Source organism: Enhydra lutris, unplaced genomic scaffold, assembly GCF_002288905.1.
Source record: "Enhydra lutris kenyoni isolate GAN:26980312 unplaced genomic scaffold, ASM228890v2 scaffoldscaffold8, whole genome shotgun sequence".
NCBI lineage: Eukaryota > Metazoa > Chordata > Mammalia > Carnivora > Mustelidae > Enhydra > Enhydra lutris.
The window spans coordinates 42,260,330-42,546,364 of record NW_019154092.1 but is presented as its reverse complement, the minus strand read 5'-3'; the positions used below and the strand labels follow the sequence as shown (position 1 = coordinate 42,546,364).

The 286,035-nt window shown below is 49.0% G+C and overlaps 1 protein-coding gene across 1 annotated transcript; it reads left to right on the top strand.

The window, feature by feature from the left end:
- The first annotated feature begins 90,855 nt into the window (after positions 1-90,855).
- Positions 90,856-276,880, top strand: LOC111142499 (myosin VB). The gene is made up of 40 exons (XM_022495717.1): positions 90,856-90,917; positions 94,285-94,429; positions 130,928-131,084; positions 137,335-137,478; positions 138,834-138,915; positions 143,557-143,664; positions 147,516-147,625; positions 152,936-153,201; positions 163,454-163,535; positions 164,042-164,182; positions 171,865-171,987; positions 173,133-173,216; positions 185,076-185,231; positions 185,991-186,088; positions 191,823-191,909; positions 204,119-204,230; positions 208,310-208,521; positions 209,589-209,745; positions 211,720-211,959; positions 219,463-219,696; positions 232,684-232,806; positions 233,974-234,105; positions 235,204-235,323; positions 237,307-237,453; positions 240,946-240,975; positions 244,525-244,802; positions 245,838-245,900; positions 250,018-250,024; positions 252,067-252,140; positions 254,900-255,134; positions 255,359-255,477; positions 255,585-255,600; positions 256,563-256,665; positions 258,853-259,004; positions 260,604-260,693; positions 262,454-262,604; positions 263,925-264,210; positions 264,800-264,974; positions 267,782-267,862; positions 276,522-276,880. The coding sequence occupies exons 2-40, from the start codon at positions 94,368-94,370 to the stop codon at positions 276,672-276,674; spliced, it is 5,190 nt and encodes a 1,729-aa protein (XP_022351425.1). The 5' UTR covers positions 90,856-90,917; positions 94,285-94,367; the 3' UTR covers positions 276,675-276,880.
- Positions 276,881-286,035: the final 9,155 nt, after the last annotated feature.

Genomic DNA, 286,035 nt, shown 5'->3' with positions numbered 1-286,035 from the left:
TAAGGTGGCAGGGGACAAGGGCTGTCAGGGCCACCAGAATCAGGTGGACTGGGCAAAGGGGCATGTGCAGAGGAGCCTGGTCAGGGCTCAGGATCCCTGGAAAAGCTACATTCAACCCTCCTCCAGGTGAACTCAGTCGGGATTCCTGGAGCGTGTTTGAGTGCAGAGCACATCACGTAAGCCCCCAGCCAGTGGTTTGCGTTCCCATGTGGGTCCTGTCCAGGGAGGAGTTGGTGGCATGCTGTGTAGATGACGGTCGTCTGTACCCCTTTTCTAACTGGCACAGAATATTTTCACAAGTGGGGTAGGAGGGTAACACAGACAGATGTGCCCTCCTAGGCGTTCACGATTTATCACAAGCCATTGAGGGTGCCTATTGTGTGATTTCTGTACCCATGCCCACCAGTTGGACACTACTGGTTTCCATTCCTGTGTCCTTTTTTTTGAAGATTTTATTTGAGAGAGAGCATGAGAGGGGGCGCGGGTCAGAGGGAGAAGCAGATTCCCTGCTGGGCAGGGAGCCCCATGTGGGGCTCGATCCTGGCACTCCAGGAACATGACCCGAGCCGAAGGCAGTTGCCCAACCAACTGAGCCACCCAGGAGCCCCTCCTGTGTCCTTTGAAGGAGGGTTTGCCCAGGGCCAGTTAAGACCTTCTGTAGCAGTCACACAAGTGGACCATGTGTGCCCTCACCCGGGGTAACTTCCCTGGAGGATGTCCGTCTCTCCTCTGGAAATGCTAAGGATGTTTTCAGGCATAAGCTATCTGACTCTAACCCAGCAAATTCTATAGGGCAGCCTGGAAGTTTTCTCCTTTTCCAAAAAACACTTAATTACCGCTCCAAGTGCCTTCTGCTGGCTAATCATTAACCAGCAGAACTTTCTACTTTGTTGAGTAAGTTCTTAGAAAAAGTCACTAGGGGTTTTTTTTGTTTGTTTTGTTTGCTTTTGTTTTAGATGGGGGCTGATGTATTTTTAACTGCACTCCCAGTATTAACCAACCCTCGTTAACCGGCTCACTAGGTAGCTGGCCCTTAGCCTCACTGTGTTTGCATGGGTGTATTCTTTGTCATGGGTGAGTTCATGGAAGCTGCTGTGGACAGGCAGAGAGTTCAGGTGGGCTGGGAAACTGCTGCTTGTCTCCTGGGGGCTGCTGGGGAGGGGTGTCTTGGGGGAAGATCATCAAAAAAAACCAGTTTGGTTTGGTTTTTGTTCTTTGTGCTGAAAGAAGCACATCGTGTTCATTTTAGGAAACTCAGAAGTCAGGAGACCAAACAAAGCCACTCTCATGACCTTTCTTGCCATGTGGAGTCTCTCATACCGGTAGCCCCATTCTTTGCCCTTTAGAGGTGGAAGGTAGACAATATTAGGCCGTACGTGAGCACGATCGAAAGGGCACAGACTTGGGAGCCAGACTCCTGCCTGAGCTCGAGTGGTAGCTCTGTTAGTCCTGGTGACCCGGGGTGACCGCCTTCCCCTCCGCGTGCTTCCGCACAGAGCGGAGGGGATCTCTTCTGGGGCTGTGCAGTCACGGAGGCGACAACACGAAGGGCACTAGGAGATGGGACTGGACCCAGCGAGCTCAGAGCGCAGCTGTTACCACCTTGGCAACATTAACCTGCTTCTGGGTCCTTTGTCTGCTTTCCCTCCTGTCAAATGGATGATGATGGCTCCAGTCAGGATATTTGCGCTTTCCTGGTGCGGCTTTCCTGTCTCCCTTGGCCTTCCAGCACGGGTCGCCCAGTGGGGTCTCTGTCACAGTGGTGGCGCGTGGCAGCATTGGTGGAGGCTGACGGTTGCCCATGACAGTGACTGGAAGGGGAAGGGCTGGTGTGCCCTGCGTTTGCCATGTGTGAGCTGGTATGCATGATGTGGGCAGCCGGGGGCGGGGCGGGGGGTCTGTAACCAAGGGGCCGTAAGTGTGTGGAGGTCTTGGCTTCTCCAGAATCCTGCGCTGGCTCAGCCTCCCATGCCCTCCCTGTTCCTCAGCCTCCACCTCCACCACCGCGGGCCAGACCTGGGCGTTTGGTCCAGCCGCCGGAGCTGGCTAGGACCTCTCCTTCTTTGGTGCAGAGGGTGGTGGTGTTCTGTAGTGATTCATCACTGCAACGTAGTAAATTGTTTTACTGTGACTTTAATTAGGCTCCGGGCATGTTTTATGGAAGCAATCCTCTGCAGCTTTTGTAAGTGGAAAGCCTGTTTTTCCAGTGGACTGCAGCCTGACTGGGTACTTTCAGGCTTCACACCAAGGCCATTTCCACTGGGTCCTACCTTGTCATGGGGCCACTCCTGCTTTAGTGTGCTTTGACATGGTATCCACACAGTCCTTGCAAGGTAAACATCATGGTTCTCCATTTCCCAGACAGCGAAACTGAGGGCTTAAGTGAGGGGCTTAGGAAATGTTAAAGATCTCAGCTTCTCAGGTGCTGGGACATGGCCTTCTCCCTAGGCTGTTTGCCCTTTGTACTGCCAGGATGTCGAGCTGTTCCCTGAGCTGCTGACTGAGTTGGGGGGGGTGCGCGTTGTTGGGGTGCTCTGCTGTCTCAGGAGCAGGAGGTTTCCTGTTAACGTGTCCCTCCACTGCTCTCTCACACACATACACCAGTCTCCTTCCCGGACAAGGACAGTAACCTCCTTGCTCCGGCCTTTTCTACTCCTATCCATGTAGGATTCCTTTTCCTAGAATTCTGTTTTTGTGTGGTTCGCAGACCAGGCACTCTGGCTGGCTGCCTGCAGGAAGGGTCACATTCAGAAGCCACCAGTGGACCTCCGATGACCCGGTCTACCTCACTGTCCTTATTCTTCTATTTGTTCTCTTTCCCCTTTCACAGCCACTTGCTCATGGCCTTATTCATTCATTTGTTCCCCCACTTGGTGTCTCTTTTCATTCTATTTCTTAGACTTCTAGGAACTAACTTCCCCCTTCCCTTTTTGCCAAGCCAATAGTAGTGTATTAGTCTGTGTTCTCCAGAGAAATAAAACTGGGTTGGAGGGTGTGTGTGTGTGTGTTGGTATGTGTGTATACATGTGTAACTAGCTTGTGGGACTCTGGAGGCCGAGCACTGCCATGACTCTTGTCTGCAAGCTGGAGACCTGGGAAAGCTCATGGGTTGCAGTCAGGGTACAAAGTTGAGACTCCTAGAAGAAGCCCTGTATGAATTTGAATCTAAGGGAAGGGAAGAATGTGTGTCCCAGCCTGCAGGCGGGCAGAAGAGAGGCTGTTAGTGAGCCTTCAGCTGATTGAACAAGGCCCACCCATAGTAGGGGAGCTGTCCTTCCTACTCTACCATTCAAATGTTAATCTCCCCCAGAAGCATCCTCAGAGGCAGAGCAGAAAGTTTAACCAGACATCTGGGCACTCTGTAAAGTTGGCACACACGTTAGCTATGACCGGCAGAGATCCTTAAAGCCCCATTTAAATCCCACTTGTTCCAGTGTTTTTCCGGACTACATCAGCTTGCGTGGGACTCAGCCTAGCTGCATTCTTCTTAAACTTGCTGGTTCTACCAGAGCTCAGCGCTTCGTGGTATCGTCCCTCCATTGTTCTCCAACTACTTTCACCAAGTACCTCTTGCCTCCCCCACTAGGTTTGAAGGACCGATACCATGACTTCTACCATTTTTCCCCTCTCCCATGCGATAGAGTGCTGGATCAACAAGAGCTTTTCTTAGCTCAGTTTCTCAGTGGATAAAATGAAGGATACCGAACTTGGCTCCTGGGATTACAGACCAAGGTGATGGCTTTGGAGAACCCGGGGTCTTGTTTCCTACAGGCAGCCAGAGAAGGGGTAATAAGCCAGTATTTGGTGTACAGTAAGTGCCCAAGTGTTGTCAAGATGCTTGACATTTTCATCAAATGCTTTTGGATTGTTTGAGCTTCCCTGGCATGGTGGGGAGAGCAGTGGACTCCGGCTAGTTGTGTAATCTCCAGCAACTTGCTCACCTGTTTTGCTGCACATCTTTTTGATGGAGCTAGCTGGCCCTGCCCTATATGCTTCTTGGGTCTTGTGAAGGTGGAATTAAGGTGATAATAGCTAACTTTATTTTTATATATGGCAGACACTGTTCTTAAGACACTTTTCACATGTCAACTCATTTAATTTCTATAGCTCTTTGAAGTACATATTTTCTCATTTGGCAACTAAAGTTCAGAGAGCCTTAATAAAGTCAGAGTAGCAGGGCTGGCTCTTTCCAACCCGGGAGGGCTGGCTCCACAGTGCACACTCTGAACCACTGAGTGTGCTGTAAGATTGTGTGGGAAGGGTATTGGAAGTTTGGCAAACTCTGGCTAAGACCCGTTTGAGCAGGCCCTTCACAGGCTAATGCATGACTGCAGTTCCCTGGGGAGTTTGCCAGGCCTGGACCCCATATAAGCTGAGAGCAGAAATGTGTACAGCAGCCCTTGTCAGTGCCTTTGCTCACCAGAGTGACATGCTACATTCACTACCCACATTTCAGACAACCGAGGAGTGTTTCCCAGACAGGCCCTCCTTCAGCATCCCTGTGATTTGCTCTCTTAGCTCAGGTCATCACCTTTGTGGCCTGTGCTGTAGCTACACGGTCATTGGTGGTAGTATGCTCTGTGGAGTGTAGACGCTTTCAGGGTAGGGGCAGAGGCAGTTTGGTTCACTGTTTGTCCCTAGTGCCCGGTGTGGCCTCTGGCCAGGGGGCCCACACCTGGGGCCTGAGCAGGACAATGTTGGACCTATGTAATAGTTTTTATTGTGGTAAAATACACGAAAGGAAACTTATTATTTTAACAATATTTGAACCATTTTTCATCGTACAGTTCTGTGGCATTAACTACATTCACACTGTTGTGCAAACATCACCATCATCTATCTCCAGTGTCAGCTTCCCAAAGTAAAACTCTATGCCTGTTAAACGCTAACTCGTTATTGCCATCTCCGCTTACCCCTGGCAACCATCATTTTGCCTTTTCTCTCTGAATTTGCCTCTTCTAGGTCCCTTATGTAAATGGAATATGTATTTGTCCTTTCAGGTTGGCTTATTTATCTTAGCATAATGTCTTCAAGGCTTGCCCAGAGTAGAGCCTGTGTCAGCATTTCCTTCCTTTTTAAGTTAGGATAATTTTCCATTGTGTGTATAGACCACTCGCTGTTTACCTATTCATTTGTCCATGAACATTTTGGATTGTTTCCACCTTTTGGCTTTGGTGACTGAGGCTGCTGTGCATTTTGGTGTGCAAGTATCTTTGAAATACTGCTGTTAATTCTTTTGGGTATATACCTATAGATGCTGAATAATCTAGAGGTTAAGTAGCCTGGTCCTTGAAAAACCCTTTCCATGGTTCCTGGCACATAGCAAACACTAGATACTTGATAAGTAAAAATAAAACTCTAGGCATCTTTGTGTCAATGGACTCTTTAATTCAGACCACTTCTTTAGTTTAATATTTAGATATTGTTTAATATCTAATTTTTAATATTTAGTGTATGGCCTAGTACTCCTTGAGAAAGGGGAGCTCTAATGGTAGCTTCGGGCTCCATTCTGGCCCCACCCCAATGGCTGGACATCCCTGGGCCCTACTCCCACGGGGACACCTCTCTGGCAGACACCTGCAGCCTCAGGGCAGTGGTCAGGGTCGGGGGCACAGTTGCAGGAGACTTCCGTTCCTGCTGCCGCTCCTGCTCCTTCATTGGAGTCTGATTTCCAGTGCTGCGGTCTCTTTATTTATGGTGATGCCTCTGGCTGTTCCGTCTGGGGAAGTTAAAGTAAGACTTTCTCCATGCTTTCTTGGATGTCTGCAGTTTATCGGGGGGAGGGGGGTTATTATAACATTTTCGGTAATACTTAATATTAAAGTTTGCCTTAAAAAATAGCGTGTACTGGAGCGCCTGGGTGGCTCGGTGGGCTAAAGCCTCTGCCTTTTGATGTTTAGGTCATGATCCTGGGGTCCTGGGATCGAGCCCCCGCATCGGGATCTCTGCTCAGCAGGGAGCCTGCTTTCCTCCTCTCTCTCTGTCTGCTTCTCTGCCTACTTGTGATCTCTTCTCTCTGTCAAACAAATAAAATATTAAAAAAAAAATAGCATGTACTACTCAATTCCTGAGCAGCAGGAGAGAGATCCTGAAGCAGTGCCGTGGAGTTAACGGTGGGAAGGAGGCTGTGGTAAAGTTTTGAAACTCAGGTCGTGGCTTTATGCATTTTCTATACTGGACATTTGTACAAGGATTCAGTGTAGTTCATACATCTGTATCTTCTGGTTCCAAAGCATTTTCTGGTTCTGTGGTATTCCTATTCTTTGAAAGAATCTTTTTGTTCTTCTTTAATGTTGACTTGAAAGGAGAGCTGAGATAGAAAAAAATGTGCACTTCCCCTAAGGCTTTTAATAAAACAGAAGAGAGAGCACGATGATGGCTGCTATAGGGGAATGGCACTACCCGCGACTGAGGGCGTGCGAAGGGACCCGGAGGCTCAGGACAAGATAAACCAATCTCCCCCGTCAGAATGTGTCTGTCTATTCAACTAAAGAAACCACATCGTGAAGATGTTTTCGCCTGTGTTGGAAAACTCTTAAAGAACCTGGTGGTTTTATGGTGAAGTAGGCAGAGCTTGGAGAATAGCACTGTAGTAGCTAGCACGCACCTCAAAACCCAGGGCAAGCAGTGTTAGCAGAGGGCATGTCTGCTATTTGCAGACACAGTAGAAGGAAATTTCCTGTTAATCATAAGTTAAAGGTGGTTTTGCTGAATTTCTGGGTGGCAATTCCATCCAATCTAATGAGAGCACGAGCAGTGTCCATGCGATGGTAGAAGTGGACTCTGTGTAGCTCGTGGGCCTGTTAGGGACTCGCAGGACTGCTTGGGGGAACCACCTGCTGTGTGCATGGTGTGGGTCTGTGTGTTGTGGATATGCACAAACAAACCCTATTCGAGGACGCAGCTGTCCATTCGGTGATAAGCTACCTGAGGGCAAGGATCAGCAGGAAGCACAGAGCAGGCTTCCAGTGGGTTTGTGAGCAATAACAGAACGTGTTTGCCCCTCACTGTCTGAAGACGGCTGTCTTACAGTCGCTTGTAGAGCCCATTAAAAACAACTCGAGGGCACCTGGCTGGCTCAGTGGGTTAAGCCTCTGCCTTTGGTTCAGGTCATGATCTCAGGGTCCTGGGATCGAGCCCCGCATCAGGCTCTCTGCTCAGCGGGGAGCCTGCTTCCTCCTCTCTCTGCCTGCCTCTCTACCTACTTGTGATCTCTGTCAAATAAATAAATAAAAATAAAATAAAAAAAAAAACCTCGAGGTGAAGTTTACATAACATACCACTGACCTTCACAAAGTGTGCAATGAGCGCCACTCTGTGCATTGACCCTGTTGTGCAACGACTACTCTGGTTCCAGAATGTTTCTACCACCTGCAAAGGAGGCCCCATTACCCATTTCTCCCTCCCTCTGGTCCTGGTAACCACTAGGCGGCTTCTTGTCTCTATAGATTGGCCTGTTCTGGATATTTCGCAGGAATGGAATCCTAGAAGATGTGACCTTTCCTGTCTAGCTCCTTTAATAAAGCACGATGTTTTCACCTGCATTCTAGCACATGCCAGACCTTCATTTCTTTTTGTGGCTGAGTACTAGTCCAGTGTGTGGATCTACCACATTGTGTTAATCTGTTCCTCAGCTGATCGGTACTCGGGTAATTTCCGCCTTTCCGGCTTTTTAGCCATTGTGAATAATGCGGCTATGAACATATGTGGGAAAGTATTTGGGCACCTGTTCTCCGTGCCCTCGGGTACATGCCTAGGAGTAGAATTGCTGAATCATGGTGTTTCTGTGCTCAGCCGTGTCAGGCAACACTGAGCTGTTTTCCACATCGGTGCACCATTTGACATCCGAACTGGGATGGGTGAGGGTAATCATCTCTTCACGTCCTTGCCAGCTCCTGTTTTCTGTTTGGATTCTAGCCGTTCTCGTGGGTGCAAAGCGGTATTTCACTGTGCATCTGATTTGCCGTTGAGGACTTGTCTTTAGGCAACACCAAAAACAACTTTGTTTTTACTTACGGCAGACTTCCTGGAAGGAGTAACTTTGAAGTGAGATGTGTAGGATCAGGAGGCAGGTGGTACGGTGATAAATTGTCATTGAGCGAATGCATTCTCTGTACCAGTGTTTCTAGAGTTTTCTGTGCAATACGTTCTCCAACCACTCTGCGTTTTCCGTGTGAGAAACAGAACCTGGAGTGGCTAAGTGACATGTGTAAGGTTGCGTGGCTGCCAGCCAGCACCCCTGGGGTTCCGTTCAGGGTCACTCATCTGACTGCAAAAGCCCCCAAAAGCTCATGCTCTTTCCTTGGGGAGTTTGAGTCTTGGCAGCAGGGAAAAAGAAACCTGTCCATTTAGAATATTTTAGTAAAAAAGCAAAGCCTTCCCAGATGGAGATGGATAAGGGCAGGTGTTGGCACTTGTCTGAGGTCCTGGAGTCTTGAGGTGTCCGCTGCTACTCCTAGGAGTGGGCCTCAGCAGCCAGTGTCTCCCCAGGCTGGCGGCTCCGGGACAAAGTGCCTCCTTCTGCTGGGGGCACCGCATGGTCTCTTTCTCGTCCCAGCGTCGAAGTAAAGACTTCCTAATTGCATTAAACGATGAGGTCGAGGAAGCATGCAGGGCGAGCCCCAGCTATAGTGAATTTTGAAGAACACCTTCTGTTAGTGATATAAGTTGGTTCTCAGTAAATATTGGCTGAACCAAATTGGGTGGAAGTTCTGGGAAAAAAACCAGACTGAATCTTCTAATTGCACGGTAACCTGATGTTTAAAAGTCCTTTGATGAATCCTGTTCTACATAACCCTTTGGATGTATCTTTTAGGTAAATCTGCTTTCCCGTATTAGGTTAGTTTAGTGTGAGATGTACCAGCATTGGAAATCTACTTAAAATCAGTGATATTGTCTATAACTCTTACTGTATAGAGACTGTTTATTAAGCCTCTTTGGAAATTGACAGGATGAAGAAGTAATTGAGGCCTCAAGAAGCTTCTAAATCTGGGGGCGACTGGGTGGCTCAGTTGGTTAAGTGTCTACCTTTGGCTCGGGTCATGGTCTCAGGGTACTGGGATCGAGCCCTACATTGGGCTCCCTGCTCAGCGGGGAGCCTGCTTCTCCCCTTTCCACCTCTTTATCCCTCTGTTCTCTCTTTCTCTCTCAAATCTTAAACCGCCCCCCCCAAAAAAACCCCAAAACCCCAAACTTCTAAATCTGGAAGGAGGGACAGATAGGCAAACTATAAAAAACCGTGTAGGTATTGTAGGGGTGTGCACACTGGGGCTTACAGTGCCTCAGGAGGAGTTGACAGAAGGCTTCATGAAGCTGCTTGGAGGGAAGGAACTCAGGAGAAAGACTTGGCAAAGGACGACTCAAACAAGGCCTGGAAGAATTTGAAAAGCTAGGAGAAGGGAAACTATTTCAGGTATGGGGAGCAGTGTAGGCAGAGGCTCAGAGGAAAGTGCAGCTGAATTGCCAGTAAGTTGCGGGACTTGGCTGGCTTTTTGGCTGGAGGGCAGGTTGGAGGTGGACAAGAGCGATCCCTTGTGGAGTCTTGCCTGAGAAGCTCCTAGAATGTGTGAGGACTTCTAAGCAGGATGTGGGTATGTTTTCACCACTTCCAGCTACCCAGGAGGCAGCAGTGCTTCTGAAGGTGAAGGGAGACCAGCAGCAAGGTGTAAACTGGCAGGGTGGACCCCCCTACACCCCGGGAGTGAGGACAACCCCTGACCCTGGTGCAAAGCGTCCTCCCAACACCACACCAAGCAGGGATTCTCTCCGCCTCACATGTGAAGAAATGAAGGCTCCAGTGCAGAGTGGCTTGCTTGTGGGAGGACAGCTTCTGTGGAGGAGGGCCACGGCTATACCCAGCGAGGCTGGGTGGCCCGCACACCTGCTCCCCTGGTTGGGGAGCAGGGCTCCTGGCAGCTTTGACGGCTCCACTTTCTAGGAGTCCTTGCTTAGGTGGGGACTGGTTGGGACCTTCTAGGGTTCTTTGGGTCCCCACAACAGAATAATGCTGCCCAGAGAAGTGAGGGCTCTCCCTGCTGCCGCTCCCATCTTCTGCTTGCCTCTCCATGAGTTAGGGAAGGTTTCCGGAGTCCGGGAACGGACTCCGGAATCCTCTCACTTCTTGGTTGAGGAGGGACTTTCTGGGTAGCTGGCTGTGCGATCCCATGGAGCATGGACTCTGTGTGAAGCTAGTCTTGAGCAGACCTAGCTTTCAACCTCACTCAAGTGTTTTCCACCTTTTAGACTCAGGGCTCCCTCAAGAAGAAACACGTACCACGAAGGTGGGGAAGCTGACCAGTGTCAGACATGGTACTCTGTCCCCAAAGGAAACGACAGAAATACCATTCAATGAATCCTTGTTTCTTCTCAATATCCTAAAAGCTGAAGTGGATTGCTTAAATTCTTGAGATTTAGCAAGTGTGTGTGTGTGTGTGTGTAGTATTCTGTTTGTGAAGTACATAGTGGCATTTCTTGTTTAATACCTTCCTGAATGTCCCATTGAGCTTGGAAGGTGGATATTTTAAGCATACTCTTCTTGGCAAACCCAACATTCAGAGTTATGAGAAGGCTGTTACCTCCTCTCTCCCTGCCCACTCCCCCCAGGCTTCCTTCTTCTTAGGGGCAGAGTCTAGTTAATCATCTCATTTTAGGATATTTGTATGTATTAGAAGGTATCCAAAGCAAACTAGAAAAAATTTTTCCTGTTGGCAAGATCCCTTCTAGCTAATCATATTTTCTTCTACAAATTTTCTGTGAAGCCCTGGAAGGAAATCGTGAAACAGGTCAGGAGTAGAGCTTTGCCTGACTTGAACAACTTTGGTTGGTTTATGTTAGTGGGTTTTGTTTCCTCGCATCCTCCCTTGAATGAGGGAGGGGGGACCCGTTATACATACTTTCTGCTGCAGATGAAGAGCACCAGTTCTTTTCGCTGACTCTGGAACTTCCTGCAAACCCCTGCATCTCTGCGTCCCCTCTTCAGAGGGCAGAGACCGTCCTTTCTGCCGGACTTTTCTCTCTGGCCCTGCCGTGGGAACTGGGCAGCCCACTGAGTACAGAACTTCTCCAGCCCCGGGGGATTAGACTGGATCTGCAGCGACAGCAATCTGCGAATCCGCAGACAAAAAGTTTGGGGAGATGGAATGCAGCTGTTGGTGTAATGAGTCAGGAGAGAAAATAGAATTTGAGGATTAAAAAAATACTAAGCTGGAAGATGTGAAGAGCCTGTAGCATAATTGCTCCTTGGCTCCATGTTCGCAGTGGATCTGAATGCTGTCCGGGGGCCCCTGTGTGTTGGCGAGCAGCGCGCTCAGCATCCGCACGCTTCCAGAGCTTGCCGGAACCCACCTCCCTGGGCCTGCCTCAGACCTGCTGGATCAAAATAAGTGGGCAAGAGCCCAGAAGTCTGTTCTAACAAGTCTTCCAGGTGGTTCTTCATGCTGAAATTGAGAGATTGAGAAAACCCAGCATTTGAGGAGAGCTTAGGGACCGAGTATACTGAAGGATGAAGAAACAGATCCAGGGAGGTCCCTACTTGACCCAAGCTTTGTTAGCAAGTTAAAGGATGAGCGGTGGGCTACACAATCACGGTTTCTAGTATGGTCTGTGACCAGCATCAGGGGCACTTGGGAGCTTGTCAGAAATGCACATGCATGCGTGCCAGGCCTATGGCTCAGAATCTTGGGGGAGAGGATATGTTTAGCAAGCCCTTTAGGGGATTCTCAAACATGGCCATGGTGTGAGCCATGAGCCTTGGCTCCCAGCTCTTAGCTGCATTTTCCTCACACCCGGAGCTGCTTATTCTAAGGTACTCAAGGCCATGATCCTTCCGAGATTGGTTGGGATTCAGATTTGGAAACGTGGTGCCACCTGCACATTTTATATAGTCACAGACTAGGATCTGATGGTCTGGGGATGAACGATGGTCCTGAGGTGCCTAGGACTGTGGTTTCTCCAGACCAGGGACTTCGAGTGTTGAATTGGGAAAGTCTTGGACAAAATGAGACGGTTGGTCCTCCTGGCTGGTCTCAGCATTTTTTTTAAGGTTGATTATATTCTATTGAGTTAGAATCATTTGACGAACATTTTCTTGATTGTACTGAGTGTAGGAGGCTAGGCAGTAATGAAAAGGCCATTTTCATTAAGTGCGGGGTAATGTATAGCTGTCATCCACTTGAATCCATTACCCTTTTCTTCTCCATGTGAAACCTGGTACTGCGGAGGAGATGGGATGGGCAGCCCTAATTTTTGCTCCTTTGTACAGTAAATGGTTAGAGTACTGAATGGTGAGCCCCTTGGACGCAAGGCCTGTTGTGTGCCACGTGGTGGGGAAGTTACATAAGCCAGAGACTGGTCTGTGGCCTCAGTCCCCAGGCAGCGGTGCTAGTCTGAAAGAGGAGGGGATTTTTTAGTAATAGAATCGGCCCTGCTCAGGAGCTGAAGCTGGGAAGCTCTTTGGGCATTGTTGAAGTGTAGCTTTTCCTTCTCCTGCTCAGCTGGGCAGTGCTGGGGCCTACAGACAGAAAATAATGGCCTTGTTTCTTTATGCACTTCCTTTGTCTGGGCTTCCCAGAGCTTGTAAGGAGCACTTAAGTATTAATTCTCCTATTTTCCAGAATATAGGTTTTAGTTCTCGAAAGGAAGAAAACCAGACTCCCGGGAGAAAGGGGGCAATGGTATGGTATGTAGAATTATATGATCCAAAGTTAGTCTTAAAGTGTTTAACGGGGGGTGCCTGGGTGGTTTAGTCAGTTAAGCATCTGCCTTTGGCTCAGGTCCTGATCCTGGGCTTGAACCCTAGTGGGCACCCTGCTCGGCGGGGAGCCTGCTTCTCCTTCTCCCTGTGCCTCTCCCCCTGCTTGTGCGTGCTCTTGCTCTCTCTTTCGAATAAATAAACCTTAAAAAAAAGGTTTAACTGATGTCTTCTGGACTTTCATGTATGTGCTTAGAGCTCATGGAGACCTGTTCTTCGTCAGGCAGTGGGGCTGGAAGTGCTTTCCCAAGCCTTCGGAGACTGGCTTCGGGTGGAGGTGTAGGATGTTGGCTCTTCTGGAAGGACTGTGCGGGAAAAGCTCAGTTTACGATTCATGGGTGGGCTTGGGGAGCTTGAGGTTTCCCCTGGACTTAATTGTAGAAATTAACTGCTGGCTTTTTATAGGAACTTGTTCACAACCATCGTCACTTAAGTCCTTTTTTTTCACTCCCAAATTGGGACCAAAGAATGTATTCGATCTTGCCTTAACAATGGGCATTTTAAAAAAGTTACTTAAATTCCAGTTCTTTAGCATACAGTATAATACTAATTAACTACAGTATAATACTAGTGAGTCAATACTTCCGTATGGCACCCGGTCCTCATCCTCATAGGTGCACTCCTTAATCCCCATATCGTATTTAACCCATCCCCTCACCCTCCTCCCTCCTGGACTACTGGTGGTAACCATCAGTTCTCTGTAGTTAAGTCTCTTTCTTGGTTCTGCCTTTTCCCCTTTGCTCATGTTTCTTAAATTCCATATATGAATGAAATCGTATGGTATGTTTTTCTGATTTATTTCACTTAGCATTATACTCTCTAGATCCATCCACGTCATTGCAAATGGCAAGATTTCATTCTTTATGGATGAATAATATTCCTCTGTATCATATCTTCTTTATCCATTCACCAGTTGGATGGTTACTGAAGCTGTGTCCATAATTTAGCTATTTTAAGTAAATGCTGCTATAAACATAGGGGTGCGTGTATCCCTTTGAGTTACTGTTTTTGTGTTTTTCTGTAAATACTCGGTAATGCAATTGCTGGGTTGTAAGATAGTTCTATTTTTAGCTTTTTGAGGACCCTCCCTACTGTTTTCCAGAGTGGCATTCCCACCAGCAGTGCAGGAGGGCTCTCCTTTGGCCACATCCTTCTCCAGCATCTTCACATGTGGCTGATCTTAGTCATTCTGACAGGTGTGGGGTGATGTTTCACTGTAGTTTTGATTTGTATTTCCTTGATGATCAGTGATGTGGAGCATCTTTCCACGTGTCTGTTGGCCATCTGTGTCGTCTTCAGAAAAATATCTTTGTCTTTTGCCCATTTTTAATTAGGTTATTTGTTTGTTGAGTGTGGAGGTCTGTAAGTTTTGTTTTTTTTTTAATGAACATATAATGTACTTGTTTCAGGGGTACAGGTCTGTGAGTCATCAGTCTTACACAATTCACAGCACTCACCATAGTGTAAGTCCTTGATATATTTTGGTTGCTAACCTTTATTTAATACATCATTTGTAAGTGTCTCCTCCCGTTCTGTGGGTTGCCTTAATTTTGTTGATTGTTTCTTTCACTGTGCAGAAGCTTTTTATTTTGACGTAGTCACAACAGTTTATTTTTGTTTGCCTTGCCTCAGGAGACCTATCTAGAAAGAAGTTGCTCCAGCTGATGTCAGAGAAATTACTGCTTGTGCTTTCATCGAAGACTTATGGTTTCAGGTTTCACGTTTAGGTTCATTAATCCATTCTGAATTTATTTTTGTGTAGGGTGAAAGAGTGGTCCAGTTTCATTCTTCTGCATGTTGCTGTCCAGTTTTCTCAACGCCATTTGTTAAAGAGACTGTTTTTCCCTTCAATTCTGCTTTGTCCAAAAATTAACTGCTCATACAATTGTGGGTTCATTTCTGGGTTTTCTTTTTCTTTTTTTTTTTTTAATTTTTTGTTAACATATAATGTATTATTAGCCCTAGGGGTACAGGTCTATGAATCACCAGGTTTACACCCTTCGCAGCACTCACCATAGCACATACCTTCCCAAATGTCCATAACCCAACCACCCTCTCTCTCCCCCACTTCCCCCAGCAATCCTCAGTTTGTTTTGTGAGATTAAGAGTCTCTTATGATTTGTCTCCCTCCCAATCCCATCTTGTTTCCTTTATTCTTTTCCTACCCCACAAACCCCCCACGTTGCCTCTCAACTTCCTCATATCAGGGAGATCATATGATAATTGTCTTTCTCTGACTTATTTCGCTCAGCATAATAGCCTCTAGTTCCATCCATGTCATTGCAAATGGCAAGATTTCATTTCTTTTGATGGCTGCATATTATTCCATTGTATATATATTGGGTTTTCTGTTCTTTTGAACTATGCCTATTTTTGTACCACTACCATGCTGTTTCAATTACTACAACTTTATAACAAACTTGAGGTTTGTAATTTTGATGCCTTCGCTTTGCTTTTCTTTTTCAGGATTGCTTTGGCTATTTGGGGCCCTTTGTGGTTCCATACAAAGCTTAGGATTGTTCTAGCTCTGTGAAAAATGCTGGTGGTGTTTTGGTAGGGATTGCCTTAAATGTGTAGATTGCTTTGAGTAGTATAGCCATTTTAACAACATTTGTTCTTCCAGTCTGTGAGCATGGAATGTCTTTCCATTTCTTTGGGTCATCTTCAGTGTCTTTTATCATTGTTTTTGAGAGTACAGGTCTCTCACTCTTTGGTTAGGTTCATTCCTGGGTATCTTAGGTTTTTTTGTACATTGCAAATGGGATTAATTCTTTAATTTCTGTTTCTGCTGCTTTATTACTGGTATATAGAAATGCAATAGATTCCTGGACATTGATTTTTATATCCTGTGACTTTACTGAATACATGTATTCTGGTTTTTGTTTTGTTTTGTTTTTTGATGGAGTCCTTGAGGTTTTCTATATATTGCATCATGTCATCTGCAAATAAAGTTTGCCCTCTTCCTTGCTGATTCATATGCCTTTCCTTTTTTGTTGTCTGATTGCTGGGGCTAGGACTTCTAGTACTATATTGAATGAATTGGTAAGAGTGGACAGCCCTGTCTTCTCCTGGCCATAGAAGAAAAGCTTTGTTTTTCTCCATTTAGAATGATGGTATCATTCTATCATTCTATCATTTTTCATATATGGCCTTTATTAAATTGAGTGTTACCACTCTGAACCCACTTTGTTGAGGGCTTTAACATGAATGGATGTTGTACTTTGTCAAATGCTGTTTCTTCATCTGTTGAAATGATACGGTTCTTATCCTTTCTCTTGTTAGTGTATCATGTTGATTGACTTGAATATTGAACCTCTCTTGCAATCCAGGAGTAAGTCCCACTTGATTGTGGTGAATGGTTTTTTTTTTTTTTTTTAAGATTTTATTTATTTATTTGACAGAGATCACAAGTAGGCAGAGACACAGGCAGAGAGAGAGAGAGGAAGCAGGCTCCCCACTGAGCAGAGAGCCCGATGTGGGGCTTGATCCCAGGACCCTGAGACCATGACCTGAGCTGAAGGCAGGGGCTTTAACCCACTGAGCCAACCAGGCGCCTTGTGAATGATTCTTTTAATGTATTGTTGAATTAAGCTTGCTAATATTTTGTTGAGGATTTTTGTATCTAGGTTCATCAGCTATTGGCCTGTAAGGTGTTTTTTGTTTTTTGCAGGGAGGGGCGGGGTGGTATCTTTATCTGGTTTTGGTATCAGGGTAATGCTGGCCTCATAGAATGAATTAAGAAGTTTTCCTTTTCCTTTTTCTTTTTCTTTCTTTCTTTTTTTTTTTTTTAGAACAGCTTTAGAAGAATGGAGTATTAACCTTTCTTTGACTGGTAGAATTCCCCCATGAAGCCACCTAGTGGTCGTAGTCTTTTGTTTGTTGGGAGTTTTTTGATTACTGATTTAATTTCTTTGCTGGTTAGTGGTCCCAGTTTTCTGTTTCTTCCTATTTCAGTTTGATGCTTCTAGGAATGTATCCATTTCATTTAGGTTGTCCAATTTGTGGGTGTACAGTTTCCCATAATCTCTTATAACTTGTATTTCTGTGGTGTTGGTTGTTCTCTCTTATCTGTGATTTTATTTATTTGGGTCCTTTTCTCTTTTTGATAAGTCTGGCTAAATGTTTATCAATCTTATTTTTTTAAAGAACAGCTCCTGGTTTCACTGATCTAATTTTTTTTTTAAGTTTCTATAGCATTTATTTCTAGTCTAAACTTTATTTCCTTTCTTTTGCTGGCTTTAGGCTTCATTTGTTTTTCTGGCTCCTTTAGGTGTGAGGTTAGGTTGTTGATTTTTCTTGCCTTTTGAGGAAGGCCTATATTTATAAACTTCCCTCTTAGAATGCACTTGGTTCATCCCAAACATTTTGGACTGTTGTGTTTTCATTTTCATTTGTTCCCATTTATTTTTTTATGTTATGTCCTGGTTGACCCATTCATTGTTTAGTAACATGTATTTAACCTCCATGTATTTATGGTCTTCTAGATTTTTTCTTGTGGTTGACTTAGTTTCATTGAGTTGTGGTTGGAAAATGTGCATGGTAGGACTTCGATTTTCTTGAATTTGTTGAGGCCTGTCTTGTAGCCTGATGTGTGATACTTGTGGACAGTGTTCCATGTGCACTTGAAAAGAATGTGTTCTCCTGTTTCAGGATGAAGTGTTCTGGATTCATCTGTTAATTTATCTGTTCCAGTGTGATTGTTAATCTAAGTGTTCCAGTGGGTCATTCAAAGTCAGTGTTTCCTTGTTGATTCTTCTGTTTAGATGATCTGTCCTTTGGTGTAAGTGAAGTGCTAAAATCCTACTATTAGTGTATTATCAATTCTTTTGTGTTTCTTTAAATTGATGCATTTGGGTGCTCCCATGCTACGTGCATAAATATTACAACTCTTCTATCTTCTTGGGTTGTCACCTTTATTAATATATAGTGTTCTTCTTTGTCTCTTGTTATAGTCTAACGGAGGGCATTTTGAAATGAGTTTCCAAATACACAAATAAATATTCAGAGATTGCTTAGTCTCAAAGAGGACAGGACTAATGCTGTCTTACCTGTCAAATTGCTGGGCTTAACACGTAAATGCTTGTAGCAGTCAGATGTGTTACTGTCAGAAAGGTTGGGCTTTATGTGTGGATTATGTATGTGTTTGTATCTAAAGGACATCACAAATACTGATGCTATCTGTCATTGACTTTGTATGTTCTATTTTTGGTACCTCGGTTCTCAGACTTTGGTGTGTCCCAGAATTGCCCAGAAGGCTTGTTAAACAGATTCCCAAGTCCTGCCCCAGAGATTCTGATCTGGCTGGTCCAGGATGGCGTCTGAGGCTGTGCACTTGTCATAGGCTCCCAGGTGAAGAAGATGCTCCAGATCCAGGGACCACACTTTGAGAACCACTGTTCTAACTGGACTAATGGTTAAGTTCCCTGAGGTCAGGGACTGGCTTGTTTGCCTTTGTCTCCCACTGTACTACTCAAGAACTTGACATGCTAGTGAACCCAATAAATGCTGCAAGTCTTTTTGGGGAGTTGGAGCTGAAGCTGCCTCTTGCTACAAAAGTGACCCAATTCCAGCCTGGGTCAGTGATACCAAGCCTGTGTCCTTTATTGCCCAAAGGACGTGGTTCCTGTCTGAGCTTTTCTCTTGGATTTTCAGAAACCAGCATCCTGTTGCACATTTACTCACTTAATAGCAGTGATCTTTTCTTCTGAAGACTTTGTGAGCCCCTAGATGATGGCTGTTGACTAGAAACTTATGAAGGCCACTGTGCACTTGCAGTTCTCCATCTGCACAGCCAGGAGAAGGCTGGTGAGGGGATAAATCTCTCCACATGTTACTTGGGAGGATCGAGAGTAAAAGAAAAGTAGCCACATCTTCGGAGTGAGGGTAATTGCTGCCTCCTATAGCTAAGAGCTTTGATCTTCTAGGAACAAAGGGACATACGGCATGATTATTTTGCGGAGTCTATCCTGGACTCTTCACTATTTCTTAAATTTAAGCCATTTGAATCGTCTTTAAAGAAAGTAGCCACTTAATTGGAAAATCACTGTATTTTTTTTTAAAGATTTTATTTATTTATTTGACAGAGAACACAAGTTGGCAGAGAGAGAGGAGGAGGTAGGCTTCCCGCTGAGCAGAGAGCCCAATGTGGGGCTCGATCCCAGGACCCTGGGTTAAGCCACTGCCTTTGGCTCAGGTCATGATCCCAGGGTCCTGAGATCAAGTCCCACATAGGGCTCCTTGCTCAGCAGGGAGCCTGCTTCTCTCTCCACCTCTGCCTGCCACTCTGCCTGTTTGTGTGCTTGTGCTCGCTCGCTCGCTCTCTGACAAATAAATAAAATCTTAAAAAAAATTTAAAAATGAAATGTTTCTAGACTGTTCTGTAAGATTTTGAAGCCGATTTTGAAGCCATGCTAATGATTAGATCTCTTATACTAAGTGGACTTAATGAATAAGTAGTAAACCATCAGCTGAGGACAGGGATGATTTGGAGGGACACTTTTAGGGCCTGGCCATGGTAGGTGCCCTATATATATTGGGTAACTTGGGAATATAAGTTCAAGTAGAAGTTACATAACTGTAGGCCTCCTTACATAAGGCTAATTGAGTCTAGCCTTAAGACTCATTTCCACAGAAGTTTTTTTGGAAGATAAGCCAAGGGCCTGCTCCTGTCTGAGTATTGTGAAATGTGTATGTGTGTGTGGGAGTGGTGGGGAAAACCTCGTAGGGTAAATGAGATGCTGAGATGTGGCGAGAGCAAGCTGTCAGGCTGTTGTCCCACCTTGTGGGGCGGGATCAGTAGTGAGCCATGGTCACTAATACGGCAGGTATGACTGAGCAAAGGACACAGGTGCAGGTGTGGAGAGTCAGGTGTCTGTGAATGCCAAGGGCAAACAAAGGTGCACTTGAGTGGGCCAGCAAATCATGGAGCTGGGGTGGGACAGGGATTTCAGCTTTGCTCCCTTTTGTACCGTGAGGAATCGGAGACTCCGAGCAGGAATGGGACTTGTTCGAGACCGAACTGCCTGTTTACCCGCAGAGCCCAGAGAAGAACCCAGATCCGTCTGTCTTCATGGCTTTCCCGTTCTTTCTCGGCTACATCTGTGACTTCGAGAGTACTGTGTGGAGTGTCTGGGAGCTTCCTGGGTATGAGGAAAGTAGTGGGCAGGTTTCTTCTGCAAAGGCAGGTTTTCTACATAAACCAGATCTCGGGAAGTCCCCCATGGGCTTCACTGGAGAGACAACCACCCAAGCACACCCTCCCCCTGTTGACCTAATGCCAGCCTTGGTCTCCTAGCACCTCCCACCCTTCTACGACCACTGCATTTTTGTTCCCAGGTGTGGTGGCACCAGCCCTCGAGTAGAAGGATGAGCTTTTTGTTCTGTTTGGTCCTTCATGTCTTTGCCAAATTCCCTCTAGGGCAGTGTGAGTTGAAGCTTCTGAAGGAATCAGCTGACTCTTGAACATGCTTGACCAGCTCAGACAAATGTCTGAATCGAGAACGGGGTTATATAATTTTATTACATAAACCTGATTCTCCCTGAGGCCTTAGTTACCCCTTAATTAGAAGCCAGCAGCCCTTGGAAGCCTGTCTGCCCCTCTGGGCTCTTTGAGGATTACGTGGGTACCTTTCACACGGTGAGCCTTCTAAGTGCTGTCCTGGGGACCTCGGAGAACTAGAGCAGCTTTGGAAGTTACGTGAGAAATAAATTTGACGTTGCTTGGACTGTCAAGCACACGATTTTTCTGGGGATTGTTTTCTGTTTGTATTGCTTTATTCTTACTGTTTTCCAAAATCATTGATTTGTGATAGTTCGGAAATTTAATATCCTTTACCAGGGATAGTTGGAGAAGGTAGAAGTCCTCCAAAGCTTTACTCTGTTTAGTAATAATAGTTAAGGGGCACCTGGGTGGCTCAGTGTGTTAAGCCTCTGCCTTCAGCTCAGGTCATGATCTCAGGATCCTGGGATCGAGCCCTGCATCAGGCTCTCTGCTCAACAGAGAGCCTGCTTCCCCCTCTCTCTCTGCCTGCTGCTCTGCCTACTTGTCTCTCTGTCAAATAAATAAAATCTTTAAAAAAAAATTAGTTAACACGGAAAGCACATGTTCCGTGTTAGGCTTTCTGCTGACCGCTTTAAACATTTAGTCACTTCCAATGCCCCTGTGAGGGCAGTACACGAGTGCTCTGGGATCTCTGTTGTACAGATGCAGAGTCTGGGCCTCGGGGCCCTTCCCTCCCCCAGAGTCAGATGGGCAGGATGTAGGGGAGCTGGAGCTTGACCTCAGATCTGCTGCGTTCAGAACCTGGCCTGCTCAAACCGCTGTGGGGTTCAGCGTCCAGAGCCTGTCTGGGAGGAGGACAGCAGCCTGGTGAGCAGCTCTGTTCTGGGCTCTGGGCTGGGGCCCCACCCTGCACTGCACCCCCTGGGTGGAGGGGTGTCCGTCTGGTGCTCTTGGGTCTTCCTCTTCCCTCTCTGCCTCCCTGGCTCGTGCTCATGGAATGTGCTGCAGTCGAAAGACTAGTTTTCGGTCTAAATGACAGTAGCCGGCATGAATTCCTACTGAACATGTTATTTTTCTTGGTCACAGTGTAATCCCTTGTGCCAAGCACGAGGGTTTTGGGGAAAATAATCCACTGAGGGAATGAATTTTATAGTTGCCAGTGCCCATCTATTAAAGATAGCAGTTGGCACACTCTTCCTTCCTGCCTCCTGATGCCTCAATGGGCTCCTCCCCTCTGTGTGGCATGTCAGGCTGGACCTGCCCACACTATGGCAGGATGGCTGTAAAGGCTGCCTGGGAGTTCGTTAGCTGAGCTCCTGGGCCCTAGTTGAGACATGGGCTTTCCTTTCTCTTTGGGCAGCTCTGACTCGATGTTTTGTGCATTGTCCAAATTCTAACACAAATTCAGTATTAAAATATAGTGATTTTTAAAAAAGATTTGTCAGAGAGCGTGCATAAGCAGGCAGAGGCAGCGAGAGAAGCAGGCTCCCCACTGAGCAAGGAGCCCGATGTGGGACTCGATCCCAGGACCCTAGGATCATGACCTGAGCCGAAGGCAGCGGCCCAACCCACTGAGCCACTCAGGCGTCCTACTGATTTTTTTTTTTTTAATATAGTGTTTTTAAAAGAAAACCGAACTCTGTCCTCTTCTTCTCCTACCTATGCCTCAGCTTATTCATCGGTAACATGGTGGTAACACTTGCCTCCTGCCCTTTTTTTGTCAGGCTGACCTCAAGCCAGATGAAGTCAGCCTCGCAAGCTGGATGCCCCACAGAGGAGGCAAAGGACCATGAGATCCAGCTCAGGTGGCAGAGAGATCTTGATGATAGAAACAGGCCCTGAGGTGGAAGTTTAATCTTTTGCAATCTGATCCCATTTGTTCAGTCTCGGGACTTAACTGGGGAAATCGATAAAAGGAATTAATTGCGTGTTCTCTTTTTCATTGGTGTTCGCAGCTCTTTAGGCTTTGGACAAAAGCTAAACTCTCATGTGCTTGAAGCTAAAATAGCATTTGAGATGCCTGGGAGATAAGAGCAGCCTGAGTTCTCCTGTGGAGGATAACAGTGAAAGCCTTGAAGGGAAGGGGGGACAGGAGGGACCTTTAGGAGGTGCTCCCTGAAGGACTCAGCCGTGAGCGAAGCCCTGAACAGATTCTGCCCGCACAGGCCCCGAGGCACCTACCTCTGGGTAGTCAGTGCTCTTTTGGACAATCTTTGAATATTCTTTAACTTTTTTTTAAGAAAGCTCTAACCCCCAATGTGGGGCTCAAACACCTTTCCCCGAGATCAGGTGTTGCACGCTCTACTGACTGAACCAGCCAGGTGCCCCTCTTTCCGACACTCTGTAATGTACAGAAACAGATTACAATTCCCCATCTGAGCCTGATTGCAAGGCCACACTTCACGTCCAGACGTAAAGAAAAGGAAATAGCCACTCTCTGACTTGAATAATTAAACCATGGCCTGGCAATGAGCTTGTCTCTGGTCACTTGCTCCTAATCTTTAGCACAAACATGAAATATAGTTATCTGACTCCAAATCATGGTGAGTCCCATAGTAAAGTTAGTTTAAAAAAAAAAAAGTCCTAGCAGGGAGGCATTAGGGACTCGAGGGAGAGCAGATCAGGCTTCTGGTTTTAGGTCAAAGTACTTCTTAAAAATGCTCTAGAATGGTAAATTTTCCAAGGACAGGTATTTTTGTGTGCCCTGTTCATGGTTCTGTGCCCAGTATTTAGAATAAGGCGGGCCAGAGGTGAGCAGATTTTTTTTTGGAGACTGTGGATGGGAGCTTTCAAAAATGCCTACTTACATTCAGTGTGGGTGGTTGGGGAGGGGGCGAAGGGGACCACTGAATCAGTTTCCTCTATCTTTGGGGCGGGGGAGACTGTTGAATCCTGGTGGTGGGAAAAGGCTGTAGTGGTACATTATTCATAAGCAGTCACTGAGATTCCATGTAACCTTAATTAAACTATTTGAAAGTTTAATGTTGGTGATAGGGTTGGGTGTTGGAGATTGGATGATTGTCTTGCATTAATGAATGTCTCATTGAAATAAATGACCCAGTTTGTTTTAATACAACTTTATGGTAGTGGAAGTAGGAAGTCGCTACACTGGAGGGTGTTGGAAATTGCTTCATTTTCATAAGTCTTTCCAACAAGGGATTCTAAGATCGTCATTAGTCATTGTTATTTATTACAAAAAGTTACTGAGCTCCTACTTTGTGCTAGTTTAGAAACCTTCAGTGTGTGGATGTGTGCGTGTGTGAGGGTGTTAATTGCCATAATGGAAGAGAGACACAGGGTATATTGGGACCTAAAGGGCCTGAGGCTATGAGAGATTTTCACAAGGGGGATCAACCATGTCAGGTGCCACGCATAGTGGGTGCTCAAAGGAAGACCTGGCTGGTGGTGGCTGGCTGAAACTCAGGGCAGCGTGGAGTTTCCAAGCCGAGGGCCATGGGTGCCCCTACCACGTGTCTGTCTGTGGAACCTGGTTCGGTGGGTGCTGGGTGGATGGTGGGCTTCATCGGAACCCTGTCTTTACCTCTTGATGGGATGTCTCTGTGTTCGTACTGTAACTTGGGTCAATATTGTCATCACTGTGTACAGAGAACTCCATGTTTATTCTGTATTAAGGTTTCTCAACATGAGGCTCTCAGACCACCTGTGATACAGTTGCGTTGGTGGTTTATTAAAAACGTGGATTCCTAGACCCATCCCAGTTCTCCTAGAGAAGAGCTTCCCATCTTTTTGTTGTAAGCTTTCCCCCACTCAATATTTACAGGCCTTGCTTCCTCACTTCCGTTGTTTCTCAGGGGTCACCCTTTGGAGAGGCTTCCTTTGACTACTCTAAATCCCCAGTCTGGGTTCCCCTTCTTGGGTTGCTTCCAAGCCCCTCATCACACTTTTCTTTTCTTTGCAGTAGGTTCCTGTGTCTAATTTTGTCTGTCCCCTTGACCATTCATGAGTTTCATGAGGGCAGTGACCTTGACTCTTCCTCTGCTGCAACCCCAGTGCCTAGGGCCTGCCCAGCATATAGTAGGTGCTGCATAAACATGTCTCCAAATGACTCTTGTGTGTGCTCAAGTTGCCCTCTAGGAAGCAGGGATGAGTTGGTAGGAGGCAGGCTTTGAGAAGGTTAGAGGGATGACCTAGAAGGCTGAGACTTCGATGCCAACATCCTATGTTCAGTGTATAAGCTTAGTTTGACCTTCATGAGCTAACTTGATTAGCACAAACTGCAGAGCCTTAATTACTGGTGGTAATGGCCATATGGTGTGAGACAGGTGACAATGGAAGGAACCATCATGGCCTTTTCCTAGATCTTAGTTAGGACTGACCCCTGAAGGAAGATCAGGTTCTCGGCCAATCTCTGGTTCTCTTGAGTTCTGGCTTAACTAGTTTCATCTAGAGAACCTGTATTTGAGAGAAAGAGGAATTTTGTCTGGAGAACTTTGTTTGGAGCGTGCAAAGAGAATGAGACCCAGAAGGGTCTGGTCTTCTGCCTACTGATTTGAATCATGATCTTGAATTTGGGTACATACCTGTTTTGGTCTGTGACTAACTGCGCAGTGCCTTTTGCAGAAGAGGAAATTGGCAGTTTTGTGAATAGAATTTGCTTTGGTAAGAGAATCGGTTGAACTTACTGGACTTCTCTAGCAAGAAATGCTCCTGATTATAAATGGCACTAGTGACACCTTTAGCGGTGGCCTCACGACAAACTCATGAATTGGTAGCAGTTAAACCCTGCGGTCAACAATGTGGAGAAAAGAAGGCACAGCCTCGACTTCTACTTTAGAAATTGTGGAGCTCATCAAATTTGAGCAGTATTTCTTTTCTTATGCTTTATTTCCCCACCGTTTCCGTAGTGATCACTGCCAAAGAATGAAAACGTTAACAGAACCTTTCCAGAGGGAATGTGACATAATCCTGAAAAAGAAATCTCAGTATTGTAGAAATCTCATTACTGTGACCATTTTAAAGTAGCTCTCATATCTGCTGTGATTCTGTTTATAGCGCACTGTCATGTAGGATCTTTTTCTGATGTTTGTGTTTAGTAAGACATTTTTTCATCTGAACTTGTGTTTGGTTTTGTGTTTTTACCTTTTGCCTATTAACTGTATTGTTCATATATATTTTTTCATCTGTATTCTACACTAAGATCTTTCAGGTGGTTAATAGCCCTAAAACAAACTTATTCTCCTCAATCCATGCTACAAATATCTTTTTGGAAATTCTTGACTAATGGAGTAAGAGCTCAGTTCCTTCCCCATCTTCTGGGCTCTGTATTTGAGAGTTCTGCATTTATAGTGTGTGACGGTTTGAGGGACACATGTTTAGAGATAAGAAAACATTTCTCAAGGCAGCATCTCATTCTTCTTTATGGCTGCATAATCTTCCACTGCATAGATATACCAAATCTTTATCCATCACCTGATGGACACTTGGGCTTGCCATTGCAGTGACCTGTGTGGAGCTGAAGTGTTATGTTAAGTGAAACAAGTCAGAGAAAGGCAAGTACCATAAGATTTCACTTATATTTGGAACTTAAGATACAAATAAGCAAAGGAAAGAAGAGAGAGACACCAAGAAGCAGACTGTTCACTATAGAGAACTGAGGGGTGGTGTGTGTGTGTGTGTGTGTGTGTGTGTGTGTGTGAGAGAGAGAGAGAGAGAGAAATAGGGGATGGGGATCAAGGAGTGCGCTTGTGATGAGCACGGGGTTGTATGGAAGTGTCGAATCACGATATTGTCCACCTGAAATTCATATTATACTGTATGTTAACTAACTGGAATTAAAATAAAAACTTAACGGGATGCCTGCTGGCTCAGTCCATAGAACATACAACTCTTAATCTCAGGGTTGTAAGTTTGAGGCCCATAATGGGTGTAGAGATGACATAAAAATAAAATCTTAGAAACAAAACAAAATAAAAGCCTTACAAAAAATTTTTAAAAACCCGGGACATTTAACTGTCCTGAGAGGCTGAGCACGTTCAGAGCACTGCTTTGGAGTCCCACAGCTCTAGAATCAAATCCCAGCTCTGGAAGTCTTCAGTAATGTGTGGTCAGCAGAAGTGCTTGATCTTGCCAGTTAAGTACCCCCACTTGGGTAAAATGAGAGGAAGCACTGTTATTCTCTGATACTTGGGTGCATACCAGCTGCTGGGGGTGCCTGGAGAAGATGGTGGGGGCTGGCTCTAGCCCATACAGAGGTCCTAGAAGGAATAGTGAGGGAGACCAGCAAGATAGTCTTTATTCGTGGTGGGGGGCACTGTGGAGTGCTGGGAGGAAAAACTGAAGCAGAGAAGGGAAATTCGGAGTGTAGGAAGTGGGTGATGGTAGTAGTGCAGGCTGTGTGGACAAGTTGACTTCTGGGCAAAGGCTTGAAGCAGGTGAGGGAGCGAGCAGCGTGGCTGTCCTTCTGGCAGAAAGACCTTTCCAGACAAAGGGAGCAAGTGCCCAGGCTTGAGGGGTCAGGGGAGGCCTGGCAGTTGTGAGGAACACAGGAAGGCTGCGGCGGTAGCTGAGCTGAAGGGAGTAGGATGTCCAGGGCTGGTTAGAGGGGGCCAGACTGTGCAGGGCTGTGGAGGCTACCGCAGGGCGTTAGACTTCTTGGAGAGGAGCCAGTGGAAAATTGCGAGTAGGACCATGACACTACCTGTTCTAATTTTCCGATGCCTGTAAGAACTTTCCGGGGATTGACTTTGGTGTGTGGAGGGCATGTGACATGCAGCAGGTGCTCTGAACAATTCTCTGCAACGTTAGCACTGGTAGGAGGCCGGGACCCATGCTTCTGTCCCCAGAGCACTGACACCTCTGCCCGAATCCCTACCAGTAGAGAGGTGTGGGCGAGGCTGGCCAGCTAGTGATCTGGGGCACATGGTATACAGGACTTCTTAACTCTTAGGGGACAGTTTTCATAATTTATGGCTCTTCCTGTCCCTACTTGGCTGTCCAGCTTAGCATTCATTCTCTCTCTCTCTCTCTCTCTCTCTCTCTCTCTCTCTCTCCTGTAACAAGTTCTACTTCTGTGGAGCAGGTCTGTGGTCTGTCACTTGACTGTGATGGAGCTGTCAAGTGCCCTCCCTTAGGGTATTGGCCTTAGGAACTTTCTCATTGTTCTTACAGCATAGAGAAAGCTGTGGATTGGGAGCCGGAGGGGCGAGCCAGATTTCTAGGGTCTTCCTAGCGCTAGTAATCTGTTAGCCTTGGTGCATGTAGCAAGATTCAGGCTCATCAGCCCAGTGATTTTATTCTTCGTGGAGCCTTGGTCAGAAAGGACAAAATCCTAGCATATGGGACCATTCAAAGTCAGGAACTGTACTGCATGAGAGGACAGTGTTTTACCCCACAGCTCAGCTCTACTAGAGGCAACATGTGTAGCTTCATGTTAGACTTGAATAATTCAGAACTAATTAGGGGGAAGGTATTCACGATTTCTGTTGACATATTTAGTATCATTAGCAGTACTGATTCAGATTATTAGCAAAGAGCAAGACTATTTTTAGGACCCTAGATGATTGCTATATGCCTACTAAAGCAGTGTGGTGGGTTATTGAAGATTCATGTTAGTAGGAGGCCCATCTGCACAGTTTCTCATTTCTGAGCTTTTTAGAAACATCAAGCTAGTGAAGGCTGTTTAGAGGAGTTGTCAGTTTCTGTCTTTCGTGCACATATTTTCATTACAATCCTAATGAAATCAAGTGGACTCAGTTGATACAATGTTGTTAAAACATGGGTGAAGTAGCCTTCAATATTTAAAGTAGATCGAAACACTGTATTTACACAACGGACTAGCTCACAACTGCTGAAATGAACAAATTGACCTACGCACGGTGCCATGAACAGATCGCCATTTATGCGGAGGAAAAGTAGCAAGATGCAAAAACAGTGCGAACTTTATGAAGTTCAATTATAGACAAAGCTCAGCCTGGTCGTTCAGATGTTCCTTATGTAAGTGGTCGAGTGATAAAGAGAAGCCAGGGAGTATTTTGAGAAGACAGGATGGTGGTTTACCTCTGCAGTTGGTTCTATGAACAAAAGCTGGAGAGGGTGGCAATGAGGCCAGTTAAGGAGTCAGCTGGGAGCTCTGTTCTACCGGAATTACCAGGACGAGCTGACATGGGAGGCCTCGGGTGGTGCTTGCCCTTAACTGATGGGCCCCCCAGGGCTCCATATCAGAGTGGCCTATGTGAGGCCCTGCGCCTTTGTTATTCTAACACAGTGGTTTTTCTTAACCATTTTGGGGGGTTACATATTGCTTCAAAATTGGATGGAACCATTTTTCCTTCAGAAAAATGCGCACCGCAAACACAGTTGCTTGTAATGATCTTACTTACCCTGGCAGCCTCTTATCCATTCTCCATTGCTATAGTTTTGCCTTTTCAAGAATGTTGTAAGAATGGAATCCTGCAGGGGTGCCTGGGTGGCTCAGTCCGCTAAGCATCTACTGCTAAGCATCTGCCTTGCGCTCAGGTCATGGTCCCGGGGTCCTGGGATGGAGCCCGGAAGCCTGCCCAGCAGGGAGTCTGCTTCTCTCTCTGCCTCTTCTCCTGCTGCTGCTTGCTCACGCTCTTGCGCTCCCTTGTTCTCAAATAAAACCTTTAAAAAAAAAAAAAAAGGGAATCCAGCAAATTGTTGAGGTGGACTAAGGTATAGGTTTCCCCACATTTCTTAGATTTGGTGTAACTCGTCCAGAGTGTTCAGGTTAAGGAGATTGTGGTTCACGGTCACACTGTTTTCAGGTGAAATAATTGCTCAAGAGCTGAGACCGCAATGACGTTCTGACTTCCACGTCTGTCTGATCTTTGCAGCTGAGAGTCCCTCTGAATTCTGCCCTCCCGGCTGTCCGCCCCGCTCTGGTCTCTGCCTTGGGACCAGCAGCTCTTTGCTGCTTCTCACCGTGCTTATGCCCAACTGCTAGTGACTGGTCTTTGTCTTCTTGGTTCCAACAGCCTCATCCTGGTCCACACCGTGATGGCCTTTTTGTATCCTTACTTTGCAATGAAACAGTTCTCCTAAACGCCAGAAGGGAAGGGAGTCTTTTACTTCTTGCTACCAGATATCCTTGAGGACCCCTTCTTGAGTCCTCCTGATGTGAGTCTGATGTGAGTGCTGGTGGTCGCAGAGGGCTCCATTTTGTTCCAGCGGGTCCCAGCCCGCCCACAGGCGGCGCGGCTCTGGCTTTCGTGATTGCTCGCGCTGACTGTGCGTTCTGGCGGCGCGCTGGGCCACATGCTGCCAGCTTACAGGTTAACAAGGCTAGATGGCACTTGCAGAGTCCACATCTGTGCGCTCTTTGAGTAAGAATTGACCCCAAGGGCCCTGCAGAGGCCTGGCATGCTGATGACATGGCAGCCTGTCACCGTATTGGCTCGGTTTTCAGGCCGCACCTCTTGACACCAAAGAGCACCATCTCCACTTATAGGTGTAGGATTCACACACGGTGTGTCATCTGGGTGCCTTCTTGCTCTCTCTCTTTTCAAATCCTAGCTGTCCAGAAAAGTGAAGTACCTTCATTCCATTCCTCCTTCTGCAAGTCCCGGGTCCTTAGGTGCCACCTGTTTCCACAATGGGCAACTCCTCAGGCCTGTGCTGCTGCTGTGGAGAGTCACGATTGGATTCCACAGATGCAGTCTCTTGGAGGTGCTGCTGCTCATGCTAGTGACTCCAGAGTAACAGCTTCATGTGGGAAAGCCTCTTGGCTCTCCTGCTAGGGTCTGGTGGCTTGCCACTGCCCACCTCTGTTCTCGGTCCCTGTTTGCCTGAGTGTGGCCCTCTGAGGAGTATGCAAGGAACCTGCAGCCTCTATTCAGAAATGACAAATACTTTTATACCCCTAACATTTTCTCTGGTTGTAAGCTGGTTTCCAGGGAAACCAGGAGTCAAGGTTGTTAAGTAATTGCAGAGTGCAAAACAAGTCAAGTGGACTGGAATTGAGAAGAGAGGCAAAGGAGGAACAATAATCTCTTCATTGCTCCTCGCCGCCTCAGAAGTTCTAGACTTGCTTGTGATGGTTCCACACACCTGGAGACCTGGGGATGTCTTAGCAGTTGAAGGGTGTCTGTATGTGCCTGCTCACAGATGCACACTCAGTGGATAGGATCCTTGGAATATGTTCATGGGGAGCCAGGTAAAAAGACCAAAATGCTAATGCTACACAAATAAGTTGAGTATCAAAGGATGAGAAGTGTTTGTCTTTTTTAAACTTTGGGAAAGTCTACAGAGATTTATATTGACTTAGCTGTAGCTTACAAGAGCATGGTCAGAAGTTCATTGTTAGTAATATTAATGATATTAGGGAGGAAGTGGTTCCATTGTTAGACACCCCCAAAATATCTTTTGGTTTTGATGCCTACACTACTTGAGCATTGTTCTTAATCCCAAAAAAAGCTAAGAACCACCACGGAGATATGAACAACGGAATTATATAACCTTTTGAAGTGGTGATCTAAATGAAGTTAAAGCATTTTTTTTTCCCAAAATGGGTACTTTCAAGGAGATTGACAGTACATTTTGCATAACGTGTAAACCCTGTTCCAGAATGATGCTTCCTGGTTGTTCTACTCATTTGGAACTCCATGCTTTTGATGGCAAATTATTAGGATCGATTAAATCTCAAAAAGATCTGACATAATGTTAGAAAAAGTTGTTAAGGGTTTGACTGGAATCTTTTGTTTTGTTTTGTTTTGTTTTAAAGATTTTATTTATTTGACACAGAGAAAAAATCACAAGTAGGCAGAGAGGCAGGCAGAGAGGGAGGAGGAAGCAGGCTCCCCACGGAACAGAGAGCCTGACGTGGGGCTCGATCCCAGGACCCTGGGATCATGACCTGAGCTGAAGACAGAGGCTTTAACCCACTGAGCCACCCAGATGCCCCTTACTGGAATCTTTATAAAGAAAAAAGGATTGGGGTTTAGCCCACACTAAGGAATTTGAACAGGATAAGGTTGTGAGATGTTGATGTAACTTCCAGGCAGGGTTGGACTGTGGAGGGTCTTTGGCCATTCCCTGCCTCCGTGGTTTGGGTTGACAGAGTATCCATGCAAACGAGTTAGAAATGGGGTGGGGACCAAGGTGTTAGTGGCTTAGGGAATGGCTAGACAGCACCCTTTCTCTGTGAAACTCAGGTCCTTTGGGTAAATTGAGGTCATGGCTTTGTTGAAATGCCAAGTTGGCTCTATGCCAAAAAGCGGGCTGGCAGGTCTGGGAACTGGAAGAGGCTGGAAGCCCAGGGTGAGCCTGCAACCCTGAGCCCAGGCAGAGAAAGGAGGGGAGGGGTAGGCTGGGACAGGAAGGAAAGGACAAGACAGAGCCTGTTTTGAGTGCATGATCACTACACCTGCTGATAACCTCCAGGCCACTGGATTGGCTGCTGCTGTTCTGGTGGGGGGAAATGAGTTTCGGGGCATATACCAAAAACTACTTCCTTACTCTCTGGAGAGGGCAGAAAAGTCTCTTAGGAGCTGAAACAGAAAATGGGGAGGGGGAAGATAGGAATTTGAGAAACTCTGGCTGTCATAGGTTCATGTAATCCTTTTGCCCTGGTGGTTTGGGGAGCTGAGTAGATACTAATGCACATGCAGAACAGCTGGGGATATTTTTATTTGGAGATCCTCCTACATCGGGATGGGAGATTCTGCATTTCAGACCAGCCCCTTGGGGCCACTGCTGTTCCTAGTCTTTGGACGCTACTTGGAAGAGTTGGGTTCAGATCCTTCCTGCTGGCCATGCTGGACTGGGCTGGAGCAGCTTCTGTCCTGGATCAGGGGTGTTTGCTAATTGCAGACTCTTCCTCTGCCTTACTGTTCCTGATTTGCTGCCACCCTCCTTCTCCAGCTTCTCGGTGGGTCTGTGCAATGCTGGGCTATTGGGGAAGGTTGTTACCTGGCTTCTCTCTAGCTGGGCTGCAGTCCTGCTCTGAGTTATCTCCTTTCCCCAGGGTTAATACTCAGGGTTTTTTTTTTTTTGTTTTTTTTTTTTTTAAACCTTATTATATGGCAATGAAGATTGCCTTAGGACTTCAGGTGAAGATTACAGGGTACAGAGATGATAGATAAGGACCCAAGGGTACCTGAGTACTGCCTCACTAAGTACCTGTCTTCCCTCAGGCCTTCTTAAGGAACAGTTCAACTACATCTATGGGCCCAAGGGCATTGGCTTCCAAAGTGGAGTTCTGGGTTTGGAGAAATCATTTCATGGGGCCTCAATTGGCCCCAGCTTCCCCCAGGCCACATCCATATTGAGGGGTCTTCCCGTGCTCTGGCTTGTCCACAGACAGCGAGGAGAACAGGAAGGGCCTGGCACTGAGGAGCCTCTAGCTTGTGTTCACTTTACTGATTCCTAGGCCTGGAAGACAAGGTGGAGAGCAGGGAAGAGCACTGTGTGTGAGCTGTGGACCCCAGTGGCCATGCCCTCCCTGGTCATAGTCAGTATCCTGGAGTCTAACCAGTCAGTGTCCCATGCTTTGGGGGAAGAATAAGGCATGAACTGGAGGGTGATTGGTACCCTTCATAGCATGCCGGCCATTTCAGACTAGGATAGCTCTGTTGCACGGGGATCTGGGGTTTTGTTGGTAGTGGGCCTGTTGCTACAGGAGTAGATACTTCCTAGAAGCTCAGCGAAACTGGGATTCCCAGGCCTGAAAGGTGCACTCTCCCGACCTCGCTCGAGCAACAGAACCAGGGTGAGGTATCACGCTGAGTGTCTTTAGTGTGACAACTCAGGAGGAAAAAAAGATCCTGATTTAGCAGAAGCAGATGTTACGGAAAATACTTCACTTTAACCATGACAAAGTGAAACTGTGAATTAGTCATTTAAGAATTTACTCTAGTGAACATCCAAACAGATGTGTGAAGATAGAAAATCAGCTCTCTGCTGTCATTGGACCACCCCTGCATGTGGTGTTTTTACTCTTCTAGCAGCTCCCAGACGGCTATGAGGAAACACCTGGGCTGTGAATCGTGGCTCTGAGCTTGGAAGATGTCAAACAGGTTGTGGGAGGTAAATCTCTGAAGGTGGTTTTAGGACACTCGTGTGGACTAGGGAGGCTTGGCTCTGTGTCCAGTGTTTTCAGCGAGCATAGAAGCTCATGGCGGGCACATACGGCTGTTGAGTACTGTTCTGCGTTAGTCCTTTTAGTAGAGGGTAGGATACCATGTCTAATGTTGGGTGTCTCTTAGTATCCGTGAAGCCAACTGGATTTGCAGGGAGAAGTAACTGGAGATACCTTGTGTTCCTCAGCTTCCCCTCTGTGAAGGCACTTGGGGACAGTTGCTGAAAGGATGTACAGCTCCATCCCTACCACTTAAGAGTGAGCCGCTCACAGCTCAACCAAAAATGTCTTGACCTCGCTCACCGTCTCCTGGTCAAGATCATCTCTGGCTGAGAACCTCTCACTTCTCGAGTGGTTGCTGTGTTCCGGGTGTGAGCACTTGGCGGCGAGTGTCCCAAGAGCTGGCTATGTTTCACATTGCTGAGAGGCATGGCAGGAAGCTCTGCAGCCAGCCCAGGCCTTGGGGAGTGGAAGGAAGCGGGGCACTGTGTCTGACTTGTGTTCTCTCAGGACTCTCCTGTGTGTGCCACTGCTGCTGGACAAAGTGTCCCGAAACAGAGTCTTCATGTGTCCCTGACCTGCTCTGGAACCACTGACGCCATCCTGTGTTGAGAAGCCTCCATATTCTCTGTCCAAACCCATTTTCCACGATTGCTTGACATGCATTTTTGGCTTGAGGTGGGGTTCCCCCCCCCTTTTATTTGAGTTTTTATTTGGAGTAGTAGGTACAAAAGATGGACAGAAGTGGGTCTTGAGTTGGAAATGCATGGCTTCACACCTTATCAAGGAACTCTGGACTGAGACGTGCTGGGATTGTGGATTGTCTCTGCTGGTTTCAGAGAAGATGGGTTAAATGGACATGAAACGGGGACCTTGTACTGAAGCAAGAGAGCAGTAGGCGAGGGTCACTCTGCTCTTCGCGCCATGCTGGGGTTGCTCCTACAGAGGCTGCTGCTCTCTCTCCTTCAGGGGAGGGTCAAGATGGGCAATATGGACGAAGAGCTGGGTGTTGGGAGAGGGAACAGATGTCCTTGGCACTTTGGGGCCTTGCTTGAATGGCAGGAGTTGGTCTGGGAGTCCAAGGTGCAGGGTCTGACCTGCCCTCCTCCATTAGCCACCCCTCCATGGTCTTCTGTTTGTACCTCCGTTACCTGTGGCCCAAGAGCAGGCAGTTGTCACTCCCTGCTTGGGTCCTCTGGGAGCGCTTACTGCATAGTCATTGACATTAGTTCTTTCCTGTTTCTAAGCCTTTTGCTGCCTGTTCCTCCAGTTCCAAGTTCTGCCACCTCCGGCAGCCTTTGCCACACTCCCGTACTATCACACTTCCAGTCTTTGCCACGCAGTTGAATAGTCCCATGTTTCTGAAGCTAAGTTGTGGTTTACGGGCTGCTTGGAGTGAGGCTCGTGTCTCTCTCGTCTTTGTGTTCATGACGACTAGTTTGGTACTTGGTGGTTGAATCACCTACTGATTTTGACTGGGACATCTAACATCAATGTTCTGCTTTGATTGGAATCCAGAGAACATGGTGCCTGGGTTTGCAGCCTGTAACTCTGAAGCAGTAATTCCCAGTGGGCACCTTGGTCCTGAAACTGTTTGAGCAGAGCACCTATGAGCTACTACGCTTCTTGAAGTCCATTTCTCTCCATGAATCTGAGTATTAACTCAAAGGATAGTCCTAAGTAAACAAACAGATTGTCTTGCTTGATGGAGAACGTTAGATACAAGCAAACTACACTGTGGGGGAGTGTGAAATATCTTCACTGCAGCAAGTCATTGACTCTGATCTTGAGAGGTGGTCTCTTCCTTGGACTTGTTGGAAGCTGGTCAGTCTTGTCTTTTCCTGGCTCACACTACTAACCTCTTTGGCAAAAACAGTATGGAGTTTCCCCTTTGTTTAAGGTTGCATATCTATTTCTTGGCTCATAACGTCCCTTTGCCATCTTAAGTCCTGCTATCGCTATCTACTTTCCTTTTGCTGTCACTGTGCCCTCTCTGTGCCTCTTGAATGTTGGTTTCCCCAGGGTCTGTGGTCTGTTGTCCTGGCTTTTTTGTTGGCACCTGGTCCTCTGACAGCTGTACCTGCTTCATGAGCTGTCATGGGTTTGCCTCTAGGCCTTGCGAAGGCTTGGGACCTGTGTTAGATGTTGATTCTCCTCCTCTGATACCTGGCTTGTGTCATTTGATGATACATTATGGGGAACCTGTTCCATCTACACAGCCATCATGCTCATTGCCTGAGAAGTAAGCCCCGCATTCTGCTACTGTACAGTGATGGAATTGTTCACACACAGACCAGAACTTGCATGTCTAGATACGTTTTATTGTTGCATGAAGTAACTTTAGGAATATTCTCACCATACTGCTATTGCTCAAGTTTTGGAAATTCTCTTTGGATTGTGTTCCAACCATTTTATAAGCTGCACATGGACTGGATAGGTTTCTGCTGTATCACTCAGTCTTTATTGAATGCTTTGGTTGGGCTAGGTAGTGTCCTAGCTCTGGGAATCCAAAGAGTGGTTGGGGTTACTTTCCTCGGGCCTTCAGTTGGGTTGAGACAAGTGTATTAATAGCTCTGGGTCCAGCCAGATGTGTTGGCATGCCCCGAGATAGGCAGGATGGGTTTGCAAGGTTCATCTGTGGGGAATGGGTGTGGGAGGAAAGTCAGAAGGCTTAAGAAGGATGGGGAGGATTTCAAGAGGATGAGATGGGGGAGGGATAGGAACATTCCAGGAAGAGGGAACCATATCAGCAGCAGGATTTTGAAATTTACTTGACTTGTCCAGGAAATCGAGTAATTTGATTTGACTCACTTAACTACATGGGGCAGTGACAGTGCCTGGTCACACTGGCCCCGTGGGTGGGTGCCAGGTGAGGCCACAGGGTCTGCTGGCTCCGTGGGGCTTCCCAGAGGAGCAGAGAGCAGACGGTGTCTGGCTGTAGTTGGTATATCGCGGCATGCTGAGGAACTAGTATAGAGTGCAGTGCTGGGCCCTGGCAGGAACAGGAAGGCAAGGCAGTGTGGGGAGGGGATTGGAGTTTTTGTCTTTGTTTCCGTTTTTCTTTCTGAAGGCTATTCAGTGTGCCCAGGCCAGTGGCAAAGGACTTAAAGGTCAGGCTGAGAGACAGAGAAGAAACCATGGCCAGTGGAGAGTCTGAGTCCAGAAGGCCTTGAACAACAGCCTAGGATGTTTGGTCTCAAAGGGCCTCTGGGAGCACTGATCCTTCCTGAACCTTGGCAACACCAGGTGGGTGTTTGAAGAAGGTGGATCTACTAGCTGCTGGTAGGACTGGTTAGAGAGAGACTGGGCCAGTCATCAACCTATATTGAAAGGAACAGAGCAAATGTTTGGACCAAGAAGATTCCCATGAGGAAGGGGAGAGTTGGTGGGGGAGGCAGGTGGGAAAGGATTTGGTGATGGCTTTGCTGCTGGGTGACCACAGGTCCTTTTCGGTCCCAGAAATGCCTACTTTATGCATATTGACTTGGTATAGGTGAATCATGGAAAGCTGCCTTTCTGTAGGTCAGAAATGGCCAAGTGGGGGCTATTTCATATGGTTCAACCTAATGCTTCCCTTCATTCTCAGATGTTTGGACAGAACATGACTTGGTCATCTAGTTGTTGAGTGTGGAGGCATAGGAAAGTCCTTTCCAAGGTTCTGAGCCTGGGTGACCAGGAGAGTGGATGGGTACTAGGAGTATTGAGGATTCAGAGGTGGATGGGACCTACCTTGGGACCTACTCACACCTCCACTTGACTCCATTGTCACTAAAGAGACAACATTTTTACCCCTGAGGGATATACTCAAGAATAATGCCTCTGAAGGTTTTTGTAGGAGCCACAGCAGCCATTATTTGGGCTCTTGGAAGACTGCTTTGAATGGCACGACTCACTTCGGGGCATGTGAGTTCTGGTGGCTCTGTTGATGTGAGGCCCTCTGTACCGTGGAACATTCCTCGGAGGTGGTTAGAGCAAGTAGCTCGTCAGCCAAGGCCACGGGGTTCATTCTTTTAACTTGGTCTCTTAGATGATCATAGATCCTTTCGGAAAAAGTCAGCCAGCCTCACAGATGGTTGCCTTAGTAGCAGAGGAGGCTAGACATGGGCGTGTCTGTGGCTCAGTGAGGACGCCTGTCCTCACTCGTGGAGCCCTGTATGTACGCCTGCCTGATTCATTCTGTATCCAGTGGAGAAGCAGAAATGCCACCAGAATAAAGCTGTTTTTAGTCTGTTTTTTTTTTTAAGATATTTTTTTTAAGATTTTATTTATTTGACAGAGAGAGAGAGAGAGAGAGAGAGAGAGATCACAAGTAGGCATAGAGGCAAGCAGAGAGAGAGGGGAGGAAGCAGGCTCCCCACGGAGCAGAGAGCCCGACGCGGGGCTCGATCCCAGGACCCTGAGATCATGACCTGAGCCGAAGGCAGAGGCTTCAACCCACTGAGCCACCCAGGCGCCCCTTTAGTCTGTTTTAATAAAGATTTTATTTATTTATTTGACACAGTGAGAAAGAACAGAAGCAGGGGGGAGTGGGAGAGGGAGAAACAGGCCCACCACCGAGCAGGGAGCTGGACACAGGGCTCAATTGCAGGACCCTGGGATCACAACCTGAGCTGAAGGCAGACACCCAATGACTGAGCCACCCAGGCACCCCAAGCTGTTTTTAGTCTTGATACTAAAAAGGTCTTGCTTCAGTCCCCTGACTTCATGGGTTAAATGTAGCCCATGGTGTGCTGAAGAGGGAAATATGCAAGTAATTCTTCTCACTTCTGTTTCATGGGCCGAATTGTTGGCTGTGCCAAGGCAACAGTCCTCCGAGGATAAATGGCTTTGACAGGCAGACTATGGCAGCAGAAGTTAGTCTAGTGGGAGTACATTTTTATTTTTATTCTTGAAATGGGTGTGCTAAAGAGGGTCCCGCTGTGGGAGAGGCTGTGCAGGAAATGTTTAAAACCTGCAGGTGTCTGTTGCTGGGCAGGTTCATAGGAAGCGAGCCCTGGCTTCAGTTTTTGTTGGTCTAATAGTTAACTAACCGTCAATAATAACAGTTAGTAATGCATCAAGCGGCATCATGTGTTCCGTACCAGGTGCGTGGGTGAAGAAGTCTAAGGACACCGGAGTGCTCGGTCTGTGTTAAATAGTTGATAAAATCAACAATGACCTGTTGGTAGTTTTTTTCTTTTTTGCACAAAGTATTGTCATGGGGCAAGAGCATATGGTGGGGGGTCATCTCTGCAAGTCTCCCCTGGATGGCTTATTCCTTCCCTTCAGGATGAACCACCATTTTCCAGGTGTTTCATTATGGAATCTTTAATATTTTGATTGAATTCCTTCCAAGAGAGTTCAGGAGTATGATAGAAAACAGGAAAGACGCAGAAAACCAAATGAGTATCCTCATTAACCTTACCCTCCTTTTCAACACTTCTCCTCCCCTCTAATCCCACCTGCTCAGAGAGAAATTCAAGTTTTGGTGTACACTTCCCAGACCAGCCCTTTGCATACACAGACCATGTCTCCATAGGTGTCTTTTTTTAAAACAAGGATCATACTCCATATGTTTTTAACTTACATCTTCCATTTAATATACCTCGATTATCTTTTCAAATCACATGTACTTCTCTACTATTCAGGACTATGAGACTCACAGGGATGACTGCACGATGCTCTTAAGCCCCAACCCCCCGCCCCACTGTTGATAGAAACTTAGGTCAGTTCTCCAATTTTACAACAACAGACCATGCTGCGGGCCACACCCCTGCGGACTCCATCCCGTACACGTGCTGCCAGCTGTCCGGATGTCATCCTCTTACGGTTCCGTCAGCCGGGGGCGTGTTCCTATTTCCTCACCTCTTGGTATCATCAGCTTTTAAATTTTTTTTGGCCAAATGCATAGGTTGAAAAAACGGTATCTTTAATGGTCATTTCATTTCTTTCTTTCTTTCTTTCTTTCTTTTTTTTTTCTTTTAAGATTTTATTTATTTGGTAGAGACACAGCGAGAGAGAACACGGGCGGGGGGAGTGGGAGATGGAGAAGCAGGCTCCCTGCTGAGCAGGGAGTCTGATGAGGGGCTCCATCCCAGGACCCTGGGATCATGACCTGAGCCGAAGGCAGACACTTAATGGCTGAGCCACCCAGGTGCCCCTTCAATGGTCATTTCTTGAATCATGGTGGAGGTGGGGTATCTTTTCGTACATTGACTGACTCTTTGTAGTTCCTGGGGTCGTCTCTTTCTAGATTGCTCATAATTTGTACCTGATTGAAGGAGCTTTTCAAAAATAATGGATAGTAAACCTTTGTCAGTTGGTGAATGTTTCTTCTGCCATTTGATCTTAAAACTGTGGAGACTCTTTCAAAAAAAAGTGTTGTCGGGGTGCCTGGGTGGCTCAGTGGGTTGAATGTCCATCCATCTCTTGGTTTTGGGTCAGGTACTAATCTCAGGGGCGTGGGATGGAGCCCCGTGCCAGGCTGTGCGCTCACTGGGGAATCTGCCTGTGATTGTCTCTCTCCTCTCCCTCTGCCCCTCCCCACCACCCTGCTCACATGCACGGTGTCTCTAAAATAAATTTTTAAAAAATAATGAATGCTGTCAAATATGTCAGTCTTTTTCCTTTATGGATTCTGAATTTGATGTCATGCATAGGCTTTCAAATTCTTGAAAGTAAAGTACTTTTGGAGCCTAACAGTCCTGACATTTATTCAGTGATTCAGTAAGTCAAGTAATATTAGAGTGTCTACTTAATGTGTTCTGTTCCTACTGACTCCAGTATCATTTGCTACCCCCTTAATTTCAGTTTGAGCTCCAGCATTTCACCGGCATTCATTCACAGTGGTGGCTTTTTACAAAATTGAATATTGCCCTGTTGGAAAGCTCAAACTTAGGGTCCAGCTAAGCATTTGACTAACTCCTTCCAGGAACTCCACAGTTTCTATGGCACCTTATAACCCTTCTAGAGCTCTTTGAGCAGACTGGGTGCTTTTTTGTTGACTCTGGGCCCAAACCACGGGCTTCAAACGCACCTGCTCTACTCAGGTAGGTTAGAACAACGACCAGAAGCAGGAGCTCTGCTCTCTAATCTCCCTTCCCCATTACACTGTGTGAATCTGGGCATGTCACTGAAGTTCTTTGTGTCTTCTCTGCTCATTTCTCAGATGGAAGGCCCAGTGATGCCTTCTCCTGCCTCGCCCGTCACTGTGACTTGGCTTCATGCTTCTTCAGGGTCTCAGCTCAGGGCTGTGTCCGCCCCTCTGGGCTCCTTGCCTACCACTTCCTCTGCTCATCTTTTCCCATCTTTTGAGCCTCTTATTTGAAATCCCTTCAAGGCAGGCGGTTGGTTATTCATTCGGATTCTTCTGTTTCTGCAGGCCCTAAGATATGTCTGCCTCATTTCCTGGACTCTGTCTCTGCAGCTGAAATTAGAAACCTGCAGAAGCATCACAGATGCTGGAGCCTCATGAAGTCACGGGCTCGAAATAGCCCCAGGCTCCTGACGGCGGTCTCCGCTGTACTTCTGCGCGCGCCCGCGGAGGGCGGCTCTGACTGGGTCTCTTGTTTGAGGATGGCTCGAGTGCATCCTCCCCTTGGCCAGACTTTGCTTTTCCTTGTCTAATTTCCTCCCTTTTTCCCTTTTAGTGTGTTTGAAGTTTTGGGGGCTTTTTAGTACAAACCTGTATGTAAATGGAGTTTGAATGGGGAGAGGCTGCGAGCAGACACCGAACACCAGTCCGGGGGCTCCCGAGCCCCGCAGCACGGGGTGCGGCTGTGAGCCAGGTGGCTCTGGGCCTGTGGCTAATTTGACAAACAAATGGCGGCCTGTGGACCCCGAGGGCCTCCTGCACCAGGAAAGCCACAGCCTGTACCCCTAGAAAGGCAACAGAAGAATAGCTAGATTTGGGCTGAAGTTTGGGGCTACCAGTCGCCTTCTGTTGCAGAGGCATCCCTTAATCTGAGTATACCTACTTTGTGGGATGGTCGTGGGAATTAAGGGATGAGATGAGTGTACGTGAAATACTATGAAAGTGCCATCTGTAAATGGTAGTGATAGCTTTTCATATTTGTGGGTATTGAATTTGAGAATAAAAGGGCAGGTATGGGAATAAGTTGAACGCGTATGTTTGTAAATGCCCTAGGGGACTGAGCCGATGGAGTGCTACAGAACCGTGACCTGGTGTAGTGGGGGAGATGCACCATACATTCGTCAAATGCTCCCTGGTGAATCAGAGCTGCCACGAGGGGCGTTGCCAGATAGTTAGCAACTCATCTGCAAACCTCCAGTTCTGAGTGGTACTAGAGGACTCAGGCCCGTTGCCTTTGGCCAGGGACGAGTGGCTGCAGTGCTTCCATCGGCAGACGTGGGGCTGGTGCCCTTCCATGTCTTCAGGCAGGGCCCCCTCTTAGGACCATTCCCTGATGCGGGTGGCACAAGAGTCCCCAGGCACATACCTGCTGCGAGCTGATCGGACATGCCCTTCTTTGTAGAAGCAGGCTTACTCTGTTCGGGGTATGTAGGTTGTGTGGGCTGTCCTGGGAACCTATTTCTTCTAGGATGGTTTCTATGGCAAAAGTGAATTCCGAGTTCTGCATTTAGAACTTAGAACCAGCTTGTTTGCATGTTGATAAAGAAAACCTCACTTAATGCTGTAGAAGGATGTGGGACTGTGTTGTAGGGGAAGTGGTGAGACAATGTGGTTCTTTCTGAATGGATCCAAGAGGTAGTAACTCCCCGGTGTTGCATTCTAACTCATGCCAGGTCAGTTGTAGGAAGACTTCAGTACATAAAATGCTAGGAGGCTTCTCTGCTTTGATTGAAAAAAAAAAATACATTTTGAAATCTTGGTTTAAAAAAACAACAAAGATTTTTAAAAAGGGAGCAGGAGTACAGCAGAAAACCCCCCTATGGTGGGGTCATGGTGATTGCCCAGTTCATTGTAAATGCGGCTTGTAGAGCATATGGAGGTTGCTTGTTGAGTTCTAAATGGATATAGAAGCAAACCCGATGAGGGATGTTAGTCAACATCCTATAGATAGTGTTTCCTGGAATCCCTCTGTTTCTCTCCATTTGGGTTGCTATAACAGAATCCCACTAATTGAGTGGCTTGTAAACTCCAAATTCTGGAGGCTGGGGAGTTCAAGAGTCTACTAAGGCCCAGATCAGACAGTCTTCTCACTGCATTCTCGTGTAGCAGGAGGGGGATAATTCTGGTCTTTTTAGCCCTGCGTAAGGGCTTCACTTGGGACCTGATGACCTTCCAAAGGTCCCACCTCCAAACACCGTCCCACTGGGGATTAAGTTTCAACATAATTTTGGGGGGACAAATAAGTTTTCCTCAGAGAAAGTGTTGGTTGGTTTTTCGTATTTCGAACCCCTAAAGAAGAGTTCCTACAATGTGAGCTTCAGATGAACTTGAGCAAATGATACTTAAAAAGAAAGCTGACTTGCCTCTGGAAGGCCTGGTGACTGGCCAGGAATAATGGACATAATAAAGACTTTTTGCCCCAATCGCTGTTATCGAGGCAAGAGAAATCAATCTGCCACGGTCTGTCAGTGAGCATTTGGGAGAAACCAAAGAGGTATAGTACACCACCCTTCCCAAGAAGTTTATTCTGGAGATGGGTAGATGAGATGGGTATGCAGAAGTGACTGGCAAAGACAGTATGAAATAAATCGCTTTGCCACCAGTCCTTTTTGGAAGCTGGGGGATATAAATTATACATCCACGAATGCATACATTTTAAATGACCGTGTGCTCAAATGTATAATCCAGGTAATTAGGGAAACTGAACAATTTCTGAAGTATAGGCTTGAGTTTGAAAGAGGGCAGGACGAGGGTTTGTGCAAGAGGATGTGTCAAAATGTATCTTTTTAAAAGGAATTTCATTGCTGTCTCTTCTATTCCTCATGAGCTAACCTGGAGTTAAAGAGAGAACAACACCATTTTTTTTTGTTGTTGTTGTTAGAAAGATGTTCAAGCTGCCTGAAATCCTTTGCCTCTGGTTTCCCCATCGTTGCCACCTCTGTTTAAGCTGCCTGGGGTGGTGACAAAGGGAATGCGCGTCGCGTGTGTGTCTGGTAGCTCTTTGCACAGACACCTGCTTCTGGAGGCTCCGTTCTGCTCTCCCCTTTATCTGGCTCAGATGCTCAGGAGTTGTGTAGGGTGTGAAGTCCTCTGTTCTCGGCATGGCACCCAGCGTCCTCCCCGGTCCGCTAGGATTCGGACTGAGGCCTACCGTCCTTTGTACGCAGAACCGACAGCGGCCTTCAGGCGGGCCTGTCCGCCCCAGCCTGGCTGCTATGTGTCCTAGGTGAGCCTCCCTTCCCGGGACGCCTGTTTCCTGTCCTTGCAGGCCCTTCAAAGCTTGCCTCCAGTGTTACTCCTTCATCAGAGCTGCTCTACCTCTCCAGCTGGTGGAATTGCTGCCCCGTCTGAGTCAGTGGCGCTGTCCCCTACATTCCTGGGGCCCTTGGTACTTTCTCCTTGGTGGGTTTATGTGGAAGTTCTCTCTCCCCCCAACTGGAAAGCGGGTGCTTGGTTTTCGTGCACCTAACATCGCATCTGTTTTCCTCACAAAAGGCCTTCCTTGCTGCAAAAGGCACCTGCTCGGGCGGAGCTGGCCACCTGGGCTGGGTACCCTGTGCTTCATTACCCAGCCCTTCCGCCTGCCCTGGGAAACACCTGCCCCCCTCTTTGTGGCTGGTCTCACGTGCTCACGTGATGGTTTTCGCTGAGGTCTGCAGAGCTGATGGACACATGCGGACGAGCATGATATAATTCTATTACCCTTTGGCTTTACAACCACCTGTTTGATGCAAGGTCATTTTCCCAGAGCAGCTGGGGGTATGAACAGGCATCTGCTGGCAAACCTCAGAATCCTACCCGGCTGTAGACTCGGGAAGGCACCCTTAGGATGCTGGGAGAAGGCTGAAATCCCGGCCGTGTCCCTGGCCACATGCAGTTAAGGTGTTAGGCAATGACCTGTGCTTACGTTCACAGCCATCAGACACACTAGACCTGCCACGGTTGTGGGTCTTTTGCAGGACTTGCTGGAGAGGACCATCATTCCCGGCTGGTCTAATCTGGGGGTGTTGTAGAGTGACCTTCTATTCTGTTTCTTTGTTGTTGTATACCGGCGGCTCCATTTAGTGGCATAAAACGACGTTTAGGTTTCGTGTTGCTGTGGACTGACTCGTCACATGCTATGTTGGTCTGCTTCTCTGTGCTTGTGGCTTTGGCCTCCATCCATCAGCATGAGACCTCAGCCTCCTTTCCTAAGCCTTGTTCCTTCCTGAGCTCTACACCTAAAGCTCTACACCTACACGGCTGCTGGCGTGGTCAGCATGATTCCTCCAACACTGGCATTTCCACAAGGGAGCTTGCTCTTTTTGGCCCACAGGCGAGTATTACAGAATTTCTTTTCTTAGGTCTTCAGTACCTGCACAGTGTGTGGCATACATGGTAGGTTCTGAGTAATGTTGGGACACGGTCAAGGCTCAGCCGTTGGAGAGCTGGATCACTCGTGGCGTACACGGATCCAGTGGAGTACTGAGACGACTGCCTCAGGTTCCTGTGTAACAAGGGCAATATCGGTGGTGAGTGGACAGAATACGGACTGTATCCTATATGCTACCATTTGTCTCAAGTACATAGCCAACCTGTAGTGTGCATTTATGGGTATGCGTGCAGTCATGGTGCACTGACACGGATGCAAGGGAGTCACTCCACTGTCAAGGTCATGGCGATCTTCTGGGTAGAGGGAGAGCACTGGGATCAGAAGAGAACCCTTCACCGTAACTTCTTGTTTGTTTTTAAAAACCTAATGGGGACACCTGGGTGGCTCAGTCATTTAAGCATCTGACTCTTGATATTGGCTCAGGTCATGATCTCAGAGTCATGAGATTGAGCCCCGCATTGGGCTCCTGCACTGGTGTGAAGCCTGCTTGGGATTCTCTCTCTCCCTGTCCTCCTCCCCACTCCCTGCTCTCCCATGCGTGCACACCCTCCCTCAAACAAACAACCAAAAAACATAACAACAAAACAAAAAAACCCCTACTAGGGGCACCTGGGTGGCTCAGTTGGTTAATGAGTAGGCATAGGCTGTAAAATGTTAGAACTGTATGTTGGGAATATGGATGTCTTCTCTAACTCCTCTACAAATATCTACAATAAAAATCTACAATACTTTATATCTAAAATTTTTTTAAAGATTTTTAAAATTTATTTGACAGAGAGAGAGACCATGAGAGAGGGAACACAAGCACAGGGATTGGGAGAGGGAGAAGCACAGGGAGTGGGAGAGGGAGAAGCAGGCTTCCCTCAGAGCAGGGAGCCTGATGTGGGGTCTGATCCCAGGACCCCGGGACCACGATCTGAGCCAAAGGCAGACATCCAATGACTGAGCCACCCAGACACCCCTATCTAATTTTTTTTAAAAGATTTCATTTATTCCTGAGAGAGAGAGAGAGAGAGAGAGGCATAGGGAGAAGCAGGCTCCCCAAGGAGCAGGGAGCCCAATGTGGGACTCGATCCCAGGACTCCGGGATCATGACCTGAGCCAAAGGCAAAGGCTTAAACAATCTGAGCCACCCAGGCATCCTATTTGAGATTTTTTAAAAAATAAACCATGATATGCCAGAGGTTCACAGCAGTTAACATAGTGAGGCTCAATGAGAAGTCGGGATTTGATGGGTCACGTTTCTGTGCCAGAGATCAGAACCCCCGCCCCTCCCCAGATGACCTGGCTCGCACCTGACGCATTTTTCCACTCCCCCATGTCATTGCATTATACTCAAACCTAGAAAGTTTTGTACAATTGATAACTTTCCAGCCACATCAGGGGTGGCTGCTTATGGCATGTGTTCATTAGGCTCTGTTTGGGGAGCACAACAAGATAATGCTTGGTGCCTGGCTTGCTGCACTAGTGTCCTTACCTTTCTGGAAGGAGAACCTCTGTCGGCCTCGCTGTAAGGCTGGGGACTTGCCCCGACGTTGTTGAATAGGCATCCCTGCCAAAGAGACTACGTGACCCCAGAGGGCTGTGGAGACCTGGCCAAGCCCTGGGAAGGCCTGGTCCACTGGACTGGTGCCTGGACTGTCTTAATCATCCACGCGGCTGTCCTGGCACCTGCCTCATGGGTGCTTAAATATTTATTCCAACTAATGGATCCAAGAATGTTTTATTAATGTGGCGTTGTTAATCAGGATGGGGATGAGACTTTGTCCCTGTATGCTGAGAGTAAAAAAGGATTTATTAAGTTTTAAAAAGTAATAACAAAGAGCCTGGAAAGAAACCTTCCACCTGGAAGGAGTTTTCCTGGGAGCAGCTGGGGAGGTGCCTTGGTGGGAGACCTTGAAGTTCTGATCAGAGCCCCGTGTGCTGGCGCTAATGTGTGGTTGCTTTCCTCGGCTTCCCAGGGCAGGTGGCCACAGCCTCTCTCCTTGCACCATTAGGAACACTCGACCCCGGGCTCCCCCACTCTTCACCCACTCCACCGTGACGGCAAGCGCTTCAGGATCAGCTCAGACGGCAGCGTCCCAAAACCTGGGGCAAGTGAAGGGGACTCTGTGCCCATAGAAGGGGAACGGAGACATTTCTGGAGACATGGCAAGTTGTGGTGTAGGAGAGGCGAATGGGTAAGATAATTGTGTCCTCTGACCATTTGCCGTGCCTGTGTTAACTGTTACGAGGCTCCAAGCTGAGATGGGAAATACGGCTTCTCCGGAGCTTCCAGGGAGGCGGGCGTCTGTTCTGTGACGGGCTGTCCTTGCCCGCGGGCCACAGCTCTGTCACAGAGGGCCAACTCGTGTTAAATGATCTTAGCACTTCAGCGGGTGATTATATCGCCCTGTAACTTAAAGTTTCAACCAGTTTGGTTATCTCAGTGTCACAGGATGCGTAATTTTAAGACAGCAGTGATGGGTGAGTGGCTGGTACCCTTTGGAAAAGGATGTGGATAAAGTGGTCTTTGTTCAGCCTGGGAGTGGAGATGGGCTGGTCATTAGCTAGTGAGGACTCTAGGTGTTACAGACTGGGGTTTTATGAAGTTCTAAAAAATATGTGCGCATGCTTTTCCTGATACACTTTTGGTTTTTCTAATTAAACTAACATGTTGCGCCGCTCGTGTGCTGGGAAGCAGCCGCTGACCACTCGCGATGAATGCTGCAGATGGAAGAAGGAGGGGCTGGGAGGATGGTGATGTTTCTCATCACGTCAGGGGGTAATGTGGGCATGCCATGGCTCTGAACTGGGTGGTGTGGGGGCAGTGGAAATGACTGGAAAGTGAGTTTCCAGTCCCTGCCTGGAGTGAGTTTGAAAATATGGGTTCTAGTCCTGATTCTGTAGTTGCACAGGACAAGTGAGCCTGTCCCTTAAACTTGCAGAGCCCTGCTTCCTCGGTCCCTTCTTTTTTCTGGAGATGGAATGATATTTACCCCACTAACTGCTTAGAGGGGTTGTTCAAGCCAGGGGAAGATTTAAGGTCCTCTGAACCGTAACCAGTTCTGTTGTCAGTCCATCACAGCAAGCATCTAGGTCCTCTGGCAGTGTGGATCCGGCCACAAGTTCCCAAAGGTAGGAGCACAGAGAACTCTGGAAGCCTCCAGCCAGACCAGTGCTGCTGTGAGTGATGAGTTCCCCAGCCTTGAGGGTATGTAAGCCCAAACCAGTCATCCTCTTTCAGCCAGAGATTTTTAAAAAACATATTTGGAAAGGGAGTTGGCGGTTCCTTCTCAGGGTCCTGTCCCCGTCTCAGATGGTGGGTTTTAGATTCCCGGTGAACACGTTTTTCTATCTACCAATCCACTGTGAGGGACAGATAACAGAATGGTCCAGAGATGACGACAAAAATGCTTAACGTGGAGGTTTAAAAAAAAAAAAAAATGGAGTATAACCCAGAAAGAGAAAGCTAATAGAGGACAACTATTCTGCTCTGTTGGAACTGACATAGAATTCATCCTGGATGAAGGACTAAGAGGGGACAGAGGCATTCTGTTCCCCACCCCGCCCTTTACAAAGGAGGAAATAGAGGCTCAAGTGGATGAAATTTGCCACTAGGTGTTAGCTAACCAATGCCAGGCATTGTTCTAAGGATGCTGCACTCTATGTCCTGGTCTCCTCCCATCTACACCACCGGAGGGACCTGATGATAGACTGAGGCCCAGGGAGGTTATGTAACAAGCCTGAGCCACACAGTGAAGAGGCAGACAGTCTGGCTCTGAAGTCATTTTGCTGTGACACTTCTGTGGCAGTTGTTCAGGGAAATGACAGAGTCATATTCTGTAATTCGCTTTACATTGCAAATAACCCTTTTAGTGGACTGGAGCGGGGTGCCCAAGGATGGAAGAGTTAGAGACTGCTGCTGATCTCTGTGGGTCGGCGGGGGGGTGGTGCTTGCACAGAGGGGTACCCCCACCTCACCATCAGGGGTATGTGGCCTTGGGGAGCAACCTTGTAATTGAGTTCATACATTTTCATAATGGTTGGCCAGATGGAGGAAAGCCTTCCAGGGTGTGATTGAAAGTGAGGTTCATGTCCCCAAACAAGGATTGAATTCTCTGCTTTGTCTCCGTATCTTTGATCCTCTGGTGTTCCTGTGTCCTCAGCAACCTGCTTGCTAAGCTGCCACCTTCTTCCTCCAGTCTGAGTCTTTATGGTATTGGGGGGGTAGCTTTGAGTTCCATATCCAAACTGAAATGCGTGTCCGTGAGTTAGGGCTGAGTTCGTGGGAGGCAAAGCAGTTGGGGAGGGGATCTGGGTGAAATTTAGGTTCCACTCCTACAGTGACAAGGCCAGACAGTGTCTTTTGAGGTAGAAAGGATCGGTGATCTAGAAATTGTGTATTTCATCTGTAGGCTTACAGTCCTAGCGTTAAGCTGAGTCCAGAGCGAGGCTCTTGATCTTGAATTAGTCTGAGTTTTCAAGAATGCATTTTAAGTGTAAGAGACCTCTAATAATATCGATAAGTGGTCACAAAAAATTTTAACCATGTATTTGGGATTATCTTCTAGAAATCTTTAGGGGGCTCTTTCTTGGTCAACCTGTTTGGTCCGTTGTGCACTTGAGCTAGAATACTTTTCCTCTGTGAGGCTGAGTGACACCTGGGTCTTGGAGACTGACTATAGGGTGTGTTTTGTGGTTTAGAGGGAATGGTGCTATCTGGCATTTTGCCTGCTTCCTGTTACGTTTGCCCTCTCTTCAAACCTCCTCCGGCCCTTGGTTCCTTCATAGGCCCGGAGCTTCATCACTTTTGAGGTTGGCTTGACCATGTTAAAGACGTTTCCTCTGAGCAGCTGCTCTCAACTGTTCTGTTTCCCTCCAAATGGCTGTAAACAGATTTGTTGTAAGGGTGTGAATTGCCAGCACACCACGTTCGTAGAGGTGTATCTGCATTTTTAGTAGGGAGTATTGCTAAACTAAATACATCACCTTCTGGTAAAAGTTCAAGCTCTCTAACCAAGACTTTGGGGAACGTGAAGTAGATGTCGATGGGGCGGGAAGGGCCACTGACTAGCCGTAAACACTTCTTCCTTCCATGGCTGCTTCTCGGTAGACAACGGAAAATTTCTGGAATCCAGGTTGGTCACCCCCCCCACCAAACAGAGGTTAAATGGAGGAAGGATAGAGAAGCCTGCATATGTGAATCACAATAGCAAGTGTGAGTTGCACTGAAAACATTTCCCAGAAATAAGACTTTTTTTCTATGTAAGTCTTTTGTATCTCAGGGTACCTGATCGATCCCTTCCAAACTCCTAAACCAGCCTCCGAGTAGGATAAGTTTGTTTTGGAGAGTGCTTTCTCTGTCACAGTACAGGGATTGTACACTTTGACAATGGGGATGTTCTTCTCTCATGGTGTTTTTGCCCCTTTCCCACCACCTTTACAGTCACTTGTGGATGAATCACCTGTGTGTAGAGAATGTGAAAAGCTGGCAGCCTCTTGAGCCATCAGTTAGCTTTTGTTGGCTGTTAGCAAGTTAGTTAAAAATAGATCTTTGTTTTCCCAAGGGTTCAGGATCCTCCTATGTGGGAGAATGCGCTGGACAGTCCCTTGGGTCTGGGGATGGGGCGTCTTCACCCGGCATTGCCTGCCGATCTGCTGATGACCATGGGTCAGGATAATTTATCCCCAGGGCTGCTGACCCCAGTCAAGGGAGGGGAACCACTGGAGAGGCTGACATCAATGCAGGCCTTGTCAGTGTGTTGAAAGGTGGAGGATGAAGGGAGTACTGGCAGAGCCGCTTGAGAACACAGGATATGCTTCCTTGGAAGGCATGACTGAGCTTCAGCTGACTCCTCGCTTTCTTACAAGTTCGGCTTGCCTCCTAGAGACCTGAAAAAGATTTTCCTAGCCCCTAGCTCCTGGTCATTTTAGGTTTAATGAACTTCGGTGTTTTAAAGAAGCCTCCAACCTGAAATGCAGGCCCTTGGACAGAATGGGATTGGCAGACAGTGGACTCAAATTGCCAGGTCCCCATCAGAGACCCTCCCTGGGCCACAGACACACTCTGACATGCTGGGCAGGAGAGCTGTGCCTCTGCACCTGCTCAGGCCGCTTAGCCTGAGAATGTGGCTCACCCTAGTACCTGGGCGGGGCTCTGTAGGTAACAAATATTCCATAGTTTGTTACTCTTTAGCACGACTCCAACCAGGCTTTGGGTGAAGTATTTTTTTTTGCTTCTCTTTCTGCCCATGGTCTTAATCTAGCACCTGCTCCTTCAGGAGGCTCCCTCTGAATGTGGCTGGCCTATGAAGGCATGTGGGGGGCTGCGGGCCTCTTGTAAACCATGACCCTCGGGGGCAGCTGTGGGACAAGTTACCCTGGGTCTCTGCCCGCCCCCCCCCATACTTGATAAAAATGTCTGCTTGGGAGCAAACTGTGGCTCAAGAGCCCTGAAGAGACAGGTGGGAAAATGGGTGTAGCCGTGAGGAGGGGCTCCATATTCCATTTGCTTGGGTGAAGGTAAAGGCCTGGAGGGGCTGCCTGGGAGGGGGTCGTGTGTTCGCCGCCTCTTCCTTCACATTTTCTCCTTATACCTAGTTGCAGGGCCTTTGAGAAAGGGTCGTGTCTTCACCCTTTCAGGCTGCTCTAACCATATCTTAGACTGGGCGGCTTATCAATGTGATAAACATTAATTTATCACAGTTCTGGAGACTGGTAAGTCCAGAATGAAGGAGCCAGGATTTGGTGGCTGGTGAGGGCCTTTTTCCTAATTGGCAGTCTTCTTGCTATAATGTCTTATGGAGGAAGGGCCAAGGAAGCTCCGTTGGGGTCAGGACATGCATCTCATGCGTGGAGTCTCATGACCTGATCACCTTCCAAAGGCCCCACCTCCAAATACCATCGTATTGGGTATTAGGACTTAACATGAATTTTGGGGGGCACAAACATTCGGTCTCTAGCAGGCAGTTAACTGTGGGTCATTAACCTATTCATTGGTATCAAACCACTATAGTGTTGAGCTACTTCATGAGCTGGTTGGGACACGGCCCTGTACTCTCTTTCTCTCTAGGACTGTCTGCCCCAACACAGACAACACAGAATGAAAAGCAGGCATGCCCTTGGAGACTCCCCAGCTGGGCCTTTCCCCAAGGGTGAAATAGCAGGTGCTCTGCCCCACACAGTCTCATTATCCCAAACAGAAGCTCATGCCTATCCCACGCCTCCTCTTGGGGCCAGGCTTCTCTAGGGACCTGGGTGAGTGACAAATGTCCTTAGAGAAGAGGTGGCAGGCATTTAAGTGGTATCCATTAGTGGGCTTAGGAGGGGAGACTGGCAGGTGTCTAAAAGAATGAGATTGCTCCAACCCAGGGCTGGAGAAGAAGCTCTGCCCAGAGGGAAGGGATGAAGAGGATTTTCATCAGGCAGAGCTAACTTTCAAGTGGAGGTAGGAAGACTGTGATTGGTCTGGGGGGGGGGGGGGTGGCCCACAGGTATATTCTGTTACCACCTGCTCCTCCCTGGGCGTATGTGACAGAATCCTGGGGAGGAAGAATAGCTGTAGGCTAAGTGTGGCATGTTTTCCTGGAACATGAATCTTAGATATTTGGCAGGGGGGACTGAAATATTAGAGACACAAATATTGAAGAGGTTTTAAAACCAGATACAAAATTTACTAGCTGCTTTTATGAAGCTTTTAATGGAAACACCTATTAAGGAAAAACACATAAGAGTACAGCTTAATGACAGTGACCTACTGAACCCACCTATGATCAGTGCTGATGGAGACCGAGACTTAGCAGTACACCAAGAATTCCTTGTTGCTTCGGCAGTCACTCTATCCTTTCCTAGAGCGAGTGTGTCTTCACTTCTGACACCACTGCTTGCCTTAGCCTGTTCTTGACATTTATATAAATGGAAGAATTGAGTATGTATTTGTATATCTGCTACCTTTTACTCAACCTTATATTTGGGATTTATCTCTGCTGCGTTAAGTTGCAGTTTGTTAATTACTGTAGCCATATGTCCTACTATAAGGTAAATATACTAGAATTTATTTGCCCCTTCAAATGAAGGATATTTGGGTTATTTCCAATTAGTGGCAATTAAATGCCATGGGGAATAATCTTGTACCTGTCTTTTGGTAATCGTATGCATGCATGTTAGGGTACCTGTCTAGGAGTGGAATTGTTGTGTGCTAGGGGCTGTCTTGTTCAGCCATAGATTCTACCAAATACATTTCCAAAGTGGTGGTGCCTGTTGATACTCCAGGAACAGTGTATGAGAGCTCCGAGTGCTTCCCACCCTTGGCAGTGCTTGTTGCTTTTGTTTTAGCTGTTCTGCTCTGTGTATATCCTGGTGGAGGACAGTGCTTTTAATTTGTGTTTTTAATTTGCATTTCCCTGGTGACTAAAGTTGGGCCCTCTTTCAAGTTTTTAGGTGATACAGAGGTGGATAGGTCCATCAGAATACTAATGGGCCAATAGAGTGCACCTACACTGTAATCCCATTCTGGGACATGAAATAGAAATGTTCACCTTTTTACACCTACCAAAACATGCTTTCACACTTTTGTTGGTATGGTGTAATGAGACGGAATGGCACGTGCAGATGTGCCTAGCGTGATGCAAAGGGACCCGGAGGGAAACTTGCTTCCCAAGATGCTCAGGGACCTGAAAGTCACTTTTCAGAAGCTACCAAGTATTCATCAGTGCCATCCACCCGTAGGACCTTCTCCTGCAGGATTTGAAGTTTGATAGGAACCAGATACTTGAGCTTGGAAACTCTGGCATAGCCTCCCTTGACCATGAAGAGATGGATTGACTTAGGGTAAAGAGACTGCTCCCACTTTGTCTAAAACTCCATTATTGGCCAAGCTCCCATGTTACCTTGGTTCTCTGACTTTTTCTCTCCCTGTAAGTCCAGGCCATGCCACCTTCTGTGCTACCGTGAGCACAGTTTTCCTGTCCGGTCCTGTATGTGGTTGTCATGGGAATTTCTGGTTCTGTGTGTGTTGACTGGAGAACAATAACTGTGTTACTGTAACATGTAGGGACCAGCAAAGTAGTCCTAAGAGGAAACATATAGGTAGGATGTGAAAACTTAGGGTGGGGGTTAGGGGTCACAGAGCAAATAGGTGGTAGAGAGGGTACTTGACTTCTGTTGAATTTCTCTTCCCTCCATGTATTTGTTCCCAAAATGTATTTCATGGAACAGGGATCTTTCTCCAGAGGTTGTGTTTGTTTTTTTTTTTTTTTTTTAAACGTTCAATTGGGCATCATTAGTTTCTGACGTAGTGTTCAACAATTCATTAGTTGTGTATAACACCCAGTGCTCATCATGTCACATGCTCTCCTTAATACCCATTACCTGGTTATCCCACCCCCCACAGCCCTCCCTTCTGTAACCCTCAGTTTGGTTCCCGGAGATCGGAGTCTCTCACGGTTTATCTCCCTCTCTGATTTCTTCCCATTGAGTTTTCCCTCTTTTCCTCTGGTCCTCCACACTATTCCTAACGTTCCACATATCAGTGGAAGCATATGATAATTGCCTTTCTCTGATTGACTTATTTCACTTAGCATAATACTCTCCAGTTCTATCCATGTCAATGTAAATGGTAGGTATTAATGCTTTCTGATGGCTGAGTAATATTCCGTTGTATATATGAACCACATCATCTTTATCCATTCATCTGTTGAAGGGCATCTTGGCTTCTTCCACAGTTTGGCTAACGTGGACTTTGCTGTTATGAACAATGGGGTGCATGTGCCCCTTCTTTTCACTATGTCTGCATCTTTGGGGTAAATATCTAGTACTTTAATTGCTAGGTCGTAGGGTAGCTCTATTTTTAACATATTTAGGAAGCTCCATACTGTTTTCCAGATTGGCTGTAACAGCCTGCATTCACACCAACAGTGTAAGAAGGTTCCCCTTTCTCCATATCCTCGTCAACAATTTGCTTCTTGTCTTGTTTATTTTTGCCATTCTAGCTGGTGTAAAGCACTATCTCATTGTGGTTTTGTTTTTCTCTGATGGCTAGTGATGTTGAACATTTTTTCATGTGTCTGTTAGCCATTTGTATATCTTTGGAGAAGTGTCTGTTTTTGTCTTCTGCCCATTTCTTGACTGGACTATTTGTTTTTTAGGGTGTTGCATTCCTTTAAATCCATCTCTTTAGGTACAATTGAGAATTCTGATTAAACAGATTTTTGTAAATTGTTGAACCTTTAATGTGCAGATGAACATTATGAATCTATTTAAAATAAGTGGGGCATGCAATATTCCCAGTGTGTTTGACCATTGAACTTTTTACTTAATATTCTTGATTACCTATTAGCACCTCATGGTTTGCATGAGGTAAGGGGCTGGATCCAGGACCACTTCGAGTTTATAGGTTCATTTCTCTTGGAAAATAGTTCCCTAGTGGTAGTTAGGCATGCAGTAAAGTAACAAACCTCTCTGGTTTCTAGAACCCTACTTTTTTTGGGGGGGGGTAAAGATTTTATTTATTTATTTGACAGAGATCACAAGTAGGTGGAGAGGCAGGCGAGGGTTGGGGGAAGCAGGCGCCCTGCTGAGCAGAGAGCCCAATGTGGGGCTCCATCCCAGTACCCTAAGATCATGACCTGAGCCGAAGGCAGAGGCTTAACCCACTGAGCCACTCAGGCACCCCTAGAACCCTAGTTATGCTTTGAGCTATAACCTTATCCACAGAAGAATGGGTAAGAAGAAGTTATAAACCTTACCCATAGAAGAGGTCCCCAGACTGCATTTCATAATGAGTAAAAACCGTAAAAAACTCAGAACAAATGGATGAGAGGAGTGGCAGTCACTAGTGTAGGGTGGTAGTTTCAACTTGGCCAAGATAAACTAACTGTAACAAACGAGATCCTACTGCCATTGACTGTCTCCATTTTTTTTCTTTAAAAGACACTTCATTAGGGATATAATCTCTACATAGAGAGTAGCCCCTCACATATAAAGACAGTTGGCATCCTTATAGACATAGGAATGGAGTATTTTAAGAATGCTTCTAATGAATAAGAATGACCAAAATATTATTTTGTGGTATTATCTTGTATTTTTTTTTTTAAACGTTGAGTTTTCTCCATTTGGGCTGCTTTATTTTGCAGTGTACTACAAAGGGAGACATTAATGTCTTGACTGGTTCTATCACAGTTATTGCCAAGCTACTTATTTAATTGGGAATATTCTGGATGAACTTTGAAAATCAAATCTGAGAAGCTTCTTACTGCTTATTGGATTGTTCTTGAAGGAGTTGGCAGGGACAACAGCACAGATGTTGGGCTGTTGAGTACTGTGGTTCAAGCTAGCCAGACACTCCTGCTCACGCCAGTTGGTAGGAAAAGAGTACCACACTGCGTGAGCATCATGTCATGGCCAACTTTTGGAAATGTTTTATCTGGACCACCTACCAAATCCCACTTTATTTACTTCGAGGAACGTGAGTAGCTTGTGGCTATGTTGTATGGGGATGGGAAGGGTAGAGCAGATGTCTGGTGTGTCTGGACAAGGTCGGAGTTTTGAGAAGCTTGGGAGCCTTTACTGCACGTTTGTGTGCCTAATGCTTTCCTTTTCCCCTAGGGTGGTCTACAAAATTGGCCGTGTAGACATGCATTAGAACTGAATGTATCCTGGGTTGGGTCATTGCCTACCCTTGATTTTTTTCTTCCTCTCCTTAGTGCTTGTTTGCTTACTGCTGAGGCTGTTCACACCCAAGTAAAGGGATGGCTGAGGTAGCTCACTGTAGTCTTGACCCATGGTTTTCACTTCTGAAGAGAAAGGGGGAGGTTACCTCTGGTTAGTATGCTCTTGCTTGGAGTTAATATAACTTTCCCTACTTTTACTCCTCTTCCCTTTTTTTTTTCCCCCTCCTTCTGCTACTCCCTTCCCTCCTTCCTCTTCTCGCCTCCATTGTTCTGAGGCAGGTCCTACCTCTGCAGTACAGTACTTAGAGCCCGTCACTGTCAGGGGGTCGGAAGGGAATGTGGGATGATACCCCCTGCTGCCGCCTTAAGGGCACAAGCTCATAACTGGCCTCACTTTCCATTCACTTCCCACAGCCCAAGGAAGGACCCTAGCAGTGAGTCTTAGCATCTTAGCAGAAATGAGCTCTGCTGCCGGCTAAGGGCTGCTCTTTGGCACATCTTTGGCAATTAAAGAAAAGAAGCATCCTGCGGCACCTTCCTCCTGCTGCCCTCCCAGCTGCGGCTGCACTTGGGACTGGTTTCAAACACAATCATCCAGGAGAGGGCTGTGGGGGGTTATCAGGGTTGAGGCACTCTTGGATGCGGATTGCAGTGAACATTCAGACATGCTGAACCGAAGTCCAGTCCTGATGATTCTGCAGTGTGGCATGCCCTGGCCTGGTGTGCATTTCCTGGTAGAGCCACACAGTGGCACGGATATTTATCTTTGGAAACATGTAGTAGTGGCAGGAAGGAGTGTGGAGAGCTGGAAGACTTTGGCTTGGGTTTCTGGCCCCATGCTCATGTTACAGATAAAAGCTTGTCACTCTTAGAGCCAAACTGAGTGTAACAGCTTGTTTACAGGGGACTTGGTCTTCCCTGCCCTGTGGTCATCTCCTTTTTGGTGCCACTTTCTGAATCCAAAAGACTAGAGCTTTTGGTCTGTCTTGGGGGGAATGCAGTGTAGTGTGGATGGAAAGGCAGGACCTCAGACATCCCAGGATCTCTGCCCTTGCCACATGCCTTCTACGGGCTGCAGCCCCTGCGTTTATAGAACTGGGGAACGTAGTGCTTCATGGGAAGGGTTAAGGGGATTAAATGACCATGGATAGAAAATACCTGGTGTGATGACTATGGTGCTCAGAAGTTCCCTTCGAAAAATCTGAAGAAGGGAAATGGTAGACTAATCCATGCTGCGAAGTTAATGGTGCTCCTGTGTGTCAGCCTCCCTCCCCATTCCTCCTCTTCACTATCCAGTAGATGCTTAAAACTGGGATTCCTCAGTGTCTGGGCATGCACCTGAGATCTCATTCTCGATCCTGTCTCCTCCCTGTGAAGCCTCCCCAGACCCATGGATTCCAGAGTCATCTGGCTCTTCTGAACCTTAGCACTGTGGCAGAAACAGCTCAATGTGGCTGCTTCCTGCACAGGTGAAGCATCTTTTCAGCTTTGGTCCCTCTGCAAATATTTGACCACCTGTCAAATACCAGGCCCTGGGGATGTAACAGGGAACCAAACAGGTCTCTAACCTACTAGAACTTCTATTTATGAACTGGAAGCAGGCAAGAGGTGAACACAATCATTTCAGATAAACACAAAGAAGAAAATACCATCAGTGGTATGGTAGAAAGTGATAGGAAAGAGCTAATTGGAAGTTAGGGAAGGTTCTTCAGGAAGGGCCTCTTTAAGCTGGGATGGATGACCAGGCAGAGCCACGGAGGAATGGGAAGGGTTACAAATTCAAAAGTCCCAGGAAAGAGAGGAGGTGTGTATGGCTGGAGTGCTGTGTGTTGGGCAATGCGGCATGGATGGTGGGGAGGAAACAGGCAGAGTTTGACAACTTTAATGAGGGGTTTGGGTTTTAGTCTTGATGCAGTGGAAGCTTTTAAGGAGGGAAGTGACATGATCTGTATTTTGCTATTGAGAGAATGATTGTTAGAAGTTGAATGTAGAAGGAGAGACCAGGTAAAGGTTTAGGAACAGCCCAGGAGAGAAGGGAAACGGTGAGTGGGGACGTGCCTGACCCACACTCCCTTCTGGAGGTAGGACTGTGGGTCGTGTTGCTGGGTTGGGTATGGATCTGATGGAAGAAAAGGAAGCCAAGACAACCTCAAGGCTTTCGGCTTGAGCAGTCCAGTAGATTTTGAGGTGGTGTTTTTGGAGATGGAAAGGATTTAGGAAAGAAACAGGGGTAGGATGGGATTCCAGAGTTCTGTTACGCCTTTTCAACTTTTAATACACATTCTGTGTCAAAGACCTGAAGTTGGAGCTGTGGGTCTAGGTCTCAGTGGAAAGGTCAGAACTGTTATGCATATGGGAGTTCATCCCCTGATCCCACTGGGGTGTGTGTATGCATTACATATGGCGGTGGGGAGAGGACTATGTGAGAAGCTGGGGCCGCTCCGTCACTTGTGGCTGGATGGAGGAGAGCCGGGGAAAGGAAGACGAGCAGGACAGCCGTCAAGCAAGCCAAGATGTCTCGGAAAGCTGGCTTGTGCCCGCACATCTGTGTAGAGGAAGATTCTTCCTTCTAAGCTCGCGTTGGTTGGATTTCGGTTGCTCAGCCTCCAGAGGTCTTCGGCTTATCTTGCCAGTTCCATCCGGGTGCAGAGTATTGTGAAGTGATTAAATTGATATAAATTATTCACTGGCCTTTCTTGTCTCTTAATGTTTTTATTCTGCCATCTGAGCACCCTGTGCAGGATGCTGGGCTTCGGCCCCAGATGCCAAGAATAGCAATGATAACGATTAGCCTTCGCATAATGCCCGGAGGCTGCACTTGGCCTCTCTCGTACGCTCCCCGCTCAGCTACTCGGACTTGCTGGCCTTCTCCTGGCGAAAGGACTAGGTGAGACCCCCCTTCGCTAGGAATTGTGTCCTCTGCTGGGATGCGACTCCAGCCTGTCTTTTTGCACTTCCCTCTCCCCACACGAACCCTTGCGCCCCTGGCTTCAGCCCAGCGGATGGCCTTGCGCTTTCCTGCCTGGAACAGCCACCCTGGTTTCACACCCGTGTCTGGTCACACGGGCCAGGTTCTCTGCGGGATTCATTCCTCCTGGACTGCAAGCTGAGGCGAGCTCGCATTTCCGCATCTCTGAAGGCAGGGAGCGCTCTGCAGACTGAGTCCCGTGCTCATCTCTGGGAACTCTGCTCCTGCCTCTTTTAATTGGTGACAAATGTTTACTTTTCTTTTTTTCTTAACTGTGCTGTTAGCTTCCCAAGGGCAAACGTGTCTTAGAAGACTTGGGTCCCACCACGGTGCCTGGCAGTGTCCTCTGGGCTCCCTGCGAGGGGTTTACGGTCTGGGTGGAGTTACTGTCCTTTGATGCCCTTGGGAGGTAAGACAGGTAGTTCCCACAAACAAGGAAGCTGAGGAAGGAAGTGAGGATGTGGTTTGTCCCGAGTCACATAGCGGCTGGGGACAAGGCTGGGACCAACATTCAGACCACCAGCCCCCTGGTTTCCAACTTTCCCTCAGACTAGAGTTCCTGAACACATAAACCATTCACTGTTGGCTGTTCTCTCCTACGTAAATGAGGGTGCTTTGCTACCTGCAAAGATGCATGATAGACTTTGGACAGGATCCTCACAGGTTGCCTGCAAGTACTAGAAGTACTCTTTTACCCTTTTTGTCGTTGTTTTGTTTTACTGGTTTCTGGTCATGTAAGCTACAGATGTATTCTGGCTACTTTTTGCCTGGGCAATTGCCTCCTCCCTTCCTTCATGGCAGGAGTTTCCACAGGGCTGAGATCAGTGTTTTCTGGAGGCCACAGAGAGGTGTCCCTGCAGAATTAACATGGCCTGGTCATGCCAAGGAAACCTCAGTGTTGACTAGGTCCTTCTGTTTGCCTTTAGCCTAAGTCTTGTTCCTAGTGATGGAAGATGGATGGCCTAGTGATGGAAGATGGATGGCCTGTGTGACACAGAACATTCTGGAAGACAGCTGCTGAGCTCCCCCTTGTTGACAGGACAGGACTTGGTGGAAAGTCTTGGTGGATACTCCCTTATGACTGCTACTCCTGTGCTAAGGATCTTGCCCTGGGCCTTCCTTTTAGCTTTAGAGAAGCACAAAACACCACATTTAACACACCTGTGCCATCCAAGTTTGAGTTTTCAGGATCCAGAAATCCCAAAGAACCAGGAGTTCTGACCAATAAGATGAGCTCTGGGTGTGCTAACTCCACAGAAATGCAGCATCGTCAGACCTCTGTGCAGGAGTTCAAAGACAAAGCTGCTCGTCCTCGTGCCCAGATGTTCCCAAGCTGGTGACAGCCCTGTGCTGGTGAGCTATCTAGATGGTACTATATTTAGCAGCTCTGGCGGGAGAGAGGCTGTAGTTGCGCGCTGGGAGAAGCAAGAATCTACAGTGTTGGAGTCTGCCCGCACCCGTTCACCCGCTGAACCAACACACCCCCAAACACTAGGCAGGTCCTATTCTACATGCATGGGACCTAAAGACCAGTATTTTATTCCTACCCTAGGGATTCCTCTATACAAGGGAACATAGTGCAATTGAAAGGTATTCTTGTGAAAATGGGGGAGGGGGCCGCTCGGGCCAGCAGAAATAGGAAAGCTCAACCAAAAAAGTGATATTTCAGCTGGACCTTAGCAGGTGACTAGCGGTGGGGCAGTGGGTGGAAGGAGGAAGATGATTGAGGCAGAGGAAGAAACATGTGCACGGGCAACAGACAGGAAAGCTCATGAGGTATTTTGGAAAAATAGGAGGAATGGAAGGGGCTGGGGATGTGGCCAGAAAAGTTACATGGGCCAAACTGTGAAGTCTTGTATGAACTTTATCTTGGAACAGCAAGGATGTTTTTAAGCAGGGGAATGACTTCATGAGGGATGAGGCTTTGTTTTCTGTTCTTGGCTGTCGTTGTGTTTTGGATGATAACTCTAGAACAACGCTCCTCAACTCTGGTGCTATTGATACTTGGAGCTATATAATCTGTCGTGGGGGCTCTTCCGTGTGTGGTGTAACGTGCGGCAGCATCATTGACCTCTCCTTACGGGAAGCCCGTAGCGCCCCCCCATCCCATCCAGCTGGGACACCAAAAAGGTATCAAGACATTGTCACATGTCCCCTGGGGACTAGTTTGTTCATTCTCCCTGCTCTGCTGCTGCCCACCCTCCCAGTTGAGAGCTGTTCCTGAAGTGAGCAGTCTGGAAAAAATCAGTCGGAGTAAGAAGAAACTGGAGATAAGAAGTCCAATTCAGAACTGCTTGTCATACTTGACACAAAGGAAGTCCCGATCTAAGACAGCAGAGCAGGAATCGAGAGGAGATTCTAATTCCAAGGGAAGGGCCAGCCGTCTCTGGCATGTTCCAGGCACCTGAATAAATGTGGCCGAGTCTGTGTTGGTTACTGACTGCAACCCTTGGTGAGGCTGTGAATATTGGATAGGGCTTGGAGGGATGGAAGGAGCACTAGACAGGGAGTAAACTCTGTTTCTGGGTCCATTCTTTTTGGGGGGCTTGAGTTGGCCAAGTCCCTTAACTTGGCCGGATCTCCAGGCCCTTCACATGCGCAGTGTGTCTGTAAGGATAGCTGTCTTAAACAAAACACTTTTAAAGTGTTCTTGGACCCAATTCCAGCCTTCTACACAACACTAAGCAATGCTCAGACACCATGAGGGTATCTAAGAACTCAGAGTTAGCCACGAATCTCACTGATCAAGGGCTCAGTATACGAGACTCAGGATGCCAGCTGCAAGGCTCGGGCTGTTACCCGTGCTTCTGCCTGCCTGCAGCAGATGGGGGGCTCCGGTGGCCGCCGCCTCAGGTTCCATTGACTTGCTGCCGTGGTTCACAGAACTTGAAGAAATATCGGGTAAACTGAGTTTATCAGGGGGTATGACAAAATACACGAATCAACAGCCAGATAAAGAGAAACACAGGGTAGGATCCCAAACAAAAGGAGCTTCTGTCCTAGAGGAGCTTGGGACCTGGCTTGGTGCCACGTATGGGAGCATTAGGGTTCTGTAAGCAGGCAAGCTTGCCAACAGAAAGCCAAAAAGCTGTTCTCTGAGATTTTTATGGAGGCTTCTGAGTTACTGACCATTGGCTAATTCAACCTCCAGCCCCTCTCCCCTCCCTGATGTTAGGGCTGGGGCTGAAAGTTTTAATCTTCTAATCCCATGGTGGGTTTTCCTGGCCACAAGCCCCCATCCTTAGGTGGTGTGCACAAATCACCTCACTAACATAAGAGACACTTTTATCCTCTTATTACTTAAATTTCAAGGGTTTTAGGAGCTATAAGCCAGGAACTGTGGACAAAGACCAAATATATGAGAAATCTGTTCTTTCCATCCCACAGAATTCTAGGGTTGCGGGTTTGTGGAAGCCCTTTGAAAACGGTCATACGCTTCCTAAATGAATCGGACTTTTTGGCTGTGCAGCACTTAGGAGTGAGGGCAGGGGGACGAGCATATGCAAGACATGAATGGAGAAGGAAGACTGTGCGCCGCACACCGCCTCCAGCTGCGGGCTTGTGGATGATGAGGTTGGACAACACTCAGCTCGCGAAGCCCTTGAACGTGGGGATGGGACGTTGGGACTAGGCAGGGAGAGATCTGCTGGTGTTGTGATGCTTCACATCTCAGCTGTGAGGGGCGGATCTCTGTCACAACACGATGCTGCTCTCCGTCCTTCTGTCAGCAGTAAAAACAGACTCTAGAGCTCAGCGTTAACCAAAATATGAAGGTGCCGTGTTAGACACAAGCAGATGGTGGACCCAGCAGAAGAGGGAATGGCCAAGAAGTGCTCTATTTTAAACATCCGGTTATTTTCCCCCAGAGAACATTCTCCTTTCATCCATTTCCTGGGATACTTTTTTTTTTTTTTTTTTTTTTTTTTTATTCTGGAGAGCCTGGGGTGGGGCTCTGTTTTTTTTGGGGGGGGGGGGGGGTCTTGTTTCCCTCACCTAAAGGAGAAAACCTGGGGTCAGAGGGGAGGCCTTTCTGATGAGCCGCCAACCAGTCTCTTTCTATGGATGTGTTATGGATCAGCACAGAAAGATCCGTGCCACAGGGTAGCTCTCTTGGGAAGCAAGGAGGTGATTGAATGATGAACGCAGGCACCGTATTAGAACTTTGTTTAGTCCAGCCTGCTCACTGGGAAAACGAAGGCCCAGGGAATTTGAGTGATCTGTCCAGGAAAGTTCTCTTCGGGTGCCGAGGGAGGTCTGCACCCCTTGATAACCTGCCTTCCAGACCAACACACCTTCCACACCAAGATGTGGTTGCCTTTGGCAGAGTATTTCCAGCTCCACGTTTTTCAGTCATCTTGAAAAGAATAAATATGCCTCAACCTGTGTCCAGAGCTGGGCACAGCTTTTCTTTCCTTCTGTGCAGTTTGATTATTGAAGGTGGTAACTGCTTGGATCACTTACCTTTGTTGGAGGTGTTGTGGTCATTCTGTTGTGGTGTTTCCCCAGGCTCTTGTCTGTGCTGTGCTGGGTCTCCAGGAGGGCCTTGGACCCAGGGAAGTGATAAGGGCCGTAGACCTGGGTGTATCCCTGTGTTAACACCTAAGTGGACATGGATAGAATAAATGTGATTCAGGCTTCGTCCAGAAACTGAATGAACGTTTTGTAGGTGTACCTGGAATATGCACCTGTTAAAGATGCGTCCATCCTCCACTCATCAACCAATGCATTTGCTAAAAGCCTACCATTTATCTAATGCGTAAGGCATTTGCCTAAGGATGGGAATTTGTTGAGGAATTGCAGTTAATCGTCCCCGTTTCAGAGCAACTCCGGATCTGAAATGTTTCCAGATCAAAGGCATTGTGTACATAAGATTTGTAGAACATGCTTGGATACTTGTTAAGGAAAAGCCCAAGACTGGAGGGTTGTTGATCACTCAGACCATAAAAGATCACCTTCCGGAGCAGCAGGACTCATGGGGACGGTACGTTCGCGCTGCTCAGGTGGACTGAAGGGGCAGCAGAGACTCCCACCAGCCTGTCCGGAATGAGGTCCAGCAATGCGTTAGGTAACCTACTACTTTCAACAGGAAGCACCGTTGATCCCCTCATTTCGTTCTTCCTCCTCAAATGGTTTTCTGTGCTGCCTGCTCGGGGGTGGGGGAGGGCAGTTTTAGATGGAGAAGATGAACCTGCATTCTCTCATTTTAGCTCTTCTCATGGAGATGAACCACCCTCCTCCCTGACCCCATAGTCTTTTGGAGGGTTTCACACCAATCACGTCTATCCTTCTCCCTTTTTCAAAACCTCTTGAGTCTTTGCTGGGTGGCCACACAGAGTTTCAGTTCAGCTTTTCTTCCAAGCTGCACCCCTACTTTTCAGCTGGACCTGAAGTGACATTTCAGTACGATACCACATCTAAATCGGTCTCTAAAACACAATCACTTGGCATAGAGGACGTGAGCTAGCTATGATCGTCCTAGACCATCTGTGGCCATCTGACAGCAGATTTGGTTGGAGCATTCTATCCAGCGTTACTATTGAAAAAATGGTACAGTTCCAAGTAGGCAGGATGCATTATTGCTGATGGCCACCCCACGATTCCTCTCCGCCCCGGGATGGAAATCAGGGGCATCGCTTTGAGGTCCTTGGTTAATGGTGATTTTAGGCAGCAGACACCCATCTACCTTCTTGACTCGGAAGTCAGAGTCCATTTCATGGCTGCTACTCAGCGAGAGTGTGTGTGTTGGTTCTGGAACATTTTCCCCCTATCCCCCGAGGTCCCAGAAGTAAAGATGCTATTGTGCCTATTTGCTGATGGATGCAGACGAAACGTTCCAGAGTCAAACTTCTCTGCTCTCTAAAACCATAAATAAGCTCCATATTGAAAAAATATAGAAGAGCTGGAGAAGGATAAACTATACGAGTTAAGAGGACTCAGAAGCCCTATGAGGAGCACTGAAGTATGGTGGAAATGGGGTTATCAGTGGTCTGGAATGGCAAAGTACCGAGTAAATGAGGTGGTAGGAGGAATATTCAGAAGTATTTCAAACACTGTTTTTTCAAGGGCAGGGACAGAATAAACAATGTTTATTGTGTGATTTTAAAATTTTTATTATTTTTTTATTTTTAAAATTTATTTATTTTTATTTTTTATTATCTGATTGCATTTGTCCCATGAGTGCTTCTGCGAGGACAGTGGGGAAGGATGCCTGAGAGAAGGTCTCACCATGCCCCTCTGGAAGGCTTTGTTGTTGTTGTTTATAGTGTCAGTCTGTAAGGGTGGACCTCTTCTGAGCAGAGCTGACACACAGTTACCTGAGTTTCAGGTGTACGACATAGTGATCTGACAAGTTTATCCGTCATGCCGTGCTCACCACAAGCGTTGCCGGCTCCCATCCCGGGACATCGCCGTCCCTGACTGTATTCCTTCTGTGCCTTTTACTCCATGACTTACTCATTCCATAACCAGAAGCCTGTCCATCCTATTCCCTTTCACCCATTATGCTGGACCCCCTACTCCCCTCCCCTCTGGTAACCGTCAGTTTTTTCTCTGTATTCCTGAGTCTGAGTCTGCTTTTTGTTCATTTTTTAAAAGACTTTACTTATGAGTGGAATCATATTTCTTTTTCTTGGACTTACTTCACTTAGCGTAACGCCCTCTTAGGTCCCTCTGTGTTGTCACAAATGGCAAGATCTCATTCTTTCTTATGACTGTGTGACACTCCCACACGTATACACTGCATCTTCCTTATCCGTTCATTTGTTAATGGACACAAGTTGCTTCCACATCTTGGCTATTGCAAATAATGTTGCAATAAACCTAGGGATGCATGTATCCTTTCGAATTAGTGTTTTTGTTTTCTTTGGGTAGGTACCCAGTGGTGGAACTATTGGATCATATGGTATTTCTATTTTTAATTTTTTGAGGAACCTCCATACTGTTTTTCCTGAGTGGCTGCACCAGCTGGCATTCCCACCAACAGTGCATAAGCCTTCCATTTTCTCCACATCCTTGCCAACACTTGTTGTTGTTTTTTCCCTGTTCTAGCCATTCTGAGAAGTTTAAGGTGACCTCTCATTGTGGTTTTGATGTGCATTTCCCTAATGATGAGTGATGTCGAGCATCTTTTCATGTGTCTGTTGGCCCTCTGTAGGTGTAAGTACTGATCTTTTGATTCTGCAGTTAGATCATCTCCCTCTTCATGTTTAAAACCCATGCACAGTTTTCTGTTGGTCGTGGAATAAAATGAACAACCTGTAAGGAGGCTCCCAAGAACCTCCTGCTTGTCTCCCACTGAGTCCATCCCCCCTGTGGACTGCCTGGCTTTCAGCTCTCCGGTGAGCACTGCTCCTGCCTGCCCCAGGCTTGTCTTCAGCTAGACAAGTAGGCAGGATGCGTTATTGCTGACAGCCACCCCATGATTCCTCTCCGCCCCAGGATGGAAATCAGGGGCATGGCTTTGAGGTTCCCTCTCAGCCCAGAACCCTCCTCTCTCCCCTCTGTGCCTAGCCAACCCCTTGTCCTTGTAGGTTTCACCTGGGATCGTGTTTTTCAGTGAAGCCTTTCCCAATGGTCTGGACTAGGTGAGGTCCCCTGTTGGTGTGCTAGGGATGTCTGTGCTGCTAAAGCAGTTATGACCATTGAAGCAGGATTGATTGCATGATGTGGTTGGGGATCCTTGAAGATAAGGGCGTGTCTCCCCCCCCACCCCCGCCTTCTGTGTCCCAGCACCTTGCCTAGTGTTCGGTAAATACTCACGGATGAATGAATGAACTAGAGGCCATTTTCCTGCTAACAGGACTTTTAGCTTATGGAGCTAAAAGTTATTTTAGCTAATATGCAGCAGTTGAATATTTGTTGAACAGTCTCAAGGTGTGTTTGTATACTGGGAGGAAGGGGAGGCTGGCATGCTTTGTCCTATGAAATGAAGACTGAGTGCTGGCTTCAGTCCCAAAGGCAAGTGTGTCAGGCATTTAGTTCTAAGATGATCTCTTACATGCAAAGCAAGAACAGCTCAATGTACTCATATGTTGAGGGCCTTTCCCCAAATTTTCCCCAGAAAAGAGTGGTTGTTCCTGTGCATTTTCTCAGTAGATCAGCGACTTCTTTTAGCAGAAGAGAACTTAGCCCGAAATGACTTCAGTGCTGGCTTTAGTTGTTTACAGAGGTCATAGAGTGGAGCAGGTTTTAAATTAAGAGGGAAGCAAACAAACTTATTCCTGGTTTGGTCTAGGGCTGTGACTTTCTAATAACTGGGACGGTGATTATGAATTAAGACTCATTCTCTGGGGAGAGTACTGTGCTAGTCTTGGATGGTAGCGATCAAGAGTATATATTTATACAACAAAAGAGGAAAGCAGCTCTCCAGCGATGATGTCACATATGGAATCGAAAAGGAGTGTTTCAGAGAGCTTGGGTGGAAATGAAGATGTTGTACTCTGGCAGACCGTCTCAAATGACTTAAATGTGTGGTATGACTGGATTGCTTAATTCACATAGTTGGTCCTCTCTGATACGGGGAGAGTTCCCATTCCAGGAACTGTAGTCATGTTGCTGGGAGTAGGATTTTAACAAAGCTTCAGCTGCTTGGCAAGGTCTAGGCATGTATTTAACTGCATGAAAGGTACTAGCTTTGAGCAAACCTTTCTTAGCCTCTTCCGCAAGCAGGTTAAGTGGGTGTGATGTTGCAGCCTTACAACCCCAACTGGCCAGCCACAGGCAGGACTTTGTGATCTTTCCAAAACTTCAACAAGAACACGTTACTTTATAACCATTTCTTTTCTTTTCAAGATTTTATGTATTTATTTGATAGAGACAGTGAGAGAGGAACATAAACAGAGGGAGTCAAGACGGAGAAGCAGGCTTCTGCTGAGCAGGGAGCCTGATGCGGGCTCTTGATCCTAGGATCCTGAGGGATCATGACCCAAGCCGAAGGCAGATGCTTAACGACTGAGCCACCCAGGCGCCCCTTTATAACCATTTCTAAGCTTCCGGTGTAACTGCAGTTCCTGTCGAGCGCACTGCTGGATGAAATGGCTCAGCAGAGCTCCCGAACGCCAGGTACTTGCCATCTCGGTGTCGGTTTGTCACTTGAGGACGTACAGACTTATCTATGAGTATGCGTAGGGCAGGAGACAGGCGAAGTTTGCCTTCACCAGTCATACGGTGACTTGGTTCTTCATTAGCTTCAAACAGATAGTGCATATAGATGAAGACGGAATTGTGATTGATGACGTGATCAGGTTTTCGAGTCGAGTCTGCTCAAAAGGCTGGATTTAGATGATATACTACAAGCATGTCAGAAAGCAGATGTCAAAAATGGGATTGTAATGGCCTGAGCCAGGTATAGATACATCTTCTTTTTTGACATTTGACTTTTATTTCATTTAAATAACAGGAAATACTGGAATTTATGGTCACTTTGCTACTCCAGAATGAAGCTCACTTCTTTGCCTTTTTTCCCCCCATCCTCCTTTACTCCACGGATGCCAAGTGGCTTTTTTCCTATCCCAATCTCTATGCATGAAGTTGAAATTTCTTCCTGGTGTCCGGATTAGCTTGGTTCTCTCAGTGAGGAAAGAGCATGGAACAAGTTCAGCAGACATCTGGGTTGGGGCTCAGGAATTACTTGACGGCCCAGCATATACGTGGATTTTAAGTTACTTGTCAGCCCTGGACACACAGAATGTAAGTTACAGAGAGCTTCCCCGTGAAGAGCATTTGAGGGAATGGGAAGGTTATTACGGGTCCAGGAAGCCTTTCACAGGACGAACAAACAGGGAAACCAGGAAGCAGGACTTGCTGCTGGAGGAGGAGTTAAATTCAGGACAGCGATCAGAGGGGTCGGTGTGTGTTCCCGTGATGCGTTGTGTGCCCGTGGTTCTGCTGGGATTCCTCGGTTGTGTCCGTGCTCCCCCACAGAGGGGTGTCTCCACGTCTCCTTCACGCCCCGGGCCCCATTTCCTGCTTCACTTGACGGTGACTGCTGAGCAGTTACTGTGTCGGGTGGCGCGCTGATTGTTTCACGTACAGTTCATTTAATCGGAGCAGCAGCCCCACATGGAAGCTATTTCCTTACTCGACAGATGGGGAAACTGAGCCTGTAATAGGCTAGTAGCTGATACCCGAGTCTTTTAGAAAGTTGTTTTTTTTTTTTTTTTTTTTTTTTTTTAAGAAAGTGTGGTTGATACAATGTTACATTAGTTTCAGGTGTACAACATAGCGATTTGTTAAGTCTCTACATTATGGTTATTGCAAGTATAGCCCATCTGTCCCCGTAGACTGTTACTATAATGCCATTGACTGTGTTCCCTATGTGGTAGCTTTTACCCTCGTGACTTACTCTTTCTATAACTGGAAGCCTACACCTCCCACTTGCCTTCACCCATTTTTCCAATTCCCCCCACCCTTGGCCATCTAGAACAATTTTGTTCTATATATGGGTCTATTTCTCCTTTATGCCTGAGTTTCATTTTTTAGATTCTGTATACAAGTGAAATAATAGGATTTTTGTCCGACTTTTTTTCACTTAGCATATATCCTCTAGGTCCATCCATGTTGTCACAAATGGCAAGATCTCATCCTTTCTGTGGCTGTATATAGTTCCATCGTGTGTATGACCCATCTCTTTCTTCTCTTTTTGTCTATTGATGGGCACTTAGATTGCTTCCATAGCTTGACTATTGTATATCATGCTGCAGTAACCCTATAGGCATGCATATTTCTTTTCAAATTAGTGCTTTGTTTTCTCTGAGTAAATATCCAGTAATGGAATTACTGGATCATAGGGTAGTTCTATTTTTAATTTTTTGAGGAACCGCCATACTGTTTTCCATGGTGGCTGTACCCATCTACATTTCCACAAATAGTTCCTGGGGGGGTTCCTCCTTCTCCACATTCTCAGCAACCCTTGTTATTTGATATCTTTTTGGTTATAGCCATGCCAACAGGTGTCAGGTCATCTCTTTGTGGTCTGCATTTGCATTTCCCTGATGAGTGATGTTGAGCATCTTTTCAGGTGTCTGTTGGCCACCTGGATGTCTTCTTGGAAAACTTCTCAGGCCCTCCGTCCATTTTTTAATCACCTTTTAAGTGTTCTATAAGTTCTTCATATATTTTGGATGTTAACCCCTCAGATAGCTTAACTTCCTTGCTTTCCAGCCCAGGACAAAGGAAGAGAAGGTGGCCAGCAGCATACTGGTGGGGATAGCCTTTATTTAGCTACTCCACCCCCCCACCCCACCCCCACCCCCACTCCCAGTTCGGGAGACTGATCATCAGCACAGGATTTTAGGATACACCTTGTGTCTGGGCCCATGAATGTGATCTTCAGGCCTCACATGTGGAGAGAATAGTGGGTAGTCCTGCTTAGATGAGCAAAAATATCTAGTCTTTGTCCTCCAGACCTCATTATGCAGAAGAACGAAACGTGACCCACTGCCTACCATAAGGGCAGTTAGCTAAGATGTCCCCATGGTTTCTACAACTTGGCCGTGCCTGCCGAGTACCACGCACTGGGAACAGCTACTCTGGAGGTGCTGGGAAGAAACTGCCACTGAGTCTGGAAGTGTTTTCCTTCCCCATCCCTAAAAGTATTGCTTCAGAATGGACCTTTACACCAAACAGAGGACATCACTTAAGACATCTTTGCAAAGTGTTTGTGTTTTCCGAGTCCCATTTAAAGAACCGAGCTTTGAATGCCGCTGTGTGTTTGACAAGGGGTGCATGTGTTTCTGGCCTGGAGAGGTCCCTAGTCTCCTGGCTCTAGTTCTCCGCTTACGGTCCTGGCACGTTATGCTTGGGCTACAGGCAGGGCTGGGGAAGCCGCTTGCTGTCCTGGGCTGGTGTGATCCTTTCTGCCTCGGGTGACATCTGTGTCCCACGTCTCCCCTCCCTGCCTTTTAACAATTGTTTTCTATGGTACAGCCTGTCCACTTGCTTCACTGCTGGTCACCTACTGTTTGTTGATGCTGCTGTCTCTGACTGATCATGGTCTGGTTTGGATGGAGAAATTCAGTGGCTTCTGTCTTGCCTGTAGGGTAGAAGCTGACCAACATGATACTGGATCTCGAGTTCTAGCACATAATTCATGTCCTGAGAGATGCTATTTGCCTGCTTTGTCAGTTGTAGCAAAAGGGGTCCCTCTTGCACCCTGGAACCAGAGCCCTGATTTTTCAGTTACGGAGCGGAGATCTCAGTGCCCGCCGAACCGCATCATCACGGCCATGCCAGGGGTACGGCTGTGAACAAGGTGGGCTGTGGGCCTTCTGTTTGCACCCTTCCTTGGGGAGGAACGGACGGGCCATTTATGGAGTGTGCCACCAGGTCAGGCTGCGGGCTCCCCTCTTGTCCATTCCCGGGGACAGTGCCTGGACAGTGCTTTAGGTCAAGACGACGGTGCAACCCAGTCTTCAGTCGGCCTGATTCTTACAGTACCTAGTGGCTTTGTTTGGCCTGACATTGTAAGTGGCGGTTGGCCCTTTTTTCCATGTGTGCTTATGAGATCCTTTACCTGTGTAAAATACACCCTCAGCGGGTCCTGGGCTGCTGTAATGAAATTCATGTTTCTCCACAATGGGGAGACAGCAAGGACTTGAGGTGACAGATCCTTTGTCTGGTCATGGCTCTGACCCTTACTGTGAACTTGGGCAAATTGTTCCGTGCCCTTCGACCCTTAGTGTTCTTCTCTGTGATGGATTAGTGAAAACCCTGCTCATCTTAACTTGAGTTTTAAACTAAGATGAAATGGTTAAAGTGTTTGAAGTTACTTGTTTTAGTCTAAGGTATGGAGGTGACACTCTCAATAATTCAAGGAAGTGAATGTTTCCAGTGTCCCTGTTCTCCTTTGTCTAGAGTCCATTTTGATTCTGAGGCTCCTTCTTGAAACAGGGATTTTTTTTTTTCTTTTTTTTTAAGTCTGGCACATTGATCTGAAGCTTAAAAAAAAAAAAAAATACAGTGCTTGGGCCCCACTCAGATTTCATCTTAATTACTCAAGTGTGGGACATGGGCATTGGTTTTGTTTTCCTTCTTTAAGATCTGCAGATAATTCTTAAATGCCAGCCAGCATTAACAATCCCTTCTCTCAGCATTTTGAAGTGAAAGTAGGCTAGATCCAAATATTGATTTTTGGGCAAGGCATGGCTATCTGTGAACAACGATTTGCAGAACATTGAAAGGATCCCAGTAACCTGCAAATGCCTTAGACTTTTGATTTTTCTATTTGCTGTTTCTCTGCGAGATCCCATCGGATCCTGCCTCCGAGGCTACACCATGCCCGCAGTCACCACTGTTGTCTGATGCTTACGGTGCTCTGATGATGTGGGATTGCATTGCATTCTGGGGAGACCGCCTGGCGAGACATCTGACTTTTACTCATGTTGTACAGCTGAAGAAACAGAGGCTCAGAACCTTACTCATCAGCTTACCCAGGCTAGTAAGTGGTGGTGGGCATTCTTACCCAGGCTGCCTGACTCTAGAGCCCACGGGCTCAGCCACACACTCTGCTGCATGGTGGTGCGTGCAAGTAGGTAAATGTTGCCCCCTTCTTGATACAACATTCACATTTTGGCGCAGGGGCTTTCTGGAGATGATGCTTTTAGCTCAGGATCAAGGCTATTCAGGCTGGAATTTCATGCTAAGCCACAGGCGGTGAATTCAGGTCTGCCGGGCCTGCCAGTCAGTCACAGGTGAAACATCAAGCTTGCTGTCTTCCAGACGAGCCTGCACTTGGTACAGCTACAGAGCCGCCTGGTCCAGGCCCCGGGGATTGACGTGATCGGTGTGAAGCATTGCATGGCGCGGGGACGCTAAAGCCTCCCCAGGTGGTTCTAAGCTGCAGCCAGGGTTGAGCGTTCCTGCCCTGCGCGGCCGCTACTGCAGCTGAGAACTGCCTTTGCAGGCCCCTGCGGACAGCGGGGACAGGCCGCGGGGGGTGGGGGGGGGGGGGGGGGGGTGGGGGGCTGGAGAGTAGTTCTTGGTACTGATGCGTCTCTGTTCACAAAGACCTCTGCCTTCTCCAGTTACTGCACAGGGCTCTTTCCAAACGACAAATCACAAGTTCTTTGATAATCAAATCAGACTTGGATCTCCTTAGATAGGGTGGAGTTAAGCCCTGTTAAGGGGGGTGTGGGTGACAAGTTGAGTGGCTCTGTGATTGGGTTATATGGGTCAGCCTTGTCTTTCCTGTAAATCTCCCTCCGAGGAAAGCTGGTGTAGAGGTCAGATTTGGTGGAAGATACTCCTTGAAGGTGAGACAACGAGAGGCAACATGGAACCTTGGTTCTAGAGAGTTTCTATCTGGCCTGTAGAACTGATAGCTTTCTGTTAAAAAGAATATATTTCACTGTTTCCTCAGACATTAGGAGAACCCATGCCAGTGGAGTGTACAGTGCTGTTTGCATCCTCTGCACACCAAAACAATTTTTGTTGAATTGAGGTGAAAGTCACATAACATAAAATTAGCTACTTAAAGTCAACCGCTCGGTGGCATTTAATGCATTCACAGTGCTGTGCAACCACCATCTCTGTCTAGTTACAGATCATTTTCACAATCCAAAGGAAACCTCCCTCCAAATCCTGCGAGTCTCCCAGCTCCGATCTGCCTGTCCGCCTCCAGTCTTTGCTGTCTACTGCGGGGCTCCCCTCTCCCTTCTTGGCCTGTTTCCTTGGCTCTTTACTCTGCATTGATCATGTCCTGCCTTGTCTGGGATTACAGAGGCAATGGATCTTCCTCGGGTGGGGAGCTCTGGGGAGGGAAGGGATGGTGGGCTGCTAGCTAAGTCAGCATGTAAAGCAAAATTTGATCATGGTTAAAATTGCCCTTGGCAGTCCTGTTCATTGCTCATGAACTGTGCGTGCATGACATTGGGCAAACAGCTCTGCCTGGTAATTTGTAGACACTTTAAGCTGAGAATCCATGAAATAGGATAAAGATGGGGAAGCAGAAAGCTGCGGGGAGGCCTGCCTGCAGATGTCCCCCATCCCATATCATCACAACGCAGGGTTGACTTACTGCTGCTCTAAGAGGGAACTGCTCTGATCTCAGCACATGTCCACCTGTGTCTTTATTGTGGGGTTGGAGGAAACAGGACAGCGTCTAGCATGGTGGGCACATAGTAGGTGCTGACATGTTTCCTTGATTGGGATCTAGAACTTGCTTGACCAGGTGTGTAATACACGATGTCCTTTAAAACGTGACGGGAGCCGTTGGCCATCTGTGTCCTCCGTTGGGATCAGTTGTTGCTGCCTTCCCTCTTCTTGACTTGCCTGTCCCTGCGGAATAGCTGTTACTGTCCGCAGGAATTGGTCCCATCACTCCTTAGAGTGTATTTTTATGGGAATTGCCCACCTAACTGACATATAGTCAGGTTATAGGTCTCCATGTTTCTACTTGATTACATGGTACATATCACAGTGTGTTTTACATGGAAACCTGATGCCTCCTAAATACATTGTTTATGGATTCCTGTCTCCAAAAACATTTATTGAGCATCTATATGCCAGGGAGACTGAGCAATAGCGTATCTGAAAGACCTGACGATAGTGGGGTGACATCGATGTGAAAGAAATGCCTGCTGGGGCACCTGGGTGGCTCAGTGGGTTAAGCCTCTGCCTTTGGCTCAGGTCATGATCTCAGGGTCCTGGGATCGAGCCCCACATCCGGCTCTCTGCTCAGCGGGGAGTCTGCTTTCCTCTCTCTCTCTGCCTGCCTCTCAGCCTACTTGTGATCTCTCTCTGTGTCAAATAAAATCTTAAAAAAAAAAGAGAGAGAAATGCATGCAAAACCGTGAAGTTAATCATAGAAGAAGGGGTTGCTGCCACAGAGTTAGTAAGGGCTAACTCGGGAGGGTACAGGGAAGGTTAGGGTTCAGTGAGGACAGGAACCTGGGACTCCGACTCTGCCCACATGGACGAGTGAGGGAAGGGTGTTCTGAGCTGCTGAAACAGCGTGTACAAAGGGCAAGGGCAACAAAGCTTCACTGTAATGGGCAGATAGTAAACCTTTCAGGCTTTCAGTGCCACGGGGTGTCACAACGACATGACCATCATCCAAGTGCAGGGCAGCCATAGACTGTATGTGAACGGAATGTGAGCTTGTGTTCCAGTACAACTTCACGGACACCAAAGTTTGACTTTCCTGCAATTGACATGTTGTCGTCTGGGTATCATTCTTTCTCCCCCCAGACATTTAAACACTTGAAGATCATACTTACATCCTGGGTTGCACAAAAGCAAGGGGCACACTAGACTTGGCCTAGGGCTCTGGTTTGCTGAGCCGTGTACAGAGGGAAGAATGAGCACATACTGAAGCAGCAGAAGGGCAAGTACTTGGGGGTGCTCTGATGCGGTGGGTGCAGGTGGAGGCAGAGGGTCTCCGCTCCTAACATGCTCGCAGGTAATGGTGAGCCTCAGCTCCGCAGTTGGAGCAGCAAAGAGCTGCTCTGATGCTGTGCTTAGTTCTGTGGGAAAATAGAGACCGTTTCCTGCCAGGAGCTGTTTTCAGTCTATTGAGAGGAGATTGATTTAAGCAGAAGGACGGACTCGCGGAATAGGAAGTAAGCAGCTAGTGCCGGGCAGTGAGGTTTTCCGGTGCTGGGGCAGTTAACAGATCAGTGAGGGGCACGTGGACCACAGGGGTCCGCCCAGAGGAGCCCCCGGGTGAGCCAGGACTGGGCCCATCGGCTTCCAGGATGTCCAGCATCGTGACGATGTCCGCACACCATCCTTCTCTTCACTCCGTTCCTGTTGGGACTTCCCTTACTCTTTTTGTCCCTTTTCCCTGGAGCCATTCCAACCTCATTTACACCGCGTAGAGACTTTGCGTACAATTTCTTGGGTAGGCCGGGCTCCCTCGGCCTGGATGGGAGATCCCAGGAGTGAGCTCGGAGGGATGACAACTGTAGTGACGCTGAGGAAAGGTCCCTCACCTGAGGTATGGGGACAAGATCTGAAAAGTCCTTGCAGCTGATGGAAGGTCGGTTTGCAGGCCGGTGGAGGAGGGGTGCCCGAGGGGAGAAGCCATGTTGACAGTTCCGGTTGGCAGATGCTCAGAGCTTTCTCCGGAAGTGGCTCAGAGCATTTAATGTCTACGCTGGGGCGCCTGGGTGGCTCAGTGGGTTAAGCCGCTGCCTTCAGCTCAGGTCATGATCCCAGGGTCCTGGGATAGAGCCCTGCATCGGGCTTTCTGCTCAGCAGGGAGCCTGCTTCCCTTCCTCTCTCTCTGCCTGCCTCTCTGCCTACTTATGATCTCTGTCTAATAAATAAATAAAATTTAAAAAAAATTTAATGTCTACGCCGAAGTGCTTAGGTGCTGTGAAGCTGTAGAGAATCTTCTGGGAAGATATGATCATTACGGCAGCTCAGAGGGAGGGAGGCGATCCTGTGAACTTGGTTTTTCAGAATGCAAAAAACGACTTTGGCGGTGTATCCTGGGCTGGGATATCAGGGGTGGCAGGGGTGCAAATTGGGGGTGGTTTGCGTTCCCATTAATGAGCGTCGTGAGTCTGTTGCCTCGTGACTTACTCCTCTTGCTGGTGAATTCGAGGCTGGTGCAGTAAGGGCTGGGGCTTGCTTTTAAAAAGGTCAGTAACCATCTGGAGGAGAGTGCTGTGAAAAGGCAAGACCACAATAAAGCCTGCTGGCTGCTTGGGCGCAGGCCGAGGACTGGCCACCAGCTCAGGACTTGGAGCAGCCGCTCCTTGAGGCAGGTTGGTTCTATGGACCCAGACTCATGTCCTGGCTGGCCTTCTGGTCGTAAGAGCTCTTACTCTCCGGTTTGCTGAGGATGTTCTGTGGCTGCGAAACGCCACAGGTGTGAGCGCGCGTGTGCACACAGAGCCAGGTTCTAAAGCAAACAGGCCCCCTGCAGATCACACACCTATAAAATGCAGAAATGTGTCGGACAGGTGGAAGGCACGCTGCTGAGAGCACCGAGAGTGCAGGCCCGCTGGCCTGATGCTGCTGGTCCGTGCCCCTGAGCTGCGGGTTCGCGGCTGCACATTACACTCGCTGTGGGAGCTCTTCTGTACCCTCAGATTCTGAGTCGGGCTGAGGTGGAACTCAGTCTCGGTGTTGTCACATTCTCAGGTGAGGACAGTGTTCAGTCCCGGCTGACAGCCCCCAGCTAGAGCGGGAGGCCTTACTTCCCCAGGGCTGTGTTCTTCCTTGCTAGGGGTTGGCCGGCTTCCTGACCATGCAAATCCCATAGCAGCTGGGAGAGCTTGAGCAGGATTTGGGGGCGTGTTTGGGCTTAAAGAATGCACAAGTAAATTGAGGTTGCTGGTAGTTCAGGAATATGTAAATACACTTTTAATTTGCTTACACTTTCTTATGCTTCTGCAGGAAAATGGCTTTGTCCCTGAATGCAGTGTATCAGAGCAGAGGTTCCCAAGATTTGAGGATGGGCTCTTCTGTCTCAGCTTTGGCATGTGTAGTTTTGTTCCTCATCTTAGCTCACTAGACGTTCCCTCCGACACTGCTGTTCTGTCCCGCCCTTGAGACGATGGTACGCAGCTCTGGTGGATGTCACCAGACGCAGGCTTGGCGGTCTTGCTGGCAGAATTATAATTACATTGATCTTTGGCGTTCTCTTAGGATCTGGAAAGTGCTCCTCTGTCCCCAGTCCTCTGAGTTACTCACTTGTCAGGGTGTTAGATCACCTTGTGTTTTGAAATGAGAAGGGAGGAAGATGTGTCAAGACGGCTTTTTAAATTCTCCGGAGGGCCCCTCAGAGATAGCAATACCGGTGTAGACACGTGAAAGCTTTATTTCTGACTTTCTCGTTTTAATCCTCCAGTACACAAGGGTCTGGATCCCTGACCCTGATGAAGTGTGGCGCTCAGCTGAATTAACCAAGGACTACAAGGAGGGAGAGAAGAACCTCCAGCTCAGACTGGAAGATGGAACGGTAAGTGCGGGCCATGCGGGGGCGCATGGGGGTCTGCCGCCCAGGACAGGGTGGTATGCTGAAGGCTGGAGTTTCCCCCTGCAGAGTAGAGCTGCTTGAGCCCCTGGTGTCTTTTTGTTGCTGCTGTCAACCACATATGTGAAAGTGATAAAGCATAAGAAGAAATCCACGCCCACTGGTGTTGGCCACCGAGAGATCTCTCGTGACCCAGCAAGGATCTTCTTGGAAGGGAAGGGAGGGTTGTTCCCTTGGTGGGGCTGAGGCGTCAGTGGGAGGAGAGGCAGGAGGTGCCGGGAGAGACAGCGCGTGGGAGAGTGGTTGGAGCCCTGGCTCTGGACCCAGCCTGTCTGGGGATTGGGACCCCCAGCCGTTGCTAGCTCTGTGCCCTCGGGCAAGTTAGCGTCATTCTGTACCAGTTACTTCATCTGTTCCACTCGAGTGATGGTTTGTCTGGGGGTCTTTTGAGAAAAAAAGGAGTTGCTATGTGACACGTGCTTAAAACAGTGCCCAGCATGTGAGCCCTCCCTGTGCGTGGGCTGCTGCAGCGAGATGGCTTTATAACTGCCCTTCAAGTGGCTTCAGTCAAAGGGAAGACAAAGTAGTTAACCATGAACTCTTCCTCTGGCACCATCGGATTTTTTTTTCCCATGAGCTTTTGTGACTAGCCTTTCCTGTGAAGTGTGCGTTTCACAAATATTTGAATGCTTGCACTGTGCGGGGTCTTGGGGGTATACATGGCCCCGCCATTGTGGGGGGCACAGAGGGACAGCAGAGTGCTGTGACCCATTGCATGAGGCACAGGCAGGTGGATAAGGAATAGGACAGAAAAGACAGGCTGAGGAGGGGAAGGCGTTGAGGGAGTTGCAGGGGTCGTGGAAGGAAGCTGGCCATTGAGGACTCAGGGTGGCGGAATGCGTGTGCTGAGTGTCCTGGGCAGGAGCGGTGTGTGTGACAAAGCGCTGAGGCTGCACGGTGTTCCCTTTGCATGTTGAAGGAAAGGAGGCCTGTGCCCCGAGGCACCTTCTGAAGAAGGGGTCAGAGAGGCGCCCCGAGGACACGGGCACACGTCATGTGCGCAGGCCTTGCGGTGAGGGAGACTGTGAGAGAAACAGGCGTTGCCCAAAACTCGGGAGGGCAGTTGACACACGGTGTTACATGAGTTTCAGGTGTACAGCACAGAGATTCGACAAGGTTAGGCCTTGTGCTGTGTGGGTATTGGGCTCCGTGAAATAAGTCCTCCTGAGAAAGATGAATGCCATGGGAAATGACTTTTTTTTTTTCTTTCTCGATTCCATATTGAGAAACAGGTTTTGAGGGAAGTGGCAGGAGGAAAGCAAGCATTGGCCTTGGGGTGGGTTATGTTGGAGGGGCTGCCGTGGGGCAGGGGTTGGGTGGAGGGAAGGCTGGGGAGCTCCTGGCCTCCCCCCGAGATTGCAGTAGCCCTCAAAGTTGGGACCACACCATTTAGCCTTTGATCATTGACTGTCTTGCTGTTCTTCCTTCCTTCAAGCATCTTGATCTTGTCTTTCTTGTTAGCAATGACCTACTTGAGAAATGGACCTTGTCTTAGCCTTTGCTCACATAGTATCTACCGTGGTTGGTGATGGGTCAGCAGCAAGGTGGGACAGCTCTGTTTACTAACATTTGTCTACATCCCCTCAAGCCCATCACTTGGTAAAACTGGGACACTGAGCTACACGTTCACACCAAGGTGTGCACGCCTCACCTTCCCCTTCCCGGCAGGCGGACTTGGCTCGCCTCCTCTTGGTTTTGAGGCGAGAATCTAAATTCCTGACAGATGGAATCATGTTTACTCTGTGGAATAACTTCCCACCCCACGCCCCAAACAAAATGAAATTAGTTCACCCACTTGAGTGGCATAACTTCTCTTCCAACATATCTCATTTTAGATGATCTTTTAAGTGGGTGTGTATTTTTAAAGGGTTGTACAGAGGTAGTGAGGAATCACCTGCCGCGTTGCTAAAACAGCAGATGCTTGCCTCCCCAGCTGAGAATCTGCCCAGCGTGACTAATCCTGGCATCTGCCCCGGACGCCCCCACCACCCCACCTGCTATGTGGCTAGTCACCGTGTGATCAGAAGGGAGGCCGGGGGTGCAGATTAGCAGCCCTGGAGAAATAATGGCCTCTGAACCTCCAGCTCTGTCTGGGTCACTTTCAGAGTGTGGTTTGGCCACTGCTGGACCAAGTGGTCACTAGGAGCGACGAAGCTGAGCGAGCGGTGGCCCAGAGGCAGGAGGGCAGAAGTTGGAGGACTGGCCTCTGCGAGCTTGAAGAGCCTCTGCTCTGTAGCTGAGAGCGTCCTCGTGTATCGGGCTGGCCGGAATCCAGCTGCAGTGCTCCCCACCCTCCCCACCACCGCAGTCCAAGAGTGCGGGTTTCCCTGTGGTGGTGAAGGACGAAGATACATTCATTCTTTTCTGGAACAACAGTGTCCTTCCCCCCCCCCACCCCCACCCCAGCTTCTACTTTATGCTTGCTTGTGTGCTCAGTTCAAGGTGGTCTGGCTTCTTAGTGTTCCTCTGAGATGTTTCTTCTTCAGCGTCGCTTATCATTTTAGTTGTGGTCAAATACACAAAACGTCAAACTGACCACGTTAGCCATTTTTAAATGCACAGTTCAGTGACATAAAGTACTTCCACTTTGTTGTACCGCCATCCTCGTCCAGAACTCTTGATCTTGCAAAACGGAAACTCTGTCTCCATTCAGTGCTAACTCCCCACCCCTCCCTGCAGGTACTGGTAACACTGTTTGGGTCTGAGTTTGACCGGCTCTGGGTTCTACCGTATTTGTCCTGTTTCCCTGAGCACAATGTAAGATACTTTCTATTTAATCCAATGGGAAACTTCTTGGAAAAGGAGAGTGTCCTCTCTTTCTCCCCGCGGCTGTGATGGGTGCAGAGTAGCCAGGTGTGCCCACCCTTACCGCTGTGCTGCTTCTAAACGGGGTCAGGCATCTCTGTGCCAGTTGGCAAACTGTGGTGATGCGAAGTTCCCTCCTTGTTTGCCTGCAGCGGAGCTGAACCTCGCAGCCCTTGCTCTTGCCTCCACCTCCCTTGTAACTCCTGCCCTCTAGTGGCGGGGGAAACTCACCATTTCCATGGTTTTGCATTTAATTTTTTTTTTTTTTTTTAATTTAAATTCTAGTGAGCATTGCAATATTGGTTTCAGGAGTAGAGTTCAGTGATTCATCACTTACATACAACACCCGGGGCTCATCATGACAGTTGCCCTCCTTAATGCCCAGCGCCTGTGTAGCCATCCCCCTGCCTGCCTCCCTCCATCAAGTCTCAGTCTGTTCTCTATTAAGCCTCTTATGGTTTGCTTCCCTCTCTTTTCCTCCTCCTCCCGTAAGTTCATATGTTTTGTTCCCTAAATTCCACATATGATGGGGTGCTGGGGGCTCAGTCGGTTAAGCGGCCAACACTTGATCTCAGGTCAGGTTTTGATCTCAGGGTCAAGAGTTCAAGCCCCACACTGGGTGTGGAGCCTACTGTAAAAAAAAAAAAAAAATTCCACGTATGAGTGAAATCATATGGAATTTGTCTGTTTTTGTTGTGTTGTTGTTTTTTTAAAGATTTTATTTGAGAGAGAGCCCAAGGGTGGGGCGGGGGACAGGGAGAAGGAGAAACAGGATCCTTGCTGAACACGGACCACCCCTCCGCCCCCAACACAGGGCTGACCCCAGGATCCTTAGATTATGACCTGAGCCAAAGGCAGATGCTTAACCGACTGAGCCCCCCAGGGGCCCTGAAGCTTATTGTTCTCTGAGTGACTTATTTTACTAAGCATAATACACTTAAGCTCCATCCATGTTGTTGTAAATAGTCAAATATTCCTTTCGATGGCAGAATAATATTCCATTGTATATTTATACTACATCTTCTCTATCCATTCGTCAGTTGATGGACACGTGGGCCCTTTCCACAGTTTGGCTATTGTAGGTAATGCTACTGTAAACATCGGGGTGCCTGTGCCCTTTCGAATCTGTATTTTTGTATCCTTTGGGTAAATAGTAGTGCAATTGCTGGGTGGTAGGGTAACTCTATTTTTAAAAACTTTTTAGGAACCTCCACACTGTTTTCCAGAGTGGCTGCACTGGCTTGCTTTCCCACCAACAGTGCAAGAGGGTTCCCCTTTTTCTGGATCCTCACCAACATATGTCATTTCCTGACTCGTTAATTTTAGCTATTCTGACAGGTGTGAGGTGGTATCTCCTTGTGGTTTTGATTCACATTTCCCTGATGATGAGCGATGCTGAGTGTCTTTTCATGTGTCTGTTAGCTATCTGAATGTCTTCTTTGGAAAAGTGTCTAGGTCTTCTGCCCATTTCTTAACTGGATTACTTGCTTTTTGGGTGTTGAGTTTGATAAGCCCTTTATAGATTTTGGATGCTAACCCATCATCAGATATGTCCTTTGCAAATGTTTCCTCCCATTCCTTGGGCTGCCTTTTAGTTTTGTTGACTGTTTCCTTCACTGTGCAGAAGCTTTTTATCTTATGAGGTCCCAGTAGTTCACGTTTGCTTTTGTTTCCTTTGCCTCTGGCAATGTCTCTAGGAAGAAGTTGCTGTGGCCGAGGTCAGAGAGGTTGCTGTCTGTGTTTGTCTCTAGGATTTTGATGGTTTCCTGTCTCACATTTAGGTCTTTCCTCCATTTTGAATTAACCTTTGTGTGTACTGTAAGGAAGTTTCATTCCAGTTTCATTCTTGTGCGTGTTGTCCAGTTTTCCCAACACCATTTTTGAAGAGACTCTTTTTTTCCCCTTGGATGTTCTTTCCTGCTTTGTCAAAGATTAGTTGACCAGAGAGTTGTGGGTCCATTTCTGCGTTCTCTGTTCTGTTCCATTGATCTGTGTGTCTGATCTATGTGACGGTACCATACTTTCCTGGTAACTCCAGCTTTGCTTTTCTTTTTCAGGATTGTTTTGACTATCTGGGGTCTTTTGTGGTTCCATACAAATTTTAGAATTGTTTGTTCTAGCTTTGTGAAAAATGCTGGTGGGAATTTTTTTTCTCAATATACATTTGTCTTTTTATTTTTTATTTATTTTTTTAATTTCTTTTCAACATAACAGTATTCATTGTTTTTGCACCACACCCAGTGCTCCATGCAATATGTGCCCTCCCCAATATCCACCACCTGGTTCCCCCAACCTCCCACCCCCCGCGCCTTCAAGACCCTCAGGTTGTTTTTCAGTGTCCATAGTCTCTCATGGTTCACCTCCCCTTCCAATTTCCCTCAACTCCCTTCTCCTCTCCATCTCCCCATGTCCTCCATGTTATTCGTTATGCTCCACAAATAACTGAAACCATATGGTAATTGGCTCTCTCTGCTTGACTTATTTCACTCAGCATAATCTCTTCCAGTCCCATCCATGTTGATACAAAAGTTGGGTATTCATCCTTTCTGATGGAGGCATAATACTCCATAGTGTATATGGACCACATCTTCCTTATCCATTCATGCTGGTGGTATTTTGATAGGGATTACATTAAATTTGTAGATTACTTTGGATAACATAGACATTTTAACAATGTATATTCTTCTGATCCATGAGCATCTAATGTTTTTTGATTTCCTTATGTCTTTTTCAGTTTCTTCCATAGTGTTCTATCATTTTCAGAGTACAGATTTTTTTTTTTTAACCTCTTTCGTTAGGTTTATTCCTAGGTATTTTATGGTGTTTGGTGCAGTTGCAAATGGAATTGATTCCTTGATTTCTTCTGCTTCATTGTTAGTGTATAGAAATGCAACAGATGTCTATATGTCGATTTTTATGTCCCACAAGTTTGCTGAATTCATGTATTCGAGCAATTTTTTGGTGCTTTCTAGTTTTCTAAATAGAATATCATGTTGTCTGTGAAAGTTTGACCTCTTTCTTGCTGATTTGGACGCCTTTTATTCCTCTTGTTGCCCGATTACTGAGGCTAGGACTGCCAGTACTATGTTAAATAGTAATGGTTAGAGTGGGTGTCCCTGTCTTGTTCCTGACTATCAGGGAAAAGCTCTGGTTTTCCTGTTAAGAATGACATTAGCTGTGGCCGTTTCACACATGGCCTTTATGATGTTGGGTATGTTCCGTCCATCCCTGAGTGTCTCCTGCCTGGAGTTCGTATCCAGCGTCCCACAGCCACCTTCATGGAAGGGCCTCCCTATGTGCAGGGCCCTCCCTGAGTGTGTGTGAGAGGAAGACGGGCGCACTGGAGCTTGAAGGAGGGGCATGTGCCCTACCTGTGTCTCCACGTACCCGAGCCCTTGAACATTGGTGGGGCCAAGGCAAGCAGGTGGGTGTGAGCCTGCCTCTGTAAGTAAAGACAAGCTGCTTCAACAGGCGTGTGAAACCCACGCTGCTGATTCTTGAAAACTAAAACATCTAATATATTAAAAACATGTTTGCAACTCTCTACTCTTCCATCTGGCCGCCAGTGTAAATAACTATTATCTTTAAGCATGTTGTGCCTGTACCTGTATGTAAAGAAATTGCAGAGGAACATGAATCATGGAGTATTGCAACATATCCCTCTTGTCGTGTTGCCGTGATTGCAAACACTGTACTGATTTGTGAGGGCCTCTGGAGCCCAGAGCCTGTGGGGAAGCGGGGACCTGGACACTGGGCCTGGTATTGGTGTTTCCATGTGTGAATTTTCTTTGCAGTTGTGCCTCTGAAAAGCTGGATCAATGTGCTAATTTGCCTTTCCTTTATTTACTCTAAGCATCTTGACTGCCCGGCTCCTCCCCACGCCTAGAAGCAGTGTCTGTCTCTGGTGTTGGCAGTGTTAGAGTCCACAGGCCTGCCAGAACCTGGCGGCCATCGTCTTACCTGTCATCGTGGGGCAAGAGGTGTGCAGGAGCGTTTCCCTGGGGCCGAATGGCTTAGTCCCAGGAGTGTGTGCCGAGGGCTGCAGATCTCACTGCGTCAGCACTGAAGCCTGATGCCAAGGGGCAGAGTGACCACGTGTTCTTTCATAAGCTTCTGTTTTGTGTTTAAAATGATGGAGCCCTCGAAGATGCAGGACCCAGGGAAGGGCCCTCTTACTCAGGTCTGAGGACGGTGCCAAACATCGCAAGCTCTTACAGCCAGGAGATGGCCAGCTTGGTTCTTTATGCCAAGAAGCAAATGTTGCAGAAGCACTGGACCACTGCGCTTGACCGTTGGTGCACTCGGACCTGTGCACCTAGAGAAAGCCCACAGGGCTTGTCAGCACAGTTCAGGGAAGTGTCAGCTGTGTGCACAGCTGGCAAAGTAAGAGCTGAGAGTGGTCAATCCGCTTGTCCCAATAGAACTTCTTAGTGCAAGTGATTTTCATTTTACTGGTTATTTTTGTTCTTTTAATATTTGTTTGGTCACCTAATAATGTTTTGCCTCCAGTAGCTCAGTAATTCACAGTTGAGACTGTCTTTGTTCAGATGGCAAGGATAATGGGAGGAAGACTGTATTTATTCTGTTTGTGTTGTACATGTACAAAAAACATTTAAGGTTATAGAACAAATGGCACATAAAGGTCTATTAGTCATATTGTTACCAATGCAATTAGTTATCTTACCTTAAGTAGGCTATAATTTTCCAATGGAAATATTTTTATTTACGCGTAACCTAGAAATGACCGTCTTCACCATTTCCCGAGGTGTGCCGCCAAGGGCATTAAGGGCACTCACACTGCTGTGCGATCACTGCCAGCATCCATCTCTGGAGGGATCTGTGTCCTGTTACTGTTGCCCCTTTCCTCTGCTGTATTCCTCTGCTGTATTTTCCATCAGTTAGGGCATTTTGCCTGGCTGCTTCTGCTCAGAAGATGGTCAAGGCAGTGATTTCTGCTCCCTATTCTCTCCCCACCCCACCAAGCACAGGGACATTGGGCAGTGTCTGGATACGTTTTGGGTTGTCCTCACTAAGGAGGGTGGTCTGCTACTGGCGTCTGGCAGGTAGAGGACAGGGATGTTGCTAAGCACCCCAGAATGCCCAGGGCAGCCAGCAACACCCCCAATCCCCATCCTAAATGTGAACATTGTGGAGGTTGAGTAAACCCTGGATTAAGCCCATAGAGGAAATGGTCTGGATTTTCCTTTGCTCAGACCCACCTAGTCAAAAGCCAAACTAGGATCCCACGATTCCAATAGAATGTCGAAGCTGTGTTTCTGGCTAATTTGGAATCAAAAGATTAACTTGGACTCTGTATTTTTATGCTGCTGTCATTTTGTTTAAAATAACTTTTATGTTTTCCTTTATGGCCATTTTCTTCCCTTAATTACTTGTATCACCATTTTTTCATGATTCATTAAAGGCAATTGCACTGTGATATGCCAGGGTCTGGTTATACAGCAGTGAAAACAGCACGTCTGTATCCTTGTGGGGGCTTTTAGTTTAACTTATAATGAATCTAATACATATGTAAGCATAGGATTTAGAAAATGAAAAGGTCAAGGCCAGGAGTCTTTAGAAATCTATTAGCAACTTGGTGAGATACTGGCCTCTACCTCCAGTGTACCTCTTATACTCCTCCTAAATGCACACTCTTTCCAAAACCCCCTTGGGCAGCTACTTCTGAGTTTCTTGCTGACATCTCAAACCAGGAACACGCACCATGGTAGACACCATACCCAAAAGCTCCACCATGGTTCTGAGCCCATTTCGACTTCTCTAGTTGGGTGCCAGAGTATGCTATGTGTAGCCCTTCAGGGTCAACACCCACCCCCTGCCAGCTGTTACCTGTATTAGTACTAGCTTCCTTTTCTCTGGATCTCTTAGTTCTGTGGGTAGAGTAGGAGAAAGAAATTGGCTTTATCTACCATATATGCTTCTTCTTAGCCCCCAATCTTTGTGTTGGTAGTTGTCACACAAGGGTATTTCTAGGATTATGTTCTCTTTATGTAGTTCTGTATAACACGGGTATGAGTGGATATGAGAGAGGTCATGAAAAAAATCCAGCGTTCCATTCAGCTAATAATTTTTGAGCGCCTACTAAGTATTCTAAAACCATAGACCCATAGAGTATGGAACAATCTAGACCAATGTTCTCCAGAAGAACATTCTGGTACGGTGGACTGTGGTCTGTCTGTATTGGCCAGTGTGGTAGTCACTGGCCACAGGTATCCACTGGGCCTTTGAAATGGGACTCGTGTGGGCTGAGAAATTGAAGTTTTGATTGTGTTTAATTTCAGTGAATTTAATTTCAATAGCCACGCATGTTGGCCTATTGGAAAGTGCAAGTATGGACCAATCCCCTAACCACTTCCTCTATATTCTCAAGTTTTGACTAGTCCGAATATGCTAAGTGAGGACCAGTTGGAGATGGCCATCAGTTCCTCATCTCGGGCTGGGGTGGGAGCAGTGTCAAGGGTCATTATGGGTGGGTGACTGAGAATTAAATCTTGTCATGAGTGTTAATGTTTGGTTGCCTCTTCACCTCTGATGGCCCCACTTACTACATTGTGAAGTCTTTTGTGCCAGGAAGTTTTCATGGTCCCTGATCACATCTTGAGTGCTTAGATTTCAAATAAAACCATGTTAGCCGTGAACGTTCGATACTAACAGCAGTGTTAGAATCAAAATCCTATTTAAAAAAAAAAAACCCTAAGTCTCTCTTTCCTTGCTTCCCCCTGGACGCACTCATAGCCCAGGCGCTACTCCGTCAGATGCTGAACAAGCACCTCCTCCAACCTTACTGTGGCTCTGGGCATGTTGACTTTCCAGTCCTCCTGTAACCGGCACTGATGGCTTGTTTGTGGACCTTATTTTCACAAAACTGCATATGCGTTTCTCTCTGTGCACTTGGGGGAGAGTTTTCGAGGGAGTGTTCCATCTGAGGAAAAATGAAAAGCCAGCGTTTCTGTCTCAGGGTTTAAAGACTCGGAGCTCAGGTCCCTGCTTTCTGATCTGAACAACCAGGAGTTGAGCTAGGGGAGCCCTGCGGTTCTGCACTTGGCTGTGTCCTGGGCTGTGTACCGGGCCTGGGAGGGGGGCGCAGAGCCACACAGGACATGCAGAGCAGACCTGCCGCTCCAGGGGCGGGGACGTCTCTGCAGGGAGGTCTGCAGACAGACTCAGGGAGAGGGAGGGTGTGGTTAGGGTCCCAGCTAGAGGTGAAGGGTGGCGGGGGAAGCCATCACCTCTAGAACTTAAAATCTCAATGTACTCCATTTTCCCTTGTTGCCCATCTTCTAGAAATTCTGTGTCCTGCTAGGGAGTGATAGCTAGTTTATTGCTCTCCTCTATGGAGCAAATTTGATAAAAGACCTTTTCACAAAAAGAAGAGCCTTGACACACACAGATACACCAACACACACATACCCTCACCCAATAGGAACGTATACAAAGAAAACCTCACTAACATGGCTAACTGTTGCTAATTTATGGGGATGTTGCTGTATTTCATTCTCTTCATAAATTCAGCAGGATGCTGTGGGTAGCTCCTTGCCTGTAAACACAGGTGTATGTCAGGTTTAACTTTTACGATTTATAGATTGTTGAGATCTTTGCCCGTTTGCGAGATTGTCTCCTGAGGCCAAGAGTCTATTCATGACAGGGTCTGATGGGCTGTTGCCAGCTGCCCTCTGAAAGGTCAGTCCATCTGAACCTGGGCACAGTACACCTGTGTGGCCACATCCTTTCTACTGAAGGTCTTACCAGTTTCTGTACCTTTGCTTCTGGGGTGGATAATGGTGCTGCTAATCTGTTATTTGCATTTCTTTGATTAATGGCCATTGAATAGTTTTTCATGTGGTCTGTAGTTTTTTTGTGGCTTGTATCCCATACATAATTTTCAGTTGGGGTATTTTTTTTTTTTTTTTAAGATTTTATTTGTCAGAGCTAGAAGGAGAGCACAAGCAGGGGGAGAGAGAAGCAGGCTCCCTGCTGAGTAGGGAGCCCTGGATCATGACCTGAGCCAAAGGCAGACACTTAATGGACTGAGCCACCCAGCCATCCTAGGGTATTAGTTTTCTTTTTGACTTCTTAAAACTTTGGTTACTAAGATTAATTCTGTTATGTAATGGCAAGATCCTTTGCCCCCTCACTCATTTTACTCTGCATGTGGTGTGTTTTAAGATGGCTTAAAAATTCTACTGAGAGTCAAAATACAAAAATTTGCAACATACTTATGACTCTTTTATCATTCTTTAAAAGTACTTCCTTCTGAAGCTTTTAAAACTTCTGGACTACATTTTCTTTCCCATTTTGGTCTTATTCTTTTGTTTTACCTAAAACTTACTATGTATGAGGGAATGAGACTAGAACACAAGCTCAATTCTTTTTCTCTAAACAGCTTCAAGTTTACCTGCGGCAGTTAGAAGGAAAATTCCTTTTAATGACTTCAGTGTTATGAACAAATTTTCCTTCTGTGCCTGCATTTATTTCTGGATCTGCTATTAGATTTCATCTGTCTGCTGATTTTAGCACCATTCCTGTACGTGCTGGCTATAATATACCTTAAGATCTGGTTGTGCAAGACTAAAAGTGGGGCAAGAAAGAACATTGATATTTATGTTCTTAGGAAAAAAAAAAAACTTATTCCAGTAAATTGAGGCTATGCCCATAGAATTTCCTGAAAGGCTTATATAAGAGTGGTTCTTAAAATATCTATAAACCACCTGTTGCAGAGCTACTTGTAGATTTCTTTTTTTTATTTTAAATTCCTGGGTCCCACCCCAGACTCTGCCTACACATAAGTAGTGTTTGAGAAACTGTTTTTTACAAGCTTTCAGATTTTAAAGAACACCATGAAAAAAAACCTAGATAAAACATGGTAACCCAAGCCAGCAGTCTACTGTTTACACACTAAAGAACATCATCTTTTTATTACATAGAATATTTATATACATGAGTCAGTTATAAGTCTGTCCTGTCAATAAACATCTTTAGAGTACTCCCATCTACGTGTCACGCTAGGGGTACAAGGATGGCACCTTGCATTTGAGACTCCCTGGTGACACACGTCAAAGTAAAATGATTTTCCTGGAGTAGCTCGCAGTCAGCCTGTCGTGGAACAGATGTACAACTCGAGGGCATTCGTGTAGTGCAGTTAGTTGTAAGGCAATCCCGATAAAAAGTGAATGGGTCAGTTGATGGGGGGAGGAAAGCAAGAGCCTTAAATGAGAGCAAAGAAGGTTGGCTGCGTGGGAGAAGGAGCAGTACTCCTATTGCAACCAGAACGAAAGACCCACTGAGGAGGAGCTTGACAAGCCAGTAGAATATGTCATTAAATCTCATTGTCTTTCTGAATCTCTACTGTCCTTCATTTTTTATCTTGATACATTGGGATTATGTCACCAGCAAGTTTTCAACATCTCTTATGGCAAGATGAACATTGGGTTCAGTTGGCCCTTCTTAGAATGGGTTATTGGTCTCCATCACTCAGGATCACGTGAGCGCAGTGACCCTAGCCGACAAGACAGTGAATGCAGGCTACATGCTTCCTAACCCTGCCTTTTTGTGTCTATTACGTGCATTTCTTTAGATTCGGGAATACCCCATTGATGTCCAAAGCAACCAGCTGCCTTTTCTGCGGAATCCGGATATCCTGGTGGGAGAAAATGACCTCACCGCCCTTAGCTACCTACATGAGCCTGCAGTTTTGCATAATTTAAAGGTCCGTTTCCTGGAGTCGAACCATATCTACACTTACTGTGGTAAGTGGTGTGCGTCTGTTGTCTGCATGGGTTTGAAAGGACTTACGATCTTCAGACTATATGTGTTCAGCTCTAATAGTTAGGAATCCTACTAGCATTCTCATAAGTACCTCTCATCCAAGACCCTTGAAGGGTTTGCAATCAGAGAATGTGGCTTAATTAGGCCGCCTTGCATCTCTGTGGGACGATTGGTGTTAATCACAGCTCAACCAGGGAAGAAATGGACCACATGGTGTGGCTTGACTGACTTTGGCATAGTCTGGGGGTCTGTAGGAGAGCAGTAGAGGCATCCCAGGGTCCTAGCTCGGGTGTCTGTGTCCTCACCGGGCACACCCCCGGAAACAGATGCCCGGCAGGCTTCTGTTGTAGCCTAAGATTGTGCTGTCTTTGTCTGACCCTCTCCCTTGCCGTGTACAAACATGGTGCATGATGAATATTTGTCGAATTCACGAGCAGAAAACATGACAAATGCTTTAAAACAAAAGTCCTGAAATTCTCATTTTTGTTTTTCTTGAAACTTCTCAATTTCCTGCATTCCATTTTTTTTTTTCTTTTTTGGGGAGAATGAAGTGGTATGGTGAAAACCAGAGGCCTGTCCATGATTGTCTGAGGAGGAAACCTTTTTGGGGTCTGGCTGAGCAGTCAGGCTTAGGTGGCTGCTTTGGGTGTGAGCCCTGGTCTTCTCTCTTGATCACAAGGGAGGCCTCAGGGCCAGAGTTCTTTGCACTGTGATATTATTCCACTTCGGTTTGGAATTGGTTGGTTGGCTCCTAAGTTCCCGTGAGCTTTTCTGCTAGACTTGAGTGCTTGAGAAGTAGTTTCGCAAAAACTTCTTCAACCTGATTGCTGGTGAGAAGCCTATTTGAAAAAGACCATCAGTTATCAGAGACTTCAACAAGTTGGGCTTTTAAAAAAAAAAAAAAAAAAAAAAACCCCAAACAACAACAACAAAACCATCAGCTTCACTTTTTAAAGTTCTCCCTTCTAAAATAGGTCCTGGTATTTGTATGTAATTCTCCAAACGTCCCTTGGCCCCTCCGGCGTTGGCTGTTCAGAGTGACCAACATGGCACAGGATACGGAGTCCTCAAGAAGTACTCCTTTCTGCTCTGAAAGTGGCTGAGACATTTTAGGAAAACATGTGACCTTGGGGCATAATACCGAAATACCAAAATGCTACATGAATTAGGCTTTTATACAGCCCTCTAACAAACAGGACAACATGTTAAGGCTGTTTTTGAGAGACTCCTCCAAGTCATTAGCTTTAGGAGATATATATCAGTTCTAGGTGTTACTTTTCGGTCCAGGTTGTCTTTTTGGACAAACTTCCATTTGAAGACTTGGTGGGTGTCTTTCTCTCCCTTAGCCTGAAATGTAGTACACCAGATGATTCCAAGTATTCTGGTATGTTTTTTTCCTTTTAAAATAGACTTTTTAAAGCAACTGTGTTTAGGTTCACAGTGAAAATGAGTACGAGAGAGAGATTTCCCATATAATAACCCCTTCCCCCACACATGCTCAGCCTCACCTCCTGTTAACATTCTGTTCAAGAGCGATACGTTTGTTACAACCGATGAGTCCACACTGACACATTGTTGTCACCCAAAGTCTGTCATTTCCATTGGGTTCACTTGTGGTGGTTGGACATTCTGTGGGTTTGAACAAATGCATGACGACATGTATCCACCATGATGGTACCCTGACAGTAGTTTGACTGCCCTCTGATCCCCTGGGCTCCACCTATGCATCCCTCCCTCCCCTCAATCCCTGGCGACCACTGACCTTTCCTGCTGCCATCATCTTGTCTTCTGTGGACTAGCGTAGGGTTGGAATTACACGACCTTTCCGGATTGGCTTCTTCCACTTAGTAACAGGCGTTTCAGTTTCCTCCATGTCTTCTCATACCTTGATAAGCCCCCTTTTATAACACTAACAGTCCATTATCCGCGTGTGTCACAGTTTGAGTCACTTGTGGAAGGCACTTGTAGTTGCTTCTAAGTTTTTGCCGTTGTCAAAGCCACCGTGAACATCCACGTGCAGGTGTTAATGTCATAGAATGTTTTTGCCATCTTTGGATAAATACCAAGGAGTGTGAAAGCTGAATTCTGCAGTAACAGCATGTTTTGTAAGAAACCGTCGAAGTGGCTGTACCATTTTGTGCTCCCGCAGCGACGAAGTAGAACTTTCATTCCTCCACATCCTCACCAGCATTCGGTGTTGTCTGTGTTGTGGGTTTTCGCCATTTGAATGTGTGTGTAGTGGTATCTCCTTAGAGCTGTAATCTGTACTTCCCTGGTGGTAATGTGATGTGCTTATTTGCCATCTGTGGTCTTGGTGAGGTCTCTGTTTAGATCTTTTGCTCATTCTTCTATCAGATGGATCATTTTCTGATCCTTGAGTTTTAAGAGTTCTTTTTATTGGTTTTGGATATTACTCCTTTATCAGATACTTTTTTTTTTGGCAGATGTTTTCCCCATTCTCTTCTCATTTTCTTGACTCGTGTACCTTTTGATATACCAGAGGGGAACACCATGTAGGAGATCTTGCCATCTTGGCAATGACCTTTCCATTTTTGCACTTTCCCACATGACTGGAAAAGCTGCCATTTTTTTGTTACCTCTGTCAGTGGTTCTCTTGAGATCCAGATTGTGCTCTTATTGGAAAGAAAACAGCATGGATTTCTTGAAGATGGGATTTCATTTTTCTTTGTGTGTTCTCCAATATTACCTTGCCTTTCCATGAAAGATCGGGGGTGTTCGATGGTTTACTGACTCTTCATGCAACATGTATTTGAGTCCGTCATTGTAACATACTTTCAGGAGATACAAAACTTTTTTTAAAAAAGTGAAAAATAATACATGATATAAAATGATGTGAGCTAATAAAAATCGAACACTCTGTGCTTACTAGGCAAGATGCTGGTCTAAGAGTTCTTTATTAATCATTACCTGCAAGACAAGCAGGTGAAGGTAATTAGGGTTCCCAGTTTTATAGTCCAGGAAACTGAGGCACCTAGAGGTGAAGTAATTCACCAGCGTCCCCCAGTTAATACCGGTTGCGACAAGATTTGCTTGTGTGGCACTTCACGTGCATTTTAGGAGGGCTGTTTGCTGAGCGTCTGTGTACATGCACACACACGTGCTTATTCAACACTCTAGGGTATTTGGGGGCCCGGCTTTCTTTTCTCCAGTGGAGCCTAGCACAGTGCCTGGTGGAGACTCAGACACATCTTGATTTAGTTGAGTGGTTGGTTGTGATTCGTTCTCCTCCTCCATGTTTCGTTTTGATGTATATAAACAAGGCCTTTAAAAGGCTTGTGCTGGCTGGCCGGCTTGCTGTCAGCATCTGACTGCATTCTCTGTTTGCAGGGATCGTGCTGGTTGCCATTAATCCTTACGAGCAGCTGCCAATCTATGGTCAAGATGTCATCTATGCCTACAGCGGCCAAAACATGGGGGACATGGACCCACACATCTTTGCTGTGGCAGAAGAAGCCTACAAGCAGATGGCCAGGTAAGAAAGACTTCAGCCCGGCGGTCCTTTCGGGTAATCTGAGAGCAGAAAGGGAAGCGTCTGCCTTCCTTGGCTGCTTTTGCCCAGTGGTCGAGTGGTGATTCTGGGGTTGCGTGAAAGTACTGGGGACAGCTCCAACTCAGGTTCTAGTTCTCTCTGCCTTTCCCCTCGTCGTCATTGTCATCCTGTGAACCCGAACCTCTCCTTGAAGAGCAGGGGCTCCTAAGACTTCATTCAATTTTTCTGAGCAATGACAAAAACAAATGCCTTGGGATTTCCTCTGTCCTTGCCTGCCTTTTAGATTTCTTGCCTCCCCTCCTGGGGTAACAGATTCATTTTCTAGCCTCACCATGCTAGCTCACCATGCGTTTCACAGATCCCGCTCAAGTCTTGCTCCCTTTGAAGGAACCAGGACTCCGAGAACTTCCTGAGCTACCAAGCATTTGAAATGGGAATTTCAAAACAGGGGTTGTGTATAGTGGGTCTAGAGTTCTCTTTAGAGACTTAAGTCAATCTCCTCTGTTTTGTCCTTTTTTTTTTTTTTTTTTTTTTAAGCTCTGAAAGATGGGTACAGGTTTGTTTCATTGGAAAGTGGGCTAGGTGATTCTATTAGGGTTCTGCTGGGAAACAAACCAGTAGCAGGGGAAGAGAGGGAGAATGTGTGTGTTTGGGGAGGGGTCTGTGGGTTATTTTAAGGAATGGTCTCCTGTGGTTGTGCAGTCTGCAGGGCAGGCTGGCGGGCTGGAGACCTACAGAGGAGTGAATATTGTATTTCAAGTCTGAGGCCAGTCTGCTGTCATAATTCTCTCTTCGGGGAAGGTAAACTTTTTTTTTTTTTCTTCTTAGGGTCTTCATCTGATTGGTTGAGGCCCACCCACATTATGAAGGATCATGGGTTAAAAAAAAAAAAAAAAGGACAGCCTACCAACTGAAATGCTAATCTCTTCACCAGCACTGTCTTGACTACCGCTTGACCAAATACTGGGGTCCTATGGCCGAGCTAAGCTGACATGTAAAACTAATCATCACACTAATGGTCTTGAACTATTCAGGCATAAAGTGGGGGTAGATAGATTCACCGACTTTTTCGTAGAAATGCATATTCCTATTCATGCTAACATGCTGGATCTTTCCAAGCAAATCTTTCTTGCCATCTCTGGAGAACTCCTTATGGAGCTAGCAAACCTAGGGAAGTCCTTTGTGGGGAGGAGGGCTGCTTTGGCTAATTTAGTGAGAGAAATCCCATTTCAGATGATGTGTGTTTCAGTGGATTTCAGGGTATAATTTTCAGCCCAGTGAAAGTTTCTATGACAGAAGGCGTTCTATAGACTTCTCTACTGATTCAGTATTTCCTTGCTGGTTGTAGAACTCAGTGTAGAAAAATTTATGCTTCCTTATGGATATTTACTGACCATGTTCAACGTGAGCACTGATGGGAGAGATGAGCAATTCAACAAATAGAATGATCCATAACCATTTTATTTCTCTAAAGTGTGGTGGGCACCTGGTAAAATGGTCTCTACCTTTGACAACTCTAATGCCATAAAGAAGACCAAGTACTGTATTAATCTACTTCAGGGCTTGACTAGAAATCACTTAGCTTGATAACTTATTGACGCAAGCCTCCTGACAGAAAGCATGGTTCATGGTCGGGACGTGTGGAGAGAAGAATGGGTTTTAATGTGCTTCGGTGTTTTAGTACGCAGCCCCACTCAGGTGTTGTTATGGGAGGTCAAGAGTATGGCAAAGTGGAGAAAGACCTGGGATTGGGACAGGCTCCCATGCTTTGGGAGAATCACTTGCATTGAGTCTTCAACTATCTTCCTTTCTTTGGAGGATGTCTTCTTTGTGGTTATAAAACAGAAGGTGAGGGGCGCCCGGGTGGCTCAGTCATTAGAGTGTTTGGCTCGTGGTTTTGGCTCAGATCATGATCTCATGGGCTGTGAGATCGAGCTCCACATTGGGCTCTTTGCTCAGTGGGGAGTCTGCTGGAGATTGTCTCTCTCTGCCCCTCTCCTTACTCAAAAGCACGCATGCACACAACACACACACACACACACACATAAACACACACACACACACACTCTCTCTCTCTCTGTGTCTCTAAAATCTTAAAACACACACACACACACACACACACACACATACAGGTGAGTGTGGCTTGGTTCTGATGACTTTCTACTATACTAAAAGTTCTAGCAGCTCTTTGACTCGTCTCTTGATGGATGTCATTTATCATTGTTTTCCGTCCCATTCTCCTCTTACCCAGTTGCACTTAGGTGTATCAGAAGTTGCTGGGGTTCTTTTACTGAAGACTTCTTGGGGTGCCCTGATAGCTCTGAGAGTCTCCTAGCCTCTGGAGCTCTCCACACCATAGATCCTCTCGCTTAAATGCCCCCAATCTTCCCTTCCATGCCTGGAGCTGGATGCATGGTTATTCGATACTTGGGTTATTTCATTTGCTTGGGTCCATGTTCACATCCACTAGAGGGAAGGGGATGCAGTTGTACAGGGTGATGATGATACAGTCTTGCCCTAGGTTTATGAATTTCACAATTAAGGGGTTTGGGTGTTAAAGTTGGACCAGGAATTGCTTCCTTCAGGGTTTTGTTTTAAAGTTTATACTCATTTTACTCACTGAGTCCTAGGTTGTAGCCAAATAATTTTGCTGACATTCTTATGCAATTTTTGCTCATGAACACGCATTGGAAGCGTAAGTCCAGCATGTGTGGCCATGGGAGAGAGCTATTTTTGAATATTCTGGTGTCAGCAGCTTAGGGTTTCTTACTGATTCGAGAGACACATTGGAAACCCCAACAGAATCTTTGTTGTGCAGAAAAGTTTTTGCTGTATTTCCAGTATGGACCTTCTCTGTCACTTCCAGATGCTAGACCACATTCATTAAACAATACTTCCTGACTGGGTTGAGTTCCTCCTTGATTCATCAGTAGCTGTTGAAATAATGATGTGATTCAAGTAGCCACAGCCTAGTACAGTGCGCTTTGCATCTGATCTCTGGAACAGCTGGGCAAAATAATCAGTGTAAGAAACCAAAGTTAATGACTTGTGGTATTGGGAGACTGTGACTCTGTTGGCCTTGGATTCAGCAGTTGTATCTCTTGATTCACTGGGGATTTGATTTTTTTTTCCTTTCAAGTTTTTATTTAAATTCTAGTTAGTTACCATAGAGTATAGTATTGGCTTCAGGAGTAGAATTTAGTGACTCATCCCTTATATATAACACCCAGTGCTGTTCATGACAAGTGCCCTCCACAATGCCCACCACCCGGTTAGCCCATCTCCCACGCACCTCCCGCCATCACTCCCAGTTTGTTCTCTAATAAGAGTCTCTTATGGTTTGTTTCCTTTTTTTGTTGTTGTTCCCCTTCCCATGTGTTCATTTGTTTCATTTTGTTAAATTCCACTCCAGTGAAATCACATGGTATTTGTTTTTCTCTGACTCATTTTGCTGAGTATAATATACTGTAGCTTCATCCTTGTCCTTGCAAATAGCAAGAATTCGTTCTTTTTTTGTTTTTTCTTTGAGTTCGTTCTTTTTGATTGCTGAGTAATATTCCTGTGTGTGTGTGTATTTGTTATTTATACCACATCTTCTTTATCCATTCACTAGTTGATGGACACTTAGGCTCTTTCCATAGTTTGGTATTGTTGATAACCCTGCTGTAAACATTGGAGTGCCGGTGCTGCTTCAGATTTGTATTTTTGTATCCTTTGAGTAAATACTTAGTGGTGCAATTGCTAGATCATAAGGTAGTTCTATTTTTAGCTTTCTGAGGAGCCTCCATCCACACTGTTTTCCAGAGTAGCTGCACCAGTTTGCATTCCCACCAACAGTGCAAGAGGCTTCCCCTTTCTCCGCATCCTCGCCAACGTCTGTTGTTTCCTGTGTTGTTGATTTTAGCCATTCTGACAGGTGCGAGGTGGTATCTCATTGAAGTTTTGATCTGTATTTCCCTGATGCCATGTAATGTTAAGCATCTTTAGTGTGTCTGTTGACCATCTGGATGTCTTCTTTGGAAAAGTGTCTGTTCATGTCTTTTGCCCATTTCTTAGCTGGATTATTTGCTTTTGGGGTGTTGTGTTTGATAAGCTCTTTTTAGATTTTGGATACTAACCCTTTATCAGATATGTCCTTTGCAAATGTCTCCTCCCATTCCGTGGGCTGCCTTTTGGTTTTGTTGACTGTTTCCTTGTCTGTGCAGAAGCTTTTTATCTTGATGGAGTCCCAATAGTTCATGTTTGCTTTTGTCTCCCTTGCCTCTGGTGATGTGTCTAGTAAGAAATTGCTATGGCCGAGGTCAAAGAGGTTGCTGCCTGTGTTCTCCTCCAGGATTTTGATGATTTCCTATCTCACATTTAGGACTTTTGTCTGTTCTGAGTTTATTTTTGTGTGTGGTGTAAGAAAGTAGTCCAGTTTCTTTCTTTATGTTGCTGTCCAATTTTTCTAACACCATTTGTTGAAGAAACATTTCTTTCATTGGCTGTTCTTTCCTGCTTTGTCTACACTGTTGACCCTATGGATTTTCTTTCTTGATGTGGCTCGCATCAGAGACTTTCCAGCTCCTGGTGCTCTGAGGGGGTCGGGGAATCCTGTCAAAGTTCAGAGGGATAGATAGAGACCATCATCCCCATCCTGAGAGCTGCTGCAGAGTACTGCCATGCTGGAGGGAAGAAGGAAGAAACACAAGGACAGCCAACAACTAGTCACTGCCCCTACCCCTATTGAATTCAGCAAAGCTAGACTTGAGAGTAAATGGCGATTCACAGTAAAGAAAAGGTTAGTGGTGCCTGGGTGGCTCAGTTGGACGAGGATCTGACTGTTGTTTTTAAAGATTTTATTTATTTATTTGACAGAGTGATCACAAGAAGGCAGAGATGTAGGCAGAGAGAGAGGGGGAAACAGGCTCCCTGCTGAGCAGAGAGCCTGTTGTGGGGCTCGATCCCAGGACCCTGAGATCATGACCTGAGCCAAAGGCAGAGGCTTTAACCCACTGAGCCACCCGGGTGCTCCAAGCATCTGACTCTTGGTTTTGGCTCAGGTCATGTCAGGATCATGAGCTTGAGCCTTGCATTGGGCTCAACTTGTAGCATGGGAACCTGCTTTGGGATTCCTTCTCTTCCTCTCCCTCTACCCCCTGCCCACTCCCCTATCCCCCACCCCCACCTCACACATGCACACTCTCTCTCAAATAAAAAATAAAGGTTGAAATAGTATGAAACCTCACATTCATTAGTTCTAGCCTCTGCAGGAGAACCTGTAGTTCGCTCTAAGAGAGGGCACTCACCTCCACTACTTGCTGCTTCTGCTCCTTCCTCCCAGTCCAAGACCCAGAGTGCCCACTCTTCCAGCCTACCCCCCTCCGCCTCAGCTCCTGCATTCAATTGTACCTGCAGGCATTTGTGTGCTAGCAGCCATTTGACAGACGGCTTGCTGAATGAGCACTGAAAAACGGAAGAATGTTCCCAGACTCTGAAGGAGCGCACAGTCTGGTTGGGGAGAGAAGCCCTAGTCAGCCAAAACACCTGCCACTGCAGGAAGTGTACACAAAAGCCATGCATGGCATCATTGGGATCAAGCTTGGAGTCCTAGTGGTCACAGATTGTCCAAGAAACCTGTGGGATTTAAGCTGCATCTTGATGAACTGATACGGTGCATAGTGAGAAGAAGGCAGCTGGGTGGCTGGAATGAGTGGTCATCACCTCACAAGTGGGCCATCAAAGACAGGGTCACAAAACCACGATGACCTACTGCTTCACGCCCCTTGGGATGTCGATTCAAAAAGATGTAGTGACAATGTGGGTGAGGTTGTGGAGAAATGAACATCTTCCTGTGCTGCCAGTGGGAACGTCACATGTGTAGCTGCTTTAGAAAATACTTCAGCAGTTTCTCAAGAGGTTAAGCACACTTACCCACATGACTCCGCAATTCCACTCTTGGATATATACCCAAGAGAAATGGAACGGTGTTCACGGAAAAACTTCTATGCAAATGTTCATAATAGCATTGCTCGTAATAGCCAACAGGTGAAAACAACCTAAGTAACTGTCAGCTGATGAATGGATAAACGAAACCTGGTACATCCATATACTGGTGTTTGGACAAAAAGGGACAAAGTCCTGACAAGTGCTACCATGTGGATGAACCTTGAAAGTCAGCTGAGCAAAAGAAGCCAGGCACACAGGACCACATATTGTGTGACTCCATTTAAGAGTGTCCAGAACAAGCAAATCTAGAACATGTTATTACTTGTCTAGGGCTTGAGGTTAGAGATGACATGGTAGAGATTGCTTATGGGTATTTTTGGGGGGTGGAGGAAGGAGATAAAAATGATCTAAAATTGGTGGTGGTGATGGATGTACAATTAAACAGATTTACTTAAAACCCTTTGAATTGTATACTTCGAATTAGTGAATTGTGTGTTCTGGGAATTTTGTTTCAAGCTATTAAAACCAGAAGGTACGACCAGGGGCCAGTACCCCAGTAAGTGTAACCTACATGGTAAGAGGGTCTGTAGGGCTGTGGACTGGACAATGAGGGGCTGGACTGGAGACCCATGAAAGCTGGGGTCATCTTTAGGAAAAAGGAGTGCTTGCTATTATCAGAGGGGTAAAAGATGGCCAAACAGGTTTGGGAAATGTTGGGTTAATCCAGAATGAAGCAACTTTAACATAGAGCTGCTCAGAGCAGTGATGTCAACGTGCACCCCAAGTCTCCGAGGTGGGGATGCGTTAGGCTGGGTTTGCAGATCAGACCTAGAACAACAGGATTTTCAGGAATTATCTCAAGGGACTCCTGTCGCTCTTTGGGAAATGCTGGCCTAGAGCATGGAGACATCTCAGAGCTTATCAGGTAAGGAAGTAGTAGGATGCAAAGAATGTTCAAAGAACATTTTTCCTCTGGTGGGTCCTGTTTCATAATCTTTTCTTTCTCCTATACTATTTTTTTTTTAAAGATTTTATTTATTTGACAGACAGAGATCACAAGTAGGCAGAGAGGCAGGCAGAGAGAGAGGAGGAAGCTGACTCCCTGCTGAGCAGAGAGCCCGATGTGGGGCTCGATCCCAGGACCCTGGGATCATGACCTGAACCGAAGGCAGAGGCTTTAACCCACTGAGCCATCCAGATGCTCCTCCTATACTATTTCTGAGGACGGGAGCATCTTGTGAGCAGCTTAGGTCTTGTGGATATAACTTGTCTGTTGTAGATTATTTCCATGTGGGGACTGATAGGGAATTGCCAAGTCTGAGACACTGGGGCATAGTGTCATGTTCTAGTATCACTAACGTTTGCCGTAGGGCCTATAATTGGTGTTCAAGGGAGAATAGAAAGAATCAACATATTCTCTAAGTGAGATCAGTTATTATCCCCACTATGCGGACAAGGATAGGGACTTGAGGATGTTGAATAATCTTCTAAGGTCATGAAGATAGTAAACGGGAGATGCTGGAAGCCAGGCCTGGTGAGTTTGCCCTGAAGCCCCCTGAAGTAGCCGAGAAGCCTTACTGCTTCCCTGTGTGGTGCGTACTGACTGGTCCTCTCTTTGAGAGGAGAGCAAACTTGGGTCCTCAGGACACCACGAAAGCCAAAGGGGAGACCTTTCCCCTTCATAGTTCAAAAGCGTCTAAGGTTTCACAGTAGAATGGGGTTTCAGTGCCCTTTCTAGGTGGATGTGGGATCTGTTATTGGGATGGCCAGGTCTGATCCCTTTTTTGAGTTGTTTGTGTTATTTTTCTGAAAGAGTGGAGATACTGCAAAGCAAATTTCTTTGCTCAGGTAGCCAAGATAATTGAGCGTGCACAATTCCATCTGGCTCAGCTGTGTTGCCAAGCCATGACTAATAGTGCAACATGGGACAACTATTGCCTGGGATCAGGGAGAGGGAGTACAGGCGGGTCCACCCATGGCAGGGAGCCAGTGGGTGAGTGAAACAGACTTCGGGGCGGGGAGCCTTCCCCGAGATGGGGAGGAGCTCCATGAGAGCAGAAAACCTGTGCTCAGTGGGGAGAAGGAATCTAATTTGTAAATTCTGCTTGGGTCCCTAGAGAGGGTATCTTGGTGGATGTGTGCTCCTAGAAGGATAAAGAGTTTGTAGAGCATCTGAAGGCCTTTTGTGGATGCAGTGTGGAGATGAGTATCAAAAATCATAGAGCTAAGATCTTTCAGTTTAAGAATGTGGGCTCCCGTCCGAGCGTGTTAGAAAGGAGAGAGCCTGTAGTCGGGGGGTAGAACTCGGTTGTGCTGTCAGAACGCTAGAGCCCGTGTCCCCACAGTGGGTCCTCTGGGTGCTGCCTGCACGTGCCCAGTGCAGGTGTCTCCGGAATGTGGTCCTTGTTTAACTGCTTTCATCATCAGAAATTTTTCTTATGCCCAGTGCTCTGCTTGCTCTCCATCTGCTTTTCCCTGTGGGTCTGAGCAGCAGGAAGCTGTAGAGGAAAGGATGGGCCATTTCCTTCCACACGGCAGTCCCTGGAAGTCCCTTCTCTCCCCAGCGTGGGGCCGGATCCCGGGTGCCATAGCCATTCCTGGGCAGTGTGGTTTTCAGACCCTGTCCCGGGGTGGTCACTCTTAGATCCCATCTGGTCTTTCTGATATTGGTGCTCGTTGGATGTGGTCTACCAAACGAGATGAAGAGCTAATTTTCACACACAATTTCAGTTGGAGGAGCCTAGAGTTGCTTTGGCTTTTGGCAGCCATTTCATATTGTTGAGGTTTTTTTCTTTTGTTAGTTACCGTCCAGTACCTCATTAGTTTTTGATGCAGGGCCCCATGATTCATTGTTTGTGTATGACACCCAGTGTTCATGCAATCCGTGCCCTCCTTGATACCCACCACGGGGCTCACCCATCCCCCCACTGTCTCCCCTCTGAAACCCTCTGTTTCCTGGAGTCCATATTGTTGAATTTTAGTAAGTTTGCAAACCGCTAAAATTCTATGCCTCATTCCCCTCACCTGCCCACACAGACACAAGAACTATTTTATTACAACTTTAATTAGATTTAATCGACTGGCAATGAAGTAGATGCATTTAAAAACACAGTTACAGATTAAACTGCATGAACAAGTTGACACATTTTGACATATGTACATACCTACAAAATCACAATTCAGATAACAAACATTTCCTTAACTCCCAAAAGTTTCCTACTGCTCCTTTGAACTCTCCACCCCCAGATAACTGATCTTCTTTCTGTCACTATAAATTAAAGCTTACTTTAAGATATGTTGCCCTCATTCTGCATTTGCACAATTGATTTCTTAGGTCTTGAGCATGATTCCAGTTATGGATGTGAAATTTCATCATTGTATCTGCATTCCATGCTAGAGAGTGGATCCTTTGGAATCCCGATTTTCGCATCTGATATGGTAGTTCTCCCTAGCTTGACACATGTGCAAATTTAATGAGTTGATTACCTGTTCTTTTCCATTGATTGCGAAAAGTTAATCTGGGTGGATTCCTGTTAACATTCTGGAAGCATTTCTTTGTCCAGATACTAATGACTTAAGAGAACTGAAGATGTACTTAGGTACTTACCTGTATTTTAAAATCTTGTTAAAACCTGCACACACTGGGTTGGCTGGATGTGATTTGTGGAATGCTCCCGTGTGAGGAGGTGGGCTAGCCTAGCTCACAGACCCCACTTAGCCTCCCGTCCTCACTGCTTTCTTCCCATGCCTCTTCCTGGGCAAGGTCACTTAATGCACCTCGATTTCCTCAGCTGGACGAGAAGACACATGTATGTACTCCCCTTCTCAGTCTGCCATGCATGGACCTGCACCTGTACCCAGTGCCCAGTGGCCCCAAGCTCCTGCCGATCTCTACACCCCTTTCTTGTTACGCAGATTTTTTTCCTGCTCTCAGAGTCAAACTTAGCACCTCACATGGGTTTCTTTCAGAATTGTTAGTGGTGGTGACGTGTGAATAGATTTCATTTTTCAAGGTGTCTGAAATAATTTCTGGTAAGAAAGCTAATAAAATGTGAAGCCTAGCACGATGAGGTGGCATTTCTATTTACTTTGTAGTAATGCCTTCCATGCCGTGCTAACCACTCTTTCTTTTTCACTAACTGCGTGTTTTTACATTTATATCCCAGAGGACAGAGCAGCTGTAAACCATCTGCCAACATGTGGGAGCGGAGTAGGGAAGGAAAAGGCTGTGAAGCAAGGTGGCTGGGTGGCCAGGGGCGGCGGTGGCGGGCGGGGGTTGCCTGGCTTCGTGAAACTTGGCTGTGTGGCTTTAGGTGAACTCCTTAAGTTGAGCTCACTTTGCACCGGTGCCCGTGTCTCAAAAATGGGGAAGAGTGTAGCGTCTAACTCCCAAGTGTGTTAGAAGTCAAGGAGTTGATCAATGGAAAGTTCTTAGAATGGCTGCTGGCACAAAGGAAGTGTTGGGTTGGCATCTGGCATCGTGGCGGCAATGGCGATCATGCTGGGGGAAGAGGTGTATCCTGGCGTCTGAAGGGGAATTCGGAGCAGAGTGGTCGTCCCTTCGTAGGTCGGCCTCAGAGAACATGCAGTACCTTCAGGGCCGAGTGAATGATGGCAATCCCATGTGATCACTAAAGTCCCTTGGGACTTCTTACAGGGCTGTGTTTGAAGGTTGTAGAAGTGTATAGGTGGTCGCCAGTCTGTCTGGAGGAAATACAGCTTTTCAGTTGCATTGTTTCAACCTTTTGATTCTCCTACACAGAAAACCAACAACTTTCCATTTTGCATTGACCGTGACCTTGCACTTGTGTTAGAAGGTGGACACTGCGGCCTTTGGCTATGGCATCTGTAAGCTCACGCAGCAGGAAATACATGATGCTGCAGGAACCAAACACTTGGGTGGTGGTGCTGGGGGGAGTCATGAGCCTGCCCGCCTGGTGCCGCTAACGAGGCGTGTGGTGCGGGCCAGTAACGGAGGGCAAGTCACACATCGTTCTCCTTGTTGACAGGGCTACATGTCCAGACGCTTCCAGCATCCAAGCCCATGTCTAAAGTCAGTACTTGTCGACTAGTTCCTGACCCACAGAGGAAACAGGTTCCCCCTGCCTCTGCCTGTGGGGCTCCTTTCTGTGTGTTGAGAAGGAAGGAATGAGAGACAGGTGGTTGATTAAGTAGCTCTTTGATTACATTAGCACGTAAGTCTACAGCAGCAGACAGCGTTTTGGCTTAAAGAAGAGCGCCTTACGGAAGCCCTGTATCACGGGCATGGTTGGAATTGAATCCTGCTATCCGCAGGGTCTGGCCTTGCTCATGGGTGGGGTAAACAGAGGTTCCCCTACATGTTTCTATATCAGAATCGCACTGTCTTCCCCACCTCCTCCACTGCTGCCCCGCACCCAAATCAGAATCTCACAGGTGGGACCAAATCCTTTTTTTTTTTTTTTTTTTTTTTTAAAGCTCTACAAGGGATTGAGAAAGGAGCAAAGTTTCTGGACCAGTGTTTAGGAACCTTGTGGAACAGAGGAGTACCGCTCCACTTTTTAACCTCTGACATCTCGGCCTGAATTGAGGATCTGAGGGTGGGTTTGAATCAAAGAAAGAAGTTACATAACGTGAAAGCCTGGTCAAAAGTAGAGGACCCCCCGGGGGCAGGGCACGTATCTGGCCTCTTCTGCCGGGCTGCTCAGCCCTGCCTGCTGGTGAGAATCCTCGGGAGGCTGTCAGCCGGCCTGGCCATGCCCGCAGAAATTGAGTCAGTCCATCGCTGCTCCAATGGCCATACTTTCTAGGTATGGCAGGTGCTCGTCGGTGTGAGACGGGGCTGAGAGCTTCACGGAGGCCACCTGTGTGATCAGGTACTCAGCCCGGTGTGTGCCAATAGCAGAGTTTTTTTGCTCTTCCCTGCGTGAGGAGTGCGGCAGAAAGGCTGCAGGAGGAAGCTGTGTGTGGAGGCCCCTTAGAAGCACGGTGGACGGACTTAAAATCAAGTTCTTCCTGAGCCTGCCTGGCTCCTGCCCCCGTTGTAGATCAATGATGTTGGAAGCCAGAGGAGGGGCACCTATAGCCCAAAATAACGGAGATTATTTAGGTCCTCTGTACTCCCAGAATTAGAGAATAAAATGCTCATGAGGGACGACCTGCCTTAACTGAGAAGAGCGAGTACTTAGAATTACAGGGCGTCTTTTCAGACAATGCCTTGCACCCAGTAGAAGAGGGAGTGTGGGGGTGATCCCGGTGACGTCTCTGACTGGCCACCTTAGCAGCTAAGGAGAGCTGTTCCTCTCCCCTTGTGCTGCTGACGGACTGTGGAGGCTGTGTTAGTGGAGGTGCGTGAGCTGTTTGGAGTGCAGCCGTGCTGGTTGGAGTCTGTGGCAGCAGCGGTCTTCGCTGCGGGGTTAGGGATGGATCGATACCTGCTTGCTCCCGTTTTGCTTCCCTGCTGGGTCACGGGGCTCCTAGAGTTTTATCCCATTTGTCATTGCCCATATCGATCTGTCGTGACAACCCGATATAGCCGAACTCTAGCTCAGCGATCCGAGGCAGAGATTTTTCTTCCCGTTTGGGTGAGGCTGTCATTGCCACGACTCTGCTCATTTTATTCCCTTATTTGTAGAGCCCCTTGGATCTTATTTTGCAGAGTAGGTGTTTATGAAATGCACAGGGTGACGGAGACTTCCCTTCCTCGAAGCTGGAGGTCTAATCGTCTATCACAGGGCTCTTCATTCTGCGTCTTTAGGGTTAGGACACCCAGCCTGGGATAGAAACTTCTCGTCTCCTCAGAGGGCAGCCATTCCACTGTTTGAAACTTTTAGATGTGGGTGGACATCTGTCTCCCTTAGTCCCACCCTAGGGCTTCTCTCCTAGAGCAGATGCCAGAACAGGCTGGTCTCGGAATGCCCATTCAGTCTTGTCTTCTCCGGCTAGCACTTCCGGTCTGACTAGTGTTCCCCAAGCAGCAGCTCCTCATTCTGATGGCCATCGGACTAGCATCCAGTCTGACTAGCATTCCCCAAGCAGCGGCTCCTCTTATTGCCATCGGACTAGCTTCTGGTCTGACTAGCGTTCCCCAAGCAGTGGCTCCTCATTCTGATTGCTATCGGACTAGATTCTAGACTTCACATATAGCCCCGTGAACTCTGACATCTGTAATTTGGCCAGGAGTACAGATCTTGACTGACCAGAGGAGGGGAGACTGGGGTCCTCTCCTGTTCTCCGAGAACCTGAATCTTCGGGGGCTGCATTAGTAGAAATTTATCAGTAGCTTCTTGCTGGGGTGGTTGATAATGAGTCGACCAAAGAACTCTAATGCTTCTTACCTGTACTGCAGTCACAGAAGATCACGCTTTGGTGTAATACCGTTGGGAGGTGTGTTGGACCCCATCCAGATCACCGAGCTGAGTGGTAGTGTCTGTGTTGGCACCCAGCTTTTCCTACTTTCCGGGGCTCTTTCCTCTATCTCTCTGAGCTGGGCTGATGAGACAATATTCTTAGAACTAACTGAAGATGTCTTGCGTGCCTTAAATAGCACATTTCTTACTGTGCTGAAGGCCGGGAAGTCCAAGACCAGGGTGTGTCAGTGGATCGGGTGTATTTTCCCTGATGGTTGGTTAAATTGTCAACATCGAAAGCCTAAGAAATACAATGATAGGATACAATAAAGATCTGTCTCCCTGCGAGGATCATTATGAAGTTCTGTTTAAAGTCCTTGGGATAGGGGCGCCTGGGTGGCTCAGTTGGTTGAGCCACTGCCTTCAGCTCAAGTCATGATCCTGGAGTTCCTGGAGTGCATCCTGCCTCAGGCTCCCTGCTCAGCAAAGGGGTCTGCTTCTCCCTCTGCCCTTCCTCCTCTCATGCTCTCTCTCTCTCTCTCTTTCTCATTCTCCCTCTCAAATAATTAAAATCTTTAAAAATAAAATCCGTGGGACGATGTGCTAGTAATAAAACTGGTTTTCATCACAGTTTAAAAAAACAAAACAACAAAGGTATCTTTACTGTCGTGGTAGTCAAGTAACCAAAATGACTTTCTCACAAGACGTGGAGTTTCTCACTTAGATCTGTAAGAGGAGAACAGTTTGTTTACCCCTGAGGTCCTTCTGGAAGACCCTTGCAACAAATGAGTCCTTCCCAGCGTCGCCCAACCCCGTCCTGTGGGTCCCCCACAGCTTGCTTCTCCCATATGGGCATGCTCTCAGTCTTAAACCAGGGATGCCAGAGCTGAGTTTGGGCTTCCGGATGGAGGTTCGGCCTCTTCCTCGGGTTGGTCCATGGGACGCCCCCTAAGCTGGGAGGTGGGGTGGGGGTGGGGGGTGAGAGGCCCAAACTGGGAATGACACGACATGGTTCCCTCGCTTCCCTAGCATCCTTTCTCCATCTGTCTCTCCGGGTTCCCCTCTGCAGGTGGACTTCCCTCACTTCATGTCCTGACTTCTCTCTGGCCGAGGCTTATAGTAAAAACGATGGCCACATACCCCAGGCCTGGCTCTTGATTTCTTTTTTTTTTTTTTAATTTTTTTTTTTTTTAAGATTTTATTTATTTGACAGAGAGAGATCACAAGTAGGCAGAGAGAGAGAGAGGAGGAAGCAGGCTCCCTGCGGCGCAGAGAGCCCAATGTGGGGCTTGATCCCAGGACCCAGAGATCATGACCTGAGCCGAAGGCAGAGGCTTTAACCCACTGAGCCACCCAGGTGCCCTTGGCTCTTGATTTCTGAATGAAAACTTAAACCATAAAAAATTCCTTTCTCCACGCCAACAGACAGGATTTCAAGACAATTACCCTGCTAAGAACTCAGAAATCTTATTTTGAGAGTCAAAAACTGAACTTCGGCACTTTGTCCTTACCTTCCCATTATAATCTCATCCTCCTGAGACAAATTAATACCTCAAGTGGAAGGAGAATGCCATGTTTAGAAGGTAAGAAAGTGTGTTAATGTGTCTCAAAAATATTTCCCTACTTTGATACACCCGCTGATAAACAGGAATGTTTCTCAAGACCATAAGGGAATAGTTGCAAGTGTTACTTGTCATGGTAATGCTAACTCTGCTTTGTAGGTTTGTTGGGGGAACCACAGAGGGGTGTGAATCTGGGAACCCTAATTCCAAACCTGGTGCTTTTGACCACTCTGCTGTGTGGTCTCCCTGGGAAAGAGGACTCCCAGGGCTCTGGCTTCAGAAACAATGTAGAGGCAAGTTCTGTGCGGAGACCAGGAAGTTGAGGAGGAACACTGTAGGGGGTTGGAAACGAGTTTATTTGGGAGCTGCTTCATTCACGTTCCCCTGCCCCACCCTTCCCTGACATCCGAATAGAGCTGTTGCGATGAATCGGTGGGATTGAGAGAGGTTGGCCTCCGGATGGCACCTAGAGCCTTGGGGATGGATGATGTCCTCTTGGGAGAGCTTGCTGGGGAGGAGGAAAGTTCGCAGCTCCAACCCTGCGTAGACTTAGCATTTAAAGGTCCGGTGGGGGAAGCAGTACCTGTCAGGTGACGGGAGCGGAGCCTCTCTCTGAGGGCAGCTGGAGAGGTCAGATTGCTGTTGCACGTGGATGGGGTGGGGGGCATGGCATACCTCTGTGCTGACTGGGTGTTGAGTAGGAGTCTGGAGCACCTTGTGTGGAGGGTGGTCCTGGGCATCTAAGAATTGCCTCCCATTACTCCATCTCAGATGCCCAAAATGATCTCCCACTTGCCTTGTAACTCTCACATCTGTGCTGCACTGTGGACTTTAGGCCTTTTTTGGTCTCCCTTGCCTCATGGCTCCACACCAAAACCAAGAGTGTGGATAGACAGGCTTTATTATTTCCCCTGTTGAGAGCTGAGGCCTTGAGGGGCTCGGCCAAGGTCCCCAACCTTGTATGTGACAGGCCGGTGCTGGAACCCACTCTCCTCACCCATCGTGGGGTCTTGCTCTTGTACTTTGGTGGCTGGAATCTGGAGAACCGGGTTTCCGGCTGAACTCCCCAGGGGTGCACGCTGGGCTTGCACGGATTCGTTTCCTCCGTCCAGTGGGAAGTTGTCATCACTGCTGCGGGACAGTGTCCACAGCACAGCCGTGTGAGCTACTGTGTGGGACCTGGGGTTGCTGCTCTATGGATGGTCCCAGAACAGGTGAGAATTCAGCCTTGCTGGATTCCCATGTATAGACTCTAAGGCGGAGCCAGAGGTGGATTTCGGGGAGATATAGTCTTTGCCTTTCCCCAGGCTTAGCATCTCTTTCATACTTGGTGCACCCTGTTTGCATGTAGGTGGGTGATTTCTGGGTGGGCATAAGACAGGAGCTATGGGAATGCCCTGGGTATTGGTTTCTGCCCTTGAGATGACTACAGCTCTTTAACTTCTCCCCATAGACAAGTGTCTGTGTAATATTAATGAGATGCTGTCCAAAAAATCCGCCTAAAATGTTCATCTTCCTGGCCTGTCCCTTTACTTAAAGTGTTACCTTTCTTCTCAACTAAGCCAGAAGCTTTTATTATTAAAATATTTTATTTATTTGACACAAAGAATACAAGCAGAGGAGAGCAAGAGAGGGAGAAGCAGCCTCCCCATTGAGCAGGGAGCCTGGGGGCTCGATCCCAGGACCCTGGGATCATGTCCTGAGCTGAAGGCAGACGATCAACCGACTGAGCCACCCAGGTGCCCTAGGAGTCAGAAACTTTTAAAATATACTTCCTATCTGAGAGAATGTCATATATGTCACACCTTTAAAATGCACCTTGGAGCTATGGGCTCTAATTCCTGTCCCTGCCGCCTGAGTTCATCTTCGTTTGGGTCACTCCTGTGGCCTCTGAACCGGTCTTCATCGTGACCACGTTTCTCATCACTCCCAGGTGTGCGGCTGGGGAGGAGGAGTGTTTGTGTGTGTTTGCTGTTAAGTAAAGGGTCTCTGGTTGTTAAAATGCTGGCAGGGAGGAGGCAGTTTGGGGGGGCGTGGGGGGCAGAGTATGGGAATGGGGCAAGGTGATAACAAGTTGGCAGGGGAGTGCCGGAGGGGGATCGGGACCTCGGGCTCAGGTGGTGGAATTTACCTCTGAGAGAAGGCAGGATCCTCCTGTTAGAGAAGGGGCAGAAGAAGCCGGATGCTGGTGAAGCAGGAAGGTTGGTAGGTGTGGTGGTGGCAGGAGGTCCAACTGTTCAGGTCTTTCCCCTCGATTTGCAGGATTCCCATCTTAGCATGGGGCAGATACAGGTTGGGTGAATCACGCATGGATTCCTCAAATGTCTCTCACAATGGAAGTGTCCCCAGAAAATCGCTGGGATGGGAATAAGTCACATGTGTCTGGGGTGAGGACCACCTGAGTGTGCAGGGCAAGCTGGGAGCTCATGCACTGTCGCTGCAGGGGCAGAGGGGGGGCCAGGTGATGGGACTGTGTCTCTTGTGGGACAGGTGTTGGAGAGGATGGCCAGGATGCTGTGGCAGGAGATCTTGGGAGCTGGAGTGGTGAAGACAGTCACCGGTGTGCTCTCCTCGTGGACCTGGCCCCTCTGCCCTGGTCCGCAGCCAGAACTGGTGTCTGCCCTGGATTCCCTTGTACCTGTCATAGGTGCAGTGGAGTGTGTAAGAGACTCCCAACATTGACAACTGCGAGTATCCCTAGATGATTTTTGTTCAGCTCATTTATTTTATGGAGGAGGAAACTGCGTGAAAAGGGAGAGCAGGGACTTGCAAGGCACTGCCCTGAATTTGTGCTGAGGCCCCCAGGGTCCTCTGCCCCCCAACCCCCTGGTTCATTTCCTCTCCTAACCATCAGCAGAAATGCCAGCTCCCTGGGCCCCAGTCAGGATCCCCCCTGCCCATCCCCACAGTTCTGCTCAGTGTATCTTGATTCAAAAGGATGAAGACTTCAGGCCCCAACCCCCTGGCACCTTGGCCAAGATGGATATCACATTGAGGTGGTTTGTGAGACATTCTTCAAAGCAGTGGCCAGCTGAATGCTGGCCTCGAAGGGGCAGGACCACAGAGAAGTGAGTGGGGAAGGGCAGGATCTCTCCAGAGTGGACAATAGCGTCTTCCAAGGCAATAGGGAATGGCCCATGAGAGAAGGGCAGATACAGTGGGGCTCTGGAAGGATCTGGAAAGATGGTCAGGAGGGTAGGAGAGGCAGATTTGAGCTCCGAGCAGTTTCTACTCTTTGTAGGCTGGCAACAGCCCCTCAGCCCATCTTTCATAAGTCCTCCCGGAGAATGTTATTACTGTGACGTCGACAGGTTCAGTTATGTAATTGAGCTACAGTTCCTCCACTAACACCTTGATGAAAGTGTATTTTAAAAAGCGTGTTTGTGAACTCTTCCAAATGTCCACCGGGTTTCATTTGGGAGCCTCTGTGTGCTTGCTTTACTGCCTCCTCTCCCAGTAAAGAATAAATGACTGTGGAGTATAACATGGCTGTCTCTCTCAGGCAGGCGCAGTAGTGCAGGCTGGGATGGAGGACATCTGAGCCAGCAGGAGGACCGTGTCACCTCTTTAATTAGTTTGAGGTGCCTTTCTACCTCCTTTTCTCCCTCCTTCCCTTCTTGTAATAATTTGAAACTACTTATTAAACCCACCACTTACTAGCCTGAGACTGGTGGTTGGAGTGGTTACCCACAAAACCGGTGGTATCAGGATGCCCTGCCGCAGGGGTTCCCCCCGGTCCCCGAGGCTGCTGTGTGGCCAGCTGCCCCGGCCCAAGCCTCCCGCTGCCTCTCAGTGGCTGTGTGACTTGAGTCCTCCTGCTCGGTGTCTGTTTCCTCCTCTGTAACGTGGGGATGGTCAGAAGAGGACCTTATTCCTGGCAATGTTCCGAGGATCAGTTGTGGGACGTGTGGAAAACGCCAGTTTGCAGGAGGTGCTACAGGAGAATTAAGTGCTAACATTTTTTGAAGCATTCTGTGGTTGACCCGATCTTTAAACAGTAGCTTTACGTTGATATTTTAAAGATTTCAAATGTGTCTTTACACAGGTTTTTTACAGTGAGTTCTAGAGGATGCAAAGAATGAATGGTCTAAGAAGTTAAGATTTTAACATCTTTTGTATATATATACAAATATATTTTTTTGTAAATTAAGACTTTAATTTTTTAGAGCAGGTTTAGATTCACAGTTAAACTGAGCGGATGGTACAGAGATTTCCCATCTGTGCCCTGCCCCCAGCTCCCACACCTGTGTAGCATCCCTCATGATCGACATTCCCACACCAGAATGGGACATTTGTTACAGTGGATGAGCCTACGGACGTATCATAATCACCCCAGATGCGTAGTTCACATTCGGGTTCAAGCTTGATGTTGTATGTTCTGTGGGTTTGGACAAACGTGTATGATAAATCGCACATGCCCATCATTATGGGATCCTAATGGTAGCCCCTGCCCCGAAGGCCCTCTGTGCTCCGCCTGCTCACACCTCCGTACCCCCAGCCCCTCGCAACCATTCATCTTGTGGTTTCCAAAGTTTTGACTCTAAAATGTCACATACTTGGAATTTTACAGGATTGCAGTCTTCTCAGATTGGCTTCTTTGATTTAGTGATAGGCATTTAAGGTTCCTCTGTGTCTTTTCATAGCTTGCTGGCTCATTTGTTTTTAGAGCCGAATAATACTGTGTCGATTTACCAAAGTTTATCCATCCCCTTGCTGAAGGACATCTTGGTTGCTCCCAACTTTTGGCAGTTACGAATAAAGCTGCTAATAAACACCTTTGTGCAGATTTTTATGTGGATAGGTTTTCAGTATCTTTTAAAAGAAGCAGAATATGCAGAGAAATATAGTACATGCAAGGAATGTGAAGGTCTTTACAGTTTAAGGAAAGAGTAGAAAGGATGTAGGTGTCATGCATGCAAAGGGATATGGGTGACTAGGGAAGACACACTCTACCCAGCCAACCTGAACGCCTATTCGAGGTCAGATCCAAGAAACAGAAACAAAATGCCTGAAGAGTCGCGACGAAATCCCCAGATGGGATTCTCTGTTGAGGGGTGGTTGGATTTTTTAAAAATATTTCTCTGAGCACATAAAATGTAATGTTAACTGGCATTTCTAGGAATCAGGAAAGTCCAATGCATTTGTTTACTAGGAAGGAGTATGACAATTTAAACATTTGATAAACCTTTGAAACGGAGGGTATTTATTTTGCCCAATAAAACACCTTCGAGTTAGGGGATTTCTATTCTAGCTTGGCTGCTTTAAAATGTCACCAAACATAGCTTATTGTGGGGAATAAAGTGATTGGAATTTTTCCTAAATAGTAGGCTATGTCTCACCTTTTGATGGAATAGCTTTGATAAGCACTGAAAATCCATTTTATTTCAAGCTTCACAAAGCTGTTTATAACCCAAGAAAAATTAAAACATGTCCACACGAAACCCTGCACATGAATATTTATATTTACTCATCATGGCCAGAAAGTGGCAACAGCCCCAACGTCCATCAACTGAAAAATGGATGAACAAAAGTGGGATATCTGTACAGTGACATACTCTCTTGTTCAGCCATACATCACGCTACATGAAAGATGCCGGTCAAAAGATCATGTGATGGCATCTGTATGAAAGGCCAGAATTAGGGCATCTAGAGAGACAAAGTAGATTAGCGAATGGGGTGGGGGGTTTGTAAGGGGCTGGTATTGCACCAAGGGCAGCTTTCGGAGGTGATGAAAATGTTCTGACATTGGGGTGATGGTGCCCAACCCTGAATGTACTAAACACCATTGTTCACTCAAAATGGGTCAATTGTATGGTATTTGAGTGACATTGCAATAAAACTCACCTACCCCCATAATAAAAGTGGTAGCAGATTTAGAGGTGCTATTTTAGAGAAAGCGGACAGGAACTACATTTCCTAGATGGTATCCTTTGAGCCTAGAAGTGATAAAATAGGGTTGAGACAGGTGGGATGTGGGCAGGGAGGCAGGTATGAAGAGTCTATTGTAAAGAATCTCACTCACAGAAGACTGGTGTGTCAGTAGGTATGCGTTACCTCGAGAAGAATTCAGAACCACCCACGCTAACCAATACGCCTGTGTATCTAATTATTTAAGAGGATATTTCTAAATCATAGCTGATCTTTAAGCTTTATTAAATCTGATGTGAGAATTTAAATAGAATTTAAATGAACCCTTAGGTCTTGGGTTCATCTAGGACTAGGTCTGTTCTGTTATATATCTGGTGGCATTGGTAGTCCAGCACAGCAGGGAAATAAAGCAAAAAGAGAATGGGATTAAAGAAAAAACCTCTGGGGCACCTGGGTAGTTCAGTCAGTTAAGTGTCCAGCTCTTGCATTCAGCTTAGGTTATGGTCGAGGGGTCGTGGGATCAAGCCCCATGTTGGGCTCTACACAGTCTCCGTGCTGGGCGTGAGGCCTGCCTGGGATTCTCTCTTCTTTTCCCTCTGCTCATGCGCTCTTAAAAAAAAAAAAAAAAAATCTTTGCAACTGGGTGGCAGGCTGCACAGCTCTCTGATCTTGCTTTCCCGGGTTCTGGAGGCAGGTGTGCTGCCTCGCCTTGGGCCCTTTCTCTGTTCCTTTCTCTGTCCCTTCTCCACCAGTCAGGAAACCAAAACACAGCTCAGCAAAATGCTCCACGAAGTTGTGGTTGTTCAGCTGGTTGATGACGTTAGCTTCCCATTTCGGCCCTGGAGCCTGTGGGATGCCAGGAGACCAGGACTGGAGAGCCCTTGAGGTACTGGCAAAATTCTTGCTGTGTTCCAGATCAGTGTTAGACAAGCACAAGGAGGACTCCAGTCACAGTGCTCACAGCAGAGAGCACCTAGGAGGATCTGATACTCTTAGCAGGAGAAGTTTTCTTCGGTGGGTGGCCCAGAGAGGGGGAGCCTTGTGAGCTGCAGCAGGAGGGCTCTGGGAGATGACCCACCGAAGTGTGACTTCATGTACCCTTGGGGAAGAGAACTGGTACCTCCCACAAGGTCCGGTGTCCCTTACCCTGGGCACACCTGCTGCTTCAGGAGAATATTTCTTACTGTGAAATCAAAAACTGTGGATTTTGCTAAGTGACACTGAGCACTAAAAACAAAACAAAACTTTACAACTAAAGAGGGACTTAAAGGGAAAGTCCAAAAAGGCTTCAAAGATAAACAGGAAGGACTGATTCTGGCCCTGGGAATACTTGAGGAATGCTTTAATTACATTACTCTGCTTCCCAGAGCTTCAGAACCCCAAGTCTTTCCAAAGGTGTGGTCAGTCATCTGCATTAAACAGTCTCTGTTTCATAGGGAGTCATTGTTGAAGTTTTTAGAAAAGGGGGAGTTTGTGATGACAGGGATTCTTTATTACCCAGAGGACAAGGTCATTACATAATTATGTTCGTACCCCCAAATTGCTGTGACAGGAAAGACCAGAGAAAACTTCTCTAACTCTTCTGTTCAGCTCTCTGGTCCCTGTCCCACGAACCTACTGCACAGCAAATTCCCATCTCTGGACCTGTAAGTCTTGGTCAAGGTCAAGGTTAGGGCTGTTAAGGTCAATGTGGAATCCAGCCTTCTGGAGTCTTTCTTTGGCATCTCCACCCCGTCTGAGGCTTCCTTCAGCTTTAGGCTGTTGGTCTTTTATAGGTATTTTTGCACAAACCCTGCCTTTTATTTTAGGTGTGCTGGATGTCCTTTCTTGAGTGTGAGCCCCTCATGGGAGTAATTTCACGTACATACTTAGAAATAAGCTCAAGATTTTACCCCATGTAGGTGGGCAATAAAGAATTGCCATGCGGCTGGTGGGCAGCTGGGTCTCCCTTGTTATGTTTGTTCTCCTTCCCTTCTTGATGCTGAGAGGGTTGTAGGCACTCAAGTCGGACTTCACTTCTGGGTTCTCTGTCCATGTTGACCTACCACCCATGCCCAAGGACGCTGGGGCTGTAACCTAGGCAAAGTACTCGGTGCCACGTTCTCTGCTGCGCTTGGCCGTGGAAGGGGAAGGAGCAATGCTGACCTCTGTGAAGGGAACCCTGGCTTTAAATAAATCACTTCTACTCCGTACTGGTTACTGTGCCTGCAGAGTTGGGGAGGAGTGTTATCTGACCTGCCTCACAGTACCAGCAGAATGTTAAACGGAGCTTCCTCACGCAACCGTGCAGTAGGCTAGAATTGATATTGATTACTGTGAATTTTGATGATGCGTGTTACTTAGGTCTTCTATTTTATTGCTAACTCCTGGCTGCTTATATCTGTGCTATATAAAAAGGTACTTGGTAGGGACAAGAAGGTTCCTATTGATTAATAGGAACTGTCTGTTAGAACCAAGATCTTCGTTTCTCTCTTGCCCAGCCCAAGTAATGAAAGATCCTGTGATCTCTCAAGAAGGCCTGTATTTTCGTCTGCTTTTGGCCTGAGGCTGCTGTTGCAGAAGTTCAAGGCTTGACCTAAGTATGGTCTTTTCATCTATTGAAACAGTTTCATCCATTTGCAAGCTTAAAATCTCAAGGTGTGCGTGCAGGTGAGGATGAAGCCTTGGCCGACCTCAGCCTAGATGCTGTGAGGAGCGGGGTTTACGCACAAACATAGGTGAGATTTCCCAGATGGTGCACATCTAAGACCGTGTCTGAGGCCTGTGTGTTGAGAGAAGGGAGGAGTAGCCTACAACTTTAGTTTTGCTTGAGATGTTTGTGAGTCAGCAAGTTTTCCTGACAGCCTGATGAGGGATTGATTGGCTTTCCATTATTCTTTTCCAGCCCATTAAAGTGAGTCTGAGTTTTGAGACCTGATAGGTATAATTCATTTCTATCTCAGAATCCAGACTTGGGACCTTGTGTCGAAGAGATGGGGAATGTAGGAGAGCTGTTGATCGATAACTAGAGTCCTCCGTTCCACATGCATTTGCTGAGCACAACGGTTACGTGCATCATCCACGAAGCCCTAGGGGTGGTTCTGCTGATTTCACTTGGACACCTTCAGTCTGAAGTGGGGGTTTCCACGAAGCAGCCCCTCCTATGGTTGCACGTGTCATGTGTCTGGGGGCCCTGGCCTGGCCGGAGGGAGGAGCCCAGGGCGGCATGCCCAGGAGGGGCTCTGCGGCTTGGAGGGGCTTTCAACAAGTCCTGTGGTGTCTTTGCCCGGTTTCCTCCGTGGGAAAAGGAAAATGCTAGGAGCACCTATTTCCAGCTGGCTGAGGGGGTGCGGGCGGACAGGGTTGGCGGGGGGGCACTTGAACATGAGTTTGAGGGAGAGAGATGAAGGAAGAATTCTGTGTGACGGAAAGATGACAGGAAGGAGGATGAAGAGCGCGTGGCTGAGTGTGGCTGAGCGTGGATGGTCCCACTGGACTGGAGCTGCTGTCATTTTGTCACGTGGCTCTGACGACAGATTCTTGGTGATGTGCAGCCCTCAGTATTCACTCTGCCCAGGTGGTGGTTGAAGCTTATGGGGTCGAGCTGATTCCCCACCCCCCAGGATGTCTCAGAGTTTTTACAGCTTGAAACCCGTGGTTTCCTAGGCTCCCACTTCTCACAAGCCTGCATGGGCAAGTCTGTCGCGGTGCCGTCCCTGGTGAGGCTCGAGTCCGTGGAGCTTTGTGGGAATTCTACCTCGAGCGCAGCTGGCTGGCTGCTCCCTGTGGCCGCTGGACTTGACCAGCTGAGGGAAAGCTTTGGTCAAGTGAGGGCCTTCCCGTGGCACGTTCTGTCTCATCTCCTGCTTCTGTACACCCTCCTTGGGCCGCGTGCGTGCAGTAACTAAGAGCTGGATGCAGGAGGGGGATTGGGGATGAAGGGGTAGAAGCTGAAAGAGCGGATGGTGTCAGGAGAACTTGACACGTGAAGAGTCTGCTCTTCTGTCACCTGGAGCCCGTTGTGGAAATGGTTCAAGTGCCCTGGCTACTGTGGAGACTCTGCTCTTTTGTCCTACCGCGTGATGTCCGAAACACCCACGCTTGAAAAGCAAAATGCTGCCCGTTGTTTTCCAATTCTATGTTCTTTAAAAACCCTGAACAGACACTTCTTGCCAACACGAGTATCCCCAAGAGGGGAGAAACTTAAACTCCTACCCTTCAGATCTAGTACCAGAACATGGACATTGACCTTCGAACTTACTTGTGCTAGCTTCCCCGGTTTGCTACTCATCTCTCGATGGATTTCTACCCCAAGAGAGGCACGAATCCTCTACCCCAGTCAGATCCCTTATCTGAGATCTCTCAGAGCTTTCATTCATCTGGGGGAGCCTCTGATCTGGTCAGGTTTGTTACTCTTATGGGAAGACAGAGAAATCAAGTTGCGAATACGTTCTTTCCTTACTTCCTTAACATGTCTCTTTCTTTGAAGCTTTGCCATTGGACTTCATTGTTGCTTAGGTTCTTGTGTATTTTTCAGATTTGCACCTTCACGGTTCCGCTTCCTGTACTGGCCTCTGCGGCCAGAACATGGAGTTACCTGTGAGATTGCTGAGGCCATTAGCTGCCTTGTGTTTCAGGTCTGCGGATTTGTGCCTAGAAGTAGGAGTTAATTTTTTTAAGCTATATAAGCAAAACTCTATGAGAGTTGAACATTTATTTTTGTAATCAAATAAAGCCTGCAGCAAAATTAGTCTAAGATGTTGATTGATATTTATAATCATGAAAGTACATAATTTAGGTGTAAATGCTGCATTGCTGACATGAATGACCTCAGTTGGCAGTACCTTCCCATAGTCAAACTGAGTTCTCTTTTCACCTACAGTACCTATTCATTCATCAAGAAATATTTATTGAGCGACCGGGCGCCAGACTCTGGTTGGTCTACACTATGTCCTAGGGCCTTCAGTTCCCACCATCACCCAGTGCTGAGCACCTGTCCTGATCCCCACCCCTACCCTGTCCTGAATGGCTCCTACCTGAAGGGTTGAAGAGACTGTCTCTAGGCCAGGAGGCTGGGGTTGTTTGTGTTTAGGGATGAAAGGGTATGGTGAACACATGACCCAGGGAGCCTCTCTGAATAGAGGCGTGTGGGAGCCGGAGCAGGGGTGGAGGGCGGGGTCAATGTACAGGGTCTCTCTTGAGCCAGCCCCTTACCCTACAGAGTAGACACCCTGAGACAACCAAGGCAGGTTCTGCTTTAGGTCCAGGAATTAGGGTTTCATGGCCAAGGAAGAGAATCCTGAAATGTCAAAGCAGCAAAGGGACAGAGAAATCTTGTCCAGTGATTCTCAAGGTGCCCAGATGAGCAGTGGGGGGAAGTACATGTTTGCATTCTCACAGGACATTATCAGCCTACTGAGGGCTATAAGATGCAAACTATATGACCGTGTCCTTTAGCTTCTGGTGGGCTTCTCTTGCAAGGCCTGGAAGTTTACATACCAGCTTTATGGCTGAAGCTGTTTTCCATTGGGGAGAACCTTGCCCCATATCCTGGGGCTCTCTGACATCTTCCCCCAACCCTGCCTCCACCAATACAGTTAATGGTGTTTCTGACTGGCCTTTGGAAATGATCTAATGAAATGTAAACACGGTCTCCTTAAAAGTTGGTGTCACTCGTGCTGTGTAAAGAGGCCTGATTTTGCAACTGGGCACTGGGAAGGTAGGGGGGAACCTTGGAAGTGATGTTCAGGTGTTCTAAACCTTTTTTATTTCACATGATGCATTTGCATGTATTGAATATATATATAGTTACAGAAGAAACAGATTATCTTGAAAGTTATAAAAATATTTGGGGGGAATTGTGATCGAGCAGACATGAGGGATTGTTTATGACTGTTAGTGACAGATGTCCTAATGGTTATTGCCGTGATGGGTGTAAAAATTGAGCAGCAGCAGCTGGGATGGGGTGTCAAAGCCACAGGGTCTATGAAGCTGCTGTCTTGCTCTAGTCTCAACTGAAGGAAATGTCAAAGTTCTTAAAATTTAATAAAACCGAAGGTGTGGTTTTTAATTCATCGAAGTTCATGAGTCTCTGAATTCTACGTAATGGGGCTCAGGCCAGGAACCCCTGACACAGGAGGTGGTATGGAACTGTTTGGTCTTCCCCGCTGCAGGCATTAACAGGCGCCAGCGTGTGCTTTGTAGGTTTCTAACCTCCAGAGCTGACTCCTCGAACGAGAATCCAGTTAACGAGGAGACGCCGCTGTGGTTTCTGGGTGACTTACCCTAAGCCATTTACCAGAGTACTGGCATTAAATGTAAAGGCTTCCGTTGTCTGCCCCCAGGAAGGATGGCTAAGACTCTGATCACTAAGCTTTCTTTTTAGATCACTGTTACACTGTATCAGGCTAATATTGATAGATGTAAGTTACAGGGTATGTGAGTTGCTGCTAGTACCTGAACATGTTTATATATAGTGACCTGTTTGATTAAGCTGCTGAGTCTGTAGCAGTGGTTCTTAACCTTAGCAGGACTAATGTAGCCGAGAGGAGAATCACGTGTGGATTCAAACCAAAAAATACCCAGGCCCCACCACCATAGGTGGTGACCCGACTGGTTTGGTGTGGGATCCAGCTGAGGTCAGTTCATAAGCTGGACAGGTGTTTCTAACAGAGTCAGGGTTAGTGAACAAACGTTGGTTCTTTGCAAAGTGTTGCCAAAGACTGTGGCTTGTCTGTTGGCATCGGATTGTCCTAAACTTTGCCTCTTCCCTAACATTGTGTGTCCCCCTTTCTGCACAGCCTGATGCCTCTGCCTGGAGTGGTCTCCGGGAACAGATCATGAAGGGCCTGGAACACTGAAGACGCTGACTGCATCCTTCAGGCCGCAGTGTCTCCTGCAACAGGCTGAATGGGGCCTAGGCACATTCGAAGGAGTTTCTTGGAAATAGCATACCAGCTGCAATGAGGGCAATGGAGGGAGTAGAATTAGCACAGGAAGACCAGCTACCATGCTTTGGGTGGAATCAGGAGGGGAAGGATGATAAATAGGACCTGGGTCTAAATTAGAGAAAGAATCAAGGCGGTATAACCAGCTTTGCCTGGTGGGGTAAAGGAAAGGAAGGAGTCAAGGACCACTCCTAAGATCCCTGCTTGTTCCCATGTGGAGCGCCACACTTCCACGCCAGGAGCAGAGTGCGGAGCTGGAGAGCTCTGTTTTGGACCCACAGGCCGGCCAAGCCCGGTGCAGCCTCCATGTGTACGTGTGCAGTGGGGGCGGGGAGGGGTGTGTGCCTGTGTTGGCCTCACAGGAGCCGCCTGTGTAGGGAGCTGTCCAAGCAGCAGTTAGGATCACAAGGGAAGAGATCACCTTGGAGGCAGCCTGGAGAAGTGAGAGGGGATGCTGAAATGGACCTCCACAGGTGCCCTAAATCTACAAGATGAGTGAGTAAAGCAGCCTCTACGTAAAGTCAAAGACCTTGAATCTTCCTGGTAGTGTGGCAGAGTGTGTGTGTGGTACAGAGAGAAAGGGCTCTAGACTGGGGTGCTCACACGCGCTTCACTTTGGGGGCTGGCTGGACCCGTGAGAAACCGTGTAACTGAGTTTACTAGAGTATGTGTGTTCACCGAGAACCTGTTTCCAGAACCAAATGAAAGCGTTTGGGAAGGGATGCTTCCTTGGTGCTAGAGGGCACAAGCACATGTGTATCATAGTTCACCCCAGGTAATGACATCACTTAACCCAAACAAGTTTATAAAGTATAAAATCGCTGAAAACCTCTGGTTCTGGTGCTCTTCCTCCCCTAAGCCCCGGGTTCCTGAGTTCCAAGATGTTTGATGTCAGTAGGTGACTGTGGTTAATGGAGAACACATCCGCAGCCTAGCTGTGCGAGTGGGAGAAGCAGAAGGTCTGAGGGAACCCCTTCCAGCCCCTTATTTTAAGAGCAAAGACATGGGGACATTCCCATTTGCCCTGAGGAGCCCCTCCCCAGTTTTTGGGCTCTCTGCCTGCGAGGGTTGGGCTTGGCTAAGCGCCCTGAGGTTCTTTCTGGGATGCTGTCCTATGGGAGGGGAGCCCGCCTCTCTCCAGAACAGCCAGCAAGTGGAAGGGACGGGGTCATTTTGGCACCGTGTCGTGCTACGCCTCGGAGTTTATAAATAGATCTCAGGCCTCCAGGCTGCTGTGAACCTGGAGTGGGGAAGTGATACCTGGATGTTAAATGTGCTAAGTACTCCTCCTACACTGTCAGAAGGTTCAATTTCATCTTTCCAAGAGACACTTAGAACTCTAACTGCTGAACATGAGCTAAGCGGTTTCTCATGAATATTTATGGCAGCCTTCCTGAATGATTTGGCCTGAGTTGTAGATGGCACCGGAGCACACAGCCCTGCCTGGTGGAGGGGAGGGTGTGTGGTGTAAGGAATCCGTGCCTGATGGCAGAAGCGCCCAGGGATGCTCGTCCATCCCCCTCCCTCTAGAAACCAGGGGTGCCTTGGGCCTATAGGACCCCTCAGGTGTCTTCCGTCCAGGTGCCCAGGATGTCTGCCTTCCCACATCGAGGTTTGGCTTTCTTGTTGGAAGGGCTCGTAGAATCTCTTGCTTGGAGATTTTTGGGCCAGCCCCTTGTCACAGCAGAATGTTCTCTCCAGTGCCCCCACCTTGGGAGGAAGGCTTTAACCATGGACTGAGAGTGTGTGGCTCTGTTTTGAGTCCAAATCCTCCTCCCTGTAATTTTCTGTATCCTTCCTGCCTAACCTAACCTCCGTCCAAATGACTCTGTCCCCCCGGCCTTACTCTTAGTTCTGCACAGAACCCCGTTTTGTTCCCCCAAACTGATTCTGTGCTTCACCCGACTTCACTTAACTTCTTCACTCTACGGTTTTGATGTCATTTTGTTTTAATAGAATTGTGTGTAGCACTAAACACTGATTTTTTTTTTTTTTACATTTGAGCTTCTAAAGACAGTAAGCCATGTTACTCTGGCCATATTTTTAGTCTGCATTGCTTGTAAGATTCATTTGAATTTTCTTCTCCTGTTTCCTAGTTAACTCTGTACATGGGACTGATACCAGTATCTTTGTTGAACAAAAATTCTTTAAGATTTTAATTTATTTTAGAGAGAGCATGCACGTATGAGCAGGGGGAGGGACAGAGGGAGAAGTGGACTCTGTGCTGAGTGCGGACCCTGGTGCGGGGTTTGATGCCATGACCCTGAGGTCATGATCTGAGCCCAAACCGAGAGCTGGATGCTTAACTCAGCCACCCAGGTGCTCCAGACCAAAATTCTTAATTACAAAACTTTTGGATCCCTATTTTCTAGTGTAGTTTTGTTTTGTTTTTTTAAACAGTGGTAGGTGGTCTGTGTGGCGATGAGGGTGTTTGAAAATATAGAGACCCAGCCGACAGGCAAGAAACAGGAGATTGATTATCCCATTAGTGAACAGAATGCATTCTACTGACACCCAAATTTTTGGATGATTTGTCACTAGAGGAGGAAACGATGGAGGGGCTTAATGATGTGTACAGAGACAGGGTGTCCTTCCCACTGTGCCTTAGCCAGGCTTCCCCCCGTCCCGTTCGACGATGGTGGTGTGTTGGTGGGGGGTGGGGGGATGTAGTTTTAGCACATGTTGCTCCCATCTCTTCCTTCTCTCTCAGGGAGAGCCTGAGTCAGGTCGAGAGTTTAACCTGAGACTGTCTCCTGCAGTCCCCTTTCCGTGGACGAGCACGGAAGGCTGAGCCAGGGCAGAGACCACCAGATTTGGTTTTGTGAGCAGTAAATTGCACACCTCTAGGGGGCACCAGTGGCTGAGCATGGCCTGTATGGACCACTCTACGTGATGGTCCTTGCTGGGGCTCTGGTCCTCACACAGTCCGGGTGCTGGCCTGCCCATCCAGGCCCCTGCATCAGAAGTCAGCCATTGTGGGACTTAAGTTCTGGTGGAAGAGACAGTGGTGGGTGAGCCCTGCACTGGGTAGGTGAGTAAACCATTAGTAAATTGTGTAGTTAACGCAGTGAAGGCAAGGTGGTCAGGGAAGAGCTTCTGAAGAAGCCACACTTCCGCTGATTCACATCTGATCTCTTATATTAAGGCTAGATTTGTTCCAGGGGGAAGTCCTTAAGGAATGCTCTTTCCCACAAGGGTGTAATGATAGCGACGTCCCAGCACAGCCCACTGGGAAATTGGGGAGACTCGTGGAAGCCTGTGTTTGAGTCCGGGCTTGGTGTCTCCCTAGCTGAGTACTCAGGGCCTATTTCTTGGCTTTTCTAAACTTTAGCTTCGTCTTCTTTAAAATCGGAAGACTAGCAGTAGACTTATGAATCCTGAGCCTGGGGTGCGTGGCTAGCAGTTTTGCGTACCACCCGAGCGTGATGTGAGTAGGCAGTAGTTAATCGCACTGAAAAGCAGTAATGCAAGAGCTACCAAAGCCAGAGGGTGATTGAGTACCAGGCATTAAGAGTTGTGAAGTCAAATAAAAGGAAATTTGAGCTAGAAAAGCTTCAGGCAACTATACAGCAGGAGGGGATAAGGAAGCCCTCTGTGGTTTGACTGTAGCAAACAGAGAGTGACTGCGATAAAGCTGGGCCTTGAACGCAGCAGAGCTGGGCTCTCTGAGGGCAGAGGGTAGTACTGGAGGGCTGAAGGGCCAGGAGAGATGTGAGCCAGTATTCCCGTACAGGACATCACGTGAGGAGGGCGTGCGAGGGGAGGCGGTCGTAGACGTCAGAAGGCAGACCTTGTCACACATGTCCCGGGTGGTGATGGCCAGGTGTACAGAGAAGGGGACAGTCTGCATTGGCAGATAAGGCGATAGGACTTGTTAATGTGGAGCTTGGGGGAAAGTGAGGGACAGTGATTCTGAGGTGTGTGGCTATCATCAGGAGGGGAGGCTGGTGCCCATTACATGGAGAAGGCTCTCTAGGAGGGATAGGGACAGAGAGGCTTTGGGTGCCAGGAGCCCTGGGGATTCGAGGTTAAAGTGAATGCTTGCCCTCCATGTGCCCTCAGTTCGGTGACTAGTGTGTGGGTGGACTGTGGCTGCTAGAACACAGGGCCACGTGTGACGACAGAGGTGCCACACAGGTCCGTGGGTGGGGTACCTGGGATTGCCTGCCACAGCTGGGCTGGTTGCTCTGGAGCTGTTCTGGGGCTTCTTTCCATCAGGGTCACCTGGAACGGCATCTCCCTGAGCATTCTGTGTGACGTTGCTGATTGGGAGGGCACAGGCGACCAGTCATTCTCTGCAGGAAACCCAAACAAGACAACATTTCAGCAGGGTTTCTTGAAGTTCCCACGATGTCTGGCTGATCAGCAGGGCTTTCCTTTAGTGGAGCAACCTCCAGTGTCTTAACAGCCATTTGCCTCCACTGTCCTTCCCGGGGACGATTGGGGGGCTCCAAAATGGAGAGGGGCTGGGGACCACCTTGCTCAAGGAGCTGAAAGCCCTGTGGGGGTTCAATGGGGAATGTTTGCAAGAGGTTGTTTAGCAATTGTTCTGCCTCTTGGCTAGCAGAGGAGGGAGTCCGGTGTGAGATGGAGGAGCGGCCGTGTGCATGTGTGCATGCGTGTGTGTGTGTGTGTTGGCTGGTTGTCTCGTGGTTGTCATCGTTCTTCCCGGATGCTGGAGGACGGCTAGAGGCCTTAGGAACCTGTGCTCTTGCCCGAGGTACAGGCCTTCAAGGGGCTTTTCCTGTTGGGGGTAATGTCTTTCCTGAAAGACAGCCGGCATCTGAGTAACAGCTGGATATGAAAGCCTTTGGCCATTGTTTTCTTTTTCTAAAGAGAATTCCGCTGGACTTAAGAGGAAACAATTCACTGAAAAGTGGATTGGCCCACGTTGCCAGCTAAGTCCTGCCTGTCATTGGGCTGACTGGACAGAGCTGTATATGGGTTATGGTTTTGAAGGATATTGGGTAGAATTCCTTTCTTAAAAACATCTAACCCCAAACCAGCCCCGAATAACCAGAATTTGAAACAGAGAGCTTTCCCCCACCCATATTTTCTATGAGGACTTTGGGGGTGGAATCCTCCCATGTCCCAGGTGGAGGAGATCCTTTGGGGGGTTCCAAGTCACAGCCTGTCCTCTAGATGTAATGAAAGAGACCCAGAGGAAAGAAATGACCCAAAGTCACACGGTAAAATGACCAGGACCGATATCAGTATAAGATGGAAAGCAATAGTGTCTTAAAAAGGCTACAAAGCCAACGATATGGGCTTTAGAAGATAGGGGAGTATCGGACTGCCAGGCTGCCTGATGCATGATGGAGCGGGCTTTGCGTGGAGCAGGGCTTTAGGAGAGAAGGTCCGTGGTGGAGGTGAGGTCAGGTAGAGGAAAAGCACACATGGCAGGGCTGGGAAAGCGTGCGATTTTAGAGACTGACGGGCAGTCCTGTTGGGCTGAACTCCAGTACCGTCATCCCACAGAAGGTATGGAGAGCGTCTCCTGCAGTGAGCAGTGAGTCGGGGAGGTGGGCGTGTGCTCTGCGGCGTGGTGTGAGGTTTTCGAGAGCCCACGGATCACAGAACCAGGCTCAGGCCAGATCCTTTGACTAAAAGCCCAGTGTTTTATCTGTAGCACCGATCTGCCACCCTTGTGAGGGGTTTTGGTGTTGGGGCCTACGTTGGAGAGGGTTGCAAATGCTCAACGAAGGGGCCCGGACTTGATTCAACAAACAATAAGCAGTTTGCTGTTTTGAGTGGGAGAAACCTGATGCGAGCTAGCTTGCACAATCAGGCCGGAGTGGGGGGATGCATCAGAGGCCTGGGTGCCTACCCCAGGGTGGCCACAAAGACAAACAGGAGCATAGTTGAGCCTCCTACTCATGAGGGACTGCACTGGGATAATCAGGGGTCAAATTAGTGAGTGACCTTGGCCAATGTCAGCTAGCTAATTACTGCAAATGAGGTCCCAGTGTGTTTTTAATGCCCATGTTCTGGTTGCCAGGTGTGAGTTGGAAGCAAAGCTAATATACATAGAACAAGAAAGTGCTGCTGTCCATCATCGCTCAGGCCAGCTTACAGGCTGTCACCAAACAGTGTATGTGTGTACTGTACCCTTTGTGCCCCTAGCCCGCCAGTGGATTAGGGGTGGGAGGGGCCCGTGTATGCAGAAGTGTGGGGAAGCTACATAAAGTTCTCCAGTTAAAAATATTTGAGAATGGTCAAAGTCAGGGAGGTGTCAGAAGGTACTTGTTGGTCTGAGAAGAGGTAAATTTACCTGACTTTATCCTACATGTCAACATCACCTCTAGTAGCCATCAAATGAGGCAGCAGCTAGCACTCCTGGCCATAGCCCGCACTTCCTCAGGCTCAACAGCCTTGAATGTAAAGACTTGTTAAAACTTGGGGAGATTTATAACTCTTGTAGTATCTCGGCCACGTGCATGCATTTTCATCAGAGCATCAGAATTTGCCTCTGCATCCTGCCCGTCTCGTTTCCCCGCCTTGATTCTGTCTTTTGAGTTCCTGACAGGTTGTTGTCCTGTCAGCCAGCCCCCATTCTTGAATTCCTGACCGCTTGCCTTAGAGTGGCCTGCTTCTCCTCAGACTTTGCTGCCTCCTGCAGGAGCTGCTCTCTTTCCTGAGCCCAGTGCCTGACCTTTCTGCAGTTCCTTCCCAGTGATGCACAGGGCAGTTCCCATCTTGACACTGCAGGTGAAAAGTGACCCGTGTCCTGGGTCTGTGCCTTATTTGTGCCAGCTGTGTTCTGTGTCTCTGCCTAGGCCAGTCTGCTATGTGCGCGCTGTTGCCGCAGGGAACTGGACAGTGCTCACCCCTGGCCCCCGCTGCTCCCGTTCATACTCCCCTAGCATCCGTGTGGTACTGCCACAGAGCCTGCTTGAATTCCTTGGACAGTCTCTACTTCTGCTTTCCATGTGACCCTCTGCTGAGGAGTAAGGCACAGACGCAGGCTGTGCTCATTATTGATTGATTTTAGGTCGAATGTAGGGGCCTGAGGCCAAGCTTCAGACCTGGGCGTGTGGCTCCTACAATTCACCTCTCTTTATTATGGTTACGGGCGCGTTCTGAAGCTGGCATCCAGCGCGGGTCTGTTTCGGAAGTCTATGGTCCAGGGCTGGAGGTCCAGCTGGTTACTCTGAGTCATTCGGGAGGGCTGTGCTTCTGAGCTGTTTTCTAGGGAGTTGATTATGAAGTATTGAGAGGAGAGGTGACACCGTCACGATCTCCATGGTCTGGTGGATGTATACAATGAAAACGAGTGAACCTGGGAAATACAAGCATTGTCCACAGGCTTCTGGAACTACAAGGGATCTCAGAAAGCCACTTCTTACTCTTCCAGATACTAGGCAGGATTTGCCTTTGTTCTTAGGAAACTGGTTGTGGAACCAATTGGGAAGATCCCTTGTGTTTTCCCCATCTTCAACGGGGAACCAGCCCCCTGTGTTTATTCTGATCCCTCCCCAGCTGGTGACAATGGTTTGTGTGAGCTAAGACCACATTGCCCTTTGCTGACATTGAACAGTGGCTCTCGGTTAGGGGTTCTTCAGCCCAGCTACCACAGCTGAGTGCCCGGTGCTCCCACCCCCCGCCCGGATCTCTCCTATCTTTCTAGTACTCTCCTAGCTGACATCGGTGTCATCACGCTGCTTTCCTACATCTTGACTGTCAGCCCAGATCAGAAGCAGGGCCAACATTCCTTCCCCTGTGCTGATAAGCCACAGTCTACCTGTGTTGGTGATTAGCACAGTGGGGCAGGCGGCCAGTGGTGGCTTCTCCGTTCATTCTGCAATGGCCTGCTCTGCCCAGGAAGCCCCCGGAGCTGGTGTAAGTAGTCGTGGGCCGGGGCCAGGAGGGCTGTGTCATAAACCCACCTCCATGCTCCGAGGCTTTCTTACCTGGGATGGGGTGCTGGTTAATCCCTAGGAGCATATATTCTATGCCATGCACTGTTAGAGGGACTGGAGATGAGAGCAGAGTGCCTGCCTTCCGGGCAGTGGATCTGTGAGCTGGATGTAGGTGGCTGACTATAGCCCTTACGAGCCATTCGTTAGCCAAACCTGTGCCCCCCCCACATGTGTTCTCGCCCCATGCTTGAACACGCACATTCCTTAGAGATCGGATAGGCTGCTCTCTGCATTACCTGCCTGTCCTTCTGCCGTCTATTTTAAAGGGATAAATATAGATGCATTTTTATCTGGTATAGAGGATCTGCTTTCTGCCTTCCATTTAGTCTTACTGAAATCCTTCTCACTGCAATTGATAGCTGTTTTATCTAATTCTGATAAACTTGAAGCAAGATCACTCTGGTGGTTAATAGCATGCCTTTTAGGAGACATACATATGAGCAAGAAATTTGAAACTATCTGTTGGCACGCTGGGCTGAAACACGAGAGGAAAAGATCCTTGTTTTTGAAAAGTTGTAACTTACACGGTGGCCCCGGATGGGCATGCCACAAAATCAGAGGTGAGACTGTGTACCTGCAAAGGCACGTGTGTGAATTCTCAGGATGTGTGTGTGTGTGTGTGTACGCGCACATAAAGGAACAGGTGAGGGGGTACTGCCTCCCCAGAGGAAGTGTGGTTGTGACCAGCTGGCCCCACCCCCCTTGCCGAGGGCCCTTAGGAAGGACGTGTGCCTTTTGTAAGCCCTCCTCCGAACTCTCCTTTCTCCTGCTTGTGGATCTTATGCAAGCATGGGAGGGAGGGCAGACTGTCTTGACGCTGTCCCTCGTATTTTTCCTTCAGAAAAGATGAGATGATCTTGATCAAGCTCAGGCCCTTGTCCACAGAGTCCATGGAAGGCAACAGAGCCCTTCCACAGCCACCCACTGACCAGAACTTTTTCCCTTCCAGAGATGAGAAGAACCAGTCCATCATAGTCAGCGGGGAGTCTGGAGCCGGCAAGACCGTGTCAGCCAAGTACGCAATGCGCTATTTTGCCACGGTGGGTGGCTCAGCCAGTGACACCAACATCGAAGAGAAGGTCCTGGCATCCAGCCCCATCATGGAGGTAAAGCCTTCCAAACACACTTGGCCTTTCTGGCTGGAGCTTCTTTGTCCAGCAGCCAGCTGCTGGGTGACCCACCTCATGCGGTCGCCCACCAGAGTCTGTGGAAGCGGCTCACGTGGTCCACATTCCTGCCGTTCTTGTAGAGCCCCATGTCTCCCAGTAAGGAAAGAACGCCAATGGTGCCCCTAAGAGCATGGATTTGGGAGGTAATCTCTCCTGGTAGCCTCCTTCATGTCCCCAGTACCGAGTGGAGTGTCCTCTTCATGCCAGCCTTGTTCCCAGACTCTGAAATGCTCTAGTGAGCATCATTCCATCCCGCCTCCACCTCTGTAGCTGTTCCCTGTCACCAGCCATCGTGTGTCAGCAGGTCCCTGCTTCCCCCCCACCATCCGGGACTTTGAAGGCCTGCTGGATCAGGAGGGCAGTGCGAACGGGCGTGGGAGGCTGGGTGGGGGGGAAAGGTAGAGCCAAGAGCTCTGTGACAGCAGGGAACCTGCTGATCCTCGGGAAGCAGTTATCTAGATGGCATGAACGGCTGGGGCCTTCTGTCTCTCCTCAACACCCCAGCCCCAGAGCAGTCAGTACAGGTACAAGGCCAGAGACGTTTCCTAAAACTTCAGTCTTGCTGTAACTCCCCGGGTGTCACGGTTGGAACTCCATTTCTCTTTTTCTCTCTCTTTCCTCCATAAAAACTTAATTCTGATAAAGTAAATCTAAATGGGTATACAGTCCCTGGGCCAGCTTTGATTTCCTGCCTCTGAAGTAGAGGCTCTTGGTTATTGTCTGGGTTACAGTCTGATGGGCCCCCACCAGCCCAGGGCTGCTCCTTGTTTTAGGAAGAAGAGATTGAGTTGAGGCCAAAAGCTGCCAGGATAGTGTCAGATTCTCTGCAGGGCCTTGAACTAGGTCATTTAAGACCCAAGTCGCCAAGGTGGTTAGTCTTTCAGGTCGTTTTGGAGCTGAGGGAAACGAGAACCTGCCGGGACCTTCCTAGATCCCCCTCTCGCCCCACCCCCTTCCTTTACCAAGTGCGTGACTAAAGACTGAGCCTCAATTCCTAGGAATTCATTGTTTTTTGTGGGTATAATCTGCCTACACAGTTGGATTATCTGGAGAACTTTGATTCTCTGTTGACTAACAGGACATAACATAATCATTAACAATTCAACAAAAGCAAGTTCATGGAAACTTGGAATTCTATGGAATTCTTACATGGATTGGAGAACGGTTAGTACAGTTGGAGGCGTTTTTACCAAAAATATAGGAGCAAGAAGACTTTTATTCTCTTATAATGGTTCTTAAACTCAAGTGCATCAAAGTCACCTGGAGGTCTTGTTAAACCAGTCTGCTGGGCCCCAGCCCCCCCAGAGTTGCTGATTGAGAAGGTCTGGGTAGGGTACCCCCAATTTGTCTTTCTACAGCCTACTGATAATTGTTGCACATTTGGGTCTGTTTCTTTACAGCCTTTTCACTGAATATTATAGTCATAAGCCTTTTCTCTGTATCATTGAGGTTTTTTATGAATCGTCTTATTAGCAGCAAACATGTTAATTTTGTCAGACCTGCAACTAGTTAGTGGCCCATTTGTTCATAGCATTTATTCTAAGCCCAAGGTTGGGGCCTGGCCATGGCCTCAATCAGAATGTGATGGTGGACCATGGCCTGGCCTGCCCGAGACCATCCATGCACCTAAACGGAGGCAGTTAAGATTGTGCTCTATGATCAGCATCGTGTTTCATCTCAAATGGGAGTCAAACCAGGCTCTCAGCTTCTCCTTTGCCCCTGAGTTTCAAAACTCAGGCCATTTTTAAGGTAATAAGGTTTCAAAGACCCAGAGTGCTGCCTCTTTTAAGAAATAAAGAAGGTAATTTTTCCGGGCAAAACAGAGAAGGGAGGAAATCTGTTACATCTTCGGTGCCTGGACAAAGTAATTTAAGTCGAGATGAGAATTTAATGAAGGTAGATCACCCCATTATTAAACATGTACGAGACACAAGAGGATTTTTTAATTGATTTATTGTGGTTAAACATACATAAAATTTACCCTTTCACTATTTTAAATGAACAATTGAAGGGTCTTAAGTACATTCGTAGCATTGGGCAACCATCACCACCATCCATTTCTAGAACTCTTTAATCATCCCAAACTGTACCCATTAAAGAATAACCCTGTTCTTCTCCACCAGGCCCTTATAACCTCTCTTCTACTCTCTGTCTCCATGAATTTGCCTGTTCTAGGCACCTCATATAAGTGGAATCATACAATATTTGTTCTTTTATGTCTGGCTTACTTAATGTTTTCAAAGTTCATGTGTGTTACAGAATGTAGGAGTGTCCCCTTCCTTATTATGGTCAGATGATACTTTGTTGTGTGGATAAGACCACGTTTTGTTAATCCATCCCTCTGTGCATGAACTGCTTGGGTTTCCACCTCTTGGCTGGTGTGAACAAGGCCACTGGACAATGGCATGCAAGCCTATGACTCCCTGCTTTGGGGGTGGTTTTCAAATGATAGAGGTCTGTCTAAAACAACCTAACATGTTCAGTAGCTCTTACATCGTGAATGGACTGGTGCACTGCTGGGGATTGGGGGTACTTTGGCATGGGAGAGGTGGGGGAGCAACTCGCACACCCCAAAACATGCATTCGTGGTTTGGTTGCTAAGGTCTAGAGGAGGAGTGTGTGCATGGAGCAGCCTCCTCGAGCCTGATGTCACATAAAAGAACGGTGCAGTGGTTTGGGCTCACGACATTAAATTTCTACCTTGTGCAAGGTTCTACTTTGGAAACTCTGGGTAATTCCCTAGGGCTCCTTCTGTCAGATGATGGAATCTGGTCATCATGGAGATTGTCCCTTGAGTTTTTAAGTGTTCTCCATGAGAGAAGTCTTGGACAGAAACATGGCAAGGGAGCATCGTAGCCAAGAAGAACTCTGGGCGGGTCAGAAAGTGATTCTGGGCCTAGAAAGAGCAACTTCTGCAGCGCCAAAGCCTTCCTCTTCACAACTTGGGGGTCTAGGCAGGCCTGTGTGTCAGGAAGCCCAGTCAGCTCTGTGGCTCCTCAGAAGGTTGGAGGCAACACCAGGTACATCTTCCCCGGGGGCCAGCCGGTTCCTGATGACTCAGCTCCCGTCCCAACCAAGCAGTCCGCTGTGCTCCCGCCATCTCCTTCTTTCCACAGCTGCCTCCTGGGGAGACCGTCGAGGACGGTCCAAGGAAATGGAATCCCCAGCGAGCTGCACTAAGTGACAGTGGCTTGAATTAAAGGCGACTTGAGGGTGGGTTGGGATGATTCATTCTTAGCACCAGAGCTCTCTGACCCCGCTCCGTGTGAGCTTGCCAGCATCCGGGAGTGGTTTGTTCGTGAGTCTGCACTGGCTAAGAGACTGTTAGAGCAGAGGCAGAACCAAGTCCAGGTCGGAGGGGTCACGTGGCTTTTTGGAGTGCCCAGTGTCTACACCACACAAGTCAAGGAGCCAGAGACTGCCCCCATCCCGGGAGAAGGAGGATACTGTGAGGGTACAGTGAGCAAAAATCATCTCAACTAAGACCAGTTACTATGTAATTCAGGAATTTAAGGTTTTTCCTTTTGAGCTAAAGAAACAGTGCCTGCAGCTGTCCACCTCTTCATACAAGAATCTGCGCCCAGACTCACTCACGGAGCCCGTCTCTTATCTCACACGCCGCACACTCTCGCCGTTCCGCACGTGCACCTGCCCTGACCCTTGACTCAGGCCAGGGCCGTAACTAGAACCCCTCCTCCTCCCCACTAGCAAAACTCGATTCCCCCTTTAATATCCTTGTCAGCTTACACCCCTCCAAGCCACTCGCGTTGTGCCAGCCTTGGCTAACTGCTCCCTGCTCTGTGCCTCCACACATTGATACGTCCCTCGTTGTTGTATAATCCTCATTATATGGAAACTACTCCATTTGCTCTTCCTCTTAGCACGTGCAGGAACAACAGAGAAGGTGGTTCTCTTATGTACTGTGTGAACGGTAGCGTATTTTGTCATTTTGCAACTCTTTCCCTCAACATCTTTTAATTTTATCCACGAATCATGCTCTAGTTCACCTATACCGGCTTTATAATGTCCCATGGTGTGCATCCACTACACGTTATCTGTTCCCCTACTAGTGGGCATTGAGGATGAATTTTTTTTTTTATTAGTAATTACAACCTGTGCCAAAGATTTCTGTGCTTACTCATGTGTGCACTACATGTTTTTCCAGGTAATATGTAGAAATAGACTTGCTGAACTGTGAGGTACGTGTGTATTCAGTTTTACTAGATAGGTCCAGTGACTTCTCAGAACAGTGGTTCCAGTTCCCATTTGAGCCAGCAACAAATGGGAGAGTTCCCTTGTCCTCACATCCTCCTCGTTTTGTTGTGTCCGATTTCCTAGTCCCAGCCCCTCCCCATTTGAGTCTGCTGTTTTCCAATGTCCAGTGAGGTTACCTTTTCTCAACACTTGATCATGTGAGTGTCTGCCGTGAATTTCCTGTTTATACTGTTTGCTCATTTTCCATGTTGTAACCACTTGGGTTACGTCCGCTTTTTCCCCTTGGTCTGTGGGACTCAAGGTTAAAACCTGTTTTTCTTATCTATGATAACTCATCAAGACATTTCCTAAGTCCGTGGGAAATCAGAAAAAATCTAGCAAGCGTTTAAAAGATGCAGAACTGCCTGTGTGTCCTTCACGCACAGGATCTAGGAGTCCTAGGGTAGAGTTGATGGGTTGGGTCATAATAACCTCTTCTCTTTGTGGGTGCCATTACATATTTTTAAAGTACTTCTAGATCTATCACTTCTCAAAGCAGCCTAGTGAGGTAAGGAAGCTAGACCTCTCTGGATCGACTGTGATCTCTAGACCCTGGGCAAGCTTTCCCCTAAGCCATCACAAGGAGTGGTGTCAGGTATGGCAAAGGCTCTTCTTGCCATTTTACGAATTATGGAGTTTGAATATTTTGAAATTTTTGCATTGAATTGTATTTGTTGAAACTAGATGGTCTTTGAGAATGTTCCACAAACTGGACTTTGCCGGTTTTATCTTCCTGATGCTGATTAACGTGTCCTTTGTCCTCTGTGTTTCCTGTAAAAGGGCTGTAAAATTCAGAAGCTTGATTAAATTAAGGTTGGATTTTTGGCACACGTTGGGGCCATCACACCAGGGGGACCTGGATGGGACGTGGGTGTGTAGAGTGCAGGCGCCCGCAGACCGGACGCGTTCTGTAGTGCAGAGCTAGGCTTAGGTTTCTGTGAGTGAGCAGCTGCATGACTCACGGCCTCACCGGACTCATCTCAAGAATGGGAATGGGGTATTTTCGTGAGGATGTGTTATTGCGATCTTTAAGCAAGGATTTGCTTTCAGCTGCCCTGTTTGCCTTGTTACAACAGATACCAGCTGAGCTTGTGTAGTTTTGGAACACCGGGAGGCACTAGTGGCTCTGTGGCTTGGATCCGGCTGAGAAGGGGTGGAGGGACAATCTGGGTTTGGATCTTCTTTCAGCCTCTGTGTCCCTCAAATTTCATAGACAACTTTTTCAAGCATTTCAACCACCTAAAAATGTAAACATGTGAAAGGGATTAAAGTTAAAATAGTAATATATTCATTACCAATCCATTAGCAATGTGATGCTTTGTAGAAAGTGAATAATCGTGCCAAGCCATTTAGTCCCTCACTTTTTAAATTCTCATCAGCTGTGTTGAACTGTGCCCCTGCAGCTGCATGAGAAAAGGTATCCAGAGGGTGAGGCCTTCCTGATATGATCTAGTGATGAGGTTGGTGTGGATCTTGGTCTCTTTCTCGGAAATACCATTTATCAGTTAGGAATGACATTTGCCTGCTTAGTCATGGAGATCTGATTAAAGCACGGGAAAGTTTGCCTTTCTCACTTCAAGCTGAGAGCTCTTAAAGACTGGCATTGGTTTGGTAAGCTCAAGCCTGTCAGAATGTGATTCTCCAGACCTTTTCTTCATGGTCCCAAGGTGACTGCTCTAGCTGCAGCCATCACCACACACGTTCCAGGTGGGATCACTGGAAAGAGTCCACCGGTCAGCTCCTTACTCTCACTGGCCATCCTTAGGAGTAAAGGAGGCATGGAATGAAGTTTTGCGTTTAGCTCTGCTCATTGTCATCCTTAGAGTGGACGGGGGCTCTGTAAGGAAGAGGAGAGAGAGCTGCGTGCACACACACCACCTAGAAACCAAGAAAGCTTTCCTGGTTTTGCATACCTCTTGTGTGTTCTCTGCAGGCCATCGGAAATGCCAAAACCACTCGCAATGACAACAGCAGCCGATTTGGAAAGTATATTCAGATCGGCTTTGATAAGCGGTACCACATCATTGGGGCCAACATGAGGACCTACCTGCTGGAGAAGTCCAGAGTGGTCTTTCAGGTGAGTGGCATGAGTTGGGCCTTTTTGTACTTTTTCCCCCATGAGTGATTGCTCACTTGCTCCCTGACCCACTCCCTATGCCCAGAGAGAGCATCTCCTTTTGAGGATACACTTGACCTTTAGCTTTTCTCTCTTTATGTCGAAAACTATTCATGTGAATGCCATGGACATCAGGCCTGGAAATCTGCTCGGTATTGTTTTGAAGTGGGTGTTGTTTTTAGATTCAGTCAACAAACGTAATGAGTGCCTCTTATGTACCAGCCCTGTGCGTGATACCGGAGACACAGGGACGAGACAGTCCTGTTTTTTGTGGATTTGAGAGTCTTAGGGGAAGGTTGTGGGCTTCAGCTTCCCCAGGAACCTTCTTACTTTGTAGGTCCTATTTAAACAAACAAAAGAAAGCTCACTGCTTGGACATCTACTTAGCCCGAAAACAGTCCTCCCCCAGCCCCCTTTTAGTGTCCTGTCCCCTACTTGAAATGACACACGTCCTTGTCTGAGGTGGCCCCACACTCCGAATGTCACCCTGACATTCACCTGCCTGCAGAGGGGACATCCTGAACAGCTTCAGCTGCTTCTCAGAGGCGTCCCTCTGCAGGCTGGTGCTTAACAAACGTGTGACGGATTTTTTAACCAGCTTTGTTTTTCCGTTTTTCTGTTCGGGATCTCTTCCCACCTCCCAAATTTGGTTTGATGGCTCCAAATCCTCATCTCACAGCAGCAAAGCAAACAGCCCGTTGTGCTGGGTGCAGGTCAGGGCTGCCTGTGGCTCTAGCCAGAGTCTTCGCTGAACACCCCTCGAGCCTTCCTCTTCCTTTGCCCAGGCCTCCTAAAGCCCCGTCCCCCCCCCCTCTTTGTCCCCCCCCCCCCCGCCCTGCCACCACTCTGCCAGTTTAAGGCTGGTGAAGCCCGAGTGTCCGCTGTGAGTCCTCCCTCCGTCTAGGACCTTCAGTGGTTGCCCCAGCCTGACCTGATGGGCAAGAGCAGAGCTCTGACTTAGTTCCCAGCCTCCTAGAGAGGACAGGGAGCCTACCACAGGCGAGTGACAGTCTGTGCGGCCTGAGCCAGGGAGCAGGGACATCCATACAAGTGTGTGGGAGTTGGCAGCCCACCACTGTGGAAGAGCAGAGAATGAGAAGAAAATAGGAGAGAGCTAGAAATCCTCAAGCTCGAAGAAGGAACATAACCGTGAATGGAACATCTAGGGGTGGGCGTTGAAGGTGGCAGAGCTGTGAGGGAAGACGTGAGCACAAGTCTTGACCACTGTCATCCACAGGACGCTGGGATGAGAGCGAGTGAGGGGATGATCGCCGGGGTCACTGTCCTAAAGCTGTTGGACTTGTTTCCTCCTGCAGGCAGACGGTGAGCGGAATTACCACATCTTCTACCAGCTCTGTGCTGCCGCCAGCCTTCCAGAATTCAAAGAGCTTGCGCTAAGTATGCAAATGTGGGTGTGCCTGTCCTCGGGGAGGGGCTGTGTGGCCACAGGGTACTGCCCTGGGGGGCCTCTGCACAGAGCCCTCTGTCCTGGGTTCTTGTCCCAGCTCTGCTTCCCATGCGAGTATGTCCCCATCCAGACCTCCTTGAGCATCTGTACCCAATCCATAAACTCGGGCCAATTGTCCCCAGGCAGCCTGCCACAGAAAACCATTTGAGAGGGGAAGGGGGGGCGGGATAGTAATTTACAGAGCACGTAAGAATTTCCATGCATTATTTTGAAAAATGATCACACTTCAGACAGCATAAAAAGGCCGTCCCACCATGAGGATCTAGAGATTTATCCAGTGCAGCTCATGTCATTGTAGCCTGGGAGTTTTAAGTCCTACTCAAGGATAGAGCTGAAGGAAAGGAGGGGGTGAGAGGCTGGGGCAGGATGAAGATGGCTGGCCTGGGGCGAGGGGGTGGGGGAAAGGGGCTGCTGAGCATTAGGCCCCAGGGTGTGCAGACCTCCCCATAGCTGGCGGGGCACTGTGGCAGCGGGTGGCACCTGGCGGGGGGTGGGGGTGAGGGGGTGCTGCAGTGGTAGCCGATGGTGTGAAGAGCTGGGTGTCTAGACAGGGGTCAGTTGGCCCTTATGTATCTGTGAGAGAAACCGACCCCTGAGGCTGTCCACAACCCAGATCCTAGCTGTCTTCAGGGCCCGGTGCCAGATCGAGCTCTGACAGCCCCAGCCCATACCCCTCAAGGCTGACACACACCAGGTCGTTCAAACTTCGGTCTGCCCTCCTAACTCTCTGCTTTACTTATGGATTCCTGCTTCATTTGGTGCCTGGGTCATGCGGGTTAGCACTGGGTCCTTGGTCCATTCACTGAAGCCTACAGACGTGGTGTGAGGCGCCGGGGATGGAGCGCTCAGTGTACCCGTTGTGGGGCCTGCCCTCGCTGAGCTCACGGCCCGGCACTGTGCAAGATGGGAAGGCTGTGCTGAGGGAAGCAGAGCCGAGGCGGGTGGAAGGTTCCCAGGGGAAGGAAATTGAGAACCAGAGGAGGAAGCCCAGGAGGGCATGCTACGCTGCTTTTCTGCTGTACCGTACTCCATGTTTGCAAGTCTGCCTCCCCCCACCGAAGCTGTAAACTCCTTGGGAGGGACGAGCACAAGCCTTGTTGGATGTGTCCCTCCTGGAGCTGGCAGCTTGGGCTCGGGTGTTGGTTTATGGCCACAAGTGACCAGGAATGCAGACCTTTGCATTGATGAGCTCTCAGGCTCAGGGTGAGGCCATGTTTGGCCTCATGGGTGCGTTGGCTGTGAGCTCCGAAGCCTGACAGTTCCACGATAACGGTTGGTGGTTGGAAACACGAAGTAAATGAAAGACTAGCCAGGGGTTCCTAGTGGATAGACCGCCTTGCCTCCTTCCCCCTTCCCTTTAGCTAGAACATGCTCCTCAACTGAGCAGAAGTCCCTGTGAGATCCTTTGGCCCAGCGAGGGGGAGCAGAGGGACACTCCGTCTGTATTTCCCTCTGCTCTGTTGATGGTGGTCTGTTGCATGAAAATGACCTCAGGATGAGATTTTAAAAAACAATACTCCCATGAATCATGGGTCGAAGTGTAAATAAATCATGGTAAAAAGAAGTGTAATGGGCTTTTTATTTCCTTACATAGAGCCTTCAGGTAGTAAGGAGTAAATTCTTTATTTTTCTCTTCCATGGGTACGTTGATAGTCCTCTGAACAGCCTTCTTGCTTTGCACAGTTGGAGCGTAGCCTCCCAGGTGAACCAGCCCACAGCGGGGCCCCTGATGGTCCCCTGCTCTAAGCGCTGGCCTCACGCCTCCTCTGGGCTGTACACGGTTCGGTGTCTGTCTGGTGAGCCAGTTACTAGGGGCTTTTGTGGCGTATTTCTCCTTGGAAATGTGAACTAAGGGGAGACCCACACTGGAGGAGAGCTGTTGCTCTGGGACGGGACGGTCAGCACCGGCTTCACGGGCTGGAAAGGAGAGCCCGGATCCAGGGCCGCTAAGCCGATGGCAGGAGACTATCTCCTGTTTATGAGGGTCTGGAGTGTGACGGTGACAGAGCTGATTGCACGCCTGAGAGATGATCATCTCGATTGGATTCAGTCATTTAGTAGAGTGAAGCTGTGACTGACCCGGGTGGGCCCTGCAGTGATGAGCCCCAGCCCGAGAAAGTTCCCCTGTGGAACCCGAGGTTGGGAACTAGCAGCAGGGAAGGTGGGCGGAGTCAGTCTGACTCAGACCATCAGCAAGGGGGGCCCTGGCTTTTGACAATGAAGGGTCTCAGTAGACACTGAAAATGCCTCCTTTCCTCCAGCGGAGAGGTCTAGTGTCCTGCGTATTTTTCTGATGTGTCAGCTGATAGATTTTGATAACGAGTTAGGTTGTGTTTATGAGAAAACCGTACAGTAAACAACCATCTCCATGTTAGGGTGGTCAGGTAATGGGCTCCCAGGCCGGCCAAAGTCTGGGGGAGCCCGGGTAATCCCTTCCAGCCCTATGTTCCTCAGTTTGCCCATCTGAAAAATAGGAATAAATATGTTCAGTCATCCTAACGTGCTCCTGCAAAAATCATCGAAGGAAGTACTTTGAAAGGTGAGTGAAAGGAAGCATGATGCTTTTCTTAAGCCTTTGAAACTCTTCTGTTCTGTGCCAGAGCTCGCAGGGGGATTCCATAGAAAAGAGCTGAATTTACCACCTTCCACAGAGACCTGCTGTGACTCCCTCCATAACCATTTGCCTTTTCTGGGACTGTCTGCAAGCCTGGGGCTGAAGTCCTCCTTCTCCCATGCAAGTGCCTTTAGTCATCAGGGTTTGGGTTACTTCTCCGGGAAGCTTTCCCTCATAAGCTACGGCTGATACCCTGCTCTCCATGCCTGTGGACAGTGTAGCCTGATGGTCCAGCCTGGGTTGTGTGGGGCAGGGTTTGGGTCTGAGTTGGGCTACTTCCTAATGGGCCTGGCAATGTGTACTCAGCGGAGGAGTGTGGCTTGGAGCAGAGGATGCACGGTGGGAAATGGAAGAGACCAGAAAGGAGAGGTAGGTGGGCTCAGCGTGGACCCAGATTGGCCGTGGGCGGTAGAGCTGAGGAACAACCGTCAGGAAGGGGGTGGATCAGGGACAAGAGGTGTGGGAGGACGGGTGAGCCCTGAGTCTGGAGGGACACATGGAGGCTGTGGTTGCTTCACAAAGAGCCCAGGAGGTTCTTTTAGGGTGTTTGACCTCTGGCTTGAGGGCACGGGGGCAGGAGCGGGGGTTTTCTAAAAGGCTTTAAATGGGCGTGCAGTGTGATCAGAGTTACCAGGAGCATGAAAGTGGATTTGAAGGGGCAGGAGCGGGGGGGAGACTGGTTTAGTCTTTGGCAACAGTCCCCAGACTACAGGTGCGTGCAGAAGGTCAGATGTAGACAGCGGTAATCGGAATGGAGCAAGGAAAGAGACCCAAGACGTTTGTAAGGGGTCAGAGTGGCAGCTCAAGGTGTCGCAGGAAGACTGGACATGGCAGTGAAATCTCATCGAAGCCTGTTGAGCTGATGTGAGTTTGACCACACACATGCAAGGGAGATAATTTCACCATCTTTACAGAAGAAGAACAGTAGCCAGTGTCCAGCTTTGGCATCTTGTCAAAATCAAACACCATAAATTTAGAAATTCCAAACACTGGGCAGGGTTGTTTTACACAAAGGTTCTGCGTTTTGTGGAAAATGTGATTTGGGGGGTAATCTCGATGAGGTACACTTGTTGCCCTAATGCTAACCTCCAAGCCTGCTGCGTGGATACCGCCCATGTCTTGTTGAGTTACTGCCCCCTGCGACGGTTGGCTCTGAATTCTAAGGCAGACCTGGGACTTCTCACCAGTTGTGTCCCAGGCTGCTCTCTGAGGCCTGACTGAGAGGAGCCGAACCTGAGGTGAGATCAAACACACGAGGATCTCAAGGTTCATCTCTTCATGTGCCTGAAGAGCTCAGGGGTGCCCCAACTCGGTAGAACAAATGAACAAAAAACCATGTCACCTTGGGCACATCGTTGCCTCTCTGTCAAATGAGGCTGTCGCACTCAGCTTATCAACGGTCCTGGAAGTCTGTGATTCTAGGGTGCGTGTAGCTCTCACTGGATATCAGATCCTTTTAAAAAGGATTTATTTACTTTAGAGATGGAGTGTGCACAGGGGTGAGGAGACAGAGAGGAGACAGAGGGAGCATCTCAGGCAGACCCTGCACTGAGTACAGAGCCCAACGCAGGGCTTAATCCCACGAGCCTGAGATCATGACCTGAGCTGAAACCAAGAGCCAACCAGGCGTCCCTCAGATCCTTTTAAAAAGCAAATCTGTGGTAAATCCTGTAAACTGAACCACTTGTGACTTTTTATGGTTACATGTTTTTGTGTACTGGTTTTATACAAACACAGCAATGCATCCTGTTTAGTGTAGTGCTCTGTGTCTCCTTAACCAATTTTCTCTCCATTTGCCATTGTCAGTAAAGATGATATTTTATAAGGATTGCACATTCAGCTGGGAATAAAATTTTTGTCTGGGATGAGTAGAAATCTTCATGGGTCGTGATCTGTGGGTAAACCGGGATTGAGCTTCTTTCTGATGCCTGATGCTTTTCCTCCTTGCCTCTCATAGCATGTGCAGAGGACTTCTTCTACACATCACAGGGAGGAGACACACGCATCGAGGGCATCAATGATGCTGAGGACTTTGAGAAGACGCGACAAGCCTTCACACTCCTGGGTAAGCAGCTTCTGAGTGGGAAAAGGCCCAGACGATTGACTTCATGGAGAGTAGAAAAGCACGACAGTGTCCCACTTTGCCAAACTTCGTAAGCCCACGAGGAGCCCTGTTGCCCTCGGTGAATGTTGTCCTACTCTTAATTCATCCCAGCCCTCAGACTCCAGAGTTTAAGACTTGTACTTTTGTTGAGCGGTCTTAAAAATAAGCGTTTGAGAGTCATGTTCTTAGGCACTGCAAAATGGCCCTTTCCACTTCCTCAGGCCACCGAAGCCAGTGGAACAAAATGAAAAAGAACCACATCTTCTTGTGCCGTGGTCTGGTGTTAGACCGTGTGTTCTAGCAGAAAGAGCATGTCTTTAGGACCAAACCAACCCATGCACCATAGTCCTGGGATCCAAGCTGGAAGCAGACCATGAGGGTCTGGTAGTGTTCTCTCCCATATAGTGCCGTTCTGTCACCACTTTTTCTATAGAGAGCATTAGTGGAATTCTTCAAGAGCTCTCTGTTCTTCTGGTATTGCTCCTTGGCCTTTTGGCTAATAACATCAAGTGTCTTCCTGGGCATGAAGGGCCATATTTCAAAGCCAGATATTTCAGTGACTCGTGAGAGAAAACTCCTCTCCCTGGCCACTTTTTTCTCCCCCTTGCCATTTTTGAGGAAGAGGAGCCTGAGTGGCAGAGTGGAAGGCAAGCCTTTCCTCACGGGGAAATTGAATGAGTTAATTCCTGGGACCTGCAGCCAGAAAAAAACAGAGCTTGGGAAGTCAGCCTGAAGCTCAGGGAGCAGCTCAGGATGGCCCCTGTGTTCGCTCAGCCCCTTCTCTGACCGAGGTAGACATCTGGCTTCTGAGTCATGTGACTACTTCAGAGCTGCATTTCTTGGGTCCTTTGGTGGGAATCTGGGTGGTCTCACCCAGTGTCCAAATAAAACTTGGCCAAACCAGACACGTCCTAATCTCTGTGCAGTAGGAGCAGGGCTTCGTGGGCTGAAATCTGAGCGAGCGCTCTTCACTTCTCTGGGTAACCGGTGGGTAGATGTACTTTGTCTTTCATACCCACGAAATAATGACCTAAAAGCCACGCTGGTTATCCCGATGAACAATATCAGTTAGCTAGAGCAGTAGTTGGTGATTATAAAAAAGGTGTTTAAGACGACTTTAGGGATGCAGAAGTATCAGGTGCAAAAGGGCAAGGAAGAGCAGCAGATAGAGGCACTGTTGCTAGGCAGACATTCCAGCCCCTTGCAGGAGCGTGTGGTTGCAGGATCAGGAAGCCTGCCCGTGAGGGATCCTGCCGGAGGACGTGGACCACGGCTGGTCTGCAAGGCAGCCTGCATTCGCTGCAGCACGTCCTGGGACCAGAAGCTCTCAGAGGCAGCTGCTAATGTAGAGAGCATGGCCTGAGGGCACCACAGTGGCCCGTCCGGGGCCTGGCTATGCTGCCGCGATGAATCAGAACGGTGGAGGACAAGAACCGAGAACACACATGTCCTCTTGCTGCTGTTGCGTGGCTCGGTCACTGTGGAGGTCTTTGGCCAAGCTGGCTGTTCTGTCGGTGGGCAAACGGGAAATGTTCACCGGGTCTCACTCCAGTATCCCACAGCGGGGCGGATTTGAGACCGAGAGATATGGATCAATGACTGACACCCTTGACTTCGCCAATGTCCCAGAATCACTTTGTTCAGTTGGGGAGCAGGTTTGGAGGGGACTTGCTGAGCAGGAGACCAGTCCGCCCTGTTGGCCAGAGGCAGGAGGCTGCCCCTGGTGGCTGCTGTGAGCAGTGGGCGGGCGCGGGTCCAAGGAGCAGGCGGCTCCCTCCAAGGCTCCAAGGAGGCTGGGTGCTGTCGTTCGCAAAGCAAATGGCACAGGAAAATCTATTGAAATAAGCCTTTCTTCCCTACTTTTCAATAAACACATCTACTTTTTTACTCACACATTTTCTTAAACGACAAGATGATAAATATTGCTTTACTCCTTCAGTTCTGAGTTTTGGTTTTCTGCTTGTCATAGTGGAGTACCGCTTATTAGGATAGTTTATAAAGAAGGGGCTTCTGGTCAGTATAGTACAGCAATCCTAACTGTTGTTAGGATTCAGTAGTCCTTCAGTATCTACTACTTAAATTCCTACCATGACTGTGAGGTGAAGGCTTTGACAATGGACAAAGCATTCGTTCCCAAGAGTGAGTGCAGGAGAGAGAAGTGATCTGTCCCTCTTGGGATGGTCCAAAACCCACTTCCTGACTAGTAGGACCTAGTTGAGAGTAGGATGCATGAGCTCGGATTGAAACCCAGGACTCCCCACGTGGGTGAACCACCACCAAGCCCCCATCTTGTCTGGGGATACCAACCTCTGGCTTTAACCTGTCTTCGTTTTTTTCAGTCTTACTCAGTTACACTAAATTTTTTGGCCTCCAGCTCTTTTAGTTTTTTTTTTTTTTTTCTTTTTAATTAGGTTAAACAAAGCCAGACATTTCAGTGACTCGTACATCTCTGTAGACATTTGGGAATACTTGCCGTCTGTGTAACTGTCGTCAGTTCAGTTCCATTATTCCTGTTTCTGAGCACCTGTATGCCAAGGCAAGAACAGGGATTCATTATATTGCTATTTCTTTGTCTATTTTGAAACTTTCTGTAAAAAATTTGAAAAGTAAATCCCAGCCCCTATGACACTTACACAGTGTAATAGTCATTTGTCACTGGTGAAGTCTAGAGTGACTCTGTCTAGTTCATGCCTGGGTTGTCCACTTTGTGGATAGTTTTTCATCCCAGGATAGTCCGTCTTTACCTCCCAGTTACTATAGGTGTCACTTTTTTTAGGCTGTATAAATTATTGCCTTTAAAATAAATGCATCTGGAGAGAAATGTGGGAGACCACCGTATTATTTCTTAAACTGAGTGGTAGGTTGACTGGTGTTCTGTTACTGTGTAGCCTTTTTTTGTAGGTCTGGTCTTTCGTACTTCAAAAAGAAATGATAATGTCTTTTTTTTTTTTAAGATTTTATTTATTTATTTGACAGAGAGAGATCACAAGTAGAGAGAGAGGCAGGCAGAGAGAGAGAGAGAGGGAAGCAGGCTCCCTGCCGAGCAGAGAGCCCGATGTGGGACTCGATCCCAGGACCCCGAGATCATGACCTGAGCCGAAGGCAGCGGCTTAACCCACTGAGCCACCCAGGCGCCCCAAGAAATGATAATGTCTTAAAGCTAAATATAAGTTTTAAGAGACGGTCCGGGTCATCGATGACTCCCGCGCTCAAGTCAGCGTGGCCTCAGGTGTTGGCTCCGGCAGTTCGAGGTTCGATGTGTCTGGACCCGTGAGGGGGCGTGGAGTGTGGCCCTGCTCGGTAGTGGCCGAGAGCCAGCTGGCCGTCCAGCTCCTCCAGCAGTGCTCCCAGAAGGGCCTCCTCTTCCTCCCCCGTTGGTACTTTGGATGTGGGACACAGATGTTTGCTGGTTATTATGTTCCGAGAGAAATGACTGCAGATAAATGACCATTCTTATTAAACTCATAAAAACATCCATAAAGTATTTGGTTGAAATGAAGTTTAAAATGAGTCTGCATGATTGCTGTTTCTCCTTTGCTCTTGGAGAAGTTAAAATGGTAGCATAACCCATCTGGTTTGATCAGGACAATCAGAGCGAGGGTATTTCCCTTTTAGTCCAGGGAGCCCCTTTGCCCTCAGAGCTGTTACTATGATTGGTAATTACGTGGTAAGGAGCCTGGATCACTTTAGGAGTCATTGGCCCAGAAAGGAAAAATCAAACTTTTTTAAAGTCCTTTAAAAAAGGGTGAAATGTCCTTTCTATCCTACCAGGGATGCTGAGTGTCATTCATTCCTTTTTTTTTCCCCCCCAGGAGTGAGAGAATCCCATCAGACAAGCATTTTTAAGATAATTGCTTCTATCCTGCACCTTGGAAACGTGGAGATTCAGGCTGAGCGTGATGGCGATTCCTGTAGCGTATCAGTAAGTCGCACACCAGCACCCAAGATAAAACATACACAATTTTCTCTGCTCTTAAGAGTTTGATACAACTGAAATGTGTCTTTACACTCAGAGGACACTCATAGGTTATTTATTCTTAACAGTTATGGTTTCTGTTCTCTTGCTGATAATATTTTAAAAGAACAAGTCCTTTTCAAATCGGCTGCCATCAAATTTCTATCACCAAGGGCAGAGAATTTAGTGGCTATTGAATAAATTCTTTTTCTTATGGATTGCTTTTCCAAGGACCCTGAGGTCCATGGAATTCTACAAAGTGTTCTCCATCCATGAGTACTCCCTGAGCTCCCCACTGAGGTCCGCGCAGCAAGGAGATGGAGTGCTGGACACCATATTTGGTGACTGTCTCCACGGAGCTTGCAGTGTAATTGGGTAGACAAAAGACAACCCTGCTTGGCAAGATTCTGGCAGTACGATGCAGAACACTGACACACCTTTATGAAAGTATGGCAAATTGTGAATGATTCCATTAATGCCCCCAGTGACTACTTTCCCGGTGCCCAGTGTAGCATCAGATATGTGCCAGGTACACAATGTCTAAATGGTTAGATGTGGGAGATGGTGGAGATGTGTGGTCCCATAGTCAGTGGCTAGGGTGTGCTCTCTGCTGTGTGTGTCCGGCTAGGTCCCCACTGGTGTTCCCACCTTGAGTGAGTCTGCGGTTGCTGACTAGACACCTCTCTTGTGCCCCTTAGTGGCTGCGTCCTGGGGAGGTCCAAAGGAGGATTCTTGTTGCCAACGACTTAGAATTTAGAAACCCGGACTCTGGGAAAAGACACAAGACAGTACTGTAGAATATGAACGTGGGCCTGTGTCAATGCCACTCACAACTGATGCTTTTTCAATTGAACAAATATTTATTAACCTCCCGCTGTTTGCCTACAGTTAGGGCTTATCAGAAGTTGAAACCAGTCGTGCCTTTAGAGAGAGGACCCTTGCCCCATATATTGTTCCTGAAAAAGAAGTGGTCTTGGGGGCAGAGGGTCTCCTGGGCCCATCAAGGCATCCTCAACATGGAATCTGTTACCTGAGGAGAGCTTTGAGGCTCACGTGCCTGGGCCCAGTGCGGAAGGAGGGAATGCTGGAGCTTGAGCAGTGTGGGAGACCACAGACGATGCTGGGTGTGTGTGTTGGGTGGGCAGGGAGATTGGCAGTGACGGTATTAAGAGAGAGCCCACGTTGTGCGAGGAGATCCTGGACCCTAGCAGGATGGGGAGTGGGCCTCCATGCAGGCCACATGCCCCCCACCCCACCCGCCGACTCTGAGGCCTTCGGGCCGGGGAAGTATTGCTCCCATGTCTTTCTCCTTGTGAGGAAGGCATATTAAGGGTGCCTAACCCCCATGCATACTCCAGTAAATGCCTCTTGCTTCCTTAGGCAGCCATGTATGTCCTGGTGTCAGGGACAGGTGAGATTAAGGACGTGTGCTTTGAGAAACTCCTGGTTTGGGTCAGTGAGATACAGGAAAGGTGACATATTCCCTGGTTTTCCAATTCACCCAACACCCTGCCCCCCCCATTGTGGATTCTTACAACACCTGTGCCTGTTCTCCATGGTGTTGCGCTTGGTTGTAATTTTCCATTTTCCATGGGGGGGGGCAGTTATTGCACGTCTCTCCCCTCATGAAACATCACAATCTACGAAGGCAGCTACTGTTGGTGAATTATTGTAACCCCAGCAGCTGGGACGGTCGGTGCCCAGCCCCTTGTAGGTGCCTGATGAGTGGATTTTTGCTCAGTGCTGGTTTCCCCCACTAAACTCTAGGGTGTGTCTGGTGTAGGAGGCCATGTCCGGTCTGGCAGGGTGACCTTCCAACCCTGACACACACTGGCACCCACCAGTGTTTCTGTAAAGACTTTATGAAGGTGAATACCAAGACACAAATTGGAGAAGACTGGACAGAGGGCATGGGTAGTGCTTTAGGGAGAAGACGGAGGAAGCTGACAGGTAGAGGTTTTGTTACTAAATGGGGCAGCAGGCCCTGTCTCTCAATAACAGGAAGTCAGGGTTTTTTTTGTTTTTTGTTTTTTTAAAGATTTTATATATCTGAGAGAGAGTACACAAGTGAGCATGGGTGGGAGGGAGGGGCAGGGGGAAAGGGAAAGGCAGACTCCTTGCAAGCAGGGAGCTTGATGCGGGGCCCCATCCACCCAGACACCCCAGGAAGTCAGGGCTTTGAGCACAGGAACTTGGCTTAGGCTAGCCTCATGTTGTTCTCCGATTAGAGACTGTGCAGAGAACTCGTTGTGAGTCAGGACAACAAGGGTTAAATCCTGGTTCTGCTGCTTCCTGATAGCTAACCTCTCTAAGTCTGCTTCCTCATCTGTGGAGTGGGGGCTGATATGACCTACCTTAGCCCGGGGCTCCCGTCACTCTTGACTCATCCCCAACAATTTGTTGGAGGCAGAGTGGACCTTGTGGACATCCCTGTTACTTCACATGGTGGGGAAAAACTAAGGCCCAGAAAGACCTTAATGACTGTTAATAGTCATGTCGGGCCCCAGCCAGTGCCGTTTGCCCCGAACTACTGCTATTCTGGAGCTGGGCCACCCTCCCCGGCCAGGGTCCCCCAGCAGGTGCCAAGCCCAGAGCTGGGCACACAGTGTGCGCAAGAAGTCTTCCTGAAGCGGTTGCTGGTGAAAGTCTCTCTCGGATGGGTTTTGGTTTATTCCTCTGGTGCAGAGGGTGGGCCTCCTGCTGGAAAGGCTGTCTGTCTAGACGCAGTATGCCTTCTGCTCTGTAGTTTTGATTTTTAATTAAAGCATTAAGCTGTGTTTGCGACTGCCAGAGTTACCTTGGAGAGGCAACAGAATGCAATTACTTGGGCACCAGAGGCAATTTGTTTCTTGAGTTTGGCAATATGGGCCCACAAAACCTAATCTACCTATGATGCTGGCCATTTTTAATGGATTTAGCATCATTTAATTAAGCCTAATGTAATTACGTGATGTTCAGTCAGTCGCAGTTAGCACCTTTCATCAACAGTCAGAAGGGGTAACAGAGGGACAAGCCCCATGCCACCACAGCAGCTGGGAGCCCGTCCTGAGGTGAGCATCAAACAGTGCCAGGACATGGGCTTCTGTCTCCACTGCGTTCCCCGGGGGAGGTGCTAGGTGGGGGGGCAGGGCTCCAGGGGGCAGGCCTCGAGTCGTCCTGTCGGCTGCTGGGAGGCCATCTGCAGGTCAGGGAATCCAGTGGTAACGCTATGCAGAGCAGTTAAGAACGCCTTGGAAGTAGGTCAGATTGAAAAGTTGGACTCTCACCACCTCCGAACCTGTTGCCTGCCAGGCAGTCCCAGGCATTTAACAACACTGCAGGTGGCTTTCTTGGGAGGGGGTTACAGCAGGGGGAGGTGGGCAGGTGCAGGCTGCCACCAAGAGAAATGCTGTCCATCAGGACAAGGAGCCATGGCAGCCCCGCCTGCTGTGTGAAAAGATGGAGGGCCTCGTCCTCCCCACCCAGTCCAAGCTGACTCTCGTTCCCAGCTGGATCAGGAGCTCTGGGCCACAGTCAGGGCTACCTCCCCACCCCCCCCATCCTCTTCACCTGAAAAATAAGAGGGATTAGGTTAGAATGATGATTCCCAAGGAATTTTCCTGGGAACCTTAGCCCTAGGCAATTTCTTAAGAAGCTAGGGGTTCTTTGGTCAATTAAGTTCAGGAAATGCTGCATAAAATATGTCTCCTGGGGCTCTCAGGGTCCGTTAATACACCATTTCAGCTGTGTCTAACCTGGTGGCATCCCTGGGCCCCTGTTGTTAGGTAAAGCCCATTAAAGTGCTTTGTAGCTGTTGCTCCAGCTCCACAGACCGCATTTGGAAGAACACTGGCCTTACTGGGAGGTTCTTTCCTACTCTGACTTTCTATTATTTTGTAATTGTGTTTGCTTTGGGTAGATGGATTTTAAATATCTGTAGAAGGAAAAAAAAAAAAGCTGGCCTGGGGAAATGGTGTTAAGGAGGAAATGGTACAGTTATCTGCGCTAATTTTCATTGAACGCTCAAACTCTCATTTAGATCCTCCACAGCAGCCTCATCAGAAAATGAGTCCCACAAGCAAAGGCAATTTAGGGCCATTATAGAAGGTGGCAACATCGTGTTCTGAAGGATTCCCTTTCTTCTTGAGACTTAATAAGCAATCTGGCAAGCTCGTGGTTTGGTTATCTGCTTTCCGGGTGGGGGGGAGGGCATTTAGATGAGAGAGCAAAGAACAGGGGGGTTTTGTGGGGTGCCCTGAGTGCAGAGCAAGGAGTATGTGACTTACACATGGGGATGAAGTGAAGACAAGACCTGCAGGGGACGTGCTTACTGGGGACTGCAAGGCCAGGTGGTATGATGGGTACTTTGGGTAAATGAGCGTCGAGATTGGAGGCAGCTGGGTATGCTGGGTGGAAGGTGCTGCTTATCTCTCTAGAGAAGGGTTTTCAGGAGGAGGAATTCCTAGTTTTCTCTCCAGCTCTAAAAGGGTGGTATTACCAGTTGCAATGTTCCAAGCGGCTCTTCTCCGGTCACAGTTTGTTCTCCGTTCTTGCTGTTTGTCCTCGCTTTCCACATCGATGGGCTTCTATCCCCAGGCAGCAAGGGCTCTAAGAGTAGAACACCAAGTGTGTGTTACTTACTATCCCTGAGGCTAAGGTGCGGGAAAGTCTGCTCAGAGCACTGCAGTGTCAGTGTGGGGAAGGATGTCCCGTTGGCTCAGCTCTGTGCTCGTTCCAAAACATGCAGCTGTCCGACCGGGTGCAGCTGGTCAAGGGTAATGCTTGCCCATGAGGACGTCTTTCCAGGCTGTGGGCTCAGCCCTGCATGCGGGACTCTGCAGATGGAAACCGTACATTTACTATGATTCTGCATCTGCTGCTTTGTATGGTTCCTGCTGCCTTCTGGCTCCTTATTCCTAATGGATTTATCCATCCCTAAGCTATCAGTTCTCATTCTGCTCCCTTCACTCAAGGAATTCTCTCCAGCCTGTGACTTGGCAGCTGGCTGGCCGTGGAGGAGGGCAGAGGAAAAGTTGAGAAAGCTTTTGTTTTGCAAAGCCCTCATCCTTCAGTGTAACGATCAGCTGCACCAACACGCTTGGGGGCCTGCTTGTCCCTCCGCTTAGTGGTGTGGGAGTTCGCGAGCCTGCTGGTGCTGCGGCAAGGGGTGGCGAGGAGCGTTGTGGGTCTACGGTGCTGGGGGAGGGGCTCATTTTGGCTCGGGGTGGTGGCGGGCAGGGTACGGTGGCAGGCTTGCTCTCTGCTCCCTCCTGAAGCCCTCCTCCATGTCTCTTCCAGCCCCAGGACGCACACCTGAATGACTTCTGCCGGCTGCTGGGGGTGGAGCACAGCCAGATGGTGCACTGGCTCTGCCACCGCAAGCTGGTCACCACCTCTGAGACCTACGTGAAGACCATGTCCCCACAGCAGGTGGCCAACGCGCGCAGCGCCCTGGCCAAGCACATCTACGCTCAGCTCTTCGGCTGGATCGTGGAGCACGTCAACAAGGCGCTGCACACCGCTCTCAAGCAGCACTCCTTCATCGGCGTCCTGGACATCTACGGGTAGGCCCACGCCCGGCCTCCTCTCCCTCCACCTGATGGCTGTGTCGTCCTTTTTTAAAACAAAACATTTAAAGGGAGAGCAAAAAAGAACGCGAGTGGGGGTAGGGAGAGGGAGAAGCAGGGTCCCCGCAGAGCAGGGAGCCCGATGTGGGGCTCCATCCCAGGACCCTAGGATCATGACCTGAGCCGAAGGCAGACACTTAACCGACTGAGCCAGCCAGGTGCCCCGATTGTGTCTTCCTGCTAGCATCTCAGAGTTGGCAGGGGACCTTGCTTCCCAATGCTCATCCAGGGAGTGTGACACATGGCAGCATTTTCTGGTTGTCACAGCGACTGGGGTCTCTACTGGCACCTAGTGGCCTGAGTTTGGGGATGCTAGGTGTCCGACAATATGGAAGACTGTTCCAAGGAAGAGTGGCCCCTTTCAGTACCCCAGTAGCTCCTGCGTGGAGAAACCCTGTACACATCTGTCTTCACAACTGGGAAACAGGCCTGGCGAGCGAAGGGTCTTGCCCGGAACTGGACCGGAAGCTGCTCTGAACGCAACTTCAGGCTTTGTGTCTCAGCTGTTTTATTCAAATCTACCATCTGACCTCATTCACTGTGTTCCCCATCAAGATGGTTATTATAATACCACGATTTTGCCCGGCACTGTGAGACTCATGTGCGGTCATTCTTGAGGCTTCTCTTCCTTTCAGAATTCTAGCCTAACGGCAAGGACTGTTATTTATAACGGCATCTTCTGCAGGGAGAGGCAACATGGCTCAGCGGAAAATCTCCCTGACTCGGCGTCAGAAGACAGGGGTGGTGACTCACGGCTGGCCCCAGCTCGCTCCACACCTCACAGCCTCCTTCTGGTCTTTTGTTTCCCTAGCTGGAAGGAAAGCATTGAGCCACAGTCTCTCTGAGGTCCTTCCCAGATCCTTCTAGAGTTCTTTGAAGTTCTGCGTCCTGATCTTCAACCTCCTTTGCACATCTTTTATGATCAATGTCTTGCCTTCTTTAAGCTAATAATAGATTGAATTCTCCTGGGTGTTTATATCACAGAAGGTTATGGCTTCTGTCTTAAAATAGAAGTTCAGACCCGTGGAAGTACAGAGTTGTAAGAACAGGGCTGCTCTGGTGGAAACAACTGCTTAGTGGGCTGATGGGCTTATGTTGAGACTAGAGCAAAGGGAACCTCCTAGAAGTGGCCACGTCCCCATGCAAAGATTGGCTGTCCTCGTTAGAGCTCTGCTGCTCTTGTTCACGGTTGGATTTCTGATCGAACCTTGTTGCAGGGTATGGAGCACATGAAAGGGAGAGACTTGATTTCTGGCATCACAAAGACCTCGTGCTGAGGAACTAATGCACATACATGAGCCACATAATACAAGAGACAACCAAAGAAATTCTAGCAGAGTCCATTTGAAGGTTTGGACACTCAGTGTGGGATGAGTGTCAAGGCAGGAGAGGGCATGCTCGTTGGCACCGTCAGGGAAAGCTTTATGTGGAAGGTGGTGTTTGAACTGGATCTTTTAAAGGGAGGGAGTAAAATACGGGAGGTGGGGGCAGCAGCTTTGGGACCCGGGACCACTGTCATGATGTTGGGAAAAAGCGAAGCGTGGCAGGGAAGCCTACTAGCTGGTGAGACGACAGTGGGGCATCTCCGAGAGCAGGAAGAAGACGGATGCATCCTCTCCAGGCTGTTTGGGATTTTATCTGAGTGGCTGGGTCCAGACCATTTCTCCTGGCCACTGAGTGCCTGCTTTGGGCTCAGCCCCTCCCATTTCTCTGTGGAGAGCATGGAGCATTTCTTACGCTGGGAACCTTCCTCCTTGCTGTCAGTAATTCCGTTATTCTCTTCACCATGAGTATTTTCAGGAAATTGGGTTCCCCTGAAAGTCTGACCTTTCATCCTCCCTTCTGAAGTAAGACCCAGAGAAACCCAGGCCACGGCATTTGACCGGATTCCCTGACTTTACCTGGGCAAGAATCTAATTTACTGGGTTTTTGATAAGGGAAGACGAACAGGTAGGCTCAGTGTTGTGAATAGCATGGGAAAACATCATGACTTCAAATAAGGAATTGTTGAACACTACATCAAAAACTAATGATGGACACTATATGTTGGCTAACTGAACATTAAAACAAAACATCGTGACTTTTGTGCTACCGCTACTCACCACTGTCATGGTCCCCTGCTGTCTTCGTGGCACCACGGCCTTCCCTCCCTCCCCGGCATCTGCAGTGAGAGGCTTTGCTCCTTGTTGGCCTGTCACGCTGCTGGGTCTGGAGATGCCGCTGGGCTCGGGCAAGCTGGATTTTGTGCTTCTATTTGCTGTTGACCTTTTTCATCATTGAGTCTGTTCTTCTCAAGTCCTGTGACTGCCCAGAGGGGAGAAATTGATTTCAGGGAAGGCTTGTCTGTGGTTTGAGGAGATGGAGCCTGTGATGAGGTGGGGGTCCCGAGAACTCGGTCTCCTGACCCATGCGTTCCCCTCTCCTCTTGGAGTGGCTTCCTCGGAGTTCCACGGTAGGGCCACGGGCCAGGTACTTGAGAAGTTTCCTACCCTTCGTGCTTCCTTCAGACATGCTGTGCTGTCTTGTTTTCTTTTTAAAATCCTTGTTCTTAGGAGCTCATTTCGTTTTCCACACTGTGCTGCAAAGTAGGCCTGTTGGCACAGCAAGACACCCTCCCCTCGCAGAGGTCCAATGCCGGACACATGCTCCGTGGAGTGGCGCGTTCGTGCCCTCGAGGCAGAGCCGGGGTGGGCTCCGAGTTAGCGAGCTGGCTGGCTGTCTGGGCCATCTGTTGCCAAGAAAGCACTTAGACACTTTCCCTGAATGCCCGTAAGCATGCTCCTCAGCAGTGCGAGTCTGCCGAGAAATTGCTGTTAAGAATTTGCGCTGGCCGAGGCTCTCTTCTCTGGCCAGAAGGCATGTAATGAACTCTTAGGAGGTTAGAACCAAAAACTTCAGCACCAGCAAGGAGATCACTTGGACTCGTGGTACTGTGTCTGCTCCGTCCGGTCGGAGACATCATTTCTTCGTCTGGAAGAAAATGACAGTGATGGATGGGAGTCTGGGCTGACCTTGAATGGAGCTGTTTACTGTCCTATCCCTTTTGCAATCCTGGTATCTGTCTCCTTTTCGATGGACTTTCAGGTATCTTACAGAAAGCCGCTGGATCTTTTTTTAATGTGGCCATCCCTCCGTTATCTGGGTCGGACATCACACCTGACACTCTTCCACCTGTTGTCTTCTCCAACCAACACCCCCCCACCCAACTGCCAAACTGATTCCTGTCTTTATGCTTCGTTGATAATGTAACTAGGGGAAGTGATTCTAAGGACAATTCATTCTCCATGACTTCAGAAAAGTCCAGCATGATTTTTTTTATTTTTTGAGTTTTCTATCCAAATCCCTGACCACCAAACACTGGAGAGGGAGAGAGCATTTCTCCATGGTCTCATTGTGTCTCAGCCCTAGGCGGGGGAGATGTGGTGCACGTAGAAGATGCCCTTGGGATGACCTAAAGTCTTTGATTGTCTTCTTTCTTGACATCTGTGAGCAAAAACGGTGGCATGTGGAAGCTAGAAAGAATGCGAAGGATGGTGGGGATGTGCTTCTGAATATATTAAGCCCCATTCGTTAGGAAGAAAGGAATAAGGAATTATCTCCCTCTTAATCAGATTAGAAATGTGAGAAGCTAGCCAATGAGAGTGGGATTGCCACCCCCTCCCCGACAGGGAGACACTAATTAGTAATTAGTGGGGTAACTGTCCCCAGATGAACTCTAGCCCCTGTTCAGGGAGTTACTGGCTCACCAGTCAAGCTCTTTCTGGAAACAATGGAAGAGAGTTCTGTAGGGTGGGTGAGCCGCTCCAGAATTTTCCATAAATGTTTAAAATGTTACTACAGAATCCACTGCCAGAGTGAATACTCTCTTTGTAGATAAGAAAACAGTGCACTGACCAGCATCATACATAGGCACCCCACCGCTAACATGATGTTCTGACGGATGGTCCGGACGGTAGGAAAGGCTGTGAACCCCGGCATAAATGGCACAACGGTGGGGAGCCGCTGCTTAGAGGCCAGGTCCCCAGGTTCCCCAGACTCCCGGTGTCCTGGCAAGAGGGATGGTTTCCCTCCAGCTTGCTTCTCTGCCTCAGCTCCGAAAAGTGCAAAGCAAGCAATACCCGTGCAGCAGTTTAGCCAACCTGAGCCCAGCTCGTCCCTTCAGCGAGGGTCCGTGACGTGGCTGCCTGCCTGCGGGCGTTTCGTACCAGGCAGTGGGTGGAAACGAATAGGACAGAGCCAGGCAGCTTGTGGCCGGGCTTTCCTTTTCATGTTACATTAACTGGTGCCTGCCTTTCCAGGCTCGAGGAATTGTAACTGTAATCCTTCATTCCTCTCCCCTCCTCACGGCAAAAAGGAATGGATGGCTTCAATTTTCAATTTGGGAAAAAGGCAGTTAGTTATTTGTCTTTGATTTGAGCCTTCGACATGCCAGGGTGGCAGGGGCTTTGGCTGCGGCCAGCCCGTTCTTTTTTTTTTTTTTTAAGATTTTATTTATTTATTTGACAGAGATCACAAGTAGGCAGAGAGGCAGGCAGAGAGGAAGGGGAAGCAGGCTTCCCGCTGAGCAGAGAGCCCGATGTGGGGCTCGATCCCAGGACCCTGAGATCATGACCTGAGCCAAAGGCAGAGGCTTAACCCACTGAGCTACCCATGCATCCGGGGCTGGCCCGTTCTTGACAAGGACAGTTGGACTAGGAGACCTGTGGAGGGAGGAGGAGAGTTAATGCATCATGCAGAGGGACAATGGAAGAGAGGGTGCAGGGGTGGGGGGGCGGGTGGAGAGGAGCAGGCAGGACCCAGGAGGAAAGAAGTGGGTTTGCTGGGATTTTCTTTTTTTTTTTAATTGTATTATATTTCTTTTCAGTGTTCCAAAAGTCATTGTTTATGCTTGCTGGGATTTTCTATCCTCAGCTCTCACATTATTTTCTGTTTCTTGTGATATTTCCTGACTTTAAACTAGCACCCATCTCTACTCAGTGCTTTTTAATAATATGGGTTTTTTAAAATAATTTTTTAAAACTGTAGCTGGAAAAGCATCTAACATAACACTTAGCATCTTAACCTTTTTTTTTTTTTTTAACATTTTATTTGTTTGAGAGAGAGAATGTGCGTGGGAGCAGGAGCAGGGCAAGGGGCCGAGGGAGAGGGAGAAACAGACTTCCCGCTGAGCAGGGAGCCTGACTCGGGGCTCCACCCCAAAGACCCTGAGATCATGACCTGAGCCAAAGGCAGACGCTTAACCGGCTGAGCCACCCAGGTGCACCCCCCTCCCCAGCCCCTGCCATCTTCAGCATTTTTAAATGTACGGTTCAGTGGTGGTAGGTATACTCACATTGTTACACAACAGAACTCTGGAGCACTTTCATGGGGGAAGACTAAAACTTTATACCCATTGAGCAGCTCCCATTTTTCCCTGGAAACCACCACTCTACACTGTTTCTGTGACTTAGGACTACGTTGGATGCCTATGTAAGGGGAATCGTACAACATTTATCTTTTTGTGACTGGCTTCTGTGAGTTAGCTCAGTGTCCTCAAGACTCCCCCGTGTTGCAGCTGGTGACAGAATTTCCTTTCTTAAAGCTGAGTAATGCTCTAGTGTGTGTACACACCACCTTTTGTTTACCCATTCTTCTGCTGATGGATGTTCAGGCTTCTTTTAGCCATGGGTTATTGTGAACAATGCTACAGGGAACAAGGGTGTGCAAATATCTCTTCTAATTCTTTTCAACATATGCCCAGAAGTGGGATTGCTGGATCATATGACAATTCTATTTTTAATTTTTTGAGGAACCTACAGATTGTTTTCCATAGTGACCGCACCATTTTGCATTCCTGTCAGTAGCACACAAGGGTTTTGGTTTCTCCACATCCTTGACGACACTTGTTATTTTGAGGTTTTTGGTCGTAGCTCTCCTGATAGGTATGAAGTAATCTCTCCTTATGGTTTTGATTTGCATTTCTCTAATATTTAGTGATGTTGATCATATTTCATATATTGTCTTTGGAAAAATGTTCAAGGCCTTCACCTATTTTTGAGTTATTTGGTTTTTGTTGTTGAGTTGTAAGAGCTCTTTGTATATTCTGGTTATTAACTCCTTATCAGAAATATGATTTGCAAATACTTCCTACTGTACATAGGTTGCCTTTAATGATCTATTTAAAGTAAACTTCTTAGGTCCAAAGTTTGCCTTCATTTTAACGGATGTCTTATTTTCTTGGAGTTGGTCTTACAGTTCCAATTTAGTTATTCAGAGAAGACTACCTAGCTCCTCTTTGACCAGTATGAAAAGGGTTCATGGTGAATAGAGGGGGAAAAGCCAGTGGCCTTTTCCTTCAAGCCTATAAACAGTGGACCAGACGTGGGCAGCTCAGGAAATCCCTGGGCATGTCATCCTCAGGGTAAACATGCATGGCTGGCCCCAGTATTGTCAGATCTAACAGATCCCTGAAGCCATTGGGTTTGCCTTGGAATCTTTGAGTCTCCCAGGAGAACCTTGTAATTCAGATTGCTCTAAAGTCCATCTCAACCTTCCAGAATTTCTCTTACACAGCTCTTGGGCTTGTGCCTAGAGGCAAACACGCATTCATACTCTTAAGGTTCAGATAAAGTCACAGTTCTCTCTGAACTGCCATCACCCTTCTGAGTTCACCCACCATTCAAGTTCTATAAATGCATCTAATCTCTTGGAAGGCTGCGTATACTAGATTCCTGTGGTCTTCCTGAGAGCTCTTTCGCAGACCTTGCAATTCTTGAGGCAGTTGACTGATGGGCTAGGAGAGGGTTTCCATACAGTGGGCATTTTTCTGTCCCGCACTGAGGTTCCTGGCACATAGAGGAGCAGGGAATTGGAGCACACTGCGAAGTAAGTGGACTTGGGACTTAGGTCTTCCAGAAGAATAACTGTTCTTGGCCTTGGGATGTGAGCAGTGCCTAGTACTGTACCTTCCCTGAAGGCCAAATCCTGTGTGGGGACATCTAGGCCCAGAGAAGCACAGGAACAGAGTTCAAGTCCTGGTGTTCTAGGGTACAGCCAGCATCCCATGATGGTTGAGTAAAGAGATCGGAGGAGTTGGCATCGTGAACAGACCACAGGGTGCCCTTTTGAGGTTTCCTGGGCTTCAGGAGGGAAAGAGACCTTGATGGGACTTGTCTAACTTTTAATAACCATTCCCTGACAGCCCCCTCTCTATATCCAACCTACAATGCATATTTTTTTCCTTTAACCTTTGGTAGAAGGCTAGAGCGAGATCTTGGTAAAAAGAAAGGAGACTGAGATAAGAAGTTGGGTCCCTTTGAGCCACGTTCCAGGGGAAGAAGTCTTCCCCAGCCTTGAAAGTCCTGCCTGGCCTCTGCTCTGAAGCAAGAGGATTGTGGAGGTTAGTAATGAACTCAGAGGGCTTGGTTGACGTCCTTTCATTGTGGTTTCACTTTCCAGCAGACACTACCTTATTTTTAGAGACCTCTGTGGCCCTTACCACACCCTGAAATTGGAGCAGAACCAGAAGGAAATTCTGTCCTCTTCTACGTTTCAGGAAGAGGAGGCTAGTGAAGGTAGGGGTGATGGTTGTACCACCGTGAATTCAGACCTTGGGTCTCAGCATCAAGTCTTATTCTGCATTCTGACCTTCCTCCCACCTAAGGATTCTGGTCTATCTATTCTCAACATTGATTATACAGGAGAAATCCAATTCCCTCTAGGATATAAATTTCTTTGTGACAGTTTAATGCTGTGAACTATAAATTGATCCATTGTGTTTATTTTAAAAAATCATCTCTTGATGGGAAAAATTGCTACAGATAGACTCCTATTGTAGAGAAGTTGCCCTGTCTCTCTGGCTGAGGCTTTCTGAGGTCAGTTCTCTTAGACGTTTTCCAAGCTACCCAGACCCTGCATTCATCTCTGGCCCTACAGCGGGCATTACAGTAATTACACTAGATGGCAGAGGAACTGTTACCAGATCATATCTTAAAAATAGGGGAATTATGAGCTAACTTTAGGCCATCTCAAATTAATGAGAATGTTCTTGGTGGAGTGCTACCAACATAAACCTTTAACAAATGACAAGTGGGAGATACTTAAATCCTTTATCTGTGGAGCTCAGTTAGCCCTGCATGTACACCCGATCACTATTTTCTGGCCATTTGCTAGGGCGGCTCCTTTATCTTCCGTGTAGGTTTTATTAATTAAGTTTCCTCTGGGGGGGTTGACGGTGTTAGCAGCCTGTCTTGGGGTACGGTTGTGGCGGGGGAGGAAATGAGGTTCTAAGTGACAGAACTCCATGTCTAGGGCCATCCCCTGGACTGAGGATGGACTGCCCCAGGGCAGCAGGAGAACTGGAAGGCATAGTACCCCCCGCCCCCCGCCCACGGCCGGGAGCACAGCTCCCATCCTTGGTCTTCTTTGATTAACTTACAATTATTTCTCCTATGTGGGCATGACCGAAGGCTGTATTTTAATATGGTTGTCTCCAAACAGTTGACTCCTTTGATCTCAAAAGGACTTTCAACTTCTCCATGTTTTATATTTTGGGTGGGGAAGGTGGATGCGAGAAGCCTGATGTTTTCTGAGCCCCGACGTGGCCCTGTTGGCTGTCTGATGCATTTATTCTCTATTGGGTGCTGCCTCTCCAATATCACCAGCCTACAGCCCTGACATTTCTATTTGGGAGTGGTAATTAGGGAGTACAGTCTATTGGGGAAGACTGGCATAATTTTATATAAGATTAAGAAATTTTCATTGTGTATACTGAAGAATGAGGGGGTAACAGTGTAAGGTTATGGGAAGGCTGAAGCCTGTGCATCCACCCCCACCCCCATGTCCCTTGTTGATACTCCCACTCCTCTTCTGCGAAGTATCCTTGTCCACTGCCTTTCCCCAGTCTTTCCCTCCTTTTCTTAGTGAAGCTTTTCTTAAACTAAGAATGGGGCCTCAGAAATCACTGCCTGGGTTCACACACTGGCTCTTCTGCATACGGACTCTGATTTGGACCAGATGATTTCATCTCCCCGTGCCTTTGTTTCTTCCACTTGTAGCATGGAATTGTTGTGGGCATGAAGTGAGGAGGAGCTCCTGAAGCATTGGGGGCTGAGCGCTCATTCAGCCAGTGGTGTGAATGAGAAAATGACTCCTCTTCCTCCTACATTTCTGTCCCGCCACTGCCTAAGCCCGATGACGCTACCCAGTGTGCAAGATGGCCCCACTCATTTGTAGCTAATGCTGCTGATTATGCTAGATCATTCTGGCCTGGCAAGCTTTACCACGTCCGTTTGATTGTGGGGGGTGAATCTCTCCTCTGTGCCCCGTTGGTCACTTGAAGCCCTCTCATTTATCCCTCCCTTAGTGTCTTTTGATCCTTTATCATTACTCGGTCACTACTGGCTTAAGTCACGCCCCGATTGGTCTTCTGGGATCATTACTGCAGTAATAATTGCCTTACTGACTTCCTGCCTCTGGTCTTGCACAGCTTCCCCCAAATCAGCTGTTCTCCACCCTCCTGCCAGTTTCTAAGCTGCACATCTGATTGTCTTCGAATCGTGTGTAAACTCGAACTTCATGGAAATGAATTAAAAAAAACCAAAAAACTTTAACCACTATTAGGACAACCAGACAGTTGGATGCATGGGAGGCTGGAGTGGTTGTGGGGTGATAACATGAGTTGGTTCCACCTTTCTGGAAGTTAATTTCCTTCTACCTTTTAAGAAACCATATTCTTTTCTCTCTCTCTCTCTCTCTCTCTCTCTCTCTCTGTTAAATAAATCAATAAATAAAATCTTTTTTAAAAATTAAAAAAAAGAAACCATATTCCGACATGGTGATTCTGCTAAGATGGTTGCATCCTACAGAAAGAACCATGAAAGATGCATATACAACATTTGCCCCAGCATTGATAGCAGCTAAAAATCAGGAAAAGAAACAAAACGTTCTCTAATAGGGGATTGGTTAAATTGCGATTCATTTGCGTTGGGTGGGGGACACTGCTAGTCCATGAGGGGTTGTTGTGTGAATAGGAAAAAGGCACCCCCTCTGGGTGGAAAGCCCCCCTCTTGGGCTTGTGAAGGACTTCCGTGCTGGAGTTGAGGATGGAGCTGGATGGGGGGAGAGAGGAGATGAGAGTAGCCTTATTGGAAGTCCCAGTGATTCCTTTGGTAAGACGAATGCCCCTTTGTCCTCCCTTTCCATTCTGCAGGTTTGAGACATTTGAGGTCAACAGCTTTGAGCAGTTCTGTATCAACTATGCAAACGAGAAGTTGCAGCAGCAGTTTAACTCGGTAGGCTGGGCTCCTGGACCCAGGGCGTCGGGTGGGGGTACCTCTCGCCCTGGGAGCAGCAGCCTGGGGCACTTCTCTTCCATCCAGGACCGGTGGGCTCTAGCTCTGCCCCAGCCTTCTCTTAGTGTCTTGGGGGGTGCCCCAGCTTTGGAAAGGCATTCCCTGTTGCTCAGGAGGAATGGGGCAACTGGGTTGAGAAGGTAAATGATCCTCCCCTTGGTTTTGACTCCCCCACCTCCTGATTCTGGGCTTCTGAGGTATTTGCTGGATTGCAAGCCAGTTGATTACTAGAATATTCTACAGAAGGGTTCATGTGGGAATGGGGATCACCTAACTGATCTCCTTTTCTGCAGTCACGACTGTGACTTAGTGCTCAAACCTTTTCTGATGGGTATACATCCATGCCCCCTTCTCTGGGACTCCAAGCTCACGTGGTTGAAGCTCAGGGGAGATGAACATTGGGATGTGCCTGCAGCTCACTAACCTTGACCTTTCACCTACCCTAGCATGTATTCAAACTAGAGCAAGAAGAATATATGAAGGAGCAGATCCCTTGGACCTTGATTGACTTTTATGATAACCAACCTTGTATTGACCTCATAGAAGCCAAGCTGGGCATCTTGGACCTGCTGGATGAAGAATGTAAGGTAAGACTGATGACATGCTCATTGTGTTAGTTTGATGCTGGGGGTGGGGGGTGCCAGAGCCCACTCTGTGCTGCAGGGAGTGCATGAGGTCTCAGAGCGGGGATTTCATGGGCACTTAGCCCACCTGTAGGGTGGTGAGAGAAGACTTGATGTCCATCCTACACGCTAGAAGCTAACTGTGTAGGTGAATGTGTACCTTTCTTGGCAGAGACTGGATGGTATGGTTTGGCACTATAGAATGGTGGTATGGATTTGGTGCCCCCGATATCCTAGGCGCTGAGAGAAAGACCCTCACATCTAGACAGGCATCCTCTGAGAGTGAAGGCCAAGAGCCCAGGGGCATGTTTGTCAGGCCAGATGCATTATGAGTGATGGAGCTGCAAGCTTGGTGGCAGGTGAGGTCCATAGGTCCCCCATCCAGCTTTTTGTGGCTTCTACCTGGTAGGACAGCGATGTCGTGAGTGGCCAGCAAGGGAAAAGGCAGGCAGCCTTGAAAATGTGGTTTGGGAGGATCTGGGTTTTATTTTATTTTATTTTTAAGATATGTACGTATGTGTGTGTATGTATTGTATATATGGGAGCTTGAGTGGGGGCATAGGGGCACAGGGGGAAGCAGGCTCCCTACTAAGCAGGGAGCTCAATGCAGGGCTTGATCCTAGGGTCCTGAGACCACGACCTGAGCCAAAGGCAGACATTTAACCAACTGAGCCACTCAGGCGCACCAAGAATCTGGGTCTTATTGATCACCTAACTGCTTTGGCCTTTGGTTTCCTGCTCTGTGGATTAGAAGGTTTGGATCTGATGATCTTCAGAATTTCACCCAGTTGGATGGTCGCTGATAAGAGGGTAACATTCCTTGAGCAGTGGAAACTCTCATCCAAATGTGTAAAAACACACAATTCTTGGGATAGCAAGGAAAATACTTGGTTTCCTTTACTCCCTGGCCTCCCACATCTTGCCTGTGAAGGATTGGGCATGGCTGGATGGTTTAGAGGAGGAAGATATCTCCCTTCCAGGAGGGTGCTCCCAGTGTCATTGTCTTTGACAATGAAAAGGAAAGGTTGATGGAACAGTGGAAGATGGAGGGAGATATGCTAAAGTCCACAGCTTACACATCTTCACTCCCAATGGTTTGCAGCATTTCTTCTGAGCTGTGGGCTTTGCCCCACGTCAGCTCCAGGCAGGGCTGATTCCTCAGTGTGTAAGGTGTGTGCCTGGGCCTGCTCAGCTTGGGAGGTAGCGGTGAAGCTGATAGGACACTTTTTCCTGCATGGAGCGCCACTGGCTTAATGACCAAAGTCATGGCCCCAACTCTTAAGTGTTGTTCCTCCCCTTCCCAGCCCTTTGTTCACCATTCACTCACTTGGATTCAGCGTCCACTGCCAATAGCTACCTTCAAGCTCAGCGGGACCCTCCGCCCCTCCTCCAGTGTGGTGTGTGCTCCTGTTCGTAACCTTCTCCTCCTGCCCCACGCCCCAACCCCGAAGGCACCACCGTGTCCTTGTGTCCACCCCGGGCCCTGGCTCCAGGATTCCAGCTCTTCAGGGCCCTCCCAGGGTGAAGGTTAAGACCCATTGGCTCTGAGGAGGCCCTTGAAGTGGGTGGTTTACCTTGCGTGGCTCTACCCAGCAATTCGTAGACGCACAGCTCTGACGTAAAGTCCTGAGGCATGGTCTCTCCTTTGCTGGGTACACACACCTAGAAAAACGCCTAAGGCTTCAGGATGACGGATTCTCTGGATCAAGCAGCTGCCTAATTGATTTCCAGTGATTTATCTGCGGTTAGCAATCAAAGACCAATCAAGGTGGGTTTGCTCTGGCTTATGGTTTGAGGATCTGAAAGGTGCCACTACCCAAGGGAACAGGTCCCAGGAATGTCAAGTCAAGGTGGTAGGAACACAGGTGCAGAGACCTTAGACCTGTGTCTAAGGTCTAAGGTCTAAGGCCCAAGACCTCTTGGCTGGGAGCCAAGCCAGCAAGGGGAAACTGGAGTCCTATGGGCTTGGTGAGCCGGTGATTCCCAGGGTGGTGGGAGATCCTTAGTAAAAACGCAGAGTGGTCGCTGGGAGGCCCAGGCTGCAAGCCGTGTTCAACAGCCCAGACCATTATACTTTGCAGCCTTGCATATTCCCAGTGCTATCTCCCTACCGAGTGCAAACTACCTGCGGCCTCCCTGCGGAATCTGTTTTACTTTGAGAAGCTAATGGAAACTCTCTTGGTGGATGATCTCTGCCTTCATGTTCTGTGGAGCCTTCTGACTGGGTCAGATTCATAAAAATTAGGTGATTTCAGCTGAAGACTGCATCTGCCTGAATTCTGCCTCTGCCATCCGTCAGACACCCCGAATGTGTCATGCGCCTGCGTCTGTCAGGTCTCAGGAGAGGAGGAAGTGTTCTCCGTACTGGCCAGCAGGGATGGAGAGGGACAGGACTGTGCTCTGAGGGCGTGGGGGTGGGGCCCAGGACGGCTGTGGGCAAGGCCCAGTGCCCCCTGGGCCCAGAGCAGGCTAAAAGAGGCCTGGACCACAGCCCAAGGGCCACAGAGCAACACCCGAGCAGAATCAAGGGAAGGGGACTGCGATGGCGATGCAGAAAGAGGGCCATTCTGTTAAGTCTCCTTGCTTCCCTGTGCCTGGGGCTCCTCGGAGGGGCAGGTCTGAGGAGAACCCGGATTTCCGGTCGGTCCAGCTGGTGTTGAGAGGGGTGTCACTCCTGCCAGCGGGACTTGGTGAGACTCTGTGGTGGCTGAGGACACGGTGGGGAGGAGCAGGGCGGGCAAAACAAACGCCTCATTAAGGAGGAGTACAAAGCCCCAGTGTGGAAAGCTTCCCCCCTCTCCTTCCTCCTGAGGTAAGTGCTTCAGTGCAGCCTGACGTAGCTGCTCGGAGCAGGCAGAGGGTGAACCGACAGGTGGTGCCTTTGTCAGAACTCACGGCTTTGTGTGTCTTGACAGGGTGTGTTTTGCTGTAGGGAGAGCCCAACTCCACAAAACGGGGGCCGGGGGCCTGGTGCACCCTGTGGCAGCACCGCTGGCTGTGAGCCTGAGCGGGGGAGGGAGTCCCGCTGGAGCTGGCGACACGGCGTCCCTCAGGGACCGTCCTGTGGAACAGCGGAGCTGCCTCAGACCATGTCCCTTCCCTCCTCTGCCGCTCAGACACACGCCACAGGACGAGGAAGAATGGGATTGCACCGTGACCCCCATGTGACAGGACACAAAGCCACATTAAGGATTAGACTCCTGCTCTAAAAGTGGCCACTGGGAAATCGCTTTTCCTGGAAAAGACACACAGTGGCAGGCAGAGCCAGTGGGCTGGCATTTAAATTAGAAATGGGGGGGGGGGGGGGTGCGGGGTGACCATGGATTTAAAGGAGCAGCACAGGGGTGGCTCCCCCCAGAGCCCGCGATGGGTGCCTGCAGCCACAGGGGTGTTCACGGAGTGACTAAAGTCCCCCAGGGCTCCTTCAGGGGGAAGAGCCTTCTTGCGATCCTGGATCTGTGGTCTGCCCCAGGCCGCTCCATCAGGAACCGGGGGGGAGGACGCGGGGGTCTGCTTGCAGCTGGTGTTTCTTTCCAGGCTGCTGTTAAAACTCTCCTGTGCCCACTGCTCTCTAAGGCTGCTGTGGGGCATGACATAGGCCATATTCGGAGCGGCATTCCCTGCCCTCCCTCTTCTGGGGGAGCACCCAGTTGGGGCTGATGGGATAGGACAGGTCAATCAAAGCGTGTTTCCTTTAAATGACACGTTTGCATCAGCAGAATTTTTCTGAAAGTGATGCTTTGATCCCTGGAAGCAGTGCTTGTGAGTAACACCGCAGAGGCACTCAGTCTGGGGAGAGTCTGGGGACTCGGGGCCAGTCCCGAGGCCAGAAGCAGGCTCTGCCCTGGGGAGTGGGGTTCTTGCATTTTCGGGGCCTGGCCTAAAGAGCTGGAGAAGGGCAGATCTTCTGTAACTCCCTGTTGAGCAGCGGAGGGACGGCATCCCGAAGGCCCCCTTCTTCCTCACCTGGGTCCAGCCTGCTCTCAGGAGAGCTCGCTCAGTGTTAAGCTCAAGGGTTCGTGCTTTGTTGCCCCCAAGGTCTCCTTGTCCTGCATGTTTGTGAACAGGTCAAAACCCGAGAGGGAGGGAGGTGAAGGGGCCTTCCCACCTCTGCTCGTTCACCTGCCCAGTGAAGCCCTTGTTCCTGCCACCGAGTCCCTGCCCTTCACACAGCACCTCAAGGGGTCAGGCCAGGGCCGCAGTCATCACCACGGTGACAGGGTGGGAACGTTCAGAAGGAGGTGACTGTGGGGAGAAGCAGCCCCAAAGGGCTGTTGACGAAGAGAAGTCAGAAGTGAGGTGGCCTTCTGGGTCAAAGGAGTGTCACATTGAGAGAACTTGAAGTGGTCCGACCTGTCTGGACCCCGTGGTGGTGGCAGGTGAAACTGGAAAGTGAGAACCATCAGAATGGGAGGCTCTGTCCAGAGAGGGCATTTGGACCGGACTCTGAAGGCTCTGGGGGTGCAGGGCTGGGAGGCAGGGACAGGTGTGATCGCTTCTTACGGATGTCGCCGGCCACTGGGGAAGCCGAGGTAGAGCGAGACAGGAGAGAGGGGAGCAGGGAGGCGTCCTGCTCTCCTTTATCCAGGCGGGGAAGACAAAAGACTTGCAGGGGGGCGCAGAGAGGGTCACAGGGCCCTGCCTCTGGCAGCAAGCCTGTGGGTTAGAGAATTTGGTCAGGGAGCTGTCCGGGCAGCAGCCTGGCTTCTGCGACTTCGTGGGGAGGATGAGGTGAGGCAGCAGAGGCGGCAAATTTGACACGCCCCTCCCCAGGCCATGGCTGCAGGAGGCCAGCCGGTGAGTACACAGGACCCTGGTGGGGAGAAGTGCTCCCTCCAACGGGAGGTGGGGGGGGGGCGGTGTGGATGCTCCGTTTCTGGGTCCTGCTTGGTTGGCTCCTCTGCTTCCCCATGAAGGTGAGAATGAGTCCTGTGCAGGAGGTGGCAGCCTGGGGGCTGGCAGAGAGGGCAGGAAGCAGGGGAATGGCCATCCTGCCAACAGGGAAGGTCAAAGACCATGGAAAGATGGGGGTCGTTGAGGCCAGCCCCCAGTTCTATCTGGGCACAGTGTCCTCATCTGCAGAGGTAGCATCTCTCAGTAAAACGTGATGGTAATTTTTTTTTTTTTTTTTTGGCACGGTACTTTTTTTTGAATGGTACTAAGTGCCCAGCAGGACTTGATGAAGGCAAGAGGAGTTGACCTGTGGACTCGGCCCAACCCAGTGTTTTGCTGAGCACAGAGAGGGGCATTTTGTGAAGATGGAAAAGTAAAATCCTGGAACAGGCACTGGGGATGGCAGCCAGGAGCAGAGGAGGGAGCCTGTCTCTGCCCTCAGCTGCCAGTGAGCACCCTAGCCCCTGGGCTTGAAATGCAGGCTGATGGGGGAGAAGGGCTAGGGGAGCCTAGGACTCACCCTCTTCTCTCTTCCTTATTTTTTAAAATTTTATAGTTTCAATAACAAAGAGTAAAATCATTAAATGCATTAATGCATTTTAAAAGCTTTTTTGAAATGTAATTAACATACCATAAAATTCACTCACTTAAAATACACAACCTCTGGTTGGCTGTCTAAGAGTTGTGCCCCAGTAGCAGAACCCACGGCTAGTCACTCTCCCCTCCCCCATAGTCACTTCCCCAACCCCCCACCACCCAGTCTCCCTCCACTGCCCAAGGCAGACTCTCATCTATTTAATGTCTTTAAAGATTGGTCTATTCTGGACATTTCCTGCATTCAAACCTATACTTTTTGATCTGACCAGTGGCCAACCCTGCAGGTCAGGGGGACTGGGTCTCTGAGGGACTGTCCTCATATAGATGAGGACAGAGCTAGGATCTAGGCTCTTCATGTTATTTTGAGAAGAGAGGAAGGCCACTTGCATGAAGCCACATGTAGTATTTTCTAAAGGATTTGATTCAGAGCCACTGATCCCACAACCCAGATTTTATCAAAACACAAGATTTGCTTTCTTTCTTCTGTGCTTGTTTTGAATCATTTTTGGAGATAAGTGCCTTCCGTCTAATCCCATCTTCGTGGCTGCTTTTGAATCTCTGTTGTCCGGCAGGAAAGCACAGTAGCGGGGAGCATTTGCTCGGGAGTCAACCTGGCCCAGTTTGAACCCCAGCTCTGCTGCTTCCCAGCTGTGTGACCTTGGGCAAGTTACCTAACCTCTCTGTGTCCATTTCTTCATCTGTAAAATTGTATAAACATAGTGCCTAGCTGATAGGAATCTTGTGAGGATTAAATGAGTCTATGCATCTAAAATGTGTGGAAAACATTTACACATAGAAAACAGTACACCCAGGAGTGGGTGTGCACAGTGGCCTCCAGGGATGACAGTGGCAGATGCACCTCCCCCTATCATCCTGGACAATTGAATGGTGGCTACAGTGACTCTGTGGTATATTTTCAACAAAACAAGATATTGTTTCACTTTTTTTTTTTTTTAAGATTTTGTTTATTTCAGAGAGAGAGAGACACAGCGAGAGAGAGAACACAAGCAGGGAGAATGGGAGAGGGAAAAGCAGGCTTCCTGACGAGCAGGGAGCCCAATATGGGGCTCTATCCCAGGACCCTGGGATCATGACCAGAGCTGAAGGCAGACACTTAACGACTGTGAGCCCCACAGGCACCCCGATGCTGCTTCAATGCTGAAGCCAGCCTGGAAGATACTGAAAGGGGCTGCCCCAGAATGCTTACTGTCATGAAACTTCTAAATTTAAACTTGGGACACCTGGGTGGCTCAGTTGGTTGGGCATCTGCCTTTGGCTCGGATCATGATCTCAGGATCCTGGGATCGAGTCCCACAATCAGGCTCCTTGCTTGGCGGGGAGCCTGCTTCCCCCTCCGCCTGCTGCTTCTCCGGCTTGGGCTTTCTCTCTGACAAATAAATAAATCTTTAAAAAATATCTAAACTTGAGGAGAAAGTGTTGCATAGCTCATTTCCTAGGTCTTAATACCCTGTGTGTGTGCCTGGAACCCAATTCCAAGTGCTTTGAGGGGCAGGTGAAAAACAATAAGGCATCCTCCTTGAGCCCAACAAGCTTACAGTTTGTAGCGACAAAGCGATGCACAAAACCCAGGGATGGACTGCATTAGTGTATGTGTAAGAACATCGTGAGGCATTCCCAGGTGAGATCAAGAGTAGCCAGGGAAGGCTTCAGAGAGGAGGGCAGGCTTGAGCTGAGCCCAGACAGTGGTGGTTCGATGAGCCAGAGAGGGTGGGCTTTCCTGCTGCAGGCACTGGGCCGCGTAAGCGGGAGCGTGGCACTAGGGGTGGGCATGGCACAGTCATGACGCTGAGGCCGCTGGCCCAGCTAGGGGAAGCCTCATCTTCAGAACTGTTCTGACACTGCTCCTGCCCCCTCGGGCTCCAAACTGATGCTCCCCCATCAGCATCTGTCGACCAGAAGATTCTTTGAGGCTAAGCGTACTCCTGGGGACACCGCTGGAACCAACCCACCTGGCGTGTTGAGAGAAGGCCATGCGGGATCCAAAGCGTTCGTGGCCAGAACTTGTTTTCCTTGTCCAGCTGGGGTCCAGCCCCTGTGAGATCGACTTACTGGTGGACTCCATCTCCCTCTGCCACGGTTCTCTGCTTGCTTCTTCCTCTTCACAGAGCACTCTGTCCTCTTACATGTTTCTGCAGGTCCCCAAAGGAACTGACCAGAACTGGGCCCAGAAGCTCTACGACCGGCACTCTGGCAGCCAGCACTTCCAGAAACCCCGCATGTCCAACACGGCCTTCATTGTCGTCCACTTTGCTGACAAGGTGAGTCTCTTCGTGGGCTTGGGTATGCTGTGAGCCCCATCCTACAGGGACTCAAGGCTAAGAGAATGTGGTATCTTTTGAATTCAAGTGGCCTGAGAGTCTCTTAGGGTCTTTGTCTACCCTCTCTTTCCTTCCCCAGCCCCCTCTGTAATACATCAAACTGTCACTACATTGGCAGAGCCTGAGGTGTTTGGGGGGATGGGCTGCAGCTCCCCAGCCATTTGGCTGACAAACATTTATTGAGCGTCTCTCTCCTGGGAGGACAGGAGCCCATAAAACAGTTGTGAGTGTACCCCAGAGGGAGAAGGAAGGCGTGAGAACAGAATGGCGCTCTTCTTTGGGTAGCTCCTTTCCCACACCTGGTGTACACAGAATTTTCCTACATGGATTTCTGTTCTGCTTGCCCTAGCCCTTGCTTTCCAAATAGTAATCTGCACTTAAGTCACTGGGGTCGCCCTAAAATGCAGACTCCAGGAGCACCTGGGCGGCTCAGCCAGTTAAGCATCCGACTCACGGTTTTGGCTCAGGTCATGATCTCAGGGCTGTGAGATCGAGCCCCACGTCGGACTCTGTGCTCAGCGAGGACTCTGAGATTTTCTATCTGCCTCCCCCTCTGCACACACACTTGCATGTGTGCACTCTCTCAAATTAAAATCTTCAAAGACAAAATGCAGATTCTAATTTGATAGCCCTTTCAACATCCAAAGGAGGCCTTAGGTCCTCTTATGGGAATTCCTTTTTTAAAACAATGTTTTTCCACAAAATGAATACTCAACTTCCTCTGTATAAATCCTGATCACATCTTGGGTTTGCGTTTTATTTTATTTTTTATCTTTTTTAAAGAATTTATTTATTTGACAGAGAGAGATCACAAGTAGGCAGAGAGGCAGGCAGAGAGAGAGAAGGAAGCAGGCCCCCTGCCGAGCAGAGAGCCCGATACGGGACTCGATCCCAGAACCCTGAGATCATGACCTGAGCCACCCAGGTGCCCCGGGTTTGCGTTTTAAATGGGAACAACTGTGGGTTTACCAGCTACTCACCACTCGTCAGAAAACACGGATGGGTGAGATGAAATGTCTCAGGTTATCAAGTAGCTGTGGGCTGAAACACTTGACCCCTGTTTCTATTTCCTTCTGTGGCCCCAGGTGGAGTACCTCTCAGATGGTTTTCTGGAGAAAAACAGAGACACGGTGTATGAAGAGCAGATCAACATCCTGAAGGCCAGCAAGGTAAAGGGGACCAGAGGAGGGGTGCTAGAGCAGGGATGCCCACAGCAGGACCCAGCAGGACTGGGCGTGGGTAGTGTTGGCCCCAGTCTGGAGCGTGGGGCAAGGCAGAGATGCCAGGCAGGGCGACTGTGAGGGGGGCTTGTGGGTTATTTCCATCTGAAAACAGTTGAGGATGGCCCAGTGGAAGGAAGAGAGCAGGAGATGGTGAAGGACAGGGGCGACTGGGAAAGGAGGACATGGCAAGGGGCGGGGGACGCAGAAAGAGGTGACCGTCAGGAGGGGAGACAGCAGCAAGTGTAGCAAGGAACACGTTACTGCAGCCGTTGTGTCATTTGTCGCCTCTCTTCCCTGCAGGTGGTAGGATAACTTAGACGCCTCAAATCCTGGTGTCCACGCGCTTCATTTCTGTGCAGTGCCCACAGAGCCTCCCATAAGCAAAAAGTTCAATGAAACAGAGGGTAGGATGTGAGGGACACTTAATAGCTAACATTCCAAAATAGATTTATCTCCAGAATTTATTTCCTTCTCATGAGCGTAACAGAAAGATGGCAATTACTGGGTCCATTCTACCCGCAGAGGACACAAGGCACTGACTGACCTATGCACAGAGTAAGTGCCTATGTTGTGAGGCCCTGTCCCACACCCAGCCAGCATCGCGCAAAGGTGGATGAGACCAGTTCTAACCTGCGGGTGCTCACATCCTCATGGGCTGTGAGTGGCCCATAATCACACGGTTGCTGAAAAGTGGGGAGGCATGGGGAGAGGGCCCGGGAGCTGGAGGGTGGGTAGTCTGGGCACCACGATTCCCAGAGGCCAGCTGCAGCCCTTTGGAGAAAACCCAGAAAGGGACTCTCCAAGGTTTGGGAGGCTTTCTCCGGACCTCCTGCCCCTGAACTGGCTACAGGGGCCTGATAATGCTAGAAATTGCAGATTAATGGCTCTTGGTGATAAGCTTCAGATGAATGTAACAGGGCAAGATGCCGGAATGGAGAAAATACACCCAGCAAAAGAGACCCAAGGACAGAAGGGTGAGTGTAGCCTGCTGCATCCCAGAGCCCCAGGCAAGGGGTTGAGGGAGGCTTTGAGTCAGTATAGACACATAACCGGCTCAGGGCAGACCCCTCTGCCCAGGGTCCTCTGGAGAGCTGCAGTGTCTGGGAATGAGTTGTCCTGGAGGGAAATCTGGATGAGTGTGAAAATCACTTTGAAATTCAACGCTAGATTAACCTCTCAGGTTGCCAAGTCGTGGCACTGTCGTCCACGGTGGATTATAGGACTTTTTCATTCTTTGCAAGGGGAGGTGGGGACCGAGGAGGCACAAGCCACAGGGAGAGAGGAAGTGGGTGGCACGAGCACGCTGCCCCATTGCTTCTTAGAGGCTTAGAGCCCTGTGGCCTCCTGTTAGTGACACAGTGGCCTCAGCGGCTGAGAAACTTCATGTCTTGTTCTCAGTTTCCCTTTTCAGATAGGAGCACAAGTGAGGGGTGGGTGGCAGGGAGAGAGTCTGGTACTTTCCATTTAAGTACAGAGTTGGGTTCTGCCGGTGTACTGATTTTTGTTTTGAGTGTCTCTCAGGGATCTTGAAAAGTAAAAGAAGCATCTCTCCAGCACATCATCTTTTATTAGTAACTGGCATTTCCCCCCTTTAGTGGGTATTTATGTGTAACGTAGTGGTAACGAATTCATAGAGTTCACCTCATGGTTCTTACAGTCCAGTGAGAAAGGTAGTTTAATTACAGATTTTGGTAATGCCATGAAGGTCGAGAAGGTGGTATAAAAAAAAATTAGTTGAGAGTTCCCGTGGCCACCCCCAAATTCAATTATTTATGAAGACGATTTCCAGAACTCAGCAGAGAGTTATACTTGAGGCTGTGATGACTTAGACCAAAAGGATACGGAGCAGTGAGCAAAGGGAGCAGTGTGTGGGGTAAAGTCCACGGGAAACCAGGCCCATGCTTGCAGGAGGCCTTGCCCAGTGACGCAGTGCCCACGGGTGTCATTCCCGCCGTGGTGTGTGGTCATGTGACATATCAGCCAGGGCAGCTTGTCTGAGCTGAGGCTCAGACCTTTTACTGGGAGTCAGTTACACAGGTACCCTTTACCTAGCATGTCCCAAAATTCCAGACTCCCAGAAGGAAGCAGGTGTTCAACATAAACCAAATTATTTCCATAAACTGTTCAGACCCAGTGACCCATTCTTACCAGAGTGTGGTGAGCACCCCCCGCCGGCAAATCCAAGTTCCCAGACCCCAGCCTGGGGTCAGCCTGACAAGCAGGCCTTTCCAAGGGTAATCGTCTCAAGCTTGCTGTGTTACTTCTTTCCTGCACAGGGGCTGTCATTTTAGGTTGGGGAGACGGGGTTTTTATTAGAAATGCAACATACATTCAACAATTAAATAGCTTGAAAGCATTCTCTGCTATTCCTTGGCCCACCTTTTCATCAGGCGCCATTCTGCATATGTACGCACACTGGTACAGCTGAAATGAATCCCATTATGCACAGTTCTGATTTTGCACTTACATCTTTGCTGTCTTCCCACATGACCATGTATCTCTTCTCTTTTTTAAACATTTGATATTTTGCTCATTGAAATAATGCCGCAGTGAACGAAATAATGCCACAGTGAACGAAATAATGCCGCAGTGAACGCCCTTTGCATACATCTTTGTGCAATTGCACCAGTCAGGTAAATTTTTAGAAGTGAGGCGGATGGTTCAGAGTATGCACATCAAAAGTCTGTAGATATTCCCAAATAAGGAGTATAAGGTAGGTCTGGGATCTACTCTTAAAAGATAACGACCCTTCCCTACCCACCTGCCACACTCTAACTTTCCCCTTTATCGACTAATCTTTCTAAAGAACCGGTGACCTTGATGCCAACCTTCAGCCCCCTCTCAGCACCTCACAGCATTCAAGGTTAGCCGGGAGGGGCTTCCAGGTCTATCAGACCCTAGCGGGGGGTCTGCGCCCTGCGCGCACTGCAGACATCCCAGAAAGCAGAAAGCGAAGATGGAAACTAGGTCCCTATAAACCTGCAAATGGGCCCGACCCAGACTGCAGCTATGCATCAAAGAGTGGTTCTCCCTGTGTTTTAAATTCTCTGGACAGGTGGACATGTCTGGCCACACCTGTCAGGGTGGCGTTTTTGAAGTTTTGTTCCCTGAGCCCCTGTCATCTCTAAAACTTTGTTTTTATAGAAGTCTTAAGAGGTTTATGTTTCCAACTCTGTTAGAGCGTGTAAAATACTTAGAGAGATGTAAGGCCCTATGGCATGGAGTTAGTGCCCCATTTCTTGTGTTACGTTCCATCTCTCTGAGCGTAGATAAATCTCAAATCCCATATGTAAATCCATAGTTTTACTTAGAGCATTTTTATTTTATGGGACACCTACTAGCTTTTTTCTCTTGTGTGGCACCCCTGATAAGAAATTAAGAAATCATTATGAATAATTAAGCAGGATGGGACGGAAGACTCCCGTGTAGCCTACCAGCCAGAGGGATGTTTAAAGCCCTCCCACCAAGAGCAGTGAAATAAAACAGTGTTAATGAGAATGTAATTAGTAAAGCCAGTTATACTGCCTAAGAGGTTATAATGTGGCTAATTGCTTTCTCAGCTACTGGAGAGCTATAAATAGAGACTTGGGAAATGCCTCTTTAAAACACGACTTTAAGTCCTTAACAGACTGATTTGTTTTAGGTACTAGAAGTGGAGGTTTCTCCCTCCCGGTGTTTATTATAAAAAAACCAGTATTTTGTTTTAAAAAAAAAATCCCCAAAGGAGCACACATTTAAGATTTCCTGTGCCAGAGCCACACCGATGGGTTTGTCTGTAAGCCTTGGGCAGCCAGGGCCGTCCCCGGTGCTGTTTCCCAGGCCGGCAGTCCTGAGACCAGCTCCTCACTCGTCCCAGCAGACGGGAGCTCGAGACCGATATGGTACAGAGGTCAACAAGACCATATTGGGCCAAGGCCACCTACTCTGGGCCGTGGCAATCCCTGAGGTCCAACAGTTGGCAATGGTGTACCTCAGACAAGGCCCGGGGACGTGTGCTCTGGGTCCCCTTTCTATGACTTTGGTTCGACCTCAGCTCCTCAGTGAACGACACCGTGCTTGTGTCTGTTTCCACACCCCTAAGTTTCTTAAGGTTACAGACACATTCCATTTTGAGCAAATACATCTGCTTTTTAAAAAAGTATATTTTTCCCAAATTCGTGTTTTCATTTTCTATGGGTAGATACTTGGCAGCGGAATGACTACCTTTGTGGTAACTTTAATTTGTTGAGGAACCTCCGTACTGTTTTCCACAGTAGCTGCACCAGTTTGCGTTCCCTCCAACAGCCCTCGAGGGCTCCCTTCCGTCCGGTCGTCGTCCTCGCCAGCCCTTGTTATTTCTTGGGTTTTTTATTTTAGCCGTCCTCACGGAAGGCGATACTTCATTGTGGTTCTGATTTGCAGCCCCCGACGAGAGGTGATACTGAGCATCTTTTCACGTGTCCATTTACCATCTGTGCGTCGTCTTTGGGAACTTGTCTGTTCAGGCTTTCTGAATCTCTAAATTTTTAAAATCGATTATTTTTGATGTTGAGTTCCCCATCACTTGCAGATATCCCCTCTCTTCGGTGGGTGGGCACGGGGAGGGAAGAAGTAGAGGATCGGGGAGACACTTAGCATGTCGAACACTGAGTTACGCGCGGAATTGTGGAACCCTCATTGTGCACACCTGAAACTAACATGCTGCCGTTCATCCTACTTCAATTTAAAAAGTATTTTTAAACCTATTTTTCATAGAACCGCTTGAAGATATATTGACACACAGCATAACACTTTCAAGGGCATTCGAAGTGCCTCCTGTTTAAGAGGAGTCGGCGCTGGTAGTTAAAAAGCTTCCGACTGTATTTAGAAGTCACTAGGGAAGAGAGAACTCTAGTCGATAAAACCGTATCATCCCCTTTTCAGTATGGGAAGGTCCAATTTTGTCTTTAACAACAAAAAAAGAAGTGCTGAGACTTTTCCTCCAAAGCCCATTTGAAACAAAAAAAGAAGTGCTGAGACTTTTCTTCCAAAGCCGATTTAAAACCCCTTTAAACAAAATATTTTGTAACTAAAAATTGGAGTTTTTTCCCCAAAGGGCAGCAGTGCTTGTGTGAAAACCACCCCAAAAAGAAAGTGTATTTTTTAGTAGGTGTGCAGCCAGGTTTTATGGATAAGATTCTGGCCAAGAGATTCCAATCAAATGGTTTTTTTGAGCACATCTTTATTTTGCTTTCATGCGTCTGTTTTACAGGAAAGGTGTCTTATGTTCCTACAGAAGTGAACAGGCATGATTTCCAAGGTAACAGCTATGTATACAGCTGTAATGGACATTTCTCTTCAACTGTCACATGGTCTTCACAAAGCGATTTCATACTTGTCTTAATCCCTCTTCAAATAGATTTGCCTCAGGCTTTTAAAAATTTAGCCCTAGCCCTGACTAGCAGAGCCACCAAAGCCATTATCGCTGGACACTTGGAAGTAAGTGACCAGCGGTGTCAGGCAAGGGCTTGGTTAGTCTGGAGGTATCGTCTGAGTGTCTTCATGGTTGGAGAGGACAGATTCTCAGAAAGGCCCCATGGATGCTGCTTGCCAGGGCTGCTGCCCCCAGACGAGCTGGGGTCATTGCGTTCCTGGTCACTCAGCTTGTAGACAGACTTCCCGGTGCCTTGGAAGCATAACTGGAGTTAGTGAAAGGAAAAAAACATTCTCAAATACTCATTCTTCTGCAGGAATTGTTAGTCCAGCAGAAGCTGGGTGTGACTACGTTTCCTTGAGATTTGAGGTTGGTTTATGGTTGGGACCCTGCCGAGACCAGGAGGTCCCTGTCTAGCCCAGGCGCCATGTCCCAGTGGCTGGATGGGGGGTAGGGCGGTACAGTCATCAGTATTTCCTGACTGTTCTTTTTACTGCTTTTCTTCGAGTTGAAGTCTCAACCAAGTCCTCTCCCCCTCCACCCCAGATATCCTGCCATTTCCAAACACCGTCTCAATAGCCGAGACCTAGAATTAAAACCTCACTTCTAAGATAAAACGCAAGTTCTCCAGACTACACCTTGGTCGTGTTCTTTCCCACATTAGCGTGGGGCCCAGTGAGGAGTGTCTGATGGAAGTAAGAGAAGGGGCCTTCCATTTTAAAGTCGTCTGACTGTTGAACCTGATTTCAAAGTTCCGTGTGTGGTTTTAATACATTCTTTTGACCTTAGGAGTTAATAGATTTTTCAAAGAAAAAGCCACTACTAATGATTTCTGTAAATTAGACTCCCGAAACAGTATCATCATGCATGTGGTAACTTCTACCCTTGACTCAGATGTCTTAGAAATCCATTTTAGAAACTAAGTGAATTACAATTTAGTCAGCATTGTGTTTAGACACCACAGACTGGATGAATCACTGTCTTTAAAATGCGAACCTGCCTTGAGCCTCTGGTTCTTTCCCTGGGGGAGTTTCTCAGCAGCAGTCTGGGCACTTGACCCTTCTCGCGTGCACCTCTGCCATCAGTCCCCCATCCCTCCTATGCCCGGGCCATCTCTCCCCGCCTCCCACTCACTCCTGTTTCTGCCGCTCCCCATGTTCTCACTCACTATTTGTGATGGTGGCTTTTTGCCCCACACCGGGAGGATCCACGAGTCTTTCTTTACACAAGGAGTGGCTGGATAAGTTTGTATTTGGAGAAGACTCTGGCTGGCGCGTAGGCTACATTGGGACGAAGGTGTGTCTGGAGCTGGGCCCTCAGGTTCTAAGCACGCGCAGTGGTCTGGGAGAGCTCAGGAAGGCCTGAGCTGGGGCAGCAGCATTCTGATGATTCAGGACTGCTGGAACTTGACTGTGGACAGAACCTGGGGATATGGGGATAAGAAGTAGGGTGTTGGCAGTCTCTCTAATACAAATTTGGGCAGTTGGGAGGTGAGGGCTGTGTAGGGCATGTCAGATTTGGAGATTCCAGTGGAACTCACATAGGGAGGAAGGCACGGAGCAGATCATTGGTTATGGAAGAACAGCAAGACTAGAGGGACAGGCTTGAAGGGGATGGTTGAAGCCACAGGTGTGAAGGAGATGGTGCAGGGAACAAGGGTTAGAAAACATACATAGCGAAGATACTGTCCTGGGAAACAGTAGCACTGCAGGGAAATGGGCAGGAAGATGGGCCCGTGGGAGCGGCCGGGAAAGAGCTGTGGGAGGGAAGGGAAGCAGAGCTGCCCAGTCAGGGAGGATGGCCTCTGAGGAGGGACTAGGGTCCTTCAGCAACCACAAGTTGGACAGCGAGTGAAGCTGGACCACTTGCAGCCACTGAATCCGGCAAATAGGGTCCCCAGAAGGCACTCTCAGGGCGGGTTTAGGCAGTGTGGGGGCAGAACATGGCATGTTGTGTCGGGGAGGGGTTGGGAAGGGATGACCCAGGGTGGTGTCCTCGGACGCCTTGCCTGAGATGGCTGGAGTGGGGAGTCGGGGGGACGTGGCACAGGGAGATCCGGCTGGACCGGGAGGTGGTCCCGCATGGAAGGAACTTGAACCTAGCTGCGTGTTGAAGGGAGGGCATCTACGAACAGGGAGAGATTACAGATAGGAGAAAATGCAGAAAATAAGGTCATACTTAAAGGAATCCTCTTATTCAATTCCCTCATTTTTACAGATGAGAAATTTTAAATCTAGTAAGGTTAGGAGGCTTGCCATGGGCCACACAGCTAATTCACTGGCAGAGTTGAGTTGAATCTAAAATGTCTCATGACCCTCACTCAGTGCAGGCCTCATAGCACCGTATCTCCCAGAGACCTGCTAGGTTGCGGGCTCTTCTCTATACTGCTCTACCCCAGAGCTTCCTGTGCAGTGGACTTTGCTCGGTCGTGCTGCACCCAGTGTGATCTTCCCCAAAAGATCCCTGGTCGTTGCTCCCTTCTGTGACCCTCTGTTGCATGGGCTGCGGGGCCAGGCTGTCTGGGTGCAAATCTTCGCTTTGCTGCTGACCAGCTCTGTGATCCAGGGATCTGAGCCTCTGTTTCCCCATCTGTAAAAAGGGATGGCCTACCAAGTGGTCATTGGGAGAACTGAATGAATTTTATGCTTGGTACATTCTAAGTGCCCCATAAATGTTAGCTGCTCTTATTTAAACCGCCCCCCGCCCGCCCTGCACTCACAGGCACACCGAAAACACCCTTAATGGCTTCACATTGCCTTTACGATAAAGAGGATTTTGCACAAGCTGGGCTTTCATGCTTCCCCCTCAGGGTGTGTACCAAAGCTGTAGTGCCTTCAAATTAGCTCCCTGAATGTGCAGATACTTGCTAACGTGCTTTCCTAACCGCCCCCCTTCCAATGACCCACCAGCTCAAACATCCCTTCCTAAGAGAAGCCTTTCCTGATTTCTACCCCAGGGTCCTGATTCAGTCATGCGCATCTGTTTATTTCCTTGAGGAAATTATCTTTTGTCATTAAGCTTTTCATTATGGGGTTAATTGATGAGATTTCACCTTCTGTGCTAGATCATAAACCCCATGATACCTAAGAGGCTTTGTTTGTTTTTGCTCATATTTGTGTCCCCAGCTCCGAGCACAATATTTCTCTGTGGGAAGTGTGGCGGTCAGTTAAGTGTTGTTGAGTGAATGAGCGACCCAGTCCATCTAGTTGCTTGACATTCAGGGACCTAATATTTACTTCCTGTTCTTTGAAAGCACGTGGAAATGATGAGTTAATAAATGTATCATTTTTATGGTGTTTGCACATGCCCATTTTAGCCACGGATTTTTAAAATCCTCTCTGAGTCGTCTTTATTCCTCTGACAGCCACATTACTTCCCCCTGGAGAAGGACAATATTTATGATTTTGAAATACCATGTGTGGACGGAAGTTGTTGATCTGTTTCCAAAATGCTGAAATAGGAACCGAATTGTCACCTGTTGGCACTTGCCTCTAGGAGACGTCTTTAATCTCATTGGGTGACCTCCCAAGCCACAGGCTGATGACCAGGGCCTCCAACAGGGATTTTTGGGGTGTGTCTTACTCAGGAATATGGTAGCTTTTCCTAGTGCTTTTGTGGTGTCACCAGCCGATGTCAGCCCTGAGGAGCCATCAGTGAGGGTGGGCTTGAGCCGCTTATCCAAGGTGATCCTTGGCCTTACAGTCATTAGTCAGTGCTTTTAGACTGAACTTCAAACCCAGACCATGGGGTTGAAGAACCACCACCTTTATTTACATGTAGATCGCTGTGGTAAAGAAAAAAAATGAGGTGTTGGGAAATTGGACAGCCACATGCAGAAAAATGAAATTGGACTATTTCCTTACACCACACATGAAATTAGACTCAAAATGGATGAAGGACCTCAATGTGGGAAAGGAGTCCATCAAAATCCTTGAGGGGAACACAGGCAGCAACCTCTTTGACCTCAGCCACAGCAACTTCTTCCTAGGAACATCACCAAAGGCAAGGGAAGCAAGGGCAAACATGAACTATTGGGACTTTATCAAGACCAAAAGCTTTTGCATAGCAAAGGAAATGGTTAACCAAAAGACAACTGACAGAATGGGAGAAGATATTTGCAAATGACATATCAGATAAAGGGCTCGTATCCAAAATCTATAAAGTGCTTAGCAAACTCAACACCCAAAGAACAAATAATCCAATCAAGAAATGGGCAGAGGACATGAACAGACATTTCTGCAAAGAAGACATCCAGATGGCCAACAGACACATGAAAAAGTGCTCCACATCGCTCAGCATCAGGAAAATACCAATCAAAACCACAATGAGCTACTACCTCACACCAGTCAGAATGGCTAAAATTAACAGGTCAGGAAATGACAGATGCTAGCGAGGATGCGGAGAAAGGGGAACCCTCCTACACTGTTGGTGGGAATGCAAGCTGGTGCAACCACTCTGGAAAACAGCATGGAGGTTCCTCAAAAAGTTGAAAATAGAGCTACCCTACGATCCAGCAATTGCACTACTGGGTATTTACCCTAAAGATACAAACGTAGTGATTCGAAGGGGCACATGCATCCGAAGGTTTATAGCAGCAACATCCACAATAACCAAACTATGGAAAGAACCTAGATGTCCATCAGTAGATGAATGGATAAAGAAGATGTGGTATATATACACAATGGAATACTATGCAGCCATCAAAAGAAATGAAATCTTGCCATTTGTGATGACGTGGATGGAACTAGAGGGTATTATGCTTAACAAAATAAGTCAATCAGAGAAAGACAGCTATCATATGATCTCCCTGATATGAGGAAGTGGAGATGCAACGTGAGGGGTTTGGGGGATAGGAAAAGAATAAATGAAACCAGATGGGATCGGGAGGGAGACAAACCATAAGAGACTCTTAATGTCACAAAACAAACCGAGGGGGGTAGGGGGGAGGGGCATAGGGTGAGAGTGGTGTGGTTATGGACATTGGGGAGGGTATGTGCTATGGTGAGTGCTGTGAAGTGTGTAAATCTGGCGATTCACAGACCTGTACCCCTGGGGCTAATAATACATTATATGTTTATTAAAAATTTTTAAAAATTTAAAAATGGAAGTCAGGAGCTTCTGATGACTGGTGTGTTTGTGATCAAAGAAAAGTGCAGAGTGCGAATGGAACTTTCCAGAGCACGTGTTGACTCCGTGTATGTCTGTGTGTGCACATACAGAGTAGTTTAACTGCTTTGTAACCCGTATGACGAGCTGATGGGTGGTATAAACAGATGCATCAGAGAGCGTATCTTAAACCCTGTGCATTTCCAGTTTCTTCATACTGCTGGTGTAAATGACCAGAAGACCATTGTCTATTAAAACAGGCTCTGACCTGGACATTGGAGGCTGGGGTTCAGGCCCTGGCTCAGTCACTAGTCAGCAGCCCGTGGTGAGCTGATACTGGCCACCGTTGCCAGTGCTGGGAGGAATGGAGATAGAAACAGAATTCTGGAGGGTCCCTTCTCCCTGAGTTCCTCTTTCCTCACCTGCCCCTTGAAGAGGTGATCTTTATGCTTTATATTCCAGCTCTAAAGTTCTATGATTCTGAGTCTCCTCTGTATCTCAAAACTTCTACTGTGTGGACAGATTTTTCATGTATATCCCCCCAGCAAAGATAATAGAACTGGGCAATATTTAAGTGTCTGTGATATGCTGGGCACACTACTACATGCTTACGTGGACGGTCTCCTTTAATTCTTTCCCAGGCCTTCCTCCTACTCCATCGAGGGGGAGGCTAGGAGGCCATATGTAGGCTCAGCAAGCATGGGGCTCAGGGCCCAGCGCAGACCTTGGCTGGTACCTGAATGCATGATGGAGACAGGGGAAGACCAGGGAAAGTCCATGGAGGAGGCAGGGCTGGGCCTTGAGAGATGGGCCCCTTGGAATGACCAGAGAGGAGAAATTCTAAATTCTAGAAAACATGCATAACTCTGAAAAGAGACTTTGTACTTGTTAGCAGTCATTCCACTTTCTTCTCCCCCAGCCCCTGGCTCCCACTGAACTCCTTTCTGTTCCCTGGACATTTCATGTAAATGGAATCATGCACAACATGGTCTTCTGTGTCTGGCTTCTTTCACTTGATATATCTCCAGGGTTCATCCCATCCGTGCCGTGGGGCATTGGGTACTTCATTCCTCTAGGTCACTGAGCAGTATTCCACGGTACGGGCCGGCCGTATCTGTCCATTTACCCGCTGATTGATACTTGTGTTATTCCTGCTTTGTGGCTGCTGTGAATAATGTGGTTATGGACTTTGGTGCGCAAGTCTGTGTATGGATGTTTGTTTTTAGCTGTCTTGGGTATGGACCAGAAAGCTATTTGGAACGTCCAAGAGATCTTGAGTTCAGTGTTCTTCCTGTGTTTGTTTCTAGTTTCCACTAGTGGCTGACTTGTTTCATGATGACAAGGACTCCATTCCTGCTGCTTCTACATCTGGGAAGGGCTCGTCTTCAAAGATCAACATTCGCTCCGCCAGACCCCCCCTGAAAGCATCCAACAAGGAGCACAAGAAAACCGTGGGCCACCAGGTCAGCCTCTGGCGGGACACTGTGGGTCAGGATGTGTGTGGCCAGGCCAGCTTCTCTGTAGATGAAGGCCGGCTGCAGGGTCAGAGGGGGCCAGAGCAGCCTCAGCCCCCAGCTCAGCCCATATGTGCTCTTTGAAGGAAGACACTGGAAGCCCTCTCTAGAGAGAACTGACCAGAAAGAGAAAGGGGATGAGTATTGCCCCCGTGCATTTAGTTACCCTAGTAGGATCATAGGCACCTGGTAGAAGACACAAGAGGGTCCTAGAATCTGCAGGTTGAGTTAAAGAAGCCTGGGGACTTAGAAAACTGAGGCCCCTTCTGTGGGTCTTTGTGGGAGTCTATGTCCAGTGTCTCTCCCAAGAGAAGGGAGTACCTGTTGAGCCCTACCAAGCCACTAACCTTTCCATTGTACTGGACTTGCCTCTTCTGGACATTTCACATTACTGTCCTAACTTCCAGGATGCCCAGGCACTGGATAACCGTGCTAAGTCAGACATGTTAGCCTCTGGGCTCCCCCCATTGAGTTTGAATAGCCCTAATGGCAGGACATGGGAGGGCCTTAATTCTGGACCTACAGCAAGGCAGGCAGGAGGGTCAGGTGGAATCTGACCCCGGGTCTCTCTGTTTTGTCCTGTCCTTCTGGATCCATAATGACGATAACCATATCAGCAACCCACCAGTCTGCAGGAGTTTCTTGGTTAATTACACAACTGCAGCATGTTAGAGAAAAATAATCAGGTGCTGACTCTTGTCTCTCCAGTTCCGCACCTCCCTGCATCTGCTCATGGAGACCCTGAATGCCACGACGCCACACTACGTGCGCTGCATCAAGCCGAATGATGAGAAGCTCCCCTTCCAGTAAGTGCTGCCATGGGCGTTGGCCAGCTGCCTCTCGGCCGGGGTCAGGCTGATCAAGCCCGGTCTCTTCATGTTTCCTTACAAGTTCAGGTGGAAGAGACTCAGGACAGCCTTGAGGTGTGTGTGGGGTGGGGGAGGGGAGCCTGCAACAGGACGAATAGTTGATCTCACACCTCACAGATGGTTTACTTGCTGAATACAGGCCAACAGACATTTACCAGGTTCCGCCTGTCTGCTGTCTAGAAGGATTCAAGAGGATGAGAGGATACAGTTCCCTCGTCCTACAGGGTTTACAGTGGTATTAAGGAGTGTGCACACCTGAATCAGAGAACCACATAAAAGTGTGTCATGAAATGCAGGTATACCTGGGTCTCAATTCAGAGGTCGCAGGATAGCTGGAGTGGTCAGAGAAGACGTCTTCCACTGGGGACACTTGACCTCAGATGACGTGTTGAGTAAGGAGACATGAAGATGGTCCTGTTTCTCACATCCCCTCTACCATTGAGCTTCTGGGTTTATTCATACCCACTCACCTTCCCCTACCCCACTCCTCTAGTCTAATTCTGCTTCTACCCCTGTCTTGGATATCATCTTCCAACTCCGTCCATGCCCACGTGGTTGACCCCACCCAAGTCTGTATGGCAGTGACTCTTCAGTATCTTTGTTCATCTCCAGTTTCTGCCAGATTCCAGACCAGAGTTTCTGAATGCCTCCAGCAGTTTCACTGGCTGAGTCACATTCGGCAATATCCGTAATCAGACTCCTTGTCTGTCCCTCCCCACCCCCTCAAAAATGGTTCCTCTGTCTTTGGTCTCTTATGTAGTAAATGGCATAACCCTTGCTGATAGCTCGTTACTGACCATGCCTGAGAGTCGCTCTGAACCAGTGCTATCCAATTGAACTTTCTGTGTTGGATGGGACTGTTCTATAACCTGCATTGTCCAGCACGGTAGCCATAAGTCACGTGTGGCAACCGTGGGCTTTGGGGTGTGGCTGCTATGACTGGGGAACTGAATTTTCATTCTAATTATACTCACGTACTCGTAGTTGGCTGATGGCTACCGTACTGGGTGGCATAAGCCTTGATTCCTCCCTCGTCCTTACTGCCCAGTGTCGAGTCATTGTCAATGTCTCATGGAGTCTGCTTGGAAAGGTGTTATTTTGGTCTCCCTTTTCTCTTCCTCTGTCACCTTGTTTGAGACTCTGTTACTGGCCTGGAATACTGCCCTAAGTCTTTAGAACAGTCTGTTACTTACCTCTATAGCCCCATTATTCCAACCGCCCTGAGCCAGCACACAGGCTCTACCTTCTGGTCAGAGGAGATATATTTCTAAATTTTTAAAGCCCTTTATTCCCAGCATTCTGACTTCCTTTTCTGGTCCTAGCATAACGTCTTTCTGGGAAATAAATTCTTTTGGCAACTCTGTCAGAGTGAATATCTGTTCCTCTTATTTGATAAAGCTTGACCCACACTCAGGTGGGCCTCCTGCTGGAAAAGCTCAGGAAGACAACACCCCGAGTCTGCCTTCTTTGAAGCCTGCTGATTATTGACTCTTTTCCTTTCCTCCCAGTTTCCAAGAAGTGGTTAGGAATTCCCCCTGTGTGACATCTGTTTACCAGCTGACTCCAGAAGAAGACAGGCTATTAGAAGGGCAGCGTGCGTGAAAGACTTGGATGACGTGTGAAGGGCAGGGGCGGTGCGCCGGGGCCCTGGAGAGGAGAGTCGAGGGCTGGGTACCAACTGCAATTCAGGCAGTTCGTCCCTCAGAGCCTGGTGCCTGCCCCCTGCCGGATTCTCTCCCGGAGCTCCCCTCCCAGATGAAAAGAGATGCTGGAGGCTTTCAGAATGCCTGTCTAGTCCTAATGGCCCTCGTTTCCAAGACCTTCCTTTGCCTTCAGGACCAAAATCCCTGTAATAAAGTGGAGAGAATAGTGAACGAGGTGAGAGCACCTGGATTCTAGCTTGGGCTCTACTCCCAGTTGCTGGGCTGTTCCACGAGCTAGCCCTGTACCGCCGGCCTCATTTCTTCATCTGCTAACTGTAGCTAAAGCAGGTCATCCTGGTGAAAGAAACCAAGGAGATGGTGTAGATTATTTGTGAGAGGCATAACAATTTGGATGTGTAAAATATATAACATTATTTAAAATATTTTATTACAAAAATGTATATGTATGTATATAATTATTCCAGAAAGAAAGTTCTGTATGCCTCGCCTTGATCCCCTACAACTGTTTTCGTGACCTTCACATCCTTGACATTGTGGGCCAGGTAGTATGCTACCGTGGGGGCTGTCCTGTCCACTGTAGTGTGCTGGTAGCATCCCCATCACTGTGACAACTGGAAGTGCTCTGTGATTGCCACGTGTTTCTTGGAGGACACAATTGCACCCCCAGTGGAGGACCGCTGTCCTACACTACATGCTTTGATAGCATCCCTTGTAGAAAAGTCTTTTTCCCTCTGCTTCTTCCTTTATTCCAAAAACGTCCATCATACCCACTGTTCACTGGACACTGGGTGAGGACAAGTGGAATGACAGAAATGTCCCTCATCCTTAAGGTGTTGCCGGTCATTAGTCACGGACAGCAGCATAGAAGGGACCGTCCATGGGTGCGTGGGAGTGCTGTAGGAGCAGAGAAGCCTGCTGGGGTGGGGGGTGCTTAAGCGTCCGGGGAGGAGGTGGCCTGGGGGAGTGTGACCTGCCTGGGTTCGCTAGTTGGAAGAACTGGACGGATCCCTGAGCTCAGACGCGGACAACCCTGAGAGTCGTGGGGTCCTCACATGTGACTGCAGCACGCCGCAGAGGGGTGCTGAAGAGGGGTGGGAGCTGGCAGCATGTGCGAAAATCAGGGAAGTGGCGTGGGGCTGCTGAGGGGGCCGGGTTCTCGGCTCCGGGCTCTGCTGAGTCTGCACAGTGACTGGAGGAGAAAGTGCACCCCTGTGTTTCAGCAGTCGGACCCTGTAGATCTTTGGCGACTTTTCAGTCCAGAATTAAGTGTTGCTGGTCCTCACTGTGATCCTCCAAAATTTATTAGTGAGGAGGAGCTGGTTTTCCACTCCGACTCGCCTGGTAACACACATGGGGAGGCTGATGGAGACATGCTGGTGACAACTTTCTTTACCGTTGAAGAGATAAGATTAAAATACTGGAGGCTGGCTGGCTTTACATGTCCCCTGGGGGCTGTGAACAGGGAAGGGGGTGGCAAGAGCTTCTCGGTGGAGTGTCTGCTTGCTTCTTCTAATAGCATTCTTCTTTGCGACCACTTAGTCCTTATGACCAACCGGTGAATTCTGGTTGGGCAGATACTCTCAGCCTCTGTTGAATGAATGAGGAAAGGGAGCTCCAGAGAGAGGATGTGTTGCCCACAGTGGTGTAAGCTGTTAGCGGCGATACCGAGTTTTCTGCTTTGCCCTTGCTCTCTTCCCCCATCCCGTGTGGAAGAGAATGTGGCCAACTCAGGAGGAAAGCACGCGTGTGAGCAGGGGAGTGGGGAGGACCGCAGGTGGGCCCGCAGCCCACGAAGGACGAGGGGTCACAGAGCCTTGCCGAGCACGCTGCCCATCCCCGCGCACACACAGCAGATTGAATCAGACCTGGAGAGCACAGGCGCAGAGAGCCTCAGGGGAGAGGTCGGCAGCCCACGGAAAACCCTCCCCAAAGCTTGAGCACATCCACCGTGCGTTCTGAGCTCGGGGCCCAGCTGGCTGCCTTCAAGACGAGAGCAGCCAAGCCTGTATCCTGAAGGCTGCCTCAGGTCACTCCAGGTCACAAGCATCCTTTATGCCCTGTGTTCTCAGGCTCCTAAGTACCACTGCACATGTGTTAACAGTTTTTCTGGGACCCCAGAGCAGTGCTGCGTCCCGGTGACACCTCAGAACCGGTGCAGAGGGGACCACGGAGGCTCCCCACGCATGCTCCTTTTGTTTTCTTCCATCCTGTAAGACCTTCTGCTGAGGAGCTTTCTGCCTATCTGAAAACATGAAATGAACCCCCTTAAAGTAACTAGTTTGCTCAGGACTGTGCAGACTTGAGTGCTCAGTTGTCCCTTACTCGAGAGCCGTGGATGCCTTGGGACCAGAATAATCAGGAGGACTTCCTGGAGGAGTTGGGTATCCAAAGTAGCAGGACTTGGGCAGGTTTGGGGGCAGCAGGAGAAGGCCAAGGGGTCATAGGCCTGGAGGAGGGTGTGGGTGTCTCCCGGGACACTGAGCCCCAGGACTGACCTGGAACGCAGAAGAGTCCCGACTCAAGGTCAGCTTGTGGTCTCCAGTCACCTAGAAGGTGCCTGCTGGCCCAGTGCATCTGCCTCGAGGGACTGCTGGGTCGTTGGCGCAGGAGGGCAGCTGGCACTAGGAGCCGATCAGCTCCTGCAGAGAGGTGGGAGGGCAGGATAAGTCTCCCGTGGAGAGCTGTGATCCAAGCACGGCAGGTTCCAACCCTGACCCATTCTGCGGAATCCTGAGGGGCCCCGCTGCTGGGAAGACTCCTAGGGTTGTTAGGGAGGCGGCAGGCATGGGTGCCCCCTGGTGTCCTGGAGATAAAGCTGCCCATCTCTCTCCACGGGGTCCACAGGCTGCCTGAGGTGTGTGCTCCAACCAGCGAACGGGATCCCAGAATTCCCGGGATCTGAGCCTCAGCCCCGCTTGCCGCCCACTTCCCAGAGCAGAAGGAGCACAAGATGCATGGCCCTGGGCTGGAACGGAGCTCAGGAGCCGCCAGAAAGAAAGGGAACACTTACTTCCCACCCTTTCTCTGAGTGGGGCAGTGGTCCTAGCAAAGTACGGAGATTAACTCTAGTTCAGCTGAATTCTTTCCCCAGGAAGCCCCCACCCGTGATTGCCGTAGCCACCCTGGCTGCTCTCCCCCTGGCTTCTCACTGCCCTGGTACCGTGGTTCTCACCTATGGCTTTGTGCGCTTCTGTACACTTCTCTCCTGGGGCGGGGACTCAGCCCAGACCTATCTGACTGCTGACTGTACGGTGCGCTACCTGATGTACATGTTGGTGGACATGCTGGGTTTTCAGGGCTAAGCAGTTGAGGGGACATGAGGTGCTGAAGATGTGGCTTGTGTCCCTGAAGACCAGATGATTGGTCTCGGAGACTTAACGGGCAGCTGTTGTGACAGCAGCTGACCCTGCACGTGTGCTGATGTCCTCGCTGCTGGGCTAGCTGCTCTCCCAGGCCATTAGGTTTCGTCTTGGCACTAACCCTAAAAAAGGGGTCCTACGATTACCCCTATTTTATAGATGAGGGTACTAAGGCCTGAGGAGGTGGCGTTGCCTTCCCCAGGTGACCCACGCAGCCAGTGAGTGACCATGTCCTGGTTCAAACCCAGCTCTGTGGGCCTGAAAAGCGCCCCTCTGACTCCTGAGCCACGTGCTGCTGGTGGCAAGTGTGTATGATTTGGCCTTTGAGCACAGATACCCCCATGGGTGCAGATAATAAGGGAAGACCCTGGGGAGGAGGCACAGATGGGCTTGGAAGCTAGACAATTCAGTCATGCCACAAAGACGATGACGTATCCCAGGTGAGAACATGAATGCGCACAGGACCGGGGCGCTCATACGGCTCACGTGCCTGCCAGTCACTGCCTTTGAGTCAGTGCTTGGCCCCCGACCTTGTGCTCAAGGTGCATGATGGCCTGTGTCTCAGTGCAGGAAGAAGTCGTCTGTCCTTCTCCAGTTCCATTTCTGTGCCAGCACGTCCACTCACAGCTTGTCTTACTGTGTTTGCAGCTTTGACCCAAAGAGAGCGGTGCAGCAGCTCCGGGCGTGTGGGGTGCTGGAGACCATCCGAATCAGCGCAGCCGGCTACCCATCCAGGTAATGCGCCTGCCAGCCATGCTTTCCTGGGGCAACCGGAGCCTGGCTCCCCAGGGAACCTGTTTACACGCTGTCAGCCAGAGACCCATCCTGCGTGAGGGCCCATGCAGGATGCTGACAGAGGGGAGAACGTCCTTTTGGCCTGAGAAGCCTGGGAGTCCATGGTGGCATCCTCTGGGGAAACTTTTCCCATTTCAGATTGGCACTGGTCTGGGCGAGGAGCCAGCTAGAGCTGCAAAGGGGATTTCTCCTTTATTCCCACCTTGTGCCATTTACTTTTTTTTTTTTCTTTTTTAAATACACCTATTCCCTGTCAGAACCATTTTGAAATGTACAGTTTGGTGGTAAGTATGTTTGTATTTGTGCACCCATCTCCAGAACTCTTTTCATCTTGCAAGACTGAAACTCTGTGCCCATTAAACACTAAATCCCTGTTTCCTTCCCCCTCCAACGGCTGGCAGCCATCATTCTACTTGGTCTCTGTTTTTGACGACGGTGCAGCCTTCGTCTGTGTGGAATCCTACAGTGATGGGGACCAGCTTCCTTCATTTAGTCTGGTGTCTTTAAGTCTCCCCCATGTAGCATGGCTCAGAATTTCCTTCCTTTCTGAGGTTGAATACTATTCTATTGTACACGTAGACAGCTTTTTATCTGTCCGTTTGTTAATGGACCCCTAGACCTTTTAAAATAGAATCAAATCCATGATGGAACATATAGTCTTGAATTTAAAAACCACTATCAAGATCTAACTTGCACTGCGGTTCTCGAGCCACCTAGAGCCTGTTGAAGCCATGTCAGTCCTGGATCCTTTCTAGAGGCTTGCCTGCAGGAGGAGGGAGGTATGGGTGACGACCCGCGAGCTCTCGTGAGGTCATACCGCGTACCAGCATCTCACAGACTAGGCATCTTCCGCCGTGAGCTGGAGCTAAGCCAAGCAGAGCCAGAGTAGCAGCCCCTGTCCTTGGAAGTCCTGTGTGTGTCAGGAGGTGGAGGGAGCTGGAAACGGGGAGGCGGACGAGGGGCCAGGCCTCCCTCCAGCCTCCCTGCCATCTCCAGCGGGAGCTTGGCCACTGCAGTGGAGGAGTGCCTTCCTAGCAGCAGGTAGTGACCACGAAACAACGTAACTGTCAACAGCTCCCAAATGCTCGACCTGGGAAGGGACTTAGTGATGGAATTAGGAGTTTGCATTTGACCCGGAGAGTACAAGAACTACCACTGATCTGGAACCTCCAGGCAGCTTTTCAAAACCCAGCAGGTTGGAGCATCGTTCCCAACAGTGCGCTCTGGCCCCAGAGAAAGACTCTTCAGTTTGCTTTGAACCATGTCTCTCCCTGCTTAGAAGAAAGACAGGGAGTGTCCTGGGCTCCATCTCCTTTTCCGACCCTCGGGCTGAACACAGATAGCTGACGGCTCCATGAAGGAGGTGAGCCCTGCTTGCCCTTCCCGGGTGAGGGCTCTGCCTGCCTTCTCTTTGTCTGCCCTGCGGGGCCCAGCACCAGTGTTTTGACTGAGGGGACGGGCTCAGGCCATGGGCGCAGCAGGTCTGTCTTGAGTTCGAGGCACTGTAGTCTAGCCAATCGGATCAACCCTCCGTGGCTGCTCCAGACACAGCGCTCAGATCAGATGTGGTTCATACAACTTACAAGTGTGGCAAGGGCCTTAGGGAGCTGCCTGGCCACTGCTTTATAAAGCGTGCTCCCCAGGCAGCCAGGCTCTACTCCTGCTCTGGCTCCCTTATCTGTTGGCCTCCCCCTAAAAGGGTCTTTAGTCTACCATCTTCAGTCCGCTGGTCCTCAGGACCGCTTTGCAGCCGTCAGTGGGTCAGGAAATCACCGTAGTGGGTCATGACCGGCATCTTGTTTATTTAGTGAAATGACCCAGGATGGAAAATAGAAGATGGCAATTTGCAGTAGAAAGGGTATTGGAGTGTGACCTCCCTTCAGCTTTATATATAGACATGGGTGCGTCATGGTGTGAAACATGCTTTTGCTGATGAGGCCCACAGGAGGAAGTGAACTGCTCAAGATCACTGTGGTGGTGTGAGGACTTAGAACCCCCCTTCCTCTGCCCAGCTGTGTGCTTGTTGTCAAGCACCCGACTGCTCACGTTGGTGAGAGGCGCCATCCACACGGGGATCAGGGGGGGTGAAGAGCAAGGGTAGGCTTTTCTGCCTGCTCCCAGAACTGGGCCCAGACCTGAAGCTTGGAGTAAGACTGCACCCTGCCGGCTCTGGCCGGTACATGGAGGCACAGACTGCCCAACGGTGCGAGGCCTGGGCCAGAGCCGGAGGAGCCTGTGGTTGAACCCTTGGCCTTTGGAGTCTGGTGTGGCTTGTGCGGAGAGCTCCAACCTCCTTGGCTGGGCGACCTCAAACAAGTCCATCTCCAAGCCTGGGTTCCCTTATCACTGAGTATTTCCATCACAGGTGGTCATAGTGAAGTAAGGCTTCTAAAGTCCCCCACTCTGTGCTAGGCACTTAAACATTCAATAATGTGTTTATCACTCACTTAGATACAAGCAAGAAACTGCATCCTTATGGATACAATTACGGGGTAAAACCGGCCTTTACCAGAAATGTTTAGCTTTATTTTTGTGAAAACCTGTTGTGTCTGGTCACCTCAAAAGTGCTTTCCAGAGTTCTCCAAGGAATTGAAAAAGGTTGGTCTAAGAATTACTAAGATGCCCCACGTTCAGCTGTTGAGGGTCCTTGCGCAAGAACCTCTGGGATCATGGGTCCTCAGCCACACCTGTGCCACGCAGCACAGAGACTCCGGGTGAGCAAAGGAGCCCAGGTGCTCCTCTCTGTCTCACACTCTAACTGAAGCTGCTGGGGGGCTTGGCAGGCAGGAGGCATGAACATTGGGACCATGCCACGCCAGGGGTGAGGAAAGGAGAGAAGCATGGGAAAATGAGCTATTCTAGGGCAGCTGAGACCTTGGGGCTCCATCCCGGGATGTAAGGAGCCACCTGTTTACCGAGAACTTTTAACACAATGAGTTGTTTGATAGACAAGTGCTTTGCAGAGGGTGTGAACCTCTTGTCTTGGAGACCATCAAGCAAAAGCCAGGAGCCTGGGTCTGATGCGATGAGCTCTAGACTCTGCTTCTGGGAAAGGTCCCTGGGCCTGTCACCTCGGACTCACCCACCCAACTTGCTTGCAGCCTCGCTGTGAAATCGGTGACCGCACGTCCCACCCACGTTCCTGCCAGTTTGCTGCTACAGTACAGAATCCTCTGTCGGAGGAAGTGGAAGAGGAAGAGGGACAGGATTTCACTCCCATGGTGTTCCCTGAGCTGCTATAGAATGAGAAAGTATTCTTGCCTCTATGTCTCCTCTCCTGTTAACCCGGCCACCTGCTCCACTCCTCCCCCGTGGAGCTTCTGGCTCTGTGCCGATGGCTGGGAGGGAATCAAGGATCTAAGTCATGACCTCAGCCTATCAGGAGTTCACAGTCCAGGAGAAGGGATAAAAACCTACAACAGAGCAGCATAGAATTAGGCCAAGTCTGGAAGGAAATGTGGGTTTCCTGGAGGAGGTGAGGTTTGAGATGGGCCTCGAAGCGGGGGAAGAGGATTCGGGTATACGGGGAGGCAGTGGGAGGATTCCACCAACCCGGAAGCAGCTCCACGTGCAGGCACAGAAGGGACGATAACTTCTCCTGCCCAGCGATCTGGGAAGAGACCTTCTCTGCCAGTCAGTCCTCATTCGTCCTTCCTGTTCTGTCTCCCAGTCTTAGCGGGCCGGACTGGCTTGTGTCCTTATGCAGACCTCCTCTGCCTTGGCTGCCCAGAGAGCACACTGCCTCCAGGTCCTTAGACCTACGTGGGAAACGGCCTTTCCTGCCGTGCGTTCCACCTGACTCCGTCACCACCGGCAATGCCGACGCACCCGCAGACTCACATCCTGTGGGGCAGCCGATGGGTGTCCTTCTGCCGCCCTGATCGATTCACCCCTCTTTCTAGCACCTAATCACTAGGGCATCTGTACCTTTTGTTTTCATAATTGCAAGTATTGTGGCGAGTGTAGGGAGGGAAGGAAAAAAAACCTGGTATTTTCTGCTCCACAGAAAATGTTACCTAATGCTGTGATTTACATGTTTGGGCTTGGGTCCAGAGTGCTGCCTTACCTCTGCTGTCTTAGCAGATTTTGCCGAGACCTCAGAGGGAGGATTCCCTCCCCAAATGGCCATTTGAAGTGTTCGCTTTCGGAAAGAGGCGCCACAGTTTTACGGCACTTTTGTTGGTGTTGCGGTAGAGCTGAATCCTCCATATTGTTTCATTTTGATGCGAATACCCTCTCCCAGAGCCACGGCACCCAGGGTGGCCTTTCTTTGAAAGCTGAGCAGTGGGGAGAGGGCTGGGAGCAGAACTACCTCGCCCATGATCTTGTGACTCCACACATTGCCCGTCCGCACCTGCCAGTCACGGTAGGCATTTGGAGGGAGCTCACCGCTTGAACCTCTCCCTTACTGCTTGGTCCCGGAGGCTGGGGTGTCTGCTGTATCTGGGGATAAACCAGACAAGGTGGTACAGCTACTGTGTACCCATCAAGGTGTTAGCTTTTGAAGCTAACAAAAGTGTAACCTCAGAATGTAGACCCGAGCACCCATTTTGTTAGCCTGACTTTGGGAGACCTTTGGGAGCCCCAAGGGGCTTGAGCAGGCTAAGGGCTCATCTCAGAAAGAATTCGCCTCCATGGTGCTAGGACTCGAGATAGCAACGTGATTTCACTTGATTTAGCTTGTTAAGTAACATGATTTTGCAGAGCTATTGCCCAACGAAACTCGAGTGGCTTCTTTGAGGAAGAGGGACTACAACTCAGAACATTTTTCTACATTTCTCCAACTTAAGTGGCCAAAGGGCACATGCCAACTCTTTCCAGGGAAGAAGATGGCAAAGAGGAAGAATGCATGGCTCGGGATCCCAGGGACTCACGATGAAATGTCTGGAGGCCGCTTCCCCGGGAGCCCATGCAGAGGCCAGCCCTTTGCAGCCAAGATTTCAGGCCAAGTTTCTGCATCCAGCCTCCGACGCCCTACGCGCAGGACACTTAGCCCCATTCTGAAGCGAACACGTGTCCAGTGCCCCCCCAGCACGGCCAGCCCAGGAGGACACACACAGATTGGCGGGCCAGCAGCAGCTCTCTGGAGACCCCTCGTCCCACCCTCAGGCTCTATGCTTGTCTATTTTTATCTGCCTAAGAATTGTGGCTCTCTGTGAGTCTGATTAAAAATGAGAATGTATCATTCCATTTGAAATGCGCTGCAGTGGCTAAGAAATATGGCCGTTAGCACACACAGAAAGCACCGTGCTGAATGCGGTGTCTGGGAAGAGCTGGGCCACTGTGACTGTCACCGTCACCTGGCTCCCGGCCGCACCCCTGCCCCGTGTTCTGTGCCTGTGCGATGCCTGGTCTCCCGTGGGGGGTGGAGGGCAGGGGGGTGTATTCAACGCAGCTTTGTGTCCCAGAGGATTTGTGAAGCAAACTCCATTTAACCACAACACACATGTTGTGGGAGGACGACTTGAGTATGCAAGGTTTATATGTAAAAACTAAATGCCTAAATCTTCCGTGCTCTCCTCTTTACCTCAGAAAAACTCAGCAGCACCGTCCGAAAAGACTTATCACTTGCCAGCTTCCATCCCTCGGCCGCCACGTACACAAAACATGAATGTAGAAGGAGGGTGGAGTCTGGAGAAGTTGCTCAGTCCACCTGCCCATTTAGTCAGGACTAAAGACCCATCGTCACTTGCCTTGCGATTAAAAACCCCACCAAGCCAGTAACGCAGAGCTTACTTTGGTGCAAAATCGTTCTTGCCCGTGATCTCACAGCCCTTCATCGTGGCTCTTGTGCCCGAGGGCCACGCGCTCTCCCTCGGGCCGGAGTCTGCCCCAGGGTCCTCGGCGGGGCTGCTCATCACAGCCACCAGGCAGCTGGTCTGCACACGCGCCCTGCCTTGCAACTCTCCATCGGAGGAGACTGTGGGCCGCGGGTCAGCTGCAGCCCCGTGGCTATCTCTGGGCAGTGCCAACACGGAGGATTTCTGCTCTTCACTTTGTAACTCGGTTCCAGCTCTGAGCCAGTGGGGAAGAATTAGGTTTCCCTCCTTCGGCAGCAAAGCTTAGCGACCTTCAGACCGGGGCCACCTCTGACTCTGAGGCTCTGTTTCCCAGGATGTACGTGGGGACAACAAGGAAGGCAAGTAGAGGCTAATCAGCAGTGATGTGAATGGTGGGCACACACCTGCCGCGTTTGTGCTGGGAACCCCTCCGCGGGATCGGTGCTGAAATAATGAGTCCCAGGTTTCATGTACTGCCTTACAAAAGCCCTCCCCAAATCTCATTTGTTCATCACACTGACTTTTAAAAAAGATATAATTTATGTATGATAAAAATATCCTTTTAAAGTAGGCAATCCTAGAGTGGTTTTCATTATGTTCCCAGCATCGTGCAACCATGACTACCAATTACGGAGTGTTTTATCACCCCGGAGGGAAACCCTGTTCCTGTTAGTGGTCACTGCCTCTTTCCCCCTCCTCCCAGCCCTGGCAACCACGGACTTTCTCTTTCTATAAATTTGTCTACTCTGGACATTTCAAACCAGTGGAAGCCTATGATAAGTGGCTTTTTGTGTTATCCCGGTTTTAACACGGTTTTATTTTTTTATGTTACCTAATACCATCCTGTTGCAAGGATACACTGGGTTTTATCCATCAATCGATGGACATTTGGGTTATTTCCGCTTTGGGGCAGGTATGAATCATGCTGTTCTGAATATCCATGTGTGTATTTTTGTGTGAACATGCATTTTTCTTTCTCTTGATGATATATCTGGGAGTGGGAATGCTGGCTGGCATGGTAACTCTGTTTACCCTTTTCAGGACCTGCCAGACAGTAACCCCCGTAGTTGCACCATTTTATGTTTCCACCAGCAATGGATGTGGTTTCCTATTTCTATACATTCTTGCCAACATTTGTTATTGTCTCTCTGTTTCGTTAGAGCCATTCTAGGGGGTGTCAAGTGGTATCCCATTTTGATTTTGGTTGTGTTTCCTGGATGATTAATGATGTTGCGCGTCTTTTCGTGGGCTTGTTGGCTATTTGTATATCCTCTTTTTCTTTTCTTTTTTTTTTTTTTTTAAGATTTTATTTATTTATTTAACAGACAGAGATCACAAATAGGCAGAGAGGCAGGCAGAGAGAGGGGGAAGCGGGTTCCCTTCTGAGCAGAGAGCCCAATGCGGGGCTCGGTCCCAGGACCCTGAGATCATGACCTGAGCCGAAGGCAGCCACTCAACCAACTGAGCCACCCAGGCGCCCCTGTGTATCCTCTTTGAAGAAATGTATTCAGATTTTTTTTTTTGTCCGTTTTTTTAACCGGGTTATTTGTCCCTTCGGTGATGTAGGAGTTTTTTATATTTTCGAGGTACTAGTTGCTTATCGGATAGATTGCAAACGTGCTCGCCGTTTTCACCCTCGTGATAACCTGACCTGCCATCTTGAAGGGTTCTTCCTGAGGACTCTTAGAGTTTGTTTTTCCAGCCAATCCTGCAGGAGGGAATCTATCCAAGAGAAGGGAAGTACACAGTGTGATCACTTTGACTGTTCTCCATCTGTTCGCAGCCATCCACTGAGGACCACTCAGGGAGGCATGTTCTCTAGAATGTTCCCACATGCAAATGGTTATGGGGCTCTAGATAGCAACTTAGTCGACCGGAACGTCACCCTACTGTGTTTGCTCCACACTCACAGCAGCTGTGTTCACCACACGCTGTCTCAAGCCTGAGGAGCTTGTTGTAAGGAAGCACCTTTCCGACCTTGCCTCTGCCTCTGATCTCCCCATTCTCACCAGGAGTGATCCTAGGCCCTGGGCTTTTACCCCACACCCAGCTGTGACTACCAGGAGGGCACTTCTCCCTAGCCGGCCGGGGGCACGCGGCCTTGTTTCCACAGGAAGCATGGCACTAAAGTCCAGGACATTCGGCCAAGCCCCTTGCCGGGGAGTCCAAATCCAGGGAGAGTGGGACTGAGTGCATTCTGTCCCTGAGGCCGCTGGGACTCCATGTAACCCAGGGCTGAGGCCACAGCTGGGACCTAGTAACAGACTAAGAATGGGACCTCTTCTCCCACTGTTAATGTGATACGGAACGGAGGAGCAGCCAGGCCTAGGACTGGCTTAAAAGACCTGTCCAGGCTGTCACACAGCCGTAGCGTAAGTGGGAGAGGACCTGTCCAGGGCCACCTGAGGAGGGCGGAAAGCACGAACAGAAGCAGTGGACTTAGACTGTGGAGGAAGATGGCAGGCATGGTTGGTTGGTCTCAAGATGGTGGTTTTCTGGACTAGAACTATGTTCTATAGGAAACATTCTGCAGATATTTGCAAACATGTTTGTGTATCGCAAGGAATGGCGTGGTAAGGAATGGTCTTTGTCCGTTGGAGCACAAAAGGATCATCCTGCTACAAAGCCAATAGTATCCTTTTTGAGAAACACTAGTAGAATGAAAAGGTCTAACGTTGGGATTCCAACCTCTTTATTGGTCAGGAAAACATCCATTCTTTTAAAATGTAAGTAACTACGTAGGAAGATACCGTGTTAGGTGCTGAGAAGTTTAAAAATATATCCTAGCCCGGCCAGAGGAGGCTAGAGTCGAGCAGAGAAGCTAACACATGTACAAAAGCTAGTTTTTAGAGAAGGCATAAAGCTCTGTATCCCACAGGGAAACGGGAATCATTAAAATGCTCCGGGAAGGAGAGATTTGTGGTTGTGGATTTTTTCAGGGGGAAATCTTGGACACGTTGTGGTCCTATAGAGGGGTCTTCCCCAATTTTTACATGGCCACAAAAAATCTCCATCCAGATATCCCTACCAAATCAGGAAGTTCTGTGAAGAAATTCGATTTTTTTTTGAAAAACAATCACAAACTCTGATTAGCTTCACTTGGGAGGTTTCTCTTCACAAATGATGGGGACTTTCCTGCAAGGCCTTTCTCTCTAAATGCACAGAGGCCCACAGAATAGAGAATCCCCATTTGATTTTGGGCCCTCAGCTGAAGGGCACTCATACACGCCCAGCTCCCGTGCTGGCCGTCTGCTCCTTGGGCAGTTGAGAGGGAGAGCCTGCCCCCAGCCCCCACAGCCAATGGCTTGGCTTCTGCTGCTGCCTTCCTCCTGCATCAGTACTACCCTGGAGCAGTGAAGCCTTTGTAAGAAAAGGGGTGGGGATCAGGCAGGAAGGGGAGGGTCACTTGGATGGGGGGGAGGAGCTTTCTAAGCACTCCACATGCATGAACTCCTCAGCCCCCACCATGCAGGAGGTGCTTTGTGAGGTGGGGGGTGGTCTCTCCATTTCGGAGAGCTCCACGTGCGACGAGTCCAAGACTTGCCTGAGGTCACAGGGCCGGGCTGTGTCGGAGGAGGCCTCCGTGCTTCTGTACCCCAACCTTGTTCTGGACCCGCCTGGATGTGTGCCGTTGCATCTCCCTACTGTCTTATTTTCTTGAGCCCGTAACCTCCCTGAGTTCTGGAACTGTCAGCAGTAAGAAGTCTTCAAATTAGAACCATTTAAGGTTTTTAGCCCAGCTAAATGCTGCTCTGATTATTTCCCCCGGAGAAATTGCAAACTCGTTGGGAGAAATAAGACGAGTACACAAATAACTATTGCAGGGAGGGGAGGTGCCCTCGGAAAGTCACCCAGAAAGTGCTGAGCGGCCTTCGGGGGAGAGCCCACGCCTCCCTGAGTGGGCGGGAACAGTGGCTTGGTGGAGCCACTGGTGGACGGCTGGGCGTGAGGACCAAGAAGACTTGGATCCTGCAAAGCCCTTTATCAGTGTCCGGCATTCTGTTTGCATCTTACCCGACGTGGAAATATCAGTGGAGAGAATGGCCTGTGTTTAAGTTTCAGGGGTTGGGGCAGAAAGAGCTCTGGAGAAGCCCGGTAGCCTTCCTGTGCCTTAAAAACAGAACGCCCATCTGATGTGTGGCTTATCACCTCTCGCTCTGCTCCCAAGCCTCCAAAATTAAGACGGTCAGACCTCAGGAGTTTTCTTGACATTTATTGCACATGACTGGAATAACAGAAGCAGCCTTCAGTTGGGCAGATAACCTTCAATGTTTCCATTTCCTAAAGCCGCCTATTAGAGATGGCCCGGATTTCAGTGGGTTTGGTTCATAGTCTCCCCACAACTGGAGGGGCAGGAAGCCACAGGAGCACAGTGGGTGACGGGACTCTTCCCCAGGCCATGGAACAGAGGCCTTGGGGGCTCCCAGCGCTTCTCTATCCTCCTCCTGAAGGAGCCTGCGCACATCACAGGGAGCCTGGGAGCGGGACCATGTAATGCCCAGTCAGCTCTGAGCAGAATAGAGGCTACCATTACCTGTGTGACAGGATTAATTAAAAGGTAAGAAGCATAGAAACGAAGGATATGAGTGGTCCCCAGGGTCTGAGGGGAGAATGGGGAGTGACTGATAATGGGCCTGGGAGCTTGGTGGGGGATTATGAGAATATTCTGGAATGCAGTACTCGGTATGGTTGCATGACTTTAGAGATATACTAAAGTCTGTTTTCCAAATTAAAAGTAAATTTTATGGTATGTGAGTTATCTCAATAAAGCTGGTTAAAAAGTGTAACTTCTAAGCAACCATCTTACACAGTGGAAAAAAATGAGAATGCTTTTTGTCACTTGCTTTTATGCTCCCCGCTCTGACACCCATCGCTAGGTTAGAAATTTCCACCAAACCAAGGGAAGTGGTTACTGAGGTAACGGAGAGGCAGGAGCTCAGTCCGGGCAGGGCACTGAAAACGGCCTGGGAGGGAAGAGGGACCCGAGGCCCACACTGGCGGGTGGTTGTGGAGCGCAAGGAGAGGCAGTCTGGAAGAACCAGCCTCCTGGGCGCATGGTGTGCCCCCCCACCAGGACTACCTAATATTCCCCAGTGCTTAGTTTTTTTGGATGAAATTTCTAGAGGACCCCCCCACCCCTTAAAGGCAAACGTGCTCCGGGAGAAGGGGTTCAATCCATTTACTCCCAGTTAGTACTTTAGAATGAGAGACCATCACTCTGCGAGGCCCCAGGTGATGGTAAGTGGTAGATGCACAACCTTGAAGCAGCATCTGACTGGTTTTTAAGTGGGCGACGAGGACCACACGTGTGCCTGGGGACAGGCTGTGTGCCACACCTGGTGCTTCCGAAGGGGTGAGCGGGGGCTGATGGGGCACCTCTGCTGAGGACACAGAATGGGGTGAGGGGAGGGCTGGAGGGCCGGCTTCCCCGTCACAGGGGTCTGGATTGGGAGCTGAGGCTCCGTAGAGCAGCATAGCACGGGAACAGAATGTGTGCTGACCTGAGGCGTTTGTGAGCCTCCCTCGATCCCAAGTCAGGAGCCAGGAGAGAGAGTGTGAACATCTGTATGAAGGGAAAGGGGCTGGACCCCTTTCTAGAACTAGAAATAGTTCACTCATTGAAAAGCTTGCATTTGTTTAAGTAGAGCTCTCTTCACAGGCCAAGGGACAGACATAAGGCCCTCTGGAAGATTCCCTTCTGGAACCTACCAGAGCACACTTACTGAAAAGGTAGTGGGACTAGAAGAGCTCTTCAATTTTTATTAGTTTTTGATGTGAGTTGCTGAGTATTTCCTTCACAGCAGGCTCATATTTCTCTAATGAACAGGGTGGGGGACTCCTAAGGGAAATCACCTTTGGGAAGAAAAAGGGTTCTTTCTAAGGTATGCCAGACTGTGTGAACAGTGTTGTTGCTTAGGGTTAGAATATCGCTTTTTATCAGCTAATGTTTGCTTTTCTGCACTTTTTGAAGTTTTCAATGAGAACTATTAATGTCGTAAGACAAAACCAACATTTAAAAACCAGGCTGCCTTCCTGGCAAGTTTCCTCCTCCAGGAGGGTAGTGGAGCGCCCCACGTCTGCGTGGGCAGAAGCCCTGTAAGTTGTTCTGCCTCCGGTCAGTCCTTCCAGAGCGATCTGCAGAAGCCTCCCTTTCCCTCTTCCACTCGTGATCATGTAATTCAGCCACACACTGAAATTCTCAGAGGGACTGGAGGAAGACGAGGCCCTGGAATGTTTTTTGCTGCTCTGAGAACAGCTTTGTGCTGGGAGTTGTGACCCCATAGGGGCAGGCGCGGTCTGTGACGGCCCGCGGCCCTTGTGTGGCTGAGAGGCAGGACACGTTGCCTGATGCACCTGCTTTCCCTCCAGGTGGGCTTACCATGACTTCTTCAACCGGTATCGAGTGCTGGTCAAGAAGAGAGAGCTCGCCAACACAGACAAAAAGGCCATCTGCAGGTCTGTCCTGGAGAACCTCATCAAGGTGAGCTAGGCTTGCCCCTGGAGGCTTACCCGGAATGCCCAGAGAACTGGGGAGTGGGGGCTTAACAGCGTGCTCTGGTCTTCATCCTTCCTCTTAAAACTGTTTGAGGTGTTTGTCTGTTTCCCAACATCAGCAACTGTAAAAGAGAAGTCCCTTCATGTATATAGAGTACTTCCTATCTTTTTTCACATCTCTACACATGTAGAAAAGAAAAAATGTTTGCACAACCCCTTGGGGTTTGCTGCTGGCCCAGGACTCTGGCTTCTCCAAAGCCCGAGGCTCTGTAGATCTGCCCGCCGTGCCCCTGCCCACACCACGCAGCCGCCCAGGGGCTCCAGTCTGTAGCCCAGGCACAGCTTTCCTCAGCGGTTGGGAAAACAGGTGCACTTCTCATACCTTCTCACTGCCTAACTGGCCTCAGACCTTCCCCCAGACGCTTGTTGTAAATAAGGCAAAGGCTGCAGCTACAACACCCCGAACTCAAACCCGAGTCTTGATTCTGGAGCTTCTTTGTGGACTCTTGGCGGGACAGATCTGAAATACCAGCTCCACCGTATTCCGGGGTTGCAGCAGGGCATGGCCCAGGTGGTCTCAGTAAAGGGTACGACAAACTCCTTCCCTTTCAGAATGTAGTGTAACGGAGAGAACTACATCCAAAAAATGGCAAATTCCCAGTACAGCTCACCCACAGACAATGTGGGCATTAGGGGTACCACTACCCCCATCCCACTGCAGTAGAAAATCCGCGTATACCTTAGGGCTTCCTGAGACTGAACTACCGGTAGTCTAAGGCTCACCAGAAGCATGGGGCGTGGTGCCCTGTTTGGAGACACGTAGATCCTTTATTGCCAAGGACAACCCTTGTGTTAATGCCCCCAGCCCCTAGCTGGAAGCACCGAGCCCAACACAGAAGGAACATATGGTAGAATGGATGAACTAAGTGAATTCCCTAATGAAAAATTACATGAGCGTGAGCTGTTTCCTTTGGCTAAAAGGCCTTTCTCCTCTTCTGTTGGTCTTCCTAGGTTCTTCCCTCCTTCCCAGATGGGCTCTTAGCACGCCTTCTAGACTGTGAAGCCGGTTCTGACCTCCCAGTCGGAGTCTGTGGCCCCTACCTTTATGGGCCAACAGTGCTCTCTCTCTGTCCTATCACTGCATCTGTCCCCTTGTCTTGCAATCAAGAGTTTGTCATTTCCCTGGACCGGGAACCCTGAAATGGCAGGGATCCTGTTGTCTTTGTGTTCCTGGTGCTGTTACTGGTTCTCACGGGGGCTCGGGGTTCGTGCTGGGGGCCGCGCGGGCGACCGGCTAGGCGGGCCTGTGGCGACTGTCACCTGCAGCGGCGGCTTGTGGGTAAAGCCCCCGGGGGTCACTTTCCCGGCTGCCTCACGCACCTGCCTCAGCTGATCCTCACGGTGCCTCGTGAGGAAGGTACAGGCATCATTTCCCCGTTTTACAGATGAGGGAACTAAGGAGTGAAAAGCTGGTAAAGACTGCCCAGGGTGTTACACATACACCGACGCGACACATCCCCACCCCCCGCAAACTACCCTGGGTCGCCGTGCCCCTTGAGCCAGTCTAAGCAATGAATGCCACCGCCCGTAATTATCCTCTCTGGAGAAGGACTCAGGATCAGTGCTTCAGGACTTTTCCACAGACCTCATATTTCGTCTGTTTCCCCCACCCCTTTTCAGGGCCATGTCTTCTAGTCGCCGGTGCTGCTATGGTGAAGCCACACGGCAGCCTAGAAGGGCCCCTGCCAGCCCCAAGCAAGTGCCATTGCCTTTTAGAACACAGTCGTTAGGAAAGAAGCCGGTGGTGTGGGGGCCGGGCAGCAGGTGCCTACAGCCTCGTCCGTGGGAGGGGGCCCCGGGGGCTGCTTCATGGGGTGGTTCATGAGGGCTGGTCTCCTCCCGCAAGGACTGTGTGAACAGCCTTCATCCTCAGTGTGAGTTGGTTCTTTAATCCCACCGTGATGTACTGCATTCTTTATGTGCTCTAACCTGGAGTGGTGGCTGGGAGGCCCCCAGCGGAAGAGCACAATGCGTGCACCTGCCCTCTGGGACCACTGATCCTGGACGCGATTGTAGACCTCGCTGGAGGGAATCTGATCGTGGGGGCCTGAAGCTTGATCGTGACAGGGGAGCAGAGTCTTACTAGCAAGGACTGCCAGGGAACCCCGGGAGCACAGGGAACTCCGTCTGTGAGTGTGTGAAGACCAGACTGGGTCACAAAAGGGGCCTGGCGCCGTGAGAGACTGCTGCCCAGGACTCCTGGGGCTCGGTATTTCCAGCAAAACCTTGAACAAGTCACTTCACCACTGCAGACGCTGGTTTTGCCGTCTGTGAAATAAAAAGGGTGGCTTGGGACGGTTGCTGAGATTCCTTTCTCCTCCTTCAGTCTGGGATTGTGGGAGAAGCTTCTCAGGAGAGGAGCCCTGATGGCCTGGTATGTGAGTAGTGGAGTCCGCACGCTCTCGGGGTTAGAGCAAGCAGATCTGGGGTAGGGCGTGTGCTCAGGACGCAGGCGCTGAGCGAGCGTGGCAATCGGGCTAATGGTGACTGGTTACCATGGTGGAACTTTCAGAAGGATCCTTATTTGTGAAAACAGTGGCTTCACGACCAGATCACACCCTTCCTGGTGGCTTTTCCAGACTAGGAAATAAACGTGTGTACTCTGGTTCCCGGGGTGCACCAGGCTCCCCCGGCCTTGGCACAGTGGAAGCCTGAGCGGCCCGGCTTTGTTCTGACTGCGAGGACAGAGCTGCCCACCCGTTGCTCCCCGGCCCTGCTCCACAGAGAAGCGGCCCTGCCAGCAGGGCGGTGAGGAGGGCAGGACCTTGGCTGCCTGGAGGCTTCCCACCCTGATCCAGCCCTGTTCCTCATAGCATCTGCTGGGGCCCTTTAGGTGCACGGCCCTGAGCAGAGGCAGGGATGAGAGCCAGGCCCATACCTCGCCCCTCCCAGCTTCACCTGCAGCCTGGCTGTGAAGGAGACCATCAGAGACAGCTTAGGCAGCCCCATCGTCCCGGAGCAAGGAGCCCATACAGAGTAGTGATTCAGCATTAGTGCAGAGCCATTGGTCAACCTGAAACATGTTCCCGTGTGTGTGTTTTCTTTAGACCTTAGCTCCTTCTTCCTTATGGTCTCCATGCCAGTGAATAAAAGTAGGAAGTTTATTTACAAAGGGTACACAATTACAGTGGGTTAACTCTCAAGGGTTCTATCCCAGGCTTGTGCATGAGCACACTGGTGGGTCATCGTTCCTTATCCATGGGGTTGAGCACGAGGAAGGGTAATTAATTTGAACCTAAATAAATAAGACAGTAATTATATGTCAAAAATATCTCAAAATAGTCTGAATTCAAAAATTTGGAAGGTTATTTGCAATCTGGAATTATGCATACAACAGGGTGGTTGTTTGAGGATAATCTTTTTTAAATGACCCGAGCAGGTTATTTCCATGCTCAGAGCACCACCAGGGGCTCTGCATCTCAGTTGTGTGCTGTGGCCTGCAAGGCCTCTGGCAATTAGCTTCTCCTGCCAGCCTCCCTCATTTCCCCAACGCTTAACCACCCTGGCTGTCCTGTTCCTCAAACACACCTCGCTTTTGGCTGCCACAGGACATTTGCATCTGCTTTGCTCATCTCCTGAAACTTTCTTCTACGTTTTCCCGAGGCTGCCTCCTTGAGTTTATTCAGGTTTTTGTTCAGATATCATTTCCAGAGAACTGCCTTCCTGGATTATCCTATTTAAACATCCCCATCCCACCTATAAAGTCCCCAGTTTTATTGTCTTTGTAATCTTCACCACTCCCTGAAAACTTACTCAGCCTTTGCTGTCTTCTGCTCTCACCATGATGTCAGTTGGTTGAGTGCAGACTTCTTGCTCCCTGCTGCACCCTGGATACCTTAGCACCCTGAGTCTAACAGAAGGGACTTAGCCTGCTCAGTGGATGCTAAGAGTGAGCATGCATCCAAGAGCAGGGGTACACGAGCTCTGGCAAGGGAATTCTGCCCCGAAGAACCCGGGTGGTAAGGTGTGTTGCCTCACTGGTGCTCCCCTCCTTGCCTCGTAAAGGATCCTGACAAGTTCCAGTTTGGCCGCACCAAGATCTTCTTCCGGGCAGGCCAGGTGGCCTACCTAGAGAAGCTTCGCGCCGACAAGTTCCGGGCAGCCACCATCATGATCCAGAAGACAGTCCGCGGCTGGCTACAGAAGGTGAAATACCGCAGGTTGAAGGCAGCTACCTTAACTCTGCAGAGGTTCTGCCGAGGACACCTGGCCCGCAGGTGAGCTGAGCTGGGGCACATCTGGAGAGCAGAGTGAGGGATGGAGGGTGGGGAGGCTTAGCTGGTTGGCCTCTCTCAGCCTAGTTAGAGTGGTTCTGTCTGCACCCCAGCTTTCTCCCAGGAACTGGGCACCTGTGTCCCGTGCCCTTCTCACCTGAGGGAATAAGTCTAGTTCCAAGTCTCTCGGTTCCCCAGTCTGTCCCCATCCTGCCAGCACTAACCTAGGACTGGCTGCATTTGCCACAAAGCCACCATTTCCCCTTTGCCTAAATCCCAAGGTAATCTTTTAGAAAAAGACAAATTCCGCCTTTCATAGCTTCCACTCATCTTCATGATTTGTAGCACCAGTTTCCAAACATCTTGCCAATTTGGTAATTAGAGCTGGAAAGATCTCTGGAGGTCCTGTTTAAGAGTCGTTCAGTGGAGCCGGTGCTGAGGGTGTGACTTGTCTGAACACCTACAACTACCCAGGGCGGAGCCTGGATGCCAGTCCAGCGGCCCGGCCTAGCCCAAGCCCAGTGCCCCCTCCCAGCACCCCAGCCCAGTGTCCTGGCCCAGCACCCTAGCCCAATGCCCCGGCCTAGCCGAAGCCCAGTGCCCCCACCCAGAACCCCAGCCCAGTGCCCCGGTCTAGCCCAAGCCCAGCGCCCCGGCCCAGCACCGACTCCCTTCAGCAGGCAGAGTGCAGCTGGGGGGCTCCTTCCTCCTCTGGGGCTCTGCTAGATGATTTTGGAGGGTTTTTCCAGCTTTCAACTCATGGCTCGTGGGGATATGGGGGACAGAGAGCAGCATAAACACGCAGCGTCATCAGGGGCTGCTCAGGTTGGAGTGAGGGGCTCGTGGCAGGTGAGGGAGCAGATGGGGATCATGGAGCTGGTAACACTCCGACTCCTGAGACCACATGGAGGAAGCTCGTTCTGCTGTCGAGAGCCTGAGCTTCAGGGGCCGCGGTGTTGCTGCATCCTGTCAGAGTGGTTCCAGCTGGCGGGGCTGAATGGGGAGAGGCTCGAGTTCAAAGGGCCACGAGGCCTGCCTCAGTGGGGGCCGCCCGTCTGCTCCCTCCCCAGGCTAGCGGAGCAGCTGCGGAGGACCCGAGCGGCCGTCATGTTCCAGAAGCAGTACCGCATGCGGAGGACCCGCGTGGCCTACCAGAGGGCGCGCAGGGCCGCTGTCGTCATCCAGGCCTTCACCCGCGGCATGCTGGTGCGGAGAAGCTACCGGCAGGTGGGTAGCCGCCCCGGGGACTTGCAGGTGGCTGGCTGAGGACCAGCGCCGGGTCCTGACCCCGGGGCCTGGGATCTTCCTCCGGGAGTCTGCTGCTCCTTCTGCCCCTCCCCCCACTAATGCTCCTGCTGGCTCTCTCTGAAAAATGCGTAAATAAGATCTTTTTTAAAGAGTGAACTAAAGCAGCAACAAATACATTGTCACCACTACAAACATTTGTAGGCTGCTCCTAAATTTCTTCTAAGTGATTTCACACCTTTGCTTCCAGCCATGAGGTGTGTTGTATTAGGGTTTTCCAGAGACATGGAACCCATAGGAGACGTGCAAGTGTGCGCGCGCGTGTGTGTGTATACATATGTGGAGATTCTCAGGAAATTCCCCACAGTTATGGAGGCCGGGAAGTCCCACAGTCGGCCGTCCACCAGCTGGAAGTCCAGGAAAGCCAGTGATGTCATACAGTCCAAGTCTGAAGGCCTGAGACCCAGGAAGGAGGATGGTGTGAATCTCTATCCGAGGGCAGGAAAAAATGAGATGAGATGTCCTAATTCAAGCAGTGAGGCAGGAGAAAAGGAACGAATTCCTCCTTCCTCTGCCCTTTGTTCTCCTCAGGCCCTGAGAGATGATGCCCTCCCACCTTGGGGAGGGGAGTGCACTGACTCAAATGCTCCTCTCATCTAGAAACACCCCACAGACACACCCAAAGAGTGTTTAATCTGGGCACCCTGAGATCAGTCAAGTCAAGGTGTGACCATAACCATCATGGGTAGGATGGGTGCACATCGTTGTGCCCCTTGGACAGCTGAGCTGCTTGGGGAAGCTGTCACCTGCCCAGGGGTACTCGGTCAGCCAGTGGCAGAGCCTGGTGACCTGTGTTGGACTCACTCAGACGTGAGAGCGGGGGGCGATAGTGGGCATCGTCAGGTCTTACCCCCTCATTCGATGAGTTAGGAGCCTAAGCTTGGTGAGGTGAGGTCAGGGGAGGGGGACCCTGGCCTCCGTGCCAGGCCATTATTCCAGCGAAGCTGAAGGACTCGGGGCATATCCATCCTGCTGTCTCACCCCCATACAGCTGATGCTCAAAGCTGAGACAGAAGATGGATTGGAAGGAAATGTCAAAAATACGCTTTGCTCCTAAAAGGAACATTTCTCTCTTCTGTGATCAGAGGAGGCTTGATTTTCTAAATAAAACTCAAACACTGAAGGGAATATGAAAAACCGAACGTGGTCAGACAGCAGGGTAGGGCACACCCTCGTCAGTGGGCCCCATTCTGTGAGCTTTCCTGGGAGATTGGTGACTTCTGTGTGATGTCATCAGGGAAGGGGCAGGCAACACATGAGGGACACAAGGTTTGAACCCTGGCGCTCTCCTAGAGCTGGCATACTGGGCATGTCTGCTCGTTTATTCATTTATGCCACGAACATTTATTTTGCGGGGTAAAATAAAATAACATAAAATGCTATGTTGACATAGCGATGTGGACACAGCAATGATGCTTTTGCTTTCCAAGCGATCTTTAACCTCATAGGAAAAAGATTGCCAAGCCAAGTTTGTTAACCCTAAGTCTGTGGCTCATTAATGGGCTCTGACTAGAGAATCCCATTCATCTCTCTGGCTCAGTGTTACCAGGCGGGGATCAGAATCTGCTGAATGGGGCGTTATCAGCACGGTTCATCTCAGCCCCTCCAACTTGGGGGTTTTTTACCCTGTGGTTCCCTGACCAGTAAAACAGAAAACAAACTAAAAACAAGAGTTCAACAGCTGATTCTCTGCAGGTATGTGGACTGCTACAGAAGTTCGTTAAAACTGGTTCTTACCACAAATGGCCCCTGGAGCCTTGTGTCTTAGGGAGGAGTATTTTCTATTTATCTCCTAAAACCCAGGCCGGCCTTGGCTCTCCCTTCCTCTGGGCCGTGCAGGAGCCTCCCCTCTTCCTGCCGTGTAAACCCAGCAGGTGTGTGCTTGTCCCCCACCAGGTCCTCATGGAGCATAAGGCCACCGTCCTCCAGAAGCACGTGCGGGGCTGGATGGCACGCAGGCGCTTTGGGCGACTGCGGGGTGCGGCCATCGTCATCCAGTGCGCCTTCCGGATGCTCAAGGCCAAGCAGGAGCTGAAGGCCCTCAAGATCGAGGCCCGCTCCGCAGAGCACCTGAAACGCCTCAACGTGGGCATGGAGAACAAGGTGGTCCAGCTGCAGCGGAAAATTGATGACCAGGTCAGCAGCCGGAGCTCCCTACCCGGGGTGGGGGACACCCTGGGGGGCATGTTTGAGAGAACTCCCCAGGGAACTGAGTTCACCAGGGACCTGAGGAAGCACAGATGTCCTGAGGGTGTCACCCCAGTCAGCAAGAATGGCCACCGACTATGGCAGACAGAATAATGCCCACCCCCGCCAAGATGTTTGCATCGTGATCCCTGAGGCCTGTGACTGTGTGACCTCACATGCAAGTGGAACTTAGCAGAGGTGATAGAGTGAAGAGTCTTGTGATGGGGAGATGAGCCCCGATTATTTGCGTGGACCTCACAAGGATGCTCGTGGGAGGGAGGCGAGAGGGTCAGATTTGGAAGAGAGGTGGTGGCAGAGGTTGGCGTGAGGCAGGGCCGTGAGCCAAGGACGCAGGCACCTCTGGGAGCTACAACAGGCAGGACTGGGGTTACCTGCTGGAGCCTCGAGGAGGATCACAGCCCTGCTCTGACCCATTGAGACTTCTGACCTCCAGAACTGTAAGGTCAGAAGGTTTGTAGTGTTTCCATAGATTTATATTGCTGACTTAATGGTAGTTTGTGGCAGCAGCAAGAGGAAGCAGCTACACTCGCCCAGAGTCATGGTCTCCTGCCCTGGTGGAGGCAGCCTGGGGTGGTAATGAGAGCGGACTTTTGGGGAGGGCTCGCTGAACACCAGGCACCGTCCTAGTGCTTCGTCTCTCTTAGCCTGTTTAATCCTCACAGCAGCCCCAGAAGGGAAATAGTGTCATCCTCCTCTCTTTACAGGCGAGGGTCACATGAGCGACAGTGGCAAGGCTACGATCCGAACCCCACCGGTCTGGCTCTAGAGCCCACACTCTGCTCTTCTACCTCTGTTGTGCTGTGTGGTGGGAAGAAAACTTGCTTTGGAATCAGAAAGATTCTAATTCAAATTCAGCTCTGCTGCTGCTTTAAAGTCAAGTGACTTGATTCCCCCTCTGAGCCTCAGTTTTCTTATCCATAAAATGGGGCTGCTAGGGCTATAAGATGAGCAAGTGATTGAACATGCACCAAGGGTCTGGTTGCCCTGGGGAGCTCAGGAGGTGCTTACCACTCTTCTGTTCCTGCTTCTTCCTTTTCCTACCATGGCCACCTTCTCCACCAGTCACACAAGTGACAGCTCACTGGTCAGGTCCCTGTGAGTGTGGAGTATGTGCAGGGCACTGCAGGGAATCCGAACCAAGCACAGGACGCTGGGTACCCACGACCAGGTTGGAAAGATGAGGCAGGCCTCTATGCACACAGGCGTGTACGCCTGCTCTTTGGTGGCTCCAGTGGCCAGCCTTCCTTCATCCTCCTCTTGGGAACTTTATCTGGTGCTTGACCACTGCTGGTGCTCTGTTACGCGCGGCAAGCAGAGGATGAATCCGACGCACATCGATGCTGTGTTACAAGGGGACCATCTTCTGCCAGTGTGGCCAACAGCACTTCCCCCCCAATGACATCCTGCGCACCCCCACATGCCGTGCCCCGTGACAGGCATTTTATGTTCACTCTCCTTTGGTCCCCAGTGGCTTTGTGAGGTCACTTCACAGATGAGGAAATGGTGGATCTGGGACATCAAGTACCGGGCTGAGGTCACAGAATTAGAAAATTCTAGAGTCAGCATTCCAGCTGCCTTCTCTCTGATCCCACAGCCAGAAAGAGGATGATACTAGGTTGTTTTGTTTGTTTTTTTACGCCCAAACATCATTAAACTGTGAGCGCTTCCCTGGGCCTTGTCCTTGCCAAGATGGGTTCCTAGCCTTGAAAGCAGGCTCACGGCCACTTTGCTCATGCAGGGTGGCAAGATAACCAGAGGAGGAGGCTTCTGCAGTGCCCTCGAGGGCTTCAGGTGCTTCCTGAGAAAGGAAAGGAGAGGAGAGAACACAAAGAATGCAGGAGCAGGCTGCGTAGCATGGAGACAGAATTCGAGTTAGAGTCAGCAGGCATGGCCCCGGAGGTCACTCCATTGTATCGCGTCTGTTCTCGGTGAGACAGTTGGGAAGCTTCACGTAACCCCAGTAGGGGCAAGAACATAAATAAGCCATTTTATACCTAAACCACCTGCCCCAGACAGCAGCCCAGAAGCAGTGCCCAGAGCATAGTAAAATGTTCCTGCATCTCTGCTTTTGTGAAAGACTGGGCTTCCCAGGAAGAAGTGCTGTCCTGGGTGTTGGTGTTCCCTGTGTGAGTTCCACAGGGTGTCTTGTTGGCTGGGATCCTTAGTGGGGAAGCTCAATGTGGGGCTGGGAGACACTGGGTACCTGCCCCCCTGCTCACCCCGCGATGACAGCGCCTAATTGGGGTGGGAGGCACAGCTGCCCAGGGGACAGGAGCGGGAAGGATTGGCCATTTGAAAAACGCCAAGTCCAGGGAGGACCTAGGTATTATTATTGTTGTTGTTATTGTGGCCATTGACAAAGGACCATGGAAGATATTTGTAGAGTCAAAACTTCCCAGTTTAGTTGGAGGGACTGAGTACAGTGTACTCGGAGGGACCCCTGCCAGGAGCCCCACACGCTGCCTGGCCGCCGCAGCCTCGGTTTCCAGCTGCTGGGCCCTGTGTTGGCTTTGCTGACTTCTGAAGTTAACTTGAGAGGTTAAAAATAAATCTGATATTTTACAACCCACGTGCTAGAACATCAAAGAGAAGCAGATTTAAAAGGCCTATTTTTAAAAAGAGATTTTGCCTTAAGCTTCCTGCTTGGCAAACATCTGTGAGTGGTGGCAGGTGCTCTCTACCCCGGGTGGGGTGCCCTCTGTGCAGAGGGTGAGCAGAAGAGGCAGGAGGGTGGGATTAGAGCTTGCTTCCTGGTACCCCTCCCCGCAATGCCTGGATATATGCACCAGGCACCGTCCTCATATGTTCATTTCTTTAATCCTCACCGTGGCCTGTTGAGATGATAATGCTCCCACTTTAAACTGAGGCACAGAGGTAGGCAGTCCACCCAAGCCCACACGCTGGGCAGTAGCATGGCTGGGATTGAAACCTGGCAGTCTGGTTCCAGAGAACATGCTGCCCCCTCCAACCAAATGTAGGCTACCTGCACGTTTGGAGACTCTCTGGACATGGGAGAATTCCTCAATCCAAGGAAGACTCAGTTTTGTTTTGGGTTCCTTTGCATAGAGATGGCGTCGTCCTTGGACCAGTTGGCCTTTTACAGAGGGCTGTGGGATCTACCGTCAAAGGACGTGCGCTGTCATGCGAGGAGGCGCCAGCATGACCACCGGCATGGTCTTGGCCCCCCAGGTCCTCAGAGATGCTTGGTGGGGCTAGCCATTTGGAATTGAATGTTCTTCTGTTCTGTCATGCCTTGGAGACAACTCTGGTCACTGCTTTCCTGACACGCAAGGTTCTTAAGCCAGAAGGAGAGGCTAGGCAGAAGCATCCCAAAGTACTTGTCAGAACAGCATGGGGTAGTGGACAAAGTCCCAGCTGGATAGAAGCCTGAGTTCTGTCTCCATTATACTTGCAACCAGACCTGACAGCTTGGGACTGCAGCCGAATCTATACCTGGGCCTTGAGTTCTTTCAAAGAGATGAGCCCAAGATTTCTAAAGTAACTTCTAGCTCAAAAATTCATGGATACCATGATGTGGATCAAGCAGTGCTTCCAACTCCAGGCTGCACTGCACTGTAGGATTACCTGGGGGAAGTTTTGTTTTTGTTTTTTTTTTTTTTAAGAGGTGTCCCCACTGCCAAGAGGTCAGCAAAGGAGGAAACTAAAGAATAAAGCCAGGGTAAGCTTAGCACCAAAATTCATGTCTAAGGCTTTGTGAACCTAGCTAAAGTGACAAGACACAAAACTGGCACCAAGTTCCCAAGCAAACAGAAAAAAGGAAATTGGGGTCTTACTTCAGTGGTCAGAGAACAGTTTAGGAGGCTTGGAGCTGTCCCTGGTGCTGAGACGTCTTTCCTGCGGTTTTCGTCATCTGTGTATCGTAAGACACATCATCCTTCATAATATCTTTCAGCAGTAAATACAGTGACAGTTCCTGGGACCATTTCTTACAGTGCCCCTGATGTAGGCCTGTGCTGTGACATGTTTCATCCAAAATGATGTAGCCAGTGAACTTGGTTTTCTATCATTCTGGCTTTATTCAAGCACAACATGTAGAATGACCAGGCCAGTTGAGTCTACCATTTCTCTTATAATGAGGGTCAAGTTTATTAGACCTTTATGAGTACAATGCTGTATTTAAATATTTTGTCAGAAAAAGCATGAGAGCATTCTATGGATTTAATCGGTAGCCTTTTAAATCAGATTGACTCAATATGCTTTATATGCACTCAGTAGATATGTAAAATTAGTCGATATTTTGATTCACAAGAGCATCCAAATATATTTGAAAAATAGTATAATTTGCAGCTTTATGACCTCCAGTGCCTCATTTTCCTTAACTGAAATGGGGATTTTAATCATTCTCACTACCTAGGATATTCAGGAGTGAATGAGTTGGTGTATGTATGAATTATGTAGTACAGTGCCAGCCCCATAGTAAGCACCCAGGAAGCGCTAGTAGCATGTGTGGATCATATTACTTTTCATGATGCAGTCTTGCAATGATTCGCTCACCCCCTTCCCTAGGGGTCTGTAGACCATTGATTGGGAACTACTTGAAACCTCTTCCATACAGTTCTGCAGGTTGTACACTGCGCAAGGGTGGTTGGCTGTGGGGACACATAGGGCTGAAGACCATCCTCTGCTCTGCTCATCTGACTGTGAGCTCTGGAGCATTGCTGCCCTAAGGAAGAGGTGTCCACTGTTCTAAGCTGTGCACCCCTGGGCCCATGTTCCCCCAGAGAGGCAGCTCTGTGGAGTTCATCCTCCTGGAGGTGGTGAATTTCTTGGTTCATACAAAAGTGCTATAGAGGCCCAGCAGAGTGCTTAGGACCATGGACCAGAGGAACAGGTGAATGCCATCTCCTTCAGGTGGGGAAACATTTCAAGCACAAAAAAATCTTACCAAGCAAATCTTTGAGAGGAAAAAAAATATGAGCTTTTGAGAAAGTAATGAACAGCAGACAGGTTCTTGTTGGCAGTTGAGGACAGATCTGTGTCCTTCAGTGGTAGGGGCACAGTGAACATGCTCTTAGGATGTTTGAGGAGGCTGAAGGAGAATAGGGGTCTATCTGGAAATCCCCACGCCCTGCTGTTAGGAACAGGCCCTCGCTGTGCAGGACAGAGCAGGCCAGGTCTCCCGGTCACACCAACAAAGGCAGCCCTGAGGAGCTCAGCCTGCCATTGCGCGGAGGGTTTCTGGGATCTGTAAGGGAGAAGGTGCGTGACACCACCCGCCATGTCAGGCTTAGCTGCACAGCTGTGAGCACCTGACATGGACATCAGGGCGTGATAAGAGGGGGATCTGCTGGGCTCTTCTGGGGTCTTCCTTTCTGAAATCGTATCTCCGGGACATGGACTGTGCAGCTGCAGTGAGTCCCCAGTGATTATTTTTGGATGCTGCCGATGAAGTAAGGAGCTGGCCAGGTGCTGCTGTTAGGAGTCTCCCCACCACCTCCGGGGGCCAGCAGAGTGTTCAGAACTCCTCTGCCCGGGACTCCCTGCAGAACTGAGCGAAGGCGACAGCCCCTGTTTATTGGACACTTACTATGTGCCAAGCACCGGCGAAACACTAGATCTCCCTGCATCTGGATAAAAAGTCCAAGGAAAGACTTACTTTAAGTCCACCTTGCACACACAAGGGAACTAGGGCACAGAGAGGTGGAAGGACCTGATCAGACATACACAGCTGATCAAGGGTAGAGCTGGCATAGGAACACAGGTCTGTCCACCTCCAGCCACTCTTACCTCCTTGATGTCCTGAGTCCTGTGTCCACCTGGGTGTCAGAAGCCACAAAGAGCTAGCCTGCCAGAAGAACACATTTTCTTTGCATGAGGGTCCTAGGTTGTCCTCTGTATTCATAGTAGGGTGCCATTATCTGCCTGTCTGCAGAACATAGTTCCCCCTGACATTCTTCCAGAGGAGCAGGCTGTGCCTGTGCCCCTGTCCACCACCACATTTTGTGCCTCCTTCCATATCCCACACTAGCTCCAGCTAGAAACACCCACAGCCCAGTCCTCTGCACCACTCTCCCGGTGATGTGACCCAGGTGTGCCACCTGGAGGTGACACTCCACTCCCAGCCCGAGTGGGGAAAAGTTGACCTGACTTGTCTTCTCCCTGAACCCACTCCTTGGGCAGGGACCCTTCAGCCTCCGGGACGGGGGACCCAGGCCAGGGTTGGGGTGGGAGGTACAGACAGGACTGAGTTTTCTCAACAGATGACCCCTAACCGGATTTCTTGTGATTACTTCCAGCAAGGCTGGCTGCCAGACATAGGGGCATGCAGGCTGTAACCAAAGGTGTGCCTGGACTGTAGGAGGAGCTCTCTCTCTGTAGTCTCAAAGCAGACCACGCTCTGCTTGAACTCCCACAGCAGGTCTTGGGCTGGAGGTTCCCCAGCAGGCATGGTGCCCTCTGGGGTCCGCCAGCTGCTGTTCTGCTACTCTGCACAGCTTTTCCGTGAGGCTTTATTCCTGATGTGAATCAGTCATTGATTCCTGATTCCCCAGCTTACTGGTGTTTCAGCCAACATCTCTGGTCTACTAGGAGCTCCCCCAGAGGGCAGCCAATGAAGTATAACGAGTGGCAATCTGTTGCTTAACTTGGAGAACCCCTTCTTCCCTCTCCCCACTGGCCACTCTCAGCTGCTCCTCTCACCTCCTGAGCATGAGGTTTTGCCTGTGTTGACACGAGCGGTTGACACTGGTTCTGGGTCCTCCGTGCTCCCTCTGTGTGAGCCCATCTGGGGTGCTGTCCCCTTCCAAATCGGCACCGGGCACGCTGGGGGGCTGCTCGCTTGCCTGTTGTTGGTCTGCGTGCCCAGTCCGCGGGGGCACAGCATGGGCAGAATCTGCTGGGGCCTCCATGTGTGGCGTCAGAGTCTGCCAGGGCGAGCTGACAGGTGGTGAGAAGGATCCCTCGGCCCCATGGAGGGCCTCCTTGGAAGAGGGGATGCTGAAGGGGTCCTTTGTCTCAGAGCTAGCGATTAGGTTGCAGCGTTTTGTGTCAGCGAGTCCAAGGGCGGGAGGGCCCCTTGTGAAAGACCACGAAAACCTGAAAAGCAAAGGCTGCAGATCTGGAAAGCCAGCTATTAAATTGTTCCCACAATTTAAAAATGGGCTATGAGATCTGTCCAGCCACACACAGAAGACTGACCGCCGTCAGCCAGCTTCCGGCTGTGCCACTGCTCACGGACACTTCTTGAACGTCCCTTCAGTGGTTCTTTCTTTCCCTCTCTTGCCCCAGGTTCCCAGCAGAGTTCTGCCAGGGGATGCCAGGAGAGCGCTCAAGCGTGCCGTGATTGCGAACTCGAATTCCATGTTGGAAGCTCCTTCCTTAATTGCTTCCTTAATTCGTGGTTGCTGCCTGCCTCTATAACCTTGCTCTCCACTCTTTCTCCCCTCTCCTCCTCTGCCGGGGCTCTCACAGAACAAAGAGTTCAGGACGCTGTCGGAGCAGCTGTCGGCGGTCACCTCCACGCACACCATGGAGGTAGAGAAGCTGAAGAAGGAGCTGGCCCGCTACCAGCAGGGCCACAGCGGGGACAGCAGCCCGAGGCTGCAGGAGGTGGTCGAGAGCCTGCGGGCTGAGCTGCAGAGGGCCCACTCAGAGCGCAAGATCCTGGAGGATACTCATACCAAGGAGAAGGACGAGCTGAAAAAGGTACGTTGAGGCCAGAGGGAGCACCGTGGCGGTGGGCGGGCTAACAGAGCACCCCTTCGGGGTGGTTTCTTCTTCCTCCTCTAAAATTGCCCTGGGCTTCACTGGGGCTTGTGCCCATGAACGGACCATCTCTCTGCATTTAGATGTAAAGTGCTCATGTGCTGGGGGAGCCCACACGAGCGCGTGTCCATCCACCTAAGACGTGTTGATCAAGTTTTGCCATTAGCTGAACGCCATGGCATCCCCTGAAAGGAGTGCCCGTGTGTGTCTTTGAGCATCCTTCTCATAGCCTAGAGTTAGCCGCTGAGCCAGCTCTGTGGCCCGCGTTTTCATAAGCAAGAGGCACGGTACAGAGCTGGTGGCTTTTCTTGACGTCGCAGGAATTGGGGCAACCTCGTAATAATCATACTTGGGGTATTTGCCTTAAGTTTGTGTGGATAGCCTCAGCCTGCCTCACGCATTCTGGCTGGCGGGCTCTCTAGGTTTTCTCTGTATTCCATAAATTAGAACTTCCTAAGATTCATCCCTACTCCCCCAACTCAAAAGTCAGATTTCCTTCTCGACTAGGCGAACTGTTCAAGCCAGGGAATGCCACGTGCCCTTCGGAGAGCCTCCCATGGACTCAGGCCACTGCTGTCTGCTCCTGCGTCTCTGCAGTGACCTACAGCCCACAGGCCAAATAGCACCTTGCCTACTTGTTCCATGCCTCTGGTACTGGACAGTCATGGGGCTTGAGAAACTAAGGACAGGGGAGGGATTCAGTGTTTCTAATGTCGGAATAACTTTGAGTGTTTAAGAATTAGAGCCAGGGACGCCTGGGTGGCTCAGTCAGTTAAGCATCCCACTCTTGGTTTCAGCTCAGGTCATGATCTCATGGGTCATGGGATCCAGCCCCACACTGGGCTTCATTCTCAATGGGGAGTTTGCTTGAAGATTCTTTCCCTCCGCCCGTCCCCCGACCTGTATATGCTCTCTCTCTCTTTCTCAAATATTTCGTAAAAAGAGCAGACAAGAGGTGCCTGGGTGGCCTTACTTGGTTGAGTGTCTGACTCTTGGTTTTGGCTCAGATCATGATCTCGGGGTCAGGAGATCAAGCCCCATGTCAGGCTCTGTGCTCAGTGCAGTGTCTGCCTGAGATTCTCTCCCTCTGCCCTTCCCCCGCTCTCATGTGCTCACTCTCTCAAATAAAATCTTTAAAAAGAAAAGAAAAGCTGGCTAACTGCCATCACAGAAAGTGTTCTGGCGTAGACATTGAAATGGCCAGATTCTGCTCCCTGTCCTGCCATTACCAAGTGCACATGGGAAAGCTTACCGGCCTTAGTTCCTTCAGCTGTTTGTTTTTTTTTTTTAAGTGTAGATTATATCTCAGGATTCTTCTGGACATTTACCTGGCCAACTCCATGAGACGGTATTTGGGGGCTCTAGAAGAAAGGACCCCAACCCTGCTCTGTAGAACGTCCCTCTTCTTCTGCCCCGTTACCTTCCCCTGGCCCAAGCCCTCAGGTCCGGCTGGGGAGCACGCAGACCGCCGTGTGAGATGCAAGCCCAGAGAGCGGTTGGGCCAGCTACTGGCGAGCTTGCCTAACACAGTTTCCCTGTCCCAGGCCGAACTTCTGACCACTGGCTACTGCTTTGCCCGGGCCCAGGGATTTCCCTAGCATCAGAGATGGGGTCCATGTGCAGATTGGGTGATGAATACAGTGACACGTGGGGCTTCCCGGAGCAGGCAGCCAGCCTAGCCAAGAAAAGTGGGAGCTTCTGGCCCCAGCGTGTCACCCAGGCAGACCTGCCTGCGCACCCACCACAAGGCCAGATGTGGACTTCATTCTTTGGGAGAAAGCATGTGGTACTAGGATTTTCCCATTACAATGTAGCTATAAGCCTGTAACCCACAAACCGTGGAATTCTTCCCTTGTGTCTACTGACTCTGGGAACAGATGGACGGTGACGCTTCCTTGTGACAAAAAAACAAGGCAGTGGAATCCAAAGGCAGAGAAGATGCCAGGATTAGAACTGGAAACCCTTGAGATCAGTGACCCCGGGAGAAAAATAAAAGCAAGTTCCCTGCGTGGGTCCCTAATTGAGGTGAAGCATGTGGGAAGTCTTCACCCAACGAACCCACAAAAACCTGGGTATCTCCTGTCTCCACGCCACAGAGAGCCCTCGACTCCTCAGCCACCGAGCCTCCCTACCTGCTTCCTCTTGGGCACTGCGGTTTGAGGACTCAGCGCTCTAAAAATGTCAGTGTGGAACCCTGTCCTAAGGGTTTGTGATAGGAAACTGTTCCTGGGCACAGCGTAGCAGAAGAGGGCGGTTTCCTCTTCTCCCAAAAATGTTTCCTGGAGTGTGTTGAGCTAGTTCTTAAACACAATGAGAACTTGGAACTGCCAAGAGAAGACAATTCAGGGGCACTGAAAGGAGGAGGAGAACAGGCACAGAGGCAGAGAAGGAAAAGCACCTTCTCTGACTCCACAATGTGAGCCAATCCCCAGCTGGGAACAGGAGAGAGAACAGGCCCCAGATGATTTGTGAGGCGCAATGTCCACCCCCTCCAAGAAGAGAGAAAGTGGAAGCAAAGTGACCTCCTTCTCCAGGGTCTTCTAAACCTTTCTATTCTGGAGGCCGTGGGGAGTGGGTGGGGAGAGGGGCTAGCTTTTATTCTATACCACCCCCCTTCGTCTTTTGTGTCTGGTCAGGGTTTAATATGTATCAAAGGCACCGTGTCCAATCTTAACAAATACTGAATAACCAGACAGTTGGTTTCCTCTCAGGCTTGTCTGGAGGCTGCTGTGCCCTGAACAAGATTGATGAGACAGTCAGAGCACCGTGGGGAGCTGACTGCGGGTGGATGTTAATTAATGGGTTTGGTATATCTGTCAGCCAGTGCTTTATTGGAGCTGGCGGCCTGGAAAACCCTGGGCTTCCTACCACTGACCACATTCATTGTCTGGCCACGGGGCTACACTGCCTTGGGCTGGGAGACACTGGGTCTCCCTGAGGGCAGGACCCCTCCCCACCCCCCTCCCCCGTGGCTGCAGACCAGCCCCCACCCCAGGCACGTGTCCACACACACCCTCTCCACTAAAGGTCTCTGCCGTAGGGACCTCTCCCGGCGCAGGTGCACCCAGGCTGTCGGCCTCCCCTCTCAACCTGTGTGATGGGTTCTTTTCTAAAGCTCTCCGTGACCCCTGTGCTGACCGTCGTGTGCAGCTGTGCTTTCTGGGACGGTGGAGCTGTTCTGCGTCCGTGATGAAAGAGACGTGGCCCCAGGGCCACCCTTGATGCTCAGTCATAACTCATTATCCAGAATCGGACCCAGCGCTTGCCTGGTGGAGCCAGCAAGGCCTGGCTCAGTGCAGGGGTGCGGGCCCTGGCTCTGAGCAAGGGTCCCTGACGCTTGGGAAGGGAAGAGAACAGCATCTGGGTCTGGGTGCTCGGTAGCTGGGCTAAGTTGTACCGCCTCATCTGTCGCAGATCTGCCGGCCACTGGTTACAGACCTTGGGAAGTTCCAGGGTCAAGGTTTTGAGTTTTTCCAAATAGAAGGGGAGAGAGCTGACTTGGGGTAGTGGGGTTCTCACAGTGGGTTGTTTTGAGTCTTTCTTTCCCTAAAGATGCGGAGAAGACTTCTCTGGCCAGTGGAGACACACAGTTTTGCTCCCAGAGCTCCAGGGCCTGTGGTGTGTCAGGAGGCTGGTGGTGGTTAGAACAAGGACCCCACGCCCACTGTGTGGAAGGACATCATCTTGTGGAAGACAGGTTGGAAGTCCAGGCCCTTCATTCACTGAACAGATAGTTATGGGATGCCTGTGTGTGTTAGGGACTGTTCTACACACTGGGGCAAAAGAAAATGATACTTTAAAAGTCCTTCTCATTCTTACGGAGCTCAAATATTGGGGGCTATGAGAAAATGTACAGACAGGAACCAAATACAGATTATCCATCATGTGCCATAAAGAAAAATAAAGCCAAGTGAAAGGGATAGAGCGGGACCTGTGGGGGGCAGGGAAAGGTATGGTTTTGCTTCCAGTGGCCAGAGACCTTCTCTCTGCGGTTGAGCCATGAGCCTTTCTAGGGGCAGGTAACAAGTGCAAACAGCAGGTGCCTAGGCCCTGAGGTGGGAGTAGGCTGGACAGCTTTGAGGATCTACAAGGAGGCCACTGGGCAGAGGCAGAGTGAATGAGGAAGAGGGAGGACAGATTGGGAAGGACCTTCTGACCTTGAAGGACCTCCTGACCTTGAGGGCAACATTAGCGATGAAGCTGCCAGAGAGAACTGCTCTATCTTAGGCACTAGGCCCTGGAGTGCACACTAGTTCTCTCCTGCCCTGAGCATCTTCCTGTCACTCTTCTATGGGAACCAGTCATCTACGGCCTGCTGTAGACTGTTGACATCACCATTCTTCGTACGCCAGCCTTCTGCACCATCGGGACACATGGTAGCACAGTAGTTAATAGCGGGGCCTGCACCCAGACTGCTTGGGGCAAAGGCCAGCTATACTCCTGCCTGGCTGTGTGGCCTTTGACAAGGTCTCTAACTTTTCTGTGCCTTAGTTTCCCTAAAAGCAAACATGGATGGTACCTACCTCAGAGTAGTAAGTCAATTTATAACTGTGCCCGAGACATAGCGATAGCTCAGTAGATGTTCACTCTCCCCTCGCCTGTAACGTGTGGAGGTTGTGCTCTCCTACCTGAACCTGCGTGGACCCCACCCTCGTTCTCAGGCCCAGGCCTTGGCACAGTGGAGGCTGAATGACAGGAGGAGCACCCAGGACGCAGGGCCCCAGGGGTTTGGACTCTGCTGGGGCCTCCATGGGGCTCTTGTGTGAATAGTGGCACAGCCGCTTCCTTCTAACAGTGAGGGCGTCCTCCCCTTGGCTTCATCTCTCTTGCTGTATTCAAGCCTGATACAGCCGTGCATCCCAGGTGAGCTCCCACTTTATTTCTGCACAGTCCTCTGGGGGGAGTCTGTTCTTCCTCACCTCTCTCGTCCCTGTTCAGGCCCCTTCCCTTTGACTAAATAACTCCCCACTTAGAATGTGCTTGCCATTTACCTTCCTCTCAGGACAGACAAGAAACCCTGTCAAGAATTTGCAGAATTAGAAGTGTCGTCCCTGCCAAGGGCCATGCCTGTAACTTTCTACTAGATGATTCGTGCACAGCAGGAAGGACCGAGGACTCATGGCTCATTGTTGGGGCAGAAGAACCTTTTCTGATAGGCGCCATCTAACCAGTTCTTCCCGTAGTTTTCTACTAGAAACCTTGCCCTTGGTCCTTTTTACAGTTTAAATTTTAACTCAACTTGGAAAAAGACAAAACCAAAAGCTCAGAGATAAATTCATATCCCTAAAGATTAATTAGTAAAGACAGTTCTTAAACATGAAGCTGGGATATTTGTTTCATTTAGCTTAGCAGGAACTGAATTAGCCTCGTCGTGATGGGATTTAGCTTCAGCGTTGGTTCTGATGATCTGTTCCAAGTAACCTTGTAGAAGAAACCCTCCCAGTAACACTGCCCTACAAGCCGGGAGACCCGCCTGCCCCCGCCCCCTGCCCAGCCCAAGAGAAAATGGAGCTGCTGGATGATGTTTGAGTCCCAAACCCGAGCAAAGGTACTCTTTATCGTGCTGAAGGGAGCACACCTGCCTGGTTCTGTGTTCAGTGTCTTTCCCTCTAGTTGCATTCCTGACCGCTCGCGGAAGGGAGGCCATTTAGCTGCAGAAGTTTGTCACCTGCTGTGCCTGCCAGTGGGCTCGCTGGCTGGGAAGACGGAGGGGTGGCCAGTAGCTGGGGACATGTGATGGGGAAGCGTTCGCGCTGCCCTCCCCAGGTGCGGAGCGGAGTGTGGTCTTGAAGAGCTGGAGCGTGGGCCTACCTCCAGAGTTGTGCAAGCAGGAAGAAAGCAAAGCTCCCAGTTGTCTCTGTAATGTACGGCTCAGAATACCAAAGCTGGGGTCATCAGGGGCCTGCCTTCATGACTCAAAGCCTTGGAGGGAGACGGAGGGAAGAAAGGCTCCAGCACAGTAGAATAAGTCAGAGGGTACATGCCGTTGACCGTGGCTTGTTCCCACAAGTCTCCCCCTTGATCATAAGCGGTTGCAATAAAGTTACATGTTCTGAGACACCTTCCCAGGAATGGGGGTTTGGGTGCCTAGTGGTGGTGGCAGGCACGCTGTCCTGCCCAGGCCTGCCTGACTTCTGTGTTCCCTTGCAGAAGGACGATGACTGACTGTAGATGCCCCGAGGAAGGGGGGATGAGGACTGTGAAGGAGCTGGGACACCTGCGGGGTGGCCATGTGCCCTCAAAGCCATCTGCGTTTTCAGAGAGTGGGTCCCGGGAAGCATGCTGGTGATCTGACGCACAGTGACTCAACCGGGTCACTCAGAGGCTCTGGCCCTGTGCCTCGTTCCTGGCCGAGGGTGACCAGAGTCCTGCCCTCCGGATGTGGTGCCAGGTGGAGCTAGCCTAACATGTCTCATGAGGCCCCATTGAGGCTTTCTTTTGTAGTGCCACGCCCCTCGTGGTTTCTTCCGAGGGCTGTTTTCAGCATGTGCACTGAGGAATGGGAAAGCTATTCTGAGGCTTTGCCAAGCTAACTTAAACATGCTCATGGGGTGAGCTGTCTTCAGTGATAGGAAATCAGATGTGCTTGAGGAGTGTTTTTTTCCCCAGATTGTGTTTCTCTTGAGTCGTTTGATTAAGCAGCGCCTGCGTTCTAGGTGTTTTAATCGACCATAAACCCATTCATTTGAGAACAAAACAAAACAAACAAAAACTAAGGAAGCTTTTTTTTTCAACTGAGAAAAGCACAGGCCCCTTGACTGGAGGTGCAGGGCTCCTTGCGGGCTCGGGCGCGTTGGGTGTGACATGCCACGTGGGCCCAGGCTGAGCGGTGGGTGAGGCTACAGAGCAGTCTGGCTGGGTCTCCAGAGGGACAGGCAGGCCCTGTAAGCTGAGCATGGAGCTGGGGGGCTCACCCCACACCTGCAGGATAGGAGGCCTTCCCGGAAGAATGAACCACGGTCCAGAGCTAGACAAGGAGGAGAAACCCCCCGCAGGAAGGCTGGGGAAGAGAACTCAGCAGGGGGAATAGGGACATACTCGGGTGGAAACCAGAACTGGGAGAAGCTGGGCCCTGCTCGGCCCATTTTAGGGAGGTGTGTGGAGGAGTTGAGTTTATCCCGAGGACAAAGGGAGTGAAGCATTCTCCAATTCTCACTTCTGCTCCCCACCCAGCCTCGTCCTTTCTCAGCTACCCACTGCCCCCCCCATCCAAACCACACATTAGCACCGCAGCGCCATTCCGCTCCCAAACCATGGCTACCATCCCTCTGCCCCACGTCCTCTTTCCACCTAGAGCTCCCTCGGCTGCCTGCAAATCCGGTGTGTCTGATTGAGACAACCCGCTCCTCCTGGGGGAACTCCTGGGGCCTCCCTCTGTTCCTTGTGACCTCCGTTCATCCTAAATCCCCTCGTAGCAGTGGTTCCTTGCCCACAAGGAACCTTCGGCAATGTCCGGAGACCTTTCAGCGGTCACAGCTGGCTTGAGGGCAGGGGAGCCGCAGAGTCACCAGGACCTGGTGGGTAGAGGCCAATATGCCACAGAGTGTCTCACAGGACAGCACTCCCTGCCAATAATAAAGATTCTCTAGCCTAACATGTCCATGGTGCCGAGGCTCAGACACCCCATGGACAGAAGTCTGCCACGGACCTTCCTGGTTTTCCGCTGCCACACACCTGTCCGTCGCTCCTGCCGAGGGACACGGTCTCAGAAAGCGGCTACCTGGAATGTTGCTCACTTTGCCTCCCCAGCTCCTGGCACGGAGAGTCATGTCAGGAGGTGTCTGATGGACGAGGGACGGCCTTGCCCTGCATCCACCCCGGGGGGCTAGAATGAGGCTCGGTGCGCGGCCGCCCAGATCGGTAAAGGGCGCCGCTCGGAGCCGCTGCTTCTGGAGCCATCCCTCCCAGGGAGGGGAGGCTGCCGTGTCCGCACACACACCTCAGCTGTGTTCATAGCAGGCAGTAACTTGCTGATGAAGAAGAGTGCGGTGCCATTAGTTACATGCATCGGTCTTTTTACCAGCCTTTTCTCGTTGGAAATCCTGGGGTGGGGGGCAGCAGAGCACACCCGTCTCGCTGACTCTCCACAAAAGGGCTCAAACTCTGGCTGGCGGGCGTGGGCTCTGAGAGACACCCAGAGCGGTGTCAGGGTGACCCGCACTGGGCAGAGCCTTGTTCCTGGAGCTCGGAGCCCTGCATCCGCAGAACTCATGCTAGAAACCGAGTCCATCTGAACAAAGAGAGAATAAAAAGCAGCAACACTGTGTGGCAGAGAAGGGACAGTTTCCTGGAACGTAGTTTTTAGCCACCTGTTGAAGGATGTTGAAAACTCTGAAATTGGAAGGCTCTGGATTGTGTAAAAAGACTGTCGATGAAGTAAGTACTTGGAGCTTTTTGTAAGCCTCCAAAGATGCTGTGTATCTGCAGTTCTCTCTCTGCAGCCGTGGACGGCCAGCCGTCTGCGGATCCGTCCGTCCCCCAGAGTAGCAGACGCACCTGAGACCGTTGCTGCTTTCCGAGCCCCCATGGAGGTGGGAGGGCAGGGGACCCCACTCCTGGACTCCAGCCTTGTTGAAATTCTCTCCTGACCTTTCCCATACCACGCTGAGCATTGCGGGGGAGGTGGGGAGCGAAGCTGTCCTCTTACCTCACCTCCCAGCTCCTTAAGCTGAACTTCAAAGCTGGGGGAAGGGAGGATAGCATTTACTCATAAATAGTTGAAATTCAGACATCAGGAAGGTTTCTCCCCTTTAGCCAGAATCCCTGGGACCTCCTTTCTTGCTTTTACTGCCACAGGGCTCTGGCAGAGTCTGAAAGGTGTTTCTCTGGTGGGGATGCAGGTGGGTCCATCAGGGACCTATCTCCTAGACAACGGTCCCTGGAGGTCACCCTCTAGGCTCAGCTACAGTGAACATGGTGTTGTGCCAAGGATATCTTTCTACACAGGCTGGGAGGAGTCCTAACCCCTCCCCCTCCCCCCACCACCACCGGTAGATCGTGAAATGTACCAAACATGACAGAGGTGAGGACTTGAACTGGGGAACGAGGTCATTCATTGCATCACTCACCAGTCTTGGAGCTGTCTGTGGAGAAGCTGGTTGCTCAGAGCCTGTCTGATACTCCTCTTTTCATCTCCCATCATGCTGAGCACAGGGGACTGTGCTCAGTGGATTGGCTTACTTGGGGAACAATTTTTAGCAGCTTTATTGAATATAATTCGCAACCCACAGTTTACCCATTTAAAGTGTACAATTCAGTATTTTTAAAATAGTTTTACAACTATTGCAGAGTCTAATTTTAGAATATTTTTATCCCCCCACCCAAAAAACCCCTCTGTATCCATTAGCAGTCACACCCTCTTCCACTCCCTTACTCCCCACTCCAGCCTTAGGCAACCGCTCATATTCTGTCTCTATGGATCTGCCTGTCCTGGACATTTCATATAAATTGCATATAAATGGAATCATACCATACGTGACTTTTGTGACTGGCCTTGTTCACTGAGCATCATGTTTTCAGGATTAATCTGTGTTGTAGCATGGACCAGTACTTTATTTCTCTTTATTTATTTTTTAAAAAAGATTTTATTTATTTGACACAGAGAGATAGTGAAGGAGGGAACACAAGCAGGGGGAGTGGGAGAGAGCAGAGAGCCCGATTGCGATTGCGGGGCTTAATCCTAGGATCCCGGGATCATGACCTGAGCCAAAGGCAGACGCTTAACGACCGAGCCACCCAGGCGCCCCTTTATTTCTCTTTATTGCTAAAAAGTATTTCATCACCGGGACCTGCCATAGTTTGTTCATTGGTTCATTGATGGACATTTGAACTGTTTCCGCTCTTTGGCCCTTTTGAATAATGCTCCTGCAGCCATCGGTATACACGTTCTTGTGTGGACATGGGTTTTCCTTCCTCCTGGAAACCTAGGAATGGAATGGTTGGTCTTACTAGAGTTAAAATGCAACTTTCGAGGAGCTTCCAAAGCTGCTGCACTGGTTCCTGTTGCCTCGGGGAGACGAGAATTCGGGTTTCTCCACATCCTCACCAACACCTGTAATTCTCTTGTAGTATCCTAACATCGTGGTATACGTGAGGTGATAAATCATTGCGACCTTGGTTTGCCTTTCCCTAATGACGTTGAACACTTTTGTCACGTGCTTATTGACCACATAAAAAAGTGTCTATTCAATTTCCCCCCATTTTTTGATTGGATTTCTTTTTCTCTGTTGAGTTGTAAATACTCTGTATATTCAGGTCCAAGTCCCACCTCAGATAATTTACAAATATCTACTCTCATACTTGGGTTGCCCTTTGCCTTTGATAGTATCCTTTGAAGCATGGAAAGTTCCTAATTGGGATGAGTTCCAACTTAAATGTTTTTTTCTTTGGTTGCTTATGCATTTGGTGTTGTATTAAGAAACCATTGACTAATCCCAGGTCACAGGGATTTGCTTCTATGTTCTCTGCCAAGAGTTTTATAGTTTTAACCCTTACATTTAGGTCTTTGATACAATGTCAGCTTGTTTTTGTATATACTGTGAGGTAGGAGTCCAATTTTGTTTTGTGTGTGGACATCCAGTTGTCCTAGCCATTTGCTGAGAAGACTATTCTCTCCTCATTGAACTGTTTTTCTTCTTCAGTTGCCTGTCTAGAATCTCTAGTACAGCGTTGACTGGTTTTGTCGAGAGCAAGCATCCTCGTGTTTGTCCTGACCATGGATGCAAAAGGCTGTCTTTGTTTCACCATAAAGTCTAATGTCGTGGGTTTCTACAGATGCCCTTTCCATGTCCATGTCACGGGGTGTGGGCGGGGGCTGCGGTGTGGAGAGGGAGTGCTCTGTGTCTGAGAAGCTCCTGATCTTTGCCATTGGCCAGACCTGCTGTGCTTTGATGGTGGTGTGATCACAGGGGTCTTTTTTCTGCTAACTTGGCAGTGGTTCAGAGGACCTCCAGGGAAGTAGGACTCAAGTCTGGATGCCTGAAATAAGGGCACGTGTTCCTCCTCCTCTTCCTGTCTAGTTTCTGCAGCGCTCACCTCCTTGCCTCTGTCATGAAGGCAGGGATGCAATCTTGGTGGGGAAAACAACTCAGTGCCCTTTTGCAAAGTGGGTCCCTGGGGGGTCCTGAGAGAAAATGCAGAGGTGGCGCCATTGCACTTGAACGCCCATGTTACCAAAGAGATGGACCCCTTTCCCCTTCTCCTGGATGACAACTAATAATTTCTAGTTCTCCTGGAACATGTCTGCATTGTTCCATTTTTAATTTTTTTTTTAGATTTTTTTTTAAATTTATTTGACAGAGATCACAAGTAGGCAGAGAGGCAGGCAGGGGGGTGGGGGAAGCAGGCTCTGCACTGAGCAGAGAGCCTGACGCGGGGCTCGATCCCAAGACCCCGGGATCATGAATTTGCCCCGATCCTGAATAGCCACAAATTTTCATTTTTTAAAAAGCTTGCCACACGTGGTTTTAATTCTTCATTCTATGAGCAGACGAGGATTTTTCTTTAATTACTATCTTCTTCCTGTGCCATTTTCAATACTGTTCACTTCATGCTTCCTTTGGGGGTCTCAGGAAGAAGCTAAACACTAGAGCTCCCTTTCCTTCTGCAGCACCCAGGTTGTGTGCTGGCCCCATGAGACAGGCGAGGGCAAGTGAGATGAAGGCCGGAAATGATGCGTCATTGCGAGCTCTGGGCTCTCCTGACACTCAGATTGAGAGCTCAAAATTTACCAAGACAAGCAATCAAACACAGGAGGTGAAAGCCTATTATCGTCAGTTCCTGCACACGGCATGTGAGCGTGGTGCTGACTTTTCATGAGGTTTTTGTGTGCCCTGGAAGAACATAAAGAGTGGGGAGCTCATCTGTCTTATTGTAATGGGATTTTTCTTTCGGTCTGTTTTTCCCTCGAAATGAAAGCAGTTTTGGCTGACTTGATTTTCTTTTTTTCTTTTTCATTTAAATTCAATTAGCCAGCATATAGTACATCATTAGTTTTAGATTGTAATGTTCAGTAATTTCACCAGTTGTGTATAACACCCAGTGTTCATCCCATCACGTGCCCTCCTTCATGCCTATCACCCAGTTACCCTGTCCCCCCACCCATCTCCCTGCTCTATAACCCTCAGTTTGTTTCCCAGAGTCAAGAGTCTCTCATGGTTTGTCTCCCTCTCTGATTGCTTCTCATTCAGGTTTCCCTCCCTTCCACTATGGTCCTCTGCACTATTCCTTATATTCTACATGTGAGTGAGACCATATGATAACTATGTTTCTCTGCTTATTTCACTTAGCACAATCCCCTCCAGTTCCATCCATGTCGATGCAAATGGTGGGTATTCATCCTTTCTGACGGCTGAGTAATATTCCATTGTATATATGGACCACATTTAATCCATTCATCTGTTGAAGGAGGATATCTCGGCTCCTTCCAGTCTGGCTGTTGTGGACATTGCTGCTGTGAACATTGGGGTGCAGGTGCCCCTTCTTTTCACTACATCTGTATCTTTGGGGTAAATACCCAGTAGTGCAATTGCTGGGACATAGGGTAGCTCTGTTTTTAAGGTCTTGAGGAACCTCCACAGTGTTTTCCAGAGTGGCTGCACCAGCTTGCATTCCCACCAACAATGTAGGAGGGCTCCCCTTTCTCCACATCCAAATCCTTGCCAACATTTGTTGTTTCCTGCCTTGATAAATTTAGCCATTCTAACTGGTGTAGGGTGGCATTTCATTGTGGTTTTGATTTGAATTTCCCTGAGGACAAGTGATATGGAGCATTTTTTCATGTGTCTGTTGGCCGTTTATATCAGCTGATTTGATTTTCTTAAAAAGAGCATTTAAACATACCAGGTGAACTTCAGACCTCTCAAAAGGAGACTTTCCTTTGCTCAGCTGCACTGGACAAACATTTTCTCCTGTTGCTCTCCCTTTCAGCAAGTTGCAGTCCTGGAGCAAGAAAACGCTCTCTTAAAAGATGAGAAAGAACAGCTGAACAACCAAATCCTGTGCCAAGTGAAAGGTAAGTGCAAAGTGCTTGATTTTTCATTTCGGAGTTCAGTTTCTTTTCCACACTGATTTTTCCCCCAAAGACTCTTAACAAGGACACGGTCAAGATGGTGCACTGGAGGAAAGGCTTTAATGCATATGAAAGAAGGGTGGTCTTCATGATGCTGCTGTGACTCTTGGATTCAAGAGTTGAATGCAGTGAGATGCGCACATGATGGACGAAGTAGTGCATGGGCTTTGGAGCCCATGGGGCCTGCACTTGAAGAATGACTACCATATGTGACTGCCTGGCTTTGAGCAAGTCCCTTAATAACTGCAGTCCTCCGTTTCTTCATCTGCGAAATGGACATAAAAGTACAGACCTCAGACGTCTGAAGCACTTAGCTTGATGCTTGACCCATAATGAGCACCTAAAGCTCATTACTGCTGATTTTAACTATAACGTCCATAATGCACATTGTGATTTCTTCTGTTAATGTTGCTGCAACAGAAATCAGGGGTCTGATCCCAGCAAACCTCGCACCACCATCGACCCCATGTGCCGTCTGGCCTATGAGAAACGGTGGGTTTCCGCAGACCCCAGTCCTTGCCTGGCTCAGTGGGTTCCTTAAGCAAGTCACCCACCTTCTCCCATCCTTAGGTCTGTCCCCCACCCGAACCCTGAGATCTCCTTGAAAACTTAAACTTTTAAATTTCCCTTTTAAAATGATTTCTTTCTACTGGTATAAATAATAAGTTTGGGTGGGGGGAAAGCCCATCTATTTGATCTATTTGCCTTCCCTTCTTCAGTCTCACTACACTTCAAGAACACGGAAGATCAGGAATGGGGACAAAACTGGGGGACAAAGCCTGGGTTCTCCCAGGGACAGTGCTAGCCGCTGCCAGGATAGTGGTCCCAGGGGAGAAGCTGTTGTTAAGTGAAGGGATGTCATGTAGGCTGCCTGCTTCTCCCGCACTTTCCCGAAAGCAGGGTGGGCTCTCCCCTTCTCTGAGGACTTACGCCACCAGAAGCAGCAGTCCTTTGCTCTGCCGTGGGTGAGGTTGCTGGATAAAGGCATCAGGGGTCCATAAAAGGAGCTCATCATGGGCAGCCTTTTAAAAAGAGATGAATCAGAAAGCACGAGTCAATCAATACGTGTGAGAGGAATCCGTTCAGAAAGCCAAACTGCAGCTTAGTGTACTTGCTTTCCAGATGAATTTGCCCAAAATTCTGTCAAGGAGAATCTGATGAAGAGAGAGCTGGAGGAGGAGCGCTCCCGGTACCAGAACCTCGTGAAGGAATATTCTCGGCTGGAGCAGAGATATGACAACCTCCGGGATGAGATGAGCATCATCAAGGCAAGGAGGGCAGTCCTGGCCCCGGTCCCGGCCCTGAGCCGGCCCCGCTTCTGACACTCCACGCCATTCTTGCACAGGCTGGCCCCGGCACTGCCATTGGGCCACCACGCTGCCCCTGTCCTTCCCCTTCCTGCTGAGAGTTGCCATGCATGGAAGTAACAGGGCCGGGTGATTGTTCCCAGGGATGGCTCCTTTCCCAGCTTTGCGGTCTTATTGAGTTCTCAGGAGCCTAAGGAAAATCCCACCTAGGCGTATGCTATCTTGCTCCCTGTTCTGGGGAATTCCTGAGTTGAAACAGTGATGGTGTGGGGGCGAGTTCTGACCTCTGTATCCGTGGCGTGTACTGCAGAGAGACCCCCCAGGGTCTGATGGTTTTTCCCAATCTTAGATGAAACGTAGTAGACATAGAAATGTCCTATTTCAGGATTTATCATTCTTTTTTACCTCACGTAAACATTCCTTCTAGAAATGTGTCTTCAGACAAGATTGATAAGTTAATTGCATAGAAACCAGGAAGAGAAACTAAATAGGAACGTATATAAATACAGAATTTTCTGACCAAGATCAGTTTTTACTCTCAAAGCCAAATCATATACAAGGGGGGAAAAAGTATTTTTAAATGAACAGTATAAATGGTAACCTCTATTTCTAATATGCTTACTATTTTCATAAAATTGGGGGAGCACAAGTGGCAGTATGAGCCAGTTGGGGGCAGATCTGTAACATTCTTTTCCGGGGCAGGAGGTGGGGACCAATGACAGGACAGTGTGTTTGCACTTTCAGGGCAAGACCAGGAGATACGGGTTGTTTCCGCAGGACCTTCAGAGAAATCGGCCAGTGTCAGGGATTTGGATGTCATGAGGAGACTCATTAGGGAGTTCCATCCTGCCACGGGGTTCCCTTCTCATGGTCATTTTGTTGGCTAGATGGACGTCAGTGAAGTTTGTGTGGGAATGGCTCCATTTAGCCATTGTTCCCAGAAACAGGGATACCTGTTCTTGTTGGCAAATAAGGCAAAAGTCCAATTCTAGGGTCTACCGGCCTTTGAAAAGGAACCGTTCTCGTTAACATCAGTTCGTTATGAGCACTCCCTTTTTTCTCCTTCAACAGCAAACCCCAGGCCACAGGCGGAACCCATCAAACCAAAGTAGCTTAGAGTCTGACTCCAATTACCCCTCCATCTCCACATCTGAGGTCGGAGACACAGAGGACGCCCTTCAGCAGGTGGAGGTGAGTAAGGCAGGGCAGCGGCTACTCTGGGAGGGGGCGGGGGACGGGGGAAGGCAAAGTTTGAGGTTTACCAGCTGTACGGGGACTTCCTCTGCTGCTGGTTGGGGCTTCTTCCTGATGGAGGCATCACTTGGCCTGCAGTGCATTTACAGGACCTTGGAGTTAATATTTACTGTGCAAAGGGATACATTACTGTTCCCCTTACCCACTACCCAGGAAGAAAGAAAGAAGGTACATCCCTGGTTGTCACTCTTGTAAAACTGAGAACCCATGGCAGAGAGGCAAAGTGGCTGGCTTAAGAAGGCACAGCTTTGGGCCACTTGGGGGGCTCAGCAGTTAAGCGTCTGACTCCTGATTTCGGCTCGGGTCATGATCTCAGCATTGTGAGATCAAGCCCCGTCTCTGGTTCCGTGCCAGGGGTGGAGTCTGCTTGAGGTTCTCTCTCTCTCTCCCTCTCCTTGTGCGCCTCTCTCCCTCTCAAATTAAAAAAAAGAAGAAGGAACAGCATAGTCGTTAAAATAGAGATTATCATCCCTATTTAGTATCACAGCACATACAGAATATCCATACATATGCAAGAATTTTTTTTTTTCCTCTGACCGAGAAGCAGATCAAACTCAGAGAAGAATTATTTGGACTATTTGGAGCCACACATGTTTGCTGAGTGACTACATCTTTGTCTCTAAATACGGTGCAACTCACTGGCCTTGGTAACCTGTGTGTGGTTTTGTCAGGGGTGCATAGACCCAGTTTTTCCTCTGGCATTTGGAGAGAAGAGAATCCACAAGCAGATGAGACCTTACAGAGCACATGGGAGAGCTGGAGGAGAGACAGTCACGAACACAAATGTGCCCTGAGCACGTCTTGGTGCCATGCACTGCGGGTGAGCCCTGGAGAAGGAGCAGTCACCAAGCCAGAGACGGCCCCTCTTGGGGCTTGTCAGGTGTGGAGTCAGGGGACAGTCAGGTGGTAGGGGATGTTTGGAAAATAACTGTGGGTACGTGTGATGCATATGATGAGAGACAGCGGGTGACAGAGGAAAGGTGGGGAGGATGGAAAAGAAGCCCCTGGGACAAGAAGGCGGTCTGTCTTACAGGCTGCTGGCCATGAATGCCTGGCAAGTGCCTAACCATGCTCACTGGGGCCCCTGGTTTTACCATTGCGATTGCCTAAGTCTGGGTCCCAGAGGCTTCAGCCACTTGAGCTCCAGACGGGCCACCCAGGTGTGTGTGTGACCGTTTCTGGGTAGACATAAGGGCTTCCGTCGGTGGACTTCACTCTTCAGGGAGACTGAGGCTGGTCCCTGGGATGAGCCAGAGCAGTGAGCTCCGTGCGCTCCTGACATGCATGTTGAACAAGTTCTATTGTCCCCCGTGTGGGCACGTGGACTTTAGAAGTCCACATGGATATGCTCGTGCAGACACACCTGCACACAACAGAACCCAGGGGGCAAAGCCAGGCCTGAATCGAAAGGGGGGAAATCTGGGAAACTGATGCTCTACAGTCTGTGGAAAAAACGGGTCCGGTGGCCGGGCAGCGTTGGTTCTGTCTCAAGGTGCCGTCAAGTGGCGTTTAGACACATTTGCAGGGACAGGTAACCACATCGGTTCTTGGTCAGGGGGCATTAAAGCCTGCGTTTTACCGTTTCTCTGGTATGAGACCGTTTCCATAAGTGAGCTCTTTTAACTTCCAAATAAAATGGCTGTGTCTTTATCTATTCTGGGAATGTATGAGCGGTTATCTTAAGTGGCTCTCACAGGAATATAAATGGCCAAGACTCAGATGTTATTGAGACAGAAAATGAGCCTGGAGTGCCAACTTTACTAGGAGAACTGATGGTTGGTTGGCACTGGCTTTGCCTCTGGGGCGTGGATTGATGTCTGGGCGGAGAGAGAAGACAGCTCAGAGAGAGGCAGGCTGCATGTCCCCTAAGGCACTGGTGCTATTGAAACCTCTTTCCCGGCTCCCTGTGTTCCCCCGAAGGACATTGGCCTGGAAAAGGCGGCCATGGACATGACGGTCTTCCTGAAGCTGCAGAAGAGAGTGCGGGAGCTTGAGCAGGAACGGAAGAAGCTGCAGGTGCAGCTGGAGAAGAGAGAGCAGCAGGATGGCAGGAAGGTGCAGGTGCGTGCGGGGGCGGCAAGCCTGAAGGGCGGCCCCGCGTCCTCCCGGGGCTCAGGCTGTGACCACTGGGGTCCTGCAGGTGTTGGGGAGCAGGGAAGAGCTGCTTCTCCTGTTGATGTCCTGTCGAGTTTTCTCTGCCTGCCAGTGCCCCCACACCACTCCAGGTGGACAGGAGGAGGCTCTGCCAAGTACCCCAGGGCAAGGGATTTCCAGAGGCAAAGCGGCTGGGCCGGGGGTGGGGGAGGTGCTGTGGCCTTGGCCCCTATTCGCCAAGAGGACTGGAATGTGTGACTCAAGTATAAACATAAGCCAGAGTTGAATTTTAGCAGAGAACAGTGATCGCCCCTTATGTGGAGTCTGGCGTGGACTGGAGTTTAGCCCCACTCAGGTGGGGAAGCCCAGGTTGGCAGTCGCTCACCCTGCTGTCCCATGATTGCCCCCTGGCCTCAGCCCGGATGATCATCCGTATCTTGGGTCTCGAAAGGGTATTGCCTGAACCCTTAGTGTCTCCGGATCGAGTCCCTTCTCTGTCTGGGACCTGCTGGGCCCCTGCTCAGCACTCAGCGCTGTGCTCATAGCAGGTGTTCAGAATGCTTATGAAAGGAGAGGACACAAAAAATGCCAGAAAACTCCCTAGCCATCAAGGAATTTGTGATCCAGGTTGGGAGGGCCAGGCATAACACCGGTGAAAAAGAAAGAATAACATTGGAAGCGCTCAAACCCATGCACGGTTGGGTGTGGACTGGTGCTGTAGGAGGGGACAGAGCCCATGGAGGTGAGCAGTGGTACGGAGGGAGGAGCTGCACGAGTCTTGGGAAGTAGAAGGACCCGTTCTGATGGGGCGGAAGACCGGTTCTGACATGGGTCATGGCATTAGCTGACCTCCTGGTGGCTTTGTCAGAGGCCTGTGCTCTGTTCTTAGGCCTGATTTGCCCGTTGTGGGGTTTGACCCCCTCCCCGCATCTCAGCCCTGCCCCCACTCCTACCTCTGCACCCTGTTTCCTTTTGGTAACACCTGGCTTCCTTTCCCTTCAGATGTAATACAGACCTTGGTCTGTATTGCTAGCGTGTTCTTGGGTGTTCTGAGCACTGAGTGGGGAGGTGAATCTTGTGGTGGACTTGAGTCTCTAAGGTCGATTAGCTTCCTAATGGAGAGCGAAAGGTTTAGGTTTACCAATGACTCGGTCCATTAGAAGAGAAGCCTCCCTGACAGGCAGCACAAGTCAAATGTATGAAAACCCACATCGACGACAGCAGACAGTACCTGACCTCAAAGTCCCCGGCCCACCCAGCTATCCCTAGACTTTCACCCATCACAGAAATGCCAAATAATTCTAAAATCTTGGCTTTAGGATTTTTCTTTGGTACCAAAATTTTTTTAAAAAATCCATTTCTTTGAAAGCAATTACCGAACAAGAGTTAGAACATAGGCTTGCCACACAGCCCTGGATGTAAATTGAGGGTCTTCCTTTAAGGAGAAGGATCTTGTTTTTGAGAGTTTAGTAAGAAAGGCAAGAGTGGAGCAGGGATGGAAGTTCTGGAATCCCTCTAGAGCACCCTGAAACTGAATTTGCCGAGATCATGTTCTTGGATCTGCCATCGGTTGCAAGAGGGATCCTAAGCCACTGGGTCTTTTCCCTGGAGAGACGTGCCACAGGGTGTCAGCTCTTGTCACTGCAGGGTGGCCTCTTGAGAGAGGCCATGCTGTGGAGGAGGAGGGACAGAGATGTCTATAACCTGTGCCATCATGGGAGTGATAGCCTGCTGTGAGGAGGGGGCCTCTGTGACTACTGGGCTGCCCCTGTATTGGGCTTCCCATCCATCCAGCTCCCTTTCCCAGGCCTGACACAGTCACCTTTGCCACCAGGGTGATCCCAACAGACTGCCCATTTAGAAACATAACTGCCAATCCACCTTAACGCAGCCCCCCAGACTGCAGATGATCTCCATGTTCCCGGAACCAAACGCACTCCACAGTGATCCATGGCCACGCATCACATCCCCGCTCCGCGGAACGCAAGTGCAGGCCTCTCACTGGGGCGGCTGGTGAAGAGCTCACCCAGACCACTGCTGAGGCGGGAGGCGAGGCAGAGACTGGTACCCTGGACAGCGGCTTTCCCAGGTTGCGGGGGGGCAGGGAGCCCAGTGGTCAGCGCCACAACCCTGAATCCGGGAGCGTCCTCGGGAGGTGCTCGGCGTGCTCTGCCTGGGCCCTCTGCCTGGGTACACCTGATCCACGCATGGCTGGTGATGGCCTTAGCCCGGACCTAAGGCCGCTAACACGCAGATAGTCCAGTGAAGCACTGTCAGGTTTTAGCTCCAAAACCTATCTTATTTAAGGACCGTCACCCACTGCTTGAAATCGCCCTGAGCACCCCCTTTATGAGGGTGCTCCTGCCCCTTCTCATTGCCAGTTCAAGTCCAGTAGCTGCCATAGGAGTCCTGGTTCCTTGAGTCCTGATGGGCCAGCGTTCCGGGCGCCACTGTCCACATCCTTCGGAGCTTAGTGTCAGGCATGTGAGCGCTGCAGGGGCCAGCTGCTGGACCCCCTCCTGGAGGGGGACATGGAGGGAGCAGCTGGAGAAACAGAACACACCTATGCACACACATCCCAAAACACCCCAAAGTAACTCCTGGATCTCATTAATAAGGACAAAATTATTGATTAACCTTCTTAGTAAGTACATACGTGTTATGGTGCTGGTTTCCTCCACTGCTGGAACAAAGTCACACAAACTGGATGGCTCAAAACAGAACTTTCTTCTCTCATGCTTCTGGAGGCCGGAAGTCAAAAATGAAGGTTCAGCAGAGCCATACTGTCTTAAAGGCCTTGGGAGAGAATCTGTTCCATGCCTCTCTCTCTGAGCATTTGGTGTTGCTGGAAACCCTGGGTATGCCTCAGCTCCAGTTCCTTGACTTGGCGCCGTATGACTCCAGTCTCTGCCTCCATCTTCACGCGGCACTCCTCCCTGTGTGCGTGTGACATGCGTGTGCTCATGCATGCACGTGGCGTGCGTGTGCTTATGCGTGCGCCCTCTCTCTTCCTGTGAGGACACTTTCGCGCCCGTCTTAATGACCTCATCTTGATTTGATTTGATCTACAACGACCCCATTTTAAATCACGTTACATTCACAGGGACCAGGAGTTAGGACTTCAACGTCTCTTTTGTGGGGACATAATTCGACCCACAACGGAGCGTTTACATGTTTGTATACATGAGGATCCCATAAATAAAGTCATGGAGGGGATGAGGGCCGGCGGAGGGGTCATCTGCAGAGAGCTTCCCTGGGCCTGGAGCTGTAAGCTATGTTTTAGAGATGGGAAGGAGGTGGTCCTGCTGGGTGGCAGGGGCAGCGGGTATGGGCACTTGTGCAAACAAGCCCAGGGACCATAGGTGGAAACACGCCTGCAGAACCCCTGCCTGTGGTCCAGGCTCACCTGCTGTCTCCTCATCTGTGCAGGGGGAGCAAGTGAAGAGTGACCTAGACTTGGACCAGAATGCAGATCTAGCCTACAATAGTCTGAAGGTAAGACTGTCAGCACACGAGGTCCTCGAACTCTCCCCTGCGGAGGATGGATGACAGAGTCTGTTCTCGAGTGGAGCCATCAGCACACCAAGGCCCCCTTGGGTCTCTTCCTCTCGGAAATGGAGGAAATGTGTATTCACCGCAAGCAGCTATAGTCTGTGCTCATAGGAAACACCAACGAGGTGTTGGCTCCCTGGAGTTAGCACAGACCCCACTGGTTAGGGGCTCAGTCCCACAAGACAGCCACCGCTTCAGATGCCAATCAGATGGGTGGGTCCCCAGGTGACCCACACTTCTGTCTAACTTGGCTACAAATCGGAGGATCCCATAACCCCCTTCCCAAGTTTGACCATATGTCAGGACAGCCCACAGAACTCAGGAGAGCATTTTATGTACTATTATTGGTTGATTATAAAGGATACAGCTCAGCAACAGCCGAATGGAAGAGACGCAAGGTGTATGAGAAGGGGCACAGAGCTCACAGGCCATCTCACAGGCCATCTCCACCCCCCACCAGCTCCCTGTGCTTGCCAACCCAAAGCCCTCTGAATTCCTTGCTCAGGGTTCTGTGGAGGTTCCGTTACACAGCCACCAGTGATAAAATTATTGGCTTTGGGTGTTTTTAGCTCGATCTCCAGCCCTCCTCTTTCCCTTTCAGGGCGTTGGTTGGGGTGGGGCGGTAAGCTGCAGTGCTCTCAGGGCTGGTTCCCCTGGTGGCTGGCATCAGCTCAGTGGGGCTGAAAGGGGCTTGTTAGGACTTAGAAGAAATGCCAAGGGTTTTGGCATCCCTGAGTCCGGAACCAGGCCCTGAGACCAAATATAATGAAAGCTATTCCTCTCATCTCTGTCAGTAGGAATCACAAGAGTTTTCGAAGCTCTGGGCCAGGAACCAGGGCCAGAACCACATATGTATTTGTTATGTCACATATGTCTTTACCTACCTGATAGAGTTCCAGTTAAAGTCGTAGGTGGCCAGTGGGATGAATTCACTTTGAAAAATGATCTAGACCTGCATGGAGAGATGTCCCCATGCACCCAGGGCTGGCCCGATGAGAGCTGGGAGGTCAGAGAGTGGAAGGTCCCAGGGCAAGCAGGCCTATGTTGACTACAGTGATGGAGGATTAGGCTCTGGGGCTGGGAGGGAATGTATAGAAAAGGGGCATCAGAGCACTCCCCCACCGCCCCTCCCATTCCCAGAGACTTGGGAATGGGGAATTTATCCATTCTGCTGTGGTCAGTCTGGTTGCACTCGTAGGACCATGGAAATCTCTGGCAACAGCTTCATTACCCCAGGAGAACAGCCCAGAATTGTGCCCATGGCTTTTTGAACAACGGGAGCCACAGAAGTGTGGGGGCCTTCTTTTCGGAATTATTGATCGGACTTATTTTTCTCGTGTGATACTTAAAAGCTTCAGAGCACTGCGAGGGTGTTGGTGGTAGATGCCTGTGGTACGGGCCTTCCGCACACCATTCTTCCACAGCCGTCCCCGAGCATGCGAACTTGTTAGGCTGCATTAGAACCGGTAAGACAGTCTAGCCCAGTGGGTCTCCAGGAGTGGTCTAGGAACAGCATCACTGCAGACATGCTAGAAAGGCAAATGCCCAGCCCAGCCCTGCCATATCCATTGGCTTTCATCCGCCCTCATGAGGTTTCTGTTACCCACGCCACCCTGAGAACCACTGCTCTACTCCAGCACAGAGTGCTGCTCCCAGGGCTCCCATCTCCCAATCTGCTCAAAAGCTCCCCTTCTCTCAGCTGCCCCCTGAGGAAGGTGCCCCCCGGGTCCTGTAGTCTGCATCGCACTGCCAGCGCAGGGCCGGGCTCACGGAGACCTCAACAAATACTTGTCCGAAACTATTGAAGCTCCATGACCCCTCTGCTCTGTTAGGCCAGGGTTCTGAGGTTACAAGACCTGGTTTCCCTTCGTTGTCTCTGGTGAGACTGGGCTCAACCTGTGCCCTTTGTCCCAGAGGCTGGCCTTGGGGACCCCTGGGTTTGCAAGAGACCAAGGCTGGGGAGGCTGGCTGCGATGCTTCTCACTTAACAGACCCAGACCTTGAGGGAAATGAGGAAAAATGGGGCTTTATGCCAACCCATATCTAGCGGACATATCTTTCCGAGGGCATGGAGGGCGGGAGGTCAACCGTGCCCTCTCAGAGTGTAGACGTGGTCTGAGCAGATGGCGAGTCTACACACCTGGCCACTGAGCCATCTTTTCTGACCCAATCCTCAGCAAACCGGGTTTGGAAAACCTGCCCACAAGTGCACGGGGGGAGATGAGGCAACTGCAGGAGGACCCCCTGCCCCCACCATGAGTAGTGGTTTTTGCTGATACTCTGAATTCCCCCTACCAGAGTTTTAGAAATGGTCCCGATCCTTCTCTAGTGCATGAAGGGGCTAGAAGCACACCATTTGGGTACTGGGTTCCAGGCTTAGACATCCCCCACTGTGGATGAGAGGGACTTGGGGGGGGGGGTCCGCAGGCCCACCACACCTGCAGAGCATTGCTCAAAGAGGCCTGATGTGATGTAGGGGGGCTGGAAGGTGAGACTCTCTGGACCAGGCATCGGGAATCCTGGGTGCTAGTCCTGACAGGGCCTCTAAATTTATTGTGAGCCTTCTCAGCTCTGTTCTCTTGTCCTTGTTCAGAAAACAAAGACATTGTTTGTTTATATGGTCTCCTAGTTCTGTGGCTTCTGTAATCTGCAGGCAGTCCCCCACTTATCCACTTTTGGGGGGCCGGCAGTTGGGGTTGGGAAATTTTGAATCCCATATACAGCAAGACCTTAAAAGCATTATATGTGTGATTATCAAACTATATATGGTCTGACTTTGTCCAACACCAAGTTAAATGTTACGCCCAGAAAACTCAAAATACATCCTAAAGTTGAATTTCAGTGGTATATTTTACTCTATACACAAGTGGTTTTTCTTCCACTGGCATTGACTGTTGGTGGCTTTCCATGTGACCCAACCAACAAAAGAGTGTTCCTGGTATACTCCAAAATATACTCCAAAACTTTAGTCTACGTGGTGCTCCTTAGAATGGTGGGGGGGGGGGGGGGGGGGAGGTGGACAGTGATCTCTTGAGAGATAAGTTTAGGAAATCCTGCAGTCTATATGCTCTCTGGAAAGTCACCAAGTGCATTAGTGTATTAAGGTTCTAGGAAGTCCAGTGTTAAAAGCATGTTCTGTAAAATTAAGCTGACATTTCCATGAAGGTAGGTAGGGGTTTCATGGCCAAGTACACTTAGAAGTATGAACACTGTCAGTCACTTCAGGGAATGCTATCATAGAGGCCTTGTGTGCGATGCTTCATGCCAGTAACTTAGGGCTGTGGGTTCAAATCCAGTTTTAACTACTGGCCTTTCGCTGGTCAGAACATTTACGGTGCATGTTCTTGTTAAAACCAGAAGGCTGCTGTTCGCTTCGTGGGAGTCAGGGCAGGTTGGTTAAGGAAGGTGGAGGGGGAAGACGGCATGGGGAGACCCCCATCCCCAACCGAGGTCCAGGGAGAAAGGGAGTGTGTCGCTTGGGCTGTCTTCCAGAGGCAAGAGCTGGAGTCGGAAAACAAGAAGCTGAAGAATGACCTGAATGAGCTAAGGAAAGCGGTGGCCGACCAAGCCACCCAGAACAACTCCACCCACGGCTCCCCAGACAGCTACCACCTGCTGTTGAACCAGCTCAAGCTGGCCAATGAGGAGCTGGAGGTTCGCAAGGAGGAGGTGCTCATCCTGAGGACCCAGATCGTCAGCGCCGACCAGCGCCGACTTGCCGGCAAGAGCACGGTAACGATTCGGCAGCCCCCAGCCAGGCTGGTGAGGGGGTGACCCTCGGTGGTAATACAGGCGGGGTTTTTCTTACATATCTTTACCCGCGAGAACCTTTAACCTAAAAGAGCAAACTCTCCTGCTCTAGGGGTCTCCCCGCTAAGGGCAAAGCAAGATACTTGCTGCCCTTTCAATGTGACCTTTCATGGCTGACTTTGCTGGAAATTTCTGGAATCTTCTGAACTTACTCAGTATGAATAGGTTCAAAAAGAACAAGGCAGAGAATTAGAGAAGCAAGAGCCATGGCCTGAGCAGCCCCCTTGGCCTTGTTTTTCACCTCATGCTTTGCCCCTTGCTGTTTACCTTGATTCTGAGGTAGAGAAAGCCTTTCCTCTCAGCCCTCCCCAGTGGGGCAAGTCTGGCTTAGGATTTGTTCTTTATAGTTTCACCTTCTGGGACAGAGTGGAGACTGGGAGGGGGAGGGGACAGGGACCCTAGAGGACCTGGATCACTCTAGGTATGGCCCAGGGGTGACATGGAGGATACATAGGTAGTCCTAGGTAGTCATGAGTGTGGAGATCAATGCTGAGACAGATTGTCACCCTGGCCTTTGGATTTGGGGTGCTGTCACCTCCAGAGACACTGTCACCGCCCCATGGCCCCCCAACCACCATTCCACATTCAGGGCCTTTTACAGCCAGGCCTTATCATTCTGTGCCTTTGGAAATCACATTCCTGGCTGGGTTTAACTGCTCTTATTTGAGGTCATCCTGGGCCTTTGTTTTTTCCCCAAAAACTTGGGGTTTTTTTTCTTTCTTTGTAAGTAGTCCCCAGGCCCAGCAGGGAGCCCCACGTGGGGCTTGAACTCATAACCCTGAAATCAAGAACTGAGCTGAGATCAAGAGTGGAACACTTAACCGACTGAGCCACCCAGGCACCCCACCTCGCCACCCGAAAAACTTGTTTTTATTCCTCTGCATGTAAAGTTTATGAAGTTGTTTCATGACAGTTGTTTACGTTACCAGAGTGTAATTTTAATCTGGGACCTTCTAGGAGCCGAACATTAATGCCAGAACAAGTTGGCCTAACAGTGAAAAGCACGTAGATCAGGAAGACGCCATCGAGGCCTATCACGGGGTCTGCCAGACAAACCGGTAAGTCCCACCTCACGGTAACTCTGCCTGGAGGAGGTGATGGGAAGGGGTCTTACCCAAGCTGCTGCGTGATGTCTGCTTCTCAGACACTGACCCCGTGCTTCAGCATCAGGGTTTACTTTTTACCGGAGGCAAATGAAAAGGAACAGACTCCCTGAATCCCATGCCCTCAGGAAACCACTTGTTAGCTTCTGCAAGACTCCAAGAACACAGCTGGAGCCTCCAGAAGGTAGACCCTCCAACAGGCCTGAGGAAAGGGACCCTCCCTGGAAGGAGTGCTGACAGGAGGAGGGGGGAAGATGGTGAGAGTGGCTCGTTGCACTGAGGGGGAAGCCTGCGCCAAATGAGCCCAACAGAGTTGTGGGAGGGGCCGGCTGCGGCTCTTTGCTTTAATACCAGCCAGACTCAACCCCGCTGGGGGGCCCCAGTGCCCAGCATTTAAGAGCTGGAACCCAAGCTAGACACCCCAGAGGTTGGACGGGAGAATTAGACCACTGCCCGATGGGCGACCATGAGTTTTCCCTGGATTTTACTTAACCAACCTCTAGTCCCTCCTTAAGGATGAGCTCCCCCAGGTTAAGGCAACAGAGTGTGACCCTGGGAGGCAGCAGGGCCCGGAGGAGACCCCCAGGCAGTGTGGCAGAGCACCTGGCAAATGTGCACCCTGGGCTCCACTCGCTTACTACCTATGCAGTAACTCCCTCAGTAACTTACAACTGCTCCGTGCCTCAGTTTCCTCCTCTGAACTGGGGACAGTCCCAGCAGTGCACCTCACACACGGTGATGGAGAAGACCATGTGAGTTGGTCTGTGTAGTGCACTGAGAACACTGACTGCCATTATTAACAACTTTGCCTCTTTGTGCCCCCATGGGTACTTGTCAGAGCAGAGCCAGCCTTGTTCCTGGCTGCCTTTCTCTCTCGCCTCAACCGAATGTCCCAGCAGTCACTAAGCGTTTTCCAGAATTGTTGAAAACTGGAAGCACATCTGGAAAATGTCAGTAGGTGTCACTGGGAATGCAGCCTGATGTTTTCAGCGAGAACGTCACAAAATGACCTGAAGACTTAGTGCTGCGATTTCTAGGTCTTCCAGCCCCCGTTTCTGCAGAGAGGGAAACTGAGGCCCAGAAGGGGTGAGTGGCTGTGGCACGTGGCCAGCCCAAAACCGAGTCGAGATACGATCCAGAAGGCCTGACTCCCGGGCTGGGCTGCTCCCAGCGTACTGTGTAGGTAATCACAAGATGAAGACCTTTTAGCGGGCCCCCAGGAGGAGAGTCCGTTCCTGGAGGCTGCGGTTCTGTCCCCGAAAGGAGAGAGGAGAAACTGAAGGCGAGCTTCTCGGTGCTGAAACTGGAATCGAGATTTAGTCATTTGAAATATATCTTGAGTGAAGAAATGCATTGAATAAGAGAACAGAACACAGGTGTAGTATTTGAAACTAAAGGAAGAAGGAAGAAGGAAGGAAGGAAGCCAGCTGGACCCTGATGGAGGAGCGCGAGTGCGGGTCTTCTGACCTGCACCGTGGCTCTCAGCAGCTGTCAGCTCCCTTCTTACCCAAGTGATTGTCAGGGATCCAGTCCCAGAGGCTGCTTACTTACTGTGGATTTGTCTTCCTTTGCAGCAATAATCATGGTGTGGTAAAGTAAAAATAGCTTTTCTTATATCTTAAAAGAATTGCACTCCCAGCAAGCCTGGGGTACAATAGGGGACTCCCAGCCCGTGACCCCCAGTTAGGTACAGAAAGCTGCCTCATGAAGGGAAGCCTGTAGAACCCGGTCCCCAGTGCCTGCCACAGCTGGAAAGTGACCCGACCAGACCGTGATGGGTTTGTGCCTTTCGAGGTTTGGTAACCGCCGCATTGAGGAAGGAGCGCTGGGGGGCATGCAGGGCAGTGGGGTGCAGACGGCGATTCCCGGGCCAGGTAGTGAGGCCATCAATTCTTACAAGGGCAGCCCCTGCCCATAAGAGAGCTCCGAAGACCCAGCCTTTCCCTGTAACGGAGTGTTCTGGTTGGAACAGAAGTTGCATGAATGCATGTATGCTTTGGGGTGGAGGGGTTACAAAAATCTGTCCTCTACCTAGAAAAAGCTTACATTCCCAGGCAATGGATTTTGCTTAGCTTTCTGGAGGGCTACTCCCCACGCCCAATCACAGCTCCTCTGAGAGTCCAGGGTCCCCCGGTTTGGAACTTTTTTCACGCGCTAACTTCCAGAGTTTATAGAGTTCTGTTTCATCTTTATGACTGTGCCTCTTTCTTTGTTCTCCACTTTGGGAGAGAAGCCAGTAATGAGGGTCTGTTCTGGGAAGGAACTGCAGGAAGATGGATGGCTCTTCTGCTTCCAGAAAGGGCTTTCACTTCCACGTTTTGGGAGCTAAGAGAAATCAGCAACATTATTACCATTTCATCTGTGGCCAAAATCAAATTAAAGAGAGGGCTAGTCCTTGCCCCCGGAGTGGGCGGTTGCAGACACAGGTGGGTGTCTGGAGGGTGTGGTGGGGCAGGCCTGGGGAAGTGGGTAGCAGAACAGGCTAGGCTTACCGCCCCGCGTGCGCTCATGTCACAGAGTGAGGTAGGAGCAGGAGTGTGGTGAGGGCTCAGTTCTAGCTCTGGGAACAGTGTACCTTTGGCCGCTGGCTATTTCCACTCAAGTCTGTGCAAAGAGAAACTTAAAGTGCATTATTGGACCTCTGCTTGGGTCCCAGGAAACCTTGCCGTCCCTCTACCCAGCAGGTTCCAGGAAACAACAGGAGGCCCTTGGCACAAAAGGTAGCTTTGCCTGTTGGACAGGCAAAGCCGGGGTTATTACAAGGAGCCTGCTTGGGACAGGGGAGATCCTGTTTAACCAGAAAAGGGTGTGTGCACATTTCTTAGGATAGGCTTGGCGTTCATGGCTCATTTGGGCCTGAACCCCAGCTGCTGTGGGATGTCTTGCTCACACAGCAAAGGAGGGAGGGAGAAGAGAGCCTCAGCCTCCCCAACTCCCTTCCTTGAATCCTCACTGTCACTGTTACCAGCTGGGAACTCTGTGGGGCGATGATTCCCTCATAAGTGTTCCCAAAATTCACTGGGTCCCAAACCATCAGCATAGTTCCTATCTGCTGTAATTCAGAGGCATGGCCCTATTTATCCCGAGACAATTCACCTTCCCGGGCCCTGCCTGCAGCTCAGACATTTCTCTCATTCATGGTGCTGGGGTTACGGCCTCCTATTCTCAGAGATTGTGGGAAGCATCCTGGACAGTTGGGCAGAACATCCAGCTGTGAGCTACAGAAATAAGGACATCCGTGGAGCAGGACATTTTCCAGTTTTTTAGAGACTGGAAACCGACCATTTTCTTGCTCTTAGGAACCTTGCCTGTTTCCGTTCACAAGGAGGCAGGGCCTCCAGCCAGGACAGAGGGATGGCGGTTGGGTCAAAGTCCTGACAGGACTCTGTGGACAGCATCCACAGAGAGAAAGCAAATACTCTCCCACGCCTTTTCGGCTGCATGAGCTTTACAGTGAACAAGATTATGTCATTAAAGATCTAGAAGGAACCTCAGATAAGTCAGCGGGGCACTTTCATTTTACACATGAAACAGGTCCAGGACATGTAGGCGACAACCACGACCACGCCTTTGGGGTGCCTGGTTCTCCAGCCGGGTTCCTCTGTGTGGTCTTGCTGCCTTCTTGGAGCAACTTGGAAACTACCTGCTGGTTGCTCAAGTGTGTCTGTAGGCTCACCGGGAATGGAGCTTGGCACAGTGGTGTGTACCCAGCCCATCCTCCTTGAATGTTTGTTGATATGTTCATTGACCTCTTGTACTTTTTTTTTTTTAAAGATTTTATTTACTTATTTGACAGAGAGAGATCACAAGTAGGCAGAGAGGCAGGCAGAGAGAGAGGAAGGGAAGCAGGCTTCCTGCTGAGCAGAGAGCCCGATGCGGGGCTCGATCCCAGGACCCCGAGATCATGACCTGAGCCGAAGGCAGCGGCTTAACCCACTGAGCCACCCAGGCGCCCCTTGTACTTTATTTTTTAAAAATTCCCGTAAGCTGGCATTTGGGTTTTCCTTCTCCTGCCACTAGGTGGCGCTCCCTCCTGGGCCTCCCCCCATGAGGGCCCTAGAAGGGGAGAGAGAGTCCCCGTGGAGGAACTGGACCTCTTTCATCCAGGAACAAAGGCTCGGACCTGAGCTAGCTGACTGCATTTTCATTAGCCGGCGTGCCCGACTTCCTGAGCACTGTGTGATGACTGGCCCGCACAGTCTCTACTTTTATCTTTGTGCATCATGCCCGGCCTGTTCCAGAATTAAGAATTCTGAGAGCGTCTCCCTCGGAACAGGGATTAATGCTAACTTCCTCTCTGTGTAACTCAGCAACGCACAGGCACCCGCCAGAGTGTGAGAGGTGGGACTCCGTGTGCCATCACGGGAACTATAGGAACACCGTGACCCTCCCGGCCAGAGCCAGCAGCCCCCTCCCTCCGCCTGGGCATCTGGAGGGCCAGCCAGGGTGGGTGGCTGTCCGGGCCAGGCAGGTCCTCTCCCTCTTGGGGTCCCTTCACTCATGGCAAACAAGGTGAAGGAAAAGGTCCCGCGTTCCTGGTGAGCAAAGTACTGGCTACTGACCGCCCTAGTTAAATGTGGTAGGAGCTGAGAAGGGATGGGCGCTAGGCTGCCAGCTCCCACTTGACATGGCCAGGGTCCCTTTTGGATTTGCTGGGATAAGTGGAACACACAGGTGAGTTCCGTGCTAGGAACTGGAGGGGACGGCTCAAAGTCTCCAGTCAACGCAGTCTCTGGGGAGGCCAGGCCTCCGTGAGAACTCTGGACATTTGAGGAGCCAGAGTCCTAAAGAGGAGAGGCCCCCACGATGGACTTCTTGGCAGTAATCCGCTCACTGCCCAGCGGGAGGCAGCACAGCCCTGAAAGGAAGGCGTGGAGCCCGCATGCTCCCGGTGGTCCCTGCCCCTTCCCTCTCCTTCAAGCTTCTCAGGGTGGGATCTAGGAGCCGCATGACCGGCTTCCCTCTAGAAGCAGCTTGTGTGAGCCCTGCCAAGGCCTGGGGCCGCCCTTCATGAGGTTGCGCTCCGGGGAGGGGGTATCAGGGTAGTTACTCCCCCAGACCTCACCTAGCACCCAGCAGGAGCAACACAGCAGCTCCACTCCTCCGGGTGAAGATTGTCTCCCTGCTGTGAGGACGGGGTTGCCGATCCTTGCACACTGCCTACTGCTCCTCCAGGATTCCTGCCAGGAAAATTGGGATCCAGCCAGCACGAGGAGGATCCCCACACAGAGAGTCGGGGGCAGCCTCCTGGCAGGTGGGAGAGGCTCAGTCTGCGGCCTACAGCCCCCTCCCACCGGCCCTTGGGGATCTCCTGTGTGTGCCTCGGGGAGGTACATGGCTGGGGGTATAGGGAGCATGCGCCTGACCTCCAAGAGGGACTCATCTGGCAATAGGCAGGCACTGGGCCCCTGGGGAGGGTCAAAGGATTTGCAAGGAGACGGCAGCTGGCCATCTGCTTTCCAGGTTGAGTGAATAGGAGAGATGCCACCCAGTCCCTGGGGTGGGGGCAGAGAAAGTTCCGCAGGCATCCTGTTTGGCTTTTATTCATGGTTTATGTGCAACTGCGGTGAGGGCTAGAGGTGAGATGAGCTGATGCTTTTGCATCCTTAGTGACAAAGTGGAGAACGGCCTTGAAAAGCAGACAGCGGTGGAGCTGTCTCCCTCGGTGTCACCGAGCCTCGTGTCCCTGGTCAGAGCACAGCAGATGCCGCCTCCCTGGAGGCCCTCTGGGGCTTCTACTGAGCGCAGGCCTTGCCTCCCTGCCCTGGTTGCAGGTCTCCTTATTCTCTTTCCTTTTCTGAATCCTTCTGGGGGGGGGGGGGACGACCACTGCTGTTCACAGAATTTATTGGGGCAAGTGCAGCCTTTGGCTCCCATCCTGATCCACAATCCCCCATGAGAGCGCACGAACCCCCTTCTGAGACCCGGCCTGGGGAACAGGGACGTTCTTAGGCGCTCAGGTGCTGGTGATCGCAAAGGAAGAAGGGAAGCTAGGAGTTCTCGAGCTTTTCCTTTTTTTTTTGGTTTCCAATGTTTGGCCTCACTTTCCTGGACGTTCTTCCTCCCTGTCTCTTCCCTCTACACTCGATGCCCTGTTTTTTTGTCCTTTATTTCTAGCAAGACTGAGGATTGGGGATATTTGAATGAAGATGGAGAGCTCGGCTTGGCCTACCAAGGCCTAAAGCAAGTTGCCAGGTCACGCATACGCCTTCCTGCCTGTGCCTGCTCTGTCTGTCCCGCCTGCTCGTGTCTACGCTTACCTGTCTCTCACCTGGAGTGGAGGCCAGGGCCTGAGTCTCGGGGGTGCCGTGGGCTGCCCCTCGGGTAACTTGGCTGGCGCTCTGTGTCCGGGCTCTGTGTGGATGAGGCCCAGGGAGCTGCTCATATGGGTCTAGGCGACAGCAGCTGAAGGCTCAGGGGAACCTTCCTGGGGTCAGGACACTGATGCTTCCAGGATTCAAGGAACTTGCCACTTCAGTGGAAGATCTAGAACCTGAATCCTCCATGTGGTACCAGAATCTGAATAAGCCACTGGCCTTGAGCTGTGGGTGAGCAGTTTACCAAGGGAGGTTAGACATGCACCATGTGGTGGTCCTATCCCACTTTGGCTGCCCGCATGTGGCCCTTCGGGTCTGTGGCATAGCTTGGCGCATTTGAGCCCCCCAACAACCAAAGCAGTGATGGTCCACAGGCTTGTGTCCCAGAAGAGGCCGTGGCAGTGGAGTCCATGCTGGCCCAGGCCCCTCAGCCTGGCGGTGGTAGGGCCGGGTGGGAACCCGATGCCCTCCCATAGTACCTCCAAAGTGTTACCTGCCCATGACCTGCTGGAGGGCCCATTACAGCAACAAGAATCTGTTCTTGGGAGAAGAAAGTCCAGGTCAGCTGGTCCTTGAGGCAGCGTGCCTCCTGGCTCTAGGTTGCTAAGTGGCCCCACTGCCTGTGAGCAAGGGGACCTCGGTCTCTTCCCTCGCTGCTCTGATGTGGACCAGAATGGGACCTCCCTCATGGAGTCATTCTAAGGAATAGGGTTAAGACAGGTGGAGCATTTTGGCACGTGCCTGGCACGTAGTAAGCACAGGACCCATATTATCTGACATTTCTGTTATAATGACCATTATTCAGTAAGACCTGTCCCAACGAGAAGTTTGTTTTATTGGGGAGGGAACCCCCATGTAAAACCAGGTGATTCCTTGTGGCTCTCTATCAGCAGATTGGATTTTTTTTTTTTAATAAGCAAATGAATGCATTAACAAAAGTGAAAGCTCAGACCTATCCATCAGGAGATGTGGCTTTTAGAACCAGCTCCGTCACTGGCTGTGACCTCTGAACTCTTGGCCTCAGAGGAGGTGTGCCTAGTCCGGTGCTTGGCTAGGGTTTCTCATATCTTGCCCAGAACCAAAGCCACCCAACTACAGTCTAGATGGAGAATAAGAAAGCTGCCGGCACAAACTCACAGCGCAAGTCAGGAACCGAATCCTGAGGGGGACTCCCGAGAATCTAGTAGTTTCTGTTCTCTCTTGAGACGTTTATAGCTTTCTGGTGATGCTTTTAGTGTATTGTAGCCAAGAGTGGATGCTCTCTAAATATCCTATGTCCTCTAAAATGCTAATTTAATCACAGAGCTCTTCCCCCTAATCCTCACGTCATTTGTGCTTTCAGCTGATGACGCTGCGCGTGGCGTGGGTGATTCAGTCATTCTTCCAGCATTTCTTCACTTGTATGAATCTGTTGAGAAGCCCCTGGGAGTCGGGCATTGCTCCCCGTGTCACTGTGGAACTGACTGAGCTACAAAAGACATGGGCACAGCCATGGGGGCGTTGACAGCAGAGACTCCCCATCTCTCGCTCCCTTGGCAACTTGGTCCCTCCTCTCTTGTGGCCAAACTAGCACAACTGTAAAACAAAACAAAACAAAAAACATGTCTCCAGGGCAGCTGGGGACTCTTACTGGCATTTCTGAGGCACTTCCAGGTTCCTGACTCTAAGCTCTGGTCACTGTCTTGGCATCCCTGGGAGAGACCAAAGAGAATTTTCGAGCATGTGGGTCTGGTCAGACAGCTTTTGGTGTACCTTTCATCCAGAACATCCTACCTTTCTTTCATATGATGTTCACTACCCTGAATCAGAACATTTGCTCTTGAGCCCAAGAAGGTAGCACCTCATTCCCATTGGTGTTTCCCGAGGAGGAGGAAGCTGCTTGGGAAGCTTCGAGAATCCCTTGCCTTCTCATGACGGATGGAACAGGCATCTCCCAGAATTGCCTGGGGACCTTTCAGACTCAGAGTCTTCTGAGACTTCTCGCCAACCTTGCCCAGATCTTCTCAAGATTGTTCTGCTTCTGCTCATGACAGCAGCTGATCTGAAACCTTCCCCCAGATGGTTCGCCAGGAGTCTTAATTTCTGTTTTGACTAGAGAAAAATTTGTGTATTTATGGCCGCAGACAAAGTGGAGGTGCTGGTGACGAGAAAAAGGGTGCTCGGGTTTTGCCTTTCTAAGACAGGCAGATAATCTAGGATAGAGGAAATACGCAGGCACTAGTTGAGTCTACTAGGCTTTTGTCTTAACAAGGAGATTCTTGAGAAGCTGGCGCAGATGTGGATACTTTTCTGTAAATGATGCTGTAAGAAATTTATTTCTGTGGATGGCAATTTGACACGGAGACAATCTCTCAATCCCAAACCAATTGCCTGCGTAGGATGAGGAACGGAATGGGGGAGGGGGTGGCAAGGAAAAGGCCCCGGACCAGGGGTGCGCGTTTGGCTCCGAGTTCCCATCCTCGGACGGGACGGGCTGGGCTGCTTGCCAGACTGTTCCCTCGGCATCTTCCCCATTGGGTTTGTGCAGTTGCTGCTGCTGTGTGCTTGGCTGCTCCCCGTTGTGTGTCCGTCTGTGGCCCCTCACGTGGGGCGCCAACCTGAGCCCCACGGTCACCGGCCCCCCTCGCCCTGGTGCAGGCTGCTGGAGGCACAGCTGCAGGCCCAGAGCCGCGAACATGAGGAGGAGGTGGAGGGCCTCAAGGGGCAGGTGGAAGCCCTGAAGGAGGAGCTGGACAAGCAGCAGCAGACCTTCTGCCAGACGCTGCTGCTGTCCCCGGAGGCCCAGGTGGAGTTTGGTGTCCAGCAGGAGATCTCCCGGCTGACCAACGAGAACCTGGTGAGTGATATTGCCCATCGGATCGCACTCTGGAAAGTCACGTTCTGGAAACTGTTGGAGCCAGCGATGGCCTTTAGCTAAATGGGCCAGGTTTGCATTTTTGGCCCCATAGCAGGAACGGAATCTAAAAACCACCCTTCAGCAAGGGTTTAGGACTGGGGTTGGTGGCCACCGAGGGCCATCCTGGGCTGCAGGATTCTAGCCCCTGCCCTCCAGGGCCGGGTTAGGTCTGTTCTCACACTGCTTCCCTCTGATTTTAGGACCTCAAAGAACTGGTAGAAAAACTGGAAAAGAATGAGAAGAAGCTCAAGAAACAACTGAAAATTTACATGAAGAAGGTCCAGGACCTAGAAGGTAAGGCCCGTGAGAGAGAGAGAGGGTGTGTGTGTGTGCTCAGTCACGAGTGAGGGAAGGGAACGGACGGCCCACTTCCCTCTGCAGGCTCTTCCTGCTTCCCCCGTCCTCTGGTGCCTGTGCCCAGTCCAGCCGCGGGATAGACCAAGTCAGACCCCACAGGCTCACACGTTCTCAGGTGGCTGGAATCTGGACGAAGATCAGTCAGCCAGCAGGTGTTTGGGTGCTTCCTCTGAGCTCTGCACTGAGACCGTGGCCCTGTGGCCCTGCCCTCAAGGGAGCTGGGAGGCAAAGCTTTTTGGTGTGGGGAAAAATGCTACATAACACACAGACCCCGACCACAGGGGCCTCACTCCATGTGACAGGTAGTCAGGAAGGAACAGGGTCAGTCCTGTGATTAAATTTCTAACCTGGAATCTGGCCCAGAGAGGTCAGGCAGTTTTAGATTTTCTTCCAGAAACATCCAGAATGTGCTTTCTCTGACTCCTTGCTATAAATCTGTCAGCCCCAGTCCTTCTTGACACATGCCACCTGGCGTGGAATCCTCTCTGGGTCTCCCCACCGCCTGGATCCCCCCCCCATCCTTTTACTCTCATCTCAAGAGCTGTGTCCCCAGGGTTGAGTCCCATCTCTCGTCCTAATACCAAGTGCCTCTGGGCACAGCACCCAGCATGGGTGTCATTTGCTTACTCACCTGGTTATGTCCACCTGCTGCTTTAGAGGAGGATCTGGGAGGAGAGGCTATGTGTTCTGCTCAGCCCCTCTCCATCCCTGAATCTCTCTGCTCTCTTTGAGTTCTCCTTCTCCTGGCCTCTCAGGCTTCAGGCTTCTCTCTCTCATTCAGTCTTGAAGACCTATCATTCATTCATTCTGAATTCTTATCCTGGGGGGCCCCCAGTGCCTGGTGCTAAGCCCCTTGGAGTGTGGTCTGGGCTGCAAGGACAGATCACGTGAGGGGTGTGGAACGCTGGATCCCCAGAGCAAAGCACCACTGACCTAAGGCACCCCCACCTCTTGGGCCTGCAGCCTGGAGCTCTCTCTTCATGCTCCCTGTCTCTTTCCTGCCCAGCCACCCAGGCACTGGCCCAGAGTGAGCGGAAGCGACATGAGCTCAACAGGCAGGTCACCGTCCAACGGAAGGAGAAGGACTTCCAGGGCATGCTGGAGTACCACAAGGAAGACGAGGCCCTTCTCATTCGGAACCTGGTGACAGGTCGGGACCCTCTGTGGCATCCCACCCCCACACAGCTCCTTCCCCAACTGCATGGCCAACCCAGCATAACCCACCCCCCACTCTGCACCCCACCACCTCCCACCCATCCTTGGCTCTCTGTCACCCTCCCTTCACACGGCTGCTTCTCTACCCAGCTCCCAACACCCCCACCCAGGCCATGCTCATGCTGTGATGCTATGGGGACCACATGCCAGGCTCTTGGGTGCGGCTCTCCTTGCCACCCCGAGCCACAGCCTGGTTTGCCACGTGGCCCGGCTCCCTCCCCTCTGGTCCTGCTCCAGCTGGCTTCCCCAGGCCTGCCTTTCTGCCCAGCCCAGCCCAGTCCAGCAGCTGCCTGCAGAGTAGCGGGAGGAGGCTTGGAGGAGAGAGTCCTGGGTGAAAAAAGGGAAGAATCTTGGGTAGACGGTTCTCTGGACCCTGAGCCACAAGCTTCTTTACTTGGAGCCTTAGGTGTTCCGTAAAATGCAGACGTGCGAGATACAATAGATGGGAAATATGACCGGAGAAAGTGCTAGGCTGAAGTCACAGACTCTTCTCAGTGTGACAAGGTGAAGTGGCTGCTTCTTGTAGGGGCACTGGATGGTCAACTAGGAGGTGGAGGTTGTTTTAGAGAAATGTGAGTTTGCCAAAGTCCCACCCTGCTGAGCAGCTTGCCGAGGGCTGTGGAAGCTAGGATGACTCTAGCCTAGGGCAGATTTTCCCTCCGTTCTTTGTGTTGGGTATTTCCAGTGACTAGTGCTTTGGCTCTTTTCCTAAAGGCTAATTCCCCCTAGAGCTGCCCGGCAATCTGACGGGAAGCCCCTCTTCCTTCAGCGGGCGGCATCTGATTCTAAGGCTGCTAGGAATGAGCCTTTCATCTCTGGGGAATGAAAGTCAAAGTTCCCAACAGTAGAGTCCAAAACTAATGGGACTGCTTGTGCCAGCAGACGGCGGCTCCTCCCCACTGTCCCCGCTCAGGCAGCCCCAGACGAGGCCATCTACCCCTAAGCTGCCTGCATGTCACACCCAGTCCCCTTCCCTCTCAGCCAAACAAATGCCAAGACTCCATCAGACCTCCTCCTAGGTCCCTGGCACGGGCTGGATGCTGTGGAGGATAGAGACATGTCGAGCCATTGGTCCTGCCCCAGACGCTAACACTTAGCTGGGCAGACCACGTGAGTCTATAGGACACGGTACTCGGGTCACGATAGGACAGCCCAAGACAGGACAAGCTGTACACAGGTCAGGCCACCCGTCAGTGGAGAGGCTGGTGAGACCGGTGTCACACTGTGGCCCTCGGGGGGGTGGGGGAATGGCCGTGGCCACTCAGCAGCCGACTTGATCTATTCCTGGCTCTGAGGAGGTCTAGGCAGCTGCTGCGAAGTGCATAGTTTCCAAACGGACGTTAAGTGGGCTAAAGGTCCCTGTGGCCTTCCGGGCCCCGGCGTGCGGGCACTGGCTTTGGGAATTTGCGGTCTGCCAGCTTCTCCCAAACCTGCTCTCGCCGTCCGCTGTGGGAGAGTCCGGGGTGCCTGCAGCAGGAGGCGCCCCGAGTTCCCTCACTGGCTGGGGAGCTGGCTCCTCCCTGCGGCTGGCCCCGGGCCCGGGCCTCTGTGTGGAAACCCGGCAGAGAGCTGCTACCTGTGGGCTCTTCTCCTTCATGTTCTAAGGACCAGGCATTAGGAGCCTGTCTTATTGTTCTGGTCCAAACAATGAGGAATGTGCTTTTGTGAGTTTGGGGCTTTTAACTAGTTTCTGAAACTAGTACTCAGGGTCAGAAGGTGTCTGTGTATCCCTGACAGCTTCTCCCCTACTCCTCCTCCAGCCACCCGGCCCCTTGAAAGGTTACTCTTAGAGGAGCTCCAGGAAAATATTGAAAATATTTCTATTTCAGGGCGACCTAGGTGCTTCAGTCAGCTAAGCGTCTGCCTTCATCTCAGGTCATGATCTCAAGGTCCTGGGATCAAGCCCCGCGTCAGGCTTCCTGCTCAGCAAGGAGTCCGGGTCTCTCTCTCCCTCTGCTTCTCCCCCAGTTTGTGTGCCCTCTTGCTCATTCTCTCCCTCAAATAAATAAATAAAATCTTTAAAAAAAAAAAAAAGAAAAAGAGGAAAGAAAATATGTCAGAGCAGGTTCTCAGAGCCCCAGGCATCTGCTAGAGTCTAACTCTTGGTGTTTGTTGCTGTCAGAGCTGAAGCCGCAGACGCTGGCGGGCACCGTGCCCTGCCTTCCTGCCTACGTCCTCTACATGTGCATCAGGCACGCCGATTACGTCAACGATGACCTCAAGGTGCACTCTTTGCTGACCTCCACCATCAACGGCATTAAGAAAGTCCTGAAGGTAGGTGCCCCGGGCCAGAGATGGTGGTTGGCAGCGGACGGAGGGACGCCCATGGGACGGAGCCCATGGCTCCCCATAGCTCGGCCCTGTCTGGGCTTTCCTCGAGTCTCCAGCTCTGAAGGCGGGTGATAGCCACGCAGCTCGCCCGCGGAGCCAGGATGCTCAGGCTCAGAAACGGTGGGACGCCCAGAAATCCAGTGTTGCTGTCCAGCCGCCTCCAGGGAACCCTGGGGCTTTCAAAAGCCTTGACCTGTGGTGCCAGGAGGATGCCGTGCTCCACTCCAGGGCAGGCTGACCTTGCCCTGCAGTGCCATGCAGGAACACAACCTGAATAGAGACGTCCTCCCAGACCTTTCCGAGGAGCTGGGTGCCTGCTGCCCAGGCAGGGCAGTGGCCCAAGGAAGGTATAAACATTTATCAGGTTCCGAAGTGAGGAGGCCCCGGGCCGGGACAGGGCTGCTTATGGGGCCCTCACTGGAGGAACTCCACCTAAAGGCACGAGGCCCCTTACCAGTGTAGTGACAGTCTCTGCAGAAGGAGGCTGGCCTGCAGGGAGGGGAGAGGCCGGGCCACATAGAAGCTATGGGGAGAGGTAAGCTTTGTGAGGGAGATCAGCCCTCCGTGAGAGAGAGTTGTGCCTCGGCACAGGCCCGCACCCCAAGAGCCTTGCTCTGAGACCGCCCTCCGTTCTCACCCACTCTGCCACTCTGCGGTGTGGCAGAAGCACGGAGTCTAGACCACTGTCACTTGCCCCCCACCCTTCTGGGAGTGTGTCGCACCAGCCTGTAGCTTCTGGCTTCGCGCCAGCTGTGTCTCAGTTACCGCACCTCCTGCCCAATTTTATCCGCTCCTGGCTCTGAACGGACATGCTGGTAACTCTTGGGTCTGAGTCTCCTGCCTCGACCCCTCACTCGAGCTCGTCCAGACGCTTGTGCTGGTCTGGGCAAGTCGAAGGCTGACTTGAGAGGTCACTGCCTCAGGAAAACCCTCCCTCATCACCAGGCTCCGCCGGCATGCCCAGCCCTACCCGTCACTCTCCGTCCGACCCCCTTGTTTGATTGCCATCGAAGCTTCCATCTCTGACGTTTAAACAGGGGCAGTGTTACCGGACAAAACGAACTCTGTGCAGTCATCGGCCTTAGGGCAGAAGCTGTGTCTCAGCTCTTTGGGCTGTGCAACAGCCTTTTTTACCAAGTTGCGCTTTATAGTCATTTTCCAGAGGGTTGAATCCATTGGACATCTGCTCTCAATAAATGGAGTGCCAGAATAGTTCACTGGCGTGCTCCTCCCATCTCCTGGGTTGGATCGCTGATGGTTTGGAGCCTGCCGGGGCCAGCTGCCCAGAGCTCAGCATACAGCCCAGGGCTGCACAGGGGTGCACCACTGCTCAGGAAACCAGGGTGGGGGCCTCTGTGCCCCTCCCAGCAGTGGAGGAATGGTAACACAGCCCCTGGACAGTGGATCTCCTCTTCGTGATGGGCCATCGTGTCTGCTTGGGGCATGCTGAGTAATTCTAGAAACCTGGAAAGACAGGTTGCAGGTGAGTGTTTAACCAGATGGGAGCCCCTACTAACGAGGGATGTCTTTTTCTTTCCACAGAAGCACAACGAGGACTTCGAGATGACATCATTCTGGTTATCCAACACCTGCCGCCTCCTTCACTGCTTGAAGCAGTACAGCGGGGATGAGGTGCGTGCTGAGATAACCCAACGCCTAAAGGGCACTCAAAAACCATTAAAGCACCCCAGATCCCCTGCCAGGCTCTCGCTTCCTTGGACAGAGCAATGTGTGTCCTGCTACAGAGCAGATGTCAGCTCAGAGACTGGGTTGTCATGGAGGGCAGCCCCGCTCTGTCCAAATGCGGTTCTACCCTGAGGAGAGCATGTCAGGTCTGTCCAGAGCCCGCTGGGACCTCGGGCTCAGGGCACACCTTCCTCTACCTGGTAGCTAGACTCAGGGATAGGCAGGCCACAGCACACCTGTCCTCTAGGTGGCCTTGAGGATCCCAGCAGCCCCAGAAAGCACCTGGAATCAAATAAGTAGAATGGTGGGGAAATGAGTTTACGTGACCCATCCTTTATCTGAGAACCCCTGGGACTCTCCAGGGAGAGCCTTGTGACCTTAAATTTCAGAAGCATCCATGGAAGAGCCCTGTTTCCTTGAACGCCGGAAGAAAGCCCGGTCAGTTGTCTGATGCGTGAGACTGTCTTTTAAGCCAACCAGTAGTTTGTCCATTTTAAGGCAGACGCCAAGAAGGGGCACAATGTGATGAGACCACATTTTTACACCTTGACCTGGAGGCCCAGCTTCTTACTTCTAACCAAATTTGATTCCTTGACCTGCAGCCCAACTGATTGCATTATTTCCTATCTTGCTCTGGCTCTCGAGAGCCCAGCTTCGTCTGGAACCCACCATTCCCAGTACTGGTCCCTGAAGAACTGTGCCCACACTCTGCATTTAGCCCCATAGCTCGGTGATCCAGGCCATGTCCTCACTCTGGCTTCTCCAGTAAAAATTCCACCTCACCCCAGACACCACTCCCAGGCCCCTGGCGGGGGCTGAGAGGGTGCCTCCACTTTTCCTTTATGCCCTTCCTTTTTCATTTTTATTCAAAATAATATATTGGTGGGGGCATAAGACCCGAAGCACAGTATAGCCAGATCGGTGTAGTGTAAATAAAGATGGAGAAAAATATGTATCTTAGCTGTCACAGTGATTCCTTCTTTCACCTGCTTTTTAGTTTTTATTTAAAAATGCTTTGTAATGGGACCTGGTTTGAGAGACTTTGCTGGGGATGGTCACTCTTTGGAAGACTTGATCTTTCTGGCTACCCTTGGTGTACCTCGGCCTGAATACAAAGGGCTATTGGGTCCCCCGACTCCTCTCGATACTAGCAACTCTCGACAACGTTATTTCCTCTTGTTCATTTAGAAAGCTAAGGGGACAAGGTGCTGTAGCTGTGAGATCATTTCCATTTGTCTATTAATTCTGATATCCAACAATAGAATCCATGTAAAATTTCCCATTATAAAAGCATCATCTGACCCGGCCGTACTCCTTCCGTGGCTGTGTATTTCACACTGTAAGGTATCCTGGCCTGTTAGGAGAGATGGACAAAGACTCAGGTCGGATGCCTCTTTCCCTGGACCTGCTACCAAGCTGGGTCCGCTGCTGCAGGGAAATCACCTCAAGATGTGGACTAAGTGATTTGGGCCTTTTAATTCCAACAGCTCCGACTTCTCTATCATGCTGAGGTTTTGCTCTGCCTTCAGATTCAGGGGCCCCCCCACTGAGGCCTCAAGGAACTGACAGGCTCTTGTGGACCATCATGTTAACAGAGGCTGGTGGAACTCCACAGATAGGGTGTCAAGGACGAGAGGGAGACCCGGAAGTCCTGCTGAGCCCTGGCAGACCGCCCAGCCTCCTTCAAATGCCCTTTCTCTCTGCAGGGCTTCATGACTCAGAATACACCCAAGCAGAATGAGCACTGTCTTAAGAACTTTGACCTCACCGAATACCGCCAGGTGCTGAGTGACCTTTCCATTCAGATCTACCAGCAGCTCATTAAAATCGCCGAGGGTGTGTTGCAGCCTATGATAGGTAAGCTGGCAGCAGCAGATCTCCAGCACTCACTGTGGGGTCAGAAACGATGGTGAACACCGCCTGCTGTCAGGGAAGCCTGTACCTTAGGTGTGGCTTCCAAAAAACTAGAACCTTCCCACTGAAGGCAGCAAGGAGGTGTGTGTTGTGTGCTCAGGAAGAGCTATGAAGTCTTCCATATAAATCCAAAAGGTTATCAATGCATATAGAGTGAAAAATATAATCCTTATGCCCATATGTGTACTTTATTCATGAAAAAAATAAAAGCATTAAGCAGGTGCACGTGAAGAAACACAGTGGCAAGTACTCATACAGTAAGTACTTACAGAACACTCTGTCCAAAGCAGTAGACTTGGGCACTTAGCAATAAATCAGAATTGAAACATGAGAGGCCTGTTGTTTTTTGAGTCAGGAATGACACATCCACACATCACTCAGGATGCTCCAAGAAGGCTGGGGAGGAAATTGTCCCCTGTGACTGTGTTGTAAAGCTTTCCCCTGGGTTCTTACAACACAGATAGGTTGTATGTAGATTCCAAGTTGGACAGAGCACTTCATGCCATCCAGAACCTTATCTAGCATAAGGCTCATTCCACATTGTTATTCCTGAGAACCTTCTTATGAGGCACAGGGCGTAGAGAACACTGGGGGTGCTTCGTGATTCCAAATCATGTGATGGCTAATAGCAACAATTCTGGAGTTGGACACACCTGGGTTCAAATCCTGGCCCTGCTGACTCCTAGTGGTGTGATCTTGGGCAAGTAATTTTAACTTTTGTGTGCCTCAGTTTTGTCACCAGGAAATGGGTTGTTGGGAGATGGAAAGAAATACCGAGTATAAAGCCCCAGACACATGGTTAAACACTGGGTAGAAAGTGTAATAAGACCAGCTAACCTGAAATTTATATGGTCAGTGCCTCATGGAAAAGAGCTTTTGAAAACGAGTAGGATGATCTCAGGGTCCAAGGCCAAGTCAAGGGCTGGGCCGGTACTATACCCAAGATGCTCAATTCTCAAACTTTGTACTTAGCGCAGAAACCAGTACAGAACTGAGTTGGTACGTGCCCATTATCTTTGTCCCATCACTAATGAATTTAAGCACAAATTTGGTCCAAGATTTCTATAGGCAAACCTCATTCCATATAGATTCCAACACATTAGCAATCCGATGCTCAATGCTGTGAGTTTCTGAGCACATCAACATTGTATGCCGGTGGATGGTGCCATCGCCAAAACCCAAGGCGCTGAATGATCTTAGTGGTCCAAGAACAGATCTTTCATGGGGAACACACCAGCTTCTCCAACCATGCTTTTCTTTCAGTCTCCGCCATGTTGGAAAATGAGAGCATTCAGGGTCTCTCTGGTGTGAAGCCAACTGGCTACCGGAAGCGCTCCTCCAGCATGGTGGATGGGGACAACTCCTACTGCCTGGAAGCCGTCATCCGCCAGATGACTTCCTTCCACACGGTCATGCGAGACCAGGGCTTGGACCCTGAGATCATCCTGCAGGTGTTCAAGCAGCTGTTCTACATGATCAACGCCGTGACCCTCAACAACCTGCTGCTGCGGAAGGACGTCTGCTCGTGGAGCACCGGCATGCAGCTCAGGTAGGAGCGGGGCGCCCTGCCCGAGCCTCGTGGTGGGAGGGGCCCTCCCCCGCAGGCTGGAGTCGGAGCCCGGGGCCTTTGTCTCTGACAGTGACATCCAGACCTAGCTGCCGGTCCTTGTCACAGTCAGTGCGAGACACAGTTCCATCACCTGCTCGTTTGTTGGTGGAATTCCACACCGAGACGGTAACCTGGGAAACAAATGAGTTCAGAGCTTTAACGACGTTGACGCACTCTAAAGACTGTAAAGACAGTGTGGGTAGGTCAGGGGGAAACCTCGGCGAGGTTAGAGACTCGAGAAGGCCCGCGTAGAACTATGTTTGTGAAGGTGAAGTACCAATCGCTTCAGTTCAGTAGATCAAATACACAGACACTTCATGTCCCTCAGCTTTGCTTGATTTTAAACACCGATTCGTCGCTGTGTTCATTCAGCAAAGTGCTCTTCAAGATTTGCTCCGTGTGAGCTGGTGAGGGTGAAGAGAATGATCCCACTGTTTGCAGCTGGGTGGTACCACAGGCACGCCAGGTGTGCTCGCCTCCGGGCCTTAGGAGTCTGGCCTAACTCGGCTCCCTTTGACCTGTGTCTAAGGTACAACATAAGCCAGCTTGAAGAGTGGCTTCGGGGAAGGAACCTTCACCAGAGCGGAGCCGTCCAGACCATGGAACCCCTGATCCAAGCAGCCCAGCTCCTGCAGCTAAAGAAGAAAACCCCGGAGGACGCAGAGGCCATCTGCTCCCTGTGCACCTCTCTCAGCACCCAGCAGGTATGCCCCGGCAGCCAGCCGGCCCGCCTCCCCGTCCAAGGGGAAGGCTTCTCTGTGTTGGGGGGTATAAGCACAGCCTTCCTAGCCGCCAGTGACACAATAGAAGCTGTCACAGGTGGAATGTTCCTGGGGGAACCAAAGACCGCCTTGGTCTCTGGGACAAGATGCCACCATTCCCCTGGTAACATTCTGGGCCCCCTTGCTCACATAGAAAGATAAGGTAGTAAACACAAAAAACATTAAGCTTGGGTAAAAATGTATTTTTATTTTTGTTTTTAGAGAGAGTGCACACGCACAGGAGCGGTTAGGGGGAGGGGAAAGGGCAGAGGCAGCGAGGGAAAGAGAATCTGAAACAGGCTCCATGCAGAGCCCCACATGGGGCTCGATCTCACGACCCTGAGGTCATGATCTGAGCTGAAACCAAGAGTCAGACGTTTAACCGACTAAGCCACCCAGGCACACCTGGTTGGTTTGTTTTTTTTTTTTTTAAAGATTTTATTTATTTATTTGACAGATAGAGATCATATAGACAGAGAGAGAGGAGGAAGCAGACTCCCTGCTGAGCAGAGAGCCTGATGCAGGGCTCGATCCCAGGACCCTGGGATTATGACCTGAGCCAAAGGCAGGCACTTAACTGACTGAGCCACGCAGGTGCCCCAGGTTGGTTTGTTTTTAAGGTAGAAACATTTTTTAAACATAATTCTAGAATGTTTCTAACTAGAAATTTTAGAATTTTGTTCAGAAATGGGCAGCATCATGCCTTTGGCATTAAATAAATCATTTTCTTTACAACTATATACTTTCATTGTGGCCATGTTTTCACTTAGAATCCATTGACATTGTGGTGCCTGGGTGGCTCAGTGGGTTAAGCCTCTGCCTTCCACTCAGGTCATTATCTCAGGGTCCTGGGATGAGCCAGCAGGAAACCTACTTCTTCCTCTCTCTCTGCCTGCCTCTCTGCCTACTTGTGATCTCTCTCTGACAAAGAAATAAAATCTTTAAAAAAAAAAAAAAAAGAAGCCATTGACATTGTTTTAAACAGTCATTGAGAAGCTAGAGGCATTAGAATGTGCCTCTCCTCCCTGCCCTCCCCCAGCAAACTGTATTCCTACTAGGACTCAGTTGCAGAGATGTGACCAGACTGTCAGAAGATAAATCCTGCCCACACTTGGGATGGCTTGCCTCCACCATGAGTACGCCTGTTTAGAAATGGGCCAGCACAAGGAAATCGGGCTTTCTTTCTTCTTCTTTTTTTTTTTTTTTTTTTTAAGTTTTTATTTATTTATTTAGTTATTTAACAGAAAGCCCAAGCAGGGGGAAGGGCAGAGGGAGAGGAAGAAGCAGTTTCCCTGATGAGCAGAGACCCTGATGCAGGACCTGATCCCAGGACCATGACCTGAACCGAAAGCAGACACTTAATCACTGAGCCAGCCAGGCGCCCCCAAATCCGACTTTCTAAGTTAGATCATACACCTTCTTCTCCCTGTCGAGCACCTAAAGAACAAAATCCAAACTCGGTGTTGTAAATATACCTTTCCATACCTCCCCACTAACCACTATAAGATGAAATGACAAGCTCTTCAGAGAACTGCTTCTTTCTATAGACGTACTGCAAGTTTGCCAACTTTATCCCCCTTTTAAATATATTTTGCTTTCCGAAGTTTACTTCTAGAGTTCAGCTGGCCTCACTTTGCATTTGGTCAGGCTACTTCCACCCAACAGTCGGCAGGCAGACAGAAGATTATCCTCTCTCTTCAATTAGGAAAAATTGTTCCTTTTATTAAGTGATTTGGGTGGTGGGAGGAGGTAGGGAGGTGTGGTAAAAACAACACTTTCATTATCTAAGGTACGATCTCCAGTACTCTTTAAGAAATCTTTAAATGACTAGTAGGTAAGAGGCTGAGAGTTTCAGGCAGGTTTCCTAGAACCATTATCTTTTTTTTTTTTAATTTTTTATTTCTTTTCAGCGTAACAGTATTCATTGTTTTTGTACCACACCCAGTGCTCCATGCAATCCGTGCCCTCCTTAATACCCACCACCTGGTTCCCCCAACCTCCCACCCCCCCACCTCTTCAAAACCCTCAGGTTGTTTTTCAGAGTCCATAGTCTCTCATGGTTCACCTCCCCTTCCAATTTCCCTCAACTCCCTTCTCCTCTCCATCTCCCCTTGTCCTCCATGTTGTTATGCTCCACAAATAAGTGAAACCATATGATAATTGACTCTCTCTGCTTGACTTATTTCACTCAGCATAATCTCTTCCAGTCCCGTCCATGTTGCTACAAAAGTTGGGTATTCATCCTTTCTGATGGAGGCATAATACTCCATAGTGTATATGGACCACATCTTCCTTATCCATTCGTCCGTTGAAGGGCATCTTGGTTCTTTCCACAGTTTGGCGACTGTGGCTATTGCTGCTATAAACACTGGGGTACAGATGGCCCTTTTCACTACATCTGTATCTTTGGGGTAAATACCCAGTAGTGCAATTGCAGGGTCATAGGGAAGCTGCACTTTTAATTTCTTGAGGAATCTCCACACTGTTTAGAACCATTATCTTTTAAGCCAGGAGTGGGGGTAGGGAGGTGTGATGGAGACAGGAGTAAGAGGGCTCAGGTCTAGAAGACGAAGCCTCTGGTCTGTAGTTTACAAATTGTAGGCTCCTCTCCTCAATTTCACTCCCACTCCAAGGTATGGGTCCTGTGTAAAGAATAGTATACTCTTGTGAGTGTCCTATATTCTTTGAAATCCAAAAGTTGTCATATGTTCCTTTAGGTCTGTGCTAAGCTTTTGTTTTTATTCCAACAGATTGTCAAAATTTTAAACCTTTATACTCCCCTGAATGAATTTGAAGAACGGGTGACTGTGGCCTTTATACGAACAATCCAGGTGAGTTTTAAAACATTAATCAATTTTATAAAGTCCTGGTCCAAAACTAGGATCAATTTTATAAAGCTCTCACCTAAAACTAATAAAGGAAATCAAAGTTTAGAGTTTAACTTTGCTTCTCTGTATTAATAAATCACTGGTTATACTCTAAGCCAAAAGACCTTACATCCTAAGGCTTTCCATTTGGGTAAGTACTAACTGTATCACCCATAAATAACTTAGCTGTATACACAAAAGACCAAACTTTTATAATCTCTGCTTGGATTTTAGATGTCGTATTTGCCACTAGCACATCACTGAATTAGAGCGCCAAGTGGAATTAAAAAGTCAGCAGAATATCAACCCCACCCATGAACTAAACTAAGAAATATTATTTTAAGAAAACAATTTGAGCTCTCAGTCTTGCCTCTAAGACTCATAACATTTGCCCTTAGGTATATGCTTTAAAGAAAAGAAAATGTATTAGGGAAGTGATTATTTAAATCTGTCTTGAGATTGTGGGATTTTTTTTTTTCTTTTTAAGATGAGCTTCCTAAAGCTGAGCTTTAGGTGATTTGGCTGAATGCCTTAAAGAAAAAAAAAATTATTTTTTACTAAAGTGATAGAAGTTTATTAAGTGAAGATACAGAAAAAGCTCTCAAGAGTGAGAGGGGTCCTCACAGGGTTGCCAATGAGTGCCTTTAGGGTTTGTCTTTTCTAGAAAGCTAACCAGGGAACTTAAATCCTTTTAACATCTCTATTGATACCACCTTCCATGGCTTACTTCCTTTTTAGGACCTGGTTATTCTTTGTTGGTCACAGGTGATTATCGTAGAGACACTACCCACCTCACACGCTTAGGGGAGGGTGATCCGGTCTGTCCTCTTCTCTCTGGTTTCCCCACACCTCCACTTTTTTGGGATTTCTGTGAGCCTGATCACATAGCCCCCTTTCTCTCTCTCCCTACCTAGCCCCACCTGATCCTCCCCCCCCCCCCCCCCCCCCGACCCGGAATAGTAAGGACTGCTGTCAGGGACGGGAGCCGTGACCACTCTGGCTGCTTCCTGCTGAAATGGGGCGGTGGGCTGTGAGGCAGTTAGAATCGATCCAGGAGTCGGTCCAGGGGCTTACAGTATGGTTCCAGGGGGCACGATGGCCAGCAAATGGCACATGCATCAGCACGTGCAAAAGGAGAAACATGAAACAAGTTAGGCTCCAAATTATGATAGATTAGATAAGATCCCCAACTACCAAATTTTTCAAATAGATCAGTGGATATCTTGGTTATGTTTAATGGATCACAAATGTCCCCTATTAATTGGGAGACCTTGCAGGAGTTAACTGTAATGTCGTAACAACACATGTGAGGAAATTTTCCAGGCCCTGAATGCTGTAGCAATAGTAGAATTGTATAACTGTAGCCACATCCCGATAACTCAGAAGGACGGTGACCGTTTCTCCCATTACCCACTGTGGGGAACACCCTGAGGAGATACAACACTTTCTCAATGCCTCCTTAGCCAGCCAATGCACTGTGATCCCAGCATACGAAACCAGGATCAAAAGAAATGGACAAAAGTGAGCAGAGGAGGCAGGAAAAAGGGAATTGAAACGAGGCTTTATCAAAAAGACGCTCAAAAACCTGGAGAATACATGGGGTAGGAGACGCTCTTCCCTCTGGTGTAGTCTTGGGATTTCTCTTCAGAGCGCCTTACACCATGGCCACGCAGAGATCCAGAGATTGAGAAAGTCAGCCATGTCTAAGGACAAATGAACATTTCAGCCTTGTGTCTAAGGTAAAACCAGAGGCTGAAGGTCAAAGGAAGGATGCCAAATCAGGTGGAAGGCTGTTCTTCTAAAGGCAACGCAGTGACATGCGGAGCACAGGGAAAGCAGGCAGAGAGGGAGCACCACAGATATCTTGAGAAGGTGGGGTGCTGATTGAAAAGATCCATTCCAGACACAGCCACAGTCTGCTACTGAAAGTAGAGGAAGCCTTTCGATGACAGAGAAGCCACCAGGTTTTCTGAGTCCCCACGGACTTTTGTGGAGCACTGATAATTTACACGAATCAAAGTACAAGTTCAGAACGTCTTATTTGGTTTTAAATACTAGTACACACATCAGAGGGAGAATTGGAACCGCTGCTGAGTTGACAGTGGCACTGTTTAAAAGACAAGTCGGAAGTCAAGCCAAAGGTCAAAGAATTTTTGCCACATCAGACTTTGGCGTTGAATTAAGGGCAGAGGAGAAAAAAGGTAGCAGAGGTTGGTCAGAGAGTCTCTGCAGAGCCAGAATCAGGTTCTGAGTCGCTTCAGCTGCCACTCTCAGTGGCTGGTGACGCTTTAAAAAAATTCTGGCTGGTGTTTTTCTTTTTTTTTTTTGTTTTTTTCTGTTTGTTTTGTTTTGGTTTTGGGGTGGGGTTTCTGTTTTTTGTTTTTGTGTTTTGTTTTGTTTTGTTTTGTTTTGCCAGCTGTAGTTTTATGTTCTGTTTCTCCCTAGACAGAGGCTATACAGAGGAAAGGGTGGAATGATTTGTGCCAACTTCCTGTACTTGCACACATCTAATGTGGGATAAATACTATTTGTTCCTTAAAGCAAACCATTTGCTTGGGTGATATGGGCAGAACGTGCTGACCTTTAAAAACGTAGATTTGAGGGGATTCTCAAACTCACAGAAGGATTCACAGGATAATGCCTATGAGATGACTACCTTGTTAATTTTAAATAAGTATGCGCACCTTTTGCTGCTGAATTATAAATAATACAGGTATTAACTTTTCTCCATTTTTATACCCTCTTCTCAATCCCTTACAATTTCTTCAAACCCTTTAAAGAGTAGAGCCTGCTGATCTATCTGAGGTTGAGAAATAAAAGGACATTTAAGTGCTACAAAACAATTTTTAAGAGCCTTTTGCCCTTTCACATTTTATGTACACCTTTATAGGCTGTGTGACCGGGTTTGTAATAATAAATGCAGCAAGCTGAATTCACTTTTGGACTTCAGTGGTCCTGGAGAGACCATTCTGTTAGGTTCTCAACAGAGCCACCATTTGGTATCTTAAATTAGTAACAGTGGTTGCTTATGTGTCTCTAAATGTCCTTTCTTCTGCTAAACTGTTCCCATTATTTCAAGCTACTTTTTCAAACTGTTAAAATTACTTCAAAATTTTGACCCAGGGCATGTGGGTGGCTCAGTGTGTTGAGCATCTGATTCTTGATTTCAACTCTGGGCATGGTCTCAGGGTCGTGAGATCAAGCCCCACATAGGCTCCATGCTCAGCACTGAGTCCGCTTGAGATTCTCTCCCCCCACCTTCTGCCCCTCCCCCCTGCCTCTCCCCACATACACAATTCCCTCCTTCCTTCCCTCCCTCTAAATATACAACACACACACACACACTCACACACACACACACTCACACACACACACACTCACACACACACACACACTCACACACACACACTCACACACTCACACACACACACTCACACACACACACACACACTCTCACACACACATACAAAATTTGGGCCCACCTTTCATGTGATACCAAACACACGGAACACAAACACAAGTTTTTTACTTGACAACTGGAAATTTAAAGAGTTTTCCATTCATTATCCAGGTTCACCTTTATGCATTCCGCAGCCACTATGAATCGACTCACAGTCCTATGCTCACACAGATTTTGTTCTAAAAATCTGTTTCCCAGCACTTTTCAAATGATCCTGCATTATTTACTAACCTTCGCCCCCTTGAAGGCTTTAGAAACACAGAGCTATTATGAGTAATAGTCACCTGTGACATGCAAAGGCTTAATGAGTTCATATAAGATCTCTTGTTGGTCTTGGCTAATATAGGATAATGATGAAACTTCTAGAAAGTTACAACATACCAAATGTTACCACTGCCTAGTGGTGAGTTTTCCTAAGGAGGAAAAAAATTTTGATAGCTTAAGCTAGTAGGTGATGGCCTGTATTTTTACAAGATCAGTCTGTGTTGATTTTCCTCTGGGCAACACTCATAGCTAACTAGTCTCCGTGGCCTTCATGTAAGGTTGTCTCCACCTGGGTTCCTGGTTCAGAGGTTGATGGGATGTGAACCAACAGAAGGAACAAAGGAGCGTTAGCCACCCACACGGGACTCACCTAGTGCCAGAGACCATTCTCTGCTTTACCCTAGTTAACTCTTTATCATTCATCACCTCTGCTAGGGAACCACTTGTTTTCTGTATGCCTTCTATGTTTTGTGTTACTCATTACTGCCTTTGTGTGTGTGTTGTTTTTTTTTTTAAGATTTTATTTATTTATTTGACAGAGATCACAAATAGGCAGAGAGGCAGGCAGAGAGGGAGGGAGGAAGCAGGCTCCCTGCTGAGCAGAGAGCCCGATGCGGGGCCCGATCCCAGGACCTGGGATCATGACCTGAGCCAAAGGCAGAGGCTTTAACCCACTGAGCCACCCAGGCACCCCGTCTTTGTGTGTTTTTAGTTTTTGTAGTGTACCACTGTGATTCCCTACTTTCCTTTTTTGTGTACTTTTTTATCACCCTGCTGATCACAACTAACATCTTAAACTTGAAACCACCTAATTTAAATAATCCCGACTTAGGTCAATAGTACACATGTTCTGCTACATACATACCTCTATCCCTCTCTCTGCCACTATGTTGTTGCTGCCACATCTGCTGTACATGATGCTCCCACTAACAGAAATGCTTAACTGTTTTCTGCATCTGTGTAAATTATGTAAGGAGCTACAAGCAGAAGTACAATGCTGGCTGTGTTCTTTATTTCTTCCTACAGCCTCAAGTTACTGTCTAGTGTCCTTCTGTGTCAGCCTGCAGGACTTTTTATGATTTTATTTTCATTTTATTTGACAGAGAGAGACACAGCGAGAGAGGGAACATAAGCAGGGGCAGAGGGAGAGGGAGAGGCAGACTTCCCACTGAGCAAGGAGCCCTATGCGGGACTCAATCCCAGGATCCAGAGATCATGACTCGAGCTGAAGGCAAACACTTAACGACTGAGCCACTCAGGCGCCCCTGCAGGACTTTCTTGTCGATGTGGAAGTGACTTAATTTCTCCTTTATTCCTGAAGGATAGTTTTGCTGGGTATAGAGTTTTTGGTTAAGAGTTTCTTTTAGGACTTTAAATAGGTTACCCCATGCCTTCTGGTCTCTGTGGTTTCTGATGAAAAATCTGTTCGTAATCTTGAGGATACCTTGTAAGTGAGGAGTCCTTTCTCTCTTGCTGTTTTCAAGAGTCCCTCTTTGTTGTTGGGCTTTGATGATCTGACTATAATGTGTCTCAGTGTGAATGTTTTTTTATCCCATTTGGATTTTTTTTTTTTTCCTGCTTGGAGTTGAGAGTCTTGGGGAAGGGGAACAGATGTATGTCTTTCATTAGATTTTGGATGTTTTCGGCCATTATGTCTTCAATATTTTGCAGCCCTTTTCTCTTTTCTTCTTCTGGGACTACTATCACACACACACACACTCACACACACACACACTCACACACACACACACTCACACACACACACACACTCACACACACACACTCACACACTCACACACACACACTCACACACACACACACACACTCTCACACACACATACAAAATTTGGGCCCACCTTTCATGTGATACCAAACACACGGAACACAAACACAAGTTTTTTACTTGACAACTGGAAATTTAAAGAGTTTTCCATTCATTATCCAGGTTCACCTTTATGCATTCCGCAGCCACTATGAATCGACTCACAGTCCTATGCTCACACAGATTTTGTTCTAAAAATCTGTTTCCCAGCACTTTTCAAATGATCCTGCATTATTTACTAACCTTCGCCCCCTTGAAGGCTTTAGAAACACAGAGCTATTATGAGTAATAGTCACCTGTGACATGCAAAGGCTTAATGAGTTCATATAAGATCTCTTGTTGGTCTTGGCTAATATAGGATAATGATGAAACTTCTAGAAAGTTACAACATACCAAATGTTACCACTGCCTAGTGGTGAGTTTTCCTAAGGAGGAAAAAAATTTTGATAGCTTAAGCTAGTAGGTGATGGCCTGTATTTTTACAAGATCAGTCTGTGTTGATTTTCCTCTGGGCAACACTCATAGCTAACTAGTCTCCGTGGCCTTCATGTAAGGTTGTCTCCACCTGGGTTCCTGGTTCAGAGGTTGATGGGATGTGAACCAACAGAAGGAACAAAGGAGCGTTAGCCACCCACACGGGACTCACCTAGTGCCAGAGACCATTCTCTGCTTTACCCTAGTTAACTCTTTATCATTCATCACCTCTGCTAGGGAACCACTTGTTTTCTGTATGCCTTCTATGTTTTGTGTTACTCATTACTGCCTTTGTGTGTGTGTTGTTTTTTTTTTTAAGATTTTATTTATTTATTTGACAGAGATCACAAATAGGCAGAGAGGCAGGCAGAGAGGGAGGGAGGAAGCAGGCTCCCTGCTGAGCAGAGAGCCCGATGCGGGGCCCGATCCCAGGACCTGGGATCATGACCTGAGCCAAAGGCAGAGGCTTTAACCCACTGAGCCACCCAGGCACCCCGTCTTTGTGTGTTTTTAGTTTTTGTAGTGTACCACTGTGATTCCCTACTTTCCTTTTTTGTGTACTTTTTTATCACCCTGCTGATCACAACTAACATCTTAAACTTGAAACCACCTAATTTAAATAATCCCGACTTAGGTCAATAGTACACATGTTCTGCTACATACATACCTCTATCCCTCTCTCTGCCACTATGTTGTTGCTGCCACATCTGCTGTACATGATGCTCCCACTAACAGAAATGCTTAACTGTTTTCTGCATCTGTGTAAATTATGTAAGGAGCTACAAGCAGAAGTACAATGCTGGCTGTGTTCTTTATTTCTTCCTACAGCCTCAAGTTACTGTCTAGTGTCCTTCTGTGTCAGCCTGCAGGACTTTTTATGATTTTATTTTCATTTTATTTGACAGAGAGAGACACAGCGAGAGAGGGAACATAAGCAGGGGCAGAGGGAGAGGGAGAGGCAGACTTCCCACTGAGCAAGGAGCCCTATGCGGGACTCAATCCCAGGATCCAGAGATCATGACTCGAGCTGAAGGCAAACACTTAACGACTGAGCCACTCAGGCGCCCCTGCAGGACTTTCTTGTCGATGTGGAAGTGACTTAATTTCTCCTTTATTCCTGAAGGATAGTTTTGCTGGGTATAGAGTTTTTGGTTAAGAGTTTCTTTTAGGACTTTAAATAGGTTACCCCATGCCTTCTGGTCTCTGTGGTTTCTGATGAAAAATCTGTTCGTAATCTTGAGGATACCTTGTAAGTGAGGAGTCCTTTCTCTCTTGCTGTTTTCAAGAGTCCCTCTTTGTTGTTGGGCTTTGATGATCTGACTATAATGTGTCTCAGTGTGAATGTTTTTTTATCCCATTTGGATTTTTTTTTTTTTTCCTGCTTGGAGTTGAGAGTCTTGGGGAAGGGGAACAGATGTATGTCTTTCATTAGATTTTGGATGTTTTCGGCCATTATGTCTTCAATATTTTGCAGCCCTTTTCTCTTTTCCTCTTCTGGGACTACTATGAGGTATATGTTGGTATGCTTTCTGGTGTCCCACAGGTCCCTCAGGTTCTGTTTACTTTTATCCATTTTATTTATCTGTTCCTCAAACTGGATAATTTCAATTGCCTTATCTTCAAGTTCACTGATCATTTTTTCTGCCTGCTCAAGTCTGCTGTTGAACCCCTTTAGTGAACTGAAAAGTTTCATTTGAGTTATTATACTTTTCCTAAAATGTTTGGGTCCAAATTAGGTGGGGGGGAAGGAGGGTTGTGTCCCTTTAAATCTTCCACTTGATGCCACTGGAGGAAGCCACTGTATCCCAAGAGAAGGTGAAATCAAGGCAGGCATCTGTGCCCATCCATCAGAGAACATGAGACGAAGGGCAGGAACTCAGATTTTGGAGGACGAGGTCCCACTGCCTGGCCTGCTGCACCAGCCAGCTTCTTCCAGAGTGTGGGCCTCTGTCCCTCAGCTGCACAGGGGCTGGAGACTTGGGTTAGCGGCCAGTTCACATAGACTGCTCCCTTAGCAGAGATAAGCAACCTCCCCCTTCTTCAGCTCCTGCTGGTCCTAAGTGTCTAATCAGGTTCCAGAGTTCCAACATATTTGAGAGCAATTGCTTTTTCCAGCTAAGTGGCTGCTTCAATGGAGGGACTGAGGCCCAGTGCTTTCACTCTGCCATTTTGTGTGATGTCACTCTCCCCATTCTGGTTTACAGATGAGGAAACTAAGGCATAGATAGGCTCAGGAATTTGCCCACCAGATCAGAGCTCAGGCTGCCTGCCTCCAGAGCCCGTGGTCTTAACCCCTCACTATAGTACCTTTCCACACGATTTGCACCTGAAATGTATTTTTCTATTCTCCTTTAGCTGGAAAATTTATTTTAAAGACTGCCAGAATTTGGGGAGAGCTTAAGGTCATCTGGATTCTAACAGGCTGATACCAGGGCTCCTCTCCCTGCCAAATGCCACAGGGACAGGGAGGCCATGTTCTCCCAAAGCCCACCCTAATTGTCTTAACAAATATTTCCATAATACACGCTACTTCACTTTTGTGAGTTTCTCTAAACCAGCTCTTTTGGGGGTGGCCTTTCATGTGGTTGTCGTCTCCCTCACAGGCACAGCTACAAGAGCGGAATGACCCTCAGCAGCTGCTGTTAGACTCCAAGCACATGTTTCCCGTCTTGTTTCCATTCAACCCATCCTCGCTGACCATGGACTCAATCCACATCCCGGCCTATCTGAACCTGGAGTTCCTCAGCGAGGTCTGACGAGGCGCAGCCCCCACCCCCGCCCGTGGCTCCATTTCCAGTGAGAGCAAGAAGGAAGCCTCTTATATATGGTGAAGTGAGGGGTCTGTTAAATCTGTAAAAGACTGAGAGCCCGTACAGAGTGCTGAACGATACGGAATAAGACACATTTGGCATTATTTTTTTGTACGTACTGCTCAGAATAAAAACACTTGAAGTATGGAAGATTTTTTTTTTAAGTATATGATTTCAGTGTAAGCAAATACATGTTAAAATCCTTTCCTGCCACCCAGCAGCCCCCATGGCCCATATAAAAGGTGTCAGTCTTTAAAATGGAAACTGCCCAGTTTTGATCTTTGCATATAACTGGAGGGTGCCCAAAGTAAAATAATATGAAAAATACTATGAAAAATATGCCACGTAAGTTGCCTTCAAAGGACTTAGAACAAATAATGGTACTAATAACATGAAGCTGTCGCACAGTGGGGCCATCTCCTGAGGTCTACAAACCACCGATGCAAATGAGTTTGTGGGGAGATGTTCGGAGAACAAAAATACAGGGCTTGGGCCTTCTGAGAAGTTTTTCGAAAGTATTCTGAAAGCCTGGTGATGCAGAGACAGTGGTATAACTAACCTCCAAACATTCTGAGGACAGGTTTCTAAAGCAAAATTAGAAGACTCTGTCCCACGTATGCTTAAACCCTTTTTGCATAGTCTTGGGTTTATGGAAGAGTCCTGCTTAAAATGCTCCAGTCCCAAACTTAAAGTGTGAGCAACATGGAAAGACAGTCTTTGTTTCCAGTGCTAGTCCATGTGCTTCCTGAGTCCACAAGACTTTCACAAAAATCTACGTAATCTAAATATTAGAAAAGAATACCAACTTTGGTTTTATTTACAGATTAAAAAAACCAAACAAGTCAGTATGAAAGCCTGTAATCCCTTAATGCCATAAAACTTCCAATAAGAACATCATATAATGCACTATAATTCCAGGTAAACAGAAACAGTAAAGGAAAATGAACTTGAGAATCCGATTATTTGAAAAAACTTTTCTAAATATTCAGTTCAGGGATTATTATCGTCCAAAAGTCTTTTTGGGTTTGTATGTGTGTATAAGTGTATGTTCTTTTTAAAGAGTGAGAGTAGCGGGACGCCTGGGTGGCTCAGTGGGTTAAGCCGCTGCCTTCGGCTCAGGTCATGATCCCAGCGTCCTGGGATCGAGTCCCACATCGGGCTCCTTGCTCAGCAGGGAGCCTGCTTCTCCCTCTGCCTCTGCCTGCCACTCTATCTGCTTGTGCTCACTCTCGCGCTCTCTCTCTCTCTCTCTCTCTGACAAATAAATAAATAAAATCTTTAAAAAAAAAAAGTGAGTAGCTTAGGTCAACACTCCCTTTTCAGGTTATTTTGAACATTTTTTATTTTTTATTTTTTAAAGATTTTATTCATTTATTAGAGAGCACAAGCAGGGGGAACAGCAGATGGAGAGGGAGAAGCAGACTCCCATGGAGGAGGGAGCCCGATGTGGGGCTCCATCCCAGGACCCTGGGATCATGACCGGAGCCAAAGGCCAATGCTTAACCAACTGAGCCACCCAGGCGCCCGTTTTCAACAATTTTTAAATTTACCACATAAACACGGCAAATACCTCTGCTTTGAAAAAAGGATTAAAACAGTTTTCAGTGAAATATGTCAGCCGATTTTATGTTCGCTGCTTTTATAGGTTTTTTCCTTGCCTCTTCAACAGTAGGCATTCAATTAGAAAACCCTGCATATTCTCTACACCCACTTTTTGGTGATTTTTTTCCGTATTTTTTTAAGATTTTATTTATTTGACAGAGATCACAAGTAGTCAGAGAGGCAGGCAGAGAGAGAGAGGAGGAAGCAGGCTCTCCGCCGAGCAGAGAGCCCAATATGGGGCTCAATCCCAGGACCCTGGGACCATGACCTGAGCCGGAGGCAGAGGCTTTAACCCACTGAGCCACCCAGGCGCCCCTTTTTTCCGTATTTCTAATAGATAACAGTGTGTTGCTCCCATGACCAGAACAGATGGTATTTGCAAAACTGAGAAGAGCCTCTATATGACATCAAGAAGATTACCCCATGAATGGCAGGTGGAACATCCCCTATGCGCACACATGCACACACACACGCAAGCACCACCTGTCCATCAGCCAGCCAACTCCAAAAGCTCCTGGAAACACCGCACACCCCAAGACCCGAATGGTCCTGTGTCCATTTGGCTCCACTTGCTCCGCCGTTCTTGGGCCTGCTGGGGCACAAGGCCCAACGCCTGGGCAGACTCTGGAGCATCCTGTCCAAATCTACAACCCCAGCATGACACGTCCACGGAAACCATGGCAGGCCGCTCTCAGGTATCCACAGAGCTGTGTCTGTCCCCCCTTCGCCGGGTACAGCTATGTCCTCTGAAACCCACAGTGCACCCCCCTCAGCTCACACAGTGAATTCCTTGGGAAGGCCAGTCTGTGGGTCTGTGGCTACCTCTTTTTAAAGTCGTTTATTAAGTATAATTTGCTTGATGTTGCACTTTAGTTTAAAACTGAGCCCTCATGTAAGGACTGACCTTCATCTTCAAGATAACCCCAAATGTCCTTGTTTAGAGTGTTGAGGAGTCTGAAAAGCAGTGATTCTATAAATGCAACGGCTTTGCTGTCCTTACGTTGTGTCTTATACCCTCACTCTCTCCATCTCCATGGGTCACTACTGCTGTCACTGTTAATCATAGGTGCCAAGGACTCATTCAATAAAATCTTGGCAATTAGAATAAATGTGGCAGCGGAGGGGGGAGGGGGAGTATGAATAGTCCTTTTCCAGGAGAGAGGGGCATTCCACTGGAGCTGTACTTAATAGAGTACTAACAACAGAGAAATAACAGCAACTGGTTCATGCTTGGGTCATTCCTGTTTAACTTAACACTTGGAGACTGAAAAGAAGCACCTTTAGAGAAACTTTAATCACTTATTAGTATTTTTATTTGCTTTTTTAAAGCTAAACATTTTCCGACCTCATGAAATCAATGACTTCGTGTAACTTAATTCAACACCAAGGTCTGACCTCAGTCCGCACTGGATACCTGTCTCTCCTTTTTATTTAAAATTTAGTCGACACCCTCTCTCACCACGTGCCTTGGGCAGTTACTAAGATAACTTGTCAATTATTTCTCGGAAACAAGAGTTGCAGAGGGAAGAATTTTAATGTTCGACATCATGGTGGAGTTTTCCTTTGTCTCTTGAAACATTAAGAGCATTTTAACGATTATTTAAGAATCAAATATTTATAAATAGCCTGTGTTTTCAGTATCACGGGGGACCTCTGTTTGCTGGTAGTAATGCAGATTAGTCACTGTTGCTGGAGCTGGGAAGCGTGCTCCCTCTATGCGTTCTCCCTGGGTCTTCACAGCTGCAGTTTGCTCTGTGGCATCTGAACAGCAGATGAGACCCAAACTTTATGTAGGTTGTTTCTCCGCTTTCCATGGGGCATGTCCGTAGGAGCTCCTTCCCTTGATTTTCCTATACTCAAAATTTTCAGGCTTTCGTAAAAACAAGACAAAAGAGAAACCTAGGAACTTGGAACACTTAGGAAAAATTTAACCCTGCTACCATCAATTCACCACTCTTAGGCATCAAGATTATAGGAAATAAATTAGAATTCATTTCTTCTGCCTACAATATATGTAACGGTTGTCATTCATTTGACCTCCTTCTAGGCAGCAGGGGTATCCAGAATTGAAGCGCTTGTCTCCTGCCTAGGGGACTGGACAGTCACTACAGTGTGACAGCATGGGGGCAGGTCCCTGTCCTTTGTCCTCCTAGAGTATTCCTAGGCAGTTTCTCAAATTAATTTGCTGCATGAGCAGAATAGCCAAAATTCATTTTTTTTGCACACATTGGTGCCATAATTAGAGAATTGGGTATAGAAAAATTAGAGGTTAATGGCAATGACAAATATAGGACTGTTCTTTCCTCTTATTAGGTTGATACTAAATATTGGTTTTCCTAAAGAAATTTCTAATTCTAATAAAGCAATCAATCAAATGATTTTAAGCTACTTTCTAAGATGATACTATATCAGAATAAACCAGATTTGGATATAACATTTTGCCGGCAACCATTATTTAGATGAAAGACTGCTTCTCCGAAGAGGGTTCACATCATAGGCAGGAGTAAATCTAACATTGTAAGAAGAAATACTACTGATAAAAATATTTTTTCATTTTGAACAAATCTGTAAAGTACACCTTTGTTTATAGAAAAAGATGCTTGTATTAGTTACTATAATATTCAGCTGTGGATAAAAATTTGTGGAAATAAATACTTTTGAAGAAAGTGGTGTGCCAAATCTAAATGAAATTTAAAACTCTGCAGCTATATACCGGCTGAAAAGCTTATTTTTAATGCCTGCTTGAGAAATTTGATTCTAGGGGCCTACATTCAAACATGGATCATGATCACTTAAACCAGGGGTTGGCAAACTTCTGCCTGTAGGTAGGGGGTGGGGAGCAACTTTCCCTGTAAAATAACAAGACTTATTGAGCAATTGCCTCAGAGCCACAGAATTCAAACACAGTAGTTTGGAAGAGGAAAAGATGAGTAGATCAATGGCACGGGACACAGAGCCTAGGGACAGACTCAGTCACATGTATAACTTTGCATATGTGTAAAAAAAAAAAGTGGGAAAATATTTACAAGATCCGTATGGAGTTTATAACATTAAGTGAAACATTGACAGCCTGGAGAAATTATATCACGTTTGCGGATAAGAAGACTTAAATACCACAAAACTGTGGTCGGTTGTCTCCAAGTTGATCTACACAACCAAAAAAAATCTCAACAGTATTTTTGTGGGGGAAATCGACAAACTTATTCTAAAATTGATAGGGAAGTGCCAAGACCCAACGATAAGGAAGACCTTCCTTAAAGGGAAAACTTTCCCAACAAGTACCAAGACTTAATATAAAACTTTAGTAATTAAGATGTGAGATGTGTAGAAATGGTACAGACCAGTTATCCCCTGGAACAGAATAGAGAGCCCAGAAACTAAACATATATACAGAAACACGGGTAGGCTGTTTTTTACCTACAAGAGCACACACCAAAATCACCTGGAAATCTTTGAAACCTAGGTCAGCTGCCCCACCAGTAGGTATAGGTTAAGGTTTCTCCAGGGACGGTGCCCTTAAACACTTGTCACTAGGAACCACCATGAAACACGTCATGATACAGAAATACTGGTCGGAGAAAAGTTGCCTCTAAAAAAAAAAAAAAAAAAAAAAAAAGTTACCTCTAAAAGTTACCAACCTCCATGGAGTGCCTGGGTGGCTCAGTCAGCTGGGCATCTGCCTTGGGCTCGGGTGATGATCTTAGGGTCCTGGGCTGGAGCCCCTCATTGGGCTCCCTGCTCAGCAGGGAGTCAGCTGCTCCCTCTGCCCCTCCCCCTTGCTCATGCACACACGGGCGCTCTCTCTCTCAAAAACCTTAAAAAAATAATAAAACCCAACCTCCTACCTAAGGATGGACTCACCTCTCTTCTGGGTGGCTGATGGAAGAATGAGGTCACTCTTCAGGAAACCCTTCCCCTCACACCCAGAGAGGTCTAGGCTTACCATCAAGGCGTCCACAGGAAAACTGTCCACGAAGAGTCAAATTTCATACAAGACACACTTAACTACTTAGAGTTGAGAGAGCAAAGAAGCCCAACATCAGGGACCTGGTCTGGCACTTAGGGCGAGGCCCGGTGGTATGAGAAGCTGGACTGGCCCTCCCAGCCAGGCCAGGGTGTCCTCCCCTGGGGCCCAATCTCACAAGACACCAACATCAGGCAAGGCTGCTCTGTGCCTATGATGAAATGAGACAACATTTGACTGAAGACCACTTGATAGTTTTGTCTAAGTATAGAGACAAGACCACGGGCAAATCACTTGATTCCAACCCAGCCTCTCCCAGCCAATAGGAGTGAACGCAGCCTCACCAGCAGCCAAGCTAGTCTAGCTTGGATCTGCCTCCTCCTAGATAGGATTATATCATCCAAAGAATTGTCCCTACTTCCAGACAGAACCCGACCCCTCCACACCCCTATATGTGACATTCCCCAGGCACTCCTGGCTGCCCTCCAATAAAGGAAAGGGGAAAACAAATGGTTAAATGATAGAGATCACAGTCGGCAGGATATGAGTCTCCAACAGTCTGCAACTGTCTTAATGATTTATAAGAAAAAAGCAATCTCTAGAAACCTATAGACTCAATCTCCCTAACATCACCCTCCCGTCCACAGGATAGAAAACCTCATATACAGTCCCTTCTCACACCGCAGTGCGGCTCTTTCTGCCCATGGGTCCCGTCCTCGTGCTTTGATAAAACCACCTTTTCACTCCAAAGACATCTCAAGAATTCTTTCTTGGCCATGGGCTCTGAACCCCACCACCCCACCACTCCAAACCACATCAATAAATACCCACCTTCCCCCATTTGAACATGGTTTCGTGCAGACATGATGCCTACAGCTTTAGCAACCAAAAGCCTGGATACTTGATGACATGGTAATACTTGGAGGCTTCTTGTTATGTGAAACAATAAAAAACCTTATTGTTTAAGCCATTTTAAGTCTTCTGTTATTTGCAGCCAAAAGCAGCCCAACTGATAATTAGCCCTAAAGGAAAAATAAGCCTTTATTTAACACAGCAACTACGATGGCAAAAAAAAAATATTAGAACTGAGTTACTGTCAAACCCAAATCAAGTCCAAGGTTTCCGTTATATGTAATGTAATAACTTAATTCCTACACCTAGAATAGTACGTGCTCTGTATCATCCTTAAGAGAATTAAAAGTTACTCATATTGTTTCCCTCAGGAACTCTGGCTGCGGAAGTATGAACATTTACTGCTGACACATTGCCTCACCTCTCCACCTACCTGAAACCACTTTATCCCCCCATCTCCCGCCACACACACCCTCCCCTGCAGAAAAAAGGAAATAAATCTTCAGAACCTAAGCCACCATACACTGGAAAATACAGAAAGTCATCCTTAACAGGATTTCTTCCCAAGTACTTTTATTTCTTCCTCCAAGGAAGATTCACTTAACATTCACCTCCTTTCATTTTGTGTAACAGAGACCTTAGCTAATGATACCCGTCAGCTTCTCTATCCGCACTCCTATATTTCCATATCCTCTGAGTCCTGAAGACAACAGGCCTTGGGCATTTGAGAATCACACGTTCAAAATTCTAATTCAGCAATTTCTAGATTGGAGGCCTTGGCAAGGTCTTTGGTTTCTCTGAGGCTAAGCTTCATCATTTATAAAATGAGAGGGGGAAAAAAAACCCCACCTATCTCATGGGGTTGTAGACTGTCCCTCAGTCAGGATTTGTCTGATATATGTGAATTGTGTATTATTCCATTTTATAGGATTATTATAACAACCATATGTAAGGGCCTGGCACAATGCTGGGCACACAGTATCCAAAAAATGGTAGCTTTTATTATTACTCCCTGTTCATCATCCAGAAGATGCAGGTAAAAAAAATCATCTGGTAGGTGAGAAGTTTTGATCTCAGTCAGAATTCTATTGACTATACATACTCATTGTGGGAAAGTAGTTTATATATTTTTAAAAGTTAATAACCCTCAGAGCTTACCTATATATTAAATCAGCTATCCATTTCCTGCATTCATTCCATTTAAAGTGACAGAAAGGAGAAAAGGAATAAATCTGAGGGTCAAACTGCAGTAGATCACAAGAAAAGTAGAACGATGGGCGACGAGGAGGTAGAAGGTAGGAAGGGGAATAAAGTGATTTTTTGTGATGATGGACATGTTTTAATTATAGTTTTATAGCCGATGATAGAACGGGTTACAAGAGTGTATACACTTGTGAAATTCAATCAATTTAAGATTTTCATGTATGGCCACATGTAAATTCTGCCTTAAGAAAAAACAGAAATAAATATTGGTATCTAATAGGACCCAAGCCAAGTGTTCCCAGAGTAGTGTATAACTTAACCCTTTCATCTGCCATTTCACTTTCCTCCATTTCAGTGACCCAAGGTCACCTGCAGCTAAGCAGGGTCTGGGAAGCCAAGGATTCTTCTGAGGTGTCAGGACAATAGTAGCCTTAAATAGTAGCCTATGTCACAATACCAAAGCATTCACCTCACTTCACATCATCAGGTAGGCATTTTATCACCTCATATCCTTATAAAAATGTTCAGTACAAGAAATATTGGGGCTTCTAGGAGCCTCAGTTGGTTAAGCATCTGCCTTCCACTCAGGTCATGACCCCAGGGGTCCTAGGATGGAGTCCCACCTGGGGCTCCCTGCTCAGCGGGGAGTCCGCTTCTCTCTCTCCCTCTGCCCCTCCCTCTGCTTGTGCCCTTGCTCTCTCAAATAAATAAAATCCTAAAAAAAAAAAAAAAAAAAAAAAAAGGAAAAAAAAAGACCACGTTCACGTAACTTTTTTTTTTTTTTTGAAAGAAAGAGAAAGCGGGGGCAGGTGCAGAGAGTAAGAGAGAAAGAGAATCTTAAGCAGGTTCCACCCCTAGATGGGAGCCTGAACCAGGGCCCCATCTTACCACTCCCAGATCATGACCTGCGCCAAAATCAAGAGTCAGAGGCTTAAGAGACTGAGCCACCCAGGCGCCCCCCACATAACTTTTATTACGGTATATTATTGTCTTACTATTGCTATTAATCTCTTACTGTGCCTAAATCATAAACTTTATCATTGATATGTACATACAGGAAAAAAACCCGGGGCTTGGCACTATCTGGTTTCAGGCATCCCCTAGGGGTCTGGGACCATGTCTTCCTCCCCTCCCCCCATTCGGGGGTGAGGGGCAGAGACTACTGTATTAAGTTCTGCATTAGGAAAATAAGGTAGTTTGATGTTAGATGTGATATAACAAATATACCAAAACGTTAACAGCTGCAGAATACAGGTGGTGGATATATGGGTGTTCTCTGCAGAAATGTTTCCACTTCTCTGTATGTTCAAATGTTTTCATAAAGAAAAGGATGGACTTAGACCTTGCAAGAAGGCTACAGGAGCCTGAAAGCGGGAGTCTAGGGCAGGCACGCCCTGAGGGTTCACAGAAAATCTCGAGGTAATCCGCCGCAGCTTCTTCGCAGCTTCGCAGGCACAGGAACCGCCCGCAACACACACACCGCGCCCACCCCCACCCACCCCCGGCCCCCGCGCCGCTGCCGTGCTGCTCGCCCGGTCTCAGTCCGTTCTCAGCACACACTCCATCACCTGGTTCCTAGAACTCAGATTGCGCAGTGGTCACGTCATCATCGACCAGGGCTCACAGTCACAGCGGCGGAGGCCTCCCTAACTCTCCCTCATCTCCAGTCTAGCCCGCTGCCCCTCA

Excerpts from the sequence above, each read along its gene's own strand:
- LOC111142499 (XM_022495717.1), top strand. The coding sequence starts at position 94,368 with ATGGGGGACATGGACCCACACATCTTTGCTGTGGCAGAAGAAGCCTAC. Across the intron at positions 204,231-208,309 it reads TCCTGGAGAACCTCATCAAG|GATCCTGACAAGTTCCAGTT; the intron begins GTGAGCTAGGCT and ends TGCCTCGTAAAG. Across the intron at positions 264,975-267,781 it reads CCTCTCTCAGCACCCAGCAG|ATTGTCAAAATTTTAAACCT; the intron begins GTATGCCCCGGC and ends TTATTCCAACAG.